Here is a 288358-nt window from a genome sequence, read left to right as displayed (position 1 = left end):
TCTTGGACAATTCTGAGCTGTCTCAAGATTTTACATTTTATTTCCAGTAGTGCACACTGGAGAGGAAAAGGAAAATTTCCTTCTGGAATATGCCTTGTTAAATGTTATGATTGACCACATGTGAAAAAGACACAGAAATGATGGACAACATAATACCAACAATGGACAAGACCCATATTGTACTGACAGGTTTCAGAGCAGCAGCCGTGTTAGTCTGTATTTGCAAAAATAAAAGGAGGACTTGCGGCACCTTAGAGACTAACAAATTTATTTGAGCATAAGCTTTCGTGAGCTACAGCTCATTTCATTGGATGCATTCAGTGGAAAACACAGTGGGGAGATTTATATACATAGAAAACATGAAACAATGGGTGTTACCGTACACACTGTAACGAGAGTGATCAGGAAAGGTGAGCTATTACCAGCAGGAGAGCGGGAGGGGGGGCTTTTTGTAGTGATAATCAAGGTGGGCCATTTCCAGCAGTTGACAAGAACGTCTGAGGAACAGTGGGGGCTGGGGGGAAAATAAACATGGGGAAATAGTTTTACTTTGTGTAATGACCATCCACTCCCAGTCTTTATTCAAGCCTAAGTTAATTGTATCCAGTTTGCAAATTAATTCCAATTCAGCAATCTCTCTTTGGAGTCTGTTTTTGAAGATTTTCTCTTAAAGAATTGCCACTTTTAGGTCTGTAATTGAGTGACCAAAGAGATTGAAGTGTTCTCCGACTGGTCTTTGAACGTTATAATTCTTGATGTCTGATTTGTGTCCATTTATTCTTTTACGTAGAGACTGTCCAGTTTGACCAATGCACATGGCAGAGGGGCATTGCTGGCACATGATGGCATATATCACATTGGTAGGTGTGCAGGTGAATGAGCCTCTGATAGTGTGGCTGATGTGATTAGGCCCTATGATGGTGTCCCCTGAAGAGATACGTGGATACAGTTGGCAACGGGCTTTGTTGCAAGGATAGGTTCCTGGGTTAGTGGTTCTATTGTGTGGTGTTTGGTTCCTGGTGAGTATTTGCTTCAGGTTGGGGGGCTGTCTGTAAGCAAGGACTGGCCTGTCTCCCAAGATCTGTGAGAGTGATGGGTCATCCTTCAGGATAGGTTGTAGATCCTTGATCATGTATTGGAGAGGTTTTAGTTGGGGGCTGAAGGTGATGGCTAGTGGCGTTCTGTTATTTTCTTTGCTGGGCCTGTCCTGTAGTAGGTGACTTCTGGGTACTCTTCTGGCTCTGTCAATCTGTTTCTTCACTTCCGCAGGTGGGTATTGTAGTTGTAAGAATGCTTGATAGAGATCTTGTAGGTGTTTGTCTCTGTCTGAGGGGTTGGAGCAAATGCGGTTGTATCGCAGAGCTTGGCTGTAGACGATGGATCGTGTGGTGCGGTCAGGGTGAAAGCTGGAGGCATGTAGGTAGGAATAGCGGTCAGTAGGTTTCCAGTATAGGGTGGTGTTTATGTGACCATTGCTTATGAGCACCGTAGTGTCCAGGAAGTGGATCTCTTGTGTGGACTGGTCCAGGCTGAGGTTGATGGTGGGATGGAAATTATTGAAATCATGGTGGAATTCCTCAAGGGCTTCTTTTCCATGGGTTCAGATGATGATGATGTCATCAATGTAGTGCAGATAGAGTAGGGGCATTAGGGGACGAGAGCTGAGGAAGCGTTGTTCTAAGTCAGCCATAAAAATGTTGGCATACTGTGGGGCCATGCGGGTACCCATAGCAGTGCAGCTGATTTGAAGGTATACATTGTCCCCAAATGTGAAATAGCTATGGGTGAGGACAAAGTCACAAAGTTCAGCCACCAGGTTTGCCGTGACATTATCGGGGATACTGTTCCTGACGGCTTGTAGTCCATCTTTGTGTGGAATGTTGGTGTAGAGGGTTTCTACATCCATAGTGGCCAGGATGGTGTTTTCAGGAAAATCACCGATGGATTGTAGTTTCCTCAGGAAGTCAGTGGTGTCTCAAAGATAGCTGGGAGTGCTGGTAGCGTAGGGCCTGAGAAGGGAGTCTACATAGCCAGACAATCCTGCTGTCAGGGTGCCAATGCCTGAGATGATGGGGCGTCCAGGATTTCCAGGTTTATGGATCTTGGGTAGCAGATAGAATACCCCTGGTTGGTGTTCTAGGGGTGCGTCTGTGCGGATTTGTTCTTGTGCTTTTTCAGGGAGTTTCTTGAGCAGATGGTGTAGTTTCTTTTGGTAACCCTCAGTGGGATCAGAGGGTAATGGCTTGTAGAAAGTGGTGTTGGAGAGCTGCCTGTGCCATCATGTGCCAGCAATGCCCCTCTGCCATGTACATTGGTCAAACTGGACAGTCTCTACATAAAAGAATAAATGGACACAAATCAGACATCAAGAATTATAACATTCAAAAACCAGTTGGAGAACACTTCAATCTCTTTGGTCACTCGATTACAGACCTAAAAGTGGCAATTCTTCAAGAGAAAAACTTCAAAAACAGACTCCAACGAGAGATTGCTGAATTGGAATTAATTTGCAAACTGGATACAATTAACTTAGGCTTGAATAAAGACTGGGAGTGAATGGGTCATTACACAAAGTAAAACTATTTCCCCATGTTTATTTTCCCCCCACCCCCCACTGTTCCTCAGACGTTCTTGTCAACTGCTGGAAACGGCCCACCTTGATTATCACTACAAAAAGTTCTTTTCCCCCGCTCTCCTGCTGGTAATAGCTCACCTTTCCTGATCACTCTCGTTACAGTGTGTACGGTAACACCCATTGTTTCATGTTTTCTATGTATATGAATCTCCCCACTGTATTTTCCACTGAATGCATCTGATGAAGTGAGCTGTAGCTCAAGAAAGCTTATGCTCAAATAAATTTGTTCGTCTCTGAGGTGCCACAAGTACTCCTTTTTTTATAATGAACTGAAACACACAGACACATCAGGGCTGAATCTAGCCCACTGCATTTAGCTGTGAGCAGTTCATTTTTGAGATGACAGATGTTATATCCCTCTTCATTCAAAAACTTCCTTAAAACACACCTCTGCTAGACCTGCTTAACTCACAATAGTAAACCACCTACTCAGAAACTGTCACAATTACGTGGCCAGTAGTACCTCTGCCCCCTTTCTGGTCTCACTGAGTGCATCCTTTTAATTGTTTATGCTCTTGCAATTACCTGTCTTGGGGTGGAATCTCATGATTGTCCCACTCTTAGACCAAAAGACCCTGTGTACCAGTCACTTACTACTGTGCAGATCTGACTCGGTTTCTGGACCTATGTTTCCTCCCTTTGGGAATGTGTAACCAGTGATTTTGACTAACAGCTTCTAAAACTCAGTATTTTTATTTAGCAGTTGGAACAAAGCATGTGGGGCGGGGGGGGGAGGAGAGGGATTTTAAAACCAACAGTCTGCATGCATATTAAGTCTCATCTAATGCTATTCCTCACAGCAACTTAGGCTTTCCTCTTCAAAGTTACAGGAACAGAAAAGAATGAATTTATATTCTCCTAGCAAGGCCCCAATCCTCCTGTGTGTCTGAGGGTCTCGATCTGGTTCTCTCCCTCTGACTTACCTTGTTCACACTGGTTTTGGTGTTTCTCAAAAAGAGTGGGCTAGGGCCATTAAGAGCATCCACACACGCCACACATGCTTCCTTGTACTAATTTAAAAAAAACAACACACAGTGTGGCAACGCTGAATCTTCCCCCTTTACTATCCAAACAATCTGAGGTAACTATTTTTGTTTTATCCACTTAGGTTGCAGATGCTGGGGGCATGGACTGTGGCTTTGTCTATTGTATGTTTTGTGCAGTACTAGGCACAAAGTCAATACTTAAATAAGAAATAAAATTATTACTACTATATCAGTCTGAAGTTAAAATGCACGTTCATTCTTCTGAGAGAGAGAATATTTGATAAAAAAAATCTTTAAAAAGTAAAGATGCCCAGATCAGAACACTTTCAAGTTTTGGGGTGTTCAAAAATCTAATTTTAAATCAGAATTGTGCAAATAGCCACTATCTTTAAAATAGGCCTATGCTAAAATTTTCAACGATCCCAAACTTTGAATTTTAAAAATCCATATCAAAATCTAAGTTTTCTGGCTTGAGTCCATTGCTAATTAAAATGAAACTGAGTCCAACAGGTCTCTGATCATTACATAAAAAGTTCACATTTCAATTGATGTGGGTTATTTGTGTATATCTCATTTTCTTTTAGAGAGAGATCTGTTTTGTATGTACCAAGAGTAAGTAATGTAAAAAGCAGGAAATATAAGGAAAGTGAGTGATTTAGCATATGTTTTAGTTTTTTAAATGGTTAATTTATTCTGCTCACAGCCTTCACTTGAGACACTTCTTTGCATAAGGAATCACCTACAAAGCTCCTAAGTAAAATATATTTCTAGTTGAACAAGAAGTTTAGCTTGTTTACTGGGGACTGGATTCAACTGCATTTGCCTAACAAGCTAGGCATTACGGAAACACTTCATATTTTTATTCCAAATTTGCCACTGGTTTACTAAGCTAAGCTTCTGCATTCTCCAGAGGAAAAAAAAACTTATCACATACATGGCAATCCAAATGATTTGAGATGCTATATTGAAACATGTCTGGAAATTTTGCATATTTTATGCAACTCAGTGCATAGCACTTTGCTCACAGCTGAGTACATGGAAAGCACAGTAGTAATATAAAGGCAGAGATTACCAAAGATGTCTAGACATGGAGAAACTATGACCTCAGTTAGAACAATCCAGTATTTACTTTTCCTTTTAAAAGAGAAGTATACAGTACTTCATGATCCCAGTATGTGAGGCAGTTGAGAACGAACAACAATGGATTCTGAGCAGGGCAACAAAAATCTCTAAGTAGACCAGGGGCTGGGAGCCCTCAGAATGTAGGAGAGAGGGTCTGAATGGAAATCACCCCAGCTACAAAATTTAAATCTCTTCTGAAACAGGGCAAGGGTGCAGCTTCTGCTTCCTATTCTAATCACACAAACTATAGTGCCAGAAAAACTCATTATGTTAAAACAACATTCAGGTTGTAAAGTCAAACATTCAGAAGTTAGGAAATGGCAGAATTAAGGCTAACCATACAGACTTCCTTTGGCCCTCTTGTACATAATTACCTGCTATTTTTTTTACCACAGGACCTCTGTAGCATTCAGTGCCCACTGACTGGTCACTCAACAATATTTCCTTTTCTCCCCATTCATTTTTGGCCCATACGTTTATGGCATTTCATTTAAACCCTGCTCTCAATACCCAGTTATTAATGTCCTTGGGGTTTTTTTATGGCGCTCACCAGCATAACATCTGAGTGCTTCACAAACATTATGAATATATCTTAACAACGTTGTAAGATAAAATGGTATTATTATCCCTATTTTACTGAGGCACAGAGAGCTTACAGATAAAATTGCCAAAGATGTCCACCTTGAGATGCCTAGGGCCTGATTTTTCAGAGTCCATAGCTGTATATGTTGAAAGTGCAAGTTTGATTGATTTCAGTTGCAGATGGAAATGCTCAGCACATCTGAAGTGTCTCAGATTGAGCACCCGGAAAGTGAGGAACACAGAATTCGGTACCACCTGTACAAGTTTAATTTAAGTTACTTTCCCAGTGCCACATAGCAACTCTTGGCAGAGGCAAAGAGAACTCAGTACTCCTGAGTGGCATTTAACTGCCTTACCTACAAGGCCATCCTCTCTCTTCCTGTTGGCCCCCAATTCTTCACTATTGATCTTCAACTTCTGCAACAAATGAGGCAGGGGCCTTACAGATCCTCATTCTCTATACATTATTCACTGAATGAGGCAGGGGCCATGTGGAAAAAGTAGTATGTGGTCATGTAATTAAAGACCGTATCATGCATACAGAGAAGAGGACCCACTTACAGTTAATGTTCTTTGAACATAATTTTTTTCAAATGTAATCCCAGTGTTGGGGGGTTTTTTGGGTGGGGGAGAGTAATAAAAAAAAACAGAGGAAAATCAGAAATTCCATCATGTGGACCACACTGACACCTCATGGGTGATCAGCAAGTATGGAATGTTTAGACTGTCAGCACAGACCTTTACTACTTGAGCTAATAGTGTCGGCCAGCTATTAGAGGAGGAATGAGACAAGCACTTTGCCAGTGGGTTTCACAGATATTTGCTGACAGCAGATGAATGTTGGGACTCAAGAATCCTGGAATCAATTCTAGGTTTCAGAAGAGCATGTGCAATAGTGGTTACAGACACTTTCTGCTTCATCCCTTAGCATGTTCTTCCTAGCTTGTCCTCTTCCTCTCTCTGTCCTCATTCTTCTGTCCCCTTCCACCAGCTTATCCACTCCTCTTTTGCCCCTTTCCCTGTTCCCCGTCTCCTATCCCCAGGCTGCCCCTGTACCTGCTCTCACCATGCCCCTCACTCTCAGGACTGGAGTGAGGCTACATCCTCCTACATGCTGCCTGGACACTAATACAGAAACATTGAGAGCACAAGATAATCAGTCTCCCCACTCTCAGTTCTGCAGCATGGTGCCACAGCGGACCCCAAAAGACGGGAGTAGTAATTACAGAAAAAGCCCTGCTCAGCCCTATTCTGGAGAATGCTCGGTGAGCTCTGTGGACGTGGAACATGCTCAGTACCGATGGAATTATTAGAGGATTTTGCTTCCAGTCTCTAGCAAACTTCTGAACACATACAAATGATGATTTTCAAATGCTTATAACTTGGCCAAATTTGGCTGGATTTTCACAGGGACTGCAAAAGGCACCTCTTTAACCCTCCCTCAAACCCACTACTAAATTATAAATTCCTACTATGGTGATGCTAGGGCTTCTTAACTAAATGATTGTAAAAGTATATCTATCACTATGCCAACATATTTTTCCTAACAACGTTCTCAAAAACGGCTGAGCAATTGTTGAAATTTTCTAGAAAAATTCAGCCCCAGGCAGACACCCAGCAGGAGAGCTTTTCTTGACCTGCTGCTCACAAACCGGGAAGAATTAGTAGGGGAAGCAAAAGTGGATGGGAATCTGGGAGGCAGTGACCATGAGTTGGTCGAGTTCAGGATCCTGACACAGGGAAGAAAGGTAAGCAGCAGAATATGGACCCTAGACTTCAGGAAAGCAGACTTCGAATCCCTCAGGGAACTGATGGGTAGGATCCCCTGGGGGAATAACATGAGGGGGAAAGGAGTCCAGGAGAGCTGGCTGTATTTCAAAGAATCTCTATTGAGGTTACAGGAACAAACCATCCCGATGTGTTGAAAGAATAGTAAATATGGCAGGCGACCAGCTTGGCTTAACAGTGACATCCTTGCAGATCTTAAACATAAAAAAGAAGCTTACAAGAAGTGGAAGATTGGACAAATGACCAGGGAAGAGTATAAAGATGTTGCTTGGGCATGTAGGAATGAAATCAGGAGGGCCAAATCGCACCTGGAGCTGCAGCTAGCAAGAGATGTTAAGGAGTAACAAGAAGGGTTTCTTCAGGTATGTTGGCAACAAGAAGAAAGTCAAGGAAAGTGTGGGCCCCTTACTGAATGAGGGAGGCAACCTAGTGACAGAAGATGTGGAAAAAGCTAATGTACTCAATGCTTTTATTGCCTATGTCTTCACGAACAAGGTCAGCTCCCAGACTGCTGCGCTGGGCAACACAGCATGGGGAGTAGGTGGCCAGCCCTATGTGGAGAATGAAGTGGTTCGGGACTATTTAGAAAAGCTGGACGTGCACAAGTCCATGGGGCTGGATGCGCTGCATCTGAGAGTGCTAAAGGAGTTGGCGGCTGTGATTGCAGAGCCATTGGCCATTATCTTTGAAAACTCATGGTGATCGGGGGAAGTCCCGGACGACTGGAAAAAGGCTAATGTAGTGCCCATCTTTAAAAAAGGGAAGAAGGAGGATCCTGGGAACTACAGGCCAGTCAGCGTCACCTCAGTCCCTGGAAAAATTATGAAGCAGGTCCTCAAGGAATCAATCCTGAAGCACTTACATGAGAGGAAAGTGATCAGGAATAGTCAGCATGGATTCACCAAGGGAAGGTCATGCCTGACTAATCTAATCGCCTTCTATGATGAGATTACTGGTTCTATGGATGAAGGGAAAGCAGTGGATGTATTGTTTCTTGACTTTAGCAAAGCTTTTGACACGGTCTCCCACAGTATTCTTGTCAGCAAGTTAAAGAAGTATGGGCTGGATGAATGCACTATAAGGTGGGTAGAAAGTTGGCTAGATTGTCGGGCTCAAAGGGTAGTGATCAATGGCTCCATGTCTAGATGGCAGCCGGTATCAAGTGGAGTGCCCCAAGGGTCGGTCCTGGGGCCGGTTTTGTTCAATATCTTCATAAATGATCTGGAGGATGGTGTGGATTGCACTCTCAGCAAATTTGCGGATGATACTAAACTAGGAGGAGTGGTAGATACGGTGGCAGGTAGGGATAGGATACAGAGGGACCTAGACAAATTGGAGGATTGGGCCAAGAGAAATCTGACGAGGTTCAACAAGGATAAGTGCAGGGTCCTGCACTTAGGACAGAAGAATCCAATGCACCGCTACAGACTGGGGATCGAATGGCTAGGCAGCAGTTCTGCGGAAAAGTACCTAGGGGTGACAGTGGACGAGAAGCTGGATATGAGTCAACAGTGTGCCCTTGTTGCCAAGAAGACCAATGGCATTTTGGGATGTATAAGTAGGGGCATAGCCAGCAGATCGAGGGACGTGATCATTCCCCTCTATTCGACATTGGTGAGGCCTCATCTGGAGTACTGTGTCCAGTTTTGGGCCCCACACTGCAAGAAGGATGTGGAAAAATTGGAGAGAGTCCAGCGAAGGGCAACAAAAATGATTAGGGGTCTGGAACACATGACTTATGAGGAGAGGCTGAGGGAACTGGGATTGTTTAGTCTGCAGAAGAGAAGAATGAGGCAGGATTTGATAGCTGCTTTCAACTACCTGAGAGGTGGTTCCAAAGAGGATGGTTCTAGACTATTCTCAGTGGTAGAAGATGACAGGACAAGGAGTAATGGTCTCAAGTTGCAGTGGGGGAGGTTCAGGTTGGATATTAGGAAAAACTTTTTCACTAGGAGAGTGGTGAAACACTGGAATACGTTACCTAGGGAGGTGGTAGAATCTCCTTCCTTAGAAGTTTTTAAGGTCAGGCTTGACAAAGCCCTGGCTGGGATGATTTAATTGGGGATTGGTCCTGCTTTGAGCAGGGGGTTGGACTAGATGACCTCCTGAGGTCCCTTCCAACCCTGATATTCTATGATTCTATGGAAAACTGCAAACATTAACTGTTTGGGCTGAAAAGTTATGAATAACTGTAAACAAGGTCTTATAATGGAATGTGTTTGAAAATTAGCCTTAGGAATCACTGCCAGGGCCACCTATAATGTAAGTCTATGCAAATCAAGTATTTGTCATTCAGAAAAATAGGACTAATAATTAGATCAACAGAGTTGAAACACACAATTCTCAAATATACACATGAAAACTCAGGAGCAAATACTTCTTTCCCTGCACGTGCATAATTCTCTCGAACGTTAATGGGAGTTACATGCAGGCATCAAGAGGAGAGAATCTTAAGGGCCTGACGCGGTGCTGTAACAATTTGTATAGTAGGGGTACTGAGAGCCATTGAACCAAACTGTAAATCCGGATATGATGGAAACCACTTCAAGCCAGGGGGTGCAGCAGTACTCCCAGCATCTCTAGTTCCAGCACCTATGGGGTCTGATTGTTAAGACATCTCTGCCTCCCTTTTTCTGCCCACAAATAGCCGCAGCCACAATTTTGTAGGCTATGTCATCTGTGGATGCACATAAGGATACATGGACATTTAATAATCTGATCTGCAGGCCCGCTAAGATATTTAGATATCTACATGTCCACATTTGCACCCACAGTTATTCACGGGCGCCAACTATGAGCACAAAAATGGCTGCATTTTAAAGATCAGCCCCTAACACTACAGCATATTTTTATTCCTGAACCATTTAGGATGTGATTTTCAAATAGCCGAAATGAGTTAGAGGCACAAGCCTGACAGGGCATGTGCTCCTAATTCACTTAACTATTTTGAGGGGGCGGGGGGGAAATCACAACTTACACTTGCAGGGGTAGTCAGTAGGGCCAAATCTGGACTGCCAGATGCTTTTGAATGGACCGCAAAATCTTTTTATTTACTTATTATTACCATTATTGTTATTTTGTATTATTTTCCCTGGAGCCTGGATCTTGACTATACCTTGACCAAGAAATTTGGGCCTTGACAAAAAAATAAACTGGTTATTCCAGTCCTACAGTATATTTTTCTTTATAAAATCTGCATCAAAACCTCATGTAGCAAGTTGACTGGTTTGTTTTTTTTTAAATATCAGCTAGACTCAGCCTTTCTAGCCACATCAAAAGTTTCAGACACCTCATCCAGCTCTTACAGATTTTGTCACTTTGTAGCACTCAGAACTCTTCTCTCTGACCACAGCAGTGCTCCTCTTGCTTCATGGCACATAAGGCCATGCGGGAAGCACTGAGCAAACAAACTGGAGCTGACTGAATGCCTCCTTGCCTGTCCAAGAATCAAGGGAGAGAGAAATTCATTTATCCTCCCCATCCCAAGAGGTTTACAATGGTGGGAGGGCAGAAGAGAGAAGAAAACAGGGAGAAAGAAGAATTCTAAACCGACAATGTCTCTCTGCAATTGGGAAATGGGGAAAGGAAGAAATTGGGCTGAGTTAAGAGCAATAAAAATAGATATATGACGCTATTTATTGATGTTGCAATGTTTATGGCTTGTTGGTAATGGTGAGTCAATACATGAATACATCCTGACACGAAACAATTCCAGGACATCACCCTGTGTTTATTTTATGACTCTCTGCAACTCCATTCAGCTACTCAACTTTACTTACTCTCTGTATGATTTTCGCCCTTTCCTATGGTAGTATGGCCACTGCTGCCCTGTGTGAACTCCCTCTTTATCTCTGATCCTTCAGTCAAACACAAAATAATAATAAATAATAACAACAACGTGCTTATATAGTACTTTTCATCCATAGATCTCAGAGGTCAAGATCATTATTCCCATTCTAAAGTCAGGGAAATTGAGGCAAAGACAGATGAAGCAACTGGCCCAAGGTCACCCAGCAGGCCAGTGGCAGGGCCAAGAATAGCAGCCAGGTCTTCTGAGTCCCAATCCAGTACTATACTCATTAAGACACACTGCCCCTCAATAAAGGGGCCTTCAAACTTTGCTCTTCAGAGGGCTACATTGGTGCCTGGCTATTAACTTGAGGTCTGCAACTAATTTGAAAACATTGTAGCCTCTTTCAGCTGATTTTTTCTTTAATATGGAGGTACAGACCAGAGGGATTATAGGGCTACTGGAACAGGGCTGTAAGCAGGACTTTGAAAGGGAGAACTCACTAGACGCTCAGGTTCGAACACAAAGTCATCTTTTGCAGGTCTGGTTTTATTGCAAGAATTCTTTTAAACCCAATAGATGCCAATTTGGCAAAAGTCTGTAGCTGCATTTCCTTCTGTGTGGTTTTATCAACAATAAGCTCAGAAATACAGCACAAAAGAAATACAAGCCACACAAGGTAGCTCCTATGCTTCTCCTCAGAACATTCTGCCCTAGCTTCTGGTCAGCACAACCTAGTGATCTCTCACCCTTCTTTAAGAACGTTAACACTACATGGGCTTGAGCTACACGTATTTAGCTCCCAGCTCACACTGCCTCCTTGAGCTGCCTCTCAGTCCAGTCTGGGAATCAGTCTCCAGAACCCCAGGCCAGCGATTGACTTGACAGGGCCTTCTGCTAAGGGCACCACAAGGGCAGGTTGCAGCAAGGCTTCAGTGTTAACTCTGAAGGTACCAAAAGCCCTGCACACCTCGTCACTTACCTCCCGCCACAGAGCAGGGCATAGAATCTGACTTCTTTGGGGACTGAAGTGTGGGTTAAGGCCATTTGAAGAGGATCACATTTGACAGTGAATGATATGCAAAGAGCTAAGATCACTGACCTTGGGGATGCATATAAGGACCTATGTTCAGGTCACAAGATTTCCCTTTGTTGTGCAGGCTGGCAAGGTCTGCAAATGCTACAGAAGCAACACATTGCCTCAGTCTTCAGTGTCTACCTACCTCCTTGCCAGTCAAAGCTTGGAACAGTGAGGGCAGGTTCCCGGGGTTCTAGCTATCCTTGAACAGCAGGATAGTTTCCTTGATGTTTTTCCCCTAGAAGGGAATAGATGCTTAGGCCACTGAAGACAGACAGAAACAGGCCATCACAGGGTCATCTCTAGGGATGGGGTCAAAGGGAAAAATTGGGGATTTTTGAAGGACCCCTATTACTCCAAATACAGTACTTAAATATACAGTGACAGGGGCACAATATCCTTGGAAAGAATGAAATTTGGGCCCAGAACAGTCACCACAACCTTCACATTTCATAGTGGGTGAAATCCTCTGAGATGCTGTGGCCCCATTACTCGAAGCCAGTTCCAGCTGGGAGAAAATTCCTCAGAATAGGAACTGAGGAAGACAGCAGGTACATATTTGAGAATAAAAAACCCTACCAACACAAAACACTACAGTGCCCCTCCTGGTGAGAAGAGATACTTCTCCGTACTGATCCAAATCTTCAAATAGGCTTTTGTTCTGTTTTGTGTTTGGGCTCAGGTTTAGGACTTCTAGTTTTTTCCCAACTCAATTTGTCCTTCCTTACTTTGGACCTTGCACTATTGGGCATCTGAACTTTTGTACAAAGATCCCTAGAAGTTTATCACGAGGTCAAGGACTATTCAGATTTCTTTCATGTGGCAGCAAGTAAGCTTCTATCTGACATTTATGTCAAATTCTAGATCCTCATAGTAAAATTTGCGGACAAAATAATGCATTACAGTCAGGCTGCCACGTATGACTTTTTGTTAGAGTTATAACCTGCTATTTTAAAGGGAAATAGCCTGGAAATATAATAAATTGGAAAATTCAAATTTTATCTCCCTTGAAAATCATGTCAATACACTTCAGCTATGTATAGCATTATTTTCCCTATAATTTATTGTTTAAACGTATTGTACCAACATTTCAATGTTCTTTCTTCTCACTCACCTAACTCAGTCTCCTTCTCATGCTATACTTAGAATTTATCTTTTATCATTTTCCCCTTAGTCTTGCAAATACAATCAAATTGTAAAGGATAACAAGTGTGATTATTAGAAATGGAAACCAATAGTTCCTAGAAATCTTTAACCGGTAGACTCTACTCAGTGAAAGCTGCCTTCTCTTGGATTTTTAACAAAGTGGAAAGTTTTCTTTGTAACCTAGCCCCAGGCTGAGTTATGCAGATTTCTTTATTATTTCTTATAGTAAGATACTTCCAAATAAGAGATTCTGTAAATGGAAAAAAGAAAAGGAGGACTCGTGGCACCTTAGAGACTAACAAATTTATTTGAGCATAAGCTTTCGTGAGCTGCAGCTCACTTCATTGGATGCATTCAGTGGATGAAGTGAGCTGTAGCTCACGAAAGCTTATGCTCAAATAAATTGGTTAGTCTCTAAGGTGCCACAAGTCCTCCTTTTCTTTTTGCGAATACAGACTAACACGGCTGCTACTCTGAAACCTGTAAATGGAAAGGAATTGTATTTAGTGTACCTATACTATATCGACCATCTTCTTTTTAGGAGTTCCGTTTTTATAAGTTCTTGTGACTGACACTTACAGCTTAAATTCTTATAGAGTATTTCTCCAAGTTCCGGCCCCTCCTGTCCCCCCCAAAAAACGCTACAAAAATTCTGGAGAGCTTGAAAATATTTATCAGAACTCCACTCCGGACAGCTTCAGCTGAATTTAAGCCCTGCCAACACCCTAATTTTCAGAGGTCCTGAGTGCTCACAAAAAGTCAGACACTTAGATGCACAAAACTGAATTTTCAGTTTGCTGGCAGGTCCCAAAAAATGGAAAAACAAAAAATAATTCAGATCTAACCAAAACTGATTTTTTTTTGGAATTTTCAGTAAATTGAAAAAAGAAAAAATAATTTGGGATCGAATTAAGCATTTCATTCTATTTCCAGGTATTTTAAAACCATTTTTCCAGAACAGAAACAGGTGGTTTGCCCCTCCCCCCCAATAGAGATAGCTCAGTGCCTAGAACACTCTCATGGCTTGTGGGGGGACACTGGTTCAAATACCTCATCTGGAGCATGGACTGGAACCCCTTCCTGCTGAGTATCCTAGCCACCAGGCAATCAGCTATTCTGGAGTGGGTCCCTCTCCATCTTATCTATTAAAGTATTTTATACAAAGTGGAACCATTTCAATACTGGGCCAGAGAAAGACAGAATAAGAATGACTCTATAGCCTGGAGACATGGCACCATCTCCTCCTACAGTTTTGTGAATCTATCCTGAATACTTTTTTGGCGCCTGAATTTGTGTTGAATTTGCAAATTGTTCCTGTTTACTCAAAACTAAGATTTTCAGTGAATGCACTAGTCCCCAAGGTTTGCCCAGCTCTAGTCAGAAATCAATAGGATGGAGAGTACTCAATACCCCTGAAAGTCAGGTCTTGGGTCTTCAATCTGATGATTCCTACAAGCAATAATTGATAAAAATGTGCTAAATGCTTTACCAAAAGGTAAGAACACCCTGCCCCTAAGACCTTACAATCTAAATGGACAAGCACTAAAGCATGCAAAGGTAAGGAAACACTATAGTTAAATCAGACATCAAGAATTATAACATACAAAAACCAGTAGGAGAGCACTTCAATCTCCCTGGACACTCAATAACACCACTTAAAAGTGGCAATTCTTCAACAATGAAACTTCAAAAACAGACTTCAGCGAGAAATTGCAGAACTGGAATTAATTTGCAAACTTGACACCATCAAATTAGGCCTGAATAAAGGCTGAGAGTGGATGGGTCACTACAAAAAGTAATTTTCCCTCTGTTGATATTCACCCCTTCTTGTCAACTGTTGGGAATAGGCCACTTCCATCTTGATTGAATTGGCCTCGTTAGCACTGACCCCTCCACTTGGTAAGGCAACTCCCATCTTTTCACGTGCTGTAATATATATACCTGCCTACTGTATTTTTCACTCCATGCATCTGATGAAGTGGGTTTTAGCTCACAAAAGCTTATGCCCAAATAAATTTGTTAGTCTCTAAGGTGCCACAAGGATACCTCCTTGTTACTACAGTTAAGGTTACACAAATACTTCAAAATATAAAATAAAAAATGATATATAATTGACAGATTGATGATCTTCAAAGGCAAGTCTACATGCATACAAAATTTGCTATACATCAATAAAATTCCTGTGCAATATTCTCAAGCCACAGCAACTATATTCACTCTATGAAAATATGGCCAATTAATAAATATAACTAATCATTTTGACCCTAGAGGTATCCCTTATAGAAAATATTTAAACATCAAAAATCATGACCGGATTGTTGTGATGTGACGACATATGCATTTCCACTCCACTTCCAAACAGAGGCATTTTAGCTGATGAAACTACCTAACCTAGATTTAGCTTCCTGCCACAAAATACATTATAAACAGTCAAGGACCACCAGTATTTTGCTGTCCAGAGTTTGGGATCAGCGTTTGGTGGAGGTGGAAGATTCATAAGAATGTGTTCTCAACTCTCTTACTCCCCTCAAATCAATCCTCATAGTCACCCCTTATACCAGAGGAAATGCAGAGGAAACTGTTACATTGCCCTAACTAGATTACTGCTGAATAACTGAGTGGGGTGTCAAAGCCAGACCCATGAACTTAGATGGCCTAACGTGCCCTACAAGGCCACAGATGGTTTCTGTTGAATAAGGCCTCTACTGCTACACTTCCGTTTTGCAATCTAAGCCTAGAGGTAAACCAAACTATCTGATTAAAATTCAGAGACTCATGAACAAAGCCAGCTAACAGGTTGAGCAGCAACAAGGACACTTATCCCATTCTCTTTCTCCTTAAAGTTATCTTGAATCATTTAATAAAATGCTCACAATCAGCTAGGATAAGGAAGCTAAAGCACGATAGGACTCAAAGCAACATTTAAAAAATATAACTTCCCACTTAGTAAACTTGTAACACTTAAATCCCTTAGGGTATGACAACACTGCACAATAAGCCCTAGGTCTGTGGGACCCAGGCTTATGGACCCCGGTGTTTCAAAGCCGATGCAGTCTACACTTCATCATCAACTTGGGTTTACAATGTTGGACCCAGCTCTCACAACCATGGTAACGTGTCCGTGCTGCATTATGCGGACCTTCTGACTGCGTTCTGCAGCTTTACCTGTGTCCACACTGCAAAATGACAGGGCTTGGACCTAAGTCACAGCAGGACTTGGGCTCTGACCCACTCGACTAGCAGGGTCTGAGAAATCAGGTCCTAAGCTCTTACTGACCAAGTCAGACTGATTTGTGGGTGGGTAGAAGGGTCAGAGCCAGAGCCCAAATTTAGTATGCAGTGTAGACATACTATGCAAAGACTGGTTTTTTTCTGGAATTTTTTTTTAATACACTTTACGAGTCCAGGGAAGAGCTGACATCCTGTTACTGTTTGTGAGGGAATCATATTTTATGTGAAGACGGACTTCTATTTTTAAACCATCTACCACGCAGTAGAGCTACATCACACAAAGTTACCCCACCCACCACATTTTTTAATGCTTTCACCAAAGCAACACTTCATTAATCCCAGATAGTATGCTCATATAATACATTATAACTCAATTCTGGGATTCATTAATTGACTCAGTTAAACCATCCTTAACTGGATCCCTGATACTTTGAACATATTCGATGAGGACAGACATTCCCTGCAAGCTGAGTGTATAAACCTTCAATAAAGCTTGTTTCTGAGATTTGGCCTTTTATCTCAGAAAAGCTGTACAGAATTTTCAAGAGAAAAGGAGGAGGGGGGGAAAGTGTGGGAAAGGAGGAAAGCTGTCTTTGATGCCCGGTTAATTTCATGTACCCATGTGATTTAATCTAATTCTGAAACTAAACTGATTTCTGTCAAAAAAAACCCCCAACCAAACAAAAAAAAACCCCACCCTGCATGGATAGCAGAACAGTCTGGAATCAAGAAAAAAACAAGTAAGTTCTTAGCAATGCACAAAAAAGGCCTTAATCCAGCGCCTCTTGAATGACAAACTGCACTTGCAAGTGTCACAGCTTTATCTTGTATGCTAGGCAGAGTATCAGTCTAGAGAGAATATGGCTTCACCTTCAGGCAGAAAAGAAGTCCTTAGGCTACTCAGCACCCATCAAAGAAGCCAAATTGCAGATTTTTTTTTTTTTAACAGTGATTTCTTCTTAAAAAGCTTTTACAACATTGACAATTTTAGGGAGGACGTGACTCTGCCATCAGTGCCTGGCCTGCTCTACCATCAGAGAAAATAAGTAAGTGATAATATACTCAAAAAGAAAAGGAGTACTAGTGGCACCTTAGAGACTAACCAATTTATTTGAGCATAAGCATTTGTGAGCTACAGCATGTCGTGAGCTACAGCATGAAGTGAGCTGCAGCTCACGAAAGCTTGTGCTCAAATAAATTGGTTAGTCTCTAAGGTGCCACAAGTCTCCTTTTCTTTTTGCGAATACAGACTAACACGGCTGCTACTCTGAAACCTGATAATATACTGTAGCATATTTAAGAGAAAGAAACAAAAGAAAATGGCAATCTGGGACTATACAGCTGATCCCCAAAATAGACACCGCAGCTAGTGCCAAACCAGCTGCCAATAACAGTAGACAGTAAAATTTCCTAATACCTGTGTCATGTTTACTTTATATTTACAGTGAGAAGAGGGCTTCCCAATAGACAATATTTGATAGTCTTTTTGTTCACTGTCACTGTCATTATCCACCATCTGCTCTGCCAATTTTCTTTCTGTTCTTTCTTGTGCATTCATCAGCGTTGTGTTAAGTAACTATCTTAATGACTGCAACATATTGCTTCTGGATTAGCACTAGATATTGTCCTGGCTCATATACAGAGCTGAAAGTAAGTAGGAGACCTGGCAGGAGTTATATGCAAAACCGTTTCCCCCTCTTCAAAAAGAAACAGTAACTAGGAAATTTTGATCCCAACTCACTGGGAGGAATGTGATGGTTTGGTTAAAAGTTCTTCTTCCTATGAAGTTCAATGAAGTACCTCCCAGCTCTAAAAATCTGACAAGATGTCGTAGTGTGATGAGTAGACTGAAAAACTGTAAAAAACAAAAATACAAAACAACCTGCTTAGTTTGCTCAAAACTAGATAGAGTAACTACAGTTTTGAGAAAAGGGCAGCTTTGAAAAGGACTGACTGAACCTTGTGGGTTAATACACTGACCCACATATAGAATGTCTTTCTGCCTTGCTTGCTCTGTGGGTAGATGCCAGCAGGGGGTATTCCAAGCTTGGCACATCTTTACTTATTCTTTGCTTTAAGGCCTTCTAAAGTTAATTCTCCAAAATTTATCTCAATGTTCCTTTTGTGCAAAGCAGACTTTTTTTTTTTTTTTGCTGAGCTTAGTCATGTATTGAGAAACTAGCAGGGTTTTGATTAAAAAACTCTTTTAACATTTTGCACTGAAGAAAAACAAAAGTAAATCAGGCTAAAGAAATGGGGGTGGAGGGAGGAAAAATTGACAAACTGAAAGAGCCAGAGGAAAACTGGACTGGAAAATTTCCTTGGGAGTATTACAGTATATAAGACAATATAGTAGTGTGTGTGTGTATATATATATATGTATATTTCTGATCCACAAAGTGAGGGAAAGTGAAGTGATCTTAAGCATCAGGGATCACAGGATGGAACACTGCCAGGCTGCTTGAATGCATACACAGTTTAAATGCAGCCCAGATAAGCTATGATGTAAAAGGGCTATGAGTCTCATTCTGTTTCCATTCAACTCAATGGCAAAAAACCATTGTAGAGAGTCAACAGCAGCAGACTGAATTTTGTGGAGAGCAACGACGGCAGAAACGAACAATGAGTATGAGAGCTTTGCTAATGCATAAGTATTGGGGTGGGATGGTGGTGAGAGCATGCCTCTTGAATAGTTGTACAAGTTTTTGCTCATAAATAGGCACAAAGGCCGTTAGAATTAATACTCCAACTGCAGTATGAAATTTGGGCTTGTCTACATGGCAAGTGACTGCATGTGAAACCAGGGTATGAATCTACAGTACACCAGCTTGCTGTGCAGTAACATCCCATGTGGATACTGCTGCACTGAAAGCTGGGTGTGAAGCTTGGCTTACTACTGCTTGAAGGTGTGGTGTTTCACAAACCAATTCCTGGACTCTCAGCATTCTAGAGCTGAGCCACCTTTACAATTTCCTATGGCTTTCAGAGCAAAGCTGGCAACTGGAGGGGGGAACTTTTATTACAATGCAGGAAAGTAGATGGCATTGTAATAATAGCTACACCTTCTCATCTGAGAAGCCACTACACATTTCTCCATTTTAATTATTGGATTAATATAAACTCAGGTCTATCCACATAACAAGTGCTACAGCTTGAACACACATATTTACGAAGTATTATATGTATAGTATGGGCATGTTTCAGACTAGCAGCCATGTTAGTCTGTATTCGCAAAAAGAAAAGGAGGACTTGTGGCACCTTAGAGACTAACCCATTTATTTGAGCATAAGCTTTCGTGAGCTACAGGTATGATTCCGATGAAGTAAGCTGTAGCTCATGAAAGCTTATGCTCAAATAAATTGGTTAGTCTCTAAGGTGCCACTGGTACTCCTTTTCTTTTTGAGTATGTGCATGGTAAACATGTAGGAAACACAGTGTATACTACTTTGTAACATCTACAGGGTGCTCTTTTTATATCTCTTCCGATTAAGCCATATGTTGCAAGCACTGGTGGTGACAGTGTTACGGGAATGACATCAACAATTACTATTCCCAATTCAGCAGCTTTCTGGAAACATTTCAAGTGTTTTTCCTTATTACATTTGATTGAAAACTAGACTCCCATCAAGACAGATATATGCAATATTGATATTGCTTGGGTTGACATAGATTCTAACACTTTATGGTACCATGTAATATTAAAGCATGATACAAATATCGGACCAAATTTCCAAAAGCAAAGTCTGGGTAGCTCAATTTTTGAGTTACCCTACTTGGGACACCTTGAAGGGGGTCTGATTTTCAGACTGGAAAATCCAAAATAAGGTGTTCCAAGGTAGGCAATCAAAAATGGAGTCACCCCAAATTACTGCAGGCTGGAAAATTTAGACCAATCATTGAATTTAAATAACAATCCTCCTCTGTGTTAAAATTAGAGCTGGTCAAAACTCAGAATTTATGTTCCATGGGGAATTCTGACATTTTCTTTCATCCCAAATTAGAATGAAAAGTCAAAATTTCAAAAAAATTTCACAGACAAAAATCAATTTTTTTCCAGGTCAATTGAAACGTTATGATGAAACTGAAAATGTTTTTTTTCAATTTCACCTTTTTATATTTATTTTTATTTTAGGTTTATTTTTTATTGTTTTATATTTTATTGTAATTTGACATGTAATTTGAAATAAGAATGATATCAAATATAATAATAAAATAAAAACATTTAAAAAAATCAAAGTATCCTATTCTGATAAGTTTTGTTTCAAACTTATGAAACCGAGGGATTTAAAGCTAAATTTTATTGATTTCAAGAAGTTTCGAGAGCATTTCCTGACATAAAAACATTCTGTCAGAAAATTTACAACCACCCCTAATTAAAACAAAAGTTTCAAAATGCAGGACAATTAAAACAAGGGAATAACATATTAAAAACCCATATAGAAATGTCTCGATGGCACCCTAAAATGAAATATAATAAAACCCCTTAAGATGTACTTATTCCAAAGGTGTACTTATTTTTATCACTGTCAGACACTGTGGCCTTATCACAGTTTTAATGCTACTTTTAATTTAGCTTCCTTTCTGGAAAAATCCTATAAAATTTATTATGGATGAAGTGGTTAGGGTTCTATAGAATTTCATCCCCAAAACTCGCCAGAGCTAATAAAGAATGACGTCCTGTCTATATGTTTTCTGTACCAGCATATAGAATCCTATAGCAAAAATATAATTCTCTATGCAATTCTATAGGAGTGTTAAAGTTTATAGAACAAAGATCATACATTATTAATTTATATGGGTTTTAAGAATAAATTTTATAGAACCCTCTTAGTGTCATCCCATTCTTTTCCAGAGCGGTAGATAAATTAACAGTGGCATAATTTTAAAAGTTGTGGGACACTCCTAGAAAGTGAAAACAATAAGGAGTCCGGTGGCACCTTAAAGAATAACAGATTTATTTGGGCATAAGGTTTCATGGGTAAAAAAACCCACTTCTTCAGATGCATGGATTGAAAATTACAGATGCAGACATTATTATACTGACATATGAAGAGAAGGGAGTTACCTCACAAGTGGAGAACCAGTGCTGACAAGGCCAATTCGATCAGGGAGGATGTAGTCCACTCCCAATAATAGATGAGGAGGTGTCAATTCCAGGAGAGGCAAAGCTGCTTCTGTAATAAGCCAGCCACTCCCAGTCCCTATTCAAGCCCAAATTAATGGTGTTAAATTTGCAAATGAATTTTAGTTCTGCAGTTTCTCTTTGAAATCTGTTTCTGGAGGTTTTTTGTTCAAGTATGGCTACTTTGAAATCTGTTGTAGAATGTCCAGGAAGATTGAAGGGTTCTCCTATTGGCTTTTGTATGTTACCATTCCTGATGTCCGATTTGTGTCCATTTATTCTTTTACATAGAGACTGTCTGGTTTGGCCAATGTACATGGCAGAGGGGCATTACTGGCACATGATGGCATATATAACATTAGTAGATGTGCAGGTGAATGAGTCCCTGATGGTGTGGCTGATGTGGTTGGGTCCTCTGATGGTGTCACTAGAGTAGATATGGGGACAGAGTAGGCAACGAGGTTTGCTACAGGGATTGGTTCCTGGGTTATTGTTTCTGTGGTGTGGTGTGTAGTTGCTGGTGAGTATTTGCTTCAAGTTGGGGGGCTGTCTATAAGCGAGGACTGGCCTGCCTCCCAAGGTCTGTGAGAGTGAGGGATCGTTTTCCAGGATAGGTTGTAGATCACTGATGATGTGCTGGAGAGGTTTTAGCTGGGGGCTGTATGTGATGGCCAATGGTGTTCTGTTATTTTCCTCGTTCGGCCTGTCCTGTACCCTGGTGGGTATTGTAGTTTTTAGAATGCTTGATAAAGATCTTGTAGGTGTTTTTCTCTGTCTGAGGGATTGGAGCAAATTTGGTTGTATCTTAGGGCTTGGCTGTAGACAATGGATCATATGATGTGTCCTGGATGGAAGCTGGAGTCATGTAGGTAAGTATAGCAGTCAGTAGGTTTCCAGTATAGCGTGGTGTTTATGTGACCATCACTTATTTAAACTGTAGTGTCCAGAAAGTGGATGTCTTATGTGGACTGGTCCAGGCTGAGGCTGATAGTGGGGTGGAAATTGTTGAAATCCAGGTGGAATTTTTCAAGGCCCTCCTTCCCATGGGTCCATATGATGAAGATGTCATCAATGTAGCGCAAGTAGAGGAGGGGCGCTAGGGGACAAGAGCTGAGGAAGCGTTGTTCTAGGTCAGCCATAAAAATGTTGGCATACTGTGGGGCGATGCAGATACCCATAGCAGTGCCACTGACTTGAAGGTATAAGTTGTTCCCAAATCTGAAATGGTTGTGGGTGAGGACAAAGTCCCAGAAAGTGGCTGACAGTGATAAAAAAAAAAAAAACATACTTCTGAAAAAAAAAAAAGGTTTTGGGGCTTTTTATATTTTGTATTTTAAATCGTTTCAATTTAGGGAATCATAAGGTAAACAAATAGGGTGTATAGTTTTAACCATACTGTCATTGAACACTGACAGACAGCAGTATTGATTAGTATGGAAACAATGGAAAAATTGTTAAAAGTGAGTAGTATAATCAGGAGAAACAGATTAGACATCAGTATAACAGTGGTTGAAGACACAAATACTAATAAAGGGGGAAGGGATAAAACAGACAATCTGGGGAGACTGAAGTCCACACTCTAGCATAAGATTGATCTCTTGCTGTGATGTCCTCTAAGGTGTGAGTCTAGGTGTAGCAACTCAAGGCACGTGGTGTCAGTGCACACAGGCAGCACCAGGGTGCGAGTCAGGAAGGAAGTCTTGCACATCACCAGGTCCCTCAGCATTAAGGGCTTTAAAAACTAGCAGGGACAGCTTGAGATAAATCCTCTACTTTACAGGCAGCCAATGTAAAGGGCTCAAGGGGGTGAAATGTGATTATGGCTGCTCAGTCCTGCAAGCAAACATGATGCTGCATTCTGAACTAGCTGCAGTTTTGACATTTTTCTCAGAGCTAATAATGGAAGCAGCAATTTGGTATCTCTAGAGAGAGGAGAGGAAGCAGCCTGGATATATTTGTGCAAAGGACTGGCAAAATAGTAGGATTGATTTGGAAACTCCTCCTGGAGTCATTTCCACACACACACATGCAAAAGGTGCCTTTAGAACATTATCAGGGACTAATGCATGGGGGTCTGGAATAGCCAACTGGTGAGAAACCAGATGTCAGTACCTTTGTGGGCCAGGTCCTCGTAGATGTCGTTTGTAAAGGTAAATCGTCAGTGTGAGCATCTTGACCCAGACTCAAATGAGGGAAAACACACAAACGTGAAGACGGTCTTTCTTCTTTTTACTGCAATGGGCTTTTTGGACTTCACCAAGCTGCAGATTGTCCCTTTGAGCTCTGGATGGGGGAAATACATGCTCAGAGGCCAGTGAGACACTTGAGTTCCATTAATATAACAACCCAGAAAGAACAGACATCTCCCCTCAGAGAGAGGGAAACACCACATTGTCATTATTTATTATTACAATTAGTACTTAGGGTGAGATTTATAAAGCTAGTTAAGTGCCTAAGGATGCAGAGAGTTACCTACTAGGATTTACTAAAGCATGGGAGTGAGTCAGGTGCCATGGCTTTCATTCTTTTGTCCCTGAGCCTGTTGAGAAGACCATCTCTCACCACTGGAATTAGGACTGTGGAGAGACTGAGGATTTCTGGGGAGCTTGTCTGCCACAGAGAATATTGCAAATGATGATTTAGGCATGTTAGGCAAAGGAACCCAGTGAAGCTGGGTTGCAGTGCTTCAACACAAGATGTATATTTGTTTTATTATCAGCCAATATCACTTTTCTCACAATACTTTGGGGGTTTTTTAGGCCTACCTAGGAGAATGTAACTAAGGAATGGAAAATTCTGCAATAAGAAAAAGGTACGAGAGAAGTTATGAGCTTTTGAGAGTACTCCTGGTGTTTATCCTGTGTCTACCACAGAGACTTGAAGACGGAGAACCACATGGGCCACTTGGATTGGCACTCAAAACTTTTGCAGTTTCATTGTTTGCATTGGCTTGCTCAAGTGTGCTATAACCAGAAATCCCTCAGGTTGAGTGGAATTATTCAAACAGAATTATGAAAACTGACACACGCAACCAGCAATATCACCTAAACAACTCTCTGTAACAGAGAACAAACCATCAAATCCAAGAGGCTTATCATAAGCAGAATGATAAGCCTAAGTGCATATTGTAAGCATAATGGTAATACTCAACATTTCTTTGGGCAACCAGGAGGTCTGGGTTGCTGCTTTTTAAAAGTTTCTTCCCTTAAAAGGCAGATAAGAATTACTTTCAAACCAGAATCTTTTTCTGTGTGTATAGTACAGCATCCCATTTTCCTTTGCATTAATTAATAGATTTAGTGATTTTCTTGATGTGCATAACATACACACCAAGAAAACTTAATCCTGTTCTATGCTTTCTCTTGCCATTTGATTTGTTACTGTTCAGTTATGTATATACTGGTTATGGGGGAAAATATTCTTGCTTGAAGTTGGGGGGAGGGGGGTGGAAATAACCTGACCAGTATTTTACTATTTGGTTCTCTTTTCTCAACCATGCCAGTACCCAGGCAACTAAAGTGCCTAATTTACCATCCTCTTTATTGGCCTGTTGTATTATAGGGAAATTTATTCTGTCTTCCTTAACTGTGCTACCCACCTGTGATATTTATCTATTATTATAAACAGTAAACTATAAACAGTATCCTATCAATGAGCATTGAATGCTCTTTCATTTTGACATGTGGCTAAGACAATAAGTATAACGTACATGTTTTTAAAATAATTTTTTCACAGATTAGGTAATGCATTACAGGTAAACATATTTGGCAAAATTTGAAAATGATCTGAGAAATCCCAACATTAAAAATATTAAAATCCAGAGTAAGTTTCACAAAACTAGTTCTCCTGTCTCATCCGGATATGTATTGATGTTGGCAGTCAAGCAGCAGTTTGTAAACGTTGTACTAACTGCTCCGATTTATGGAGCTTGAGCACATTGACTTGAAAACGATATACAAGTTAAATCTGGTTCCCTCTCTGATGACAAGAAGGAAATCTTGTACAGAGGTGGGGCTGGATTTTCAGCAGATTTTGAGGCCAGGCACAATGGGAGCAATCCTGAAAGAAATCTTTCCTGAACCCCTTCTTCTGGTCTTCAAACAACCCCACAACCTCTCCAATCTCATCATCAGAAGCAAGCTCACCACAGACCAGGACACACTAACTCAAAGCGGCACCAGCCCCTGCCAGAACAACATATGCAAAACCTTCAGACATGTCTCCATTGTCATAGTGATCAACACCCTCCCCCCATAACAAACCTCTCAAGATCCAAGGATCCTACACATACCTATCAGAACATGTGGTGTACCTCATTGGGGCATTTAATGCCCTGGATAACAACTATGTGGATGAAACCAGACAATCACTACATTCTCTAATGAACCCACATAAGAAAATGATAAAAGACAAAACCACCATATAATCTGTGGGTGAACACTTTTCACAAAGCGATCACTGTATATCTGACACATCAGTCCTCATCCTTGAACGAAACCTGCACAAGACTTTCAAAAGATGAGCCTGGAAACTTAAATTCATAACTGTGCTAGACATTAAAACTCATGGTCTTAATAAAGACACCTATTTATGGCTCATTACAACAATTGTAACCCGCTAACCCCCACTTTTGTCTTATGACTACAAGGGTGTTAACAGGCCACTTCACCTTCAACTGTCCTTTAGAATATGTGCTAACTACTTATGCTAAACGATATTTTCAATAAGAAAAGGAGTACTTGTGGCACCTTAGAGACTAACAAATTTATTTATTTATTTGTTATTTGAGCATAAGCTTTCGTGAGCTACAGCTCACTTCATCGGATGCGTTCAGTGGAAAATACAGTGGGGAGATTTATATGCATAGAGAACATGAAACAATGGGTGTTACCATACACACTGTAACGACAGTGATCACTTAAGGTGAGCTATTACCAGCAGGAGAGGGGAGGGGTGGGGAAGGGGGAAACCTTTTGTAGTGGTAATCAAGATGGGTCATTTCCAGCAGTTGACAAGAACATCTGAGGAACATCACCTTTCACTTTTTATTATCACTACAAAAGGTTCTCCCTCCCCCCCACCAGCTCTCCTGCTGGTAATAGCTCACCTTAAGTGATCACTGTCGTTACAGTGTGTATGGTAACACCCATTGTTTCATGTTCCCTATGTATATGAATCTCCCCACTGAATGCATCCGATGAAGTGAGCTGCAGCTCACAAAAGCTTATGCTCAGATAAATTTGTTAGTCTCTAAGGTGCCACAAATCCTCCTTTTCTTTTTGCGAATACAGACTAACATGGCTGCTACTCTGAAATCTATATTTTCAATGTATTTATCTGTGACACTCTGAGTACCTTTCCCAGACCTGAGGAAGATATGTGTGGAGCTTGAAAGCTTGCCTCTTTCACCAACAGAAGTTTGTCCGACAAAAGATATTACCTCACCCATCTTGTCTCTTTAGTATCCTGGGACTGACAACTGCAACAAAACTGCACACATCAAAAAATTTGGAATGTTTTGACATTTTCAAAATGAAAAGTCATTTTCTGATTCAAAATGACTGAAATTTTAAAACAATTTATTTATACTTTAAAAAAAAGGTTAAAAAATGTAAAGGTCAAAACAGCCTAATTTGTTCAAATTTTTGGAAAAAAAAAAGGTTCTGATTGACCCCATAAGAAAAACTGGACCATCAGTTAATGAAAGTTTATGAAATTTTGACTTTTTGTTCTGATTCAGGATAGGAAAAAAATTCAAAATCTCAAATTCTTGAGGGATGGGAAAATTGTTTCCATCCAGCTCTAGAATTAATCAGTTTCTTTCTCCTTTAGATACTGTTATATATATATATATAACACATATATATATGTGTGTGTAACAAGAAAGAAATAGTGACCTCACAGTGTCTAACAGTACAAAAGAACCAGGCATTTCATATTCTCTTCATCCATTTGCCTGAGAAATGAAGGAATTGTGGGTGTGGATGCAACTGTTTGCAGAGAAAACACAGGGAAGCAAACAAGAGAAAAACTGATTTTTTTAAAAAAAATGTATACTAGGGAAGAGGGGAGAAAGAGGGAATTTGACTACAATTAACAGGAATGTAAAAATAGTTTAGAAAGCTATATGAAGGAAAAAAAACAGATGAAGAGCACTGGCAGATCTGAGAGAGGGTTGGGGTCAGCCACTTCACATTTCATCAGATTCAGAATTTAAGATTTCATTTAAAAAATGTCAAGGACCAGATTCAACCCCTGCCACCCAATATTTACAGATGGCTATTTATTATAGTATACCTAGGCATCAAATACATGCTCTGTCCTTGTGCTCAGGGAACACTAGGACTTTGTGGGTTCAGCACAGCTACCAATCTTCAGACTGCAAATGGTGAGGGGAATGGGAAGAGGAGTCATGGCTGTGCACAGAGCATGTTGCAACCTTTCAAAGGGTAACACTTTGGATATTCTGTCTCTGCATTTCTGGAAGTGTTTATGTGCAGTGAAAAATGTGTCTTGCCCATTATGGGCATTCGTTCCATATCTTGTCACACAGTAGCTAGGATGATGAGGGGTCTGATCTGGCCCTTAGCTTCAAGTGTAAGACAGGATTTCAAATATCCCTACGAAGGCAAGTTGCAAATGCAAAACAGCAGATTTGCAGAGTAGCTGTCAGTTGAGATAAAATGGTCAGAGAGCTAAATTGCAGCAGTTTCAAAAAGGTTAATTAAGCTGCGCTGGTACCCTGTGAATATGCAATTCACAGCAGTGAAACAGCCTCTGACTACTCTTATGGATATCATGTCCTCATGCTCTATGGAAATCAATTAGTCTGCACTGAACTGTCCCACTGTAGGTTCTGAGTGAGCACCACATTTTAGTACACAATGATTAAAGACTACAATATTCCTGCTGAGAAAAGGATTGCAAATTGCACCCTTCTGAGGTGGCAGTGGTGTAATTTAATTATAACCAAGGCTGAAATGCCATAAAAGCCTGGGGATAATACGTTAAAAGCACATTTTTGGAACAATACTACTGCATGTCTTAGAAGAGAGCACATTGCCACCAATAATAAAGGTTCAGCAAGTCAAATTACCCGCTCCCTGACATCTGTACAAAACTAGTCTCTTCAGCAGGTTTATACAAATGTAGCTCATTGGAAGTCAGCAATGAGTTCTGCTGAAGGTGCACAAGAAGTAATACAATCCAGTTCTCTCAAACTGTGTTGGCTTTGGAGAGGTAACCGAAGAAGCAGCTGTCAAAACTACTCTTTAGTACTAAAGTTAGCAGAAAGTACTCAAAATACATCTGTCAAGTAAGAATAGTCCATTTTTTACATAGTCACTTTTCAGAGCAGAACCGTGTGTTAAGGAGTCTATATAAGAATTGCTAATTATGGTTCTTCTATTGAAATCACTGGCTTCACTAGGAGTAAGAAGCTATTTATTTCCCTTAAATGTATTAGTAAAGAAATAAAAACAATTTTTATGGGGTTTCAACCTGGCTAAAAGGAAAGGTTACCTCTTGAGAAAAAACAATAATGGATGTACAGGGCCCTGACCTATGACTGGCGCCACTAGACATTACAACAATGCACACACTAATGGAATGAAAACAGAAAAATTACAGAGAGTGTTGGGGGCAGGGAGGGGGAAGGTGTTAAGTCAAAGAAAAGTATTAAGAAAAGAAAGTACTCTTTTAAACAAATAGATGAGTTAATTTGCTTTAGATTCTTTGGATCCCATTTTGCAGCCACTCCATAGGCTGACATCCCATTGACTGCAATGGGAATCCTGTCTGCAGAACAGCTGTTAACTGGGTCCTTGAGCAGTAGATGGAAAAACAAGTGTAAGGAAGAACATGAAAGAATTAAAAACATGAATAAAATAAGAACACATTTTTAGTAACAAAATTACTACTAACATGACTTACCAAATCAGCATTGACCTTTAAGACTCTCCAAAAAAACGTGATTTTCCCAAGCAGCTGTTTGCATGTATTCTGTTCAGGTTCTTATGCCACCCTCATCAGCATAGTATCCGAGTGCTTCCCAGAAGTGCATTAAGGGATGTGAAAACTATTTGTCACATGTAATTTGCCCTTTCCCTCTCTCCCCTTTTTCTCACATGGGAAAAACTGTGATGTTTATTAATTTTATGTAATACCCAGTATTCTGACAGGTTTCAGAGTAGCAGCCATGTTAGTCTGTATCATGCAAAAAGAAAAGGAGGACTTGTGGCACCTTAGAGACTAACAAATTTATTTGAGCATAAGCTTTCATGAGCTACAGCTCACTTCAGCATCCGATGAAGTGAGCTGTAGCTCACAAAAGCTTATGCTCAAATAAATTTGTTAGTCTCTAAGCTTATGCTCAAATAAATTTGTTAGTCTCAAGTCCTCCTTTTCTTTTTCCAGTATTCTGAGTGTGTTTGTTACTGAAGGGTAGATCAGAGAAGTGCACTTTACATTTGGAATGGAAAGGGGTGACCTCGGAGGTGGTTCTTCTATGCTGTGGACATTCATTCCCCAGCCTTGGACCAGCCCAAAAGAAAGCTCTGTCTGCTGCACATATATGAGCTTTACCCTTGTAAATAGTTTAAATGTATTTATAGGGATTTTTTTAAATCCCTCCACCTATAGTCAAGTGTTTTAGTCCAACTATACAAGTCTTACAGAGAGGTATGGAACCTTTGAAAGTGACCTAAAATAATTCTCTATACCAAAAAGGTAAAGATCTGTAAATAAATCTAGAACTGAGTGCTGGCCCACATTAGGAAGTAGACTCTCCTATGGTAAGGAAGTTCCCATTTCAATCTCTGCAGGGTCAGTAGATATCAAAAACTAAGTCTTAGTACAAAAGAGCAGTTGCTGATGCAGGACTCATTTTAATCAGGTGTTCAGAAAGTTAGAATGAGTTCCAAGGAGAAACAAAGTGGTCAAAAGCACTTAATATCATATTTATCTAAGGTTTTGGGAACTTATGACATGAACATATCATGTGTTTATCAGTCTGGGCTCCTAAATTTTCATTATAATTTTGCAGTGCCATACTGTATTTTATACTTTACAAAGAGGAGAAAATAAGGACAAGGAAAACAAAGTCCAAGTCATCCCAGATTTATTAAAGTGAATAAACGAACAGACACACATTCTTGTTTTTCAACATTTTTAAATGCTTTGCAAACATATATTATATAACCAAGTGTTAAATGTTGAGCTGGGTGAATGACTGATTTTTTGGTTTTTCAGCAGTTCTGAAAAGTTGAAAGAAAACATCAGTTTTACCTGAAGCTGAAAATTCTAATTTTTTTAGGAAAACTGAACAAACAACCACCAAAATTTTTGTTTCCAGGCAATTTTTGTTAGAAACAAAAGAAATGAAGGGCTACGTTCACAGAATGACTATGGGTGTATGTGCGCACAATTGGTAGCATTGCCTCCCTTGTTACTTATAGCCCAGTGGTTTGAGCATTCTCTCAGGATGGGGGAGCCCCAACGTCAAATCCCCTCTGTGCCCAAAGTGGAGAAGGGATTTAAACTTGTCTCCTATACTGCAGGAAAGTGCCCTAAGCCCTGGACTATAGAGTAGCAAGGTGCTGGGTTTTCTCACTCGCTTGCTCTGAAACTCTTCCACTTTCTATAAAATACTTTAATATAGTCTTTCGGCTAGAGAGAGAAAGGGAGCCTATCCCCTCCCCGCTCTTCAAAGCACTGGATAAGGCTCTCACCTACAAGGTGGGAGCCTCAAATTCACATCCCAACTCCAATGACTGACATAGGCCAAAGCTATTTAGTTAATTCACGACAAATTCATGAACAGTTTGGGCATTTTTCAGCAAAAACTTTTTCTGAAAAAATTTGACCAGTTACGTGCTTGTCGTTCCTGTCCACTGCAGTATTAACAAATCAACAATAAAGACAGCAGGGGATATGTGTATGAGATTAACACTTACAGGTATTATGTTTCAGTAAGAGTGATTCTCTTTTTAAATTCACAGTCTTCTTTCTTTAACTAGTGGGGGAAGGGAGGGTAATACTCTATTCCTGCTATGACTCATTCTTCTCCCTAGAAATCTTTCTTAGTGGTGCTTATTAAACCTGCTCTCTCTTACTCTTTCCAGTGTCCAATTTGTGGGTGGCAGACACGCATCTGTGCTCCCCCGCCCCAGGACCTTTTGTGTAAGTACTGCAGGCCCGCAACACAAGAGTAGCTGCAGGTAGCTATGCACAGAAAGCTGGAGTCCATGGTAAAATTTCCAAGGACATCAATGGGAATTGGATCAAGCCCTCTATCTCCCCAAGTGACCATTTAGTACTTCCCCAGTGCAGTAATGAGAGAGTAGCTTTTATGTCTAGTATAATTCTCCCGATTTTTTTAATTAATTAATTTTTTAAAAAACCCTTGGTCAGACTCCTGAGGTTTTACAAGAGATTTTTTTCTGTATCTTTTTGCTTTTTTGTGCTGTAATTTTCTGTTGCTTTGTTTCAATATAATGAGCTTGATTCATCAGCTGTGTAAAGTACAGTAATTAACCAGATATGGGCAACAAGTCACCTGATAGTGTAAGAGACAGGAGTGTAATTTGCACATTGGTAAGTTTCAGAGTAACAGCCGTGTTAGTCTGTATTCGCAAAAAGAAAAGGAGTACTTGTGGCACCTTAGAGACTCACCAATTTATTTGAGCATAAGCTTTCCGTGAGCTGTAGCTCACGAAAGCTTATGCTCAAATAAATTGGTGAGTCTCTAAGGTGCCACAAGTACTCCTTTTCTTTTTACATTGGTAAGTGGAACCCAAATTCCTTTGTCAAATTTGGGGTGGGTGCTAAGAGAGGGAATGCTAGTAAGCTATTGCTTTTCCACATGCAGTTTATGCAAATCTCTTCTTTCTTGCCACTTCCTATTTGGGGTCAGTACCTTTGGTCTCTTTAAGGTCCACTTATATCTAGTTCATCTTCCTAGTCTTTGGCATCCTCCTTGATCATCTTCCATCTGCAATCATTGCAACCAAGTCCCTGGGCTGTAGGGGACCATCCTACAGATGTAGGACAGCTGCAAATATCCAATAAACCAGGGGCGGGTAAACTTTTTGGCCTGAGGGCCGCGTCGGGTTTCTGAAATTGTATGGAGGGCCGGTTAGGGGAGGCTGTGCCCCCGTACCTTATCCAACCCCCACTGCTTCTCGCCCCCTGACGGTCCCCCGGGAACCCCTGCCCCATCCACCCCCGCTCTCTATCCCCTGACAGCCCCCAGAACCCCCGCCCCAACTGCCCCCTGCCGCCCCATCCAACTCCCTTCTCATTCCTGACTACCCCCCCGGGACCCCTGCCCCATCCAACCACCCTGCTTCCTTCATAGAATCATAGAATAATCAGGGTTGGAAGGGACCTCAGGAGGTCATCTAGTCCAACCCCCTGCTCAAAGCAGGACCAATCCCAAACTAAATCATCCCAGCCAGGGTTTTGTCAAGCCTGACCTTAAAAACTTCTAAGGAAGGAGATTCTACCACCTCCCTAGGTAACGCATTCCAGTGTTCCATCACCCTCCTAGTGAAAAAGTTTTTCCTAATATCCAACCTAAACCTCCCCCACTGCAACTTGAGACCATTACTCCTTGTTCTGTCATCAGCTACCACTGAGAACAGTCTAAATCATTCCTCTTTGGAACCCCCTTTCAGGTAGTTGAAAGCAGCTATCAAATCTCCCCTCATTCTTCTCTTCCGCAGACTAAACAATCCCAGTTCCCTCAGCTTCTCCTCGTAAGTCACGTGTTCCAGTCCCCTAATCATTTTTGTTGCCCTCCGCTGGACTCTTTCCAATTTTTCCACATCCTTCTTGTAGTGTGGGGCCCAAAACTGGACACAGTACTCCAGATGAGGCCTCACCAATGTCGAATAGAGGGGAATGATCACGTCCCTTGATCTGCTGGCAATGCCCCTAGATATACATCCCAAAATGCCACTGGCCTTCTTGGCAACAAGGGCACACTGTTGACTCATATCCAGCTTCTCGTCCACTGTAACCCCTAGGTCCTTTTCTGCAGAACTGCTGCCAAGCCATTCAGTCCCTAGTCTGTAGCGGTGCATGGGATTCTTCCATCCTGAGTGCAGGACTCTGCACTTGTCCTTGTTGAACCTCATCAGATTTCTTTTGGCCCAATCCTCTAATTTGTCTAGGGCCCTCTGTATCCTATCCCTACCCTCCAGTGTATCTACCTCTCCTCCCAGTTTAGTGTCATCTGCAAACTTGCTGAGGGTGCAATCCACACCATCGTCCAGATCATTTATGAGGATATTGAACAAAACCGACCTGAGGACCGACCCTTGGGGCACTCCACTTGATACTGGCTGCCAACTAGACATGGAGCCATTGGTCACTACCCGTTGAGTCCGAAAATCTAGCCAACTTTCTATCCACCTTATAGTCCATTCATCCAGCCCATACTTCTTTAACTTGCTGGCAACAATACTGTGGGAGACCGTGTCAAAAGCTTTGCTGAAGTCAAGGAACAACACATCCACCGCTTTACCCTCATCCACAGAGCCAGTTATCTTGTCATAGAAGGCAATTAGATTAGTCAGGCATGACTAGCCCTTGGTGAATCCATGCTGACTGTTCCTGATCACTTTCCCTCCTCTAAGTGCTTCAGAATTGATTCCTTGAGGACCTGCTCCATGATTTTTCCAGGGACTGAGGTGAGGCTGACTTGCCTGTAGTTCCCAGGATCCTCCTTCTTCCCTTTTTAAAAGATGGGCACTACATTCGCCTTTTTCCAGTCATCCGGGACGTCCCCCGATCGCCATGAGTTTTCAAAGATAATGGCCAATGGCTCTGCAATCACAGCCGCCAACTCCTTTAGCACTCTCAGATGCAGCGCATCCAGCCCCATGGACTTGTGCTCATCCAGCTTTTCTAAATAGTCCCAAACCACTTCTTTCTCCAGAAAGGGCTGGTCACCTCCTCCCCATGCTGTGCTGCCCAGTGCAGTAGTCTGGGAGCTCACCTTGTTCGTGAAGACAGAGGCAAAAAAAGCACTGACTACATTAGCTTTTTCCACATCCTCTGTCACTAGGTTGCCTCCCTCATTCAGTAAGGGGCCCACACTTTCCTTGACTTTCTTCTTGTTGCTAACATACCTGAAGAAACCCTTCTTGTTACTCTTAACATCTCTTGCTAGCTGCAACTCCAGGTGTGATTTGGCCTTCCTGATTTCACTCCTGCATGCCTGAGCAATATTTTTATACTCATCCCTGGTCATTTGTCCAATCTTCCACATCTTGTAAGCTTCTTTTTTGTGTTGAAGATCAGCAAGGATTTCACTGTTAAGCCAAGCTGGTCGCCTGTCATATTTACTCTTCTTTCTACACATCGGGATGGTTTGTCCCTGTAACCTCAATAAGGATTCTTTAAAATACAGCCAGCTCTCCTGGACTCCTTTCCCCCTCATGTTATTCTCCCAGGGGATCCTGCCCATCAGTTCCCTGAGGGAGTCAGAGTCTGCTTTTCTGAAGTCCAGGGTCCGTATTCTGCTGCTCTCCTTTCTTCCCTGTGTCAGGATCCTGAACTCGACCATCTCATGGTCACTGCCACCCAGGTTCCCATCCACTTTTGCTTCCCCTACTAATTCTTCCCAGTTTGTGAGCAGCAGGTCAAGAAGAGCTCTGCCCCTAGTTGGTTCCTCCAGCACTTGCACCAGGAAATTGTCCCCTACACTTTCCAAAAGCTTCCTGGATTGTCTTCACCACCCCCGGACTCCCCGCCCCGACTGCTCCCCCCCGCCACCCCATTGAACCCCCTGCCTCCTTCCTGATGGCCCCCCAGGGCCCCTGCCACATCCAACCACCCCTTTTCCCTGTCCCCTGACTGCCTCCTGCCACCCCATCCAACCCCCCTCTCCTTCCTTACTGTCCCCTGGGAACTCCTGCCCCCATTCAACCACCCTGTTCCCTGCCCTCTGACTGCCCTGACCCCTGTCCACACCCCTGCCTCCTGACCACCACCCCCGAACTCCCCTGCCCTCTCTCCAAACACCCTCCCCCACTCCCTTACTGCGCTGCCTGGAGCACCGGTGGCTGGCAGCGCAGCTGCACCAGGACAGGCAGCCACGCCGTGCAGAGCACCGGGTCAGGCCGCACCCTGCAGCTGTGCTGCCCCAGGAGCTCACAGCTCTCCCTCCACCCCCCACCTGGAGCATTGTGCAGGCGGCGCAGTGAGCTGAGGCTTTGGGGGAGGGAGGACAGCACGGAAGGGGCTGGGGGCAGCCTCCCGGGCCAGGAGCTCAAGGGCCAGCCAGGACGGTCCCGCAAGCCGTAGTTCGCCCACCTATGCAATAAACTGTTGCAGCCCCACTGGTGACATCTCTCATTACAGCGTGGTGGGGTGGCGAGTGGCATGGCTCTCTATAAAATGCCACATTGTTCACCCTGATGTCATCATAGGGCCTGGGACGGTCTTAAAATAGGTCTCGCAGAGGCAGGTGGGATTCAATAAGCTCAGCAGGCAGTTCTCATAGGAGAAGGGAAACTGATCTCAAACCAAGGATGTCAGGCTTGGACAGCTGACCTGTTAAGCTTGTCCAATAGATATGTTCATGTGAACCGATACCGACGTCAAGTATATCTCAGGGGACTATGGAGATCCCCACAGCTTATGTAAATGTTCGGCTTACTTGACAAATCAAATTCCACTGACCCATGACACACACCTGTTCTGCATCACATTTTACACCTCCAATGAATAGCGACTGAGAGTGTAAAGTGTGAGCGCTAACTTAGTTGCAGAGATGAAGTTTGCATGCCAGGAACGGAACTGGAGCCAATAAGAGTAGATTCGTGTAAAGCTCTAACGGGTTTATATTATAATTTTAAATACATATATTCATACACACATTAATAATTTATAGAACTGGTTGAAAGTTTTCTGATGGAACAGGTTTCCTGCGTTGTGCAGGAGGTCAGACTAGATGATCATAATGGTCCCTTCTGACCTAAATATCTATGAATCTATGAATTAGAAAATGCTGATTTGATGGAATTAAAATATGTTGTGGGAACAGGCAGATCCCATCAAAACTTTTGACAGAAATGGAGTGGGCAAGTTCCCTAGCTCCATGGTCCGTTCCACAGGATGGCCAATTTTTTTTTTGAAACATTTGTTTTGCTTTTCCCGAAATATAATTTTTTAAAAATTCCTTTACATGGGAAATGCTGAAGTATTTGCTTTTGTTCCAATTCTGAACAAAACCCACAATTTTTTGAATTTTCAAAGTTTTGCTCAAAAAATAATTTCTGTTCTTTGATCAGCTCTAATAATTTACCATAAAAACACCCCCACTGTTCCTCAAACGTTCTTGTCAACTGCTGGAAATGGCCCACCTTGATTATCACTACAAAAGGTTTTTCTCCCCCCCGCTGGTAATAGCTCACCTTAAGTTACAGTGTGTATGGTAACACCCATTGTTTCATGTTCTCTATGTATATAAATCTCCCCACTGTATTTTCCACTGAATGCATCTGATGAAGTGAGCTGTAGCTCACAAAAGCTTATGCTCAAATAAATTTGTTAGTCTCTAAGGTGCCACAAGTCCTCCTTTTCTTTTTGCGAATACAGACTAACATGGCTGCTACTCTGACACTTGGGTGAGATACTGGTCCCAAGGGGAGAGGATTGGTAAAGTGGTTTGAAGCCACAGTTGTACACTCCTGATTCTGGACTGCACTGGGGCTGGAGCAGCCCTGGGATTAATGTTGATAGACAGCCAATCCCCTCTACCCCAGGCTAAATTACAGCCACCTGTCTCAAGCTGTCTATGCCATGGCTGCAACCCCTGACACAGCTCTCCCGGCACACCCTTTACACCAGGGCTCTCACCAAAGTTTTTGTAAAGCAGTTTGCTGCTGTCTTCCTCATTGCTATGCCGCGGAATTTCTCCCCTGGGTGGATCCAGGGTTCTTATCAACCTTTTATGCCATTCTGGCCCTGTTGTCCACTGTGAAAGGGCTGAAGCTGGGGTGAGAATTCATTTTTATTTTCCTCATGAGAAAACTAAACGTCTCTAGGTCAAATTCCACTCTCAGTTACAATGATGTGAATCTAGACTGGAGGTTATGGGATTACTCTGGTTTTAAGACAGTGTAAATGAGAGCATATTTTAAGGATTATTTTCCTTTTCAAGGGCATCAAGATTTGGCATGGGGGGGGGCTGAGGTGTATATTATAGGAATATGTGTGGCAGTTCTGTGATATCAATTACCATAATACTTCTTAAATCATTAAAAAAAGTATGTTTAAACTGAAGTAAAGCTCAAATTACTCTTCATTTCTTGTTTTTATTAATGGGAATTTTTCTGACGATGTGAAAAGAATTGATTTTAATGTCAAAACCTTATAGAAAATCTTTAATGTCATGATTTCAGCTGCAGTAGCTGATCAGAAATACAAAACTAAGTGATTCTGATTGACTAACTGTAGGAACAAGTATTCAGTAATTCTGTAGTGTTCATGATAAACAGGGCAGCCAGATAAACTGAAATCTGTAAAATAAGCATATTATGAGCTAACAATGTGAGTAATAAGTATAGTTTCAAAAAAAGCAAGTCTGCAAATATGAGTTACTTGTGTTTAAAAATCAGATTATTTAGTCAGACTCATCTCTCTTACTCCCCTCCCTCTGGGAGGTTTTGGCCAATACACAGCATAGTACTAACACAATCATTTGGTACTCAATGGATGGTACAACTGAGGCACAAATTGGCTAGCTGTTAAATGATGGATAACCACCACCTATGATTTCAGAGCTTACCAAAAAAACTCCATCAGAAAATGGGTCTAAACATGCCCTCATCTGCTCAAAGCTCCACCTTGGACTCACTCGCCAAAAAGCGCCTTGAGATTAATAAGTAGGAAAATGATACCACAGCTATCTTAGTCAGCTGTGCAACTGGTTTCTCATCCTTAGAGATGAACGATGCTGTGAAAAATACAGCATCAGTGACAGAAAGTTGACTCACAGCAATAAGGCCGCTTTGAACTGAGAGCTTCTTAAAACCTTGCAATTCTGCTGTGTTCAATTTAGGCCTTACCTTCAAAAACAAATCTTAGCTTGACTTTAGTCCATCCTGTGCTTTGCTGCACATTGGGCTACCCACATTTGCCATCCTTGCCTGCCAACTGCCCTTCTCTCCAAATCTTCCCATTTCATGTTGAGGTGCTTGAGGTTGTTCAGAACTATTCATTTCCATGTTATTCACGGTCTTCCTCACTTTCTTCTTGCGTTTTCTGGCTTCCATTCAAGGGTGGTATTTGGTGAGCGTTCTTTTTCCATTCTCAGCACATGTCCCAGCCACTGATGTCTTCTTTTGTCGATTATTTGTGGGAGGATGCCTTGTCCAGTCATTTTTCTGACTTCTTCATCATCTTTCTATCTCTATGTGTTATTCCCAATTATATTACTATTAAAGGATGCAAAACAATCAAATCAAGAGAAGGACAGGGGGGATAGTTGGAACAAAGAACAAAAGAGAGTCAAGAATGAGGTTTTTAACATTCTGACCTTGGGACAAAGTGGCATGTAAGGCACTGAATTTAAATAAAGATTAACTTTGCCAATTAATCACTGGCCCTGACCAGTGATGAGAGAGATAGATCAAATGTTCTGAAACAGTGATAAACCTATGATGGATCTCAAAACCTATACAAATATTGACATTACTTATTTGCTCCAGATAATGTTCCTATGTAGCCTTAAACTGTACAAGTCAACTCATCAATCAAGTCTCTAAAAGTAGGGAAATCACCAGGAGAAACAGAATCCGTAACTCCCTTAAAAATTCCAAACTAAATCTAGATTGGATGTCTTTAAAGCAACCACAAGTTATTGCACTTGATAGTTTTCTCTTATAGAATAATAGATATGTAGGGCTGAAAGGGATCTCAAGAAGTCATCAAATCCAGCCCCCTGTGCAAATGCAGGACTAAGTAAACCTAGACCATCCCTGACAAGGGTTTGTCCAACCTGTTCTTAACTTCCAATGATGTAGATTCCTCAATCTCTTTTGGAAGTCTATTCCAGAGACTAACTATCCTTAAGAGTTAGAAAGATTTTCTAATATTTAACTTAAATCTCCTTAATTGCAAATTAAGCCCATTACTTCTTGTCCTACCTTCAGTGGACACAGAGAACAATTGATCAGCCCTTAACATTTGAAGACTTATCAGGTCCCCTTTTGGTCTTCTTTTCTCAATACTAAATAAATATGTATTTATAATAAATTTATTTATTTAAATCTGTTAGTCTTTAAGGTGCCACCAGACTCCTTGTTGTTTTTGTGGACACAGACTAACACGGCTACCCCCTGATACGTAATAGAGAAGAGTAATTCCTTCTATTGCAGGAATTCCCAGGCACTGTTCTAGGCCCTATATTATACCGGAAATTAGAGGAGATGATCCTAGCAGCCCTCTTAAAACCTGTGAGTCCATGGAAGTCATATTTAAACCTTCATTTTGTGTTTGCTTGGTGAGTACAGCAAGTTGATGACTACTAGTAGTTTTATATATAAAAGAAATGGTCAAGGATAGCTTTCAGCTTTGAACATATGATTGCTCCTTACGCAAGTAAAAAGGGCGTGCTTCCCCATTCTCTGTTTGATAATAAATTAATTTAATAATCAGTGCATTTGCCCACTCACATGGCTCCCAACAAATGACTGGAATGACTGTTTGAAAGCATGCATGCACGCTACATCTTCAGCAATCATTTTCTGAAATTCTATAGGAAGATCATATAGCATCTGCATAATTTAACATGTACCTATCATTTTATTAATGAATCAGCGTCTCCCACTATTAAACTTAAAAAGAACCCAAACAAGAAAAGTAGTTAATTTGCTTGGAATTTAGTAGCTTGCCGAAAGCATGTATACTAGCCAAGGAACAGCAGGATGCTTTGATGTGTTTTAGCTACCATTAGCCAGGTTTGCTATTAATTATATGTTGCTTTAACTTTCGACATATAATATCCTTATATTAAATGTAAAAATACACTTTATGATTATACAAGAGCCAGACTGGTTTATAATAATTTCTCAAAACTGAAAGATGTTAAATGTATCTGAGCTCTGCTAGGTACTAGAAGTAATCAAAGGAAACCAGGCAATCTACAATGAACTCATGTAGTGTGTGTGTGTGTGGGGGGGGGAATTTGCAAAACAAACCAACCTAAATTTGAGTAAATTAAGTCCCCTAATTACTATAACTGTCCATTTTAAATATTAGGACTTTTTTTAAAAAGAAATTATCCATCCTCTGTGCAAGTTAACATCAGGGTTGGAGGTTCAGTGCCTTTTGGATACTTTAGTCATATTTTGGGGGTATGTAAATAAGAGACCATCTTCCAAGGCTGCCAATACTTCTCCTTCTGTCACAGAAGAGATCAAATGGAGTACAACATGCCAAGGCCTGAAGTCTTCATGTAAAATACCAGGGGAACCTCAATCTGTTTCATTTTAGGCAAATCAGGTGCAATCCATGGGTTCCTTGGAAGTGTCAACGCAATCATCAACTGCGCAAAGTTCGGATGCCCCTATTTTTTTACTTAGGGATTTAAACTAAAGTATCCTATGACTAATCAGAGAAATTGGTCTGTTTTCAAAAATAATTGGCAGGCCCAGGTCTTGTAGATAACACAGTGCTTGTAGATAAACCCATTTGCTAGTCCTTGCTTTAGCGACTGAGACTGAAGTTTCAGGAGCAGGGTGGGTTGCAATGTCCATTTCTACTTAACAGTGCAACTCATATAAGGCTGGCTAATATCACCTTAATAAGGCATATAGTTGGTCCTAACATGTTAATCTTCTGGAAGGTTCCCAGAGGAAATTAGGTAACCCTAACACCAAGGAGGGTTCATCCAGTGTAGGGGGATGTGGCTGGAGTCTCAGAAGTTAGTTTGTGAAAGGGAAAAGTTTTATTCCTTGCAAGCCTCACTCTGAGATCAAGATTAAAGAAAGATGGGAAAAATGTATTCCAGTTTTAGCAGCCACTTTGGTAGTTTCTCCCTTTGAATAGACATGATGGGTAAGGGTGTGGGTCGAGGGAGAAGTCTTGGGCTTATCATGGGACAGCCTAGAAGGCAATTGAAGTTAGTGGGGGGAATGGACGAGGAAGACAAGAAGTAGGAGTTCCTGATGCTACTTAAAACCTGCCATAATCCAGCAGTACTTGTAAGAAGTCCCAGAATAAGAATAAGAAGTCCCAGGCTACCTCATGTTGTGTCTACTTAAAGATGTCTTGCTATATGTCTTTATTTTTGTACCAGTCACAGTTTGGCAGCCTTGGTAGTGCTTTTGAGGGTGCAAACGCTACCCTTTTTGATACAAAGCCAGCTATCAGGGCTGGTCCATGGGCAGCCTGTGTGCACTGGTAGGCTCCAAGGCTTGGGTCTGAGGTCACGCTGCAAAGTCAATGGCAGAGTTTACAATAGGCCTAACACTAACTTCCATTTCCTTTCTTCAGTTACTCAAATACACTATCATTTCATAAGATGAAGCAGAATCCAGCTAGTTGTTGATTCTGTTACTAGTAAGTTACCATTTTCAATTATCTTGATACATTTTCAAGACTTTCAAGTTTCTTACACCATCTCTCAACTCAAGTTTTCTATGCCACTGTGGGAGCATCCATATATACACTAGATAGCCATGTGTTACATTTACTGTGATAAGAGAGGTTAACAGGCTTGTTTCAGAGATCGGGGAGGAGGAGGGCAGTATTGGTTCTCACTATCTTTTTCCATTCACTTTGAAATTCCCTGATAATTCTGAAGGCAGTAAATGAGACAACTGCCTATCCTTCTGACCACTATTATTGCAGTGTTTCTGTGTGCTGCTCCTGTCTATCTGTTGTCTCGTCTAAGTCTTTGGAGGCAGGGACTGTCTTTTTCCTCTGTTTTTGTACAGTGCCTGGCACAATGGGGTCCTGCTCCTTGTGGGCACTACTGCAATACAAACAACAATGAAGAGGCAATTCCTCCCTACATCAATTTAGTACTCTGTTCTTAAACCAAATATCCCTGTTTCAAAGAAAGATGGATCCTGACATCACTTGCTTCCAGAGCTGGTTGGCAATAGGTCCAAACACATTCCATTATTGGCGAAGGCCATTTCCATAAGATGTACGTCTATGTCACACATCCATAAAATATATAGCACTAAGAAGGAAGCAAACAGATGCTTAAAAAACTAAAGCCCTTAACATGTTTGCCCTTGCTCTGGTAAAACTGCATCCAACGTCAGTGGGACTTTAGGCGGAGTAAGAGCTGGAGTATTTGGTGCTTATTTTATAGGCATCTGAGTTCACTATTTGCCTTCATCTCAGCTGACTTTCTTCTGACTACAGTGGGATTTGGATCAGGCAGCATAGGATCCTCTAATCCCCTTTTAACTCTGAAGGGAATTAGAGGCACACAGCATGGCTCAGATTTTGAGAGACAGTTTTAAGTTCTGAGCAAAACCTGAAAACATGCTTGGGTTGATAAAAATATACTGAAGAAATTAAAATTAACCAAGTGAGCAAACATCTATACTCATTTTGTGTTAAGCTAAGCAATATATCTTAGAAGAATGACCACTTTGCCTTTATTTCATTACCTGCTCTATTTTGGAGCCTCTTCATGCCTGTTTAATTTTTTTTGCTGGTTCATATAAAAAAAAAAGGTAATAAAATCCATTATAGTTTTTCCTTGGTGGAAAGGTGGCTTCTGGGTTGATTTTCATTTGTTAGTGTTTCTGTTCAGAAGGTCAGTGATAATAAAACCCATGTAAGGTTTGTGTGTGCTTTTTTATCACTTGTCAGAATCTCTTAATGTCTTTGGGCCAAGTTCTTGCTTCAGATTATAAAGGCCAAAATTCTGCACTCATTCAGTCCACATGTAACCCAATAGACAGACACAGATAAGCCCTGGTTTCCGTCAATTGTGTTGGAGACTTATTTTGTTGGGGTGGAATATGCATCACTGATGGAATGTATTTAGGGAGATATTTGTCTCAAGGAGAGCTTCCTTCCCACCTCAGCTCTGGATTAATGCTGTCAGGTACATACACACTGAGATTGCCATTCAATAGTTCAAAGGGAACCAACAGGGAAAGAGCTGGGCCACACAAATGCTAGAACGTACTGAGCATTTTAATTGGATTACTCTGTGCTTGATTACTATCAGCAAGCACAGCTACAAACTCTGGGCCCAATCTTGTTCCCACTGACGTCAATGACAGTTGCGCTATTGACATCACAGTGAAGAAGAGGATTACAGGAGGCTAAATAGCACTGCCTAGTTGCCATTATGCAGATGTGATCCATGCTTGCCCCTGCGTGGGTTGCCAGCACTTGGTATTCAAACCAAGACTTGTGAATCTAAAAGGATGAACCTGCACTGCCTGAGCTAAGAGTACCCAGCTCTTTGTGAGCCCAGCATTTGCATTAACCTCTGTGTGAGAGTACACAGATATGACATTCACTACAGAAGGGGAGTAGGACACTCTCAGTTTCTCTCAATCAGTAGTCTTATAGGATGATCAGTGCTAGAGCCAGGATGCTGTGGCAGCTCCTGTCTCCAGCTGCTAGTGCTGGTGAGAAAGGAAGAGCACTTAAATGGGCAAGCTCCATCACCCCTGAAAGCAGTCCCAGCCCGTGGGGGAGACTGGCTAGGCCACAGCTGTTTTGGTGCAAAGTTTCTTGTCTTGGACACTGCTGGGGCAGACAACTGCTAATAATTCAGTGCCTTAAACAAATGCTTGTGGCCAGTTGTTGATGTTAGCCATTGGGCTTACAGCCCAAGCTCTGCATTGCATAGTGGGGAAGTGACATACTGTTTATCTTTCTTATATAGCAAAAGAATTTCAGAGGCAAACTAGGGCACAGATAAAGAAGACGTCTGTCATCACTGTGACTTGCTCTGTGTGTCACTTGCAGGCTTTAACTTTCTCCTTCTTGCCTGCTTGCTAAGAGGAAATGCCATCTGACACAGTACCAAGGAACAGTAAGGATATCAGAAAAGGACTAGCTGATCTACTGCTTCTCTCTAACTTTTAACATCTACACATGACAGAGCAACAATAAATATTTCTGAGAATGGTGAGTATTACATGTGTTTACAACTGATTTAAATGTCCATATTCCTCTTTGTGAGTAATGTCTGGGAGGTTGGCTGAATCCATGGTTTGGAGAAAAAATCCAGGGTTCAGATTACATGCATACAATTATTCAGCATTAATAAACTGCCCTTAGATTTTGTCATTAGAATTCAGTGTCATGTCAAGACTGAGCATGGTAAAGTCACTAGGTTTCCCTGGATTGGTGCTGTGATTTTTGAAACTCTAGTGCTTGCCATTTAAAACAAAAATAAAACTGGTACCAACGAGATAAAACATACGGTAAATTAATTATGTTTTTCTTGTGAGTTTCTACAGGAAGGAAAGCGTGGTCTGATACGTTGGAATATGGAAGCCTGTATGTCTTATCAGTCTGCCAGGCCCCCCTTGCACATCATCCCTGTAATTATCTGGGGGGAGGAGGCAGTAGAGGAATTTCCCTAGAAAATAGGCTATAATTCCAACTTTTAAATAAGGCTTCCCCAGCGTGGAACAGGATAATGGAAGAGGTTATAGAGCCTGGAACTGTGTTTACCTTTACTATGATGGATACAATTTTCAAAAGCGCTGACATGCCTCTGGAGCCAGAGTCCTATTTTTAAGAGTGACTTTGGCACTTAAAACCTTCTGTGGATCTAGCCCTAAGTGCCTAAGTCCAAAAGGTAAATCCTCAGAACCTCTGCTCAGCTGCCACCTCACCCTGTATGCTCCTAAATTCCCCTCCAAAAAATTCCTGTAGCCACCTAAAAGTGTGCCAGTGCACGTGTGCAGACACCTAAATCCTGATAACTGCCTCACACCTAAGTCCTGGTGAGATCTTCAGACTAGATATTCCTCCACATAAGTGCCCTGCAGGGCCTGATCCAGTAGGCACTCTCAGGGTATGTCTATGCAGCAATTAAGCACCTGTGGCTGGCCTGGCTCAGCTGGCTTGGGTTTGCAGGGCTTGGGCTGCAGGTCTGTAAAATTGCAGTGTAGATGTTCGGGCTCAGGCTGGAGGGGAAAGGGTCCCATCACCCAGGCTCCAGCCCAAACTTCTACACAGCAAGTTTTAGCCTGACAGCCTGAGCCCTGTGAGCTGACTTGGGCCAGCTGCAGCCATGCCACAGATCTTTTACTCCCATGCAGATGTACCCTCAAAGGCCATTTAACAGATGGGCCCTGCACAAAAAACAGTGCTAGTAGCAAATGTGAATTTATGACCTCTAGCCCAGTGTCTAGAGCACTCATCCAGGATGTAGGAGACCTACGTTCCAATCCCCCCTGCCCTTCCCCCTCCCCAGGTCTGATTTGGAACAGGGATTTGAATACACCTCTCAGGAGAGTGCTTTAACCATTAAATATTCTGGGGTAGGTCTCAATCTCAAATACTGAAGCTATTCCATTTTGTATGGATAGTCACTGAAACAGAGACTGAACTGGATTCTTCCAGCCAAGTGCTCTAACCACTGGGCTACAGAGTCACTCACCTCTTTTACTCACCCAATGCATATTTATACAAAGTAGAAGAGTTTCAACAGGAGAGATTAAGAAAAACCCACCCCAGAACACAGTGGTTAAGGCAAATCCCAACTCCAAACCAGACAGAGGGAGGATTTGAACCTGCGTCTCCCATAGCCTGGGTAAGTAAACTAACCACTGGAGTAAAGGTTATAAGCACCACCGTCTCAGGTTGTTTAAAAAAAAGAAAGTGCCTAACTCCAGGAGAAAGTTGATGGCTGTGAATCCTGAGCAGAAATAGGCACCTGCCTTCAATGAGGATGTGGGCAATTAAGGCCCTTTGAGGGTGGGGTTTAAGTCTCTCCCCTGCCAATAGCTTTTCCCGTCAGTTGAGATGGCTGCCTGATCAGTGTGCTGGTTTCTGTGGATCCCATTTTTAGGCACCTAACTCTCCCCATTCATTGTACAGGGAACCTGGGCGCTTAAATCAGGGTAGAGGATTCCATTAGGTATCAGGGCTAGTGGTGGATTTAGAGTTAGTGGGGCCCTCTGTGCAGCTTCATTTTTGCCCCTCCCACCCCCAGGACCCAGCCAAGAAAAAGAACCTTTTTTCCCCCCTTCATCCTCCTCCTATATTATAAGTAATAGGAAGTAAATGAAAATAGAGTGAGATACCTTGATTGTTTTTGTAGTCTAACTTGTTTTCCCCCTCCGCACAGACCACTTGACAATTGCTGAGGGTCTCAGCAGCTCACTTAAAGATTTTTCCAAATGTTGTTTGTACTGTTAGCTAACTATTGTAAAGTGCTTTGGATAAGAATGTGTGTGTGTTTTGTTTTTTATGAAACAAACAAAACTTAACCTTTCCTCAGTCCACCTGAATGGAGTTCAGACCACATTTTGGGAACTTCTGGTCTAGATGAAAACTTGTATTTGCATTACGCTGTGAAAAGTGAAGTATATAGATGATGCATGAATGGAAAAATAAGAGTTAACTTCCTCTGAAGAAACTTATGCAGTCTGAAAAAAAAATTATTCAGATAGTTTTTTGCTACAATTTTCCATTACAAAATTGTCATTTAAGTCATCGTAAGTAATGTTTTACAAAGAGGCACTTTCAATTGTCAATATTGCCGAACTTGTCAAATGTTCCTGACTCATCGTATTCCGCAAATAATTTTTAACTTGTTTTAATACAGAAGAACTTTCACCAGCAGCATTTGTGACAGGTATTAAAAATATTTTCAGAATGGTTTCTACATTTGGAAAGGTTGCCTGCAAATCACGTACAAGTCTATACAAATCAACTGGTGATCTTGAAGCACAGACCTCATCATTTCTGATAAAATGAAAGAAATGTTTCACTTCATCTTCCAAAAGATTTGTGTCTATGTCCTCTCGGTACAATTCACTTTCTTTCTTTCTGTAGTGGCTTTTAGCATTTTTATCCATACTTCTGACAAAAAACACGCAAAATAAATCAGTTTTCTTTAGAGATTCACCTCTACTCTGCAATTGCACTATTATTGAACAATGATCTTCTGTCCCTTTAAAATTGATTTAATTGTCTCTAGTTTCATTGAAAAATAACATCCTGGGGTTTTTTTGTTTTGTTTTTTTAAAAACACTTCTCATCCAATACATCAGAGAAACCTGTATTTTCTGCTAACGTTAGTACCTCTGCTTCTACCGAGCTATAGTCATTTCAAATTTCCATGACAAACTTCCATGACTTTTAATTGGGGCTAACAATTGTGCAGCATTCAATAAACTTGTATCAACCTTTTGCAGCGATTTGCTGATGGCATTAATTCTTTGAAGTAAATGGTTCCACAAAAAAGAGTAAAAAAATAATAATAAAAAAAACCCCCAAAACACCACAGAATTATTGTACTTTTGAACGTTTCCTCCTAAGGACTTTGCTTCAGTTTTTGCATGTGTTTTTCCAGAATTTGGTGTGGCTATGTTTTAATAAGATTTTGTTTATAGCATAGCTCATTTTCAAAGTCAAAAACAGAATCTGCATGAGCAGACCACCTGGTGTCAAATTCTTTTGACTGTCAAATGTTTTTCATTTGCCTGCTCCAAGCGTGATTGTAGCATACTCCATCTATGTATGAAGTAAAAAAATGTGTAGCTCCCTCACAAGATTCAGCTGCAGCTGGAATGGCTGGAACATGGTATGAATAAAGCAGAGGGGCTTACATTGTTGAGTCTTGCCTGTAGACCTGACTATTTTCCTTCCATATTTGCAGTTATCAAAGCTCTGCCCATGACAATTTTTGATGTCCAAAACTAAATTTTCAATTATTTCCAAAACAGTTCTCTAGACATTCAGAAGTGTGGGATTTTAGCAGGACAAAACAAAGAAATTGCTCTACAACTTCACCATTGCCAGGCACATATCTTAACATTAATGTTAATTGGCCTACATACATCTGGTGTTGAACTGACTACTATGGAATCGTACTTGGCATCTTTTACTTCAGTGAATTGGTTTGAGCTGCTCTGCCATTTTAGTGATGAATTCATTGTAGGTTTGGTGTGTTAAAAAGTTGGTCTTCCCTGAGCCACAATACTGATAATTTTTCAAACGTTCTTTGAGAAAAAAAATCAAATCATTAAGATATTCAAGGCAGGTTAAAAAAAAAATTACCTTTTCCATTTGACAATGACGACTCATCATGTCCTCCTAGAGGACATCCCAAAGAAGACAGCAGTTTGACCGTGGCAACACTTTCCTCCAATATGAACACTCCTGTTCAAACTGAGCCAATAACACTGAATAAATTCTTCCAGATAATTTACACCTTTGAATGAACTTACATATAGCATTAATGTGAGCTTTGGAAGTTTCATGATCAGCAATAGGTCTTGAAACGTTTCTCCAAATAGAGTGCCTGTCGACGAATGTTTGCAAATTATTCCCTGATCATAGTAAGGGAAAACAAATGTAACAGGAGACTGCCTTAGTGGTTTCCAAAAAAAAAACCACCAACCAAATTCTCGTTTCTGTCAACCCATTTTTCTTTATCCTCAGAAAGTGGGACTCATGAGGACCTCTAAATCGCTTTTGTCCTGCAACCTCATACTCTTCTCAAATTTTCCATATTACCTATGTTTTTCAGTTTGTTTGCTAAGAAATATTCTATCATATCCAGTGAAACAGATTTTGGCCATAATGCAATGTCTTCAGGGTAGGTTTCTTCCCTTGCTTTGACAGAATTACCAATATTTTGTAGTTCCATTGTCACTTCAGAGTCCACTTGTTCAATTTTTGTAGTCGTGGTATCCCCACAACTAGGCAAGTGATCAGATAATTCAGATATTTCCTCACCCATACTTTTTGATGAATGTCCACTATTCAATACGTCAAGCTTTTTAAAAAAGCTGACAAACTATCTTTGTGCTTATCTTTGTCTTTTTTGCCTCATCTTCATTTTTTTGCATTTTTGACTGCCAGACTCAGTGTCGCTTCATTATTGCTAAAAAACTGACCTTTATTTTAAGGCAGATTAAAAATATCTGAAAGAGCAGAAGTGTAGCCAAGGGTGGGCCTTGGACCACCCAATTAGGTTTAACACAGTTTATCTTGTGCTTTTCATCAGGCTCTGTAAAAAAAAAAAAGAAAAAAAAAAGGGATTTTGAACCATTACATACTAGTGACAAATCATGGGCATTGTTGCAAAGTACAGGGAGGGTGTGTGGTGTTTAGATGTTGGCTGTAATTATTAGAATTGGGAGCACTGGCTGTTGGGAGTCTGAAAGGACAGGAAACAGGAAGGAGAGGGGAGGAATTGAGAGGCTGGGAGAAAGCTACAGAGTGTGCAGCATCAGTTCGGTAAAGAGGTTTCCATTTTGAAAATAAAGTCCTGCTGAAGCTTGTTAGTACCTTGCCTGGTTGATACAACATTCTGGCGACAAGGATGGGATCTTCTGCCTCTGAACCCACCTGCACCCTCTCTTCAAAGCCCAAGTGAGCCTCCAATTGCTTTTACTACCTGGATCCATATGTTTGAGACTTCTCTGTAGCACTGATTGCAAGCAGATATTTCTGAAGTAAGAATGCGTGCTCTGCTAATCCACTGCCTTGGAGCAGAAGGGCAGCGTATATTTTACACTTTTCCCCTTGCCGAATATGAGACTGCACTCACTGCATTAAAGAACCTTTTTGTGCCAAAAGTGAAAGTAGTAGCTAATCGCTACAGATTTCGCCAGAGTGAGCAGAAATGAGGGGAAACTATAATGCAGTATATTGCTTCCCTGAGGGGTCTGATTGTAATTTGTGACTTTGGGAATATGGCAGATGAGATGATTAGAGACCAGCTCATTGAGAAAACAACCATCCTTCATGTAAGAGAACGCTTACTTCTAGAACCACAACTTACACTCGAAAAAGTAATAACCATTCCTATTCAGATTGAGTCAGCTACAGCTGAAGCCAAAATAGTGAGCATGGATACAGGAGGCACAGTCCATGCTGTGACTCCTTTGCAGAAAAGTTCACTACCACTGCAGACACACAATTACAAGAGGAAAACTAATGAAAAACCACTGAATCAGCAAATTCAAAACACAGTAAAAGCATGTTTTCGCTGTGGATCCCCACAACACCTTGCAAGCTACACAGGATGTCCGGGAACAGTAGCTCAGTGCAATCATTGCAAAAATATTGGACATTTTGCTAAAGTATGTCGCAGTAGCCAGTTCAATCAATCAACAGGTGCATGCAGTTACAATACCAGATGTTACTGTGCAGAGCGTGGACAAAATAAACTACTGCACATATTCCAGAACAGTTAAAGTGCATTGTAAACGTTTCAGCCATACCCTCAGGCAAACCACACTCTGTTCAGCTAATGTTGGACACTGGCTCAGCAGTATTTATACTACCTGATTCCATCTATCTGCATTACTTTAAAGATGTGCCTCTTACTGAACCCAAACTTCACTTGGTGTGCTATTTGAAAAAACATATTCCAGTACATGTCTGCCTGCCAGTAATAGTTACTTTTGGTGATCGCTGTGTAACTGCAGAGTTCTATATCATCCACAAAGGCACTCCTATCCTTGACAGAGATTTATTGGCTGCTTTAAATCTCAGGGTAGTTAATGGATGAATTGATCTTCCTCAGCAAAGCACTCTTGCGGTATACACACCGGTTTCAACTGCAACCCAACACCAGGTTGAGAAGAAACTCGGCTGTGCTTATGGGTTTCTGCATAAAGTTAAAATGCGGAATAATGTGATGCCTGTACGACAGAAGTTATGGCGCTTACCATTTTCAGTCAGGGAAGCTGTTTCAGAGGAACTTAGAAAACTTGTTCAAAAGGACATTATTGAAGAGATCAACTCCTCGGAATGGGTTTCACCTATAGTAGTGATGCAGAAGAAGGGTGGAGGCATTCGCCTTTGTGTGGAGTTAAGGGAGCCAAATAAAGCTATTGTGATTGACAGCCATCCTCTTCCTCACATAGAAGTAGTATTCCCAGAACTCCCTGGAGCAAAGATGTTTTCTACTCTTGATTTGCAGAACGCATACCACACCAGGTTATGTTGCATGAAGATAGAGACCTCACAGCATTTATTACACAGGAGGGACTATTTCGTTTTAAATGTGTTCCATACCGTCTCGCATCTGACCCAAGTGCCTTTCAGAAAAGGATGTCATTGATTCTGAAGAATCAACATGGAGTTCAGTGCTATCTGGATGATATCATCGTGCTTGGAAATACTTCTGAGGAGCATGACAATAAACCTGCATCTGTACTAAACTGCATCAGCACAGCAGGCCTCCAGCTCAATAGGTCCAAATGCAAATTTAGACAAAATGAACTCTCCTTTCTGGGGCATACAATTTCACAGGCTGGACTAAAACCTGATCCAGATCATATCCTGGCAATTTCAAATTCTCCTCCAACAGATTTGCAAAACTTACGTTTCTTCTTGGGTCTTACCTCCTGGTATGCAAAATTCATTCCCAATTATGCTTCTGTCATTGAACCGTTATGGGAATTACTACGGAGAAGTTCAACCTTAGTGTGGACAACGGATGCACAAGCTAGTTTCAAAACGGTGAAAGACTTGATTGTACATAGTCCAGTACTTGCACTATTCACTCCTGCATTGCCCACAATTGTAACTACTAATTCTTCTGATTATGGACTTGGGGCTGTTCTCACACAACTGCATGAGAACAACACAGAGAGGACTGTTGCATTTGCTTCAAGGGACACTGAGTAATGCTGAGAGAAAATACTCTACAGTTGAAAGAGAAGCACTTGCTTGTGTCTGGGCTACTGAAAAATGGAGAACTTACCTGTGGGGCCGCACGTTCAAGTTGCGCACAGACCACAGCCCTTTGATGACGTTGCTCACCACGAAAGGACTGGGAAGAGCAGGATACCTTATTGCTTGATGGTCTGCAAGACTACTCTCTTTCAATTATGAACTGGAACATAAGCCTGGAAACCAAAATGTGGTCGCTGATTGCCTTTCTCGCCTGCCTTTGCCTTCACCAGATGGTCCACCGGAGGATGAGGATGTAGTGGTTGAGCTTATTACAAGCACTCTCACTGCAGTTACAAGAGAACAATTTCAAGCTGCTTGTTCAGCTTGTCCAATTCAACAAAAACTATGGGAATTTCTGACAAAGAGATGGCCCAGTCACCCTAAAAACCTCAACCCAGTTTTGCTGCCTTATTTTAGAGTTCGGGATGAATTTTCCTTGTTTGATGGCTGTGTGCTATGAGGTACACACTGGCTACTTCTGCCAGAAGAATTACAGTCAAAACTCATACACCTGGCACACGATACTCATCAAGGAATTGTCCAAACCAAACAACGACTACGGGATCTGTATTGGTGGCCAGGGATGGACTCTCAAACTGAAGCACTCAAAATCCTGTGTCACTTGCCAAATGCCTGATAAGATAGCAGTGACATGTACCCCTCCATTACAGCCTGTTCCTCTTCCTGAATCTGCATGGGGAAAAGTGGCGATTGACATTGTAGGACCCTTTGATACTGCTCCAACTGACTGCCGTTATGCCATCACTTTAATAGACTATTTCAGTAAATGGCCTGAGGTTGCGTTTACATCGCAAATCTCTTCTGCTACAGTAATTAATTTCCTCTCTTCAGTTTTTAGCAGGGAAGGTAACCCCAAAGAACTGGTTTAGATAATGGTAGTCAACTTACTTCCCTGGAGTTTGAAACTTTTCTAGCAGAGAGGAACATTTTACACAGAAGGTCATCCCTATATTACCCTCAAGCCAATGGGGAAATTGAACGGTTTAACAGAAGTTTGAAAGAGAGAGTTTGCAAATGGCTAAACTGGAAGGGCGATTGTGGATACCCTTCACTACTGATTTCTTGCAAGCATACCGGGCTACACGATAGGCCACAACGCAAAGAAAACCTGAAGAGTTACTGCATGGGAAACAGATGAATACTAAACTGAACATTGCTGGATTGGGCACAACCTCATGCCCCAAACGAGGATGATGTGAGAAAAACAAGTGAACAGAACCAAGCAAAGTCTAAGGCTTTCACAGACAAGCAGTGGGGTGCTAGGGAACCAAAGTTTGAGTGTGGTTCCTTCGTTAGAATATGAAAGCCTGGAATTTTATGCAAAGGGGACCATAAATTCACAGTTCCTCTTAAAATCATAGAGAAGAAGGGACCTTACACCTATTGACTTTCTGATGGGCAGGTACAGAATGTTTCTTATCTTGCACCTGCCTATGCACCAAGAGGAGATTATGCCAACACCCAGTCTGCATTGGATGTCTTCACCGTAGTATCAACACAACAAGACATTGCACTGGAATCGGGACTTGAGAGATGGCCTGTCAGACCCAGACGACTACCTGTCTATGTTATGTAGTAGCTACAGTGTTTTCAGTGTAATATTTCTCCCAGCAGTATAGTGTTTTGTTTCATATTTGTTCCTGTGGTTAGAATGATAATGTTTATTTTAATTGGGAGAGTTTCTTAAGAGAGGAGGAAATGTGGTGTTTAGATGTTGGTTGTAATTATTAGAATTGGGAGCACTGGCTGTTGGGAGTCTGAAAGGACAGGAAACAGGAAGGAGTGGGGAGGAATTGAGAGAGGCTGGGAGAAAGCTACAGAGGGTGCAGCAGCAGCCTGGTAAAGAGGTTCCCACTTTGAAAATAAAGTCCTGTTGAAGCTTGTTAGTACCTTGCCTGGTTGATACAACAGGATGCTTTTGTTCAATTGGTCAAGCAGACAGACTTTGATTGGCAAATGATGATTTCCCTTAGTTGCTGTTATGCTATTGCCGAGACAGTGAAAAAAATGGCAAAGCAAAATTCTTTGCTAGACTATTTCCAAAAGCCACATTTAGAGCACCGTTCGCAGAATACGTTCTCAGAATGCAGAAAGCCTTGATTGCATTGTGACTTGTAATGGTTATTAAATTCAGTCATTTGTCCTGCATTTTGGGACCTCCTCCCCCCCGTTGCTGGGGGCCCCATGCCACCACACATTTGTTTCATGGTAAATCCGCTACTGATCAGGGCATCTAAAAGGTAAGTGTTGCAATGCTGAGCCTAAGTCACCTTTGTGGATCTAGCTCTTAGGTTCCTAAGTTTCCTTGCGAGTCAATGCAGCTTTTAAATGCTTAAAACCCTTTTCAAAGGCTTCTTATGGTATGTCTATGCGTGCAGTGCAGCATGTACTGATGCAGCTTCTGCCCTGCAGCACATCTGGTGAAGACGCTCTATGCCGTTGGCATAAAAAAAAACCCCACCTCTGTGAGAGGCATAAGCAAGCTCAGTGGGAGAACTCTCCCACCAACATAGTGCTGTGCACATGAATGCTTATGTCAGTGTAATTTATGTCACTTTGGGGGGGGGGGAGGGTGGAATGTTCAAACACCCCTGAGTGACATAAGGTTTGCCAACATAGGCTAAGTCTACACTACAGCCTAAGTCACTGAAGTGCTTCTGCAGAGTTTATTCTATGTCCTCCAGCCCTGCCACCAGTCCACACAGTTCCTTTTGTCTGGTAAATGGGTGGGAAGAGACTGTGCTATTGCAGTTGACATTCTGTGTGGGTAGGGAGAGATCCATGTGCCAATCTGGTAATTCATTCTGAAACACTCTTGAGTACCTGTATCAGGGAGATGTTGCTACCCCTGTATACAGCATTAGTGTGACCATTATCATAGCTACATTTCAAGAAGGATATTGACATATTGGAAAGGCTTTAAAAAAAAAAAAAGGCTACAAGAATGAACTGGTGTCTGGAAAACCTGACATAGTGAGAGGGCTCTTTAGTTTAGCAGACAAATAGTCTTAGCTAGACTATTTCCAAAAGCCCACACCGAGGTCCCATGGCTGGAAATTGAAGCTAGACAAATTAAGACAAGAAAGAAGGAACAAATTTTTAAAAGAGAACCATTGGAATAATTTACCTAGGGGCCTGGCGGATTGCCATTCACTGGTCTTTAAAGCCAGCTGTCTTTCTAAACTATATGCTCCAGCTCAGTCAGAAGTTAAGGGGTTGACACAGGGCTCACTTGGTGAAACTCTATGGTCCATTTTGTGCAGCAGGTCAGACTATATGATCACCATGGTGATAGATTTTTTTAAGGCCAGAGAGCAATCAATGAACCCATAAACTTGATTCTTGCCTCTCACTCACGATGGTGTAAATCAGGAATAACTGCATTGAAGTCCAGAGGGATCTGGGGACGAAAAGTGCTGTAAAGACTAGTATTATTGTTCCACCTGTGAGTGAAGAATCAGACCCATGTGTATAAATTAATTCTGCACTCTAGAAAACCATAATCAATTCAGACAAAAAAAATTCTACCATCTTCCATTAATACTCTGTACTGCAACCTGTACTTAAGTCATAAAGCTTGTTTTCTTCAACAATAAAAAGCAGTAACAAATGAAGATGCAGGTGTATTACTCAAACAATAAAAATCATACTTAGCAGAAATGTGTTTCCTCAAAAGGAGAGAGAGTTATTTTAAATTTCTACCAGTGAATGTATGGATGGAGTGAGTGTCTCATCAGCATAATGACAAATGTAGTCGAGTCTAAAAGGTCCAACACAGAGTCCTGCCTCAGGGATAACAAAACAATTGCCATGAGGGATCAGACCTTTGATCCATGTTTTGGGAGTGACATATCAACAATTCCACAAGTATCAACTGCTTTAGAGCATGGGGCAAGCAATCATGTAATGGGCAATAATGGAATAACTTATCCATAGATGGAAGTTTCTTCATAACCACCCCATCAGGTATTCGTTGACTAGGCCCTGAAGTATTCTTATTTTTTAAGCTCATGATGATGGTAATCTCCACATTTACAAAACAAACATTTAAACCTTTTAAAAACATTTAAACCTTTTTTAAAAAGTATTGGCTTCAATAATTCTTATGGAGGTGAGTTCCAAAGACTAATTACTCATTTTGCAAAATTTCTTATCTCTCTCTTTTAAATACAAGGGAGAGTTTTGCTTAAGTAAACTTTGCCAGCTCAGTCCCTAATTTTGCAGAGAAGATAACTTTTTTGCTTTAAATGGGCTTCTATAGTCTGTACAAGCAAAAAACAGTCATCTGGTTTCCATACTGCATAAGCCTGTCTGAGACCAAAGAAACAATCGTCAAAAACTTGGCTTGCACAATACAGAAGCAATACATACATATTTCTTGCTGTGTCGAGTTCCTATATTTTAGGCCAGAAGGGATGCTCCCTACCAATGTTTACTTGCAATCCATTATTTGTTGATTAATGTGCTGCTCTGGGTGATAAAAATCACAGCACTTCCTTCTACAAGTGGAAACCCCCCCCCCACTCAAAAAAACCCACCCACATTTTTACTTATGCTTCTTAAGCCTTCCTCCGCTCACCCATAAAATGCTTTGCTTTGTTGTTTCAAACTATGTTTATTCTTTATTTTTCTTATACTCACAAGAATTTAATCAGATATATTCTTGAAATACATGAAAAAATATTTTGCATTTACTGTCAATTGTTCCTTCTATCCAAGGATAAGCACTTTACTAAGGCCAAGTATTTAAACTTTGTGTGAATTAGGTAAGAAATATTTCCCCAGCTATAAAATGAAGGTAAGTCACAAGAAGATCGAGCGACACATCCAAGATCACACTGCAAAGTCAACAGCACTGTTCACAATAGGCCTAACACTAACTCCCATTTTCTTCAGAAAGAATGAGGAGTACTTGTGGCACCTTAGAGACTAACAAATTTATTTGAGCATAAGCTTTCGTGGGCTAAAGCCCACTTCATCAGATGCATGCAGTGGAAAATACAGGAGGAAGTTACACACACCCACAACGAACATGAAGAAAAAAGGGTGTTGCCATACCAGCTCTAACAAGACCAATTGATTAAGGTGGGCTATTATCAGCAGGAGAAAAAAAATTTCTTGAGGGGATAATCAGGATGGCCCATTTCCAACAGTTGACAAAAAGGTGTGAGTAACAGTAATTCCCCTCTGCCACGTACATTGGCCAAACCGGACAATCTCTACGCAAAAGAATAAATGGACACAAATCAGACATCAAGAATTATAATATTCAAAAACCAGTTGGAGAACAATTCAACCTCCCTGGACACTCAATTACAGACCTAAAAGTTTCAATTAATTATTCAACAAACAACAACAAAAAACTTCTGAAAACAGACTCCAACGAGAAACAGCAGAATTGGAATTAATCTGCAAACTGGACAGCATTAAATTAGGCTTGAATAAAGACTGGGAGTGTGTGCGCGTCATTACACTAACTAAAAACTATTTCCCCATGCTAATTTTCCCCCTACTGTTACTCACACCTTCTTGTCAACTGTTTGAAATGGGCCATCCGGTTATCACTACAAAAGGTTTTTTTTTTCCTCCTGCTGATAATAGCCCACCTTAATCAATTGGTCTCATTAAAGCTGGTATGGCAACACCCATTTTTTTCCATGTTCTGTGTGTGTGTGTGTGTGTGTGTGTGTGTGTGTGTGTGTGTGTGTGTGTGTGTGTGTGTGTGTGTGTGTGTGTGTGTGTGTGTGTGTGATATATATACACACACACAGATCTTCCTACTGTATTTTCCACTACATGCATCTGGTGAAGTGAAGTGGGCTTTAGCCCATGAAAGCTTATGCTCAAATAAATTTGTTAGTCTCTAAGGTGCCACAAGTACTCCTTGTTCTTTTTGCTGCTACAGAGTAACATGGCTACCACTCTGAAACCTGTCCCATTTTCTTGGTTCAGTTGCTCAAATAAGTATCTCATGAGATCCAGCAGAATCCAGTAAGACATTTACTCTGTGTACAGTCAGTTACTAGTTTCAATTATGTCAATAAATTTTCAAGTTTATTGGCCTTATTCACATTTGTATCATAATCACAACATGACAGGTGTGCTGCTTTTCTCTTAAATGATCCAGTTCCCTTGACAGAATAAACTCCTTGGCCTTCAACCTCCAAGTTATCCACTCAGTTTACTGCCTTGCAAAACAGCACACCCCTGCGATTAGCACTTAATTACAGTGAAGCCAGTAGCAGCTCTGCTAAGGTTGAGTTGACTTTTTGGATAGGAATCACATTTTGCATAGGTTTAGTTTCTGGCAGTCAGGTTACATCACAATGAAACTTTGTGTACAAATGTATTTTATTACATGTGGTTTGAATCTGTATAAGTTGTTACAGAAAAAATATTAATAACTTGCCTTCAGTTTGAATTACCTGTCTCCTCCCCTTCCTACAATTTTTAAAAAGGAACTTGTTATGATTCCATCACTATAGTATCAGAGCACCTCACAAACATTAATAGATAGAGTATAACATGCCTGTGAGATACAGAAGTAGTATCCCTTTTCACAGATGGAAAACAAACTCAGAGAAAGATCATGACTTTCCCAAGACTGCTCAAAAAGTTAGCAATTTAACTCAGATCTCCTGGCTTGCAGTTTACCATCCTAGTCACAAGTCCAGCCTTCCTCAGAGTTTAAAAGCTGCAGAAAAAGTTAGGCCATATTTTGATTTCAGAACTTTTAAAGAGAGCATGTGGGTGGCGTGACACAAAAAACAGTTGCTCAAAGAAGTTAAGAGAATACTAACAAGCATTGCATACAATTATTTTCCTACTTTTTGTATCAACTCTGAGTTCTGTTCTTTTGAAGGAACTCTGCAACATTATGAATTAACATCTCAGGGCAATGTCACTGTGATAGCAACACAAAATGATAAGCTGTAGGCTGCCCTATTACACATTATCAGAATGAATGAAAAAATATTGATGCTAGAGAGGGACTTGAAAGACTTTCACATACCCTGGGGAAGGGAGTGGCATATGGGACAGATTCTTAATGTTTCAGTCCCAAAAACCTATCCAATCTACTCTTCCCTTATCTAATACCCATAGACAGCTCTTTGAAATAAATGGATTGCGAGAGCACTTGCTGACTTAATGAGGTTCTAATAACTCATGATGAGTACATATCAAGGTCATCTTATTGCATGATTACCCCCTGAAAGTTATTCTATGTTATTTTAACAATAAGTGCTCAGTTGTTTAAATATTTCTCAAATGAGTAGAGAACAAAGATCTGCCTATTTAGCAGATGCACATCTTTTCCTTGTAATGAAAGTACCTTGAATACAGAAATCCTTTTTCTTCTACTTATACACACACACACAAAATATGTGAGGTACATTTTATCATTAATACAGATTTCAGATACAGCACACTCCTCCAGTGCTTTCTTGGGTACAAGGTGAGTCAGGCTACCTAATGGTTCTGTTATTTTGGTGCTACCCATGCACATACTGTGGGGGAATATGGTAGTTCAATATCAATTCATCTTTTGGCTGAGACATCAAACTAATGTTCTGACCACTTATGCTAATTAAAAATTCCCATAAGCTTTTCACAAAGTATGGGAGTGCACCACAGTGTCCTGACAAAATTCCAACTTTGCATAATTACATTCTGCCCCAATATAATATAATTACATGCAATAATTATATTCTGCCTAAATTCCCCCTGCAGTTTCATCTGGATGCTGTGTTCTTCATTACCCATCCTAAGATGTTGTGCAATATTGCTGTCTGCTAATGAACATGTTTCAACTGCAGTTGGCTGAAAGCTTTAATTTCAAATTTTGATATTTGAAAAGAAATCAAGGAGATTTCCCTCCCTCCCACATTTCAAAGTCCCAACCACCTTTAACAGTTATAGATCACTTTTAAAAACATGCACAGAAAAAAGGTTTTAAAATATTTTTACAAAACCAAAACCAACTCTAGTTTCTCACTACTGTAATGCAGCCACTTCCAGGGAATGAGGAGTTCCATATTATATACAAGGTCTGTATATCAGTGTAAATGAATTTTGGGTTGCCTCAAGAGCCTCAATTTTGGGATGCCTCAATATACAAAGCATATTATTTTCTCTGTAAATTCACAATGCAGGTGACAATGAGACAAATTAATCTCTTTGCACTACGGAATTATAGGAAGGGAGGAATTTGACCCAGTGATGTCATAGTAAGGTATTGTCAACATAACTGGAGCTTTATGGACTTAAAAGTGAAGCTAAATGAAATATTGCCAGGTAACATGTAATTTCTAGAAATTACAATACAATTTTGAGATGAAAACAATAAGTGGAAGTCTAGGAACTCAATGTTTCATTTTGTCTTGGCTTTGCAACGAAGATCTCTGGGCATTAGGACAACATGAGAAAACCAAACCAGAAGCTATGGGGAAAAAAGTGCTAATACCAAGATGAAGTGACATCTATGCAAAACAATGAATATGGAGATGACAATAGCAAGATAAAATGAATTATAATACTAGTTACACTAATGTTAAACAAAAAAGTGAATATTAATGAAGCATATTTATAGGTTATTTATTTGCTATGGATGTCAGAGTAATCTTTACTCAGCCACACCACAGTTCTTAATTTTGCAATACATAGCCTGTCATAGGTTCTCTGAAAAGTGGTTGAAAAAGCCCAAATTCAGAATTGCATGGTTAGAAAGGGTTAAACACCCTGCAGAATGAATAACCCAAAGACGACATGTGGGGAGACATGTAAATACACAAAAACACAAACATTATGTATGAGTAGGGTGGACAATGTAATCAACAGTCCCTGTCTACGCTGTTTTCTGATAATTCAGAGGTCAACAGAACATCCTATCATGTAAATGAATTGTAAACATGGGATCTCAGTTTTCATCTCACTTTGAAATGTACTGTGAATGGTGGAGGAACAAGCAAATGGCCTTATGTTAATTTTTATAGGCAAGTACCAGTGATGAACCTCCTTCAAAGTCATCCTAATTACCTTTTGTTCCCTGAGGCACTCCAACTTGTCAAAAAGACATGAAATTGTATAAGAGATCCTTGGGTCTTGATTCAGTCATCTCAGATTTGCTTAGACTTCATCAGGGGAAGTTTGAGTGACAAGACTGAGGTCCCAGTTATGCTAGTACACCCTGAATATGAGATTTGGACATTTGAATTCAGTTCATAGGTTATAGGCCAAAGGAACACTTTGCAACTAGAAAGCTCACTATCTCTGCTGTGAATCTGAATCTCAATGAACTGTACTCATATCTGTATGTATATTGATCTTTTAACCATACTCTTGGGTTTTTTTTAAATTTAGTTTAGTTAATAAGAATTGGCTGTAGCATGTAGTTGGGTAAGATCTGAAACATTCATTAGTCTGAGAGGTAATGTGTCTGATCCTTTGGGATTGGTAGAACCTTTTCTTTAATATGATGAGAGAAGATTTACAGAAATCATCGTGTTTGACATGGGTACCTGGATGGAGGCCTGAGGCTGGGTCACTTTAAGGGAACTGTGTGGTCTGGACTTCTGAGTAACCAGTGAGGTAATAAAGAAGCTGTTTTATGCTGGCTTGGTAAATCTAGATATTCGAATATCCACCAGCTTTATGTGGATTGTCTGCCCCATTCTTTGCAATTCACCCTAATTCAGTGACCACAGCTGGCTCCCACCAGGATCCCGATCACAGTGGCGTAGTCGGCAGGATACACATTACCACAGGTTAATTGGGTTTTTGGATCAGAAGCACACGCTTGTCAAAATTTAATTTTGACACTGGAGAGTTTAAGGGTTTAAAGATCAGTTACAGTGAGTGACCCATGATCAAGATCCTGACAGAAAAAGCCTGGAAGAATTGTGCTTACAGAGAGGGTTGTATTTTAAGCAAAAGGCCCCAGAGCAGGAACTGAAAAATCTGTTAATTGCCAGTGATAAGGCAGCAGACCCAGCGAAAATGCTTGCAGTGAGAAACCAGCAGCTAGAACTTGAACAAAAGCAGAAAATAGCTGATATGGAAGGAGACGCTGCTAAAAGAGAATGCATGTGTTTTGAACATGAACAAAAATGGCATATATTCAATTGCAGGAACTAGAAGCTAAGGCAAAAGTGGACAGACTTAAGCTCCAACACAAGAGAATAAAGGAACAGTAGGATACTGAAAAACCAGTTCCTCTCAACAAAGAATAGAATCTATTAGAATCTATCCTGTTTGTAACAATGTTGGTATGTTGTTTGACTCTAAGCAGGTGTCTGTGTGTAACCAAATTTACCCCAACACTGCCACCTTTTATGTAAATGCTTTTACTGTGAACTCAGGTGAAGGTAACCCCATAACTTGTGCAGAGAATTTTAAAAAGTCAGTGGTAAAACCTGTTTAGGGCAAATTACAGCTTCTAACATCTCTCTTGTTAAAGTAGATCTTGTCAAAGAGGAAGATTTACCCAATAAGAAGTATGAATATTGTAATCCTCTATGAGTTTACTGTAAATAGCTCAGTGTAATGAACTGCTGTTTTCCACAAATAGTGTCTTATCTGTTAAGGGATGGGAAGGCAAAGAAAGTTTAGATGAGCATAGACTGCTTTCTGAGCTGATGGCTTTGTCTAATCAGCAGTTTGGGAAGGCAAGATTAGTGGAACATAAGTATCCCTTTACTTTACCTGTTACCAGTGTGGAGATTTGTGACAGTGACCAAAATGTTCCTGCGTGTGTTAGGGGTAATGACTTGCCTATGAAGGAAGCTACTTCAATCTCCAAGTAATTGTCCATGAACAGCCATGTGTGCTGGGACAAGGGAAATGATATCCCAAGCTGTTTGTTTGTTAAAGGGAAATGTTTCATCCAGCTCTTTTCTGTCTGTAGAGCAGACAGAAGAAGCCTGTCAGCCTATGACGATTGACAAATTTATCAGTTGACCCAAAGTTGGTTCGGGATACAACTAAAGCCCAAGAAATGGCCCTAAATTTGTGTCTGCTAGGGATGATGACATTGTAACTAGGTTGCATCCAGTTGATGTCATAAATAGCCCCCAGAGACCAAGTGATTCTCATGCTTCTATTTTGCGTGTTGCTAGTGTGTTGCTGGGTCAAGATGTGACAACCTTGTCTGATCAGGGTGATATCATAGCCAGGGAACAAGGAAAGCATGAAGGTGATCTGACTGTGTTACCTACAGACAGCATGGAAACTTGTAACAAGAAAGAGAATGCTTCTAATCTTGTGACTATGAAGTCTAGCAGTTCACCTGAAAGGGGGTTTTGTGAAAATCCTCCCACTGGATCAGAAGTGATTCTGGATGTGTGAGAAACTCAGAAGGAGTCTGGTGATTTGTCTGTTGTGACAAAGTTGGTTCTGGACATAAATAAAGCTCAGAAAGAGCCTGTTGCAGTGCATGATATTGCAGAAGGAAGGGAATTTCTGGGTGAAGTCTTTGAAGTCTCTGAAAAAGAATTGTTTCCATTGACTCTTAATGGGCCATTGTTGATAGTAAACAGTCTTTCTTCTGAGGAAAGTGTGTTGGTGCCTAATGGCCAAAGTATTTCAAATGTGTATGAATCCACTAGCCTTACTTCAGAAAGACCCAGTGTGGATAGCTTTGAAAAGATTTCAGATTAAATAAAAATTGTTAGTGAGTTTAAACAGCCCTATAAGCTTAACCAGCTTGTTGGGGAGACAATGTTGTTGGAACATCAGTGTCTCCACGTTGATTCTTTAAGTAAGCAGTCTGTGACTCAGATACTGAAAAAAGATCGGGTTACTGGTTTTTCAGAGCAGAACAGCCATATAACTGAACTCACAAGGATGCACGGGAGGGCAGGCAAACTCATATCATATCTCATATTTTGGATAGGACTTGTAGTCTTAGTGGACTTGACATCTGATTCCATGTGGAAGCAGAAGTTGGTAATGGAAGACTTCAAGGTTCTTTTGTCCTAACATGCTAGTGAAAATGGATAGTATCTCTTTAAGACAGAGTCCAGCCTTGGAATTGGTAAAGGTCGAGGATCTGAAAAGTGGTAAACAGGCTAGTGTCTGTGTTGATGCAAGTTACCTGACTGACTGGGGGGAGACAGACCTGCCTGTAGCTGTTAGCAAAAGGGACACACCCAGCCAGCCAATGGATTCTGTTACACAAAAGAATTCAGATTTTGACCCTACTGGACAGGGAGGAAGGGAAGGATTAAACCTTGCAAATAAAAGCCACAGGTGAACCCTAAAATACCAAAACCAAGTGCATAAACTGAAAGCCTATGTTAAGAAAGATCCTGAGGGCAAGAAAAAGCTACAAAGATTCAAAAGGGATATTGAACAAGCGGACCTAAAGAATGATTTGTCTAAAACAAAGGCTTGGCATGACAAAAATAATTGTCAATGTACACTTGTGATAAAAGTGATGTTATTGTTAATGATTGTAACTAACTTGTTGCAGATACCAATAACTGTAAAAATGTACAATGGGTAGGATTTTTCAAAAAACCCTTGAACATGTTGGGAGTAATACATAAGAACTCATTATGTTGTAAAAGCTCCCATGGTTATACTGTTTCATTACATGACACCACACACTATGTTAAAAGGCCTGGAGATACTGATATTTCACAGTTAGTGCCTGTATCTAACCCTGAAACTGTACACAGCAGAAAACCCACTACAAGCTTGAACTTCTGTGCACAAAGGGAAACTGAGGTACAATACCTCACAGCCTTCATGGCTGAAGGCCAGAGTAAGTGCTCTCTAACGAACATTAATGGCTATGTTAAGTCAACACATAGACCAAACCCTGGAATCGCTAAAGTGTTTCACAAAGTATGGACTAAGTTTTTAACTTGACCAAAGCATGTCTCAATAATTTGGCATTACAGAGAATTCAATGACAGGTTTCAGAGTAACAGCTGTGTTAGTCTGTATTCGCAAAAAGAAAAGGAGTACTTGTGGCACCTTAGAGACTAACCAATTTATTTGAGCATAAGCTTTTGTGAGCTACAGCTCACCTCATCGGATGCATTGAGCTGTAGCTCACGAAAGCTTATGCTCAAATAAATTGGTTAGTCTCTAAGGTGCCACAGGTACTCCTTTTCTTTTTAAAGAATTCAATGTAAACACAGCTCATATCAATACTGGAAGGTACTTAAGGTGTATCCAGGGGCTCTAATTTCACCCTTCCACACCAGTCTCACATTGGGGGTGTGACGCATGGCTAGAAAGGGTTAAACATCCTGCAAAATGAATAACCCACAGAAGACATATGGAGAGATGATGTTTGTGTATTTACATATGTATCTGTAGGGTGGACAATGTAATCAACAATCCCTGTCTATGCTGTATTCTGATAATCCAGAGGTCAAAAGAACATCCTATCTTGTAAATAAATTGTAAACATGGGATATCTCAGTATTCATCTCTCTTTGAAATGTACTGTGAATGGTGGAGAAACAAGCAAATGGCCCTATGTCAATTCGTATAGCTAAGTACCGGTGATGGACCTCCTTCAACGTAATCCTAATTACATTTTGTTCCCTGAAGAATTCCAACTTGCCAAAAGACATGAAATTGAATAAAACATCCTTGGGTCTGATTCTGTCATCTCAGATCTGCTTTGACTTCTTCAGGGGAAGTTTGAGTGACAAGACTGAGGTCCCAGTTATGCTAGTACACCCTGAATATGAGATTTGAACATTCGAATTCAGTTCATAGGCCCCTTTGCAACTAGAAAGCTCACCATCTCTGCTGTGACTCAGAACCTCAATGAATTGAACTCATGTCTGTATGTATATTGATCTTTTAACCATACTCTTTTTTTAAAAAAAATTTAGTTTAGTTAATAAGAATTGGTTGTAGCATGTATTTGGGTAAGATCTGAAACATTAATTAGCCTGGGAGGTAATGTGTCTGATCCTTTGGGATTGGTAGAACCTTTTCTTTAATATGATGAGATAAGATTTACGGAAATCAACATATTTGACATGGGTACCTGGATGGAGGCCTGAGGCTGGGTCACTTTAAGGGAACTGTGTTGTTTGGACTTCTGAGTAACCAGTGAAGTAATAAAGAAGCTGTTTTATGCAGGCTTGGTAAATCTAGGTATTGGAATATCCACCAGCTTTATGGTGATTGTCTGCCCCATTCTTTGCAATTCACCCTAATTCAGTGACCACAGCTGGCTCCCACTAGAACCCTGGTCACACAAGCACAACAAGAACAACAACGAAAATACAAGAGATGTAATTCCCAGGCAAAGTGGTGCCTCCCTGGACTAGAATGTGAGTGACAGGCTAGGAACGTTCCAACACTGGACTTAGAGGCCAGTAAGACAGCAGGTCACTGACTCAGCAGTCAGGACTTGTGACAGGCAGAGGAACCAAGAAAGAACAAGCAACCTTCATAGTCGCTCAGCTTGCCAACCAGTTACAGTGGTCATACAGGAACACTGTAGGCCCTCAGGCAAAAAATGAATGCAGTCCTCGTCCTGCCAGAATATACAGCCCTCTGTATCTTTACACTTATTCCATAGTCCCGTGGTCTTGTGCAATAGGACTACTGACACATATAAGGTGTACTCATGTGTACAAACATGGGCAGGGTTGGCGCCTGTATTTCTATCTAATATACGATGACTCTATGGTTGTCCGAGTTCCTCAAAATCTTTAATGTATTGAATCTCACAACACTCATGTGAGGTAGGGAAGTACTATTATGCCCACTTTACAGATAGGAAACTGAGGCACAGACACACTAAGGGCCAGATTTCCGAAAGCATCTAGGTGCCTAATTCCCATTGATTAAATGACTGAAGTCCACCCCCTCCCCAGGCTTCAGAACCTGAGTTCCAGCCTGAACCACAACTTCAAAGCGCTATCATTCAGATGTTTTCAGAGCATTTGTGTGAGCCCTGCTAGCCCAAGTCTGTCAGCCGGGGCTTGGAGGCTGACTCCAAAATGCTGTGTAGACATACCTTAGTGGTGACTAATACAAACAGTAACTATCGTAACAATTACATCAGATGCATATATGAAAAATAGGTCATCAGTATAATTTACAAAAATTCAGCTCTAAATTCTTTATATAGACAATATTTAGGAATAACAGGTGGCCATAGATTTATTATAACATTCTGATATTGGCACCTCTGACTTCACAACTGTCACTATCCTGCACACCAGGGCTATTCAGAATGTTGCAGCTGCAGTGCAGTTGAAATTCATATCCTGTTCCAGAGGTGCTGGTAAAGGCTTGAGCTAAAAGGAGAATCCCCATTGGAGCCTATAACTCACAGCTGAGCAGTTCAGATTCCTCTATTCTAGTGCCATCATATCATTGCAATATTCAATACACTTCTTCTATACTGACAAGATGACTGTCCTGTGGTTAAGGCACTGGACTAAAACTGTGTGACCCTTGCAAGTCTCCCATACCTTGTAAAATGGGGATATTACTGAGTCTGTCTCAAAGCGATGTTGTGAGAACATCAGATGCTGTGGTAAGGGAGCAGGGAGTTCATAGAAGTACATTAATAGAGAACTGCTGATTGGTTACACATTAGCCCTTTCCAGAAGATCAGGGTTTTTCATTTGACATGGTCTGGCTGTAAGTTAAAGAATACAAAGGAGGCTGTTTTTTCATCCTATACTTTCCCTGTTAGCTATTTTTTGGCAGCTTATGCTACTGTTGAATTGCCTGAGACTTTCCTCTATACATGCTGTCTTCTTGACTAACTACACCCCTTTTTAGCTACATCCCCCCACCAACCCCTGTAACTCCATGGGTAAATCTGATCCAATATGATTTATAGACGGTCTTGCACATTTTACTACCCCTTTCTCCTGCCTTGGTACAGATGTGCATTCTACTCCATTCTTAACAGCACATATGATGCTTAGCATCATCTGTCAGTTATGTGTCAAATATGTTGCAGTCTTAGTAAAACAGTATTTTATAGCTACACAAGTGACATTTTAAAAAGAGTATAAAGGGAGATAAATATATCCTGCTCAAGGCATTCTAGTCAAGTGGATGGAAAAGTTGTGACGAACAAGAACTCAAAATAAGCTTGTATTTAGTGTGCTATAAACACCAAGATCATAAAAATTGTGCTTTTTTGCATTTAGTTTTCTGTACTGTCTCAAAAAGATTAATAAGTTTAATTGAAATAATTACAGAAAGTCTCCATAACACTTAGTAAAAGAAAACAAATTAACTTAATCAGCTTTAAAATAAAAAGAAACAATTCCAACCTGAAATGATTTCATTTGTTTTATCTGGTTCTTTGAAATGATTCCTATGAACAGCCAGTTTTGGTGTTCCCTACCTAAAAGGGTTAGTAGTGTCATCCATAAGTAAATAAAGTGACATGGAACAAGTTTCATGAAACATGTTCCAAATTCTGATGATTGTAAAGAAATTTGTGGCCAAGATTTTTCACTGGGTAAGTCCTTAAACTTTCCATGGATACGTCACTAAGAAAAGATTTAAAATTTTAAAAAGGTTGGCACTGATACTAGAAAAGAAAAGGATGAAGAATACTCCTCAGGACGTAGCTTGTAGACCAACAGTTCTGGGTCTCTATTTCTGAGAAGACTGATATGTTGTCTTCATCTGGGAGAAGAAAACCTAGCAAGCAAGAATAGTAAATAGAGCTAATTGGCTACCTCAAAAAATATATATATCAACTTGAAGAAAAAAAAATTGAATTCTCTTCAGTGTTTGCTGTCTCAGAATAGTCAAGCTAAAGAATTTACTGTCAACAATGTTCATAAAACAACAAATTTTAACAAATAGAGGCTATTTATGGACAGCATATTGTGAATACTTGTGAAACACAAATATTCACACTACAAACCTGATTTTAATAGCTACACTCATCCAATCCAGGAACAGAAAAGTGTCATGTGGCCTGCGTATCTAATGAAATTAGGGCACCTGGCATTGGCCCCTGTCAGAAGACAGGATACTGGACTAGATGGACCTTTGGTCTGACCCAGTATGGCCATTCTTATGAAAAGAAACCAACAGCTCAAATTTTCAGTACTCTCAAACTACTCACAGACAAGCTACAAACCAAATTTTATTCATAGAGAAGTTATTCAGTAAATAATTTAAATAAATAATCAATGCATTCAAAAAAGTGGTGAGCAATTTCTCTGTCTGTGTTCCCCACAAGCAATTGGTCACTTTGCACCATGAAAAGATTGGGCTAGATATTCCTATTTAGAGCTTGTAGTAGGATGGTGTGATGGGGAGGATGGCGTCGGGGGGGGCGGGAGAGAAGGGACGGGAGACACACCTCTGGGGAGCACCTCCTGTTGGTCAGGTGCAAACCTGCACTCTTTCCTTTTCTGACACCCCCTGTTGGCCATTGCCCTCATCAGGCAAGTTTTCAGTGGCTCAGCCACACAGTTTAACACATGACTAAAGGAACGCCTTCTGGGATAAAAAGGTCCAACAGGGCCTGTCCCTGTGTCCTAAGCAATGTCTTTAGCCCTGTCTCTGGGCTCAGTCCTCAGCCCCTTCTGGGCTAGCTTTGTGTCTGCCCTGATATAGAGCAGTGGCCCTAGGGATTTCCTCCCTGAAGACTCTAAGGCTTGCCCTTCACTTGGGCCTCTAAACAAGCCTTATCCCCTTCTCAGGGCTTAGGCCACCCTGTCAGGACGGGAAAGGGGGGGGGGGAGAATCCTGGCCCACCCACTACTCCATCTCCTGGCCCATGGACCCTATAAATAATAGCCACGTGCTGCTTCCTGCAATAGTTGCTACTACTATTCCCTGAGCCATATCCACTATAGTCCCTTCCTCTTCACCCTTACCTCAGGGCTGAAGATCTCACCTCTTCTCCTTCCTCACCCTTCCAGTCCCAGCCAGTAACTGATCTGCTCAGGCCCTGCAGCTTCTTTTTAACTGGGCCTGCTGTGCTCTGATTGGCTGCTTACCTGCAACCTCTCTAGGCAGGCCTGGAAGACCCACCTTCACTGCTCCTTTTCTGGGGTTGGGTGTGGTAGACCCCAAGGCCTCCAGAAGAGGTCCTCAGTGAACCCAGTACACCCTATCACAGATGGTCATTGTTTTTACATGAAAGTTTTCACCCGCGAAAAACTCAGTTTTTCTAATATTTTCTGTGAAAACTTTTCATTTTTTGACAACACCCTCCCGACAGTTTTTTCAGCTTTTCTCCATTTTCCAGTGGAAAATGAAAAGAGGAAAAGGAGGAGGATAATACCTCATGCCTCGACCTGTAACCCATATTCACAGTGTCCTAAATTCATAAAGGGAGCTTCTGTGGACTCAAGAGAAAAGAAAGGATGATGAAAATTATAATCAGAGCCCTTCTTCTGACAGTTGCTCCATTTCAGGGTTTCTGAATTTTTCCTGCCCTCAATTCATAGTTTTAATAGGGCATGATGTCAGCCTCAGCCCTATTGTCAACAGGCATAACTGCATTAAAGATGAGCTAGATGCACTCACTCACACTAAGGATGAATTTGGCCTACTGGTTAGCACTGGGAATCAATCGTTCTCTCTCTCAGGAGAATTTTAAAATGGTGGTAATACAAACATATATTTTGTTTAGGCACAATGATCACTGCATTTTACGTTTACAATTCTTTTTGAAGTAAATACACTACATTGTGACAGAAAGGTGTGTGTAATTTTCTAAAATGCTAGATTTAAATGATATATTTATAATGTATACACCACTCTATACCGGAAACCTACTGACCGCTATACTTACCTACATGCCTCCAGCTTTCATCCAGATCACATCACACGATCCATTGTCTACAGCCAAGCTCTACAATACAACCGCATTTGCTCCAATCCCTCAGACAGAGACAAACACCTACAATATCTCTATCAAGCGTTCTTAAAACTACAATACCCACCAGCTGAAATGAAGAAACAGATTGACAGAGCCAGAAGAATACCCAGAAGTCATCTACTCCAGGACAGGCCCAACAAAGAAAGTAACAGAATGCCACTAGCCGTCACCTTCAGCCCCCAACTTAAACCTCTCCAGCGCATCATCAAGGATCTACAACCAATCCTGAAGGACGATCCCTCACTCTCACAGATCTTGGGAGACAGGCCAATCCTCGCTTACAGACAGCCCCCCAACCTGAAGCAAATACTCACCAGCAACCACACACCACACAACAAAAACACTAACCCAGGAACCTATCCTTGCAACAAAGCCCATTGCCAACTCTGTCCACATATCTATTCAAGGGACACCATCATAGGACCTAATCACATCAGCCACACCATAAGAGACTCATTTACCTGCACATCTACCAATGTGATATATGCCATCATGTGCCAGCAATGCCCCTCTGCCATGTATATTGGCCAAACTGGACAATCTCTATGCAAAAGAATAAATGGACACAAATCATACATCAAGAATTATAACATTAAAAACAAGTCAGAGAACACTTCAACCTCCCTGGTCACTTAATTTCAGACCTAAGAATTGCAATTCTCCAACAAAAAAACTTCAAAAACAGACTTCAGCTAGAAACTGTAGAATTGGAATTAATTTGCAAACTGGACACCATTAACTTAGGCTTGAATAAAGACCGGAAGTGGATGGGTCATTACACAAAGTAAAAACTATTTCCCCATGCTATTCCCCCCTTGCTGTTACTCACACCTTCTTGTCAACTGTTTGAAATGGGCCATCCTGATTATCACTACAAAAGGTTTTTTTTCTCCTGCTGATAATAGCCCACCTTAATTAATTGGTCTCGTTACAGTTGGTATGGCAACACCCATTTTTTCATGTTCTCTATGTATATATATCTTCTTACTGTATTTTCCACTGTATGCATCCGATGAAGTGGGTTTTAGCCCACGACAGCTTATGCCCAAATAACTTTGTTAGTCTCTAAGGTGCCGCAAGTACTCCTCATATATTTTATAGCAGTTGCTCTCTGTTTCATGCATGTAACCCCTACGTAATAACCAGGGAGTCATGACCCCTAGTTTGAGAACCCCTGGGTTACATTAACTAATGCCATATATGAGATATAGACAAAAGAAGTGATTTAAATAGGTGCTGATGAACCCAGTTTGTTCACAAAGGCAAGAGAATGAAAACAAAGGAACTCCCCTGCCCCATTCTGAAAAGAATTTAATAACCAGGCTGTCTTGCAGGGCCCTATGTGCCAGGTCAAGCTCCTCAATTAAGTGCAAATGTATCACAAACAAAGGCCTGATTCTGTAAGCTTAATTGTGTGAGTAATTCCACTGAAGTCAATGAGCCACTCACAGTGATATAAAGCAGGAATCACCCACTGAAGCCACTCAAATTATATTTGTTTAACTTTAAAACTGGTGTAACTTTGAGGAAAATCAGACCTGCTGACTTGAATGCAATTACTCATATGAGTCAATTTCCAGGGTCAGGCCTATACACAATAATCTCCTCAATCCACCCCTCTAAATGAACTGCTACTACTAACACTGTCCCCTACAATACATATTCTCTTCTCAGTCTCCCTTTTTATGTGGTGCAGAACAGCTGGTGACCAGTTGATAGCTGAAGATAATTAACTTTTAATTGTTGCCAGTTACATTTTCACCTGTTCCACCTACAAATCCCTGGAATTTCTAGCAAGGCTAATTATCACACTCTGCTCCTTTCCCAACTAAGATGGTGTGTGAAACAGTCTTTCCTCATGAGGAAATTAACCCTTCACCTGTCAGTTTTTCCTGCCACCTTTCAACTGGTGTTACGTTACCACTAGAAAAATTACAATTAACTTGCAGACTTCCGGGTTATTGCTAATGATTGCTATTTGGTGGCCCCTTGCTTCTTCTGGCAAGAGAAGGCTGAGGCAAACATTTACTTTTAATGATAAAAATGAAAGCAAGAAAAAAGACAAGTAAAACACAACAAATGTTGAAAAAGGGAAGGAGCCAGAACTATGAGGGAAAAAATGTGGCAAAGAAATGTGAAGAGGAATGATTGGCTAAAGCCACATGAAGGTGTCTGCCTTGGCTTCCCACTTATACAATGGGAAAAGTCATACTTGCCTCATAGGGCATGGTGTGGCTTAATTCTCTAATTTTGTTCAGGATCAAGTCCTTTGAGAAGCTCTGATGGATGATGAAAGCAAAGTACCATAGTGCAGCAGCCTCCATCTTCAAATTTAGTCCAAAATAGAAGAGGTTGTAGAACAGATATGCTGTTTCCCCATAGACTCACTGGCTAGCAAAATGGGCATTACCCTGGAATTGCTCCTTTGTGCCGTGTCTTAACAAGCTTTTATTACAGTGGCTAGACTCTCTCTTACATAGTCTTATTGTGCTCTTCTGACCTTCCCCAGTGTAATCCATGAACATCCAAATTTGTACTACCTGAGCACACACAGCATGTCATGTCTTTCATTTGTGTAACATGGTTTTGTACTTTCACGGGGGACAACAGGGCTTCCTAAGACATTATATATTTAAAATCAGAACTCTATGAAGAAAGAGATGGGTACTAACTCAGTACCCTGGTCTCAAGAGAGCGGCTAGAAACTGAAGGGCACAGATCCAGTAGATAAGATCCCATGGGAAGCAAGTCTAAAGGAAAAAAGAGTTCAGGAGAGTTGGTAGTTTTTTAATGAGACTTTATTAAGGGCACAAGAACAAACTATACCAATGCATAGGAAAGCTAGGAAGTATGGTAAGAGGCCACCCTGGCTTAACCAGGAGATCTTCAGTGACCTGCAATTCAAAAAAGAGTCATACAAGAAGTGGAAACTATATCAAATTACAAAGGATAAAAATAAAAAATAATAAAAAAAAACAACAACACAAGCATGTGGGGACAAAGTTAGAAAGGCCAAGGTACAAAACAAGTTTAAATTAGCTAGGGCTATAAAAGGTAACAAGAACGCATTTTACAAACACATGGGAAGTGACAGGTTGGACACATTACTAAATGAAGAGGGAATGACAATAACAGAAGATGCAGTGATGGGTTAACTGTTAAATGTCTTCTTTGTTTTGTTGTCACCAAAAAAGTTAGCAGGGATCAGATGACTAACATAGAGAGCCTTGTAAATGGGGTAGGATCTGAGGCTAAAACAGAAAAAGAACACATTAAGAATTACTTTAGGCATGTCTACACTACACAGTTAAATCGACTTAAGTTCCGTCAACATACAGTCACCGCTGCAATTACATTGCGGTTGCATGTCAACACTACACTCCTCATGTCGGCCGAGTGCATCCACAGTAGTAGCTCGTGCGTCGACACAGAGAGCAGTGCACCCTGGGAGCTATCCGACTGTGCAACTTGCCACCATCTTCCACAGGATGTTCTGGGAAGGGTTTGCAATACCTCATGTGGGCAGGCTCAGCATGTCATGATGTATTTTTCTCCGTCCCATCATTCCGTGGGCTTTCTAGTACGTATCGCACCACTTTTCAACCCCCTGCAACCTGTGCGCCCGTCATCTCTGTCTAAAACCATGGCTCTTGCACTGCGCTCCCATATTGTGATGAGTATTATGAATACAAAGCATCTGATTCTGCAGTATTTCATGAGCTGTGATTCTGATGATGGTGCTGTGGTGTCTGCCCTGCTGTGTGCCATAGACAGAAACAATTCAAGATTGCTCTTGACATTCACTGAACAGCTGCGTACGGTGAACCGTTGGTTCTGGGCACAAGAAACAAGCACTGAGTGGTGGGATTGCATCATAATGCAGGTTTTGGGATGACGAGCAGTGACTGCAGAACTTTCGGATGCACAAAGCCACCTTCCTGGAACTGTGTGCAGCGCTGGCCGCAGCCCTCTGGTGCAGGGACACCGAAATGAGAGCTGCCCTCACGATGGAGAAGCGAGCGGCGATTGCTGTGTGGAAGCTGTCAACGCCAGACTGCTACTGATCAGACTTGAATCAATTTGGAGTCGGGAAATCCACCATGGGGGTTGCCATGATGCAAGTGTGCATGACCATTAATCACCTCCTGTTATGAAGGACTGGGATGGTGGACAATCTGTGTGGACTAGTGAATGGTTTTGCAGCAACGGGATTTCCTAACTGCTGTGGGGCAATAAGTGGCATGCACATCCCCATTTTGGCCCCAGACCACCTTGTGATGGAGTACATCAACAGAAAGGGCTACTTTTCACCCATATCCGCGTGGGCTGATCAGGGAAGATGCATGACTCACACATCTTTTAGGAACACTGGCCTACACAGAAAGCTGCAAGCCATGCCTTTCTTTCCAGACCAGAGGATTACCACTGGGGATGTGGAAATGCAAACAGTGATCGTGGGAGACCCAGCCTACCCCTTGCTCCTGTGGCGCATGAAACCTTAAACCAGCCTCCTTGACATCAGCAAGGAGCACTTCAACAGGCTCAGCAGGTGCAGAAGGACTGTTGAATGTGCCTTTGGCCATTTAAAGGGACTTGGTGCTGTCTCTTTGGCAGGTTACACCTCAGCAAGGAAAATATCCCCATGGTCATAGATGCCTGCTGTGTGCTTCATATCTATGAAGCCAAGGGAGAGAAGCTTCCCCGGGGTGGAGCACTGAGGTGGACTGGCTGGCTGCTGCTTTTGAGCAGTCAGATGCCAAGGCTGCATGAGGGGCTCAGCAGGGAGCATTTTGAATCAGGAAGGCTTTGAAGGAGCATTTTAACAATGATCCACAGTAATGTGTGTTGCTGTAAAGTGTGATCCAGGCATAGCTTTTTTGCACTGTGGTACAAACCTTGTAATGATTGCTATGTGTGTGCTAATATATCCATGCAAATGTACCTATTTGTATGGTCACTTAATTTTAGCAGCAGTATCCATATGTTGGAAATTAATAAAGATTAATTAACTTTCCATAAAGTACATTTTTATTCCACACCCATGTGTAAGCGGCGGAACAGTCCCGCTCTTGTGGGGAACTTTCCTGGCTTCTGCACTACCCCAGTGAAGCGGGCTAGCGAAAGGATCTGAGTCCTCGCTCCCACTTCCTTTACCCAGTGGCCTCCCTGCCCCTGAGGACTCCCCTTCCACTCTCCTGTCTGGCAGAGTCCTCGTAACCCCAACAAGACTGGGCCCAGGATTCCTGGGGGGCTCGATCCCCAACCCTGCTGTGGTCACCTAGGACAGGGGCTAGGGTGTCCCCACTCCGGGGTAGTCTCTCTGCACTGGGCACTTCTCTGACCCACTGACCATTACATACAAGTTAAAGCAAATGCATGTTATTTAATCAACAATTAATTTCAAAAAGAATAAGGAAAAATGGGAAAGGTTAATGGAAACACATCAACCCGCCCTGTGGCAGGGAACATCACAAACAGTGTCTCTGGAACGTCAGGGCAGTTCACAGTCTGTTCCTTGTAAGTCCCAGGCCATCTTCTCAGGCCCTGGCTGTGCTGCAGGGATGCTGTGGGTTGGACACTTGCTCTGGTGGTGGTCACACGCTCTCAGGCTCTAAGTGGTAGGACCCTTCTTCCCAGTGTCGCCCCCACCCTGTTGGGGTTATGATCCAAGCCTGGCCTGCAGAGCCCCTTGGCTGAGGCATCTCCCTGTACTGGGCCCGCTGCCCAGGGTCGCCCTCGGTCTCCCCAGCTGCTCACCACACCCAGCTCCGGACTGCTCCAGCCCCAGCTCCATCACTCTGTCTCAGCACTGCTGTTGCTGCTGCTGCTCTGCCTTCAGCTCCCTGGGCTGCTTCTTTGGCCCCTCTGCCTCTGGTTGCTACAGCTCTGCTCCCAGGACAGGTCTGCTCTGCAGGCTGCTTCTGTGACTCTACTCCCAGCACTGACCTGCTTCCTGGGCTGCTTTTCTGGCCCATCTGGCTCTGGTTGCTGCTGCTCTGCTCCCAGGCAAGTCTGCTCTCTCTGGGCTGTGCCTCTGGCTTTGGGGCTGCAGCTCTGCTCCCAGGACAGAGTCTGCTCTCTCCGGGCTACTCTTCTGGTCTCTCTGGATCTGGCACAACTCTACTCCCCAGCTTAGCTTGGGCCCCTACTTTCTCCTTAGCTCGGCCCCACTCTGCCTGACCCAGGCAAATCCAGCTGACACGGAGGACGGGACCTCCCTGGACTCCTGACTCTCTGATTAGCCTGCCCACCCTGTCATTCAGGCTGACCTGGAGCACTGGCTTCTCCCCATTGTTCCTGGGGACTATCAGTCTCAGGGTCCTGATTTCCCATAGACCCTTCCCCTTTTAGTACTGGGAGCTAGCCAACCAAAACACCCCACTGAATGTTAGTAAGGGGGCAACAGTCCCCTTACACATGCAAACATCTCTAAGTCATGGTAACGTTAACTTCATACACACAGGGAAAAGTATCTTTAAAGGGGAAGGAAGAGGAAAATCACAACCACATATGCCAACAACAATGTCACAGCTGGGTGTATGTCCAGCTGTCATTGTGCAAAATCTCGCTTGGGGTGGAGTGCCTGGGGTACTACTGCAGCCCTGGAAGATAAGAGGGGGGCTCCTGTGTACAGGCGGGGGGGCGGGTTAGAGTGGGGAAGTGTGGGGAGGTTCTGGAAGGCAGTTCTGTATGGGGAGGCGAGCACGGATGTTCAGCTTGAAGTTCAATCAGGGACCGCAACATGTCTGTTTGCTTCCTGAGCAGTGTTATCATTCATTCCTCCCCGTTTCCTATCCTGGCTATCCATCTGCAATTTAGCATTGATTCCTTCTCTCTCCATGCTTTCTGCTCGCAATCTGAAGCACCAAAGGAACATGTCTTTCTTACTTCTCTTGTTTCTTCTCCTTATCTGATGGAGCCGCTCCACTGGTATGTGGGAGGAGACCCTCAAGGGCACATCTGCTCCTGCTAAAGAAACAGTGACAGAGGCCCTATTGTTATTGCACTTACACCCTTGATCCAAACAAGTAACAAGCACAACTTTCTCACTTTCCCTTGGCAGCCATACAGCATGGTGGAAGCACCAGCCACGGTGAGTTTGGCCCAGGGTAGGAAGAGCGATTTGGGACAAAGTGTTGGGGGGAGCAATGGGGTATCAGTACAGGTACAGAGGCCTACTCTTCAGAATACTGTCACTGTTTTCCACAGGTTGGGGGGGTGAGGGGGGCTGTAGCTGATATCTCACTCCTGAGGGTAACCGAGGCTGAAAGGGTACAGCTCCTACATGCGTATGGCTGCAGATTGGGTATGTATGCTGCTAGCCTGTGTGCTACTGTGGTTCCTGATGATGTAATTGCCACATGGTACTCCACCATTTCCTACTGTGGGGGAAAAAACAAGGCAGCCCAACCAAGAAACCTTCAGGGAAATTGCCTCATTTTTTCCTGCCCATACCCACACTGACTGCACTGTACATCAAGCTCTTGCCATTGAAGGCTTCTATTATTTTTTCTGTAACAAAGGGTATGTCTGAGACCCCATGAAGGGGGATACTCTTGGAGCCTGGGCTCCAGCGCAAGCCAGAATGTCTACACTGCAATTTGATAGCCCTATAGCCCAACTCCCACGAGCCTTAGTCAGCTGACTCGGGCCAGCCATGACCAGGCCTTGGGTTTTTATTGCAGTGTCAATTTTCCCCTCAGATAGTCTCTCCCCCGCAGGCCAAGTGACATACAAGACAAACAACAACTAAACTTCATTGTAATAATTAGACATGGGCCTGAACCAAATCCCTATGCCTTAACACTCTCCCAGACTTTGGTGGGGTTTCATTATCCATATCCAGTTCTGAATCTCATGGTAGTGACCTGTCTGTATAATGGGCTGAACCATAACTGCCTGATGTGTATTTGGGGCAAAGGGATTGAAATCCAAATCCTAACCTGAAGTGGGTGCCTTGATGTTTTACATTTATAGAGTGGCTTTCCTTCCCAAGGACCCCAATATATTTCTGAAAGTCCATTCACAATATTAAATTGCACTTGTGATCTCAGCAGTACTAACTCCCATGATTTTTTGCCACATAATCCTGGGCACTTAGCCAGGTGATCCTACTATGTGAAGTTATTACTTGCCAGTTCTTCCTCCCACTAGAGTCCTATGACCCTGTGTAGGGTGACCATATTTACCAAAAGGGACATCACCTGGGGCTAGTCTGATGTCCCGCTCTTCCCATCCCCCACATGGGCCTGGCCTGAGGCCCCCCCCCACGCTGGGCTGGCCTGAGCCACTTCCTCCCTCAGCCCTCCCCCAAGCTGGGGCCAACCTGTGCCACTCACCCTACTCAGCCTGCGCTGCTGACACTCCCCAGGCTCACGTAGGTCCGTCATGAGCTGCACACCCAAGCCCTCCCTCCCTCTGCACGGGGCTGGCGTCACCCCCCCCCCAAGTTTCTCCATGCCCCACTATGGGTCGCAAACTGACTTTTTTGGCAAAACTGAGTACACTGATCAAGCTGGCAAGAGCAAACGGGACAAATGCCCAATTTTGCCCAAAAAGTCAGGACAGCCGGGACAGGGCTTAAAAAAGGGACTGGCCAAAATGGGACATATGGTCACTTGATTTTCTATGAAGCCCTGATGCTTCCTTGTTCATGTGGAAGTGCTTCCTTGGGGGCTCAGGAGCATGACAGAGCACTGCAGCCATTGCTCTCCACCATCCTCTTTTTCAAGTCCTTTACTCCCCTCCAAACGATGGAGGAGAACAGCTGGCCCTTGTAGCCTAGTCAGTGTCATATTGTTTTCTCGTGCTACATGCTCTCTGAGGAAGTAATACACTTTTCCTGTGTTATGGTGCAGTACACAATATTCCATAGGGGCCCTGACATAATACCTGCTACCTTATATAGAAATGGTATCACTTCTTTTGTTTTAGATTCTGTCCTTCTGTTAATATAACCTAGTATCTTATTGGCTTTTTTATTTATTTATTAAAGTGTAGCTGTATCTGAGCTGTTGGTTTCAGTGATTTTTCCATAACCCCTAGATCTTTTCCCTGATCTGTATGCGGATCCATGATGGTTCTCTTTTAGCACATATTCCCCTGTGAGGGAGCAAGGCAAGTTTTATTCACGTTATTTAAGTATGGTTATTTTGTATTCGGATAGTATTACTGTCCAGTCAGTTTTATAACAGAATACTCATTTAATGCTCGAGGATGGGGTGGGGGCACAAAGAGAAGGGGATGTTGTTCATAGCCTAGGTCTCTGAGCTGTCCCTATGTTTCTAGGGCTTCCAGCAATGAACTAGGTCAGCAGGGCCCTCTACATCAATGCATCTTTTTAGGCACTGTACATCGCATGCTTTTATTCCTACTGTACAATGTGTTCTTGTGTAATTACAAATGTATGTTTCCCATCACCACAAAGACTTCACATTGCTCAAAGCAAACCTTTCTTCAAAGGCTTTAAGCTGTTGAAGGGGAGGCCCCCTTCTGAGAGCCATGATTGCTTGGGGTGATTCCTTCTTTAACTCATCCACAGTAGAACCATCAGCCAAATTCAACTGGCCTGCATCACACCGTGTCTGAACTGGCCCCAGGGTTGAATTTCAGCTTTGGAAAAGGGCATGTCTGAATTTTTAAATGCAACCCGGGGAAAAAAAATCATTGCACTCTGTTTATCCCAACAGGACAAGACGGGTTGGAACCATTTGTTCTTCTTCTTCAGTTAAAACCTAGGGGAAGAAAACTGATTCTCTGATAAGATGTTTCCCACACTGGATATTTTCATTCACTAGCTGCAGCATAGAGAAATAAGGTTATTTGTTAGTGGCAAGAAGAGCTAAGCTGGAGGAAAATGGGAACACATATATATATGGAGAGAGACAGCATGCGTTAAATATTAACAGGAAAGGGCGAGATCCCGAAAACACTTCATACTGTGTATAGCATTTACTACCAGGAGTAATCCATTGATTCCCATCCTTTTATAATAGTCAGTGGGACTACTCATGTCAGCGAGTTGTAATAAGTCTTTGTAGGATTGGGACTCACATTTTAGAAGTGTGTAAGACTAAAAAAAGTGTGGACACTAGAAACTTATACTTTTAATGCATATGTGCACACACACACACACACACATTGAATCATAAGTGATGGTATTTAAAGATATAGGTGGAGCAGTAGCCACACTATTTTTAAATGTTGCCTAACATTTTCCATTATAATCCTCTGTTTTCACAACTTTAATAGTACTAAGGTACTTATATGGCCCCATCGCTGTCATTTCTCAGCACCTACCATTTTTAGTGTATCTACCTTCACAACACCCCTGTGAGGTAGGAGGGGAAAAAAACCTATTAATACCATTTTTACAGATGGGGCATAGAAAGACTAAGGTACGTAGGCACCACATTTCAGTTAGGCACCTAAATACCTTTAACAATCTGGGCCTAAGGTCACACAGGAACCCTCTGATAGAGGAGAGATCTGAACCCAGATCTCCCCAAGTCTAGGCTATAACCCTAGTCACTGGGCCATACTTTCTCACAGATTTAGTTGCCCAGTCTGAAACTTTCTGTGCATGACCTCTGCCTCATTCGCAAGAATGAGGTTACTAAAAAAATGAGTTGTTTAAAAAATAGCTTTGGTTCCTCAACAGTTTGGAGTAGCAACTTGAAATTTGACATGAGGATAGACTTGCAGTTAGAGAGGAGTATACTGGTATAACTCCCTAGATGGATGCTTGATTTGGAATAAGAGCACTTAAGCTAAGCCAGGAAAATGCACTCTTATTCCAGAATAAGACTGTCCATTATACAGTATAACTATAGTGATATAATTATGTTGGTAAAATTCCCTGTGTATAGAAGCCTTAACCCTTTGAGGCTAATGGTGAATTTATACAAGCTTCAAAGGAGGAAGGATAGCTTGTGAACATCATCTGTTGGCAAGAACTGAACGAAGCAGCCTAATGGGAACAAGAGGCACTGTCTGTGTGTTACAGTTTACCAAGGTGATATCTTTACTGGGTTGTTAAAATTACTCTGAAAGCATAATCTATTATAAGTTACTGATTATGGGATCAAAATGTCATTGGTTACATATGACTGTTACTTTTCTGCAGAAGAAATGTATCAATGGATTACTGTTACCAAGTTATTCAGAATAATACTAGTAAAACAAGATGTCATTCCAGTTACTTTTTTAATTCTTTATTCCAGTTAGTATCATAATTAGTAGTGTTCTCCTTTTTCCATCTTTTGTCTTTCTTGACTATTTAGGTGGTAAGCTCTTCTGAGCAAGGACTGTCTTTTACTATGCATTTGTATAGGGTATACAACTATGGTGGCATCCCAATCTCAGTTGTAATCTTTATTATTATTTGTATTGCAGAAGTGCCGAAGATCTCCAGTCATGGTCTAGGACCCCACTGTGTGAGAAGCTCAATAAACAGAACAAGGAGATGGTCCCTCTCTCTAAGAGCCTACAACCTAACTAAATCTATAGATGTTACTGTAATACAAATAATACTAACAATAATTAATACTGCTTGTCACACACACACTAGTAGAGCCTCCCCCTGCCCCTCCAGGCAGGACACTCACCAGGCTATTGTGTTTGGGGCCCATGTAACTGGGTCCTGTGTACTTTACGTTCCAAGAGTCTAAACAGAGTCCAGTCACTGCCCCTGGCTGGGGTCTCTAGGCACAGTTTCAGGTGAAGATCCTCTGTTTAGCACCTCTTTGGAGAGTCATAGAGACTGCCACACACTCTCAGAGCTCAACCACACTCTCTCAGAGCGCTAACCATCCAGATACTCTGGGTTTACAGTTTAACTCTTCGGGGGCACATGACAGCAAAAGCCAACAGACACACTGATAGAATTGCATAGTATTCTAAAGCAAATTACTCTTAATTTAGCACAAGAAATACACAGATCTAGACAAAATAATAAACACACCTGAACACATTTCTTTGCCTCTGTTTTCTGACTATTCTGGAGAGTTCTTTGGCTTGTGGCAGAGTGGAGTCCCGGCTCCCCCTCCTGCCCATTGCTTCTCTTCAGCATCATGGAGTCTCTCCCTCACTCTGGTCTCTGCAGTGAGTGACCTTTCATTCTCCTGTCCTAGATTCAACTTCTTCTGCTTCTCCTTTCTTTTCAAAATGACTGGTGTGAGACCCGCTCTTTTATGACTTTCCATTCCCTTTGCCGGGTGACCTATTCAGGCTCATCAGGTGATCAAAATCCCTCACAAGGTGATCCATTACTGACCAGGATGGGCAGAATGGTTCTTATGGGATGTAGTCAACTCTTTGTCCAAGGTGGCTCCCATGCAAATAGAGGACCATTACAGTGTAATGACCTTCTGTTGTTAGTTCTATGCCAACATCCCTTGGAATTTCAGTCCAACATGGAGGTAAAAGGACAACAAGCCCCACCTTCATGATGGAATTTGTGGTGTGACATTGATACACATGAACAGTTCATAATCTCAAACAGAATTCGTAAGTTGTGCATAGACAGATTCTCCAAATCATCACCCTACCATTACAAACTTCTGCTTCAAATCTACATTAACTGCTTTTCTCCATACAAAAACCACACATATTTTTAAAGTGTTGATAGCCAGTGATCCCTTTGTTAAAGCATAACAAAATAAAGCCTCTCATATTGGGGAATGAGATAGATAGTTTTACAAAGGTGTCCTCACCCTGCTCCCTAGGCTAAACAGGCATTAATCATGGTATTAGAATGCAGAGGAATGTATAGGTAATACAAATTTGCTTACATTTAGGTACTTAAGCAAAAAAGAAAATTCCACTCACAAAACATCTCCTTCAGCATCTGTGAATAAGGTCACAGTTGAAATGGAAGAATGGTGTAAAACAAGTGAAACTGAGATCAGAATAAGAGTCAGTGGCTCCGAATTCTGTTCAGAGCAGGATGAGAATTCTACTCCCCATCAAGGACTTGATCCAGCACCATTTATGTCACTGATAGAAAAACTATCAGAAGCAGGATCAAGTCCCTAATATACAAGAACTTGAATAATTCTGCAGATCATATGATATTAGTATTTTTTTTTCTTAAAGGAACCCTCAAAAATTGTTGCCTGTTTTATTTCCACATGATATTAAAGAAATTTCAGGTTCATGTTATTGGTGTTTGGAAAGTGTTTATTTTATTTCTACAATATCTGTGGCTGAGCAGGTCTAGATCTGAATATATACATTTTTGAGGGATGGAAAGTATTTATAGCTTATGATATTAGGATTAAAAAGAACAAGAATCAGTTGTAAAGAGCCTTCAATTATACTTCTGCTGAGCAGAATCCTTGCAAGGAGATATATGCAGACTAGAAGAGGAATTTCATCTTTAACTCATTAGTTTTCCATGAAGAAACCACATGGCTGGACATTAAAGCACAGCTCTATCATGCAGTACAAGCTGTGCTTTCATTTTTTTCTGAACGAGAGCAGACAGCAAACTTTATTCTATGCATGCTTTGATTTGAATAACATAATAAAAAAATCTTAAAAATTAAAATGAATTGAAGTCAATAGGAAAAAATCAGAGGCCACAAGCAGGTTCCAATATATACTGCACTTTGGGTTTTAAACTTCTCAATTCTGCCCTGAATACTGTCACAGATGTTTTCTTCATGACAGTTAAAATTGAAAAAACAAACTGTTTAAAAGGGGGTACGAGGGGAGCAGGAAATCTCTAAATTATCAAGTCTTTTGACATTTACTATTATTTTCTATATAAAAACTTTGATATAAAACCCATCCCTTGTATAGCTGACTGGGTGTCAAGATAGGGAATAAACAGTAAAGTCCTAAATCATTATTTGTTCTAAGCTAAAAATAAAAGTAAAGTGTTCAAACGTTTGACAATCTGACCTCGTTTAAGGTGATGAATGGGTTTAATGATTTCAGAGCAGATTGACATTTCAGACTATCACATCCAATACACAGCCTATTTTTTCATCCAATTTATTTTTATTTGAACCATTGTCCTTTTGCGTAGCAGGACTTTTTTTTTTAAGCCACAAGAAATGTGTTCTCTTTCAGGGGTTCTTTGTCAAGGTCCTATCCATAGATGTACTGTCACTATTGTCATTACTGAATTCAATAGGTTGGCACACTTCAGCATCTCTCAGATCTCAAATACTTAACAGTACCCACCTGAAGAATAATGTCATGAAATTCCGTGCTACTCGTATTTCACTGTTTTATCATTCTGATGGTAAAGTATGGTATCTGGGCAATTCTGTCAAACCTGCATCTTCTAGACAAAGTTCTAAAATAACATTACAAAATTATCCCATGTGGGGAATCAGCTTCAGGAACAGATGTGAAGCCCTCAGTTTGTCATTGGTTTAGAGCTTTCTTGGGGACACGTTTCTACATCTCCTATTGCTTCCTATGTATTAGCTCCTATGCACTCCGAGGGAGTGCTGATTCCACTTAGTGGATTTTGAATGCCCAATGCTATGGCCACAGTGTGTTTGCCACAACAGTTGGGAATGAGTAGATAATGATTACTCTGTGCTTTTGGTGTGCTATAGAGGAAGTCCTTCAGGAAGTGTAGAGATGCCACAGATCTTGTACACTCTAGATACAATCTTTGGTTTCCTATGACACATTTCATGTTGGGGGCAGAAACAAAGTACCCAAGACTGGGCAGTCTCAGGCTGTAGCCAGACAATAGTAGGAAGTTTTGTTATCTCATTGCTGTAAATAGTTCCCAGGATCACCAGAACCTTGGTAGAAATGGGGTGGGGGGGCCACAAGGCCCCGTCCCCTCCGTGGCCCTGCCCCAGCTCCTCCTCTTTCCCAGAGGCCCTGCCCTGTCCATGCCCCCATCCCCTGATCCTCCTTTCTCCCCTGAGGTCCAGCCCCCTGTCCAGGCGAGAAGCCAGAGCCTGGCTATGGTAAGAGCTGCCTAGAGAACCTGGGACGCTATGGAGGACACCAGACCAGGGGCACCAGAATAGTGGGGCCAGAGGGCCATGGCTCTCCCACTTTTTGAAAGTGGTCAGGCCTGGCCCATCCACTTTTCACCACAGGCTCTGCCCCACCTATTCCCCTGAGGCCCTGCCCCCTCAGCCAGGCCAGCAGCTGAAGCCAGTTGGGAAGCCCAGGCAGCAGTAGGGCACTGCACCACGGACCCACCACCTGCTTGGGGTGGGGGGCTGAGAGCAGCCTCCAGCCTTGTCCCTCACCATGGATGGAGGGTTTGTGGCTCCTCACACTGCCCACGTGGCTCTTACCATGGCAAGGCTGCAGCCCCCCAGCCGGAACCAGGTCATGGTAAGAGCAGGGTGGGCAGCTGTGGGGATCTATGGATCCTCCTACCCTGGACGGGGCCCACAGGACAGGGATATGGGACAGGGCCTGCTCTCTCTGGGCAGGTGGAGGGTCCATGGCTCCTGGCCTGCTCCAGCTTCTGGCTTGGCCAGGGGTGGGGCCTTGGGTGGAAGAGGCAGGGTGGGGCCATGGAGGGGCTGGGGCTCCTGCCCCCCCCACTTTTGGGAAGGCTCTATCACCCTTTCCCCAGACCTTCCACATGCCCTTGGTGGCCTGCCCAGGAGGTGGGGACATGGGCCAGGGTCTGCTCTTGGGCACCCCAGCCTCCTGCCCAGGGCAGGTGGAGGGTCCGGGGCATCCCAAAGTGGCGTAAGGTCCCTGGGCAGCTCTCACGACAGCCTAGCTCCGGCTTCCAGCCTGGCCGGGGGCAGGGCTTTGGGGGAAGAGAAGGAGTAGAGGTGGGACCACTGAGAGGGGCCTGCACCAGGAACAGGCTGGCACTGTGGACAGGGGCTATATTCTAGCCACAAGTGCTAGAAACATACTTTTTCTTTAAGAATGACTGAAGTCATCACATGTTCACATGACTCGAGGAGCTGCGGCTTTAAGGAAAACAATAATTATCATGAGACTCATGACAAAATCATGAGAGTTGGCAACACTGGCAGGGGACTGAGGGAAAATTAATTCAGCTCCTAATGTATTAACTCCAGTCTGATATTTTGTTTTTTCATATTAAATTGTCACAATGAAATGCCAACAAAACTTAATTGAATGCTAATGCCAGGGAAATCCATCAAATGCCAGAAACATTTAGTGAAAGAGCTGTGGGAAATATCTTAATATCCTGTGCATGCACATACAGAAAAGGAGCAGAGAGTGTGATAAAGGGGAGGGTACAGACATGAACAAAGCGTACTGATTCATGAAATTGAAAAGGCAGTTTTTAGAAAGGCCAGTCAGCCCGTAGGTAGTTTAAACTTACCTCACCATCCCTTGCATGGCAAATAATCAGAGGAGGCTCTGATCCTGGCCTGGAACATTGTATCCAATATGTTAGGCAAAAACAGGCCTTTCATAATCAGGAAGTCTATCTGTATAGCTCTCTTCATGTCTGTAGACAGATAAGCAGACATAGTATAACACAGCATGGCTGACATAAGGCTTTATCAGGATATTGTTTGAGATGGTTACTTTACACAAAAATGATGAAGTTAGGCAGGATGAGTTAGGCAGGTCATCACAAACAGGTGCCAAGAACATACCCCAATCCCCATATGTCTATCCATGTATTTATGTGACCTTTATCAGCAGAGTATTTGAGGGTAGAATTGTATTATCCCCATTTAATAGATGAAGAAATGAGGCTCAAGATAGATTAAGTGATTTGCCTAAGGCTGCAGCAGAGCGAAGAACAGAACCCAAATCTTCCAAGTTCTTATGTGGGGACTTAGCTACTAATCAAACTTCCTTCCTGAGGCCAGCCAGTACCATGGCCTTCTGTAGTCTCCCCACTGGTCTTTCAGCTTCTTCTCTTGGGTTCACCTGCTTCAGCCTGATGGCAACAGCTCAGTGAGATAGGACAGCTCTGCTCTTTCTCCTCAACCAAGAGTGAAAGGTAATTGTAGGTTCCAGAAACTTTCTCTCTCCACAATTCTCTATGAGGTTATGAGGGTCTATTGCCGGGGTGGGGGTGGGGGTGGGGAGGGCATGTGTGGGACAATATGCAGACAACAGTAATCTTAAAAAAACCCCAAGATTTATTAAAAACAGACAGAAAATCAAATTAAAACAAAAGAAACAGTTTGCTTGACTTATCTAGATTAGCCCTTCTCAAAAACTAGATACGGCATTTTCAGTTTAGTTACAGAGGGGAAAAAAAGTGAAATACCTTTAAAGTAATCCTCTCTGACCAAACTGTCACCATCACTTTTTCCTCTAGAAACCTATTCCTCAGTTGTGTGACCTGGGGATTTGTTTTTCAAGTCTCCTTCTCAGAGCCTGTCTACTTGTCTGGATAGTCCTCTTCTGGCCATCCGTGCATCTCCCAAGTGTTAGAGGCCATTAACATATCACAGTGATATTTCATTAACATTTACACAGATGAGTCTGTGATCAGCAGTCCCATTGGAGAGTCTCCGCGAGCTGCACTTTAACTGTAAAAGAGCTACATGTGACTCACGAGCTGCAGTTTGGCCACCATGTCATAAAACATACATTACTGACAGACCCTAGATCTTCTGTCATGCTCCCAAATACCATATTTTTCATTTATGGCACATATCTAGGAACTTTTTTAAATATCATTTTTATTGATTTTGAAATTAACGTTGCTATTTCCGTGCCCCTTCACCTGTCAGTTGAGGTTACTTTTTCTCCCCCAACTAGTTCCTCAGCTCCTCTTCCCTCCCCTGGCTTCACCTTGAATCAGAAATGGAGCTAAGACATTCCCTAACTCCCCCTACCAGTCCCCATCTATAATTTTAAGGATGTAAGATCAAGCATTCAAAAAAAAAAAATCAGGAAATTCCAGTAACGTTAACTCAGTCACCATGCATATCCTGTGTATTTTATGGTATACACTAATAACAAAGAGTAATACAGTGGGGTCATTAATGTGGATGTTCCCCACCTGCAGTAGTAAAATTTATCAGTGTATTTGTGGTATTTACCATTCTAAGTATAATGAATACTACAAACAGAGTGGTAAAGGTAATTATTGTGGTACAGTATGCGTCAGTTTGTTAATGATGCCAACTGCAAATTAAGATTTACACTGAATGAAGAAAAAATAAAAAATAGGACTTATGTGCATTGTGGGAGATTTCACTTAATGCATGTTTTTATTAGGTTTTATGTTTAAAAATCCCCCAAATTAGCAGGAGAAAGAACATGAAAATCTAAAGGTGATCAGATATTGCAGGTTACAAACTCTGCTGGCTCCATTAGATGTCAACGAGGCAACTCGTATAAGAGCTACTGATTCAGGCCCATAACAGCTGTGCGCTCAAATTCAGTGCATTGATGTTTAAGTGGACGCCAATAGCAATGTAATTTATCCAATAGATTAAAGGATATTTTCTGCCATGCTTGCTCGTTTATATATTTTTTTTAAACAGACCCATCTTTGTTAAATCAACTGCCCTCTTCCCTCCCCCTGCTTCCCCACCCCCCCTCCAAACAATAAGCTACCATCACTGAGGACTATGCCCATGCCAAGACTGCAGCCTCGGTTATTTTCACTGTAGCTCTACCTAGAACAGAGTGTGTATAATTGTTTTATTACACCCTCACTGAGTGTTTCAAAAGTAATGTATGTGTGGAAAGAGGGATTATAATGGTAACTCACTTGCAATTTTAACTTGAGTGAGTTCTGCCAAGTGCCCTCTTATCTTCACCAGGATTTTACCTCATGTTAGTTACCATGTGTTAGCTAACAAGAGTTAAGAACACACTTTTTTTTTCCTAGCAAAGACATAACCTATAATGTATTTGGTCTGAAGGCCTCATTTTACATGGTTGCTGGCAATTTATTCTGTTCAGCACTATTTGAATTTGCACCTCTTAACTTTCACTTCCATTTTTAGGAGAGAAGAACTTCCAAATCTCAAAGCAGTTCTGAGCGACGACTGTCTAATTTCACCTAACTTTGCACTCAAAGCTTCTAAAATCACGAGCTGTTATTATATTGATCCAAACCTAAGGCATCCTTAGTTTCATCAGAATAGTTATGCATGTTTGCAGACTTTTAGACAAACCTTTTTCTTTCTTGAAGAGGATCAATTATTGTATCTATAATATGTAGGATGTGTGAAGAAAAAGGAAAATCCAGCTTTCCATCACAGCTGTTCTAAATCTGTGCCTGTAAAGCAACATCAAATATTGTAACATGGAGGAGCAGGGAAAAGGTCAAAGGAAAGGGGGGGAAATTAAACAGGGAGAAAATGGAAGTAACAAAGAGGAGCCTCCTAAAAGCAACAGAAAATTTGAAGACTAGCAGAGGTTGGAAGGTAGATATGGGGTCATATGGTTCATTCCTGCAAGGTGCTGAGCACTTTGGGCCAGAAGTACAAAGGTATTGAGGTGCATATAAGCACCTATTACAATTTACAAAGAAACTTAAGTGATTTAAGTACACAACTCCCTTTAACTTTCAGAGTACACATTCAAACCAGGCTCTTCTACTTCTGTCCTGAATGCCTAAACACTGGGCTATTGGCTACTATAGGGCTGTGTTGTTTTTCAGTTTCATCCTGAACCTGAGAAACCTTCCCCATTAAAGAACTGTCAAAACAATTATGTTTCTGTGAAAAGTTTAGGTTTCAAAAAATTAGCATTTTCTAATGAAAAAAAAATCAAAAAATTCCCAAGCAGTTCTACTAAATTCTTTTGTAAATCTGGCCCTTTGGCCCCAATCCAGCAAAGCACTTAAAGATGCTTAGCTTTGAGTAGTTCCATTGATTTCAATGGGCTTAGGATCAAGTCCTTAAACCATAGCACAGTGTTGTTGTGCAGTATTAGATGAATGCTGTATTCGCCTTAGCAGTGGCTGCCTTTCAGAGGAAGATGAAATCACCACCATATGTAATTTGTTAATCACTTTGGGATTCTTCAGGATAAAAAAAAAACACACACACACACAAAAAACACCACGTAGGCCAAGATTTGCAAACTTGAGTGTTGAAAGGAAGACAATTAAGGTCATGTGAAGGAACCTACCTACATTCAAGATTGTGAGGCACTCAGACACTTCAGTAATGGAGATGCCGTAAGTTCCTAGTGTAGTCAGATGTATAGCTAACAAAGCAGCCTGATTTGCACAGGTGATGAACCTTGCAACTCCCACAGACTTCATCTTTCTGCTCTGTGTTGCCCTGATCATTGGACACACAATTAATCTATTACTGATTTGAGTTTGTTTTGATTTCAGCTTCAATCTCCTCCCTGGTTCATTTTACTTTATTTGTTGTGACTACAAAAAGAAAAAAAAGAAAAAAAAGAGAAAAAAAAAGAAACTGTGATACTCTAATTTGCAGATGAAAAAAACAGTTAGAGTAAAATGAGGATATTTTAGAACAGAGAGGGAATTTCTGTCAAATAAAATAGAATAATTTACTATATAATTAGATGTTTCTTCAGATTTCTTACCAAAAGCATTTCTCTCTGCCACAGCCTGTTACCACAATACACGAACACACAGAGTAAAGATAAAAGAGTTCTGCTCTGGGTCATTGTTAAATGGAGTTTATTTCAGATGATTAGATACCAATTTCAATAAAGTGTGTTTGAAAAGGTAGAAGAGTGATGACTATGCAAAAGTTTGTGGTATAGATCGACTCCTAGATTAGATAGAACAGGAGGTGCCTTGTATAAAAGGAGTGGTTAGAGATCAGTACAACTACTATGAGAATAAGGACAAAGGTGTAAATTACATACATGTCATGGGTTCAGGGCTACCTGCACCTTGTGTCCTCTACTGGTTTCTTATTCAGTACACTCCTTCCAGGCCTTAGACCATCTCTCTGGGGTAGAATTCATAGAATCATAGAAGATTAGGGTTGGAAGAGACCTCAGGAGGTCATCTAGTCCAACCCCCTGCTCAAACTAGATCCAACCCCAAATAAATCATCCCAGCCAGGGCTTTGTCAAGTCCGTCCATAAAAACCTCTAAGGATGGAGATTCCACCACTTCCCTAGGTAACCCATTCCAGTGCTTCACCCCTCTCCTAGTGAAATACTTTTTCCTAATATCTAACCTAGACCTCCCCCACTGCAACTTGAGACCATTACTCCTTGTTCTGTAATCTACCACCACTTTGAACAGCCTAGCTCAATCCTCTTTGGAACCCCCTTTCAGGTAGTTGAAGGCTGCTGTCAACCACCCCACCACCACCAGTCTTCTCTTCTGCAGACTAAATAAGCCCAGTTCCCTCAGCCTCTCCTCATAAGTCATGTGCCCCAGCCCCCTAGTCATTTTTGTTGCCCTCCGCTGGACTCGCTCCAATTCGTCCACATCCTTTCTGTAGTGGGGGGCCCAAAACTAGATGCAATACTCCAGATGTGGCCTCACCATTGCTGAATAATCACTTCCTTTGATCTGCTGGCAATGATCCTACTAATGCAGCCCAATATGCCATTAGCCTTTTTGGCAACAAGGGCACACTGTTGACTCATATCCAGCTTCTCGTCTACTGTAATCCCCCGGTCCTTTCCTGCAGAACTGCCACTTAGCCAGTCGGTCCCCAGCCTGTAGCGGTGCGTGGGATTCTTCTGTCCTAAGTGCAGGACCCTGCACTTGTCCTTGTTGAACCTCATCAGATTTCTTTTGGCTCAATCCTCCAACTTGTCTAGGTCACTCTAGACCCTATCCCTACCCTCCAGCATATCTACCTCTCCCCCACATCTTAGTATTATCTGTGTACTTGCTGAGGGTGCAGTCTATCCCATCATCCAGATCATTAATGAAGACGTTGAACAAAACTGGCCCCAGGAGAGACCCCTGGGGCACTCTGCTTGTTACCGGTTGTCAACTAGACATGGAGCCACTGATCACTGCCTGTTGAGCCTGACAATCTAGCCAGCTTTCTATCCACTTTATAATCCATTCATCCAGTCCATACTTTTTTAACTTGCTGGCGAGAATACTGTGGGAGACCGTATCAAAAGCTTTGCTAAAGTCTAGATATATCACATCCATCGCTTTCCCCATATCCACAGAGCCAATTATCTCATCATAGAAGGCAATCAGGTTGGTCAGGCATGACTTGCCCTTGGTGAATCCAAGTTGACTGTTCCTGATCACCTTCCTCTCCTCTAAGTGCTTCAAAATGGATTCCTTGAGGACCTGCTCCGTGATTTTTCCAGGGACTGAGGTGAGGCTAACCGCTCTGTAGTTCCCCAGATTCTCCTTCTTGCCTTTTTTAAAGATGGGCACTATATTTGCCTTTTTCCAGTCATCCAGGACCTCCCCCGATCACCACAAGTTTTCAAAGATAATGGCCAATGACTCTGCAATCACATCAGCCAATTCCCTCAGCACCCTTGGATGCACTGCATCTGGCCCCATGGACATATGCATGTCCAGCTTTTCTAAATAGTCCTTAACCTGTTCTTTCACCACTGAGGGCTGTTCCTCTCCTCCCCATACTGTGCTGCCCAGTGCCGCAGTCTGGAAGCTGACCTTGTCTGTGAAGACTGAGGCAAAAAAGCATTGAGTACTTCAGCTTTTTCCACATCTGTCACTAGGTTGCCTCCCCCATTCAGTAAGGGTCCCACACTTTCCCTGACTTTCTTCTTGTTGCTAACATACCTGTAGAAACCCATCACATCCCTTGCTAGCTGCAACTCCAGTTGTGCTTTGGCCTTCCTGATTACACCCCTGCAATTCTTAGTCTGGGTCCCTGGGCTACAGCACCTGTGAACCAACTGTGATTGCTCAGGTCTGACTGAGCTTGGCTACATGCAGTTCTTCTCTTTGGGAGCTCTGAGCATGGGTGAATATAGTGACCCCAGACAGTCTTCTTAAAAACAAAGTATTGTTTCACCTTAACCGTAGGAACTCAGCACAGCATATGAGAAACGGGTTGTATAATCTATACTCATAATTATGTTAACTAAAGACTTAGGCAGAGCTATCTTACCCAGCCTCTGAAGCTGGAGGCTCAATCTCCTCCCCAACATTCTCTGCCTCAGTCTCCCCTTAACCATGTGAGCTCCTTGAGAGAGCATCTCTGTCTTTAAACACCACTGAGGCTTTCAATCTTCCTACCTCATAGAAATTGAGCCCTCCTGGTAAAAATGTGTCTGGTATGCTAAGTTGGTGGCCAAGCCAGGGGATCAAAGTGACTGTCTCTTCATTGTTCCCCAAGTGTTACCAGGAGGTGTGACTATCAGGAATCAAGCCCCTTCCAGTGTGTATTTCCTGACAAACATGATAGTGAATATAAGCATACTGTACACAAAACAATAACCCAGTCAAAATACAGCATTCATAAACTATTATAGGCAAATCCAAACCTGTCACACTCTTTCCTGTTGGAGCCTACTGGTCTGGTGTTTTCTTACCACCTTACAGACTCCTGATTGACAAATTGCTTGGCTACTGGCTCAATGGAGACAGCAGGAGCAGACAGATACATTGTATGTTCTTTGTATGGATGTGATAAGGCACCTTATGCTGTAGGAAAGTCAACATAAGGACCATTGCAAAAAGAAGCTGTAACTAAGTTAAGTGAATAGTCTCAATGAGGCCTTCTGGAATTTTTTTCATTCTAACTTCACTTCCTTTAGTTATTCCAAACTGCTGCTCCCAAAAACATCTTTCCACCTATCGCTTTCACTATGTCACCTCCCACCCCACGCTTTATGAGTGAGCTTCTTTTTAGTCCCTAGTTTGCTGCATGTCAAGTTCAGAATCTTGTCCTTGTTTTCAAGGTCTTAAACCACACAATCTCCTCTAACCAGAACTGGCTCTAGGCACCAGCAAAGCAAGCACGTGCTTGGGATGGCACATTTCCAGGGGCAGCATTCCGGCCATCCTTTTTTTTCCTGGAAAAATCCACCAATGTACGAAAAAAAAATACATGAAGATCAAAAAAATCTCCAGTAGTGTGATAGGAGCGTGACATGAAAATTATTATGTCACGTCATAACACGGTCAGTCACTCATAATGTGAACCTGTGTAAATATGTAAATGTTAATGGTTATTGATTAATTAAATCAGGAATCACGATTACTTGTGTGTACTGTGCCGCCCTATTGGTGCCATTCACACCAATTTCCATGCCATGTCGGTGCCAAGGCTAAAATGCTGGGACAAAAACAAAAACGACTTTCCGATGCTGCCTACCGGCAACAAAGAGAGAAATGGCAAAAAGAATTACAAAAACTCTCGTACTTCAAATAAGTATTTTTAAAAAGTCGACAATCAAGGAGAAAGCTCTAAGCAATGCATTGAAAGTGATTATTCATCAACTGATGATCAAACCAAAGACTATCTTTATCAATGGATAAAGATGAACAACAATCCAACCAAAGATTATCTTTGCTAACTGATAAAGACGAACAATCACAATCCATCCAAAGATTTACTTCTTCAGCTGAAGAGTCCAGAAATGAAGAACTGTTATCCAAATCTAAAACTGAAGAACAATTATTGGAAGGTGGAGAGACTGACATAGGATCGGATTCAAGTATATGGCCGACAATAATTACTGATGCAATGCTAATGATTATTGTGAAAAAAGGTCCTTCAAATCTAGGTCCTACATTTGAATATCCACTTAATGAGTCAAATCGTTGATTTATGCCATCCAGTATGAAGAAAAAAAAAGAAAAATAGGGAACAAATTAATAGATCGTGGTTAGTGTATTCACAGACCAAAGATATAGTATTTTTGTTTTTGGATGTAGCTATAACTTCCACTGAAGAAAGATTTTAATCAGTTGTGCGGTCACTGCAAAACTTTTGAATTTTTATATGATATTGGAAATATTAAAAATCAGTTTTCCAAAGAAGACCTCATGAAGCGCTGCCAAGACCTACATTTAGTGCTCAGTACTGATAACGCTGCTGACATTGATGGAGTATGATGAATTAATAGCTTTATCTGAGCTAATAAGTCCTAAAACTTCTCTAAAAGTATTAGAATTTATAGCAAGAAATGATTTTTTCACTCCAAACACTGCTATAGCATTACACATTCTTTTAACATTACCAGTATCAGTGGCTTCTGGTGAGCGCAGTTTCTCAAAACTGAAATTACTAAAAAATTATTTGAGGTCCACCATGTCTCAGAATCATTTGTCAGGAGTCGCATTAATTTCAGTTGAAAGTACCATGGCAAAAGATTTAGATTTCACTGAATTATTAAAAGACTAACAAGTATAAAAACCAGAAACATTCAGTTCATATAAATTCTTTTAATTTATGAGAAACTGGGTGCACCGGAAGACATGAACGTTTTTCATTACAGTGTATAGTTGAACCCAAATTGTTTGTAATTGTGATTTTGTTAAAATTAAATGAGTATACTAGTAGGAAATTGTTTTATTTCACTAACTACAAATTCTCTGTTTTCATTTTTTTTTTATTTTAAACAGTAAACCCCCCCCAAAAAACAAAGAAACAAAAAAACCATTGCAAAGTGCAAACATGTGTAAAAGACAAAGAAAAGGGGGGGGGGCAGCCAAAAATTTTTTTGCGTGGGGTGGCAAAAAACAGTGATCTTATGACCATTCATTAGCCTTTCCTGAGTCAAAATATAATAAAGAAAAAAGAAAAAGTAACAGAAGCTTAATTCATAAAGCAATAGATATGTATATTTTTATCCCTTTGTCCTGATATAAGTAATAATAATTGTTGTATTAATTTAAATGTCTTGCCCATTGTAATTTGTTTAGCTACATGCCTATAGGACTTTTCCATAAAGGGAAAAACTAATGGTGCTGGATTCATCTAGAGTCTTGGTCTAGTGTCTGAGCTGACCAATCTAAGTGAACACCAATATCAGAATAGCAAGATTAGTGCTGGCTAGCTAATCCCCGCAAAGACAGGATCCCCGTGGTGCAACCCGGAACTGGCGTACTGCTTAGGGTAATGCTGAGCCCTCTGTCCCACCAAGCTGGGCTCCCTCTCAAACTATGATGCTATGACAAGCTGCAAACCTCTGGCAGGTACTGCACTTACACAGACATCCACAGGCAGGGACACACCCAACTGAATTACGTGAATGCTTCTCCCAGCCACTCATGGACTAACAATAGAGAGGCTTCAGCCAATTCCCCCCAGCTTCCCCACTTTACACCCCAGAGCTGTACCATTCTGCCCTGGTCAGAAGCCAGGGTAAGTTTATTACCCAGTCTGCCCATTCCTCAATGTGGAGAAGACACACACTAGCCTTTGCAACTGGGCTGAGATTTCCCAAGCACTTCAACCAAAACACATTGTTTTAGGTAATGTATAAAACAGATTATTAACTCCAGAAAGATAGCTTTTAAGTGATTATAAATGGTAGGCATAAAAAAATCAGAGAAAGTTACAAAAGAAAATAAAAGAAAAACACACAATCTAAATCTTAAACCTTATTACATTAGGCAGTATTTAGATCAGCAATTTTCTCACCCCACTGGATGTTACAGTTCTTAATGCACAGGCTTTTCCTTAAGCCTGGACTAGTCTCCTCAGATGACCTTTGTCTTCTCGGTGTTCCCGTTGCCTTCAGCAAAGGTGGGGGAGGAGAAAGGCAAAGGCCTGCTGTTACTGTGCCCTATTTTATATCCTTAGTCCATGTGCTGATAAGACACTTGCCCAGACATGTCCTGGTGGGCTTGGTGAGTCACTGGGTTGAGAAATCCCCCTGGCATGGTCATGTGCTGAGTCATAGGATCGGGCAGTCCCCATTGTGTGGTACTTGCACAACTGTTATTGAATTGTAAATCCCTTGATTACAACTCCCCTGCTGATTAATGGTCACTGAACACCCTCCTGGGCGGGGGTGGTCCTTTGTATGTCACTAGCAAATTTACAGCATATTTCAGTAACAACCCTACAGCAAAATCTCATAACTTCATACACACTAACGATATACAAATTTGGACAAACAATGGGTTTCAGCAGATCATGACCTTTCATAAGATATCTTACATGGCATGCTTGGTGTGAAATATCACAACCATATATGAATGAAGAATATGGGGGTTATAGGGTGCCATTTTGAGGTACAGCTTGTCACACTCCCAAAGGCAGAATTTCCTATAAAAGAACTAGACATAATAAAAGAATGTTATTCTAGAATCATCCTGATCTTCTGTCCGAATCACTCTGAGATCCTCTGTGATATGCCTGGACAAATCATCATAAAAGCCAAAGAAAATATGTGGTCAAGTTTAATATCTGGAAGAAAAATTATTCAACCCCATGAACAAACAATGTAGCTGAACAAATCAACTACAAATGTAGTAGTATGTGACCATGTGGTCCTTTTCAAGGAGCGCATGCTAAGTGAACAGTAGTGAGAAATAGCAATATGATCTGAAGCTGGACAAAAACAGTTTAACAGTGATGAGGATTGCAGCAGGGTCAAAATAAAAACTTGCCGATAAAAAAGCGGTGTTTGGTGAAAGTGGTAAACTATTGAATATGAATAAGAAACTAATATATTTAATTAAATAAATTACTTTTGATATGGAGGAGAATACTTTTTGCACATGGAGTTTGAAACTATTGCAGACCCTTCCGCTAGGGTAATGAATTGGACTGATGTTCAAGTGCTCTTATATGAGAAAGTTAGACATATGGTACCACCACCATGTCTTACTGTTGAGAGGGGCACCCTCAACACCCATCATCTGAAAATTAAAGTTTCCTTTGAAATATAAAGACTCAGACTGAAGACCTTTTGACTTGCATATATGTAAATGTGGCCCTGTATATGTGATCAAATGCTCCCTGCTGCATATGCCCTGCGTACAGAAATAATGATCCACATTAACGGAAAATATCATTGGCGGTGTCATAAATATAAAGGGAAGGGTAAACACCTTTAAAATCCCTCCTGGCCAGAGGAAAAACCCTTTCACCTGTAAAGGGTTAAGAAGCTAGGATAACCTTGCTGGCAACTGACCAAAATGACCAATGAGGAGACAAGATACTTTCAAAGCTGGAGTGGGGGAGAAACAAAGGTTCTCTCTGTCTGTGTGATGCTTTTCCCGGGAACAGAAAAGGAATGGAGTCTTCGAATTTAGTAAGTAATCTAGCTAGATATGCATTAGATTCTGTTTTGTTTAAATGGCTGATAAAATAAGCTGTGCTGAATGGAATGTATATTCCTGGTTTTTTTTTGTCTTTTTGTAACTTAAGGTTTTGCCTAGAGGGATTCTCTAGATTTAGAATCTGATTACCCTGTAAGGTATTTACCATCCTGATTTTACAGAGGTGATTCTTTTACTTTTTCTTTGATTAAAATTCTTCTTTTAAGAACCTGATTGCTTTTTCATTGTTCTTAAGATCCAAGGGTTTGGGTCTGTGTTCACCTATGCAAATTGGTGAAGATTTTTATCAAGCCTTCCCCAGGAAAGGGGGTGTAGCGTTTGGGAGAATTTTGTGGCAGGGAAAGACATTTCCAAACGGGCTCTTTCCCTGTTATATATTTATTAGACGCTTGGTGGTGACAGCAATAAAATCCAAGGGCAAAAGGTAAAATAGTTTGTACCTTGGGGAAGTTTTAACCTAAGCTGGTAAAAATAAGCTTCAGGGATTTTTCATGCAGGTCCCCACATCTGTACCCTAGAGTTCAGAGTGAGGAAGGAACCTTGACAGGAGGTTTTCTTTTTTGTTTGGTTGTTTGTTTGCTCTTTGTTCACTGATCCTGTTTTAGATACTAGTTAGCTTTGACTTCATTCCTGAAGCATTTGATTTTATCTTGTGCTAAAATGTAGGGACAAAACTTGAAAGGAAAATGGTAGAGTTGCTTTTTGACACTAGATTGTCAGATTCTGAAATACTAAAAAATCTTCTGGTGCTTTCCTTTACGAATTTCAATTCTAAAATCTTGTTAGTATTAATGAAAACAGCATAAAAGATGAGAGCAGAATATTGAGCAGTCCCAAGATTCTTTGTGTGCATGTGACAGTGAAAGAGACGCAGAGCACATATTTTTTTAAAAAAATCAAATGAGAGAACGAGACATTGGAAACAGCTCAAATGTCTTGTTAAAATGGCCACTTACAGTATTTCAGCTTTTTCAAAGACCCTTCAGGGAAACCTCTTATAAGCAAAGTTTAATTGGCTAAGGATCGTATTAGGCTATTTGTCCAGCACTGAGTTACAATAATAAACCTTGTACTTAAGGAGGTCAATGATGTATTATAAGGAGATACTGACTGTACATTTTTAAAAGCCATTTATGTATAAGATAGTTCGTTAAACTATCCAGGCATTGTGTGTCCTCTAACTGTAGGAAGGATAACAATAGGTTTATAATAATTGCATAATATTTACTGAGATAGATTAATATTCACAAACTAAGGTAATTAAATGCTGATTATCTTTTCTAGCTGCTTAGCAACCCCATAATTTAGGTTCTGTCAGCATTTCTATTTCTCTGGGTTCATAACTGCACAGTAATAAAACTAAAGAAACGCTATTTGGCTATTTTTAGGTTATAATATAATGTTTAACAGTTTTATAAGTATCAAAAAAGTATACAACCATTGTATATGCAACTATATATAATATATATAACCTTACTCATCGAGATGCACTGTGTGTATCTTGCTATATCTATATATTCATATAAATATATATCTGTACCTCTATATGCACATCCAGAATAAGTATAGAGAGCTTGATAGATATAGCAATGGTTATACATACATACTAATACTCAGTAGTATTGAAAACAAGAGAGTTTGTTTAAAAAGAAGAGAGGAGTCTATAAGATGAAATAGGAATCTGATGGGAGGATTACAGAACCATAATCAAACTGCTCGGGCATGTAGGTCTTTCATAGGCAAGCAGATATGACTGTATCATTTCCAGTTGTTCCTGTTGGATAAAGTTAATAATTTCTCCATAAGTCCCATGACAGAGAGGTCTTTAAGACCATCTTAATTCCATTATCTCAGAATGACTTTTTTGCCTACCAGAATTGAGGCTGCCACTCATTTCTTTAGTTGATAGGGAGTACCAGCATATTTAGTGACCCAGGTGAACAGGACGAAGGTAGGATGTTGTCACCCAACCAAAGATGCCATTCCATTAATTAGGCAGGGTTTTTTTGCAGGTATTCATAATATGAGAGGGTTTGACTTTTTTTTTTGCCTGCCAGCATTTATTCTTTACAAGACCAGCCTTGTGTAAATGCTCTCAGTCCTATGATATTTGTGTAACATTTTAATTGGGGATCTTAAAGGGAGGGAGCTGTAGGTGTCCTTCATTTTCTGCCAGATGTTTCCCATGTTTCTGCTGAAACAGGAGCACTTCTTTCCTCTATTTTCCTCTTCAGCTAATGCATTAATAAGGACACTGGGAAAAACCGAGCCAATTGTAACAATATACCACATAGCTGACCTTGTTACCACATTTGTTAATGAAGTCCTCTCGGTGGGGATGCAAGGCAGGCTGCCTCCTGTCTGTAACTCTAAGTGGAGTTGCTGAAGGAGAGAGCTATATAGCCTTGGTATCTAGCATTTATGACTGTATTCAAAGGTGCATATTCTCCTACCTTCAGTTGCAGTATATCGTTTACCTTGGATATCCCATTTTCTAGCCACAAATATTTGTATAGGTTTAGCTTTCATTTTCAGGAAAAGGTTAAGAAACTCATGAGCCATCACAGCAAATAACTTTAATTCTGATGCTTGGATTGGATACACTTGTGGGTTTTTAAAAATGTACTATTTCTCTCTTCATTTCAGTATCGAAGTATTTGTAAGTATTTGTAAGTATATTGTTAAGTGGATACACTATAATTTTTATGAATTGACAGGTTTTTGTTGTGGTTAAAGTCCTTTTAATTGCAGCTGCTTGCGAATAATGTTGTATTATCAGGAGTTGAGGTTATTTAGCACCCTGCTAGAGGTGCTCAATATATTTACACCCACAGATCCTAAACATAACTCAGCTAATCTTAGCCCAGCTTCTGCTAGCTTGGTTATGGGGGAGGTTTCCTTTTGGCTCACCTTGTATTAGGTATTGGTCAGAAGAACACAGATCCCAGGTTGAGTCTCAGCTGTGTTAAAGTGGTGTATCCAACACACAACAAATAAGAGGACTCTCCTAATTGGACAAGTCCATTCTAGTGTCTGACTGCCAGCTGCTAGACAGGAAACCTTCTTGTGTTAGCGTTAGATCTTGTAAGGTTAATTCCCTAAGCACTGAGCAGGTGTTTTATAGCGCACTCAGTTGGGATTTCCTAAGAGCTCAGCAGATCCTTTGCTTGAAGTGAGAGTAACAAACTTTCAAATCCTTGCTTATGTCTGCAGTAAAGAAATTGTTTTCAGTTTCCCACACTCAAACTTCTTTGGAAGGGCTGAAAAATCTGCAGTCAGATTATACCGCCCCCCACATAATTCTGATTCTAACTAATAGGTAAGAGTTTGTGTACAAAAGAGCAGTGTGGTAGTGGCTGCCTGCTGATCATCTGATTACAAACGTATCTTTTCTTTATCTTAAATGGAACAATTATAATCTCCATATAGTTTTATTGCCTCTGATAAGAATGATTGTGCTTTCACATACAGCATGTTGCAAGTGATTAATGACGTACAGGGTTTCACAAGATGTTCAGAAACTAAAATCTGTGTGCCAGCTCCTCAGCAAGGTTGCAGTGAAGTCATCTTAGGATCCAGCCTTGTAGACCTTTTACAGCTCACTGTGTGCTAACGTCATATGGTAGGATGCGAACATCCTCAACTAAAACTTAAGGGTTTGAGAATGAGAAATTGATTGATACCAGTTGGAACAAATGCCTTTTTAAGGTAAAATTGGGATTCAACAAAATTTAAATTTGGAGATGACCACTTGATTAATTTTTACACTGTAGAAACTCTTTTATGCCTGTTAGGATCCGCATTATCTGGGGATGATAATGGACAGCACAAGGATGAATGAGAAGAAGTATGAATCTTTCTGTAAAATTCTAGTCATTCTATTTGGAAGGGGAAATGTCAGGACTACACTGTTAACCCCTTTGCTGCTGCAGAAGGTGGCACACCTTTAAAGTGCAAAGACTGAACATCAGCATATGCCTATGGAGCAACACTGGAAGTGCATTTTGACTAGGGCGACCATACATCCCATTTTGGCCAGGACAGTCCCTTTTTTAGGCCCTGTCCCAACTTTTTTGACAAAACTGGACATTTGTCCAGCTGTTGGCAAGAGCAAATCGGACAAATGCCCAGTTTTGTCAAAAAAGTGGGGTAGGACCCCTAGCGGGGTATGGAGGAACATATGGAGGAGGGGAGGGCGAGTGGCAGCGCCAGCCCTCCACTGGAGGTAGGGCTTGGGAGAGCGACTCGGGCCACCCGGCGTGCCCACCAGCTGCGGGCACAGGTGGGCGGTGGGGGGGCTGGGGCTGGCCCCAGGGGGAGGGAGACCTCAGCTAGGCCTCATGTAGGTGGGAGACAGGAAGGGTTTGGGCCAGCCCTGCATGGAGGGGTGGGCGAATCAGGCTGGCTCAGAGGTGTCCTGTTTTCCCATGGTCACCCTAATTTTCACCCAATTTACACAAGAATCACAGTGATTCACCTGCAAAATTCTGTATCTTGGTAAAGTCATTAGGCCTGATTCTGCACTGCCTTGCACTTTGAGTGATCTGTTAAGCTTGAGCAAAGTGAATGCAAAAGGGGTGTGTGAAATGCTACTACTTGTGTGAGTGAGTGGAGATTTCCACTTTAAATGCATATATGCAAATGAATTTACAAGAGGCAAAGCAGCAGAGAGTCAAACACTGTGTTTTTGATATTTATTAATTTTCACCTACCCTTTGTTTTTAACATCACACTGGGATACAAAATTTCCAGTACGGGCAGGCTTGAGAAAATAAAGCATCACCAGCTCAACAACAACAAGTGCACTTAGGCCTTGATTCAGCATAACACAAGCACATACTTAACATCAGTCCAATTGGCTTTAAAGGTAAGCACTTGCTAAGTGCTGTATGGGGCCATACTCATGCAACAAGTGAGAAACAGCCATTTAAGAATGGAAAAAGAGATATACACTAGAAAGTCATATGGGTACTCCCAAACTTTCCCCTTTCCCTGTTGTATATGTGAAGACTGTTAATTGTCTTTTCATTTACTTATCAGAACATTTTGTGTCCTATCCAACATAAAATACCTTTACTTTTTTTCAACTCACCACTCCATATTGGCACTGTTTCCTTTCATCACAGATTTCACCTTTTCTACTTAACACATCCTTGAGTTCATATAGAACTTTCCCTAACTTCTGGATAAAAAATAATGGCAAAGTTATAACCCTTCTTTGCACAACTCCCTGGGAAGCTATCTTGAGAAAGAAATGAGTATATCACCCAAGTAGGGGGAACCCCAAGATTCTCCCTACAGGATGTTTTAATTGCTGTGTCTCAGCCTCTTTGACATGTAAATGGAACACCACAGGCATTAAATACTCGGGGTCTAGCATCTCCAAGATCTTTATTCTACTGACAGACACAATTTAGATGATATAATTTCTGAAATTAAAAGACCCTGCTCCTGTTTCCATATAAATCAAGGGCAAAACTCCCCATTGGTTGCACCTGGAGTAGAATCAAACCTGGAGCATCATTAGTTCTTGTTGATCCCCTCTCCACTTTCCTGGAGGGATAACGTAGGAGTCTATTAAAATTTTTAAAACCTCTGACTCATTCCTGTACTAGTTCTGTATGACTCAGTTTATTCCCTGCCTCCTTTCACTTGCACATGTTGGCTGAGATTTTGCAATTACTTACACAAGTCAGTAATTTTATACATAACTAGACCTACTGTGTTTGGCTTATTGACTGAACTCGGTGGGGCTCGGTGTGGAGTCAATTGGAAGGCCAGGTTCTAAGTGGTCATGATCCTGCAAACACTTACACACATGAATATCTTTATGCACAAGTAGTCTCAATTAGTTCTAATCTAAGCCCTGATCCAGCAATTTACTCCATGCAGTTGGACACCTGAACCTATGTAGTGCCCCTTTGCCTTCAGTATGGCTCCTCACTGGCTCAGACGTCCACCCTTGGGTAGCCAGGTGCAGGACTGGGACCTTAGCCAATTCTTATGGTCCGGAATAATAAGTCAGGGATAAATATGAAATGATCACTCCTTCCAAAACTGCTTGAAAATGTCAATTTGTGGACATATTTTGTTACTATCTTTCTATTTTATTCTTTGACTCAGGGCCAGTTGGCTTGGCAAAACAAGGTTTTAGTAGAACTGGTTGAAAAATAGGATAAAGTTCAGCAGAAAGTTCAGCAAATTGTGGAGTGTTTTCCATGCCTTTATGTCTAGCAACAGTCCAAATTTTCATTTTCTGAATTTTCGGTGGAATTTTTCAAAATCAAAGGTTTTTTTATTTTGAAACTGGAAAATTTCCAAAAGGGAACTTTGCATTTTTGAAATAAAACAATTACAAATTTGACATGTTCTTATTTTGAAAAAAAATCTAACCAATCAAAAGCTTCATAGTAGCAATACAATAACAATAGCTTTAAAAAAACAAGAGAGGAAACAAGCAGGCAGATTTTTCCAGGAAAGCCAAACAAATATTTAAAGTCTGCTACAAATTAAAAAAAAAGAAAAGAAAAACATTTAAAATATCCATGTGTTTTTCCATTAAGTTCCATGTTTGAAAAAAGGGCACAATTCAATGAATTTTCATCTGAAAAATTCAGCTCCCCTTCCTTGGGTTCTTCTTTTGTCCTTCCTGCTGTTATGTGAATGACTCATCCCATGGTGCTATGATCAGCCTATAATTTTAACTACTGTAAAAAAAATCAGTGGGTTGAATTGAATATATGATATTTTTCTCTAACAATGTTATGTTGGTTTAATTCCAACTAAAATATTAACAAAAAACACTTCTTGCCCAAAATATCAGGCTGAACTATGGTTTTGCAGATGACATTCTTTCTTTCTGTTTTTCAACTTTTTCCCCAAATTATAACAAAGGGGAAAATATAGCCAGAGTTGTATCACATTATCAGGCCAAATTCTGCTCACAATTATAACTACTGCAATGGAGTTACTCTGGATTTTGCACTAATGTAACTGAGTAGATTTTGGTTCAATATTATCCTCTTCTGAAATTCAAACCAAATTTTACTTCTCTAATTGTCAATTTTTAGAGTATTTACAGTCTTTCAGAAGAAACATTCTTGATTACACTTTATATTAAGGAAAAATGTGCATTATAAATAAATCGTAATTTCCCCAATGTTTAAAGCTCAGGGATGATTTTATTGAGAAGAGGTAGATTTTTTACAAATTTTGATACAATGTGTACATTAAACATAGTTTAAAAAACATCGAGTCAAAGGGAAGTAACATAAACCAGCAGTTAGTTGATGAGACTGGGAATCAGGAAACTTGGGTTTTGTTCCCAGTTCTGCTACTTAATTTTTGTGTGACTTTGGACAAATCACTCAGGCAAAAGTTTTAAACTTGGATGCTTCAAGTTATGCACTGAAATCCATATTCAGGCATCTAAATTTGTAGATAATGGAAGCTCTGGGTACTCTGATCCTCTGCGAATTAGGCCACTTATTTAGATGCCTAAATATGGATTTAGGTACCTGTCATAAATATAAAGGGAAGGGTAACCAACTTTCTCTATACAGAACTATAAAATCCTTCCTGGCCAGAGGCAATACCCTTTCCCCTGACCAAAATGACCAATGAGGAGACAAGTTACTTTCAAAGCTGGAGGGGTGGAGTGGGGGAATAAAGGGTCTGTCTGTGTGATGCTTTTGCTGAGAAAAGATCAGGAATGCTCTTCAGAACTCCTGTAAAAAGTTAGTAAGTAATCTAGCTAGAAATGCGTTAGATTTTCTTTTGTTAAATGGCTGGTAAAAAAGGTTGTGCTGAATTGAATGTATATTCCTGTTTTTTTTTTGTCTTTTTGTAACTTAAGGTTTTGCCTAGAGGGATTCTCTATGTTTTGAATCTGAGTACCCTGTAAGGTATTTACCATCCTGATTTTACAGAGGTGATTCTTTTACTTTTTCTTTGATTAAAATTCTTCTTTTAAGAACCTGATTGCTTTTTCATTGTTCTTAAGATCCAAGGGTTTGGGTCTGTGTTCACCTATGCAAATTGGTGAGGATTTTTATCAAGCCTTCCCCAGGAAAGGGGTTGTAGGGTTTGGGGGGATATTTTGGGGGAAGACGTCTCCAAGTGGGCTCTTTCCCTGTTCTTTGTTTAACATGCTTGGTGGTGGTAGCATAGAGTTTGAGGACAAGGCAAAGTTTGTACCTTGAGGAAGTTTTTAACCTAAACTGGTAAGAATAAGCTTAGGGGGCCTTTCATGCAGGTCCCCACATCTGTACCCTAGAGTTCAGAGTGGGGAAGGAACCTTGACAGTGCCTAATTTCAGGCTTCCAAGCTTGAAAATGTTTGCCTTAACCTCTTAGTGCCATCTGCAAAGTGAGGATCAAAAATTCTTGCTTCAGAGGGATGCTCTGTTGGTTAATTAAAAATGTTTGTAAAGCATTTTAAAATCCTTGAATGATAGCTCCTTTGACATACATGTGCAAAACCATTGTTTGTTGTTAATTATTATTATTATTATTATATGACATCCTCCATTAGTGGATGTTGCAACATCTTCTGTGCTAGATCCTCCCCCATAAGTCATTTGTATCTGTAACTTGATGAGCCAGTTCCAGACAACTGTTCCACTAGTCTATGTGAAGACCACAAGTAAGTTATCTGATGACTAAAAACCTGCATAAACCAGTGAAGAAAATTGTGGTGCTGTTCCCTTTGGTCAGTTAGTCCCTGTTGCTAGCTGTAGTGCAAAACCATTTATGAGTCTGCTGCAGAGGGAAGGGAAAGACAACGGCAAGGGTTGGTGTTGAGTGTGGCTCCTCTAGCTCTGCAGTCTGTTTCACAATGAAGACCACATTGTAGTAGCCAGGGAGGCAAAGAGGAGCCTTCTCGCTGCAAGACTAAAGATACAGTGGAGAAGAGAGATTGGAAGAGAGAAGAGAGGCTTTAGGCGAGTGCTCAGGAGGAAAGGGGGAGGAAGAATGGATGGAAGCAGTGGTGAGCATGCTTAGTGTATAGGGGAGAACTGAGAGGAAAGAGAGTATTGACAGGCTAATGGTCCTTGTGGAGGTCCAGTTGACAAACCTTTGTTCCCTCTATGAGGATCAGTCTCTTAAAAATATGAACCCCTGTTAATAAGATGTAAGAAAGAACCTCTTCTTTCTCCTTTCTATTATAACAAAGCAGGATTAGTGATCAATCTCTTAGGAAGCCCATGCAAAGGAGCTGTTCTAATTCCTATTGCTGGACTGGCCAAAAGGCACTGACCCCAATAAAGCCATTACTTTATTTTAAGAAGGAGAGTTTAACTTTCTCCTCTGAGATTCAGGTCACATGCAATTCTCACTGATGCCAAAGGGAGCTGCATGCATAGATTAAGGGGATGACACGAACTTGAAACATTACATAGTTCAGCAACATGGAGTTATGGATTGCAAGAGACTGCAGGAATGTGGTTGTAATTTGTGGGGCTGCTTCCGTACCACAACGTCATGTGGCTGTGCTACTATATCAGGATATGAGCAGCTTGAACCTGTTAACCACATGATCGGTCCTTCTGGTTTCAGAAAGTCGACTTCTCCCAACCCTGATTTGATTTCCGTACTCACTTTGTCCAGGATCTGCCCCACCCACATGGCAGCTGCTACATTAGCACTGATTTTGACACAGGTGTTCTGTGAGCAGCTGTGAGCAGTGTTCTGTGAGCAGCTGTGCTTACATCTGTTGGTAACACAGGAATTTCAACTGTTAAAGTGCAGCATTCTCCTGCCTTCAGCCTGCCTGTAACAAAGGCGGAAGCACAGATGTATAAAATTCTGTACATCCATATTTTGAGTAATACAGCTCAGCATTTACATTATTCCTCAGGCAACCAACACACCTTCCCGCCACCACATCTGTGGTCTCCTACTACCCAATTTAGCCCCTGCAATGGCTTTAAACTCAGAACACTACAGTGTAACCATTAACCTCTACTTGCTTGTAACTCAAACACCAAGGTGCAGACAACGAAAGGCCTCTCTTTTAATTCAACACTACATGAAATGTTATCTTTCTTTTCTCCTTTTTTTCATCCTCTTCTTCTCTCGCTCTTGACAAGCCTTTGTCTTTCTCCTCTGACATCAATACCAGCAGGGGTCAGGCAAGCTGTTAGAATCAGCGGATGGTACAAGCACAGGTGGGCAACTTTCAAAGATCAACAAAAGGAAAACCACACCCACACATTTAGGTTGCTCAGCTACTGGTAACAGATATGTACTTTGTGCCTTGAATCAAATATGTAGCATCCACTCAACTCTTGTGTCAAAGTTCTGCAGTGAAATTGCATTACACCTACTTGAGTCTTTTTTCTATGGATCAAAATCTATATTCATGAGCTATATCAAACAGGCCAAAAAAAAGGAAAGTATTTTTAAGCTTAACCATCTTGATAGAAAAGCACTGACTATTCAGCATGCCTAAACTTATGGTATCTTCTACAAAGTAAGATAAAGACTGTTTTTACACATCATCTCCCCCAAATCAATTCTGTTTCCAATCTGCTAAACCATTTACATCTTTGGAATGGATGGCAAGGAAATGATAGCAGGGTAAGGCATATTGAGATTTCAAGATTTCCATTTCTTGAAACACTGTTACTCACAACTTTTATAATGAGCAACCATGGCCCTACACAAGTTGTCAGAATTGCTTTCCCATTTAAAGTTGACAACTCTAAATATTGAGGGTGAAATCCTGGCCCCACTGGTGTCAATGGCCAAACTTCCATAGGATTTAATAGGGCAAGAATTTTGTGCTTATCAATGTAGGTACTTGTGTGCCTCCATCCCCCATAGTACCTGAGCATCACCCAAGTATTTCAAAATAGAAATAACTGGCAGAATGTAGTGGGAGGTCATGGTGGCAGAAGGATTGATGATATGGTATTGACAAGTCTATCCTGAATCTGATCATCTTTGTTGTTTTCTTAAAGCCCTAGATCTTGGAGGCCAGTGATTATACCAGAATTTGTGCTTTCATTAAAAAATAAACAAAACCCAGTAAGTTTATCGCCCTCATGGTTGCAGAGATAAACCTGAAAAAGTGAACCTTAAAGGTTTAAAAATCAGATGGCAAATTAAAAGAACTCCATATTATTATTTTTAAAATCTCATGATGTTTAAGCCAATCTCATGATGGTCTGGGGACTGTCTCATGATTTTTGAATGCTTGGGATTGGTACTATTGTGATATTTCAGTCCCACAGAGGGCCAGTCCCATGGAGGAGTGTATTTAATAGAAGGAGAGTCCAATTCCCTGTCTCTGTCTATGCAGTGAGAAATCAGATCAGAGCACACAGTGACCTGTGTTGCTAAGAAGCTGGGCACCTGCATTCTGTAACATTTGGAACCATAATACATGTCTGTGGATATGAATATGTATTTTTACTCATGTTTTACCTCTCTCCCTTCAGGAACCCCTACAACTTGCCCAGGCTCCTCCCTTGCACTACTCCCCCCAACCCCGCAGTTCAACAGTTATTCTAACTTTGATATATCAAAAGTGGTTCTATTTTAACCCCACCATCTAACTCTTCAGTATTGTCTCAGCCAACTAGAGTGTGTTTAGAAAAGTAAATATATAATAAATATATTTGATTAAAGATGGCTGGAAATTTTTCATAATATTGGTGACCAATTTCAATGAAAAAATGGTCGAAGTGTTCACAAAAATGATCGTAAACATTTGGTCCTATTTTTTCCCATTGAAATGCAAAATTCTGAAAAAAGTATAGCAGAAACCACAATATTCTAACTGTTCATGAAATGTCTATTTCAATGAAAAAATGGGATGGCTTTTTAATGAAAAGGTCATCCCATTTTTCAACGACTTTGATATTACACCAAGCCGCACCTACATGACCTACATTCATGGAGACAAGGAAGATGAAGGAAAGCTAGTTTGGACTTTTCTGACCCAGCTGACATGTTCTCAACCCTGTCTTGGCAATGACAGAGAGAGAGAGAGTTACCTTTGTTTTGATGAGTTCCTAGAAGTATCTATGCTTCAAATGCCAGTGTATTTCTAAATGAGAGCATTCCTACAATTTTTGCCAGTCATATCTGTCTTGCAGCTTCTCAAATACAGCTTATAGGCATTTTCTGTGCCCTCATCATGTCCTTTTCCATTTCATTCACTTAACTGGTTAGGGACTGAGGAGAGACTGTCAATTAACACTTCTGAAAGACAACTGTAGTCTCAGATTCCCACTGATTTCACTGAGAGTTGGATCTGATCATTATTCCTATTCAGATTTTTAAAATTATATTTGGAACAAATATAAGGACTTAAAACCTCTCCAATTATTGTCATATCAAGATACAAAATCCAGGCTGATTCTTTAGAAGTGTTGTTGGAGGTAAAGTGTTATATATTTAATGTGTACACACGTAAATTATTATATGGTAGATGCTTCCTTTCATCACTGGTGTTTACAGGGATCATATGATAACATTGTAAGCTCTTTGGGGCATGAACCATTTTTTTTGTTCTGTCTTTGCACAGCACCTAGCAGAATGGGGCCTTTGCACAACTAGGACTCATAGACACTACTGCAATACAAATAAATAATAACAATAATAATAAATTACACCAGTGGAAAGATTCCTGTTGACAATAATCAGAACTGTTACAGTTAATTCACTAACACAAAAAGGACTGAAGTAGCAATCATTTGGCAATGCAGAGTAACTGCAATTTTGAAATCATCAAGAAATGTACTCTTTCCCTTTATTTGTATTTTACTAACATGGCAGGTTTCATGTTAACTGGCAAAATGTTATTTCTATAGGAACAAATGGGAAGACTGATGATAGCATCCTGACATGAACAGCGGTGTTACTTAAAATATGACTTTTTAAAGATGCTCACCTGTGCAAGGTCTAGGAGACGATCTCTTTATTTAAGCAAAAGTAGTCAGATCATAGAACGCGGGTTAGCTGTAGCTTCCAAACTTCATGGCAGGACACTGGTACCTAACTTAGAGCTTTTATTAATGAGCTAAAACTTGATGGCCCAAACCTGCTCCCATTTAAGTAACTGAAAAAACTCACGATGGCTTAAATGGAAACCATATCAGGCTTTTAATTTGTAGTGCATGAAAAATGGAAATATGATTAAATCACAGCTTCTGCCACCAAGTGCCAGTTAAAAATGTTAATGCTCCAGGGGCAGCTCATAATTAGTGCACTGAAAATATACGGCAAGTATATAGGTTCCTCAAAGGCACAATCCTAGTCCTATTTAACTGGTGCTTTGGCATAACCCCTTGCTGGAGAGGTCTTCTTTGCAAAGTTACATATTCACTATCATTATCCAGAGCCAAACAGACAAGAGAGTCTGAAGAATTCAGTGCAGACAGCAACGACTCAATTTCCCTCTAAAGTAATGGTGTGAGCAATCTCACACCATTACTCCCAACTCCAGTAAGTTCATCGTGTCTGCGTTACTGCCTACTAACTGCACATACAAAAAGAGAAACAAAGAATTTCCCCTGCCCCCACATCTCATTTGTATAATGGACTTGAGCATGATGGGAGTTTTCACATCATGGATGAGCAGCCTAACTGATAAAGAAAAAAAGGTTGTCAGCAACCAGAGGCATATGTTGTACTGAAACAGCATGCCAGACTAAGCCAGCTCTACTGGAGGAAAGTAAAATCCTATTTCTAGTATCCAGCGGTACTGTAGCTATCAGGTGATTTGCAACAGAAATCCAAGTTATATATTTTTGCTGCTATAACATATCTATGTACATTGGCTGAACACCTATTTAAGGAAAAATTAAAAAAAAAAAACTAACCTATTAACATGTAAGTTTCAACTGGTTCTTCTCTGCTTAAATAAAATGATGGCCTGTGTAAACAGAATAAGGTATATGTGTAGTATATTCAGTTGAATAAACAGTTTGCATATTAATATAAACTGCCTAGGTGCTTTAATGTGTAAGCGTTGCGTCAGACTCTTAGTTATAGACTTCAGAACTCAAAAGGGAATTTGTATATTCAGGTTTCTGAATCATATCCTCAGTGACTGAGTGACTCCCTTGTTCACACTGGCTTTTTTCTCAGAGATATCAGCCAGCCCTACGAAGTTATGCTAGATTGGTAAATGCATCTATTTCTTTTCATCAGAAATATTTTTTTCCGTGGCTTCAAAATAGAAATATGTTTTAGAAATTGTCTTGAAATGGAAATACTCAGAAGTTTGTTACATCTATGGCAATGTCATTCATTGCTTAAAACACACTCCTGGTAAATTTGAATTAAACAAAAAGAGAGATGAAAAATATAGAAAACTGTTTCAGGTAACAGTCTCCTTTTCTGTTCTACATGCCATCCTGGGCTTGTGTTTATAGAATTTCATTGTTGACTGCCATTAAACGATATAATTAGACATTTTTGTATGGATAGGTATATTAAACCCTTCTCTTTTTATGTACAATAATAAAAGAATCTCAAAAGTAAGAGGCCTTCCCCCGATCAGTACTCAGATAAATTAACAAATGATATTGATTCCCAGGCACAATGTTACTAAAAACCATGGGTTCCTTTAAAAAAGCCAGCATGCAGGCTACGATTCAGTATCACTAACTGCAGTGCCCACCAGCACAGCTAAAAGAAGGGGGGTGGGAGGGGAAATCCAACCCATAATACTGCAGCATTGACTTCTCTCTTAATTCCAGGTGCTGATGTCACTCCAATCTGCCCTGTATCATGACAGAGTTTCAATATCCAAAGAACGTGGAAATAAACAGATTATTAGTAAAATGCATTGACTGTACATGCTGCTGAGCAAGGAATTGTTGCCAGTACTAAAGCAGTTTGCTCACCCAGAGATAGGGTTGCCAACCCTCCAGGATTGTCCTGGAGTCTCCAGGAATTAAAGATTAATCTTTAATTAAAGATTATGCCATGTGATGAAACCTCCAGGAATATTTCCAGTCACAATTGGCAACCCTTCCCACAGATTCTGGTATAGTTTCTGCCATGCTGGGCATAAGGGAGTGAGGTTGGGCAAGATATAGGAAGCCAGTTACCCCCATCTTACTAGTAAGACAGGATCTCTCTCTCATTCTCAAACAGACTGAAAGAGGGGGCTCAGATAGTGTGTGGCCATGTGCAGGACCAAGCACATGATGGGCTGGGGAAGGAGTACATTCCGCCCTGAAGTTTACTAGCACTTTCTTCCCAAGACCAGTTGATATAATACTGCCTGTCTGGACAGATTCCCAAAGCAGAGGAACTATCTGTTCCCCCTGCAATGTTAGCGATGTTTAACCCATACTAGATTATATATATATATAATATTCACCTTGAATATAGTTTACCTTAAACAATCCCCAAATGCTTCACAAACTCCTGTCTATACATACGCATCTCTAACATGCATCACTTCTGGGATTAAGAGCAACAAATAGACAAACAATGGAGAGTACATTGTGCAATAGCAGGGGGAAGGGCACAGGAGAAGAAATGCTATAGGGTCATTATTGTCTGTGCAGAGCAGACAGGATTTTGACTTCTGAAGTCTCAGCTGAAGAGGACCTCTCATTGTAAACTGTTTGGGCCTAGACATATATATCCTTAGAATGATGAAGGTCTGAGTTGGCCATTGGGAATTCAAGGAGTGTAGGGTATTTCAAGCCCAATTCTTATGCCCTCTGATCTATGGAATAAATCTGTAGCTACAACAAAGAATTACTTTACAGTAATCAAGAACAATCAGCCCATCTGACTGCTGAGTGACTGGATATTGCTGACCAGGCAGTTCTGCAGGAAGGTGCGTTGATGCAGTTCTTAGATTGTTCCACTGATGAATGGCTCCAATTTGTGGTTTTGCTGAAACTTTATCGATTCATATTTTCCCCTTCTGTAATAAGGGCCTCAGCTACATCAGTCTTGATATTTATGCACAAAACTTCCTTTGACATCATTGGGAGTTATACATGACTATCTGGCACCAGGATTTAGTTCTAAAACTTTATGGCACCCTGAGGGCACCAGTTTTACATGGTCTCATTTGTAGTTATCCTTGGGTACAGTCACTCATCTCTACATCACAGTCCTACTGTATAATCAAGAACTAGAACTATTCATGAGACACCATCTAGTACAAATAAAAGTATCCTCAGGGCACCATGCAAATGTACAAAACTGATGTAATATTCATGCATTTGCGTTCCATTATTAATATTTCTTCTTAGCATGTTCAGTGAGTTTCTCTGTCATGGAATTTATTCATGGAAATATCAAAGCAGAGGGAAACAATGAGATTGGCAGGGGATGAGGGGGAGGGAGGAGAAAGAAAGAGGAAATATACAAGTGTGGGTGGTAGATTTAACATCAAAGTAGCTGTACAAATGATCAAGGGACACCAGAAGAGAACACCAAATATGTATATTAGAATCATAAAATATCAGGGTTGGAAGGGACCTCAGGAGGTCATCTAGTCCAATCCCCTGCTCAAAGCAGGACCAATCCCCAACTAAATCATCCCAGCCAGGGCTTTATCAAGCCTGACCTTAAAAACTTCGAAGGAAGGAGATTCCACCACCTCCCTAGATAATGCATTCCAGTGCTTCACCACCCTCCTAGTGAAAAGGTTTTTCCTAATATCCAACCTAAACCTCCCCCACTGCAACTTGAGACCATTACTCCTTGTCCTGTCCTCCTCTACCACTGAGAACAGTCTAGAGCCATCCTCTTTGGAACCCCCTTTCAGGTACTTGAAAGCAGTTGAAAGTTCAAATCCCCCCTCATTCTTCTCTTCCACAGACTAAACAATCCCAGTTCCCTCAGCCTCTCCTCATAAGTCATGTGTTCCAGTCCCCTAATCATTTTTGTTGCCCTCCGCTGGACTTTTTTCAATTTTTCCACATCCTTCTTGTAGTGTGGGGCCCAAAACTGGACACAGTACTCCAGATGAGGCCTCACCAATGTCGAATAGAGGGGAACGATCACGTTCCTCGATCTGCTGGCAATGCCCCTACCTATACATCCCAAAATGCCATTGGCCTTCTTGGCAACAAGGGCACACTGTTGACTCATATCTAGCTTCTCGTCCACTGTAACCCCTAGGTCCTTTTCTGCAGAACTGCTGCCTACCCATTCAGTCCCTAGTTTGTAGCGGTGCATGGGATTCTTCCGTCCTAAGTGCAGGACTCTGCACTTGTCTTTGTTGAACCTCATCAGATTTCTTTTGGCCCAATCCTCTAATTTGTCTAGGGCCCTCTGTAACCTATCCCTACCCTCAAGCATAATGCCACTCCTCCAAGTTTAGTGTCATCTGAAAACTTGATGAGGATGCAATCCACGCCATCCTCCAGATCATTAATGAAGATACTGAACAAAACCAGCCCCAGGGCCGACCCTTGGGGCACTCCACTTGATACCGGCTGCCAACTAGACATGGAGCCATTGATCACTACCCGTTGAGCCCGACAATCTAGCCAGCTTTCTATCCACCTTATAGTCCATACATCCAGCCCATACATCTTTATCTTGCTGGCAAGAATACTGTGGGAGACCGTGTCGAAAGCTTTGCTAAAGTCAAGGAATAACATGTCCACAGCTTTCCCCTCATCCACAGAGCCAGTTATCTTGTCATAGAAGGCAATTAGATTAATCAGGCATGACTAGCCCTTGGTGAATCCATGCTGACTGTTCCTGATCACTTTCCTCTCCTCTAAGTGCTTCAGAATTGATTCCTTGAGGACCTGCTCCATGATTTTTCCAGAGACTGAGGTGAGGCTGACTGGCCTGTAGTTTCCTGGATCCTCCTTCTTCCCTTTTTTAAAGATGGGCACTACATTAGCCTTTTTCCAGTCATCCGGGACGTCCCCCGATCGCCATGAGTTTTCAAAGATAATGGCCAATAGCTCTGCAATCACATCTGCCAACTCCTTTAGCACTCTCGGATGAAGCGCATCCGGCCCCATGGACTTGTGCTCGTCCAGCTTTTCTAAATAGTCCTGAACCACTTCTTTCTCCACAGAGGGCTGGTCACCTCCTCCCCATGCTGTGCTGCCCAGTGTAGCAGTCTGGGAGCTGACCTTGTTCGTGAAGACAGAGGCAAAAAAAGCATTGAGTACATTAGCTTTTTCCACATCCTCTGTCACTAGGTTGCCTCCCTCATTCAGTAACGGGTCCACACTTTCCTTGACTTTCTTCTTGTTGCTAACATACCTGAAGAAACCCTTCTTGTTACTCTTAACGTCTCTTGCTAGCTGCAACTCCAAGTGTGATTTGGCCTTCCTGATTTCACTCCTGCATGCCTGAGCAATATTTTTATACTCTTCCCTGGTCATTTGTCCAATCTTCCACTTCTTGTAAGCTTCTTTTTTGCGTTTAAGAACAGCAAGGATTTCACTGTTAAGCCAAGCTGGTCATCTGTCATATTTACTCTTCTTTCTACACATCGGGATGGTTTGTCCCTGTAACCTCAATAAGGATTCTTTAAAATACAGCCAGCTCTCCTGGACTCCTTTCCCCCTCATGTTATTCTCCCAGGGGATCCTGCTTTTCTGAAGTCCAGGGTCCGTAGTCTGCTGCTCGTCCACCTCATCCCCCTGGTCCGGTGGTCTATAGCAGACTCCCACCACGACATCATCCTTGCTGCTCACACTTCTAAACTTAATCCAGAGACTCTCAGGTTTTTCTGCAGTTTCATACCAGAGCTCTGAGCAGTCATACTGATCTCTTACATACAATGCAACTCCCCCACCTTTTCTGCCCTGCCTGTCCTTCCTGAACAGTTTATATCCATCCATGACAGTACTCCAGTCATGGGAGTTATCCCCCCAAGACTCTATTATTCCAATCACATCATAAATCCTTGACTGTGCCAGGACTTTCAGTTCTCCCTGCTTGTTTTCCAGGCTTCTTGCATTTTTGTTTACAGGCACTTAAGATAACTCGCTGATCGTCCTGCTTTCTCAGTATGAGGCAGGAGCCCTCCCCTCTTGCGCTCTCCTGCTCGTGCTTCCTCCCGGTATCCCATGTCCCCACTTACCTCAGGGCTTTGGTCTCCTTCCCCCAGTGAACCTAGTTTAATGTCCTCCTCACTAGGTTAGCCAGCCTGCTTACGAAGATGCTCTTCCCTCTCTTCGTTATGTGGAGCCCGTCTCTGCCTAGCTCTCCTCCTTCTTGGAACACCATCCCATGATCAAAGAATCCAAAGCCTTCTCTCTGACACCACCTGCGTAGCCATTCGTTGACTTCCACGATTCGACGGTCTCTACCCAGGCCTTTTCCTTCCACTGGGAGGATGGATGAGAACACCACTTGCACCTCAAACTCCTTTATCCTTCTTCCCAGAGCCACGTAGTCTGCAGTGATCCGCTCAAGGTGATTCTTGGCAGTATCAGTGGTGCCGCATGGAGAAGCAGGAAGGGGTAGCGATCCGAGGGATTGATGATTCTTGGCAGTCTCTCCGTCACATCGTGAATCCTAGCTCCTGGCAAGCAGCAGACTTCTCGTTTTTCCCGGTCAGGCCGGCAGATAGATGACTCAGTCCCCCTGAGGAGAGAGTCCCCGACCATCACCACCCGCCTCCTTCTCTTGGGAGCGGTGGTCGTGGAACCCCCATTCCTAGGACAGTGCATCTCATGCCTTCCAATCGGCAGAGCCTCCTTCTGTTCTGTTCCCTTCCCTCAGATGTATCATCATGTATTAGTACCTGTGGAGAGAACATGAAAATGGTTGCTTACCTGTCTCTGCGTTGCTGGTACATGGACTCTCCCCTTTCTTCTTCTGGAGGTCACATGCTGCCAAATTTCTTCACAGTCCTTCTGTCCCCGCTGCGCAGCCTGTTCTGAATCTTCAGAACATTGTGTCCGTAGAAGCATATCCTGACGTCTGTCCAGGAAATCTTCCATTTCTCTTATGCAACGCAGGGTCGATACTTGTTTCTCCAGACCTTGAACCTTCTCCTCCAATATGGAGACCAGCTTGCACTTTGTACAGACAAAGTCACTTCTGTCCTGTGGAAGAAAGACAAACATGGCACATCCAGTGCAGGTCACAACAGCTGAACGCTCCCCATCCATATTATCTTCCTTCTATGAGCTTCCTCAGGAGTTGTAGTAACTACTCACAGAAGCCTGCAAGATGTAAGCTTCAGTGGGCTCTCCCCGGGCGAACTCCCAAGCAAACTCCCTCTGTTAGCCTCTCTGCTGTTCACGGCTCAGTTGGTTCGCAGCTGACTGTCTTTTTGTAACAGTCAGGCCCACTCAAGGGTCACCTGGAACAAAGCACTCCCAATTCACACTTTTCAAACAATCAATCAAGCACACGGTCAAACTGTCCGCACAACAGACACTCAGATACTCACCAACACAGCCCCCCAATGCAGCACTTAGCGTACCTCCTCTCAGACAGATCCCAGGCAAACTCCCTCTGTTAGCTGTATTAAAGAAAGGTTGATCTGAATGAGAATATATCATACAGCACCATAAAAACGATACTGTTTTCACTTTCAACACATTGTTCCATTGTACAATGTTAAGACCGATTTAGATTAGATGCTTCTTTGGTCTTGATAACAATTAAAGCTCTACCATACTTTTAAGGCACTAGTCCATAATATCTCCTACAACTTCCCAGTAGACTGTGGAAATGTAGCCACTGCAAAGGGGAAATGTGGCAATATGAACTCTCCTCTGCAGCCAGTCAGCTGCACTGGCTGCTACAAAAGGGGAGGTAGGGACCCATCCTCTGCATTCTTCCTGTCCCTTCAGGAGATGATTAGCAATGCTAGCTCCACACAATCCTTGCATCCAGATAGATGCAAGAACTGTCAATCTAAGTTGCCTTGTAGGGGGAACAAATAAATGGGAAGGCTCCTTGTAGCCTATTGTCCCTGCACAACTGCACAGCAACTACTTACTCTCAGTGATCTATGCCTTGAGGAGCTAACTCTAAACAAAGGGGTGGCTCCAACAACATACTGCTGTCTCTCACACAAAGAAACTAAACATAACCACAATGGGCCAGAATCACCTCTGGAGCCACCAGGGGCAAATTTGTTTACTCCATGCCTTCACTGGTGCTAGGTGAGAGATTAGCTAAACCCATTATGTCAGACACATATATTTAGTTAACCTGTGCTTAAAAACAACAAAACAGGGCACAACTTGACCACAAAGCTGCAAGCACTGGTTGTTTGCACACTTCAGTTTGAAACTAATGACTCAGGAGGACAGCTCTGTGAATAATGGATTTTTTTGGTTTGCTGGCAATTCTGAAAAATATAAAAAAAACTTTGGGGGAAACCCAAAATAATTATATTTTTAAAAAATTTTCAGCAAATTGCAGAGTCGAAAAAGTTGAAAAAATTCTTTGTTCAGCAGAAAATGAGACCATCTGAGCACTTAACTGAAGGAAATTTTGAAACGAAAAGTAATTTTGAATTGGAAAATCGAGATGTTTCATTTTGAAAATGTCAGAAACATTTAATTGAAATATTTAATAATTTGGGATTTTAAGGCTTATTTTTAATCAAAACAATTCAGTGAAATCAACATAAATTCACAAAATATTTTGGTGTCACTGAATCTGCATTTTTCTCCAAAAAATATGTTGGTTCAAAATTTTCCCCCAGGTCTAACCAGGAACACATTCCTATCTTCCGTTCACTATATTCCTTATGCTTTCTGGAATAAATGAAGAATGTGCAGCTCCTCAGATTCATAGCCAATAGGAAGATGGCTGTCTACATGTGCTTTACATATCAGTTGGCTAATACAAGATCCAAATGCAAAATCCAGCTTTTAGATACTTTGGACCCATAAAACAATGCATGAAGAGAAGGGAGTTACCTCACAAGTGGAGAACCAGTGTTGACAGGACCAATTCGATCAGGGTGCATGTAGTCCACTCCCAATAATAGATGAGGAGGTGTCAATTCCAGGAGAGGCAAAGCTGCTTTTGTAATGAGCCAGCCACTCCCAGCCCCTATTCAGGCCCAAATTAAATTGGCAAATGAATTTTAGTTCTGCTGTTTCTCTTTGAAGTCTGTTTCTGAAGTTTTTTTGTTCAAGTATAGCTACTTTTAAATCTGTTATAGAATGTCCAGGAAGATTGAGGTGTTCTCCTACTGGCTTTTGTTTGTTACCATTCCTGATGTCCGATTTGTGTCCATTTATTCTTTTACGTAGGGACCGTCCGGTTTGGCCAATGTACATGGCAGAGGGGTATTGCTGACACATGATGTGGGTCAGTGCACAGTTCAGTGGTGTGTTGAAAATATTCCTTGAGTCGGAGACGATGAAAGTAGGCTCAGTATAATAATGCCTACATCTGTAATTTTCAATCCATGCATCCGATGAAGTGGGGTCTAGCCCACAAAAGCTTATGCCCAAATAAATCTGTTAGTCTTTAAGGTGCCACCGGACTCCTTGTTGTTTTTGTGGATACAGACTAAAGGCTACCCCCTGATACATAAAACAATGCCTGGCTTACATTAATACCAGGTACTAAAGGGTTCTTTGACCTAGCAGAGGAAGACATAACAGGAATCAATGGCTGGAAGTTAAAGCTAGACAATTTCAAATTACAATAGACACTTGATGTTAGAAACACCATTTTTATGAATGAGTTTTTCAAATCATTTCTCCCAATGGAAAAAAAAAACCCACATAATGAAAATGATGTCAATGAAGAACAAGTGGCTCTCCCTTCACATTCCAGTGCCTTCCCCAAGGGTCAGTCCTGGGGCCGGTTTTGTTCAATATCTTCATAAATGATCTGGAGGATGGTGTGGATTGCACCCTCAGAAAGTTTGCAGATGACACTAAACTGGGAGGAGAGGTAGATACGCTGGAGGGTAGGGATAGGATACAGAGGGGACCTAGACAAATCAGAGGATTGGGCCAAAAGAAATCTGATGTGGTTCAACAAGGACAAGTACAGAGTCCTGCACTTAGGATGGAAGAATCCAATGCACCACTACAGACTAGGGACCGAATGGCTCGGCAGCAGTTCTGCAGAAAAGGACCTAGGGGTTACAGTGGACGAGAAGCTGGATATGAGTCAACAGTGTGCCCTTGTTGCCAAGAAGGCCAATGGCATTTTGGGATGTATAAGTAGGGGCATTTCCAGCAGATCGAGGGATGTGATCGTTCCCCTCTATTCGACACTGGTGAGGCCTCATCTGGAGTACTGTATCCAGTTTTGGGTCCCACGCTACAAGAAGGATGTGGAAAAATTGGAGAGAGTCCAGCGGAGGGCAACAAAAATGATTAGGGGACTGGAACACATGACTTATGAGGAGAGGCTGAGGGAACTGGGGATGTTTAGTCTATGGAAGAGAAGAATGAGGGGGGATTTGATAGCTGCTTTCAACTACCTGAAAGGGGGTTCCAAAGAGGATGGATCTAGACTGTTCTCAGTGGTAGCTGATGACAGAACAAGGAGTAATGGTCTCAAGTTGCAGTCGGGGAGATTTAGGTTGGATATTAGGAAAAACTTTTTCACTAGGAGGGTGGTGAAACACTGGAAATCGTTACCTAGGGAGGTGGTGGAATCTCCTTTCTTAGAAGTTTTTAAGGTCAGGCTTGACAAAGCCCTGGCTGGGATGATTTCATAGAATCATAGAATCATAGAATATCAGGGTTACAAGGGACCTCAGGAGGTCATCTAGTCCAACCCCCTGCTCAAAGCAGGACCAATCCCCAATTAAATCATCCCAGCCAGGGCTTTGTCAAGCCTGACCTTAAAAACTTCTAAGGAAGGAGATTCCACCACCTCCCTAGGTAAGGCATTCCAGTGTTTCACCACCCTCCTAGTGAAAAAGTTTTTCCTAATATCCAACCTAAACCTCCCCCACTGCAACTTGAGACCATTACTCCTTGTCCTGTCCTCCTCTACCACTGAGAATAGTCTAGAACCATCCTCTCTGGAACCACCTCTCAGGTAGTTGAAAGCAGCTATCAAATCCCCCCTCATTCTTCCCTTCTGCAGACTAAACAATCCCAGTTCCCTCAGCCTCTCCTCATAAATCATGTGTTCCAGTCCCCTAATCATTTTTGTTGCCCTTCGCTGGACTCTCTCCAATTTATCCACATCCTTCTTGTAGTGTGGGGCCCAAAACTGGACACAGTACTCCAGATGAGGCCTCACCAATGTCGAATAGAGGGGAACGATCACGTCCCTCGATCTGCTGGCAATGCCCCTACTTATACATCCCAAAATGCCATTGGTCTTCTTGGCAACAAGGGCACACTGTTGACTCATATCCAGCTTCTTGTCCACTGTCACCCCTAGGTCCTTTTCCGCAGAACTGCTGCCTAGCCATTCGGTCCCTAGTCTGTAGCGGTGCATGGGATTCTTCCGTCCTAAGTGCAGGACCCTGCACTTATCCTTATTGAACCTCATCAGATTTCTTTTGGCCCAATCCTCCAATTTGGGGATTGGGGATTTAATTGGGGATTGGTCCTGCTTTGAGCAGGGGGTTGGACTAGATGACCTCCTGAGGTCCCTTCCAACCCTGATATTCTATGATTCACTACAACTCTCTAGTCTAACCTGAGGATTAACACAGACCACAGAATTGCACCAAGTGATTCTTGCATCAAACCCATAATTTCCATCTGAACTAGAGGATCTCCTTTAGAAAAGCGTGCAATCTTCATTTAAAGACTTCAAGTGATGGAGAATGCACCATGTCTAGGTAAGTTGTTTCCATGGTTAACTGCTCTTTTACTGTAAACAAAATTGTACCTTTTTTCTTGTCTGAATTTGCCTAGCTTCAACTTCCAGCCATTGGATCTTACTATAATTTTGTGTCCTAGAATAAAGAGCACTCTAGTATCAGAAATATCTTCCCCATGTAAGTAATTATAGGCCATGATCAAGTCACCTTTTAACCTAAATAAATTGAGCTTCCTTAGCTTCTCAGGCCCAGATCCTCAAACGTATTTAAGCACTTAACTCCCATTTATTTTAAGTAGAAGAAGATAAACAACATGTCAAGACCAACATCCCTAGTGATGCAGATGGGGGGTTGCTAAAAAGAGGCAAGGATGAATAAGTAGACATTGGAAAAATTATGTTAGGGCCATGCTAATTACTGGTACTAGAGTAGTTTATGGTATGTCTGTTAAAGAAACTTCTAGGAAGCTCATTCTGGACGGGCAAATTAGATGCACGCATAGAACAGAAAAGAAATACCTAAGAAACCAATATATGGCCAAAAATATGGGTTAAATATTTTCCAGTTGTGAGGAGCACAAATATCAAGGACCCTGCCCACAATCACATCTGCTAAAAGAATGTGTAAATTGTGCTGCTATTAGAACACACAAAGCTATATATACACCCTTTGGGATTTGCTTGTTTAAAATGCAGGCAGAACTGATTCCCAATCGTCAAATTCTTTGCAGACTCACACCCCAGGGGAATCAGTGGATTGCACAGGGTGGAAAAGTCAGCACGGTCTCATGCCTTTAATGTTTGCAGGAGTGAGAAAGCACACCCTGATGATTATCACAATACCACCCAGCATGTTGTAAAAAGCTGGCTGGTTCTGTTATGCCAAAGATGCAAGAACAGAGATTATTGCAACCATAAGTGCTTGCATATAATGTATAAATACATGTTATAAGAGCACGAAGATATTATACACCATTTATTTTCAATAAATAAGACTGTTATCCTTACTTTGTTTGTCTTATATAAGTCAATTAAAAATATACTCTTCCTACTGAGAATGATGTAATATAAATTCACTGTTAGTTCATTCTCATCCTCCCTCCTCATAACCTTTTCTTGCACAACTGAATTCACTCCAGGCTGTTCAGCCTTGCATGCACATCTTGAATTTCATTACAGTTTTCAGTACAGAGATCATCTGAGCTGCAATAGGAGATATTTAATAAAAAAAAAGTTCAGTACATTCAAGTTTCCAGGAGTTGAGCCACTGAAAACTCATCTTACAATTATATCGTCAGGGATGTCTGATAGAACATTTGTTTAATCTTCATATAAGACATACTTATCAAAATCAGAGGTGCAGACAAGTAAGCCTGGTCTCAATTGTGACTTGTTAAAAGGATAATGGAATGATTTATTATTTGAAAATCTTTGCTCACATGAAACAGAATCTTCAATTCTCAACAATGCCAGGTGGAAAACTAATCTTCAATGGCTGCACTGATATATGCTCTCTTCTTTTAACTAGGATGTCACAAATTGACCAGATGTTAAAAAAAGAAAAGAAAAAAAGCGAGTCGTTGGCTTCCATGGGAAGTGCTCAGCACCATTTAGCAGTGGCTCCTATGTTTCTACTTTTCCCTCAATGCAATAGGAGAACCTTTCTCCTGCTAATCTAACACCTGTAAATTTCAGTGGATTTTTTGCCTAAAATGTTTGCCTTATAGTTCAAAGATAGAGAGTTTAAATACCATGGTGTGGTCATATTTTTATGAGATGTCTTAATGATCATCTTTTCTCTCAGCATCAAATATGATATTACATTTTCAGCACCCCAATTATCTATGCATCCGATGAAGTGAGCTGTAGCTCACGAAAGCTCATGCTCAAATAAACTGGTTAGTCTCTAAGGTGCCACAAGTACTCCTTTTCTTTTTTCTTTTTACCAATTATCTTTATCATCTTAAAACACATTAAACAAAAACAACAGGAAGCAAAGTATAATATACAGTGTTTCAGTATATTTCCACTAAATGCTGTTTTCAGGTAACTTTGGGTATGAACTATAGTGCCTGGTGTAATATAAATGGATAAACTAGAGGGCAGACTCCAGAACCACAATTCTGACAATTTTATTAAGATTTTCCTTGTGTCCTGTAATATATTTTCATTGCATTAGCTGAAAAGGACTGGAGCTGTCCAATGGCCAAAATTATTCTAACTTCAAATTATTCTAACGGTTAGCCTAGTGGCTGGAGCACCAATAGTGTACTTCACAGAGTGATTTTATATATTTATAAGGATAAATTTTTATTAAAATTTCTATTAATCTTTTCCATCAATATAATTGTAACTTTGTCAAGTCAAACAACATTTATGGCTAAAGCAAATAAAACAGTGGTAATATTTTATTCAAAGCAATGTGTACTTTTTGAAAAAGACAAATTACGTTATTGGCCATAGGAAGACAAGTAGTAAAATAAAAAAAATGATGACAAACCCTCTAGTGTGTTTAGGGCTGGAATCTCAGGTGCACCCAAGGGTGCAGGTGAAAAGGGGGGTGCAAAGGAGCCCTTTGTTTCTTTCCACCACTAATCAAGGATGGTTCTGCACCAGTCCAGTTCTCCACAAATTAGAGAAGCCTAAAGGCTGCTTTGAACTACACCAGCTGCCAACAGTGCCTAGCATCCTGGGATTGCCATGCTCCTTTGACCTAACTCATGGCTCCTGTGTCAGGAGCTGGGATCAAGATCATGCAGGAGTTAATGTGGTGGTTCTAGCAAAGGGTTTTCCAGCAAAGAGCGAATCCATCACCCATTAGTTAAACAATCTTTAGGGCAGCTTTGTGCTGAGATGCCAGTGCAAAGCTGACCTAACAGAATCAGGAACTGGGCCTTTAGGGTCCAGACGTGAGTCAAATAAATAGCAGTGACCTTTACTAAGAACAAGAGATTAATTCCAATAAATTCAACTGACCCTTTAATTGCCAGTGTTGTCAATATTTGATGTCATATTGAAGTGTGATTCCGAACAGCTATATCTATCAGGTATTATGTTGAAAACATTACAACATTAGAACAAACTTTCACTGGCTGACCATGTCTTGAGGACAGGCCACTATTGCAAGTTTTTGCAGAAGGAATTGCTATATGCAAATTAGTTCTTCCACAGGTGCCACATAGATCACAAAGCTACAATAGAAAACAGTTAGGAAGAGGCATTTGGAGGTTGGAACACTCTCTGTTACATGTTCATGCTTGTATGATGAATAATAATTTCTATGATCAAGACCTGCCTGCCTGAGTGCATTCATTATATTTTTGTTATTATTTATATTTCAGTAGCACTTATGAGCCCCAATCATGGACCTGGTTTAAATGCCCAGTTCTTTTCTATCTATCACATCTTTCTGTGATTAAACTGCTTATTTCTTAATAAAGAAGAACCCAGTACTCTGGATTTACAAATGACACAGACACTACTTTAAAACACACGGCCGATTAGCTTATAACTCCTTCCATAGACACCCTGCATGACATTGTGGAATGTGGCATAACCTGAACATGCTGCATTACGTCACAGAATTAAATACTGTAATTGCAGGTAGAAAACGGTAATTATCTTTGGATTGTGAATATTTTGACACCACCTGCAATAAAGAGGAATGTTGCTACTTTTGTAGTAGTATACTGCATCTATTGTTAGAAAGCCATTTTATATCTAGCCACTGGAAACATAAAAACAAAAACCCAGGCCAACTAAAACAATCATAGTAATCCACTTCCAATCAGAGGGCCCAATCCTGGGCTATTGAACTCAGTGGGACTTTTCCATGGACTTGAATTGGAGCAGCAGTGGGTTCTGTGGTTTTCAACAGACTGGCACTCAGCCATAGTAACATACCATATTACTGATCATTCCCTAGTCTGCTTAATGTTTTCTCTTCCTTTGATTTCTTTCAGGCTTTGTTTGGTTCAAATCCTTTTAAAACCATGGTAACTCTCTTGGCAGCCTTCACATCTTTTTTTTTTATACTTTTTATTTGTACTTAATACTGTTTCGCAGAGAGGGCAAAAGATTGGGAGAATGAGAAAGAAGGCAATGGATCTTCCCTTTCTGCCTGTACAAAGGTAGGTTAGTTTAACTTTGCTGTGGACCATTCATTACTGCCCCATCAGGACCTGATAACCCACTGGACAGCTGTCAGAATATCAGATAGGATCCTTATGTTTTCCTCCCTCTAATTTACAAAGATCTGACCAGCAAACACCTAACTAGAAACTTGGTTTACTTTTTCTGACTCTTGCTGTTCTGAGAGCACACTCAATTCCGATATTCCATCCTATCTAGAAGCATATACTGTACCCATCACCATGGTATCTGGGCTCTTAGAAGGTGTGAAACTACTATTTTGCCCTTTATGAATTATTGCTTATGAAAACAGGTAACTTCACAAAAATTTAAGAGAAACTGAGAATTCGGTCCAAGGCAAAATTTCCCCACGTGTGCCCAAAAGAACGGAGGTTTTTGTCATGGGTAAAACCTCACATGTCTTGCCAGACAGTAGAATTTTTCTGTTGAAAAAACTGATAGAATGTTATCCTGGAAGAAGGCCTATTTTCTTTCTTTCTTTCTTTCTTTCTTTCTTTCTAAGATTTTGCCCAGCTTTCCTCAGCTTTGTCACTCTCTGTAGCAGTTACTGTGTCCTACAAATCTGACACAAATTAATCTTTTCCCATAAATACTCTTAGTAATTGTTTTTAACAAGATAAGCAAGGGGTGAGGGGTAGTATTTTGGCTGGTTTTTAATTTTTTTTGTGTGACTTTTAAAGCAAAAGGTGCACATTTGTAATTTTATAGCTCTATAGAAAACCTGTATTTTTACTTTTTTGTACCTCAGTAGCACCTGGAAGCACCAATTACAATTGGGCAGCATTGTGCTAGGTGCTGTACAAACAGAGAGAGACATAAACCCTATCTCAAAGAGTTTATGATCCAAATAAAGGATAGGAGTAAGGAAGTACTCTTACTCCCATTTTGCAGGTAGGGAATTAAGGCACAGAGAGATTAAGGTTCAGATCCTCAAATGTTTGTAGGCACCCAATTCCCATTGAAATCAAAGTTCAGAGTCACACAGGAAGCCTGTAGCAGAGCAGGGAATAAAACCCAGATCTTCTGAGTACCAATCTAGTGCTTTAATTACCAGACCATCCATACTTAAAAACTGGGCTAAATTATCTTTAAGGTTTCTTCAAATATTCCTTGTGCATCATATTGTGTCCTGAATCATGAACACACAAGAGGAATGTGAGTGAATTCCCAAGGGATGAGAACCTGCCTACTGGAGAGCAAATTAACCCTAAGAGTCAAACCAAAACCATAACATTCAGAGTAAAGGATGAAATTGCTTTGAGCCCACCCTGTTATTACTCAACACTGGGAAGTCTTCAGTATACTGGATGATTTGCATAATGCTGTGTCATCTGGCCACACTGTCACGTTAAGCACAACCTTACTCTGAATTTGCTGGCTTTCATTCATTAAAGACAGTATTTTCATATTGTAAAATAGTTTTTCGGGTGTGACTTTCCTCTGGGCAGTCTATTTCGAGAAACAAAGTAGAATAGGAGAGGATAAGTGGCGCAGCTCTTCCATACACTAGTCTTTCCCCTGTAGAGATCCGGGCTTTGTTGAACTTTCACTTACGCCAGTGGTAATCTGGAGTAATTCCAGTGAAGTCAATAAAGTCATACAGGGGTACAACCAGTGTAAGTAAAGGCAGAATTGGGCCCCTGAATTCCAATCCTGGCTCAACTTACATGCCACACAGTGTGACTAAGGCTTGTGGCTTTGGGGTTGAGTGAGTGATTAGTGATATATTTGACACTCCTATGAGTTATATTTTAAAACTAAGGAGAAACTATTCTTTGCCCATTTATAAAACAGATAGTTTGTCATGTACAAGAGCATATGGTCTGTGGGCCTGATCCCACTCCCATTTGTTTCAGTGGGAGTAGGATGGGGAGTAGGATCTCATACAGTTTTGTAAGCAGTCACTGCACACACAATGATCTTAAGCTTTGGGAGTTTGGTCCAATGCTTTTTATGGTTAGCACTTAAATTAATTTGCCTTGGAAAAGCTACTCTACCTGTTTGATAAACTATACAGCACCTAGCAACTCAGGCTAATTGTTGCAATGAATTTTTCTTTGTGCGTGTTCTAGTAAAAATCTCTCTTGTTTAAGCACAACAGGTTTAGGTGTAATTAAATATGTTGCTCAGTGAAGCATCCGTTTTAAAAATTAATGAATGGCAGCTCTGGTGAGACCTCCCTATGTAACAGTTTTTACTCCAGAACACAGCCCTGAAGTGTGTTTGGGAAGTTACAAACAATTAGTTGCACTTTTGTTTTGGAAGCATTTTTAAAAACAACAAGGTACCTCTTCCCTGAAATTTATAAGATAGATTTGAGCCCTTTATGGAACAGAGACCAGTTTAAATTATCCAAATGCCAAATCCTCCTCACATTGGCATTAGGGTAAATGTGGAGTCACTCCATAGATATCTATGGGATAGATTCTGATCTCATTTACACTAGTGTAAATCTAGATTGTATTCTCCCCAGCATGTGTACGTCCCTCCCAACTATATACATATCAAGTGCAGGACAGTCTTCCTGGACATGATTTTCCTCACTTCCATTAATGAAAAATCAGGAGTAACTGCACTGAAGTCAATGGGGTTACATAAATATAAACTGTATACATTAGGCAGGCTGAGTCCCCTCTTACACAGATTTTATTACTATGGCATAATATAACAGAACTGTGGTCCCTTCCCAGACAGGCTGGGAAGAGAATGTGAGGAAGCTGCACTGCTTCTTCACATGCTGTACCCAATCTGTGAATAAACCGAGAACTGTTCATCACCAGGGCTGTTAATTTGGCCTCTTTCATGAGCACTACATTCACTACAACATAATGGTAAAAAATACAAAGGTAACTAAGGAGAATGTATTGAGCCAGTCAGACTAAAGTTAGTAACATTCATTTAGTAATAAGATTTAAGATTCGACTCAGCCAGGCCACCACCCTGTAAACATCTGGATTTTCCAGTATGTTCAGTCCTCCGAGTGTTTATTTGTAAAACTCTTCAGGAGAGGGGCTCTCTTTATTTGGGTGCTCTGTGTAGCACTCCTGGCTCCCTTCTGTGATTAGGAAGGGAAAAGATGAGGGGTGTGTTCAATGTCTCCTTTATGAAATGTTGACACTACCTCAAAAAGTGCAGGATTTAAAACTATAAATGCACATGCTTTTGACTTGGTTAAGGGACACTAAGAACATTTGAATGGACAGCCTATAGCTCAGGCGAAAAAGAAAGGTTTCAGAGTAGCAGCCGTGTTAGTCTGTATCCGCAAAAAGAAAAGGAGACTTGTGGCACCTTAGAGACTAACAAATTTATTTGAGCATAAACTTTTGTGAGCTGAACCTATTCATAAACTGCTAAACTACACCGACTCCATCACAAGCACTGCGCATACAATCCATGCTTAACAAATAATAATAATATTTTAAATGTGTAAAGCACATTATAAGTACGCTTAAACACTATGCAGAAGTACTGCAATGCCTTATGACATGCTCTGAATTTTTGTTTCATTGTTACCTATCTTAGGCATAGCCATACAAATTAGCACACAGAGATAAATTTTGAACAGATACGCATGGGATTTAACTAAGGGCTCGCAATAGGAGTGCAGTGCTCCATTTGCTAGGCCACTTACATTCTGAATAGTTGGCTGACTTTATGCAAGCCTAATATGTACGTAGACTCACAAATGTCAATGGAATATTTAGCACATTTCTTTCCAAGGTGTTAGCCTGAACCAAAGGAACTTCATCTCAGAAAACAATATCACATTTAAAAATAAGCTCTCTGTCATTAAACTAATTGTTCAAATTGCCTTACAGGATTCTCGAAGTTAAGACCTACTGGATGATTTTTAGCTAAGATCATTGTGTTAGAAATAATATCACCCCTCACCCCCAAAAGGAGCCCAAGTTTAAATTCATTTTAAATCTGTAACTTTTAAACCCTCAAAGCACAGAACTTCAGATAGGAATGAAAATCCTAGACTATATATTTGGGCTTTTTCATTCTGTTGAGAAAGAAAAAAAGAAAAGTATATTATTTCTTTTTTTCAAAATACTAATACTCAGCGTTAAGGCAAGACCATCAGCCTGTATTTTTAGTCTTACTTGTAAATTGCTTTGCTTATCTAGGCTCAAGGTCAGACTCTCAAGGGAATGTTGGGTTGTAATGAGGCATGATCCATGGCAAATACCCTTGAGCTGGCTTCCCATCTAAAATGCCGCCTTTCCTATTCACAGTCATGACCATTGGGACTATTTAAGTGGTTGCCCATGAGAAAGGGAGGAGGGCTGTGCTGTAATACCAGTGGAACAGAATAGTAGTAGAGTTATAGGCTATGCCGGCAATGCTCTTGGCTCCTCAGAGCATATCCCACCAGCAAGAAAGAGCTAACTGGAAACATGAGGCACTTCAGGCACTACTTCTGGGAAAGAAGTTCATCCCTTAGATGGGATCCTGGGAAGGCAGCCTACCTTTGACATTTGGAAGATCAGCCAGCTCAGTGACTGAAGAAACTGTCACAATTTCCTCCATGCGCACAGGTGTAGAAGGTGCAACAGGCAATGGAATAGGTGTAGTTTTTATCCGGATTGGCCCAGGGAACAAGGTTTAGCTCAGAGCTCAATTTTTAAATGGATGAGACCTATGAGCAGCAAACTTCCTAAGTGTCAATGATGAAGCTAAAATAAGATGGCCTTATATCTGTGCTACTTACTGTATGTCGCTTTACTGAGCTCTGCACAGCAGGGGACCCTACACTCCTGGCACCAAACCACCAACCACAGTGTTACTAACACACTGTTGGCTGGACATTGAGGCAGTCACAAAAAACCTATGGGCCAGCACTGAAGCTAATGCTTGAAACCGATGACTCTTGACCATTGCATTTTTAAGCCCTATTTTAGCTTCTAAAGTCAGGTTAAGAGGTCACCCCTTCAGAGGAAAATATAAGGCCTGATAGAAGCTCTGAGCTTTTTATTGTGGGGGGAGGGGTTTACTGGGGGGAGGGGGGTCTCAGATACATATTGAGCTTCCTCAGTCTTAAGAAGAACTGATTGAAGAACAGGAGCATTCAATATTTAGCAAAGCCATCTTTTCTCCCAAATGTTTATTCGGGCATTTGAGTCACATATATTCTAGCAAACAGTAAAACCATCATTTTAAACCATCTGCATTAATATTACTTCCTCTTGCAACTAATCAGGTTTCACTACATGTCATGATATTGCCAAGTCCCCAGATGTCCATACAGTGTTTCATTAAAAATAGAATAAACTAAGATCCATTTTTTTTTAAAAAAATCACTTTACAAATCTTTATACAAAGCAAAAAAAAAAAAGCCCCTTTTTATTTCTTTTGCAGGTCACTTTTAAATTTGACATATTTAAAATAAACAAAGAGCATATTATTTTTAGTTTCTGTAAGGTAAGCAGGGTACAAACTGTTTGGAATCTATTTTGGTTCAAGCCCATCTCTTCATAAAAGATTTCTGAGTCATTTTCAGTGGAAATAAAAACACTTATCCTGTCACAGGGATTACATTTGTAAGGGGAAAGTTGAACTGCCAGGACTGATCTAATTCTGATAAAAACAAATGTTGGTGTGAATTTATGGACCCAAACCACAGCACAAATCTGACATAGTTTTGCCCAAGAGGTAGTTCTGTAAGTCAGAGGAGATCCAACCCAGTGACTGAATAAATATAAAGTCTGATTTACTTTACAGATCAGAGCTAAGGTATGTTGACAGATCAGTGCAGTGATGCACCATACCAACTTTGTCTGTGCACACATACAGAAAATATGACCTGGGAATTAAGCAGAAAGCAGCCCTCATCAGCTAGAAACTCCAATGTAGACTGTCACAGTCATTCATTCACACCGCACTGGAAAACTCTTTTTCGAATGGATTCCATGCTTTTTTGGTTGTTGTTTCTTTTTTAAGTGCCAATGGATTGTTGGCTCCATTTGAGTCTTAGTGAAATAATAAATCTTTTCTGGAGATTTGAGTTCTCTTTCTAAAATTTTCAGAAGTTTTTATGGCTAGGTGTAATTTGGAAAACAAAATGAATCCCATACTGGAGTGACACCTTATGGCCATGTTCCATGCATTCATTAAAGCAGTTGGAATATATAAGAATCTTTTGATTTCTGTACAGCATGGAACTTCAAGAACGACAGTGACTGTGCATGGTTTGCTGAGGCTTTAAGGTCTGGAACATTTTGTGTGTCAGAGGACAAGAGTTGGAAACAGTGGCAGCTGGAGTTGGTTAGAGATGGATTTCAGGACAATGTTGAGCTGGATATGGTTTATAAACCAGGATGCCCTCTCATTGCACTCACTTGTTTGTCATTCTGGTCTAAATAAGGTTATCGCAGATAAATGAGAAGGCACAAATGGCTGCCTGGGGTTTGGGAGAGTTAACAAGAAAATCACTGGAGACAAGGATGGGATCCTTTGGGTGATATCCTTTGAAACAGCCTAGTGATTGGTGAAGTAGCAGTGAGGAAGAAGTCTAAAAAGAAGAAGAAATTAAAAATAAAGATAGAAAGGTGAAGATTGTGCATGTAAAAAAGCTGCAACAGTGACACTAAAGAGTGTTGAAAGAAAAAAAACATTTTCATAGATTCATAGTAAGGTCAGAAGGGACCATTAAATCATCCAATCTGATCTGTATAACACAGGCCATAGAACTCCACCCAGTTAATCTTGTACTCAGTCCAATAATTTTGGCTTATGTAAATTTCTTTTTTACTAATTGAATCATTTTTCTTACTGGTTCAAAGTGAGCCCCTTGTTGTCTTGGAAGGCTTGTGTTTGTTTAACCTCAAAAACTGGGTGAATATGAGGATTTGTCTGAAGTGTTTAAAAAAACACTGTGTACCCCAACCCCAAAGTCCTTGCTGAGAGATATAACTTTCACACAGGAAACTTTCTGGCTGCCCACAATCTGCCATTTCAGTAGCTGTCTGAGGGAGTCCCCCAGGAACCATTTTGCATTTGGAATCAGAAATCCTGAACTCAGAGAGAGAAAAGCATTGTTCACAGAATAAGGAACTTATTATGGAAGGACTGTGTGTCTGAGTCCACCAAGAGAAACATCTTGCAAGTCAAGAGAGCACCTCTGCTTTCCTATGATATGACTAAGGGAGGCTTGGTCCAGAGGCAAGAAAGACTGGAATCATTACACCCAACAAGATAACAGTAAATTGGGGGGAACTATTTTTTCATTGTTTGGAATCATCTTATTAACCAGAGTAATATTTATACAATATCTGAAGTGCAGAAGATGAGGTATGAAAGCCTGAAAGCCATGAAAGGTATGAGCTTTAGTGCTCATTGTGCACCACAAGAGAGAAAAGAATTCAGCACAAGAGAGTATTTTGCCAGACTACGTGGAGCACCACAGCAAGTCTGTGGATAAGGAAGGGTCCTTTCCAAAATCTGAGCCTGTCCATAACAGAATGGCTTGCAATTAATCCCATGTTTCAGAATTATTTATACCGCAGAATAAGTGGGACTCAAATGTTCCATAGTAGTTTAAATAGTGGAAATGAGATGGAAATTGCTACAGGTGCTGCAGTATTCAGTTTCTGAAGAAATTTACAAACAAAAAATAGCATCTGTTAAATAAGAAGAAACTGATGTAATATTGAAAAGAAGGAAATAGAGGTTTAAGGATGCCCGCAGGTCAAGTCTGCTCTTTGTTGTTGCCGCCATTCATTGTTCTGGAAGGAAATAGTCCTTCCCTAACTGGTAAACATGGCTTGAGAGAAAGTTCTATTGGAGTACATGTTAGATCAGGTGATGAAAATAAAAGAAAAAAATTACATCCGCTTTTGATATGTACTGGGGCTAGTGAACGGGATAACAATAGAGCTGGACAAACAATTGGTTTTTTGGTTCTCTAACAATTCCAAAAAGAGAATTGTTTTTGGTTAAAATGAAAATAATTTTTTTTCAGAATTTTTGACAAATCAAAAAGTAAAAAATAAAAATAATTTCAGATCAAATGAACAATTTTCTTTGACCTGAAACTAAACATTTTCTTTTGATGTAGTGCATTTTTGAAGTGTTTTCATATTTTAAAATAAAATTAAAGGAAATTTTGAATAAAAAATTCAGTTCAAATTAGAAAAAATGTCAAAAAATGTTTACATTTTTTCAGATTTTTTTGTTTTAGTTTCGGAGTTTGTTTTTCATTTCTGAATGAGGCAATTCAGTGAAATTGGCATAAATTCATGAAATGTTTTGGTGTCAACAAATCTGCATTTCTTGCTGAAAAAAGTTTTGGTTGAAATTTTTTCCCCAGCTCTCCTTTACAATAAAACAGTTAAAGAGTAGTTTAAAAGATCAGACCTAAATTTCTATATGAGGCTTATCTAGTGTCACAAGCTTTGTGAACAAGTTGAAAAATTCAAGAAGCAGAGTATAATTTCACCTACAGAGAAGTGAATGAACAAATTGTGTGTAACATTAAAACAGATGAAAGAGCAATTCAAACTGATAAATAATTGACCACCAGCAGTGCATGGAGTATCTTCTTTAGATGGTCTTTCAATTAATGCAAGAAGCAATTCAGATTCATGGAAACTAAGAAAGAACCTACTTGCTTCAGTAATGTACTATTTCTTGTCAGACGCCTCTGACATTACAAAAGAGAAATTTTGTCCTTATTCCAGTAGGAAAATTAAGTTTCTTCTATCGAGGTACTTATCATCACCATAGTCTGGGAGTTCCCCACAATCATTAATGGATTTTATCCTCACAACACCTCTGTGAGGTCGGGAAGTATTATCACCATTTTACAGATGGGGAACTGAAGCACAGGGTAGATTAAGAGACTTGCCCGAAGTCACAGAGGATCTTAGAATCATAGAATCATAGAATATCAGGGTTGGAAGGGACCTCAGGAGGTCATCTAGTCCAACCCCCTGCTCAAAGCAGGACCAATCCCCAATTAAATCATCCCAGCCAGGGCTTTGTCAAGCCTGACCTTAAAAACTTCTAAGGAAGGAGACTCCACCAACTCCCTAGGTAACGCATTCAAGTGTTTCACCACCCTCCTAGTGAAAAAGTTTTTCCTAATATCCAACCTAAATCTCCCCCACTGCAACTTGAGACCATTACTCCTCGTTCTGTCATCTGCTACCACTGAGAACAGTCTAGAGCCATCCTCTTTGGAACCCCCTTTCAGGTAGTTGAAAGCAGCTATCAAATCCCCCTTCATTCTTCTCTTCTGTAGACTAAATATCGCCAGTTCCCTCAGCTTCTCCTCGTAAGTCATGTGTTCCAGTCCCCTAATCATTTTTGTTGCCCTCCGCTGGACTCTTTCCAATTTTTCCACATCCTTCTTGTAGCGTGGGGCCCAAAACTGGACACAGTACTCCAGATGAGGCCTCACCAGTGTCGAATAGAGCGGAACGATCACATCCCTCGATCTGCTGCCAATGCCCCTACTTATACATCCCAAAATGCCATTGGTCTTCTTGGCAACAAGGGCACACTGTTGACTCATATCCAGCTTCTCGTCCACTGTAACCCCTAGGTCCTTTTCTGCAGAACTGCTGCCAAGCCATTCGGTCCCTAGTCTGTAGCGGTGCATTGGATTCTTCCATCCTAAGTGCAGGACCCTGCACTTGTCCTTGTTGAACCTCATCAGATTTCTTTTGGCCCAATCCTCCAATTTGTCTAGGTCCCTTTGTAACCTATCCCTACCCTCCAGCGTATCTACCTCTCCTCCTAGTTTAGTGTCATCTGCAAACTTGCTGAGGGTGCAATCCACGCCATCCTCCAGATCATTAATGAAGATATTGAACAAAACCAGCCCCAGGGCCGACCCTTAGGGCACTCCACTTGATACCGGCTGCCAACTAGACAGGGAGCCATTGATCACTACCCGTTGAGCCCAATGATTTAGTCAGCTTTCTATCCACCTTATAATCCATTCATCCAGCCCATCCTTCTTTAACTTGCTGACAAGAATACTGTGGGAGACCGTGTCAAAAGCTTTGCTAAAGTCAAGGAACAACACGTCCACTGCTTTCCCTTCATCCACAGAGCCAGTTATCTCGTCATAGAAGGCAATTAGATTAGTCAGGCATGACTTGCCCTTGGTGAATCCATGCTGACTGTTCCTGATCATTTTCCTCTCCTCTAAGTGCTTCAGAATTGATTCCTTGAGGACCTGCTCCATGATTTTTCCAGGGACTGAGGTGAGGCTGACTTGCCTGTAGTTCCCAGGATCCTCCTTCTTCCCTTTTTTAAAATGGGCACTACATTAGCCTTTTTCCAGTCATCTGGGACGTCCCCCGATTGCCATGAGTTTTCAAAGATAATGGCCAATGGCTCTGCAATCACATCCGCCAACTCCTTTAGCACTCTCGGATGCAACGCATCCGGCCCCATGGAATTGTGCACATCCAGCTTTTCTAAATAGTCCCGAACCACTTCTTTCTCCAGAGAGGGCTGGTTACCTCCTCCCCATGCTGTGCTGTCCAGTGCAGTAGTCTGGGAGCTGACCTTGTTTGTGAAGACAGAGGCAAAAAAAGCATTGAGTACATTAGCTTTTTCCACATCCTCTGTCACTAGGTTCCCTCCCTCATTCAGTAAGGGGCCCACACTTTCCTTGACTTTCTTCTTGTTGCTAACATACCTGAAGAAACCCTTCTTGTTACTCTTAACATCTCTTGCTAGCTGCAACTCCAAATGTGATTTGGCCTTCCTGATTTCACTCCTGCATCCCCGAGCAATATTTTTATACTCATCCCTGGTCGTTTGTCCAATCTTCCACTTCTTGTAAGCTTCTTTTTTGTATTTAAGATCAGCAAAGATTTCACTGTTAAGCCAAGGTGGTCGCCTGCCATATTTACTATTCTTTCTACACATCGGGATGGTTTGTCCCTGTAACCTCAATAAAGATTCTTTAAAATACAGCCAGCTCTCCTGGACTCCTTTCCCCCTCATGTTATTCTGCCAGGGGATCTTGCCCATCAGTTCCCTGAGGGAGTCAAAGTCTGCTTTTCTGAAGTCCAGGGTCCGTATTCTGCTGCTTTTCTTTCTTCCTTGTGTCAGGATCCTGAACTCGACCATCTCATGGTCACTGCCTCCCAGGTTCCCATCCACTTTAGCTTCCCCTACTAATTCTTCCCGGTTTCTGAGCAGCAGGTCAAGAAGAGCTCTGCCCCTAGTTGGTTCCTCCAGCCCTTGCACCAGGAAATTGTCCCCTACATTTTCCAAAAACTTCCTGGATTGTCTGTGCACTGCTGTATTGCTCTCCCAGCAGACATCAGGGTGATTGAAGTCTCCCAGGAGAACCAGGGCGTGCGATCTAGTAACTTCTGCGAGTTGCCGGAAGAAAGCCTCGTCCACCTCATCCCCCTGGTCTGGTAGTCTATGGTAGACTCCCACCACGACATCACCCTTGTTGCTCACACTTCTAAACTTAATCCAGAGACTCTCAGGTTTTTCTGCAGTTTCATACTTGAGCTCTGAGCAGTCATACTGATCTCTTATATACAATGCAACTCTCCCACCTTTTCTGCCCTGCCTGTCCTTCCTGAACAGCTTATATCCATCCATGACAGTACTCCAGTCATGTGAGTTATCCCACCAAGTCTCTGTTATTCCAATCACAACAAAATTCCTTGACTGTGCCAGGACTTCCAGTTCTCCCTTCTTGTTTCCCAGGCTTCTTGCATTTGTGTATAGGCACTTGAGATAACCCGCTGATCGCCCCTCTTTCTCAGTATGAGGCAGGAGCCCTCCTCTCTCACGTGCTCCTGCTCGTGCTTCCTCCTGGTATCCCACTTCCCCACTTACCTCAGGGCTTTGGTCTCCTTCCCCCGGTGAACCTAGTTTAATGTCCTCCTCACTAGGTTAGCCAGCCTGCTTGCAAAGATGCTCTTCCCTCTCTTCGTTAGCTGGAGCCCGTCTCTGCCTATCGCTCCTCCTTCTTGGAACACCATCCCATGGTCAAAGAATCCAAAGCCTTCTCTCTGACACCACCTGCGTAGCCATTCGTTGACTTCCACGATTCGACGGTCTCTACCCAGGCCTTTTCCTTCCACGGGGAGGATGGACGAGAACACCACTTGCGCCTCAAACTCCTTTATCCTTCTTCCCAGAGCCATGTAGTCTGCAGTGATCCACTTAAGGTGATTCTTGGCAGTATCATTGGTGCCCACGTGGAGAAGCAGGAAGGGGTAGCAATCCGAGAGCTTGATGAGTCTCGGCAGTCTCTCCATCACATCGTGAATCTTAGCTCCTGGCAAGCAGCAGACTTCTCGGCTTTTCCGGTCGGGGCGGCAGATAGATGACTCAGTCCCCCTGAGGGGAGAGTCCCCGACCACCACCACCCACCTCCTTCTCTTGGGAGCGGTGGTCCTGGAACCCCCATCCCTAGGACAGTGCATCTCATGCCTTCCAATCGGCGGAGTCTCCTTCTGCTCCCTTCCCTCAGACGTATCATCTGGTCCACTCTACACATTAGTACCTGTGGAGAGAACATGAAAACGGTTACTTACCTGTATCTGCGTTGCTGGTACATGGACGTTCCCCTTTTTTCTTCTGGAGTTCACATGATGCCAAATTTCTTCACCATCCTCCTGTCCCCGATGTGCAGCCTGCTCTGAATCTTCAGAACCTTGTGCCCGTAGAAGCATATCCTGATGTCTGTCCAGGAAATCTTCAGTTTCTCTTATGCAATGCAGGGTCGATACCTGTTGCTCCAGACCTTGAACCTTCTCTTCCAATATGGAGACCAGCTTGCACTTTGTACAGACAAAGTCACTACTGTCCTGTGGAAGAAAGAAAAACATAGCACATCCAGTGCAGGTCACAACAGCTGAACACTCCCCATCCATATTACCTTCCTTCTGTGAGCTTCCTCAGGAGTTGTAGTAATTACTCAGAGAATCTGGCAAGATGTAAGCCTCAGTGGGCTCTCCCCAGGCGAACTCCCAGGCAAACTCCTTCTGTTCGCTGCTCAGCTGGTTCACAGTTGACTGGCTTTTTATACAGTCAGGCCCACTTAAGGCTCACCTGGAACAAAGCACTCTCAGTTCCCACCCTTTTCAAACAACCAATCAAGCACACGGTCAAACTGTCCTCACAACAAATACTCAGATACAAACAAACACTCAGATACTCACCAACACAGCCTCCTGAAATCTTCTGAGTTTCAGTCCAGTGTACTATCCTCTAGAGTCCTAGACCATCATTCCTACTTTTAATTATCAATAGAGAAGATTTGTTTATGATAGAATTGTAGTAACACTACAAATTTTATGTGGTACGATGATGATTGAATTAAATGAACATCCTCCAAGCATTGTGAAAAAGCAAATTTGGTTAGAAGTTATTTTGACTGCCAGATTTAGACCAACATACTGAAAGAAAAATTAATTCATGTGTCGTCTGTTGTACTCACTGAAACATCCAACAAACTGCTCCATGGACCTGATCCACAGTCACTGAAGTCAATGCAAAGGCTCCTGTTGACTTCAGTGGCCTTTGGGTATGGCTCCAAGTCATACATGCTTGTGGGTTATTGAACCTTGCCAAAAACTATATAGAGATTTTGCAGTGAAGAATAAGCAAGTGTACATATATGTACGTGTCATGACCCCACTTTTCCTACAACATGATCTCAGATACTTGCTGACACCACCAAGCTTCTCACTTGGAAATTTTACCTTGGGGAACCCCTCTCTCTGCTCCCTCATTACCAGAACCCTGTACCAGGTATGGTACGTGTTCTTTGAAGGCCACTGCAGAAATTCCCTTTAACAATAACTCCACTCCAGACTGAATTAACAAACTTGTAATTTATTATTTACAATAAAAATCTATGAAGAAACTGTAGTACTGATCATCTATCCATTGCCCACTGTCCTTTTCAAGCCCCAGAAAGTCTTAATTCATATCCCAGTTCAGGCTTCCTTTTCATAAGCCATGGAATCAAATGTTCTCCCAATCTGATCTCACTGCAACCCATCTTCAGTAAGCAAGGAGAAAAACACCTCCACCTGGCAAGTCTCCACACTCATTCTCCACCTATTGCTGAATTTGGGGGAACATGCTGGGGTTGCTCCCAGCAACTCAGTGAGCTCTCACTTGGTCCTTAGGTTTCAAACTACTATCTCATTTCTGCCCACATATTCTACCTCTCACATACCTCATACCTAAAATAATATAAATGTGACACTTTTAAATAAATAGGAATCCTAACATTCTCCATAGTAAATAACAAAGGTAATAAGTGGTACATATGACAAACACTTCTGCTGCTCAGAGATGTACAAAAGAGGTGGGTTGATACAATAGCCTTAATATTTTAGTACATTTGCTTTATATTACTGTAAGGCGCCTAGAGCCTGGGATTGGCACAATAATTAAATTTAAATAAACACATTTAAAAGCATGATGGTGTTCCAACACATCTTCCATTTTATACATTTCAGTTCTTGGTACTGCAGTACAACTAGAGATCTCTTTGCTTAAGAGAGAGTGTTTACATAAGTAGGAATAGCGACAATAAGAAAAGATTAACATCTCAGCATTCCAAATTGCTACTGTTGCCTTTTCATATTAGAAGGAAACAATTTAACAAAGTACCAGAGTTACTGTCTTCTTCTTAACTGCCTGCTTCTTAACTCCGAGCCATGGACTACATTACAAACATGTTGGTATAATTACATCGCTCAGGGGTGTGGAAGATCACCCCCGCTCTTCCCCCCCTTCCCCGAGTGATATAGTTATACCAACCCATGTCCCAGTGTAGACAGTGCTATGTCAACAGGAGGGCTTCTCCCATTAACATAACTCTCAGAGAGGTGGGATATCTACACTAATGGAAGAAGCTCTCCCGTCACTGAAGAAGCATCTTCACTAAGCGCTACAGCAGCGCAGCTGTGGTGATGTAAGTGTAGGCAAGCCCTGAAACACCTGAGCAGTTATGTATGGAATTTTTCCTTTCCATTTATTACTACTGTGTTTCAGGAGTATCTTATTTGCTTATCTATCATTGTCATATCAGCTGTGGATCTCTCACATGTTTTGTTTCTGGCCAGCTTAGATTTAGGGGACAAGCTAGTGTGTATTTCATTTTCAGTGGGTGCTGGATCAGTTCTGCAAAACGCACTCCTTTCATGAACCCTATATACAGCTTAGTCTTCCTTTAAAAACAAAACAAAACAAACAAACAGAACTGTTGATAAACAAAGAAAAAAGAAACCTTCATTAACATTGTTTACCCAGCACCCAGAAACCTGCTTGTGACTCAGAGGCTCATTGGTGTTACACTTCTCTCTGCCAGCAACTCTTGTCAGGCCTGACATACTCATTACACCTAATACATGGTTGTCATAATGAATGCCCAAAAGATGGTATGTAATATATCATTGGAAAACAAATAACACACTGATTATTAATACTACTTCATAGAAATCACAGAAATGTAGGACTAGAAGGGATCTTGATAGGTCATCTCATTCATTCCTCTGCACTGAGGCAGGAGTCTGCATTATCTAGATCAGTGGTTCCCAAACTTGTTCCGCTGCTTGTGCAGGGAAAGCCCCTGGCCGGGCCGGGCTGGTTTGTTTACCTGCAGCGTCCGCAGGTTTGGCCGATCGCGGCTCCCAGTGGCCGCGGTTCGCTGCTCCAGGCCAATGGGAGCTGCTGGAAGCGGCGGCCAGTATGTCCCTCATCCCTCGAACCTGTGGATGTGGCAGGTAAACAAACTGTCCTGGGCCGGCAGGGGCTTTTCCTGCACAAGCGGAGGAACAAGTTTGGGAACCACTGATCGAGATCATCCTTGACAGGTGTTTGTCTAACCTGTTCTTAAAAATCTCCAATGATGGATCTTCCACAACCTCCCTAAGTAATTTGTTCCATTGCTTAAGTACCCTGACTGTTAGATAATTTTTCCTAATGTCTAACCTAAGTCTCCCTTACTGCAATTTAAGCCCATTGTTTCTTGTCCTGTTCTCTGTGGTTATGGAGAACAATTTATCATCCTCCTCTTTATAACAACCTTTCACATACTTGAAGACTGTTATGTCCCTCCTCAGTCTTCTTTTCTCCAGACTCAACAAACCCAGATTTTTCAATCTTTCCTCATGTTTTCAAGACCTTTAATCATTTTTGTTGCTCTCCTCTGTACTCTCTCCAATTTGTCAACATCTTTCTCAAAGAGTGGTGCCCAAAACTGGAAACACTACTCCAGTTGAGGCCTTATCAGTGCTAAGTAGAGTGGAAGAATTACTTCTTGTGTCTTGCTTACAACACTGTTACTTATCACCTTATTATTTTCTAGGTGCTTACAACATGTTTGATTATTTGCTCCCGTATCTTTCTGGGTATTGAAGTTAAGCTGACTAGTCTATAATTCCTTGGGTTGCTTTTATTCCCCTTTTTATAAATAGATACTATATTTGTCTTTTCCAGTCCTCTGGGATCTCTCCTATCCTCCACGAGTTCTGGAAGATATTTGTTAATGGCTCAGACATTTCTTCAGCTAGTTCCTTAAGTATTCTAGGATGTATTTCATGAGGCCCTGCTGACTTGAAGACATTTAACTTGTCTAAGTAATTCTTAACTACTTCTTCTTCCCCTATTTTAGCCTCAGGTTATACCCCATTTACACTCATCTTCCACTATGTTAATCGTCTGATTACTGCTAACCTTTTTTGCTGAAAACTGAAACAAAAAAAAGCATTTAACACCATTGGCATTGCTGCGTTTTTTTGTTATTGTCATTTAGGAATAGTCCTACACTGTCTTTGGTCTTTTTCCTGCTTCTAATACATTTGTAAAGTGTTTTCTTGTTATCCATTATGTCCCTAGCTAGTTTAATCTTATTTGTGCCCCGGCCTTTCTAATTTTGTCCCTGTTTTGCATGATGTATGTATGGTGTGTGCATAAAGAGTTATACATATGTGCTAGAATTATGTTATGAAAATATGTTTGGCAAGCAATGCATAAGCACAGTCTGCCTTTGACAAAGGAATGAGTGTTTTCTTGTCTGACCAGCCTGGTTGTCAGGCAGAGACAATGAATGTATATTAACATAGCAGGTAAACAAAGCCATCAAACTAGTGAGTTATCTATGAAGACATCACATCTGAACCTCAAATGATAAGCAATTGAATCAACTTATAAAAGTGTATCGGGTGTGGTCTTTTATGAAAACCTGTGACTCACTGGTGATTAATAGCATTGTGAAATGTACGCATTAACACTATATGAAGAATTATGGATTCTCAGTGATATTATGCTTTAAAGTCTCTGATCAAACACAGGGAAAAACAGGTTCTCTCTCAGACAGGAGGGAAGGCAGCTATTTACCTGTCTCCAGTATAAATTAAGCAGTGTGGAATCAAAACAATGGAAGCCCTTTTTACCTATGAATCAGCAGGGGGCAAGACTGCACTCCCAGGAAACCTCCCTGCCTCTTGAACTTTGAAAAGACAGCACGGTGTCTATACCCCAGCGGGAGACAAAGCTTTGCCAAACTGGACAGTCTCTACGTAAAAGAATAAATGGACACAAATCAGATGTTAAGAATTATAACATTCATAAACCAGTCGGAGAACACTTCAATCTCTCTGGTCACGCAATCACAGACATGAGGGTCGCTATCTTAAAGCAAAAAAACTTCAAATCCAGACTCCAGCTAGAAACTGCTGAATTGGAATTCATTTGCAAATTGGATACTATTAATTTGGGCTTGAATAGAGACTGGGAGTGGCTAAGTCATTATGCAAGGTAGCCTATCTCCCCTTGTTTTTTTCCTACAAACCCCCCCCCCCCCCAAGACGTTCTGGTTAAACTTGGATTATTGCTGTGCACATTGTAAGATGAGCTATTGCCAGCAGGAGAGTGAGTTTGTGTGTGTGGTTTTTGGAGGGGGTGTGTGTGTGGGGGGGGTGGTGAGAAAACCTGGATTAGTGCTGGAAATGACCCACCTTGATTATCATGCGCATTATAAAGAGAGGTTTCAAAGAGGGATGGGCTATTACCAGCAGGAGAGTGAGTTTGTATGTGTGTCTGTGTGTGTGTGTGTGGGGGGGAAGAGTGAGAAAACCTTGATTTGTGCTGGAAATGGCCTTCCTTGATGATCACTTGATGATCACTTTAGATAAGCTGTTAGCAGCAGGACAGTGGGGTGGGAGGAAGTTTTGTTTCATGGTCTCTGTGTGTATATAATGTCTTCTGCAGTTTCCACGATATGCTATGCATCCGATGAAGTGAGCTGTAGCTCACGAAAGCTCATGCTCAAATAAACTGGTTAGTCTCTAAGGTGCCACAAGTACTCCTTTTCTTCTTTCTTTTTACGAATACAGACTAACACGGCTGTTACTCTGAAACCTTACTTTTCAAAGAATTTCAAATGTTTACTGCGCTTGATGGATTCAAAGGGCCAGAGCTCCTGAAATTGCAGAACACTGGAACCTTCAACTAAGGGGTTGAACTCTCTGAAAATTCAGTTTACGTGAGAAACCTCCTTTAGGCAAGGACTGTAACTTGCTAAAATTAAGTTTTAGTCTTAGAAGTGTATTTTACTTTTGTTTGCTTGTGACTCTATCTTTATTCCTTATCACTTGATATCCTGTGACTTCTTGTTTAATAAATTTGTTTCACTGTTACTATAAAGCAATTTAGAGATGTGTTTGATGGGAGGGGTGTGTTTACTCCAGATAATAAGCTCTTTAAAAGAGTAGCAAACTCAGTAGCTTCTGTGAGTGTTCAGTGTGAGGGCTGGACAACTTGGGGAAAATTTCAGACTGGGACAGGATTGGGGTCACTCTGCAAAAAGAAACTGGGCAGTGGAAGCCAGGGTTTGACCTGCATGCTTGTATGTGGGCTGTTGGTATCAGGGCTGTGAGCCACAGCACCATAGCATTTAAGACACCCAGAGCTGCAGGGCAGGTAGCAACACAACCCCTTACTGGTCTGGATTGAACCCCAGAACATCACAGTGCTAGATGCTTTAAAGAGCACAGTGAAATCCAAGCTCCAATGAAGTCAACTGCAAAGCTGCCACTGAATTTAATGAGGTCAATATTTGGTCCCTGTTCCAAAGAGCTTACAAACTAATTTTAGAAAGGCATAGAGAGTGAGAGGAATAAATGCTTAGGGAGACTACCATAATAAGATCATGCTATTACTCACGTTTGACATGTATGGAGGGGAATAATTCAGGCTGCTCCTGTCAGCCCATAACCCCAAGAAAGGCTGGAGGTAGTCTTGGAATTTAACTACCTGTACAGCCAGTTTCCTGCTGCTTGTACTCCTATGCTATCCAGCTGCCTAACCTCCTAATTACTGGTGGCCACAATTGCAGAAGAGCATAGGAGGAGCAACTATGGAATTAGTGAGGGGACCTGGATAACATCTGGAAGGAACATTACTGGGAAGCAAAAAGCTGAGGGGAAAAAATCCCTCTTATTCCCCAAGTGGTTGCATTTATGTTCAGGAAGGATGCAAATGAGCAGAGGGTGGTGACTGGCAAACAGGGGGGACTTCATGCACAGAGGAAACATGGAAAAAGACATAGAGATAGGCAGGGGAGGCTCTACCAATTTTGCCTCCCCAAGCAGTCGCCGCCAAATTTCTGCTGCTGCAACAGCAGCGGAGCTGCTGCCGAATTGCCACCGCCTCCAGAAGAGCGGCGGGGCTGCCGCACAAAAGCCGCCGGGGCGGGAAGAGCGGCGGAGCTGCCGCAGAATTGCCGCTGCGGGACACGGACTGCCGCCCCATTCTCATTGCCGCCCCAAGCACCTGCTTGGAAAGCTGGTGTCTGGAGCCAGCCCTGGAGATAGGAGAGGATAAAAGAAGGGAAGGGGGCATTGAAGCTATTGTCAATGGCATGTATACTAAAGACCCAAACAAGGTCGTTTTCTTAATGCAGTTATCCATTCCCTTTCCTTACATTTCCACTTTGTTATATTTTTACATGGACTCCACCCCTGCAAACCCAGCCAAGTGATCCTATAACAGTCAGGTGAGTAAAGACCACTCCATGAGTAAGGGTTTGCAGGATCAGTCCCTATCTTATATCTATTAAGCACAGTGCACACTTGTGGCACTTTATAAATAATAATAAGCGCATAGGCAGAAGAGACAGATTTCTGGACTGATGCACTACTGTGCAGATTTATTGGTATCCTTCACTTCTGTTTTCTATTATTTGGGCAGCAAAAGGCAAACTTGTTAATATCATAGATTTGAACATTCTGTATATTGAACACTTATCAATCTTAGATACTTATATAGCTCCCACTATCATAATGCTCAACTGCCTCACAACATCCCTGTGATGTAAGGAAATCCCATTGTACCTGTGTTACTATGTGATGAAAGAATTTTGCCTCAGTTGCCCAGAATACTTTAAGCTCGGAATGGGGAGAAATCTGCAGAAAAACCTTGGAAGGGGTTTAAATTTGCCGAAATTATAAAAATTGTTTATATAAACCAAAAGAGTGGCGATGGTGTCAGGACCCTTTAACATACTTAGAACAGTAATTCGTTTCAAGAATAAGGCTTTAATTACATAAAAATTAGTAATAGTTTAAATTAGAAAATATGGTAATGGCAGTTACAGAATTATGCAGTGTAGTAGAAAATCCCATAGGAATACATGGAAGCTCATAGAAATGAACAGTGATGATGCAATCTAGACAAGGGATTACATCACTTCCTGTGGGGAATGACTCAGCAAAATCCTATAGAAATACATTATAGCCCATAGAAACCAATGGGATCTCCAGACAGGAAATGTCTAGAGTTCATCTAAAGGTCATCTGAAAAAACTCATAGGAATGCATTAAGCCCACAGAAGTCTATCGGACAGGAGAGGAGCTTTATATACATCTGACTAATTACATGATTAAAAAAAAATCATGATTAATCGTGCAATTAATTGCACTGTTAAACAATAATAGAATACCATTTATTTAAATATTTTTGGATGTTTTCTACATTTTCAAATATATTGACTTCAATTACAACACAGAATACACAGTATACAGTGCTCACTTTATATTCATTTTTGATTACAAGTATTTGCACTGTAAAATAACAAAAGAAATCGTATTTTTCAATTCACCTAATACAAGTACTATTGTGCAACCTCTTTATCATGAAAGTTGAACTTAAAAATGTAGAATTATGTACAGAAAATAACTGCATTCAAAAATAAAACAATGTAAAATGTTAGAGCCTGCAAGTCCACTCAGTCCTACTTCTTGTTCAGGCAATCACTCAGACAAACAAGATTGTTTACATTTCCAGGAGATAATTCTGCCCACTTCTTGTTTACAATGTCACCTGAAAGTGAGAACAGGCATTCTCATGACACTGTTGTAGCTGGCGTGGCAAGGTATTTACATGCCAGATGTGCTAAAGATAAGTATGTCCCTTACAACATCAGGGTTAGAAGGGACCTCAGGAGGTCATCTAGTCCAACGCCCTGCTCAAAGCAGGACCAATCCCCAATTTTTGCCCCAGATCCCTAAATGGCCCTCTCAAGGATGGAGCTCACAACCCTGGGTTTAGCAGGCCAATGCTCAACCACTGAGCTCTCCTTCAGCCCCCTTCCTGTAGCCCCCATTGACCTGGAATGGTGAACCATGGCCAGTGGGAGCTACGATTGGCTGAACCTGCAGACACTGCAGGTAAACAAACCAGCCCGGCCCACTAGCAGATTTCCTGATAGGCCAATCCCTGCTTTATAATTTTTACCGTGCAAATATTTGTAATAAAAAATAATGTACACTTTGATTTCAATTACAACACAGAATATAGTATATATGAAAATATGGAAAAACATCCAAAATATTTAATAAATTTTAATTGGTATTCTATTGTTTAACAGCACGATTAAAACTGCCATTAATCGTGATACATTTTTTAATTGCAATTAATTTTTTTTAGTTTATTGCATGAGTTAATTGTGATTAATCGACAACCCTGCTAATTAGCATACACTAATCATTAACATATGCTAATCTCTGGAAGCTGATTGGCTGAGTTGGAATCATAGAATCATAGAATATCAGGGTTGGAAGGGACCCCAGAAGGTCATCTAGTCCAACCCCCTGCTCGAAGCAGGACCAATTCCCAGTTAAATCATCCCGCCAGGGCTTTGTCAAGCCTGACCTTAAAAACCTCTAAGGAAGGAGATTCTACCACCTCCCTAGGTAACGCATTCCAGTGTTTCACCACCCTCTTAGTGAAAAAGTTTTTCCTAATATCCAATCTAAACCTCCCCCATTGCAACTTGAGACCATTACTCCTCGTTCTGTCATCTGCTACCATTGAGAACAGTCTAGAGCCATCCTCTTTGGAACCCCCTTTCAGGTAGTTGAAAGCAGCTATCAAATCCCCCCTCATTCTTCTCTTCTGCAGACTAAACAATCCCAGCTCCCTCAGCCTCTCCTCATAAGTCATGTGCTCTAGACCCCTAATCATTTTTGTTGCCCTTCGCTGGACTCTCTCCAATTTATCCACATCCTTCTTGTAGTGTGGGGCCCAAAACTGGACACAGTACTCCAGATGAGGCCTCACCAGTGTCGAATAGAGGGGAACGATCACATCCCTCGATCTGCTCGCTATGCCCCTACTTATACATCCCAAAATGCCATTGGCCTTCTTGGCAACAAGGGCACACTGTTGACTCATATCCAGCTTCTCGTCCACTGTCACCCCTAGGTCCTTTTCCGCAGAACTGCTGCCTAGCCATTCGGTCCCTAGTCTGTAGCGGTGCATTGGATTCTTCCATCCTAAGTGCAGGACCCTGCACTTATGCTTATTGAACCTCATCAGATTTCTTTTGGCCCAATCCTCCAATTTGTCTAGGTCCTTCTGTATCCTATCCCTCCCCTCCAGCGTATCTACCACTCCTCCCAGTTTAGTATCATCTGCAAATTTGCTGAGAGTGCAATCCACACCATCCTCCAGATCATTTATGAAGATATTGAACAAAACCGGCCCCAGGACCGACCCCTGGGGCACTCCACTTGACACCGGCTGCCAACTAGACATGGAGCCATTGATCACTACCCGTTGAGCCCGACAATCTAGCCAGCTTTCTACCCACCTTATAGTGCATTCATCTAGCCCATACTTCCTTAACTTGCTGACAAGAATACTGTGGGAGACCGTGTCAAAAGCTTTGCTAAAGTCAAGAAACAATACATCCACTGCTTTCCCTTCATCCACAGAACCAGTAATCTCATCATAAAAGGCGATTAGATTAGTCAGGCATGACCTTCCCTTGGTGAATCCATGCTGACTGTTCCTGATCACTTTCCTCTCATGTAAGTGCTTCAGGATTGATTCTTTGAGGACCTGCTCCATGATTTTTCCAGGGACTGAGGTGAGGCTGACTGGCCTGTAGTTCCCAGGATCCTCCTTCTTCCCTTTTTTAAAGATTGGCACTACATTAGCCTTTTTCCAGTCATCCGGGACTTCCCCCGTTCGCCACGAGTTTTCAAAGATAATGGCCAAGGGCTCTGCAATCACAGCCGCCAATTCCTTCAGCACTCTCGGATGTAACTCGTCCGGCCCCATGGACTTGTGCACATCCAGCTTTTCTAAATAGAATGTCACATGTCCGTACACATGACATAAAATAGAATATGCAAATCCGTAAAACTGTCTGAATTATGACCATAAATGAATAGCTAATGAGCTAAAACTGTGTATAAAGGCAGTAATCAGCAGGCTAAAGTTTTATAGGAATAGGGACCAGCAAGAGAGTGGAATGCTGCCAAACACCTATGAGAAGATACCTGCGCAAGAGATGCCACCTGAAAAGCAGAAGAACTGCTTGGAAGCCAGCCTCTGCAACAGCAGCAGCAACAGCAGCCTTAGCCACGGTTGCTCCTGGCACCCTGCCAGCAGGAGGCCTTCACAGCAGCCCAGCGGCTACGGTGAACAGGCTTCCATCTCTCCTGCCTGAGGGGACACTACCTCAGGAGAAGGCAGCAGTGAGCAACCCGGCAGGCAGCAGCACACAGACCGTCACCACACCACGCTCTCTAAACACAGATCACAAGCTGTGACAGATCAGAAGGACCTTAGACAATCTCAGAGGGAACTGAAGAAGCTTTTGTAAATTTCATCTTCCCTTTTTACCCTTTTACTCCTAGAGTACATGGGTCTTGTCTGTAAATAAAGCTGGATGCCTGTGGTTCAAGTGAGATCTCCCGACCCGTCGGATAACTGCCAGTACTGACTGGATGTTTAGTGTTAAGTATTAAGTGTTAATTAACATATTGTTCTATGTATTAAAATTGATACATTGTTATAGAGTGTTAAGTGAATAATTGTATGGTTGTATTGTTGTATGTGGTAGAGTTAATTAAAATTGTAATTGTAATACTGTGTCTTTGTTTCTTGCGCCGCTTCCTTTACATTATATCTGTAACCTTTACTGTTTATTTGATTCTTGCCTCTAGCTCTCTTTTTTTATTGTAATCCTTCACTTCTAAATAAATTCTATTTTTGTTTTCAAATAATTTACTGCTTGCTGCCTATTCTTGATCGGACGCCTGTATCTGTGTTCTTCAAGGGGAAAGTTAGTTAGTCTTGGTCAGCGGTTTTTCTCTGGAAAATCCATACGGTGGGCCACAGCCTTTAATATCGGAATAGAGGGTTTTAATTAAAAGCAGTGTTTTTAAGTAATATCATTGACTTTGTAGAATTGGGTTTAAATCCTCCGGTAACAACTGATGAGGAACAGGGAGGATAACAGACTTGCACAAGGTGCATAGGAAGTCTATAACAGAGCAAGGAATCAAACCCAGGTCTCCTAAGTCCTGATTTGATAACCTAAACGTTGAACCACCCTTCCTTTTTATTAAAGCATGAAAGCTCTTTGTGTGGTGTCCCCCGCTACCAAAACAAAACAAGAAAAACTCCTTGATATAATTGACAACGTAAATTCTCGGGTTTTGACAAGTTGTTGTTCCTTGATTTTCTTTTCCCATTCTTCCTTTCACTGTACACAACAGAATTATATAAAAAACCCCAAGCATGTAGAGAATGGTTGGTTTAGATTTTCTTTTCCCACCAACTTTGATGTTCATTTCCAGTTCTCCAGTGTTGCTGCAACCAGGGCTTGAAGTATTTCCCCCACTACTTGTGCCCTGTCAAACAGTCTCTTAATATTAAAACAAATCAAAATCAGAAGGATCTAATTGTCATGGGTTTGATTCTGTTAATAAATAATGAAAGATTAAATTGGAGCTCAACCATTTCTTAAAGCTGCCATCACAGCTGCACTGAGGCTTCAGAGATGACTTGAAAATGAAAGGCTCCAAAGGGAAAAAATTAAAATTAAAAAACCAAAAATTAGAACAAAGCACAACAGTTAATATTACTAATCCTCAATTTCCACTGAACTTACAGGGAACTTAAGCATCACTCAGTTCCTCACAAGGATCAGGCCCTTGTTGAATGAGAACATGTGACTATGTTACAGTAATATGTGCAAATGCCATCATCTGTGTATGCTCTTAAGCCCCAAAGGGAGGGGTGTCAAAGATGTTTGGACATGAGAAGTTGCAACTACATAAAAATGCAGCTTCAGGCCCAGCAGCTGGGAGAAAATTCAAGCAAACTGACAACAGTAACTATTTTTTTTTCCCGGGGCCACTGCTTTCTGTGAAAATATTCATTAAAATTCAAAAAGGCATTTTCTGTTGAAAAAACATTTCATTGGAAAAAAATTACCAGCTCTACTCAGTCGAGACATTAGCAGATGGAATCTATGGTTCAAGCATGGATTTGACTAGGAGACACATTTTCTGTGCCACAAAATTGGGCACCTATATGCATAAGATAGGTGAATACATATGTCAGGCCAACTTCTGACATGCTCTTCCTGGCAGGTGTAACTCCCTGGATCCTCAGTTATGCCTTCTTCTGAAAATGGTCCAGTGGGCACAAACATAATTTGCCCCTGGTGTTGTGTTTGGAAGTGCTTGGTTTAGAAACATAAACTTTTGAAAATATCTCCCATCATCACATCCACAATGAAACTGGAAACTCCTCTCAACTGAAAAACCAGAGGAAAGATTAGTTTTCACTTAAGAATTATTAAAATGAAGAACTAGCACAGAGTCCCCTGATTCCACCCCTCATTCCCTCCTCTCTCTCTGGGCCACTTGTTTGGCTCATCAGACACTTCCCAACAAATTTGTTAGACTGCCAAGATTCATAGATCCCAAGGCCAGAAGGGATTAGTGTGATAATCTATTTTTTTATCTATATAGATATATAGATTTTCTCTATAACACAGAGCATAGAACTTCCCCAAAATAATTCCTAGGGTCTATCTTTTATAAAAACACTGTCTTGATTTAAAAATTGCCCATGATGGAGCACTGACCATGACCCTTGGTAAGTTGTTCCATTGGTTAATTACCTTCACTGTCAAAAATTCACACCTTATTTCCAGTCTGAATTTACCTAGCTTTAACTTCCAACTATTAGATCATGTTATACCTTTTTCTGCTAGATAGAAGAGCCCACTATTAAAGATTTGTTCCCCATGTAGATTCTTAAGATAATCAAGTCATCTCTTAACTTGCTCTTTGTTATGTCAAATAGACTGAGCTCTTTGAATCTATCACTATAAAGGAGGTTTTTAATCCTTTAATCATTTCTGTAGCTCTTCTCCAAAACTTCTCCAATTGATCAACATCCTTCTTGAACTGTGGACACCAGCAGTGGTCACACCAGTGCTAAATACAGAGGTAAAATAACCTTTCTAATGCTAATAAACACTTCTGTTTATGCATCCAAGGATATTAGCCCTTTTGGCCACATTGGGGAAAGGATAGCTCAGTGGTTTGAGCACTGGCCTGCTAAACCCAGGGTTGTGAGTTCAATCCTTGAGGGGGCCATTTAGGGAGCAGGGGCAAAAATTGGGGATTGGTCCTGCTTTGAGCCAGGGGATTAGACTAGATAACCTCCTGAGGTCCCTTCCAACCCTGATATTCTATGATTGATCACATTGGGAGCTCAGCTGATAATCCACCACAATTCTCAGTGGTTTTTCAGAGTCACTGCTTCCCAACATGGAATCCCCGTCTTGTAAGTATAGTCTACACTCTTTGCTCCCAGAGGTATACATTTTGGCCATATTAAAACACATATTGTTTGCTTGAGCCCAGTTTACCAGACAATCCAGATGGCTCTTTAATGGTGACCAGTCCTCTTCATTATCTATCACTCCCCCAATTTATGTGTCATCTGTAAACTTTATCAGTGATGATTTTATGTTTTCTTCCAGGTTGTTAATAAAACTGTTAAATAGTGTAAGAACAAGAACCTATCTATGCAGGACCCCGCTAAAAACACACTCATTTGATGAAAAAAGAAAAGGAGGACTTGTGGCACCTTAGAGACTTATATATTTATTTGAGCATAAGCTTTTGTGAGCTACAGCTCACTTCATCAGATGCATGAAGTGAGCTGTAGCTCACGGAGGCTTATGCTCAAATAAATTGGTTAGTCTCTAAGGTGCCACAAGTCCTCCTTTTCTTTTTGCGGATACAGACTAACACGGCTGCTACTCTGAAACCACTCATTTGATGATGATTCTCCTTTTACACTACATTTTGAGACCTATCTGTTAGTCAGCTTTTAATCCATTTAACATGTGCCAGGTTAATTTTATATATATATATAGTATTCTTTAAATCAAAATGTCATGAGGTACCAAGTCAAATTCCTTACAGAAGTCTAAGTTTATTACATAAACACTATTACCTTTAATCAACCACACTGGTAATCTCATCGAAAAAAGGTATCGAGTTAGACAGGGTCTATTCTCCATAAACCCCTGTTGATTGGCATTGATTATATTACCATCCTTTAATTCAAGAATCAATGTGTAAAAATCCCTTCAACGCAAAATGCATGTGGTTGCTACTACTCTTACATTTTCCATTTCAGGTCACTTAGACACCCCTTTTCTCTCTGCAATGTAATCAAACTATCCCTGCCAAATAAGCACCCAATCGTGCAGTACTTAGATACTTCAATTGATGTCAATGGGAGCTTTTTGCATGACAAAGCCTGCAGGATCTGACCCGATATGCACAATATTGCCAGTTTGTGTAACTGCCACTATACACTTCTCTTAGCTCATTGAAATGGGCAAAGATTATTCATCTCAGGCAGCCTGGGAACCCTGCTATATATTTAAACAAGTGCTTCAGACACCAGAATGTCCCCAGGTGCAGTATATTACAAGGTACCATCTGCATTATTAATAGCACAGAACTTTCTTCCCAGAAAGCTGTGGAAAATCTTACATGGATTAGCTTTTTGAGAATGAGAAATTAAATATTTACCAGAAAACAAGTTCTTCTACTCTGGTGATATACTTCCTGACAGGACACTTGGCTCTTTTATCATAAAGAGCAGAGCCTCCTTTAGGATATAGGCAGCCACTTATTATGAAGAGGTGATGAAGTAGCTGAGATGGTCCTGAGGCAGAGCCTGGCTTTAGTATTGTGTTCTTTCTAATCCTGCAGCATGTTCCCTTGTAAGTGAAGTGGTAATTTCTTAAAGGCCAATTTAAACTCCACAACACATGCTCTGACGTCTCCATACATAAATATTGTGTACAGAGCTATTTTTATTTCTTGCAGTTTGACTGCCCAGATAACTAACATTAAAAAACAAAACAAAATAAAACACAGCTTTATATTAGGAGAAAAACTCTATTTTATGCAACACTGCCTGCCTTTAACTATTTATGGCTTGGTGCTGAGAGGTATTGAACACCCTTACTGCTGTTGAGGTCAATGGTAAGGTGCTCAGGCTGTTCATTACTGAGTTTATCTTTTAAAGATAGATAGAATTGTAGACAGCACAAACCATTTTCTTACAGAGACAAATCCTGCAGCTGTTAGTCAAGCAAAACATCTAATGGCTTTGGCGAGAATATTGACAGAGGAAAGACTGCTAGATTTGGCCTATTAACAGGAAGGGATTGATCCAAAGTCTATTGAAGTCAGTGTCTTTGCTGGGCTTTGTATCCAGCCCTAAAAGAGAAAATAGTTGATACTCTATGCAAGATTAAGGAATCCAACATAGATAAGACAGTATCTAGCTACCTACCTGCCCCTATGGAAAAGTCCTATAGAACACTATTTTCTAGACCTTTTTAAAGCAAACCTATATAGTTCTAGACTAGAGCAATAATGTTCCACTAAATTCTATAGAATTGTTTAAAATTTCTATTGCAAGGAGATCATTTTCTATCGAATTATATAGATTTTAAGAAAAATCTTAACAACATTTTTTAAATTGTCTATAGAAAATAAGTGACCAAAATTATGAGTTTAATTATTGGTTCACTGCTTTAATTGCTACTAAATTCTATGTTATTGTTCCATAAAGGTATTTATCAACCTCACCTAAATTAGTTTAGTTTATCTAGATTTTTATTATTTATACCATGCTCATGACTTTGGTATCTGCATCAGCCTAATCTGTTGTTTATAATAAATGCAAATGTTGTTGTTATAGAACTGAGAGAAAAATGTTGGTCATCCTATTTGATCCATCTTCCTTCAAATGTGCAGTTGTTAATCTCACAGACGCATGAAAACATTCCATTTCATTTCATATTTTTTCCCATTCTTGTCAATCACAATTCTATAATTGGTGTTTGGTATTGCATAGAGGTAAAATACATTTGCCACAGTCACAAGGATGCTAAACAGTGTTTAACTTCAATAATCAGGACTTTTGCCAAACACCATAAACCCATCGCATAAGAAGCAGTTTTAAACATTAGCTTTTTGGCAGTGAAAAATATTGTGGGATTTTTTTTTTAATGTTAAGTGAATTTTCTGCTTTTTAAATGGTCTACCTTGGCAGCACTGGAGAACAAAGTCAACTATTTATGCACTAAGCAGGTACAGTACATCTAATAGAGGCAATGGCAGCTTCCGCACACTCCTCTACTAATTTGCTTCATACCTAGTCTGGAGGGATTAACTCTTTGGGTGAAATGCTGGCACAGTCTGAGGTCACAGGTAGGAAGGGTGATGCTACCACAAGAGCTCCAATTAGTTTTGATGGACTTCTTGTGATATGAACATTTTTGTCCGCTAGGTTCTGAATTAAGACAGCTAAAGCCCTGAATAGCTTGCAGGATTGTAGGACTAATGAATGTTTTGTTGTGCAGTGCAAATGGCTTCTTTTGGCTGTTTTTAATATGTGCATTGGAAATGTTCAGGTAGATGAACAGGATTTTGTTCACCCTTAAAAATGGATACAGACCAAAGACCTACGGGGCTGAAAGACTATTCCATTAACAATCCCTGGAGCCATCCAGACCTCATGGGAAGAAGAAATACACAGGATAAAACAAGTTAAATCCAGTGATTTACCTGACAGGATGTCAGACAAATTCATCGTAAAGTACAGAGTCTATTTTAGCATATTGGCAGCTGCTCATTGCAAAGAAGTGATTAAGTGGCTGAGATGATCCTGGCAGAGCATGGCTTTGCTATTGTGTTCTTTTAAATCTTGCAGCTTGCTTTCTTGAAAATTATGTGCTCATTTCCAAGAGGCAAATTTAGTTTTTACTGTATGTCACAAAGGCCTCAGAAACTCTGGCACACTGGGTGAAAATTGACTGATTAACAGCTCACATCAAAATTAGCATGACTTGTTACTGCTAACAAACTCCCATTCACCTCGCATCTCACCCTTCACCATGAACAAGGATAAAACTCACACAAGAAAATTCATTGCTAAGGAGAGGTCAGTCAGCTGTCTCAGAGAACTTTGGGTCTGTGCCCAAAGACATGGTTGTAGTTCAGACCAAGTATTGCTACTCCATCTATTACTGTTCCTATCTGCCATGGACTATGCCATGTTGTTCAGCATACATTCTATTGTTCTTAGAAAACAATAATTTCCTACTCATTAATTTGAGCTTTGCATCTCACATCCATTAGTTTGGACTGATTTGTCCTCCTCTGTTAGAACATGCCTAGCCTCGGAAAAACAGTCATGTTTTAAATCACAGTAGCTGGTTGTGGTCAACCCTAAGGCACTCCAAGAGTTGAACATGAACAGCTAATACATTTTTAAACATGACTACATTAGATTCAAAGTCCTATTAAAATCAAGTGAGCTAAAACTTATTAGCTAATATGCTTTAAAACATGACCATTTTTTCTAATCTAGACATGAACTTTGTCAAGCTGCAATAACCCATATGAATGCAAATTTCTTCATTTAACTCATATTTTGTTGTATAGACACTATGACCTTTATCTAACTAAGCCAGGTTTCCAGGTTGTAAAGGGAGAAAAAAATCACACTCCAGATGACTTTGAAACTATATAAAAATGTAACAAAATCCCATTCTGTTGTCAGGTACTTTTTCTGTAATTATTTTCCCAACAGAAGCTCTCACCTCAGTCAGTGTCTCCTGCTTTCCTCTTTCATTCACACATAAGTGATCATGTGTCTCCATCCCTTAACATAGTGCCATGCTTTCTTCCCTCAATCCATGAGTCGCCTTCATCTCTTTCATTATTTTGCGTGAGAGCTGTCATTTTTCTCTTCAGATGATATCAGGTGATTGGAGGTCATGTTCACGCTCAAAAGAAAGCCACTAATTTCCCTATAAACAGGACTTTCCTTCCTCTCTATAATGATTCACTTTTCAGCTTAACTGACAAGTTGGAGGAGTAATCCATCCTCGCACATATGGCCAGCAGGGGTTCATCATCCTCCAGCCTGCCTTCCTGGCTGATCTTCTCCGCATGGTGGAAGATTTGTGTGTAGTATCAGCAGGGATTGTGTTCATTGCTACGTTCCTCTCTGCATCATGTTGGCTCAAGCACAGGACTTTTATCAAGATACCCCTGGAAAGCATGAGATATGGATAAGTACCACTTGGTAACTGTAAGTGCCGGGTCATGGTGTAAGTTGCCAACCCTCCTGAATTGGCCAGAAGTCTCCCGGAATCGGACTCAATCTGCCAGTGGCTAGTGAAACCAATCCAGGAGATTTTAATAGGCTGAGCTAAGGCAGGCTCCCTACCTGCCTTGGCTCCACGCAGTTCACGGAAGAGACCAGCACGTCCCTCTGGCGCAGGGGCTAGCCAAAGGGTCTCTGCGCACTTCCCCCACCCCAAGCACCGACTCCACAGCTCCCATTGGCTGGGAACTGCTGCCAATGGGAGCTGCGGGGGTGGTGCCTGCAGGCAGGGGCAGCGCACAGAGTAACCTAGCCACCCCTGAGCCTAGGAGCCGGACATGTCCGTTGCTTCCGGGAGCCACCCAAGGTAAGTGCCACCTGGCCAGAGTCCACAACCCTCATCCCCTCCTGCACCCCAACCCTCTGCCCAGCCCTGAGCCCCCTCCCACACCTAAACTCTCTCCCAGAGCCCACCCCCCCACACCTCACAACCCTGCCCCAGCCCTGAGCCCCCTCCCACACCTAAATTCTCTCTCAGAGCCCACACCCCCTCCTGCACCCCTAACCTCCTTCCCCAGCTCACCCCATAGCCTCCGCTCCCACACTCTGAACCCCTCGGCCCCACCCCCCAGCCCAGAGCCTGCACACCTTCCCAAACCCCAACTCACTGTCCCAGCCCAATGAAAGTGAGAGTGGGCGAGAGTGAGCGACAGAGGGATAGGGGATGGAGTGCGCAGGTGCGGGGCCTTGGAGAAGGGGTGGAGCATGGGGATGGCAAGAGTGTTTGGGTTTGTGCAATTAGACAGTTGGCAACCCTAGTTCCCACATGTGAAAATAATGTGGCTTTAATCCTCGCTTTACAAAAACATATTACCTTTGACTGTAGGAAGGAGCAAGGAGGTCTGTTTATTTAAGAGGGATAGACATGATTTTTCCCCCACCCAAGATATATATATGTATTTACACACAGTACATCCAGGTGCATAAACAGATGGACAGGGCCGGATTTAGAGGCAGGCAACCCAGCCAACTTCCTGGAGTGCCAGGCTGGGCTTGGGGTCCAGTTTTTGTTGTTAGCTACAAAAGGGAAAATAGAATGTTTGAAGCAAAATGTTTCAGGTATTGCATATGTGGATTCATTTTTCACTAACCTCCTACAATGTTCTGGATCTTTGTAGAATCTCGTGGAACCTTCCAGACTTTCTGAGAACTATATTTTCCTTGAGCCTCCTAGAAGGTTGTCAGCCATGCCCTTGCGGGTATATAAGGGGTGGGGTGTCACCAGTCAGTCAGTGAGATATAAAAATGAACTGAAGGGAAGTGAGAGCTCAGCTGCAATATTGTAAACCTTGTTTTTATTGTGTAATTGTGAAAGTGTACTTGTGTTTTAAGACTTGAAGAGTGTAAGTAGTGACTAATAAAGAACATTTTAATGAGACTCCAAAGATATCTATCAAACCCCTATCTATGCAACAATATCAAAGAAATACTGTTACTTCTTTTGTCATACTTAACACGTAATGTTTTAATGACTTTCTAAGACTGAGGAACATAGACTTTTGCTCTCCCTAATACTGTCTCTCTTCCCCCGTAGAAAACAAAAGATGGCTCAGAAGAAGCTTTAGGAGCTCAGTATAGAAAGCAAAAAGCTCAGTTCCAATCTAATTTGTAGCAAGGGCCAAATTTGTTGGGAAAATAGCTGAAACAGAACAACAGAGACCGGGCTTTAGGCGATTATCCCAATGCAGAAGAAATTGAGGAGCAAAAGGTGAATGATAGAAGTCCTAGTACTAAGAAATTAGCAGATTTGCCTGAAGATAAGGAATGGAAATGTGAGGAAAGTGATGGAGAATCATCCAGATTTCCTGCTGGCATAAAGGCTGTCACCTATTCGTAACACTATTTAATACTGGTCCACCCAATGTTGGTGCACAGTTCAATTTCAGTTAGTCTTAAATTTAAAAGTTTCTTAGAGGAAACAATTTTTTTTATTTGCTTATATATGGCATAAATAAATACAGATTTACAGAGCCTAGTGAGCAAATTTATCATCTTGCATGACAGGGCTAAATCATGCATGCAAATTGTGCATCAAAGTTGTGAAATGGGCTACAAATGCAATACAAACAAGCTATTCAAAAGTTTAACAAATCGGGGCGGAGGCACTGAAGATGCTTTTTGCCTGGGGTGGCATTTGGTCTAGGGCCAGCCCTGCAGATGAAATACATTCTTACATCCTTACATACCTTATATCTAATCCATTTGCTTGTCTGTGCAAAAATATGCCTCTATCTTTCTCTCTCTCTCTCTCTTTTTACTTTGAGGAAGAGAGAGACCAAAAAGGACCCAAGTCTTAGGTTGGAAGCCAAAGTAAAATAAAGGTCCATTTCACTTCTATTATCCTGCAAGATACCCCTGAGAATTCTCTCTGCCCACAGGATCTTCTAGCTGAAAATTACTTTCTTTCAGGTTTTATTAGTTGTTTGCACTTCTTGGGTTTGGGGAAATTTTACACCAGATTTTATTCCACTCTCTTACCTGGTTCAGGGCACTTTTGGTTTACTTGACTCGGAGTGCTATAAGTTTTGTGGCTTTTTTTTTTACACTTCTGTCCCCATGTTCCTAGCTATCAGTGGACTGATCATCTCAGTCTATGAAAGATTGGCTCTCTGTTTACCCAGGCCAGCTATCTCTATTGGAACATGGAATAAGTTGTATACTAATAAAGTATGAGTCCAGTCCTGTCATTGACTTGCTGTGCAGATGTAATCAATTCACTTCTCTGTTTCCCCATTGCCACATATGTAAAATGGGGATTATATTATTTACCAGGCTGGTTCCGACACTGTTGCAATCCACATTGCAGGGGTCTCCACTCTAACAAGTCCAGGTTGAAATGTTAGGATGGTGTGGAGTTTAAACTGCCTTGGGATGACAGAGACTTTGGGGATCAATTCACTTCTCTGTTTCCCCATTGCCACATATGTAAAATGGGGATAATATTATTTACCAGGCTGGTTCGGACAATGTTGCAATCCACATTGCAGGGGTCTCCACTCTAACAAGTCCAGGTTGAAATGTTAGGATGGTGTGGAGTTTAAACTGCCTTGGGATGACAGAGACTTTGGGGAATCAGAAAATCTTCTCCTACATTGTGACCACAGCTGGGGCTCATCACAGATTCCACCTCCTTTTATTTAACAGAAACTCCATTCTCTAGTCCAGTATATTTCTTCTTCTTGCCCTAGAACTGAACCTCCGCTATCCCAGCTGGCACAGAATCTGTGTTTGGGGTAGCTAGCAGAAGGAGGAGGATCACACTGTCTTGCAGCTTAGTGCCTCTCCCCCAAAAGAACACTTTGCAGGGGGCCTTAGATTTGCCTGAATAGACCACAACAATTATCTACATCTCAGGGAGGGATTAATGTTTGTAAAGCATATCAAAGCACAACTGAAATATAACTGCTAAGTATGATTAATATATGCTAAGTACTATAACCATGCTAATTTTAAATGACACTACTGAAGGAGTATTTCTATTACTCCCCAGGGAGACTATTTCCCATTCTAATAGACCCTTATTAGAGGTTCTTTCTAATATTTACCCTACAGTATTCAACAGTGTAGTTCCATGGATAAACGAGGGAGTTTGCCATTGAGCTCAGTGGAAGGAGGAGAAGACCTCTTGAAAAAAAAAATCATACTTACCTGAAACATAGAAGGAAGAAAAGTGTCTCAAGAGGAGCAGTGTGGAAAGCACAGGCCTTGTAAAGTGGTTGCAAATTCTACAATGATAGTGTGTTCTTCTTTGTAGATAATGGAGATAAGGAGTCCTCTTTACAATATCAGTAAGCCCAAAATGAGAATACTGTGTTTGGTACAAGGACACATCTGTAGAAGGGAACATTAAACTGGCTAGCTACATAAATGATGAAAGGATTACAGTACATGCTCTGTGGGTGAAAGGCACTCGTGTGAAGGGCTCGCACAAAGCTCTCCATGGCACTTAAGACCCATGGTGCCCCTTCATGATGGAATAAGTGGAACAGCCATGCAAGGGGGCTCCTCGGCCTCAGTCACTGTGGAGAGGGTGCTCCACACCAGTCAAGAATAGGCTGGTGTAGAGGAGGATGTTGGGGGCATGACTACTGGATTAGAGCGTGTGAGTGGCTGCACTGAAAATTGGAAGGTCTATCCCATGGCCTGCCTGGCAGCGAGGTTGGAGCGATGTATTTCAGATTCCTCAACCCCTGTGATTTCCCGCACCCTACAAGAAGCCACTGAAAGGATCAGAAAAAGAAAAGGAGTACTTGTGGCACCTTAGAGACTAACCAATTTATTTGAGTATAAGCTTTCGTGAGCTACAGCTCACTTGCATCCGATGAAGTGAGCTGTAGCTCACGAAAGCTTATGCTCAAATAAATTGGTTAGTCTCTAAGGTGCCACAAGTACTCCTTTTCTTTTTGCGAATACAGACTAACACGGCTGTTACTCTGAAACCTGAAAGGATCAGGTGCATAGAGGAGAAGCAGTAGAGTGGCAGAGAAACAGTCAATCAAAACTAACTGAGGTGTATTAAATAAAAGGGAGGAGGAAAGTTATTCAGGGCAATCATCAGCGTACAATAGCTAGAATGATAATAATAAAAAGCCTAGACATCAGGAAAAAAATATTCCTACCAGTGAGGTCAATGAGGCAATGGAATAATTTACCTAGGGGATTAGCCAAGGGACCATCAGAAGATGTACTCAAGCAGAAATCAGCTTTAACATTTTGAGAGGTAAATTAATGGAACTGCTGTACTTGTGCAGAGAACTGGGCTTGATAGCTGTGGAGGCCCCTCCCAAGCAGGAAATATATGCATCTCTGACTTTTAATCAGAATTCGAGTGGCATAAATCTCATTCTTGCAGACACACGGATTGTTAGATGACTCCCTTTGCTGTAACTTGCCCACCACTTCAGTGCCTCTCTCATCCTTCCTCTCTCTCTTCTGACTGTGACAGCCAGCTGCTGCTTTCCAGAGAATTAATTCCAGAACTGGTGGACACTTCACTTCTTTAAACAAAATTATGGATTTAGTGCAATTTTATTCTGTGTAGTGTCTCTCATACAAACTGTATCTCTCCGTGTTCGCAGAGTTAGGGCCCTACTTTACAGCCCTAACTTACACAAATAATCTTCTTCATGAGGCTATTCCCAGGATCAGGCCCTTAAATAATGCAATCTGAAAAGCAGGGTTGTGATATTATGGCATTGCTATGGGCCATATCTTGCCATGTGCAGAACAGCTGTAAGTAGAATTTGAAATTAGTGCTCACATTGGTCATCATAGCTTTCCCTTGCAATGTAACTTGAATGGCCCATGGTAGAGTGCATGTCATTATGCCAGATATTATTTCTGGTGAGAGGAGAGTGAGGAGCTCTCACTGAGAGTCAGTGGAAGATGTTGGGTGCTCGGTACTTTTGAAAGTCTTGGCCTTTACATTTCATTGTGCAGCAAAACTGCAAGATAGCAACGATGCAATGTGCAAACATCAGGATTGCTGTGGTGCATACAGCTGGGAAATTGTGGCATCTTTTGTTTTTCTGTTCATTCAAGCTTTATATTTCCTAGCTCTCTCCCGCTGCATAGAGTTCAGGAGCCACTTACAGAGTTGTTGCAGCCTATAACAGAGGAGCCATCCACCTTCTCTGCTTTCATGTTGAGATTAGTTTTGTTCTTTCTTGCTTTACTCAAGTTTAAAAGTGTCATTTTAGACTGAAAATATGTTTTACTCTGTTTATAGAAACAAAGGCTATGCCTACACTACAGAGCCCAAATTTGCATAACTGTGCCAACATAGCCCCCTACCACAGATGCATCCTACATCAACTAAAGGAGTTCTTATGCCTGGGGGGTAGCAACACTACCTCCCTGAGCGATGTTAGTGATGTTGGCACAAGCACTCTTCTGTTAGCATAGCTGCATCTGCACCCAGGGTTTTGCCAGAGATGCATATATTTTCTGCTTGGGAGGGGCTTCCACGGCCATCAAGCCCAGTTATCTAGACAAGTACAGCTGTGTCAGTCCAAGGTGTGGGATTTTTCACACTCCTGCCTGACACAGCTATGCTGATATAAGTTTTAAGTATAGACCAAGCTTCAAAGCCTAGTCTCCTGAAGTGATATCCATCTTGTCAAGCTAGCGTAGTTCAGGGTATACAGGTTTCAGATTCTCTAACACTACTGTGCTGAGGGCTACATAAGTATGCCTACATAGCTAGAATGTCTGAATATTACACACAGTGATCATGCCTGTAATACAGTCATGTACCTAGAGATGTGGTGGATTCTCTATCACTTGAAGTCTTTAAATCAAGACTGGATATCTTTTTTAAAAGAAATGCTATAGGTCAAACAGAACTTCATGCAAAATTATTGGGTGAGGTTCTTTGATCCATGTTACGCATGAAGTCAAACTCGATGATCACAATTTCCTTCTTGCCTTAAAATCTATTAATCTAACAGCAAAAGGGAATAATGAAAGAGGTTTGGTAGCTTCCATGTTATCTCTCCCCAAGCAATAAAAAGGTTTCAGGAAATAAAATATGACATGTTTTTATCAGGTTTGGGGCAGGTCATTCATTAGCACCAAGACCATATTGCATATGTTTGTTTTGTAAACTCTGCATCTTTGGGATGAAAGTTGAATTCCAATATGCTGTGAATGTTCACCAGAACAAGAAAATGTTGATGTTTATCTTATTGTGGATTATCGTTTTGCAACCCCACAAAGGTTGACTTGTGAAAGGATGTAGTTGTTTAACTTCTGCATTTGAAGCCTTTGTTAAGAATTGTTTTAATCTTTATTTGACTCCAATGCAATTATTTAAAGCCTGTTTTAACTTTACAACCCCACCTCCAATGAAGATAGTCATTGTTTGACATGCCTGTTGTATGAAGTCTGTAGCATTATCTATACAATATTGGCAACAGGTACACAAGTAGTAAATGTGAATCAAAGCAGAAATGTCCATGAATCTAGATCCCAAAGCTGAACATCCTCAGACCTGAAGTGTGCAACTCAAGAATTTGGTTGGTTATAGATCTCTAGAACCTGTTCCATCTTTTGGGTTCCAGGTCCAGATCTCAGTGGGCTACTGAGTGTGGAAATGATCCATGCTACGGTTCCACCCTACCTCATTCACCCACCTATTGAATACTTCAGGTAAGGGAGTACTCAGACCTCCATCTTTCACCTTGCATGCCCAGCACCCATTCCAGCAGAAAGTGGTATATGCTTCTCCTTGATGTAGGCCTCTCTGACAAATCCCAAACTTTCCTTTGGGAAGTGAAGCTCAAGGAAGCAGCATCCGGAAACTGACTAAGCTAAGTCTTACATACTATTCATAGGTGCACCTTGGAAATAGATAAATATGGGTATTTGGAAAAGAACTTTAAACAAATTATCTTTTGTTGTTGCATTATCCCTATTCATTGTGTGAATGCTCCAGTTCAACAGAGACTTGATTTTCAAAACTGCTGTTTGAAAACTTGCTTTAATACAAGTTTTACCTCCAAAAAATGTTTTAAGGAGTATTTTGTTAACGAGAAAGATCCACTTACAATAAAATGGAGTAGCAAACAAGGAATTAAGTATACTTAGTGCAATCAAATAAAACTAGTAAATAAGGATTGAGGTTACATATGTTTATCATATAGTAACAATTAGCTTGAGGCTCTGAAAGAGTATTAGAACTTTTACTGTGGGAGTAGCCATCATATAAGACTACGATTAAGGGGCTTGAAATGTGGTAGATGCTGACAGAGAATTCCAGTCCCCATACCATGGTGAAATTGGGTTCAGCTGTTTGGATTTAGCAGGGATAGATCATAAACTTGATTTCAATGATCCACGGTATACTCCATCTTGTGACACATGTTGCTTTCCACATTCACAAAGGGAAAAAAAAAACCCAACCCACTGATTGTCATATAGAATTTTGTCGCTGTGATTAAAACATGCACGAGTGCAAATTTAGTTATGTAGATTCTAATTCCATGATGGCTTCTGGCACCATCCATGCCATATTTCCCTTTTATGTCGTCTATGTTTTTGGTTGTTTTATTTGAGACAAAGAAATTAGGGTGAGATTTTGATCCCAAATACACTGGAGTAAATCCAGTGTAATTCTGCTGACTTCAGCAAAATTGTGGCAGATGTACACCAGAGTAAGTGAGATTAGAATCTGACTCTGAATGTCAACTCTGGTCTAACATACAGGACTAAAAAAATTGTTATACACAATACTTAGTTGTTAAAATATGCAACAAACAACTTATATGACCTGCTCTTTTTATTTATGTGTAAAGCTCACGCACAAAGATGTGCTATAGAAATAATTAAAATAATTCTTCTATTTAAAAAAATAATGGCACCAACAATGTCTTTTATTTAAAAATAAAGAGACATTAAAGACAAATCCTGCGCTTTTAAAGATAAAAGCACTAAACTTGAAAGTTTTGGTGGATCTCTGTTGTGGCTGGTTTCTGGAAAAAATGTTAATTTAGATACATGTGCTGGGGAATACAATCCAAAACTGGCAGCGGGGATGAATTAGATCATCTAATAGGGATTTCCCAACTATAACTTCTGTGATTCTTATTTTTAAATTATATTTTATTGTAACAATGAAGTACATTACAGAAATATAATACATATCACATTTAAAATGATAAAAAACAATAGAGATTCTCCAACAGGTTATAATTAAGAATGACAGCAGTATGCCAGTATATGTGTCATTTAATGTTCTGTGTGAACACTACAGCAGTACAGTCCTTACAAAAATTACTGGTTTTAAATGAAAACAATAGTCCAGTACAAGGATATTAATGTATTTCTGAGTCTACTCAGTTACTTCAGTACAATAATTATTGGTGTCAAACTTCTGAGAGATTTAAATTCTTGTTTTTAGTAACTCTGAATTTCAAATTACTTTTAAATGTCACATTTTATAAAAAAGATATTACATCAAGGAAATCATCTCAACAGGAATAAAGCAGGACAAGAGGAAAATTAAATGAGAAACAAATTATATAAACAATACAGAAGAGATCTGAGAAGATCTTCACAAGAATTACCAACCCCTTCCATTTTCAGCAGCCTGAGAAAACACATGGTAAATCTGTTAGGTTCATAAGCAATAAAATTATACGCAAGTTCTCATCCCTTAGGTCATGTGACAATGGAAAAGACTCACAGAGCTGCTCTATTCTAGCACTAAATAAAGTTATTTGTCAGAATCAGGAACAGTTTTATCTCTTAAACTACTCTCTCCCTGCTTCACTGCTAGAGCCTTCTTCAGGCCTCTCCTGCCGGGCTTGCTACTACAGATTTTAAAAAAGCATTGCATGCCTTTAATCCCTGTGCAAGGCCAAAGTAAATGGACTTTACATGGAGGACAAGCATACAGGGTAGAATCCTGCCCAGAACTTGGGGTATGGAGTAGTCATACAGCCATTCTACAGCCACTAGTTTGAGTAGCAACCATTGCTTACTGTATGTTCCATGAAGGTTTGGATCAACACGAGAGTAGGTCAAAACTCAGGATTTCTAGTCATAGGCAACAACCCCGTGGCTGGAGCAGCCATGGATCAATAATAGTGAGTGCTCAGCACCCAACGGCAGCCTCGCAGGTCAGCTTTGTCCCCTTCCTCCCAGCGCCTCCCACCCACCTGCCAGTGATCAGCTGTTCACTGGTGTGCAGGAGGCACTGGCGGGGAGGGTGCAGAGTGGGAGCAGAAGAGGCAGGGGCGGGGATAGAATGGGGCAGGAAGAGGTGGGGCAGGGTGGGGGTTTGGAGGAAGAGGTAGAGTGGATGTGGGGCCTGGGGCAGAGCAGGGGTTGAGCACCCTCTAGGAACTGAGAATGTCGGCACCTTTGTTTCTGGTTCATGAGAAATTCTGGCATTCCTGGAAACCCTGGAAGCCCTGGCATGGTAGGGATGCCCCAGAGCAGCGGATCCTAGAAATCTGAGTTACCTAGCAGCCTGCCAGTTGAACTGGCAGGGAACCAGAGAAATTTCCAACAGAAGCCGGCTTGGCAGGCAGAGTTCCATTGGAAACCTGCCTGTGGTTTGACAAAATTTCATTGAACCCATATTGTATGCATGAGACATTATCGATTTGACAAACTGACATTTTCTGACAAAACTCTGTTTCGACAGAAAATTTCCAACCAGCTTTAGCCAACATGGGTTGCATTGCAGACATATTAATCATGGCCCCCACCTACCTCCCCCAAGGTGACATGCAAAGGGTGTGGAGCAGCGCTTTGTGATGTGCAAGGCATGCAAATCCCTTTACTTCCCCCATCTATCCTGCTTTATTCTCCAGGGAGTGGAACTGTTGTTTTTTAGTCCTTTTTCATCCATGCAAAAGGTTTCATCCATGATTCAATAGTATTCCTAGTGGATATAATACTGCACTCTCTTTGCCATCTGCAAGTGCCGCTGTCAGTGGTGGAAATTTAACAGACTCTGAAAGACACATTTCCCTCCCTGCTCTCCCCTTTGCTCCAGAAGGAAAGGCATCTGTTCTTAAACTATACCAGCTGCTTATTACTTCTCCCTTCACATCAGTTCTGCTCCACTGGCCAGGACACAGGGTGGACAGAACGATAGCTCCACTCAGTCCCCACCTCTCTCCACCACCTGAACAGGGAAGGAATAGCAGCTCCACAGAGCTTCCTCTCCTACTCATGCAGACTGGTGAAGCGGTAGCCCACATAGAGCAAGTAACAGTCATGCCTTTCGAATACCCGAGAGAAATGCATTGTTTCCCATGTCCAGCTTGGATTAGAGGAACCTATGATCTCTTCATAGTCACATAGGGCTGCCATGTGTGGCATCTAATCAATACTCTGGCCCAGAATATCAGATATTAACTTTTGGCCGCAATTAGCTAATGTATTATATTTTCTTTACATTGCTATAAAATATGGATAATACATCCGCTTCCATAGATGGCATCTCTAGCAATTGTCATTGAGCAGTAACCCTTAATTGAAAGGTCTAGATGGAGTTTAATGAAAACCTATGCAAGATTTTAAACTGTAATTATTTTAATCTTGCTTCCCTGGAAGATTAATGAGAAGCATTTAACATCCATTCCCACTGATCTTTAATTTATTCCTGAAGTATTTATTCTCATTGTGTTTTAAGACTGGCCAGCACTGATATTGGACTAACTCAGCAGATATGGAAGAAATCAGGTGCTTTGATTCTTTTAAAGTTTTGTTAAGTTACCTAATAATTGGCACTGACTGACGATCAACTATAGTCTTTCTTTAAAAACACATATCAACTGGTAACATTAATTTGTCTTGTACAACGGAATCAAATTGTGGCACAATTCAGTTGTGCAGCACCAGAGGTGTGCATGGCACTTCACAGATAAAATATAATCCTCCACAACCTCAGAATATTTTACAACCCAGGGCCCTTATCCTGCCAGTGTCTCCATTTAGGGTAAAGAATCACAGGTCTCAAAGCTGGCTCTGCAGCAGTCCTCAGGCAGTATGCAGACCATAGCCACCACCCAATAGCTCACTGGTATCAGCAGGGAGTGTGGCTTAGAGTGGACCTTAGCTCTCCAAAGGAACCACCCATGAAGCTCCTGATTGGAGAAGACCATCTGGCCTCTCTGATTGGCTAAGACCCATTATTTAAGCCAGAAGGAGGCACATGAAGTTCTCTGAGTGACTAGGTGGATGGCTGGCTACCTGTGAGCAACTACTAAGTCTGACCACTTATGTCCTAGTCCACAACAGCAGGTAGCCTTTGCTGATCACATGAAGACCCCATAACTCCACTGTTAACATCAAGGCCAGTGTTTTCAAGAGAGGTCATCAGCATCCACAATCAGAGTCAGATTTTCAAAAGAGTGAACATCTGGCCACAAATGTTACAAGGGGAGCTGCTGGGTGCTGAGCACTTTTGAAAATTGAGCCCACAGTTTTGGCTGCTGAACGTCTGAAAATCTGACCCTATTTGCAAAAGATTTTAATAACCTTTCATGAAACACATCCCCTGCATTTTCAACTGACATAACATCTCCCGGGCTTGATATTGGGACTCCTCTATAAGTGCAAAGGAGACAAGATTATATTCCTGTTTTGGGAGGATTCACTCAAATACAGTGGATGCCATTAAAACTCAACACTTGACATTTCCACAGACCTAAACACAGTAGGATACCATGGTTACTGTAGTATGTACCTAAAGTGGCAAATGTACCATTCAATAACACTCACTGATATTTCTGATAATTCATAACTGCACCTATGCCAGGGGAGATGGAGTTCACCCTGGGGCAGGGATGTGCTGTGAGAAGACAACAAATCTAGACTCCGCTTCATAGGAACCCCACTGGCACAGGCTGCTTGAGGTTGGCACTGAACCAGCACATCTTCTGGCCAGTTTGAGAAGCCTCTGGGAATGGTTGTGTGCTGTTGTAGACATCTTCCTTGGAATTCACAAGGGGGACCTATGCATTGTAACACTCAGCGTTGCAGTAGCTATTTTTTAGGTATCCTGGCAGCCAGTGGAATTCACAATCCAAATTAGGCTTCCTATACCATATATGGGAGAGTTAGGCATCTAACAATGGGATTCACAAAAACAACACGCTGAGCAAGGAGTCACCTAAGCTAGCCAATAGGAAATACTGAGGAGAACACTGGGCTATGGGGTACTTGACAGGAGGTCTCTCTCTCTCTCTCTCTCTGTCTCATCTGTTAGAGCTGTTCCACTGTGTATAAATAGTCACCTCTCAGCCTAACCACTGGTCTACAGAGTCAGAATCTCTCTCACTCTCTTTGGCCCAATGTTTATTTAAGTATTTGTACACAGGGAAGGGGAGAGCCCAATTCAAATGCTCTCCCCACATGAAGCAGGAAGGAAGAATTGAAGCTGGGTCTGCAGGGCCAGCCTCAGGGGCAGGCAAATAGGGGGCTGACCTGGGGTGCCAAATCAGGTTTTTGGAGGGAGGGTTTTGCTTTTCCTCCCTTGGTCATTTGGGGAGGAAAGGGAAGCACCAATTTTTTTCCACCCTAAGCAATGAAATGCCTACAGCCACCCTAAGCGATACAATGACTACAGCCAGCCCTGTGTCTCCCACATAGTGTCCCACATCCTGGGAGAGTGCCCTAATCACCGGACTAAAAGTAACACAGGGAGAACTATGACTTTCTCCCCCTCCTCCTTTTTGTGTGGACTTAGGCATGCTCAGAGAACACCTCCCAGATTGGGCCCCAAAAGGCAAAATAGGTGGGAGAACACCTAGGGTGTGAATTCTGCTGGGGCTTAGGGTGAACTAGGTGCTGAGCTCCTTGGTGGTGTCAGAACTGTGGTGCTGAGCATAGTTTTATGGATTTAGGGGCCTTGAGGCTTTAACCGTGGAAATATAGACACCGAGGGACTTTAAGTAATACTTGGTTAGGTGGCAACCGAGCATGGTTTTTGCAAATACCAGTGGTACCTGCATGTTGGACTTAGGTGCCTAAAATAGCAGTTATGTACCTACACCCTCCTTGTGAATCTCACCCTTTCCATCTCTCCATCTCCTTTCCTGGTAGACTTACCACTACTAAGAAAGATAAACTGAACAGTAACAAGCCACCAGGACCAGATGGTATTTACCCAAGAGTTCAGAAGTAACTCAGATATGAAATTAAAGAACTAACTGTGGTATGTAACCTATTCATGAAATCAGCCTCTGTATCAGATGACTGGAAGGTAGCTAATGTAACGCCAGTTTTTAAAAAGGACTCCAGAGGAAATCCTGGCAATTACAGGCCAATAAGCCTAACTTCAGTACCGGCAAATTGATAGAAAGTATAGTAAAGAACAAAATTATCAGACATGCAGATAGACACAATTTGTTGGGGAAGAGTCAACACAGCTTTCATAAAGGGAAGTGTTGCCTCACCGATCTATTAAAATTATTTGAGGGAATCAACCAGCATGTGCATCAGGAAGATCCAGTCAATACAGTATTGTTGGATTTTCAGAAAGCTTTTGACAAGGTCCCTCACCAAAGCCTCTTAAGGAAATTATGTAGCCATGGGATAAGAAGGAAGGCCCTCTCATGGATCTGTAACTAGTTAAAAAGATAGAAAACAACACGAAAGAATAAGTGGTCAGTTTTCACAACTGGAGAGGTAAATAGCAGGGTCCCCCAAGGAGCTGTACTGGGACCTGTGCTGTTCATATTCATTAATGATCTGGAAAAGGAGGTGAACAGTGAAGTGGCAAAGTTTGCAAATGATATAAAATTATTCAAGATAGTTAAGCCAAAGGCCGACTGTGAGGAGTTAGAGTGGGATCTCACAAACTTGGCTGATTTGGCAACAAAATAGCAGATGAAAGAAGTGCAAAGAAATTCATATAGAAAAAAATAAACCAAACTGCACATATACAATGATGGGTTCTAAATTATCTGTTACCAAGAAAGAGAGAGATCTTGGAGTCACCATGTATAGTTCTCTGAAAACTTCCAGTCAATGCACAGCAGCAGTCAAAAAGGCAAACAGTATGTTAAGGACTATTAGGAAAGCAACAGAAAATAAGACACAAAATAGCATAATGCCACTAGATAAATGCCTGGTGCACCCACACCTTCAGTATTGTGTCCAGTTCTGGTCACCCCTTCTTTTAAAAAAGGATGTAATAGAAATGGAAAAAAATCAGAGAGGGGCCACAAACATGATCAAGAGTATAGAATGGCTTCCATACCAGGAGAGACTAAAAAGATTAGTGCTGTCGAGTTTTCAAAAGAGATGACTAAGGAGGGACATGATAGAGATCTATAAAATCATGACTGGTGTGGAAAAATGAATAGAGAAGTGTTATTTACCCTTTCACACAATGCAAAAACTAGGGGTCACTGAGCACCAGGGTTAATACAAACAAGAGGAAGTACTTTATTACTCAAGACACAATTAACCTGTGTTGTATGGGACAAAAGTAGAACTGAGTTCAAAAAAAGACTGGATTAATTCATGGAGGATAGGTCCATCGATGGCTATTAGCCAAGATGGTCAGGGAAACAACCCCATGCTTGGGATACCTTAAACCTCTGACTACCAGAAGCCAGGTGTAGAAGACAGCAGCTTATGACGCCAAATTGCCCTGTTCTGTACATTCCCCTTGAAGCTCTGAGGCAGGCCACTATTGGAGACAGGATACTGGAAAGACGCACCATGGTCTGACCCAGTATGGCAGCGCTTATGGGCTTGTGAGTACCCATGATCCAGTGACTGAACAGGTCCTCTTTTTAGTTTTTGTACTAACATCAGGATAACATTCAGTGCCACCCCACTTTCCACCAATATTTTTTGTTTTTACCATGCATGGTGCTTTGCCTTTCTCCAGTGTCCCTGCCCTGAAGAGCTTGGTCTAAGGGTCAAAATTCTACCCTCAAATTCACTTTCCACAGGAGTCATTGGGAATGTGCACATGTAATCAAGGACAGAATTTGGTAACAAGCTGTACCTTTCTTTTTGGGTCCCTCACACGAGGTGGTGTGAAACGGTTAAGCCAATGATGATGAATATTTTTTAACTTGCAAGTAACTTGTCTTCAATTATACTTGGATTAATTATTAAATGAAGATCATTAAATATTAAACTGCAGAATATTAGACATACTACAGTCTCTGTCACAGATGAAAAAACATCTCTAGAGAGGAGTGCAATCCATTCCTGAGTTTATAGACCTAAACGTGCTAAAGGCAGAGCGTCGCAAACTCACACGCTGACCCTGAATGTTACCCTTTGAATTTGTTTCAGTGATTTGGGATACCATCCTGGAAGGTGCTGAATGCCCTTGACTCCCCCTAGCTCCGACAGGCATTGAAGGCACTCAGTCTGTCACAGGAGTGCCTAGCACCTTGCCTTCACTATTTTTTTTAATGAAAGGTAAACCGAACTGTTGACCACACCAGATATTTTCTTACATACACAGTAAAAGAGTGTGTTCAATTTGAAAAACAATAGAAGCCAGGATGGCTGAAGCAATGCTGGTTCTGGTTTGCAATAAGCATAAGTAATGTTATTATAAATGTTACGATCTGTTAATGACTTGTTTTTCAGGCATTCATTTTACTTGCTCAAGCAGTTCTATCGTTAGCGTGATACAGAAAGTAAGTCTTACACTTTATTGGCTAGATTTTGCCTTTAAGGAATCTGTGAGGGGTGCATACTACAGCAGGGGCATAGAATTCCCTCCTAAGGTCTGGACATGCACACCAGGCAGTGCTGCCATTCTTCAAATGGTGGCAGGGGGGCTGCCACCCAGAAAGTGGGACTAATATGGTATGTACCACCCTGATCACTCAGCTCAGATAAAATAACGAGGAGTCCTTGTGGCACCTTAGAGACTAACACATTTATTTGGGCATAAGCTTTTTTGGGCTATAACCCACTTCATCAGATGCATGGAGTGAAAAATACAGTAGGTAAGTATAAATAAACAGCACACGAATAGATGGGAGTTGCCTTACCAAGTCTGGGGGGCGAGTGCTAACGAGACCAATTCAGTCAGGGTGGATGTGGCCCATTCCAACAGTTGACAAGAAGGTGTGAGTATCAACAGAGGGTAAATTATTTTTCGTAGCGACCCAGCCACTCCCAGTCTTTATTCAGGCCTAATTTGATGGTGTCAAGTTTGCAAATTCATCTTCTTTTGTCTTTTAGGTTGTGAGCTTTTCCATGGCAAGGACTATCTTCCTATGTCTATGCAGTGCCTTGCACACTTCCAGTGTTAAGAGAATGAAATAGGAACTTAAGGGAAATAATTGTGCATTCCATCCCACCTTCATATTTCTTACAACACTATTAATAATACACTCCAGCCCTTCATATGGCTTTCACCTCCATCTCCAACAGATACCAAAAAGCAATACTCCTCAACTTCATCAAACTTGCAGTCTAATGCAAAATCTTAACAGTGAGCTCATACGCTTTAATATCAATTATACCAACGGATCAGCATATCTGACAGTCCCATGTTCCATGTATTTGGGAAGACAAGGTGGGTGAGATAATATCTTTTATCGGACCAACTTCTGTTGATGTGTCTCTCACCAATAGAAGCTGGTCCAGTAAAAGATATTACCTCACCCACCTTGTCTCTCTAAAATCCTGGGACCAACATGGCTACAACAACACTGCATACATATAGTTGGGAAGTTATTCTGCCCTAACACAGTTGAGGCCACATATTTTCTGTTACGGATATACAGATGCCCCCTGACTTATGCAATCATTCCGTTCCGGAAAGCCTTGCATAACTTGAATTTTGCATAAGTTGGAAACGTATACCCGTACGTTACGCAAAAATTTCCACAACTCGAAAATCCTATTTCTGTCTTATGGAAATTTTTCCGTAAGTGCGAATTTGCGTAAATTGGGTCTTGTGTAACTCGGGAAGCGTCTGTAAAGTTCTAAAATGTTCTATATAGACAAAAAATGCTCATGTCATTTCTGACTCAAGTTCTTCCTTAAAAACTTTCATTTACTGTGGTGCCTACAAAAACTTGACAATGGTGAAGCTGGTGGCGTACTGACCAGTATTATCTCACTGTTTCTTTGTACTTTCCTGTCTGTTGTCTCTTGTCTTATGCTTGATTGCAAGCTCTTTATGGCCAGGGTTATCTTTTTGTTCTGTGTTTGTACAGCACTTAGCACAATGGGATCCTGGTCCATGAGTAAGGATGCTAGGCACTACGATAATACATATTGTGACAAAGTCAGGCCGGAGGGCTGCAGGAGGGTCTAGGCAAACAGAAATGTTAGCCCTAGAATGCTAAAGGCCCTTTTTTCTACAAGCTGGGAAGGGGTTACTTCAGGTCAAGTAGGGACACCTGAATCCAATTAAGTGCTGCCTGAAATCTGTTAAAATCTCTCTCTCTCCTGGTGATGGGGGTGGGGAGAGACAAACTGCTGCAAGGCTGGAGGCAGCAGGGAGATAGGCTTCTTCAGTGTGAGAGACTGCACTCCTCCCCATAGGGGAAACATCCAAAACCCAGTGCCTGTTTAGGGAAAGGACTGACACCCCAGGGCCAGCAACAGGACAACACCTGCCCCAGTGAGGGGGGCCAGGGAAAGGTATTCCCTTTTGTTTTATAGACTTGTTTCCCTTTGTTTGGCAGAGGAACACTCCTCAGGCCTGCCCCAAGGCCTACTGGGAAGGTTCTGAGAAACAAACCCCAAAGAAGGAAGGCAGACATGCTCTGGGGGGGCAGGGGCTGATTTACCCCAGGCCCTGTCCCTGCCAGATGAGGGAGTGCTAAGTCCGGTGAGACTTTGTCACAATATAATAAACAATAGTATAACTGATATTCTAGGAATCAGCACGTGAAGAGTAATGGTCTGGCCAAAGGACAGATCTCAATGTTTTAAATTTCTTGCAAAGAGGTACAAAGAAAAGAGACAATCTAGTGAAAAACGATGAAAATAGATGGCATTTGAACTCTTATTACCATGCTTGTATCAATTTATTTTTCATCAAACCACCAGGAAAATCATGCTCAGAGTTCTATTTTTTTCCATTTCACTGAGATTTTTACAAAATAAAAGGTTTAAGTGCCTGTTAAAACTGACCTCTGTAATACAACTCTAACTATGCCACAGCTACTGCTGCACCATAATAAACTGTTGAACTCTCTCTCCCTCTGATCTTCCAGCCTCGTGATATGGAATCTTTATCCTGTTCTAAACGTTAAGGCCACATATTGATATTGTTATCCCATTACAGGTTTATTATTTGTCTATCGTTATAGGAACTAAATGTAGTTAAAATGTACAATACAGAAATAAAACTCACAATATATACTGAATTGCTCATATGACATTACAATAATATTGGCCCATAATAATAACAATATCTATTATTTTGAGTGGTAATAATCGTACTGTGCTTTGCTGAGATTCCCACTAAACGGAAGTTCTGTGTTCTAATGTAACCCATGACTGCTTGGTGTGGTGCTCTGTCTCCCTCTAGTGGCACCCTAGTGGTGAGTTTGCTACAGCCTTGGCTTTTAGCTCATGAAGTAGAAGCTCATAGACTAAGCTTCAGAGGTCCTAAATTAAATCCTGCTCACTGATGACCAAGGTCTGTTGGTATTACACTAACAGTTACTGATATTAAATACCAACAGAACTTTGGTCCTTGTTCATAGATTCCAAGGCCAGAAGGGACCACTGTGATCACCTAGTCTGACCTCTTGTATCACACTGGCCACAGAAATTCCCCAAAATAATTCCCAGAGCAGATCTTTTCTTGGGATGAACTAATCAAAGCATACATTTTGTTGATATTATCCCTACTATTATCACCTAATGATGATACTCTGAAGAACACAGAGAGCAGCAGACTGCTTGATTCATTTGACACCACTTGGTTGTGCCTGAATTGTAGTTTGTAGCTCGGTACTGTAACAACCTTATGTCTGTTTTATGCTTAAGTAGAAATAGAAATTAAGTTAAAAAGTGAATTTTCAGACTGAGCAAATGGAGGACTCACAGGGCTCAGAATTTTGATCCCAAACTTCTTGGGCTGGCTAGGACAGGGAATGTTGTAGTGCTGATATATGTTGCCAATTAACTTAAGCAATAAAATGTACATAAAATAGCTTGAGACTGGAGAAAGGTGACATACATGGAGAATAAAAGGTAACTGTGAATAATGGACTATATTCCAGTGACGATTTTGGATGGTATCATAAACCATTGGAGCAAAGCTGAGTGCTTTATGTCAGTTTCAGAATCCTAAGTGGGAAATATAGCCCTAAAATGCAAAGTGTGTCTGATCTCTATTTCACAGAAGTATCCAGTTTTCTATTCGTATTTCTCCACCTTTACTTTTTTTCTTCTCCATTTTCCCTTCCTATTGTCTCTGACCTTGAAGAGCTCTAAAACAATCTAGAGAATGATTACAAAAATATAGCTGCTCACAAAAATGAATATGTTGCTGGGAATTATTTCACTGAACACTGTAAGAACTATAATATTACTAAGTTGCCGGACGCCTTAAGCCCATTTTCACAACCATAACAGAGTACAAACCCCACATTGAAAAGCCCCAGACTATGTTACAGGGCAACACAATTATTAGTCAAGAGACATAGTACCCTGATGAGATGTGAGCCCTAAGGTATCGAGAACTGTAACCACAAACATTGAGAATGAGGGAGAGAATGCTAATGTATTAATAACCTATTACACCCTTTGCTCTGCATTACCATTCTTTCTGGGATGTCAACTATTTAATGTTATGGACTGTTGCTGTAGACAGAGATACAAGATACTTCTCATTTTCTATATTGTTTCCCTGGACAGAATAACAAAACTGTTTTTATTTTATCCTTTCAACAGTGTTATTCCCCATAATTTGGAAATTTTCTCAATTTCTGCAGTTCCGGTTCTTACCTTTGCTAACCAGTTTGGACGTTAATGTACTAGAATATATCTTTACTTCTAAAAAGCAACTGTAAAATATGTCCTAGTTCATGGCTTGAATTCTTCCTGGGGCCACTGATGCTTGTTTTACCCTTTATACTTTATACACAGCAAGAGATTAAAGACACCAATCCAGACACACAACAGCACTTGCAACAAGCCCAGATAAAAAGGACAAGGGATATGACAAGTGCAGGCAAAGACTCAGCAGGTATAGTCACCAATTCAACAAGCCCAGGAAGGGACTAACAACAACTATAACAGACGCCACATGACCACAAACACTCAGCAGCAATCTTTAATACACTGAGTGTACAGTTTTGCAACCAAGAAGACAGAATTGTTATATGCAGAGAGAAAGGCTGTTACTAAAGTATAGGAGATAATAATCTTCACCTTCTTTTATCTATTTCTCTAATGAGCAACAGTGGATTAAATTTAAATAACGTGAAGAACTATGTTCAAGTCAGGAATCTCTTGCATAACAAAAGCAAAGATTATTTTAAAGAGTGACACAGAGCAGTCAGGTTATTGTCACAACATTTCTCAAAGAATCAGTCTACTGAGAGTACCTTCCTTAGGAAATTCAGATAAATCAGGGAATGATCTGGGATATGCGCTGGCGTTAGGAACACAGCAGACAGCCTGCTAAAGATTGGTGTGCATGCAGCATTAATGGAGAGCATGTCTTCTGCCTATTTTTCAAACACATCCTACTCTGATGTTAACATAAGCTTAAGTAGTGTAACATATGCACTTGCAATAAACGTTTTGGGGCCAAATCATGTAACACAGTTCACAGTCTAAGTGGCTGGATTCTTCACTGGGGTTTCCTGCTGGAGCACGGTACAGAAAGGAACCGTTGAGACTACAGTAACAAGCCCTAGTTGTTAATTTTCTGCTCCTCCTCAGCCCATCCTTGCTCCAACCAAACATCTGTTATTGAAAGATAAAGCCGAGGGAGCTCTTATTTGGAGAAAACTGAAACCTTGAAAAAACCCCACCAAGACTTGATTACTAGAACTGGGGGGTTGGGGGGGGGGGGGAGGGGAAAGGAGTCAAAAAGTAATCTGAACCAAAAAAACCAAAAACATTTTATCACAAATTAAAATGTACACCAAAAAAAATTTCTGATGAAAAACACTTGGTATTTTTCAACCAGCTCTATTGGCAACAGCAATGTCAACAGCCTTCTAGCATGTTACAGGGTATCTATAATTTCATAAGACTAAGGAAGTGGTTGGAAGTCATTAGGAACTCACAAGTCGAGAGGGAACTTCAGACCCAGTTGCAGGACATATTTTCCTGATGACTCACAGGAGGAAAAATTCCTTTCTCCAAGATCTGTTGACTGTGTAGCACTTCCTGGGCCATTGCAAGACAAAGAGATGATACTGATAGTGAATGCTATACTTTTGTTAGCTGCACCTGCACAGTGATTCTGCAAATGATATTTGTCTGAATTGTTTTTATCTAAGTTGGCCTCTCTTTGCGAGAAGGTTCCTTGTCTTTTAACTTGTTATTTTTATAAGTGCAATGTAAATGTATCATGCTAATCATCAATTAATACCACCTGAGATCATTAGGCCAATTATTTTTTGTTACACTGATTTTGTCATTGTTATTGTTTCATGCGTACCTGATTATTATCAACCTGCAGGGACTTGTCTATGCAGATATTTTGCTGATATACCTTTGATGCTAACCAGATTGTAGCAACGAAGTCTTAAGTAAAAGTTAAAAGCTCAGCTGGAACTCCACTGAATGGAAGAGAAACCATCAAAAATATCACAATAAGGTTCCCTCATGTAATCTTAAATGCTTAAGAGACGTGGGAAACTGTCTTATGTCTCTGCATAAATTGGAACAGTGAAAACCTCAGCAAATAGTAATTTTTTGGATTTACTGCATGACAGGAACATCAGGTGGTAAGTTAAATAATGCAAGGCACAGAAATTGAGCAAAAATCTTCCTATGGGGCTGCTTATCACAGAAATATGAGCAGCTGCTTCCCACTGCAATTCCTACTCACTTTTAAGCCTCCCCAGCTGGGATAACTGAAAACCTTATCACGGTCATTGACAATCTGACAACCATCTGAGATATAGTATGAGTCTATTACATACATGGGAGAGAGGAACAGAAACTTCCTTTGGAGGTATTGACAGCAGGCAGCATGTTTTTCACTTTAGTTTCCCATCGCAGTGTAATCTCAGTCTGACAGCTCATGAAGAGTGCTTTACACTGACACCAAGAATGAGAAAGGCTTACACTGGTATCTGTTACATTCTGCAGGCAGGTGAAGGTTACCATATCAGTATGAAGCACTAGACAACAGTTATCCTGATTATGGCAAAGTGGCTTTTCAAAAGCTAAAGAAGAGACAATACTGTAGAAACAAAACACTGAAAAAACATAACTGTTCAAATAGCATAGGCCCAATACTGCTGCTGACAAAGTCATTGGTGACATTCCCATTTTATATGTTACAAATAATTAGATTTGGCAAAATGCTATTTTCATTTTTTAATAATTTTTGACAAATAATATAGGTTTATTTTTCAGCATTTTTAATTTTTATTGCGTTGAATTTTCACAGTTGTGCGCAAAATTATGGGTTTTAAGTATTGTGGGGGGTTGGTTTTTAATTTATTTAAATTTTCACAGTTGCAGGAAATTATAGAGGGGAGTTAGTCATTGGAGGGAGTCAGACAATTGTTTAATGACAATAGATGTTGAGATTCAAAAGTTAAAGCTGTATAACAGTTAAAACGCAAATTGTCAGCATCCAATGTCAAAATATACAGAGTCAATATCCTTAAATCAAACTCTAATAAGCTTTCAAGCAGCATTTTTCTTACTTTGCCTATTTGTAAATTTTGATTATTACAGATGAAAATATTTTTAATCTGTTTCTACAGTGAAATTGACATTTACCAACACTTACTGATAAAAATCAAATCCTTCCAAGCCTACAAAATAATACAACACACAAATGAGAAAATGGCCCTGTAGGGCCAGATTTTTCAAAAGACCTCAAGAACCAAATGTTCAAGTCGTCAGCACTCACAGTCAGGGCCAGATTTTCAAGAGAGCTCGGCTCCCATTTAGGTACCTTAATAAAGGTAAGATCTTTCAAAAGTGTTCAGAACTGAACAGTTCCCATTGTAAAAGTTGTAGCCAGATTTTCAATAGATCTGGACATAGCTCATCTGAGCTCTTTTGGAAATCTGGTCTTGACTGTTGCTGCTGAGTTCTTGAAAATAGGGTCCTTGAGGTTTTATAGTACAAGTTAAAATCTGTATCATGTGGTTCATTAAACAATGCCAGGCATACTAGAGAAATGGCATAAGAAAGACAGGATGGATTTCTGCACCAATAAAATGTACATTTCAACAATATTCTTGTTGTATGGTAATATTCATTCCAGTGTGGAGACCACAAGGTAAAAAAAAAAAAACCCTACATCAGTTCTTATTAACTAGGATATTGTGATCAAACTGCAGAAAAGGAGCCATCCAGTGGGATGGAGGGCATGAAGTTTCTCTGTTGACAGATATTTAGATAAGCGTTGCTGAGGATTACAAGTGAGATGTTGAAAATTCTGTGAAAAGGCCCATTCAACAATCCCTATTAGAAATGATACTCAGTGATATTCCTGGTAGATAATCAACCAGAATATCCTGAGGCCCTGTCCTTAAATATCCTCCGCTGTCGTTGGAGTGGAGGGGTCTCCAAACCTTACAGGAGGTGCTCAACACCTAGCAGGATAAGGCCTTAAACTAGTCTAACATCAGCCAATTGAGAGTAAATGCAAACTTTGAAAAGTTTATTCCCATGCACAAACAAATAAGGGCCTACTGCCATTTCCATTTAAGTCAATGGCAAAAATCCTCGTCTTCCACAGTGCAAGACTGGGCCGAAAAGAAAGAACGTTTCTTAAATGGTTTTAATTATGACACTCTATTTAAAAGGTGCAATATACATATTATTAGTGCATATGACTATATATAAATATATATACATTTTAACTAAAAAAACCCTCTAAGCATACAAATCAAAAGTACACCAGGTAATGTTCAATTGTTTTGTATCATAAAATGTTTAAGCAGGGTACTATAAGTAATGGTGATTATAACTAATCATTTTATATCTACATTTTCCAAACAAAACATTATATTTTAAACAATCATAACCTGTTGCAACATTTTGTCAAAAGTAAAGGATTTGCATTTTTTCCCCTAGTGATATCAGTCTAATTTATGTCCCCATAACAGAGGGAGAGAAGTCTGCTCATCAAGCAGATTATGTCTGGGTGAGAGTTTATGCTAATAAATTAGAAGTCTAAGTTTGATTTATTTGATTGAGAAGATAAAAGGAGTAGCAGCTAGAGAAAGAAATACATTTTTAATATACTACTTCACAGTCTCTGCAATAAAACAGCAGATGAACTATGAAATTTATTTTTTAGATTTCATTAGGATTGTATTAAAATGTATGAAAGATTATTACTCATATAGGTAAAATAAAAAAAGGATCTGTCTATTATGGCTCTCTCTACCTTTCTCTCTATATAAATTATTTGGGGATGGATTTTGTTGGGACATTGGAAACACTAGTTAGATTTAGACCCAAACTACAGCAGACGCAATAATTTATAGCAACTGAATTGTAAAACACTATTCTAGTATTTAAATTAGCCTTTAATAGGTAGCATGAATCATTTTCACAGTCATGCTTTTGCACATCGGACAGCACTACTAGAAATACAGTGTTCTTGGTGACATTGTTTAAGGGTCTAATATCATATTGCTGCTTCAATAAGTTTCCAAGGACTGCAGAAAATGAGATGGGGTACAATGAACAAAATAATGCAAAAAGAACTTCGTCCAAAGAAAGCATTACTCAGCTGCTGAGATAACTCTTTTGAAGAGGAAGAAAAGTTGTAGCGCTAAAACACTGGAGTGAGTGTAGTATTCTGAATAGGATTTTTAATCAAAACTAACAAAAGAATGTATAGATAAATTGTATCCAAAATGAAGTCTGTGGCCTCTTGCAAAACAGTAACTTTGGACCATTACTGTTTGTAATTTGATAAAGTATGATGTAAATTTAATGGCTTTCAAGACACAAGCTATTAAATAACATAGAAATCTGGTAAACCCATTTGAAAAGTCTCAGTTGCTAGGCTCCTAGATCTTACCACACTTTTAGACACTGCAAGTTTAATTTCCAGCACCCCCAGTTGGGATTCAGAATTACAGAAGAAACAATGACTTTCTTTAAGGTTTTACATACCAGTCAGGAGAGTCACTATTCCAGGAGATTGCCAACATACACAGAGACAAACATACAAGTGGGGAAAGCCACATGGAGGGAAGGATGAAAGACTGTCTCATCGCTGTTAACCTACTGTATCTCAGTCTGCAGACAGCCTAGCTGCCCTTGCAATGCTGTGAGGAAGCTTTGCTTGGACTCATTCAGCTGCCATTGGCTGGAGCAAGACGAAATGAGGGACAGTGGAAAATATAATACCTAGGGAAAATGTTAAACCTTTCTTCATTGAAAAGCAATAAAAAATGCCTGATAGACAATTGGACTAGGAGACTAAATACTGCATAATATGTGTTTCAGTTTCAGAATAAAAATGATCTATACTATGGAATTTTTTTTTTTACACTGAGCAAAACACATACTGGCCACTGGCTGCAATAAAATAACCACAGAACACCTCCCATTTAATATCTCATGGAGAGCCTTCCAAGCACAAATGCCCCGCTCTCCATCTGCCAAATATTCTAGTGCCCACTCAGCTGAAATATTTATGAACTTTTATGAGTTTGGTCATAAATAGTCTCTGGCCAAAATTCAGGAACAGTTATTAGAATCCATAAAACCACCAATGGCCATTTCATGAGAAACCGTGAAGATAACAGATATTTTTGTGCATGTTCTATGTTGCACAATTTATTGTATCTATATATGAGGTCTCAGAGCATAGATAGCTACCTAGCTTACTACGTTAATAACACTCAATCCCACAGTATTTCTAGGTTTATTCTGCTTCATCAGTCCCAGATCTGGCATAGGTACCATTCTGTGATTACTAACGTACCCTTAAACAATTGTGCCCTTAAACTTCCTACCCATTTCCTGGAATCTATGCTAAAGGGCTTTGCCTTGGCCTTTCTTCCAATCAGCAGAGGAAAGATCTGCTAAAAGGGCTGTATTTCTTTCCTCTTATCTTCACTGAAAGTCAGTTTAAGTATCTCAACTTGGTCAGTGAAAACCAAGCTCTGGAGTGAAAATGTGACTACACAACAAACTGTGTAAGTATTGTCTTTTGAATTTGAGCCAGATTATTTGGGACAGTATTCCAAGCTACAAGACAACTTTACTTTCACCTGACTAATATTCTTTTTTCCATAAAAGTGCGTGGATAACCAGAATGTCAGAGAATTTACAGGGCATTTGTACATACCAATTTTAATTTTATTTTATTTTAATTTAATTTTATTTTTAGTGAACAAAGTATTTAATATAAGAAAGTGGAAATCAAGATTGTCACGCCACAATGGTAAAAATATAATTACATAAAGAGCAGATTTCTTCTAACACAGAACAAGATGCCATATTAGAATAAGGTACACAACATTATCCCTAAAGCTTTTTTCTCCCTGTTTCACTGCAGAGGTTCTGCCTAGAATATTCCCGAAGTCCCCTACTACTTGACTTCCTGTTATAGGATTAAAGAAACAGTGTATATGTCCTCATAAAAATTAACTGTGAAAGTAGTATTTTATTCCTGTGTTTGGTGTGATATTTTGAGTACAGCAAAGGCGTGTTGCCTGCTCATTAATAAGGACAGACATTTCCTATGGTACCTACTCTGCTTCATGTCTATTCCTCATCATGGAGATCATTACTTCTTGGAAGTGATACAGTGAATCCAGAAGAGTTTCACCAGCAGAGTGGGGATTCACTGCTAGTGAATGTACTATTTTAAATGATATAAGCCATTGCTCTGTCACGGCAAGGTAAATACAAATAATCTGACATCAACACATCCTTGCTTGATGAATTGGATGTAATCAATGTAATAAATAAGTAAATATTGTTGCCCCTTTTTGACCCAAGTGGCTAGTCAAATTTCAGGGCCTGAGGATGTTCCAGTTAGAAGCAGAAATTGATGGAGTCTGATTCTCCCTTTGATGCAAATCTTGTTTGTTCCCAAAGAACGTACAAAGTCCTGCTCCTCTGAATGGAGGAGGAAACAAAACCAAAAGAAGCAGTTCCTTAGCTTGTAGCCCCAAGCCTCTTTAGCCAATGCCCCAACCCAAAAGCTCTATCTAGCTTTTCGCAGGGTCAGTGCATGGTCACTGGCTATTGCTTGGATTTCTTTTTTCCTGTGTTTTTCAGTTTGTGTGTGTTCTCCCTTTACACACACACACACACACACATACCTGGATCATGATACCCAGTGGCACTGCCTACCCACATTGCGCTAGTTTCTGGGCAGACTCTATTAGGCTTTGTTTTAGGTGCAACCTCTTTACCCTCACTTACAACTATCTTAAATGACGGGCTTGTTCACACATCAGTTTGACAAGGTTCTAACTCAACCCACAGCAAGGTTTCACCCAGCTCATTAAATTTAAATTGCAACACTTGAGCAGTTTGGATAGGGTTCTCTGTGCCTATGCTATAAAGTTTGGGTCTGAACCCAACCCAAGCTCCCCAAAATTCAGACGTTTTTGGATCTGCGGTCATTTTTAATTTCAACCTAATCTGATCATTTACTTATATATTTCCTTAAAGGTACCAGTCAATTTGAAAATTACATTTCTGTCTGGCTGTTTTCTAGTGATCATAGTTACAAGTAACAGATAAGGCCCTGATCCTGTAAATGCTTATACCTGAACCCTACTTTACGACGGCAAGTAACCCCAGTGAAATCAACATGACTACTCTTAGCAGTAAAGTTGAGTATATAGAATCATAGAATATTAGGGTTGGAAGAGACCTCAGAAGGTCATCTACTCCAACCCCCTCTTCAAAGCAGGACCAACCCCAACTAAATCATCCCAGCCAAGGCTTTATCGAGCCGGGCCTTAAAACCTCTAAGGATGGAGATTCCTCCACCTCCCTAGCTAACCCATTCCAGTGCTTTACCACCCTCCTAGTGAAATAGTGTTTCCTAATATCCAACCTAGACCTCCCCCACTGCAACTTGAGACCATTGCTTCTTGTTCTGTTATCTGCCACCACTGAGAACAGCCGAACTCCATCCTCTTTGGAACACCCCTTCAGGTAGTTGAAGGCTGCTATGAAATCTCCCCATGTAAGTGTGTGTAAGGGTTTCAGAATTGGGGATGACATTACTATAACTGGAAGCCATGAAAATAAAATCTCTCTCTCTTTTATTGCCAGTTTACTTCATGCATTGGGTAGTATTTGGTTTTGCCAGTGTGACCTATGTTTGCCAACATTGTATTTCAAAATAAAGGGACTGTTTTCTTAGCACCCCTACCCCATGCCTCCCCCCTATATTATTTATTATTATTATATTATATCCATTTTTGTAAATACAGTGAGTGCCATTTAAGAGTCATTATTGACCTACAGTTAATGCACAGATTCGGAAATAACTGCTGTGTTTCAGATACCACTGCGTTGAAAGTGTAGGTGAAGCGGATTTTTTAATCCAATGCATAGGTGCTGAAGCTAGGGGTGCTGAGGGTACTGCCACATCCCCTGGTTTGAAGAGGTTTCCATTATATACAGGGTATATAATTTGGTTCAAAGGCTCTCAGCACCCCCACTATAAAAACTGTTCCAAAACCCATGATCCAATGTAAAGGTAAATTGAATTTATGACTAGGTGAGCTGATCTGAATAAATTAGAATCATGGTAAACCTTTATCAAAAATAAGGATTTTTGTTCAAAATAAAATAGGCCTTCCAGAAGCTCAATTAATTTCTTTAACAAGTCTTTTACAAACTTCTGCATTTCCTGGTTTCATCGTACAGCAGAGATACCACAAGGGAGGCTATTTTTGTGGTGTTTCCAACCCGGCCAAAATCAGAAAATACTGGAAATCTCCCAAGAAAGCCTGTGCCAACAAGGGAACCCTGTACTGTGCAAACAATAAAGGAAAACGTGAAACTTTGTGTTTTGTCCTTCTATTTGGAAACATAAATAATCCAGACAAGTGTCTTATCGCCTGTGAGGTGGGGTTGCTATTGGACTGCAGTGGAAATTAATTTGCCACAGACTGGATGGATCCACACTGAATTATTTAACTTTACTTTTAAGTGCTTAAAGTTAATTACTGCAAAGGGCCTGGCACCAGACATATTATTTTATTGCCTTTGCCAGTCAGAGTTCTTCTGGAACAGGATGTTACCCTAATTTGGTGCATTTTTTGAGCAAAAGTATTTCTATGCAGTTCTTCATGGTGAAGGAATACGGCATAAGTCAGCGAAGGTCCTAGGTGATTCACCTGTAATTAGGATTTTGAAGTCTTAACATTTTCTCTGAGAGAACAGAATCTGCCGAGACAGGTAACAGTAAAATCATCTGCAATCATGATTGTGTATGGAAGCGTTTGTAATAGCTCCTCTCTTAAAGGAAAACATGTAATTCTTCATGTTCTGTGCTTTGCAAAATTATTGTCCCGCCTTCCCCATGATCACTAGCAGCAGCTTCTGAAGCACGTACTATTTTTTCAATATAAATCACACTGTTTCTGCCTCATTATCCTCTGCAGACTGGCACATTGGCCTACCTAGATGGGTTGCAAAGCATAGAGTTCTTATGAGAGTTCCAGCCTTTGTGGGAGGAGGTGGTAATGTACACAGTAAGCCTGGCAATAAGTCATTTATGTACCAAATCGCCAGTCAAAAAGTAGCCTACGTTCCTCCGTGGGATGCACGTGCAGGACACTTGTGAGCTAGGCTCAAGTTGTCCTTTCTTTATCTATAAGCAGTTTTTCACAGAACACTTATGGCAGGTGATAAGGTCACTCCAAATTGCTCCTCAAAGTTCACCTCTATCTTGATGGCTATGGAACCCTGCCAGTTGATTGTGGTTAGACTGGTGGTAAGCAATCACTACTACCTACTGAATACCGCTTGCTTGTTTCAGTTTCCTCTTCACCCTCTCCTGCCTATTCATTGCATCCTTGCTGTTATATCTTGGCATAAGACCATAAACTGTTTGGAGCAGGACTGCAATAGCACCTAGCACAATGGCTGTCTGCCCCCGCCCCTCCTCTCAAGCCGGGGCCTCTAGACACTGCTGCAATCCAATAATAACGAGCTCTGACATGTTGATAACATGATGCCCTTATGTCTTATGGTAGTCCCTTGTTTTCAAGTCCCAGAGGCTTAGCTATAGCATCAAAGTATGGCCATTAGAAACTTTTACAGCAACTCTTACAGCAGAGCTGGACAATCCCAGCTTGAAAAACTTGCTGAGTAATCAAAGTCCTTTCTCATTACTCCGTGTAACATGTACACACCTAAAGACAAAACCTGTGTGTCACATCAGGCAATTCTTAATAGAGTACCCATTTAATGACTGCAAAACAAAATGTTGCAGCACACACAATCTAAGTTATATAACCAGTGTCATACAAGTATGATTAAGCACTGGAGTTCTTCTCCCCCTTCCGGTGTTCAGGGACTGCTCCAAGTTTAGGAAAAAGAGACAGGGGCCCACCTTATTCCATAGCGCATAAATTCTTACTTGGGATATAAAATAATGTTAATAAACCCTGGATAGCTAATGGGATTGGTAACAGGGTATTTATTCGCCTGCCTATCTGTTTTGTGCAGCATCCATATTCACCTCCAGGCCACCAACTTGAATCCAGCCAAATGGAAGTAGCTGAAAGTCATTAGAATCCGACAGCCATCAGACATGTTTTCAGTAAAAGGATGGGATCACAACCACGCTCTGTACTAAATGACACTCTTGTTGGCAGTTTCTGTGTAGAGACCAAAGATTGTCTGTGCCCGGGGGAAACGAACTACCTCTTCTCAACTCTAAGGTGGTCCCTGCAGATCACTGATGAGGCCCTTTGACAACCCAGTGGTAGAGAAGCTTGCACTGCTACCACAAATGCTACATTGGCTCTACAGATACACAGAGCATTGAACGTTCCAGAATTGTGAATCTGGGGATTCACTATACTCACTCATAATTTAATAAATAATCTCTGTTCAGTGAAGATTGGGAATAATGGCAGGTGCAGAATGAATTCAAAGCAGCTTCTCCAAGGCAGCTTTCTTATTAATGTGAAGCTGCTCACACCTTGTGGACATATAAAGGGCTTCAGTAAGTAGTACTTTTGCTTCCTAAGTCATAAACACTGTGTTTACTTAAACAAGGAAGAGAAGAGTGACAGAAAGAGAGAGAAAGAAAATCTGGCTGCTTCATTAAGGAATGTTATTTTAAAGATGCTCATGCCAAAACACACATATACTCCCTCTAATACAGATAAGAAGATCCCAGTTCAGGAAGGCCAATGTACCACTGACATTGATTTTACATGGAAACTCTTCAAAGCATTTTTGTTTAATGTGAGAGCACTGACTGAACTGGAATGCTTCAATCAGGTGCATGGATCAGATAAAATAGCTCACAAACAGGAAATCCTCAAAGTATGTTCAAAACAGCTATAAGAAAACAAAAATATAATCAACAGACTAAAATGCTGCCAAGACCTTTTCAGCCCTCTGGCATTTATTTTTCCTTTCTTCATGTGGAGCAGGAGATTCTGGCCTCGGCAGAAATATAAACTCACAACAAGACAAACTAGACTGACAAAGTGAGGGTAAGAATAGATTGAAGGCTCATTTGATCATACCGCTTTTATAAACAACAAATGTGAATGAAATAACCAGGGGGGAAATCCAAGCTACCAAACTTTAACCTTCTTTAAAAACAAAACAAAAACTCCCAAACAATTTTTATTCTGGTTCCTGAGATCTGCCTTGTTCTTTTCATAATGAAATAAAACCCCCACACCAGGTCTTTCAGACAGGTTTGTGCTTTATATCCACACTATGTTCTCTCCAGAGTGAGCAAGTCTGTTGGTAGTTGAGGACTGAATGAAAAAGGGGAGCACAAAGCTCCAGTGTGTTTTATTAATTATTGTGAAAGCACCCAGAGCAATGGATGGACACTTTTCCTACAAAGCTAACTAACAATTAATTAAATACACATAGGATCTGATTCTTTGCTGCTTTGTACATAGAAATCCCAGTGCAGCCAACTAAGATTAATAAGGTTTTATGGAATGGGTTCAATTAGGGTTCAATTAGTTAGGCACCTAACCTACAGAATGGGGGCAAATCATACACTCGCTTCTAAACTCGCCACTGTACGAGGTGCTACAGTGACCAGCTCAGACTACTCTGGAGAAATTTTTTAGAAGTGACCACTGATTACAGGTGCCTCAGTCTTTGGGTGCCCAACCTGAAACCCTTTAAGCTGGATTTTCAGAAAAAGGACAGAGCACCCAAAATACCAAGTGATGTCAGTGGAACCTTTGGGTGCTCTGAGCCTCTGAAAATCAGGCCTAACCAGTCTCAAGTTGGGTCTCCAAAAAACGAGGCACTCAAAATCAGTGGTCACTTTTGAAAATTGCGTCCTTAGAAAGCATATCTCCCAAGACATCGAAACCAAATAGCACAACTGAGGGTTTGGAAAACTCACCCCATCCTCCTCCTTCCCTATCCAGAGCCATTTCAGGCAATTGGGAGGTTTATGGTGGCTGCAAATATACACAGAACAATGCAGATCACAAAATAAAGGACCTGCTGAAATACAGGGAATATATGGTTTATCATCCATTTATTCACCCAGCCCACAGGAAGACCAACTCCCCAGTTTATCAAGTGTGATCCCACTTATTAACTGAAGACATATAGTTAGATTTAAACAGCTCAAAAAACACTGACACCAACTGCATGCCCAGGCAAGGGCTAGAAACATTAGGAAGAGAAACTTCTGCCCATACAATGTGTTTCCTACCCAAAAGAAATCTGAGTTACTAACATTATACCCTGACTATGCAGTAAGCTAACTACTTATGCTAGGTCTGTTAATGATGCTATGTCTATTAGCTATATCTATTTACAGTGCCAGGGTGGGGATTGATTTTCCAAATCAGTTTAGAAAAAATAAATAAATCAGGTCATCTGAACATACTAATTCATTTATAACATTCCCTCACTCCATCCCAAATACATCCAAGCTCTGGTTGTTAATACCTGGAGTGAGAGGCTTTATAGCCAATTTAACCACAGAAAAGGGGAAGCAGTTCAGTCCTGGCCGTTAAGAATATCTGCCATTTGGAGTCTGCACACAGCAACCAAATATTTACAAAAAAATATTGTCAGAGCCAAAGCTCTGCAAACCACCACTCCCAGAGATAAACTGACTTCTTTCCATTGAGAACTAAGATGGTGTTTACATATTCAAAGGCTTGGCTAAATACAAGGTATCAAAAACACAGTTTGTACTGTCAGCAGAGGACAAGGGTTTCATTAAATTGAACAGATCAGAGTTCATCATCTTAGATACTAAGGTATCTGTCCGCTACATCATTTATTCCAAGAAATATATTCAGGATCTAGACCTGGAGAAGCTGGCAGAGACTGGGGCAGTAGCTCTCCCGTGGAGAGAAGTATGCTGGGTTGTTTTGGAGGGCAGAGTAGTCACAACCTCCACTCTGCATGTGTGTGAGAGTGCCTGTGTGTGTGTAGTGTGATGGAATAGAACTGAACACAGCCAGCACAGCCCCTAAAAATGGCTTGTGCTTGCCACAGTGTGCTTCCAGGACTGCTGGAGGAAGTGCTGATTCACAACACATCCACACAGCAGTCTTTGCTGGTGGAAATTTGCCACTTAATAACTTAGGGCCTGTGGATTGGTCAGAGAAAGGCTTTACTTCTAGATCATCAGTTCAAAACTTAGCCCCGGTCCATGTTAGCTGGAATCATTATCATCTGGTGGCTAAAGTGAAATAAGTTGCGGTCTCCGTCGAGCTCCTAGTGAACACTAGAGCTAGTTGGAATTGTTTTTTGGAACAAAAGGAAAACACTGATGAAAAAATTTTGTTTGATAAAAATTTTCTGTGTTTTGATAAAACATTTAAAAACAACAAATTTCCAGCAGGTGGAGGTGTTTAAAAAAAGTTTGTTTCTGTGGGTGGGGTGAGGGAATCCACTGTCACTTTTAAACCTTTTTTACCGTTGGTAAAAAAGGAGTGTGTGTTAACCCCCCCCCCACCTTTTTGACTCTCTCTCATAGATACTAAGGTCAGAAGGGACCATTATGATCATCTAGTCTGACCTCCTGCACAACGCAGGCCACAGAATCTCACCCACCCACTCCTGCGAAAAACCTCACCTATATCTGAGCTATTGAAGTCCTCACATCGTGGTTTAAAGACTTCAAGGAGCAGAGAATCCTCCAGCAAGTGACCGGTGCCCCATGCTACAGAGGAAGGCAAAAAACCTCCAGGCCCCCTTTCAATCTGCCCTGGAGGAAAATTCCTTCCCGACCCCAAATATGGCGATCAGCTAAACCCTGAGCATATGGGCAAGATTCACCAGCCAGATACTACAGAAAATTCTTTCCTGGGTAACTCAGATCCCACCCCATCTAACATCTCATTACAGGCCATTAGGCCTATTTACCATGACTATTTAAAGATCAATTAATTACCAAAATCATGTTATCCCATCATACCATCTCCTCCATAAACTTATTGAGTTTAATCTTAAAGCCAGATAGATCTTTTGCCCCCACTGCTTCCCTTGGAAGGCTATTCCAAAACTTCACTCCCCTGATGGTTAGAAACCTCCGTCTAATTTCAAGTCTAAACTTCCTGGTGGCCAGTTTATATCCATTTGTTCTTGTTCTCCTCCCACACCACCTTTTTTTTGTGGGGTGGGGGGGTGAGAGGGGAAGAGAAAAGAGGGCAGAAAGTGCAAAAGGGGGAAAATGATGTTATTTCCCCACTTAAACTAAATAATATTTCCAAACATTTTAATATATTTCAAAAAAGTTTGTATTGACAGTTTTTGTTGAAAAATGTCACTGAAAGATTGAATGATATACACTTAAACCAGCTCCAACAAAAATACAGTCACACCAGATACCACTATTTTGACAGACACTAATTCAATTCCTTGCTGGCAGACAAGCTCCATCTAGTTCCTTCATTTGTCTCCACTACTCCTATGGGAAGAACCTCACACTTCTGACAGTTGGAAACTTTCTAATTTCCAGCCTAAATTTATTAATGGACAGTTTACACCCTGTTGCGCTTGTGCCAACATTGTCCTTTAGCTTAAAAGCTTCTCTCTTTCCCTGGTGTTTACCCCCTTGTTTGGGCTTGAACTCCAGTTTTTCAGATAAAGCATATGATACTCGTCTGACTGAGCTATCCAGGCTTACTTAACACATTATTTCCATCATAGCCCCCAAAACACTTTGTTTCTCTTTTTATTTTTGATGCCATCTCACTAACTGTGGTATCTGACTGCCTACCTTGTTTTCTCATTGGCGCTGTTGGGAAGAGCGCAGCTCAGACAGTGTCAGCATCTGCCACAATGCTAACTGTTACAAACAGGCTTGGTAGGTCTAATGATCTTGGCTTACATGCTTCACTAAGCAGTGACCCTAAGTTTCTCTTGCTCCACTCTCTCTCACACATGACAAAAACCACCACTTAGAGGATCTACAAATTGTGCCAAAGGCATCTGGGTAAAATTACATTAACAGTGTAACAGAAGCGTGTCACCTAAAGACGTGTCTCGATATGCGCCCAGCATGATGATGTTAATATCCTGATTTAGGCGATGGTGCACAACTTACGTTTGCACTGAAGTGCCAAGTCAACACTATTGCATGGGCACTTCTGGGCTCTTGTAAGAGAGAGTTTATTATTCTCGGAAAGTAGCAGACATCATTATAGTGTTACCAATTTTATTCTCCATTTGTAGATAGAAGACATCTAACCTATCCTAATTTCTTGGAAATTTCAGCTCTGTGACCACTTCATACTGTTCTAGATAGTGAGAATCCCCAGAGTCAGTGTCATGAGGCAGGTTTTAAATCTAGTTACCCTGTTCAGAGTGTCCACTGGAGAGAAGGTATTCTGAGGCTATTCTGAGTAACAGTTATTTGCCAGCTTATTTATGTCTACTCAGAATGCCTCTAGGAAAGCAAAAATTTAGCACAGGAAATCAGAAAAATGCCCAACAGTTCTGACCCTATTCATTCATTACTGAAAAGCATCACCCCAAGCACCTGGGGGAAAAAAAATCTCCTGAAGTTAATCTAACTATTAAGGTAACAAAGAATTTGGCATCAAGTTAATAAATCATTCTAGTTAGAATTATTCTGAAGGAGGGTGTAGAAAGAAGCAAACAAACCCATGGAAATCAATCTGGCAAGGGCTGAAATGAATTACTGAACAAATGGAGTATGTTTTATCTGCTTCTCAGCTGTTTGAGTGCTGAGCCATAAAAAGACAGACCTTTGCTGTATACTTCTGCCATAGATAGAGTTAAATGTGTCCAGCTTTAGGACAGGTTATTTATATAGAGCAAATGAGGCAATAAAAATGCCTTTTGGGTGGATACGCTCATGCAAAGTCTTGAGAAAGCACCTAGATCTGACACTAAAAAAGTACATTAGAAATACCTAAGATAGAAGACATGTAGATCTACCTTGCTGGTGTTTGTGTGTGTGAATGGGGGGATGGGATTGTTGTGGTATGGAAGCAATGTGTGATATATTTTTGTCATTGCCCTGCTGATGGAAAGCTCAACATGAGCAGGCTCTGAATATGTATGTGATGAGTCAATAAGGTTAACAATCCAGTTATACATGGGAGGGATTCAAACCCTATCCACTACACATGTGCCTAGAAAGGATGATAAATCCCTTTTCCCTGTCAAGGATGCAAAAAAAACCCTGTGCCCAAAGACTGACTTCATTACAGCCATGTAATAACAGCACTTGGAAAAACTATCATCCAGGGGCAATCACCCTCTGTCTAATCTGACTACAAGCGCAACTTCCTGTTGAATTATGCATAGCTATATTTATGTTCTAATTTAAATATAATGTCAGGTTTAACTTGTTGTTATACATTCGCACAGTAAAAGTAAGTTATTCCTTAATTGCACGGTCATCTTGTGTTTACCAGGACAGAGCTTTTAGGGCCCAACAGGGCAACATAGACTTGCTTCCCTGAGAAAAGTCTTCTTTAGTCATTTTGATGGCTTTTAAAAACGAATTAACAATATGCTAGCTGCATGAAGCCTAAAGGAGCTTCCTTTCCACTTTGAATGTGAAGCAGGTATTAAACAAACGAATTTAGTTTTAGTAGATTATTAAAACTCCAGTCATTTTGAATGTTGATTAGCCACAATAAAGCCACTGTGGAGAATTAATTGCTCTGCCTATTGACTTGGCAGTCAAGTTATTAAGTCAGACACCTGAGCAGGACATAAAAGGGGAAATCAGAACGTTATAGGGCCAGACATCATGCAGGGATGGGGTACAAAGGGGGTTAAGGTTACAGATAGTCTTACCTTCATTGTACATCCTGCACAAAGACTAGACAGAAAAGTAATCCCTGTGCTTTATGAAGCCCAGAGATTGCTCTCTTCTTGTTCCCAAGAGGAGCAACCTACCCCAGAAGAGTGGAAAGAAGCCACATTTTACCTTTCCATTGGCCTGCAGAGCTGGCTGGGCGCTCAAAATGGATGATGCAACATGAACACATCAACCCTGTTTATTGGGGAGCTGGATGAAGGATTGTGCCTGAGGGATTATTACCCATCCTGTGGATATATGGTTCCGCACCACTCCCTACAAGGAACTCAGTTTATTTGCCAGCTGTATTTTGACTAACTCCAGCCAAAATTTTCAGAATTCTACAGAACACATACGTTCTAAAAATCACTCTGTGAAACAATCAGCAACCTTCAACCCACTCTGTGCCTCCGTAAACTGGAACCACGACCCATATAAAGCATGGGAATGATACAAAATTATCTGCTTCTTCTAAAAATAAATGGCCATCATGTAAAAATTTTGGCTATACCAGGAAGTAGCAGAAAATAATTCAATGTGATTTTAATGTCTTTTGAGCTCTAATTTTATCAACTTTTAAACTGCAAGGGAGATACAGAGTAACCTTTACATTTTCATTGCCAAGAGTAGTAAATTTGAACTGGTGTTTTTTGAAAGAAAAAAAAAAAAAACCTAAATCCTGCCTGGACCAGTTACTGACAGAATCAAATTATTAATTCACCTCCCTGAATATCTCCCCCCAAAACATTATTTCATCACTATAACAACCGAGTGCTCTGTTTATGTTACAAGACTAATAATGCAGTGTATCCCCTTTCCCCTAATGGAAGTTTTATTTTCAAAATTAATTATTCCAGCAAGACTGTGAAATGTAAAATGCAAAGTGTTTTGCCATATTTTGTCATGGCTGCAAAAATAATTATATTTGTAGCTTTTTAATTAAAAATTTAAGAAACCCTCTCATTTATCTTTTTACTTAATTAGCTATTATGCAAGTGCCAGAGGGTTCATTATGTCAATTCTGGAAACAAGATAATGATTGCAAATCAGGGCTGGCTAAGCAGTTCGTAGAAATACTTTCAGGCCAATTTAAAGTTCAACTTTCATGATAAAGAGATTACACTGCAGTACTTGTATTAGGTGAAGTGAAAAATACTATTTCTTTTGTTTTTCATAGTGCAAATATTTGTAATAAAAATTAATACAAAGGGAGCACTGTACACTTCGTATTCTGTGTTATAATTGAAATCAATATATTTGAAAATGTAGAAAACATCCAAAATATTTAAAGAAATGGTATTCTATTATTGTTTAACAGCACGATTAATTACGATTATTTTTTTTAATCACTTGACAGCCCTAGTATCAATGTAAGGACTTAAGAATGGCCATACTGGGTCAAGGCCAATGGTCCATCTAGCCCAGTAGCCTGTCTTCTGACAGTGGCCAGTGCCAGATGCTTCAAAGGGAATGAAGAGAATAGGACAATTACCAAGTGATCCGTCCTCTGTCATCCAGTCCCAGCATCTTGAAGTCAGAGGCTTAGGGACAACCAGAGCAAGGAGCTGCATCTCTGACCATCTTAGCTAATAGCCATTGATGGACCGATCCTCCAGGAACTTGTCTAATTCTTTTTTTAATCCAATAATACTTTTGGCCTTCACAAAATCTGCTGGCAATGAGTTCCACAGGTTAACTGCACATTGTGTGAAGTAGTACCTTTGGTTTGTTTTAAACCTGCTGCCTATTAATTTCATCAAGTGTCCCCTGGTCCTTGTGTTATGTGAAAGGGTAAATAACACTTCCTTATTCACTTTCTCCACCAGTGGTTCCCAAACTTGTTCTGCCGCTTGTGCAGGGAAAGCCCCTGCCCGCAGCAGCCAGTACGTCCCTCGGCCCACGCCGCTTCCAGCGGCTCCCGTTGGCCTGGAACAGTGAATCGCGGCCAGTGGGAGCCGCGATCGGCCGAACCTGCAGACACGGCAGGTAAACAAACTGGCGCGGCCCGCCAGGGGCTTTCCCTGCACAAGCGGCGGAACAAGTTTGGGAACCACTGGTGTAGACCTTTAGCATATTCCCCTTTAGTTGTCTCTTTCCAAACTGAGAAGTCCCAGTCTTTTTAATCTCTCACACAGAAGTTGTTGCATACCCTTAATCATTTTTGTTGCCCTTCTATGTACTTTTTCCATTTCTAATATATATTTTTGAGATGGGACAACCAGAACTGAACGCAGTATTCAATGTGTGGGTGTACCATGGATTTATATAGTCGCATATTGATATTTACTGTCTTATTATGTATCACTTTCCTAATGATTCCTAACATTATTAGCTTTTTTGACTGTCACTGCACTTTGAGTGGATGTTTTCAGAGAACTATCTGTAACGACTTCAAGATCTCTTTCTTGAGTGGTAACAGTGAATTTAGACTCCATCATTTTGTATGTGTAGTTGGAATTACATTTTCCAATGTGCATGACTTTGCATTTATCAACAATGAATTTCGTCTGTGATTTTCTTGCCCAATCACCCAGTTTTGTGAGATCTCTTTGTAACTCTTTGGACTTAACTAGCTTGAGGAATTTTGTATCATCTGCAAACTTTGCCACCTCACTGTCTACTCCCTTTTCCAGATCATTTATGAATATGTTGAACAGCACTAGTCCTAGTGCAGGATCCTGGGGGACACCACTTTTTACTTTTCTCCATTTTGAAACCTATTTATTCCTACCCTTTGTTTCCTGTCTTTTAACCAGTTACTGATCCATGATAATAGGCCTTCCCTATTATCCCATGACTGCTTAGTTTGCTTATGAGCCTTTGGTGAGGTCTTGCTTCTAGGGGGCAGAAAAATCTTCTGGGCTTCAAGTCTTAGGATCATCTCACTAGCTTTAAGTTCATCCCAGGACATAGATTCATCTCACTGCTTGGCCAGCATTATTGTTCTGCCTGTGTTTCTCCTACTGCTCTAGACCCTAACCCTGTTAATTCCTATCCCTTCCTCCTGATTTTGCTCTGGTTCTCAAAACTCCAGCACCTGCAGAAGTCAGCTGCCCACCTCCTTAACCATTCAAAAAGGAACAAACGCACCACCCCCATCTTCATATATTTATTCATGGCACGCATCCCATTGATGTCAATGGGACTACTCATGTGACCTAATTTATGCAGGTGCTTCGGTATTTTCAGGATCAAGGCTCAAGATACTAAGAACTCCCACTTGTACTGTCCTTAAAAATAACCCAAACCAATTAAAACACCAATGTAAAAACAAGGAAGAAAGTTAAAAGGTATGCAGGCACACCTGTTGCATGTTATTATTAAGCTAATGGAATTAAATTATTATATTACTTCTCAGGAAAAAAGGGCTAAGCATCATCACAAAATAGGTCAATGAAATCTCTCTTTGGATGGTAGTTTGCCAACAGAAGCAAACCTATCTGTATTAATTGAACTGATTTGTGTTAATGTCAGTACATTATGAGGTTATGTGGCTTTGGAGGAATCACAGCAGTCTGTGGTGACTGATGTCTGAAATGAAAGATTTCTGTCTGGTTGGCAGCAGAGAACAGAGAGCTCTGTGTAGATGTTGCCCTAGGTTCCCTTCATTCCCCCACAGGAGTCTCAATAGGCAATTTTGAAAGCCACTAGCAAAGGAGAAACGCTTTTCTTTATTATTCACAAATGTGCAGGGTTTCAATCATAGACTTTAAGGTCAGAAGGGACCATTATGATCGTCTAGTCTGACCTCCTGCACAACGCAGGCCACAGAATCTCACCCAGCCACTCCTGTAACAAACCCCTAACCCATGTCTGAACTATTAAAGTCCTCAAATCGTGGTTTAAAGACTTCACTGTGCAGAGAATCCTCCAGCAAGTGACCTGTGCCCCACGCTGCAGAGGAAGGCAAAAACCCCCCAGGGCCTCTACCAATCTGCCCTGGAGGAAAATTCCTTCCTGACCCCAAATATGGTGATCAGCTAAACCCTGAGCATGTGGGCAAGACTCACCAGCCAGACACCCAGGAAAGAATTCTCTGCAGTAACTGAGATCCCACCCCATCTAACATCTTCTCATCACAGGCCATTGGGCATATTTACCGCTAATAGTTGAAGACCAATTAATTGCCAAAATTAGGCTATCCTATCATATCATCCCTTCCATAAACTTATCAAGCTTAGTCTTGAAGCCAGATATGTCTTTTGCCCCCACTGCTTCCCTTGGAAGGCTGTTCCAGAACTTCACTTCTCTGATGGTTTGAAACCTTCATCTAATTTCAAGTCTAAACTTCCTGATGGCCAGTTTATATCCATTTGTTCTTGTGTCCACATTGGTACTGAGCTTAAATAATTCTTCTCCCTCCATGGTATTTATCCCCCTGATATATTTATACAGAGCAAACATATCTCCTCTCAGCCTTCTTTTGGTTAGGCTAAACAAGCCAAGCTCTCTGAGTCTCCTTTCATAAGACAGGTTTTCCATTCCTCGGATCATCCTAGGAGCCCTTCTCTGTACCTGTTCCAGTTTGAATTCATCTTTCTTAAACATGGGAGACCAAAACTGTACACAATATTCCAGATGAGGTCTCACCAGTGCTTTGTATAACAGTACTAACACCTCCTTATCTCTACTGGAAATACCTCGCCTGATGCATCCCAAGACCTCATTAGTTTTTTTTCACGGCCATATCACATTGGTGGCTCATAGTCATTGTGATCAATCAATACTCCGAGGTCCTTCTCCTCCTCTGTTACTTCCAAGTGATGCTTCCCCAGTTTATAACAAAAATTCTTGTTATTAATCCCTAAATGCATGACCTTGTGCTTTTCACTATTAAATTTCATCCTGTTACTATTACTCCAGTTTACAAGGTCATCCAGATCTTCCTGTATGATATCCCTGTCCTTCTCTGTATTGGTAATACCTGCCAGATTTGTGTCATCCGCAACCTTTATTAGCATATTCCCGCTTTTTGTGCCGAGGTCAGTAATAAAAAGATTACATAAGATTGATCCCAAAACCAATCCCTGAGGAACTCAACTAGTAACCTCCTTCCAGGCTGACAGTTCACCTTTCAGTGTGACCCATTGTAGTCTCCCCTTTAACCAATTCCTTATCCACCTTTCAATTTTCATATTGATCCCCATCTTTTCCAGTTTAGCTCATAATTCCCCATGTGGAACCGTATGCTCAAGGCTACAAAACATTAACATTGCATAGCTCATCTCCACTACAACCAGAGCAGGTAAAAACTACATAGGGCCAAATTGTGGTTTCTGCCAAGAAGTGGTGTGCAAGAAGGGAAAACCCCTCCAGCACCTGACCCATGTTGAGGGAAGACGACTTTTTGCCTAAGAAAGGTACAATACTTCCTGAGCACTGGGGCGAATGCACTGAGCTGTGGCACTAGCTATACCTATATAATTTCTGTTTTTCCCCACAGAACTGGTGCATGGGGAAGGGAAGGGTTACATGCCTACTATGCTCAAATTCCCTGAGGTGTACAGAGCTGGTGCCAATGTCATTTCCTTCCTGAAGGGCTTGTCTATAACAGGACATGCAGGGAAATTAATTTGAATTAACTATCGGTGTTAATTTGAAGTGGAATAGTTAAACCACATTACATCTCTGTGTCGACACTTATTCAGAATTAAAGTGGCCTTCATTCAGTTTATCTTAATTCACTTTGGAAGTGAACTAGGATAAACCTAAATACCTTTGAGACTCTGGAACTCAGTCTCTCCAGCCCAGATCCACAAATGTATTTAGGCTCCTAACTTCTAACTTCCATTGATTTTATGGGAAGTTAGGCGCCTAAAGACCTTTGTGGATCTGGGTCTCTGAGTCTCAATTCCCCATTTGTAATGGGGATGACAGTACTTCCCTACCTCAGAGGGGTGCTTTGGGGATAAATATGTTAAAGATTTTGAGATGCTCAGATATTATGGTGATGGGAGCCTTATAAGTTTCTAAACAGATAGATATCCTTTTTGTGAACCAGCCACTAATGGGGCATGTGACAAATGGGACACTTGGGCATTCTTCCTCAGCAGTACTCCCAAACAAGGTAGCCATAACAGAAACCATAATGTGCTGTAATTTCCTTTGTGTATCAGATCCCGATCTCGACAGTGCTTTTTGGAAGGGAAAATACTAAAAAATCTCCACATGCTTAGTCTTAATTAAATCTAATGTATCTGACCAGGCTGGCCTTGCCAGGACATTTCCTAATGCTAGGTAGCGCAAGTCAGCAAATCCTATTAATTCAGGGGGTGTAGTGTTCAGCCATCAGCTGACATCTGTTCAATATTAGTCTTGTTACACATGGGCTTGTCCATTAAGGCTTAATTATAACAGCAACAAATTCATCTTACTCAGCCCTATGACAATTGCACTCTCTCTCACTCACACACACGCCCTCCGCCCACACCTACCTGCCTATCTACCTCTTGTCAGGCCAGCCAAACGTAGGTTGCTTTGTGGTGATCAGACTCAGTCACAGTGTCCAGTACATTGAGGTAATCCCATTTTTGCAAGGATTATTCTCCCCCCCCCAACCCCCCCCCCCAAGCACCTAGCTTCTTTTTGTCTGCTCTCATGGGGTAAGCACAATGAGAACAAGGCACTCGTATTCCAGAATTTGAAGTATATTAGTTAAACCACATAAACCAGAATAAGAGTGTCCAGACATGGAGTTAATCAGGAACCAGTCAATGTATAGACAAGCCCTTAGATGCTGGGCCTATTCTCAACATGATTCCAAACCTTTCTGCGGTGCATTTCTTATCGGCATCATGTATTGTGATGTTATAGTGCAAGACCCTTTGGAAGTCTTGTTAGACTCTCTTCTGGATCAGAAAGGTATTTAGGGGATCCCAATATACAGCCAGTCAGGTTGAGCATTTTGTCTTGTTATGTTTCTACTTTCAAATTCCCAGTTCATGCTTCTCAACCCTTTCTTTTTTCTGTCTTCCTGACATTCAAGCCTTAAGTCACACCCAGACCAAAAATAATCACGTTCAGAGTGAGATCATGGGGCATGATCTCATTCTGAACGTGACCAAATAAGCCAAGCAGTTCCATGGCCTCCTGTGCTTATGAGCAGTTTGAATTTCCCAGTGGTTCAACTTAATGGGTGAATGACAATGAACTCAAACTCATGAAGGGCTTATTTGTCAGTGTCCAAATCTTTGGCGAACAGCTCACTGTACTTCTCAATTATTTCTGCAGTTACAGGAGATCGCAAGTGGCTATTATGTCAGTTTTGTATGCTTGGAAATATATGAAATTAAGAAGCTGTTATCATCTCATTGAGCATCTGTTCTGTTAAACCACTGGTCTACATGTAGTCTAGGCAGTTCGCGATTTTTACAAAAAGCAGATAGCTTCCTAAAAAAAAAAAAATCATATGTATTACCAGCATACTATAAATGTAAGACAATGAAATAAATCTTGAAACTTGTATTATTTAGTAAAATAAATTAGAATAGTAGCAGTTATATTTTAATTAGACATAATGTAATAGTCTAACCCAGTTTCATCATTTACATGATTTCATAGTCAATTACAAACTTTAGTGTGGAAATTTAACACTAAGTACAAGATTAATCTGATTTCCATGTGGAATTTAGAGCTCAGAAATAGAATTAACATTGGAAACTCATCCTTAACTCTGCCTCCTTATGCTTCTAGTGTAAAATATGTTTCCTCTTTCCACCATTATGGACTATTATTACTATGATGCTGTATACCAGGGATCAGCAATCTTTGGCACGTCACCCGCACCGCTTCCTGCAGCCCCCATTGGCCTGGAATGGCAACCTGCGGCCAGTGGGAGCTGCGATCAGCCGAACCTGCGGACGCTGCAGGTAAACAAACCATCCCAGCCTGCCAGCAGCTTTCCCTGATGGACCATGTGCCAAAGGTTGTCGATCCCTGCTGTATACAATACATTTTGGAATTCCTCATATATATTTCAGATGTCATGGTGATGAGTGTTATACAAATACCTATCAATAGACCCATTCTTTGCTACAGAATAATTTATACATTCTTCAGACTTCACATCATTTTTAAATTTCTGCATTATCTACCACAAAAAGCCACATTTCAAGAAAGCAGTTATGAGATTTTGCCTGAAAATAATAAAAAACTCACAAAATAAGCAGGTTGCACAAAATTTCTTACACTTATGTGCCAGAATACAAAATAGATTTCTGCCAATTTTTGACCTAAATTAAAAACAAAACCATAAAGACATTTCAGATTTGAGGAACTGCATCTGGCCCTCCTCCTGTTCTCCAAACTTGAAATTTGAAGGGAAGTTCCAGTTTTGAGCCACTCATAAACATATGGCTAATGTTCACATACTTTGGGTGCCCACTGTTTATGTTTTGTTTTGTTTTGTTTTGGGTTGGATAGAAAAATATGTATGGCTCATGATGAGTTTTAGAGGAATGTGTCAAAAAATGTTCTGCTGTCCACATGCTTCTTGCCAAGGAAACCCATAAGATTCACATTCTAGAAGTTTTCCTGACCTTACCTTAGACCTTAGTCCACCCCATGCTTTGCTGCACACTGGGCTACCCACATTTGCCATCCTTGCCTGTCAACTGCCCTTCTCTCCAAATCTTCCCATTTCATGTTGAGGTGCTTGATGTCGTTCAGAACTGTTTGTTTCCATGTTATTCACGGTCTTTCTCTCTTTCTTCTTGTGTTTTCTGGCTTCGATTCAAGAGCAATACTTGGTAAGTGTTCTTTTTCCATTCTCAGCACATGTCCTAGCCACTGATGTCTTCTTTTGTAGATTACTTGTGAGAGGGTGCCTTGTCCAGTCATTTTTTCTGATTTCTTCATTTGTCTTCCTATCTCTATATGTTATTGCCAATATTCTTCTCAGACATTTGTGATGAAATGCATCCAGCTTTTGCGTATCTTTTGTGGTAAGTTGCCATGTCTCACGACTATATGTTGTGATGGCGATAACAATTGCTTTGCACACATTCAGTTTTGTCTTGAGAGAGATGTTTTTGAGTTGCCAGGTGTTTTTGAGTCTTCCAAATGCAGCGTTTGCCTTCCCAATTCTTATTTCCTCAAAACTGGTAACATCTTGGATGATGGTACTTCCAAGATACATAAAATTGTCCACCTTCTCCAGTTTCTCTTCACCAATTTTGATTTCTGTCCCTGTAGTCCCCATTAACATGACTTTACATTGCTTTGCATTGTATCTCAAACCTATCTTCTCCATTACTTCTTTTACTTGGTTTGTGCATTTTTGTAGTCAGTTGGCATCTTCTTTGATAAGAGCAATGTCGTCAGCAAAGTCTAGATCAATAGCCTTGAAATTGTTCCATTTTAGGCCATATGTATCACTGTCACATTGTTTTAATCCATAGTCAATGACTAGCATAAACAAAAAAGGGATACAGGATGCACCAGGGAAAAGGAAAGACAATTGGGTGGTATAGGAGGAATCTTTGCTTGTAATGGAAGCAGAGTCTCAGGCTCATCTAGTGAACATGCTAAAAGGATGAGTGCTTATCTTGAAGATTCAGTCATCCTTCACCCAGGGTGTGGATTTTTACTGTTGAAGTGATAGAGGAGTAGCATCTTCAATTCTTGGCACAGAGTCTGGGGAGAGGCAAAGAATAACCTATTTTTATATATTTGATAGGGACCTGCCTATAATTTATAATTCTTTGTAATTTTAATTTGCTATTTCTCCATGCTTCCAAGTGTAGTTCTTTTAGGTTTTTTTCCCTCTTGTTGTTATAATTTCAAGCACGGTTCAGTTTCGTGTTCTATATCTGTATACAGACCTTTATTAGTGTAAGATTCCATAGATACCTTTTTTCTTTGTATCTCTTTTCCTCTGTCCAGTGGTAACCGGTTTATTTGAACTAACAGTCATTTATAGAAAGAGAAGGAATGTAGTGTTGGATGGACAATGCTCAGTATTATTTAGGTATTCAAAGGGATAAATCTTTACACTGGTTAAAAGTAATTATTTATATAGGTTGCTTTGGAGACAGCAAAGAAAGTTAATGGACCCTGGTTCTGATCTCAAACCATTTCTAAACTAGCATGAAGTGGAGTGGAATTAATCTTGCATTGTGCCTGGGTAAATGAGAGCACAATCAGACCCAATTTATTTTATCCTTTATTGAAAAGATCACCTTGATTGAGTAGAAATCAGAGGTCATATCAGTTTAGTATCAGTAATTAGGACGTGTGCTGAGCTTTTCATTTATGCTCTGATTAATTTGTAAGTGTGTTGTATCTATGCTACCTAGGCAGTATTTGATAAAAAGCCAGTCATCCTTTAATGTTAACTTTGTGCACCCATCTAGTATGTTTAATCAATTATATTAGACTTGTGGGTAAAACCAACCTTCTTTACTTTCAAATTAGTGTAGGAGCCACTGGTATTAAGAAGATTTAAACACACACACGCCCAAATCTTCAAGATGGGGTACTTAGGCACCTAAATCTATATTTAGGCACTGATTTTTCAGAGGTCCCAAGCACCTACAGGACCAGTATAAGCAGCAGGTGCTCAACACCTCTGAAAAATCAAGCCACTTAAGTGCCAAAATGTAGATTCAGATACCTAATTTTATGCATCCAGGTTAGAAAATTTTGGTTAATGTCTTGAGTTTAATCAAAATTGCATCTCAACAAAACTCTTAATGTTAAAGGAAGAAAATCAACCACCACATCCTCACCTCAGCATTCAGCAAAAGGTAATCAGACAAATTACTTCTAAAGTGACTTTAGAGTATGATGTAAACCCCCCAAATGACAGATTGCTTCTCTTCAAGTTGCAGATTTTTAGAATATACAAAAAACAGTCAAGCATTTATTTTCAACCAGCTAATCTGTTTTTATTCGAGCTAGAGTTGTTTTTTTGTTTTGTTTTTTTTTTTACAAACCCACCAATTGTTAGTGTTATCTTAATTTGCTAGCTAGCTAATCTCAATACTGTGGTTCAATTATTCTGGATTCAATGGTTCAGTTAGTGGTTCTCTCTTGCTGGGATGCTGGATAATGCTTACCTGTCTATGCTGTCTGCTTCTGTCTTCTCAAAACACTGTGGATAACTTGAGTCTCGTGATGGTAATTTTTTTTTCCTATTATTATTACTGGTTACTCTGTAACCTTATACAAGATCTTTCTTTGACTACTAACCTCAAATCTTTCTCCTATGGTACTTTCTGAAGCATAATTTTACAGAAGAATAATTTGATATATTATTACATTCTCCAGGTTCATCTTTTTTAAGAGTTCCATGCCCCAACCCTTCTACTGCCCATTTCCCCATCCTCCTCAAATCCTCATGAGGTCTGGCAATATTTTCTCTAGCATCTACCATCTCTTCCACCTTAAGGTGTCCACAAATTTTAGTACCATGGGTGATTTAAAAATAAAAGAAAAGGAAAAAATCAACACATTATTTTCATGAGAATACAGAATATCTACAAACCTGGCCTGTTTTATAATATATGGCCATATTTCTTAGTGGAGATCTAAGTTAACTCCTCTACCTGTTTTATCCCTGTACAGAAACTAACCTTTTACTCATATGAAGAGAATTTCTCACTATTGTGGGACTAGCTATTTGCCATAATTGATATGTGTGGGAGGCAATACTGAGGGACAGTTGCAGAATCACTTAATAATATTTTATCTGATCCTGTAAGCAAAATTAGATATAATAAAGCCATTTGTTACATTTGCCTAACCACTGAGGAACTGTATTCCATCATAAAACTAGGGGGAAAAATGCTATTTCAGTCAAATAGAAACACTATGTTAATTACACAAACCTTTATTTGCATCCTTGGGTCCAAGACAAACAGAGACCGTAAAGCTGAAAATATCCATTTGAACATAGTCCAACAAGAACCTCCCTTCCTCCTCTTAGAAACATAGGGCTTTTCTACACAGTGGGGTAATGCCTTCTATGGGGGTGTGTCATAAATATAAAGGGAAGGGTAACAACCTTCATGTTCACAGTACTATAAAATCCCTCCTGGCCAGAGGCACAAAATCCTTTTACCTGTAAAGGGTTAAGAAGCTCAGGTACCCTGGCTGGCACCTGACCAAAAGGACCAATAAGGGGACAAGATATTTTCAAATGGGTGTGTGTGGGGGGGGAGGTTTTGGTCTGTCTGTTCTGTGTGCTTGCTGGACACAGATCAAGGAAGCAAGCAATCCAACTCCATTCGAATTAGTAAGTACTAGCAAGGGAATGCGTTAGCTTATTTTTGTTTTGGTTTGTGATTTTCTCTGTGCTGAGAGGAAGGTGTACTCCTGGTTTTCTTTTTGTAACTTTAAAGTTTGGCCCAGAGGGGAATCCTCTGTGTTTTTGAATCTGATTGCCCTGTAAGATTATCTTCCATTCTAATTTTACAGAGGTGCTTCTTTTGCCTTTTTTCTTTCTAAAAAAGTTCTGTTTCTTTTAGAATCTGATTGGGGTTTTTTAGTGTCCTAAAAAAACCCAAGGTTAGTCTATGCTCATCTTCTTTATTCTCAAGCCTCCCCAGGAAAGGGGGTGTAGGTGCTTCGGGGATATTAGGGGGCGGGGGGAGTAGGAACTCCAAATGGCCCTTTGTCTAAATCACTTGGTGGTGGCAGCGTTACCTAATCCAAAGTACAAGGGAGAATTTGTGCCTTAGGGAGTTTTTAACCTAAGCTGGTAGAAATAAGCTTAGGGGGTCTTTCATGCGGGGCCCCACGTCTGTACCCTAGAGTTCAGAGTGGGGAGGGAACCCTGACAGGGTATGATTTCTAAAGCACACTAATGTGTTGCACATTAATTGGTCCATTTACCCCTTTGAAATAGTACTACATTAAAGCACAATAGGGAACATTTAGTGCACACCAGCAGGGTCTACATGGACCAATTAATGTGCAACACATTCGTGCGGTTTAGAAATCACACCCCTAGTGTGTAGTGCCCATTACCCCATCTTGCAGGCAAGCTCTAAGACAAGGGCAGAGAACTCCAGCACAATTCTCAGACACTGAGCCAAATTTACCACCGACTAAAATTTAGTAAGAACCATTTACATTAGCTTTGGTCCACAGTGTGGTACTAGGAAAGACAGTACACCAAAAATTTACAAAAGTCGCCAGCACTCATAATCAGGGCCAGATTTACAAAAGACCTTAGCTATCACCTAAATAAGTGGCCAGATTTTCAGAAGTGCTCAGCACATGGTGTACGGAGCTCTTTGGAAAATTTGGTCACAAGTCACTAATGTCATGTATTACGTCATCTTCAGGTTTGAAGCCTCTTTTTCAAAAGTCTCATCTTTTTCCAGAATGTACATGTTCTGTCTGATTATAAACATTTGTCTCCTGTCCGAGAAATGTTTGCTCAGCCTAAACAAGTTTGAGCTAGAACACAAAAGAGGAAACTACACATTAACATCTAAAGCCTTTTGTTCTGTTTCTTCTTTGTTTCAAAAAAAATTTCCACAAAACTCTGTTTCTTTCTTTTTGATGAAGGCACCAGTGTACTCCAGAAATATTCTAACTGAAATTGCTGTTACTCACAGTCTGTTGTTTTCCTGGCCAGGAAAACATCATATTCCTAACAGGCAGTAATTCTGTTTGTCTGTGACACTTCCAAAATGACGTGGAATTGCTGCTGTGGAGGGCTTTTTTAGAACAAATTTGGTACTCTCCAGGCAAAAGATAAAAATATCACTGTTATCTGGATCCAATCTGAATAGATCAGCAATAAAGGAGTAGCCATAAGGCTTAAATTCTTCAGGAATAGTAACCAGTCTTAAATTCTTAATGTGTTATCTATTTTCCAGCTCTTCAGTCTTCAGAAATGGCACTGAGTGGTAAGTATTTTTGTTTGATTTTTTTTCCCTTCATCACAGCACTTCCTAATGACCCTATCCTCTACAATCCTTCTCCAGTTTAATCCCAGTACAGATTAGAGCAGCCACAGGCCTACCTGAATCTATACCCAACTGCCTACGATAAGCAACACTTAATGGTGCCTAGGAGGAGGGCTTAAATGGTACATAGCCCTTGTGTGGGTCCAAAGCCCCAAGGACCATTGTGGCAACAGCCTTTTCCCTGGACATCTCCCCCACACTCACACACACTCTTAAGCTGTATATGACAGGTTTCAAGGGGCTGGCATAGAACCTCTACCCCAGCTCTATGCCATGCTTGAACTGCCCCCAAATCTGGGAAGAGCAGGTCTTAAATTCTCCTAGAGTATTTTCCGGAGCCCCCCATGTTGTGTCTGTCCCCACAACACACACACTATAAAAATTCCAGTGGGTTGAAAATATTTACTGGAGCTCTGCTCCAAACAGCTCCAGCTGAATTTAAGCTCTGGGGCAGAGTTTATAGCCCCTTTACACCAGCAGAGCCAGTGTAAAAGGGCCACATGGCAACACTGACTCTGGTTTAAAGTGATGCTACCAGAATATTGCTGCAGAAGAAGCCAGGAGTGTAATCATACACAGATTTCTAATTTAAATGTGGCTGCTATAATTTTTTTAAACTACTCTCCTAATGTGATAGAGTTTAATCCACTGGAAGGGATTAGATTTAGGGCCAGTTGCATAGTGACTAAATCAGACAACACAGTGATTCAGCTCAGATCCAGCCAAAGGTACATCAACACTAATTCCATGCATAAATCTTAAACAGAACTGGTCCCAATATTGAGCCACAAGGTACTTAATTTGTTACCTTTTTTCAAAAGACTCTTTACACACTGATTATCACCCTGTCTATGCTGCCGTGTGGCCCATTATCAAAACTTTTCACCTATTCGCTACTGATGACATCAGATTTGACCTTACCAGCTGCCTGTGAGACACTGTCAAACATTTTCCTAAAAATCAAGATAAATTATGTCAAACTGTCGGCCTTTCTTTGTCAGGTTATTTACTCTTCCAAAAAATCCTGAGACAAGCCTTGCAAGATTTATTTGTATTTGGCACTTGTTCAATATTCCCTTTGCTATGAACAGTGCACCCTCCCTTGATAAATGACCCACATGGTTACACATGTACTCCTATTTTTGACTACCTGGCTGGCTATGTTTGGAGGTACCTAGAGTGTTTTCTCTGTGAAATTCCTAGAGGGGAGAAAGGAGAAATGACACACTGAGAAACAAAGTGGCCAGGGTGCTATTTCTGGCTCTGCCACTGGGCTGGTGCGTGACTTTGGACAAGTCACTTCACTTCTCTATGACTCTGTTTTCCCTCCTACCCTATGTCTGTCTTTTCTATTTAGAATGCAAGCTCTTTGGGGTGGGGACTGTCTTATTAGATGTCTGTACAGTGCTGGGCTTCCAGTCTAACTGAGGTCTCTGGGTGCTTATGTCCTACAAATAATAAAATAAAATAATAATAATAATAAAACAATGGTCTCAATGACCGGGGTAAATAGTGAGGTATAATATACTTAGCAAATTATATTTAAAACCATATTAAAAAGAGGGAGAGTAAAATACATTCCCTGATTAGGAAAGGTTTGAGGCTGAAATTTGCTAACTCACATGCCTAATTATGGATTTAGGTACCTAATTATCAGCACCCAACATAGAAAATTTTGGCCTGAATGTTAAAAGCCACGGAACAGATCATCTGAAAAGAGGTTGTGTTATTGGGGAAAGTCAAGGAAATCCTCCCATACAGGACAAGGACCAAATCTCTGGTTAATGGCCTTGGATTTTTTTAAAAATAAATTTCTGAACAGCTCTGATGCATCTGTAAAGATGATTAAACATTATCTGTTTTCCCTTTGGGAGCCTGCATACTATCCTCTTTTGGTGTGTTCTGCTATCAAACCATTTAAGTTCACACAGAAGAATTCTTTTATTTTTGTGGATTAATTTGCTACGCAAAGGCTGCTCTTTTCATTTTCAGATTTTTTATATTTTCATGTATCTAATACAGGAGGGTTTTTTCATTTTATGGAAAAACCATGCTGGCAGATTTGGGGCTTAATTTCCTCATAACAATAGATTTAACACAAAACACATTTGTATTGTAATAAAAAATATAAAAGAAGTGATATGTATTTGAAAATTCTGCCAAACAAGGCAATGTTTGTTTAGTCATTATAACATCTAAAATGTTTTGCTATGTTGGTATAGGTTTTATATATATATATATATAATGTGATTTAGTTTGGTTTCAATACAAAGACCTCTGCACATCCAACCTAACCAAAAACAATTTGGACAGATTACTGTTGTGGAGTTCTGCATTATATTACTCCTTTCAGTCTTCTTGTCCTTTGTCTAATCATTCTGACCACGAGGCTCTTCTTTCTGCTGATGGGAATAGTGGTTTTAAAAATGATTCTCTGCATCTTGTTAGGAGAGCATTGGGATGGTTCCAGCACACCAGATGGAATCATATAAAAATTGGTCATCCACTCCCTGAGAATACCCTCTCCTCAGTTTTCTTCAGAACCACTAATTTAGAACCCATTAAAGCCACTGAAAACTAGACTCCTGTTGACTTCAATAGGAGTTAGGTCAGGTTTTTAGATATCAAGAGATCTGAGGAATCTTTGTGTTTCCCCAATTCAGTGCTTAGAGAAGCTTCCATGCCACTGGGCATTTGGGGACTGATACAACTCCCTCTGAAGTCAGTGGAAGTTCTTCCATTGACTCAATGGGCTTTGGCTCAGCACCTTCAATGGTCAGTATGCAAGGCAATCACATTGTTGTTAAATTTAAAAGGTCTTTTAAAAAAAATACTGGCCTTTTAAAATAACTCGACTCTAATGCAGAAAGTGAACCAACATATAAACTAACAAAAACCCATTGGACTAGAACGCTCAGGGCATAGGTAATAGAGAAAACCTTTCAAATGTAGAGGACTGATTCAGATCCAGCATAGCTTATTAATGATAGAAAGCTGTTACTAGCTGATGATGAGCTGCCATGTTAAACAAGTTCATGGATTGTATTCAGATCTCTGTGGCCTCGCAAGCTAAAAAGAGCTGGATCTCATCTGTATTTGTGTATGATACAGAATTATTCTCCACTTCAAGCTTAGCCTGTGGCGTACTCTTGCTATGCTCTGTAAACAGATTCTTTAGCACTTGGAAAATGAAAAATCTGTGTTCCACTCCAGAGGTGGCTGACATTTCAGTAGTAGCATAATTCATCTTGCTGTCAAAGTGTTCTGAAATTCAAGACTAAAAGTGCTAAGCAGATAGATGATATTATTTGATTCTTATTTGATCCTGTTCCCAGCTAAGAGGGCAACAGCCAGGATCTAGAGGAAGGATGACAGCTTCTGGTCAATACAAATTCATCATCGGATGCAAGGAAATCCTTACTGATAAATACATGAAGACATATGGGACAGAAGATTTTTTTCTGATTACTGAGCATACCCAGGAGAGAAGGGCATGGCCCTGCAACAAAAAAATGGAGTGTGACAAGATTTCCCTTAAAGAAGACATCATGTTATTGACCCTGTGTGACACTGCACCCCATATTCTTCACAGTGATATTATGATACGATTATGACATAATTATGATGCATTTTGTACAAGATGGGTCATGTGAGGTGTCATTGGAAAAGTTATGATTTGCTGAATATGATTATCCTAGTTGTATGCACATGTCATTTTTGTATCTAAAGTTAGGAATATTGAATATATTTGTATTTCAAATGTGCTTACTCTGGGTGACACCCACAACTAGCCTTTCTGCTACAACAATGAAGAAACCAGACAGTGCTGATGGACCATTAGCAAAGAAAATGGGCCCTGGAAGAACTTAACCTTCATGTGAACATTCCAGATAGCCTTAATGGCTGCTATGACTCAGCAATGTATGCAAGGGCATGTGACCAGGCCATCATCTTGGTCCATGGCTCTGGACTCCATCTTGGGATGTCAGTGTTTTGCCACAAACTGATTTTGGGACAAAGGGTTCTGCCTTATGCTAAAGCTATAAAAGGCAGGGAGTAATATCGTCTGTTGTTCTTCACTCCCCACACAAGAAGACTCACAAAAACACCGGAGGAATAAAGGCTGAATTGGAGAAAGTGCTGGACCCAGGCTAAAGGGATTTCTACCCTGTTTATGAAAAACCTGGGGATTCCAAGCTGCAAAGCAAGCATAGCTTGTGCCTTAAGAATTTGCAGCCTGCTTGTGTCATCAGCCAGGGTGAGACTGATAATTCAAATCCTATCTTTCTAGTATGGTAAGATTAGATTGTGTTTTTGTTTATTTACTAGGTAATCTGCTTTGATCTATTTGCTATCACTTATAATCACTTAAAATCTATCTTTTGTAGTTAATAAATTTATTTTATGTTTTAATCTAAACCAGTAAGTTTGGAGTGAAGTGCTCAGGAATCTTAATTCAGGGGGCTGTTGCATTTCCTCTCCACATTCAGAGAGGGGCAAACTCTATGAGTTTCCCTATGCAGCACAAGACGGTATAATTTTTATTTTATACTCCAGAGGGGAGTGTGTGCCTGGGGACCTGGTGGTTATTTTGGCTGTAGCCTCTCTATTGTTGGTTCACGCAGTGGCTGGTCAGAGAGCCTGCCTGTAACTGCAGCTGGGTGTGTCCCTGCCTGTGTGAATGCTGGAAGTGGAAGTGTAGGACCAGGAGCGGGTCTGCAGCTTGCCATGGCAGCACAGTGTGAGAGGAAGCCCAGGCTGGTGGGTCAGAGGGCTCAGCAGTACCCCAATTCCAGGTGGCACCCCTGGGGGGTGGGGGAAAATGTCACACCCTGAAAAGGAGTAACCTGTCCTGGAAGGATTCAGAGACCTGGCCTTCTGGAATTCACAGCTTGTGAATGGCTCCAAGGTCAAGGCTTTGCATAACAACAGCTACACCAATAAATAATAATAATAATAATTAGCACTGGCAGAGTGCTTTTCATCTCCAAATGCTTTACACAGGCTTTACAAACATTAAGCAATTAATGCACAGAAGAACACCCCTATGATGCAAGTATTATTCCCATTTTGCAAAAGTAGAAACAAAAAGATACACACATTTCACTGAAACAGTGGGGGTCAGTGTCAGGAATTGGGATTAGAACTCTGGAGTTCTGTGTGGCAAGTTCTGTGAGCAGACAACATCTTTGTGTACTGATTTTAGTGAAAGTTGGTAGGTTAGGGTAAATTAGGCAGGTTAGTTAAATTAGTATAGTTCCTAATGGAGAGCCCATTGAAATAAATTGAAAGGTTCTAACTGACTTCAGTGGGTTTTGGATTAGGCTCATGGGGACCTGACCTCTAGGATTTGAGCCTGTTGTTATGATGGAAGGAGCTAATGGCTACCATCAAGTGCATCTTTGATCCAAAGACAATTGTAGACCTCCTTAAAGCCCATGGGTATGCTACGGACTCTTTGTCAGGCTCAGAGGAAACAGCAATTAAAATCCTTTTATATAGTAAAGACAGCTGGAAACAATGGGGTGGGGGACAACACCAAATGATAGGTTGCATGGCAGGTCAGAGCTACATAGTCTGGGCCTTGGTGTTTGCCTGGTAGCAAAGTCATGGAATAAGAGTGCGAGTCTACACTAGAGCAGGAGGTGTAATTTCCAGCTCTGGTAGACATACCTGCGTTAGCACTCATCGAGCTAGCAGGCTAAAGATAGCAGCATTGCTGTGGCTGCCTGAGTGTTGGGTTGGAATAATCACCCCACGTGTGCATGGAGGGTTTCAGATGGGATTGCACTTGGAGTGGCTCGTCCATGCTGCAGCAGTCACACTACTATTTTTAGCAAGCTAGGATGGGTATGTCTACCCAAGTTGGAAATTATACCTCCAGCTCCAGGGTAGACATGTCTTTACAGGCAAAGAGCCCACAGAAAGCCTGGAGAAGCAGTTGCGAGTGGCACTTCAGATGACACCGAAAGACAGAGCTTCTTGGACACAGAGATTGCTAGTGTGGCATACTGGGGGATTTCAAAGCAAGGATACTGCCTGCCATTTATTTCTACTGTGTTCAAAGGGAAAGGGACGTTATGTACATTTTTTGTAAATAAACAAGATCACTCTGAGAACATACCTGACTCATATGATTGACTTCTCCACAAATCTGCAAGACTCTGAGTGCTAACCACAGGGGCCAAAGCTGCAACAATATTCATTTTATTTATTTATCAAAATGCATCTATCCACAGCCAAAAACCATCCTAACCTGGTCAGATGGGAAAAAAAACAAAAACAAAAAACCCCACAGAAGTGGGGACAGTGAAGCAACACAATTTGTTTTGATCTGTACTCAGTATATAAACCAGTCACATTCACCGTTTCCTCTCAACATCCAGACCCCCATCTATGACACAGGACTTCAAAGGGGGAGTGGGTGTATTTAGCTTAGAATGCCAAGGTGATTTGTGGGAAGGTAGTCAGTGCATTCTGGCAGCTGAGGTAAAATCCTACTTCTTATTTGAGTATGTATTCCTGACCTCCCAGAACTGTTAAATTTTAGATTATCTGTGCACATGTATTGTAGGTTGTGCAGACAATTTCTGGTGTCCTTCCACAAAGCACCTTGAATCTGTCCCTCTGTATATGGGCTGGGTATGAGCTGGGCTCTGAAGCCTGGGACGGTAGGTGTGGGCAAGAGAAGCTGTGGACCCATGCTGAGAAGCTAGCTCCCAGATGCAGTGTAGACCCACCCTTTGTGTTTATGTTCTTTTTTATTCATCTATACTTCTTTCCCTGGGGAGAGGAGGAGAAAACAGACACATGATAGATATTAGTCACATTGTTTAATACGTTACTGGAAGTCAGTAAAGAGCGTGCTCTAAGAGCCTATATAGAATACATTAAAAAGTCCCCCATTAACCATGAGAGCATACTACTGCCAAAGCCATCAGTAAGGACAGAGTGTTTGATCACCAGGCACCTGCTCAGTTTCTTTGCTCCATAGTCTACATAACGTCAGGTAGACAGACCATTGCTAATGCAATTTTGTATTCCGGATGAATCAAGTGGTAATTAGTTCCTTTTACATTTGGTAATTTTGTTAAGACAACTCACTAGGTGTCTTTTAACTTGCTCATTACTAGGTGGATGAAAATGCTCATCTTGTCTGTGAATACCAATTATTCTTAGTGAAATCACCTATTTTAAGATTAAGACTTTGTGAGATTTACTCATTTTATTTGTTTTAATAATATGGAAGCAACGCTTTGATATAAGAGACTGTATATTTAAAAGTGCACTTGCAAATAGGGCGCTTTTTATTTTTACCACTTCCCACCCAATCATACTATGTATCTGTTTAGGAAAATGTAGTAAATATAAATCAAATTCTGCAAGAATTCAAAGGGGGAAAGCAACCAGGTTAGAAAGAGGCAGGGCTCTTGACAGTCCAGTGTCACCTACAACAGGACAGGAGGTATAGTGACCTATGTACTAGTTCAGTAGTGACTGAGGCAAGGTTTGTGAAACTGAATTTATTACCAATTGGAAGTGAAATGAAGTACTGATGCTGCTGTAATCTACCATGGACGTATTCTCTCTCCCACTTTTTGCAACTAATTCCCGTCTCCTTTTGTGAGAGTCAGTGAGGATGTGTCTACATTGTAAAAACAAAACAGATGCAGCAGCAAGTTTCAGAGCCTGGGTCAATGAACTTGGGCTAGTAGGTCTGGTGCTATGAAGCTAAAGATACCAGTGTAGATGGTCCTGCTCAGGCTGAAGTCCAGGTTCTGAGACCCTCCCCACTAACCAGGTTTCAGAGCCCAGGCTTCAGCCTGAGGGAATGTCTATTCTGCTATTTTAAGCCTGATAGCGAAAGTCCCATGAGCCCAAGTCTGTTGACCTGGGTCCCGAGGTGCACTGCCACTTAAAAAAATTTTTTTTTTTTTGCAGCGTAGCCCATACCCTGAGAGTCAACATGAACTGTGGTGCTACATATAGTACTATCCTACAGGATGTGAGGCAACTTCAACCTTCCTGCTTAAGCTCAGCATTTTATAAAACATGGTGGATTAAAGGAGGTCAGGTCATCTGCTATTTAACAGTCACAGAGTCACATTCTAAAGATTGGTTTCAGAGTAACAGCCATGTTAGTGTGTATTCGCAAAAAGAAAAGGAGTACTTGTGGCACCTTAGAGACTAAGAGACAAAATAATTGGTTAGTCTCTGAGGTGCCACAATCTTTTCTTTTATTCTAAAGATTCTCACCACTGGAGAATCCTCCCTGATCTAAACATCCCAGTCTTGGAGGGAAATTCTAATATGGATGTGAACGTGTTGCTCATTTTCATTTCTTGTTCTCATAGTTTCATACACACACTCACTACAATCAGCAACAAATTTTAAAGGTTAATCAATATTTTTTTTATGGAAAAAGCAAAGGCAAGACTTTAAATATAGCCTTTCCCACCTGAGCAAAAATCCTATGTAAGGTAGTTTCATACACATTTATAGAACTGGATATAATGAAAATCTCCCGCTCCACAAAACACACTCTTCCCCCACCCAACCCCAAACAAAAGAAAACCCAACAACCATTCTTATGGCTGATGGAATTTCCTGTAACATCAATCCATCCCTCTGCTCAATATGGTGTTGGACAAGATGAAGTCCTCTGGTACCCAATGTTCAAATCCTTTCCCTGGGAGAGAAGCTAATCATTAGAATAAAAAGGCAATCCTGGGATAGCTTTTGTCCTGGGCCTCTGCTGAGGGAAAGCCTGCATGTCACAGTATTGCCAACCCCAAATGTTCAAAAATCATGAGATCATGTAAAAATAATAGATCTGGTGTTTATTTGCCTTCTGCTTTTTGTGCTTTTAAGGTGCACTGGGGTCACATTCTGAAGCTTTCTCCACAGCCACTAGGGCTAGAAACTTAGTTTTTCTTTAAGAATGAAGGCTGAAATGATCACATGTCCACTTGACTCCAGCAACTGGGGCTTTAAGGAAAACTATAATTATCATGAGAGTCATGACAAAATCATGAGAATTGGCAACACTGAGGGTTGCTGGCCCTTTTTCATGAGTCCAGGCCCAGCAGCTGTGATGAGCTAATTTCAGGGGATTGAGCCCATCCAGGTAGTTAAGACTAATGAGCACCTGGGGCTCACAAAAGGCCTTCAGGACTCAGTTGCAGGGACATGCTTAGAGAGAGAAGCTCTCCTAGGGGAAAGGCGCTCCCAGAGACCACAAGCCCCAAAACAGGGGGCTGTGCAACCCTTGAGTCCAAGGGGAAAGACGACAGGCCAGGGAGGCCAGGACTGAGAAACCCAGGCCCAAAGAGGAGGTCTGTGTAACTCCTGAGCCCCAGGGGAGAGACTTTATTTCAGGATTCTTTGTATTCAATAAAGTAGAACCCCAGCAGGGGAATTTTCTCTTAAACCACTTTGGACAGTGTGGAGCTCTTAAGGGGCCCTGAAAGAAGGGTAACTGAGGAAAGGAGTGCCTGCAGCAACACACTAAGTCAGGAAGGGGTGCAACAGGGCAAACACAATCTGTGACTCTGCATTACTGTATATTCCCAGTGCTGGGTGCATTATGAGTTGCTGAAGCCTGATTTCATTCAGTGTTTATAGTGAATGTTTGATTAAATTAATCAAGGAAACAGAAGAATGTATTAAGATGAATGGAAAATAGATGAACAACAATCATTATGCAGATGACAATGCTGTTGGTTATTTAGAAGGTGGTCTGATGAAGTTAGTGGAGATTATATATGAATATGGTCTTGTCAAGGTTCCTCCCCCACTCTGAACTCTAGGGTACAGATGTGGGGACCTGCATGAAAAACCTCCTAAGCTTATCTTTACCAGCTTAGGTCAAAACTTCCCCAAGGTACAAAATATTCCACCCTTTTGTCCTTGGATTGGCCGCTACCACCACCAAACAAATACTGGTTACTGGGGAAGAGCTGTTTGGACACGTCTTTCCCCCCAAAATACTTCCCAAAACCTTGCACCCCACTTCCTGGACAAGGTTTGGTAAAAAGCCTCACCAATTTGCCTAGGTGACTACAGACCCAGACCTTTGGATCTTAAGAGCAATGAACAATCCTCCCAACACTTGCACCCCCCCTTTCCAGGGAAATGTTGGATAAAAAGCCTCACCAATTTGCATAGGTGACCACAGACCCAAACCCTTGGATCTGAGAACAATGAAAAAGCATTCAGTTTTCTTACAAAAAGACTTTTAATAGAAATAGAAGTAAATAGAAATAAAAAAAAATCCCCCCTGTAAAGTCAGGATGGTAGATACCTTACAGGGTAATTAGATTCAAAACATAGAGAACCCCTCTAGGCAAAAACCTTAAGTTACAAAAAAGATACACAGACAGAAATAGTTATTCTATTCAGCACAATTCTTTTCTCAGCCATTTAAAGAAATCATAATCTAACACGTACCTAGCTAGATTACTTACTAAAAGTTCTAAGGCTTCATTCCTGGTCTATCCCCGGCAAAGACAAAATATAGACAGAGCCACAAACCCTTTGTTTCTCTCCCTCCTACCAGCTTTTGAAAGTATCTTGCCTCCTCATTGGTCATTTTGGTCAGGTGCCAGCGAGGTTACCTTTAGCTTCTTAACCCTTTACAGGTGAGAGGAGATTTCCTCTGGCCAGGAGGGATTTTAAAGGGGTTTACCCTTCCCTTTATATTTATGACAGGTCTAGAGTGGAATGTGGACAAGACAAAAACTATGGTGATATGCAAAGATCCTGCGGAAACACACAATATTCTAGTGAATGACACACCCATACAGCAAGTGAGATACCATTGCTACCTAAGAAGCATCATTACAGAAAATAGAAGATTGGATATTGAAGTCAGCAGCAGATTAGCACAAGCAAAAGAGACATTCTAGAAGAGTGAACATCTGATGAGAAGGGATATAAATCTTAAGACTAAATTCTGACTCTTAACTTACATTTGGCCTCTGTTAAATCACAGCTGTGAAACACAGACATTCAAACAAATGGATAATGAAGAAACTACAATCCTTTGAATGATGGTGTTATGGAAGAATTTTGAAAATATAATGGACTGTGTAACCAATGAAAAAGTATTGGAACTCAGCAAATGTGTCAGATCTTCTAAAAAGAAAGATTCAATTTTGCGGGCACACTTTTTGAGGTGCAGCACATGATGCAGGTTTACAGGCACTGGAAGGGAAAGTTGATGGCAGAAGAACACAAGGCAGAAAAAGATCTTGTATGGATGATCTGGTATCCTACTACTATGGATCGACACAATCTGTGCTATGACCCCAGCTTTGGAACAGCTTATGGGAGGACCCTTTCAGTGAGAAAGACCCACAAGGGGTCTCACTCTTCTTTGAGGGTAAGCTGCATGGTTTCACTGCCTCCTTAGGCTGGACCTCTGGTCCTTCGGCACTCCTGCTTCCCACCGTTACCTCCATTCAGTGAGTCCCACTGAGACCCCTGAGGGAGACTTGTACAATCTTAGGGAGCAACACACCTCCTACAGCATCTGCAATGACCTTCACATAGCATTGTCAAAAGAGAAGGATTTATTAGTCAACTAGAACACAGCACAGAAAGTCTGTGGTTAGCGTGGAGGGAAGAAAGTTACAGTATGGTCCATCCAGGTTAGCCCAGAGCCCCAGACAGGCAGTGTCCCCACCTGGCTCCCACTCTGTCCCCTTTGTCCAGTGTCCAGTGTCCCACCTGGCCCCTCCTCAGTGCTTTGTTGTCCAGCCGGTTAAACATGGCTGGCTACTTGCAGAGAGTGGACCATCCATGGATATTAGTTGCTAAGTAGCAAATGTCCCAGTGATTAGATTTGCCATTGTCTTCATGGACCCTCCATTGACCCTGGCCCCAAACCCAAGAAAACTCGATGCCATTCACAAGAATAAACAGCCTTTTTCCACCACCTAGTTTACCATGCAGCACATTGTGTGCCTCAATTTCCCCTCAATATTCATACAAATATTACAGAAAAATCCCACTTAGACACATCTGGGTAGATCAAAAGGAATATTCTTCCACAAAGATATTAGCAGAGGATTATATGGAATGGACTACCATGGTTGCAAACCTCCAGTAATTGAGATGCCACATAGGAAGCAGCAGTAGTCTAACAGAGCGACTGATACGGCCAGTGAATGGAAATGCTGTGAAAAGAGTCTAAAGGCAAGTATTTACAATATCCAACTGTGACAGTGTCTGCTCTACTCACTGCTCGGCAGCACCTCCTTGTGGCTCAACTGGGGAATTACCTCTGACACCCCTTTCCGCAGTTACTCAGCCCATCATTCCACTCACTCACTGTATGGCCTCTCGTACCTGGAGCTGCAGCACTTTCCTCTTCATGGCTTAGCCCTCCACCTAAGACACCTAAAAGTTCTCCCCTGTTTCAGGGTACCGTCAAAGTCTGCTTCCAGCCAGTCCTCAATCCAGCAGCTCTGGGCTTTTACTCTCCCAGCTCTTGCTGCTCTTTGCCTGGACTGCTTCCTAGTCTGTCATTACATCTTCCTGCTCTTCCCCCTTGTACCAGGGAGTCTGACCACAGGTTTTCCCCCCTTGCAGCCTACCAACTCCCTCTCTTTATAGATCCCACCCAGCTCCTCCCACAGCTGACTTCATCAGCAATTAACCCCTAACACTCCCTAGGTTCCTCCAGCTGCAGCCTAATGGTAAGTGGCCTAATTTACCCCTTCAGGCTTTGTACCCTTCACACCTATGTTTAGACTGTACCAGATAAGCTAAAAGATTCTAAAGCACTTTACAAATATCGGGGATTTCCACCAATGAAATGCAGCTATCCTGAAGGTTAAACCAGTAACTTTTACTTACACAGCATTGCTACACAATTGTTTAGGGGAGAAAATTAGGAACACTATATCAATTGAAACTGCATGGAGAAGTTGGGTAGATTGAATGCAAATACCCAGGCAGGAATTTGGCCAGGACATAGGGGTTCATGCATTTCAACTCTGACCCCAAGGTCCAGCCCAGCTTCAATGACTAGTAGTGATCACTGTCTTGATTTTAATCTAATTCTAAAGATAGCAACTCCAGCAGCACAGCATTCCCGCTCACTGCCATTCTAGGCCACTAGCCGAGTCCTGACTCAAAGAGAAGAGTGCTACCTATTAAATCATCAGCATCACTTCCTGTAGTGCCCAGGTTCCCCAAGCAAATACTAATTTATCCCAACCATGCTTATATCATGAGATCTAACAGGATCAGATAACACAAAGAGCTACAGCTGTAGTACAGGAAAGAAGTAGTTGCTCAAACCTCAAAGACTGGTGCTCCACCTGGAGATAAAACATCAATTTGGGAGTCTTCCTAGGTGTGAACCTAGACTTCAGAATAGGATGAGACCTAGTCTTTATTCAGGATTTGAACTGCAGGTTGCCCATAATGTAATCCAATGTCTTCTCTTGGAAAGGTTTGGCACACAAGAGACATGAAAGCAATGAATCAGAGCAGAAAGGAGATCAGTAGGGAGATTACAGACTTTGGAAAGTCATTTGTTGTTATTCCAAGTTAGTAGGTGAATTTGGAAGAGGCACTATTTCTGTCTGACGTATAAGGTTGGGGTCTGTATAGGAAACCACGATTTGAGTCAGATGGAGACTCGTCCAGGGTTGCACAGTGGGTCCGCCTAGTTTCTTCCTGTTAGTCAATTTATAACACTTGCTTTTTGGAGGGATCTAATGTTTTACAGTTGTGTCTTTAAAATGTGTTTTAAATAAAACTCTAGCCAAGAATGTTGAGTGTGTCATTTGTGGGGAAAAGGTGAAGGCTGTGGGAGCCTTCCATGGTTATATAACATGCTTATTTTTATCTGTTAACAAAAGCATTAGTTAATAAAGTTTATAACAAAAAAGTTTTATGGATTAATATAAAGCTTGTAAATTTTAAAATGTTCACACATTTTTTCATTTGTATGTGAAGATTCAAGTTCACACATTTTGTAAATACAAAAAGATCCCTGAAGATTAACAAAGTGTGTTTAATTTAAAAAAAATGCAAATAAATGTATTAAGATTTTTCTTCCATGTAAAAATCTGAATTCAGCAGTTGTCTTCCAAGATTTAGAAATCAGAGCCATCTCCTTGGAATGAATAAATTCACAACATAACAGGGAAAGGATGGAGATTCCAAAACTGGAAAGCATCCAAGCAGATACACAAGACAATGGGAAGGCAGGCATAGGTATAAACTGAATTCAGGCACTCTGTATCCTTCCCACTCCACAGTGTATTTTGTTACTGTGTAAAAACAGAGTGGAAATAATAAAGCTAGCAAACATGCTCCACTAATATCAGGGATGATGGGGCAATTTCAGGGGATTAAGAAAACTCACCTGATAAATATGAAGAAAGCATGTGCATTGCCACTAACACGATAATGCAAATGAATGTGTAGAATTTACAATAGCTGATGGACCTCTTCATTTCTAAACGCTAGGTGTTTGATCCAAAATACTGTTCCGGGAACATGTTTCCAGATCTCAACCTGCTAGTCGAGACTGTTATTGTTTTTCCACTCCCACTCCAAACAGGCACATGCACAAAATACACACACACACACACACCCCCATGAGAGAAAAAATCCAAGCAAAATAATAGTAATAAAAACCAACAGCAACAAGGTGGCACTTGCCATCTGAAACCAATATTGTGATTAGCAGGGTCCTGCAAGGCTTGTTATACTGTTTTGCAGCATGTTACCACTTACATCAGAGGCACCCCAACTTGGTTTAACAGCATGACACGTTGGAGAGATTCCAAAAGCCCAAAGGCAGCACCTAATTTAGAGAAAATGGAGCAGACTGCAGCTGCCCTAATCTCTCATATGTAGATGTGCCCTGTAGGTATTATGTAATGCCCTGTGTTGATACAAAATGCCAAGTTGCTCAGATCAAGATTGGAGCGTACTGTATGCAGGGACCTGTAATCCCCACATGACAACTCCATATTATGAACATGGGCAGCCACAGTGGAGAACTTCAGAGCCATTTGGTTAATGGCCATACTTTGACCAACCCAATACACTGATTAGCTTGAATTCATGAGCACCCTGTTTATATCTTAAAAAAAAAATCTTAATCGCAAACCATCATCTAGTTCTACCCACTGTTAAATGACAGAAATCCATATTTGTCAGAAACAGTTAAAATTCATGAGATTTTTAGATAGGAATTTTGGCATGCTTTGGTTTATTTATATCTGCAGTAGCACTATGGACATTCTTTCTAATATAACTTTAGAAGGAACAAAAAAAGCCACCCAAACCTTTTAGAAGTTCCTGCAAATAGCAAACATATGATTTGCTTGACTCATTTCTATTTTAAATACTAAAGTACACATTACCCATTTCATACAAAGGCAGATCTATGTACAGGCTAGGCTTTGTATGCAACTTCAGTAGTCTAAAGATTGATCAACAGTGACTGCAGTGTGTTCACAGTAAAACAAAACAAACATCCATCAGCAACAAAACTTTGGTTATTTAAATACCATTAAAATTATGACACAGCATATGCCAGGAAATTCATAATTAAGGGTGACAATTCATCCTTAATTAAAGTGGACACAACTAAAATCCAGGGTCCAAATGCCACTGAACTTCACAAAAAGCTCAGATCAGGATTTGTATTGAAACTCTGTGCATGATCCAATGTCTATGATGAGCTGGATTTAAACTTTGGATAGACAGGCCCTGGTACATATCACTGACCTTGTTTCCTAACACCTTCCCATTACCCTCTCTACTCTGCAATTGATGTCAGTGTTGCCATTCCATTGGTTTTCTGCTCCACCTTCATTTTTCCCCGTGCTGGTCCTATGCATGGATTGGTCTTCCAGAAACCGATTGCTCTTAAATCTCACTTCTGCCATGTTGCTAAAATGAAGTGCACTAATTAAAACACCGAATTTACAAAGAAAGTTCAGGATGTATGTGACTGAAGTGAGTCATCATGCGATCAGATTATCATCAACCTCATCCATTCCCCCACTTGGGCACCCTGTCACTAAACCATGTATAATAACGGATTGAAAACTCTTCTGGACAGGGATTTTTTTTTACGTATTTCTGTAAAGCATCATGCAAACTTTTCAGTGCTTTAAAAATAATTATGAATGATTAATAATTAACCAGGCTGAAGTCATTAACTTATCTATAGGAAGCTTTGTATCTTAATATTTTATCTTGCATTGTATATTAATTGTACTGGAATACAATGCAAGCTAAATAAACCTGAATTTGAATAATGATCAACATTATTATCAATATATTATTACTAAGGCTATGTTTTAGTCACGGGTATTTTTAGTAAAAGTCATGGACAGGTCACTGGCAGTAAACAAAACTTCATGGCCCATGACCTGTCCATGACTTTTATTATATACCGCTGAGTAAAACTTGTGGGGGTTACGGCCCCAGGAAGCATCATGGGTGCTGGGGAGGGGGGCATGGCCCGGGCAGCATGCAGATGCTACGTGGGTGGGAGGCTGGGGCAGGCTCCCTACCCAGCTCCTGGGAAGCAGCGACCCCAGCTCCTAGCTCCACATGCTGCCTCCACTCCAAGTCCTGGTTCTGCAGCTCACATTGGCTGGGAACCACAGCCAATGGGAGTTGCAGGGGTGGTGTCTGTGGGTGGAGGCAGCAAGTGGAGCAAGGAGCTGAGGGAGGGGAGTTCCTGTCCCCCTTCCGGGGAGCCCCCCCCCCAGGTAAGCAGCACCCTGCACCCCAAGCCCAGCCCTAAGCCCCTCCCACCACCCAACTCCTGCTGATGGGGCAGAGAGGCCCGAGACTGCCCCAGCAGCAACCAGTGTGACTGGCTCAGGGGCTGCCCAACCTGCTCAGGTGGCTATTGGGCCAGCCGCACTAGGCTGCTACAGAAGTCACGAAAAGTCACGAAATCCGTGACTTCCGTGACAAATACGGAGCCTTAATTATTACTTATACAGAGCAATTCTGCAACACATACACATTGAATAAAATCCTGGGTCCTCCAAAGTCAATGGAAAAACTCCCACTAACTTCAAAGGGGTCAGGATTTCACTCACTGTCCTAACTCACACAAATTGTCCCAATGATTCACTTCAGTAATCAGCAGGGGAAGTTGCTCTAGCAGTGCAAAAACAACAAGGAGTTCGGTGGCATCCTAAAGACTAACAGATTTATATGGGCATAAGCTTTCATGGGTAAAAAAACACTTCTTCAGATGCACTTCTGATGCACTTCAGATACATTTCTTCAGATGCTTCTTCTTCTGAAGTTGCATCTGAAGAAGTGGTTTTTTACCCACGAAAGTTTATGCCCAAATAAATCTGTTAGTCTTTCAGGTGCCACCGGACTCCTTGTTGTTTTTGTGGATACAGACTAACACGGCTACCCCCCCTGATACTTGACATCTAGCAGTGCAGGCACTTTACAACCAAAAGGAGGTCCCTGCACTGAGGAGCTTGCAATATACATTGGATTTACCACAGCAAAGGATGACGAACAGAGGAAGGGCGAGGGCACACAAGGTGGCAAAGAAATTATCATGAAATGTGCTTTGTATTGGAAAAACATCTTGTTTATTCCTCTGATTTTTTAAAAATAAATTAGTTGTGTATAATATGGTTTATGGACAGTGTCCAGAATGAAGACCAGCATGAAGACCTGAGGGGGGGGGGGGAGAAGAGAGGTTGTTATATATTTATTTTATGTAGTTTTGAAATGTTAAAATAGATGCTTCAGAGGTGCACAAAATAAGGCATGTCTCAACACTGGCTTTCAGCTTGTCTTCCTTCAGATAGAAAGATAATATATGTGTTAGGTAGGACCTGTGACTAGTTTGGTGTGTAAATTCCTTAGGGAGCAGACCAGCTCTGTTTATACACCACTGACTATACTACCACACACACACACACACGGTAACTGGTTTAGACTGAAGATGATGAGCCTAAAGATATTGTAGGAGTATTATTTCTGTGATTAAAAGTGAAATAAACACAGCACATGATTGGAAATATTATCCAGTAGTTGCATACAAAGACATCCTCAATACAGGATTGCATTGTATGCAACTACTGGATAATATTTCCAATCATGTGCTGTGTTTATTTCACTTTTAATCACAGGAATAATACTCCTACAATATCTTTAGGTTTATTTTTCTCAGGCTAAACCAGTTAACTCCAGTAGAGAGATTCACTCCCTAGCTCCTAGAACTAATTATTGGATTATATAAGCAGATCATGCCTGACCTAATATTGCAGCTGTACAACAAAAGGGAAAAATATATAGTAACATGTTCCCCTAGAGATAGTATCTATGACCTGGTGTTCTATTTAATTAGTCTATTGTCTGAAAAGTTAAGAGATTCATAGATTCCAAGGCCAGAACTGAACATTGTGATCATCCTAGTCTGAGCTCCTGTATGACGCAGGCTACAGAATTTACCTGAAATAATTCCTAGAACAGATCTTTTAGAAAAATATCCTGTCTTGATTTAAAAATTGTCAGTGATGGAGAATCCACCATGACCCTTGGTAAATTGTTCCAATGGTTACTTGGTCTTACTGTTAAAAACATATGCTTTATTTCCAGTCTGAATTTGTCTAGCTTCAAATTCCAGCCATTGGATCATGTTATACCTTTTCCTGCTAGACTGAAGAGCCCATTAGCAAATATTTGTTCTTCGTGTAGATATAAACTGTTGTAGCCCCTCCCCAGAGGTGTGGCTCAAGCCTCCTCCCAGGTGCTTGCTCATGAGAGTGGCTTCTCCTCCCTCCTCACATGGGTTGGGTCCTGGGCTCTTTGTTGTGAAGCCTGGTGCCACCACCCTAGGTAATTCCTCTCTGTGCCTGGGACACAACGGGTGCTCTCCCCTGTGAATAACTAATATTAGGAGTATGACCCAGTACACAAGAAACAAAATACAATCATACAAATTCCAGCAAATGAAATGGCACACCCAAAAATGTAGCAAAGGGGGACTTTACTGGGGACAAGAAAACAAGGCTTTAGGGAAGGAAAGGATTAAGGTCAACTAATACATGCTAAAACATTCATAATACAATCAGTACTCCACCTGCCACTATTCACAACTGTAACACAAACCCCAGCTCCCTTCCTGGCAACTTCCCAAGAAGTTGGAATACCTAAGATGAGTCTGGAGATTGGCTGGCTTAAAGAAAACAAAGGGTCCCCTTAGCATTTTCATCCCTGGGTGGAGCGAAGCCCTCTCCTGACTCCCTCGTCTAGAGTCCTGTGGAGGTCTTGGCTGGCTTTAGGTAGCCGGTGCCAAATTGGTTTTCTGCCGGGCTTGAGCTGTCTGACCATGCACCGGATTCACAGCAATTCAAAGACTCCCTTTGTGGGGAGTGGGTGTTAATCAGACACACCCTGAGCTGTTTTGCTTCTCTCTCAGCTCCATCCAAACACAAACATCCCCAAAATGAAACTAAGACTCATCCCCTTGTCTCTGAGTCATGTTGTCTTCTGCCACTGGGACTGAGCAGTCCTGGCTCCTCAGTGGCCCAGCCAACTGTCTGTATAAAATCACCCCATCAGAAGCCTGCTTGTTGGCTTTTTCTGGTCTATTCTGTCCCTGCCCCAGACTATAAGCAGGATAGGAAATTGTATCTGGAGGCTCTGGAGCAATTGTTGTAGTCCATAAGGTCCCCTAGAGGCTCAGTCCAGCATTACAAGAGCTGACTCCAAAGGGGATACACACTATGATCAAGCCACCCCTTAACCTTCTATATATTAAGCTAAATAGATTGAGTTCCTTGAGTTTATTACTCTAAGTCTTTCTAACCCTTTAATCATTCTCTTAGCTCTTCTCTGAACCCTCTCCAATTTATGAACATTTTTATTGAATTGTGGACACCAGAATTAAACGTAATATTCCAGCAGCGGTTGCACCAGTGCCAAACACAGAGATAAAATAACTTCTATTTTCCTAGTTGAGATTACACAAGGATTGCATTAGCCCTTTTGACCACAGTGTTGCATTATGAGCTCATGTTCAGCTGCTTTTTCAGAGTCACTGCTTCTCAGGGTAGAATCCTTCATCCTTTGATCCTAGAGGTATACATTATGTATTAAAACACAAACTGGATACTAGCAAATAATCAAGTGATCCAGATCACTCTTTATCAGTGACCTGTCCTCTTCATTATTTACCACTCCATTTTTTATGCCATCTGCAAACTTTACAGTGATTATTTTGTTTTCTCCAGGTGTTTGAGAAAAATGTTAAATAGCATAGGGCCAAGAACTGATCCCTGCAGGACTCCATTAGAAAAACCCCAATCAATCATGATTCCCCATTTAGAATTACATGTTGACATCTATCAGCCAATTTTTAATCCATTTGATGTATGCCATGTGAATTTTCTATTATTCTAGTTTTTTTTAATCAAAATGTCTTCCGGTACCAGGTCAAGTATGTTTACAGAAGTCTAAGTATATTACATCACACTATTACCCTGATCAACCAAACCTGTAATCTTATCAGAACAACAGAAGTATGAATACTCTAATTGTAGGCATAAGTGTGTTTGTTCATATTATAATGGAATGGCTAGTGTGTATGTGTGCCACTGCCCTCTACGAGATCACACCAGAACAGCTCCATTTACTTCACAGGCCCCATACTATGAACGACTCCTGGGGATTCTACTTTAGTTCAAATAGAAAAGTAGGAACCTATGTTATTTTGAAGCAAGCAGGTCTGAATTTTATCCCTGCTATGAAGATCCAAATGCCCATGGTGAGAACAACTAGTTTATAACACTGGGCCACATCCTCAGATACAGTCAAAAAGCACAGAGGGCTGAAGCAGAGGGCTGAATTAAAGTTGTCCTTTTCACTGCCCTGATTCTGTTTTGCGCATACCACCCTCTCTGTATTGTGTTAAAGCAACCTACGGGCTCTCAAGCTTATGCCAGGATACAATGGCTGCAAGGGGCCAAAACCAAATCAGAACTGGTATGGCACAGGTACTTCCAGGCCCCCTTTTATCTACACCCATGCCCACTTCTCCTTGCTATGCCAGCAAATGAGAGGGTATATGGGATTCAAGCTTCTCTATCAGTTCTGCTCATGTTACAAAAGTGCTTTATATCTGTTTATGTAAACTGTCAATCAATAGTTACTAGATGGCACTCAAGAATATACAGCATAATTGCTAGGTTTTGTAGACCCAGTAAGATATGGTGTGCACTGAAAAAGATTTTCCTCTGGTTGCTCTTTACATCAGCTCTTAACACTCCACTTCAGGATCACCTTTGCATTGGCATGATCCTTCCTGGGCCACTTACACTTACTTACTATGTCTTACATACAACAGTTCTATTAATATATCCTGTGATGGGTAGTGTCAGCTGATGGCATTGCCTAATGCTTAGGGGGTTAGGCTTTTGCTCACCACTACTGTAATCTTTCCCGTAGGCCACTGTCACACCCTATAGTGGTCTGCTTTTAATAGAGGTTGACCCAACCTGACCCTCTGGTCAGGTCTTATCACTCCAAGGTTCCAAGGAAGATAGCGGGTCCATCTACTGATCCCCGCCGCTGTCCAGTCCCAGACAGCCATTTCCAGAGGTCTTAACCTTTTCTTTCCTGTCCTTGGGGAGAGTCTAGAAATGAGAGTTGTCATGTCTTTCTTATCAAGGGGGATTGGACGGGGACCCTGGGCTCCAGTCCAGGGCACTCTAAAGAGGTATCAATGTCTAGCGTCCAGGAATGCCTTAAGGCTACCTCCCTAAGCCACTTCCTACCACCCACTCTCTTGCCAAAGTCTTACAGTTTGCCTCAAAATAGTAAAAGAAAAAACAATAACTGAACATTCAGCAACTCTGGGCTCAGCAAGCAGCTCTTTCTCTCCAGAAGTGGTTTCTGCAGAGCCCTTCTCCAAGAAGTCTTTCTCCCTGCCCTGGAAGGCCCCTTTTGAGCTGTATGGCTCCCTTTTAAGCTCCTCCTCCAGCTGGAGCATGCTCTGCAGGTGTGGCTGGAAGGGATCACCTGGGCCCAGAGTTGCTCCTTAATTCCCTTCAGTTTCAGGGCAGGATTATACACCCTGTCACACACCCCAGAATGAGATTAGTCTTTTTTCACAACTGCATCACATTGTTGGTTCATTTTCAATTTGTGCTTCATATAACCCCCAGATCCTTTTCTAGCTAGTTATTCTCCATTTTGTGGATCTGCATTTGTTTTTTCCTTTCTAAGTATAGTACTTTGCATTTGTTTTTATTGAATTTCATCTTGATTTGAGACCAATTCTCCAATTTGTCAAGGTCATTTTCAAAACTAATCTTGTTTTACAAAGTGCTAGCCATCCCTTCTAGGTTGATGTCACTGACAAATTTTATTAGCATACTCTCCACTCCATTATCCAAGTCAGTAGTGAATATATTGAATAGTGCCAGACCCCACTAGAGAAGTCCTCCCAGTTTGACAGCAAATCATTGATAACTACTCTTTGAGTACGGTTTTTCAACCAGTCATTCATCCACTAGTAATTTAATCTAGACCACCTTTCCCTAGTTTGCTCATGAGAATGTCATGTGGGACTCTGCTGATAACCTTGCTAAATGAAGATATATCATGTCAACTGCTTCCCCCATCCACTAACCCATTACCCATTATCGTGACGGCCCTGGTCAGCAGTTTGAACTCCACTGCCCAGCAGCCAGGTAAACAACCATCTACTCTCCCGCTTAAAAGAGCCAGGAATTTTTGAAATTCCATTTTCTGTTGGCTCAGCGTGGAGAGGTCTCATTGCATCTTCCCAGGTGACCAAGGTGGCTTATCACAGAAAACAGTCTCCTTCTTGGACCACTGTAGAACAACTGGATCTACTCAGCATATAGGGAGAGGAGGCCATGCAGTCCCAGCTGTGCTTGAGCCATAGGAATTTTGATACCTACAGGCAGATTTCTCAAGGCTTGTGTGAAAAGGGCAATTATCGGGACACGCTGCAATGCAGAGTGAAGATAAAGGAGCTGAGGCAGGCATACCATAAGATGAGGGAGGCAAACCGTTGTTCTGGTGATGCACCTAAGACCTGCCAGTTCTATAAGGAGCTGGATGCTATCCTCGGTGGTGAACCCACCTCCATCACCAAGAGCCCCATGAATACTTTGGCGGGCCTGGAGGTGGCAGAAGGAGGACCTAACCTGGAGGACAAAGTCATTGATGAAGAGTTGGAGTTAGATGACAATGTGGCACTCCCGGCAGGGTCACCTGGTGGGACAGGCAGCCAGGAAGTGTTCACCACTCTGGAGGTCTCTAGCCAGTCTCAGCAGTTGCTCTCTGGTGAGCAAGAAGCAAGAGAGGAGACGCCTGGTAGTGTGGAGGTGGGTTCAGGGTATAGAAATGTACAAGGCTGGCTGTGTTTCTGTGTGCTGGACATTTCCCTGTGCAGCTAATCAGTACGGCAGAACTGGGTGTTTGATGCACGCCGAGATCTCATGGGAATCCTCCAGAGAGATCTCTAGGAAAGTTTCCTAGAGGTACTCGGTAATCCTCTGCTGAAGGTTCCTTGGCAGAGCTGCTTTGTTCCTTCTTCCAAGCGGTCTGTCTCAACACTCCACCCCTGAGCAAACCTTTCACCCTTAGCTTCACAAAGATTAGGCAATGTACAACACGCAGCTATGACCATGGGAATATTGTCCTCATTGAGGTCTCACCTGCCATAAAGCCATTTTCAGTGTGCCTTTAATCTGTCAAAGGCACATTCCACGGTCATCTGGCACCTACTCAGCCTGTTGTTGAACTACTCCTTACTGCTGTCCAGGTTTCCCATGTAAGGTTTCATGAGCCATGGCTATAAGGGGTACACCGGGCTTCCCGGATCACTATGGGCATCCCCCACTGTAATCTTCTAGTTTGGAAAGAAAGTCCCCACTTGTAGTTTTCTATAGAGGCCAGTGTTCCTGAATATACATGTATCATGCACCTTCCCAGACCACCCCACATTGATGTTGAATGCCCAGTGTGATCCACAAGTGCCTGCAATGCCATGGAGATGTACCCATCCTATTGATGTACTCTGTCGCAAGGTGGTCTGGTGCCAAAATTGGACTAGGCGTGCCATCTATCACCCCTCCACAGTTAAGGAAACTCATTTCTGCAAAGCCATCCACTATTTCATGCGCATTTCCCAGAGTCACAGTCCTTCGTAGCAAGATGTGATTAATTGCTCTGCACGCTTGCATGAACGCAACCCCAATGGTCAACTTCCCGACTCCAAATTGATTCGCAACAGACCAGTAGCAGTCTGGAGTCACCAGCTTCCAAACAGCGATTGCCACATGCTTCTCTACTGAAAGGGCAGCTCTCATTCTGGCGTCCTTGCACCGTAGTGCTGGGGTGAACTCTGCACACGGTTCCAGGAAGGTGGCTTTCCACATCCGAAAGTTCTGTAGCCACTGCTCATCATCTCATATCTGCAGGACGATACAATCCCACCATTCAGTGCTCGTTTCCCGAACTCAAAAGCGATGGTCCACTGTCTGCAGCTATTCTGTGAATGACAAAAGCAATCTAAAGTTGCTCCTATCCATATCACACAGCATGTCAGGCAACTTGGTGTCTTCTTCAGTTAGGAACTTCATGATTAACTGCACTGCCAGCCTCAATGTCTTAATGACAGTTAGCACAGCGTAGGAGAGGCATGTGGGATCCATCCCGTCTCACAAAGATGCCAGGATACACAGCAAACAAGTGCCATTGAATAATGCTGCGAAAGAAAGCCAGAAGCCCATAGAACGCCGGCACAGAAAACAATGCATCATGGGACATTAAGCCCAGTCCCAAGATGCACCGCGAATCGCTCCATCTTCCTACAAGACCGAGCATCAGGAGGTGTTGAGCTGGACTGTGAAATAGGTACCTACAGTGCATTGTTCACACTGTCGATGATAATGCCCCAACTGTGGATTCTGCCGACAAAGGGAGCAAGTGTGAACATGCAATAATGATTTTTATCATAGTGCTTTTTGAGTGTTGACGTGATTTTTGTTGACAAAACTCTGTAGTGTAAACAAGGGCTTAGACAAACCCTGGAAAAGATCACAGACAAGAAAGGGCATCTGAGTAAAAGCAAATAGGAAAAAGTAACATCAACATGTATAAAACTTGAAAGAGCAAATGCTTAAAAGGGCGAATTGTATTAGTATGAAATTTAATTTCTTAATTAAGCATCTGTATTTTAGCAGATGTTGGTGAAATCTAGAAAGAGATTCTTTGATTTTATGAATCTTGGTCTCAAATTCAAGTTGAAAGTCCACTGACATTGTTAGAGCATGAATAATCAGAAACCTATTGTTACACTGGTTTTAAAACTTTTATTAAGAAATGTTATTATGCATAAAGTAAAAAACAAAATGAAATTAGAAAGATTCCCCTGTTCTCTGTGTGATTCTTTTATAGAAACACTGAGTTGTATAGTAATATTGTTGTCCCATTTTGCCTGATGGTTTTTATTAAACAGCAAAACAAACAATTTGATGGGAATTATTTTATTTAATGTATTCATTATATTTATTTATTTCTGAATATAACCAACCTCCCGGTTTGTAGCAGTTTGGTTTCCTACAGACATATTTGAAAATAAAATAATAAAAGATTTAATATACTTTGAAAGGATAAGTGAAAATGTAGCCAAGACCTTCCATTTCTATTGTGTATCTAATCCACTTGAGATAAAGGAGAAGTGAGAAGCATTCAGATATTGATGGCAGAAGGTAGAAAATATGATGAGAACTAAGAGTAGGGTGACCAGACAGCAAATGTGAAAAATTGGAACTGGGGTGAGGGGTAATAGGAGCCTATATAAGAAAAAGACCCAAAAATCTGGACTGTCCCTATAAAATCGGGACATCTGGTCACCCTAACTAAGAGAGACAGGAGAATTGTGATATGGAATGGTAGTGTAGGTTGTCTATGGTAAAAGGGATGAGAAATATATGTGTATACAACAGGTGAGGGAACGAAGTAGAACAGATGAGATAGAGGCAAGGGCAGGACAGTAAAATCCAGAGAGGGATTGAGCTACAACTGAGAAAATATGGGAAACCAGTCCAACTGTGAGGGAAGTTCTCTCGTGGTTCTAAAATGCTCTCCAATCCTGTTAGCAGAGGAAGAGATTAATTAAATGGAGAATATTAAGCCTCGTTATCAATACACTAAAAAGAAAAGGAGTACTTGTGGCACCTTAGAGACTAACCAATTTATTTGAGCATGAGCTTTCGTGAGCTACAGCTCACTTCACGAAAGCTCATGCTCAAATAAATTGGTTAGTCTCTAAGGTGCCACAAGTACTCCTTTTCTTTTTGCGAATACAGACTAACACGGCTGTTACTCTGAAACCTATCAATACACTGTGGGCCTATTTCCAAGTTCCTTATTCAAGGCTTGATTGCTCCCTCCCATGGGGTGGAGGGAGAAGAAACCTCAGCAAATTCTCCTTACAGACTTTTCTCTCCACTCATTCCATCAGAGAGGATTGGGTTTGCTTCCTATGAAGAGGAGGCTCTGAATGATGCCAACCCTAAACTCCACAGATCATCTGAGACCCAGGTGAAATAGCAGCAGAACAAGGCCAAACACAGAGAAGTCCCATGTATCTGCACTGGTTCTGTATCATCTGTGCTGCCCTCCCATTGGAGGGAGAAAATGCTCAGGCCGTGTCTACACTAAATAGTTAATCGACCCAGCTACTGTGCTCAGAGATATGAAAAATTTTCCGCAATCCTGCACAAGGGTCCATCCATATGTGGACCTCAGTGCAGAATCATGTAAGTTAAAGTCACGTAAATCAGAGGTATGAGAAGAAAGTGGGAGCTGAAGATAAGTAAAAGGGAAAGTATTTGTGTTTCATTTATTAGGAACTCTGATTGAAAAATAAATCAGGTGAAATAATGGACTAGCAGTTTCAGGGAATTTTGTTTTAGTTAATTCCAAAGATAAAAATAAGGTTAGCATTTTGGGTGCTTGGATAGTTATGTAAAGGTTGATCATTTTCCTCAGGGAACTTAAATATGTATCATATATATATATATATATATATATATATATATATAATATAATTATTTTACAGCACCCAAAAGTGTATCTATATTATCTTGAAGCACTAGTTAGTGTCTAGGCTCTTGACAGAACACGTTAAGTGGCCTCTTTAAAATCTCCATCTGACTTCATTGGCAGCCGGATTAGGCCAAGGCTGAGCGCTCTTGAAAATCCAACACAATCTTTTCCTTGAACAGTTTAAGGGTTAAGGCCCTGATCATGCAAAGCAAGTCCTTCAGGCAGACCCTGTGCTAATATAAATTACATATCTTATTTGAATGAGTTGACATGTACCATCACTGAACATTATACTTTTTATGATATTACAAAGATATTTAAGAATATAGCCATATGCTACATGGGTCCATCATGTTGCCTCAGGCATGGCCTACCTTCTTATTAAACAAAAAATGCGGTGATGTGGGCTTGCCAGTGGAACATGAAGATGCATTTAGATTCAACACAGAAACAAGATTAGTTTTTGAACAAGTAATAGATAAGAAGGATGGTCTAGCGGTTAGCATGATAGTTTGGGGACTCAGGACACCTACCTTTAATTCCCTGCTCCGCCACCAACTTTCTGTGTGGCCTTGGGCAAGTTACCTAGCCTGTCTGTGCTTCAATTTTCTTCCCCACCCCCTCCAATGAAATGGGGATAACTGTTCCCTACTTCCCAGGGATGTTGTTAGAATAAATATATTAAAGACAAAGAGGTGTTCAGATACCATGGTAGTGGGAGCCATATAAGTACCTAAAGTAGAGTAACAAACCCATTTTCAGGGTCTGGGCATTAGTTTGGTTCCAGGAATAAGTGAAAGGTTGAGACGAGGAGGTCATTTGGGCCAGTGCTGTAAGGCACAAAGTATCTCATGAGTGGAAGCATGCTCCCTGCATTCTTTTTCCTGTCAATAGCGGTATGGAGCAGTCAACACCTCATGGGAGGTACTCAGCACCTTTTAAGATTGGGCCTTGCCAATCCCTGGATGTTTTTATAAAGACCAATCCAAAACTCCATGGACAAATTGGCTAATATACAGATTAAAATACAGACTTCCCTCTCCTACCCGCCCCCATCCCCAAGATTCCTGTGGTCACCTCTTTGAGGAAAGTTTTCCGTGACACAGGACTGCTTTATTTAAAAACTATAATAAATTTAAGGACAAGGTCGGGAAACAAAATATAATTCTATATCTTCCAGCTTGCCTTTTACCATTGTGACATACAAACTAGATCAGTTACAGGCAAAACGTATTTCTCCCAAACTCTGCATTCCTTTTTCAATATTTAGATGAATATTTTCTGGCTAGCTGGTTTAAAGTAATAGTTTCTGTAAGTAAATCTTGCCTTTCATATTAAATCCCATCAATTGCAGTTACACTTGCATAGGAGAGCAAATCTGATCAGCTACAGATTTCCCCATTGCTGAACTCAGCCAGAAAAACCCTCCTGACTACAGCAGAAATGTTAGCAGTAATCCTAGAAAAATCATATGTTGCCAGCACTTAATGGCTGGTTCATTGATTAACAGTCTGAGATAAACAGAGGGAAGTTAATACTGTAACAAACCACTGTGGTTTATAATATCAGTGACTTCATGAAACTACTGAGTTTCAGAGAACAACTGCTGGTATAAACTAAATTCAACAACTTATCCTAGTAGTATTATATATTTAAAGAAAGAATGATAGGCTGCCTAGAGCATTGGTTATTTTCATACACTTAGCAGCCCTATTCGTCCTGTCAAAATACATGGATATGTTTATAATTTTACGTTTAGATCAATGCAAACTTTATAGGATAGTGTTTCTTTCTACCTCTCTGACAGTAGCAAACGCCAGTGCAGTCAATATAAGGAATTGATGAGCTCAGCACCAGAGAATATAGTGGTAATCAAAGTAACGGCAGCAAAATTTGAACCAGTCATTAGAGGGAGAAGGTATTACAGTCTAATTCATTAATCTGTTAAGCTGCCGTGCCAGCTAGAAGAAGAATTCTCTGTAGTCCAATACCCTTAATAGGATATGCTGGGCTCTGAACCTAAAGCAGTTCTGATGAAGAGAGTTTTTAAGTCTTGCATAGGGTACAGGGGGGAAAGTGAAACACAATAAAAATGTGTATAGTGTACATCCATCAGTGCAGTTGTAGGATCTGAGAAATTTACAATATTGACTAAGGTGTGAATTAGACACAAGAGTTATTTCAACTTCAATAGACCCCAATTGTTATATTTGGATAAAGTAGAACCAAGATTTCCTGACCTTCCCTGTTCTATGCCCTAACCATCAAACTAGGCTAAGCCAATGCTTCAGTATGGTGCTAGCAGGCAGCACTGTTCTACTGGAGATGTCATATTATTGAATAGAGATGAAACTGAGGTCTTCACCACATGTGGCCATTCAAATTCTCATGTAGCTTTTTGTACAGGTGGAGTGGTTAAGTCCATCGTGCACAGGGTTCTTTGTTTTATGGGGAATGGGAATAATTATGTGTAGACAGACCTATATTGTAGACTTCTTGAGGGCAAAATTTTACCCGTTGTCTTGAAATAGTCCTGAGATTGAAGGACAGGCCTTAGAAATCACAAACACACAAGCCCAATCTATTGATATTTGATATATTTTGGATTTATCCTAGCATTATGGGTCAGCACACGTCAAATGGTGCAAATGTTGGAGATCTGTGAATGGTGTCAATATTAGAACGCTTTGGACTGTGGAATTTGTATCATTTAGTGAAAAATGGATGTGAAGATGGTAAGAAATTTTCTCTAATGTTTGTCCTCGTAGTTACTACCATGAGGGTACATTGGGGTACATTAAATTACCACCAAAGTGTTATATGAATAGTCATTAGACAATAGTTTTATGTATACTAAATATGTGCGGTAATTGTTTATTTTTGTTGCAAGATTTTTAAAATTTCAACCATGTTTATTCTTATTATTTATTAGACAATAATTCATTACCGAGCTTGTACAAAATAAACATATGGTATTCCAGTACAACATTGCATTGCCTAGGGAAATGGTGCTTCATTGCATTGGTGAAAAATAGGTGATTTCTCTAAGAAAGATACTTGTAAAATTGGGACCAGAAAAGGGAACACAATAAGCAAGGAGATATGTCATGCAAAACAAAAATTAAAGGAAATTGAATGTAAACAAAATTAAGGTAGCCCCATTAAGAAAAATGATACATGAACTCATGCAAAACTTTAAAGATACATGTATCCCTTTTAAAACTACCATTGACCTTCACACTTTAATTTAAGATCAGTCTTAACGATTTTCTGCCTTTTTCTGTCCCAAATAGCACTTAGACAACAGTGCTTCTTACTACTGAGTTGGAAATAAATATATGTAAATTACACATCAAAACATTAGTCCACTGGAGCAGTGTAAAAAGAAAAAAGAAAAGGAGTACTTGTGGCACCTTAGAGACTAACCAGTTTATTTGAGCATGAGCTGTAGCTCACGAAAGCTCATGCTCAAATAAACTGGTTAGTCTCTAAGGTGCCACAAGTACTCCTTTTCTTTTTACGAATACAGACTAACACGGCTGTTACTCTGAAACCTGGAGCAGTGTGTTTATTTTAGATAGTACTTCAGGTGTGTTGCTTGTGGAAGAAAAATTGCTGGGATCAATAATGCTCTCATCTTCTACTCTGCTCTTACTTCAGAGACTGAGATGGGACTAAAGACAGCTGCTACACTACACATGTTCAAAATCAAGTACTCTTTCTCTTCTATACTGATTTAATATTTAGATTGCACATGCCTAAAGTAAAGCATGTGCCTAAATGCTTTGCTGAATAGGGATCGACTGCTCAATTTGGACTCTAATCCTGAAACAATTTTAAAGCAATTTTTGTATCTAAACCAGTTGGACACCAAGGTAATAGGGTTCCTTAGAACTATGATAGATTTGATAGAAAATATCATTTTATCTACATGTGCCTATTTCTTATGGTACTTATATGGTTCCTTCCCCTTAGTGTTGGAGCCTCTCCCAATTATTCAAAAGTAGAAATAATCTCTTTCTTGCTTTCTTCTTTCCGATTTGTAGAAGCAATGGCTTGATTAATGTATGGGTTGTTTCTTTGCTTGTTTATATTTGTGTCTGGGTGTGTAGGGTGGCTTCTGTGCCTCAGGGAGTTGAGAAATGATTGAGGAAAAGCTAAGTCATAGAGAGGAGTTTTGCATTTAGATCTGAAAGTGGTGGAGTCTGTGGTCATGCCTTGCAGAAGTGTTGAGGACCAGCTCCTGTGAAAGCTCGGGCTCTTGCACGCAGCAGCCTCCTGCTATTGGCTGATAATTTCATTGTTCCAGTAGAACATATCTGTCATGGGGGGTCATGGTCAGAGAGGAAGAGGTGATTTCTCAAAAGCTAGGGACAGTCCCAGAGAGATCTTTAATATCTGCCTGAGTAACACCACAGATTAATTACCATAGCTTCTCTGCTCTTATGGTCAGATTGTGCCTGAGTTCTGTGGGGATAGTACTCTACATGAAGTAGTCAGATACAACACGGGTCCTTGCCTTCAGGAAGCAGCACTCCATAGATCTACTGATGCCAGCATGAGCCTCCCCAGGGGGTATGAAGGACCAAACCAGGTGGAGAGGGGAAATGATGCTGCCTTCTCTCAGGCACTGCCTTCTACCTTGGCACTCCAGGAGTCCGGGACCCTCTTTAGACACAATGCCTCTTAGAACTCCTGCGTGGGCTGTGCACTATTCCAATGTGGAGCTGTGGCTGCATTCCCCAATCAACCCCAGAACAACATTTCTGGCTGTATTGATGCTTCCTTAATAAGTCCCCTGAGCCATGGGTTAGATGGTAAATCCAGCAGCACAAAACTACTCTAGGCTGCAGGCCAGCTTTTCAAAAATCAATCTTCAAACCTCTCTCTTTGATGTGCTACATAAACAATACAGAGATTTGCCAGTTTTAATTGTCTTCTACTTCATGGTCTCTACAGGAGAAATAAACTCTTCTCTTCTTAAAGGCTCTTCTAAATAGGTATTTACAGGGTAGATAATTCAATATATCAGGTAAATAATACAATGCAAAAACAGGTCAAAAGGTCAAATGGGTCACCCTGGTCTTCAGCAAGTGGAGGGGAGCAAAAAGCAGTGGATTTGGTAGAGGGGGAAGTGCTGGCTCTGATATTCTCTTCTTTTCCCCCCAGTCCCTTTGGGATCAGGGACTGCAGGTAGCAAAAGGTGGGAGGAAGGGAGTTGAGGATACAGGTGCTGTCCTTGGCCTTATCCCCGCATCCTACCCATTCAATCCTGTAGACTGGGATTTTTATTGTAAATTAATGCTCAGTCCCACAGCATTTACTTATATCATTGTGCCCTCACTCCTCCAGGAGGGTTGTTTGAGGCCAGTGAGAACCATGGGAGCATGACTCCCATGGCTGCAAAGAGACTGGGGATGTCAAGAAGCAAAGATCTTCTTGGCACTGTGTAGTGTAAAGGATGAGGCGAGAATCCCGATAAAGAGTTTGTGAGCCCTCTAGTGATACTCACTGTGTTGTTATGTTTTAGAAGTGGCCAGACGCCAGCCAGAGTTAGGCCTTGAATGTTGTGCATTGTTAGTAAATACAATTATTTGGAACCCAGCTGTGCCCGTGGTTTGTTCATATCATTGTTTTGTAAAGCCAAGACACACAAAACTTTGTCTGCATGACAAAGAAAGGGTATTAAACAAAAGACAAACTAACCTGTTTTAAAATCCTATGAACACAGTGCAATTTCTCTTCCACCAGCTCACATGTCAAAACTTGCCCCACATCCACAACACCTATTGGCTATTGTATATTTAAAACATACTCTTCCCCCGCCCAACACACACACACTCTACACATAGCCCATCTAGCTGGCTGTGGCCTGCAGTAAATCTGGCAGGATGGGAAGGTTTGAGGGGGGTTGAACTTTCCTCCCATTCCACATGAGAAGAAAATCCCACCTTTCCAATGGAACTATCAGGCAGAAACTCCACAAGCACAAAACTCACCGACTTTCTCATACCCTATGCAGAAATTAATCCACTGAGGGGACAATTTGGCTATTATTGCATACTTAGCTGGCCTATCATAATAGCACCAATGATTTCTTGCCAATTCTTAACACACTTTTCTAACACAGCTTCTTTCACATCCTTTCTTATTTTCTCTTATCTGCTATCTTAAAATAAAAAACCGCAAGGAAATTCACAGGGAAAAAAGCTATATTTATTTAAACAACATTGAAGCTGGGCTTCACTATAGCAGGTCTGGCCTTAAGTACAATACAGGCAAGTGACTGCTTAAGGGAAGGCCTCCAGGGAAGCTTCAGCAGCTCTCTGCCCCACTTCCCATTATGGATTTTCCTCCATGTCTGTAGCAGCCTGTCACCATACCACCAAAGACCGATGTGTGAAGGGTAGGGAGTGGGGGGGGGGTATAATCAAATGTACACTGTTTCATAACCATATTTATATAGATTTACTTTATTATTATTATTCAAAGTAGATCAAGGAAGAGACAACTATCCCTATCTATCCTCGATTTAGCCACCATTAATTGTTTGCTATTTTAGCGCTCAATCCATGCTGGCGGGTCCTCTCTGTCAGCTTGAATCAACATGAAAAAAGCACCAGTTCAAAGCATTTGTTCTGGTGTTTTGGGGTGGTTTTCCTTACATACATTCTTGTAAATCAAAAATAACTCTACTGAGGCCAGTGGAATTAAACCCTGGTTTATGCTGGTGCGTGAGGGTCAGGCCTCTGATGTCCAAAGCTCTGCTCTCTTTCACTAGCCAGGGTCAGAAGTCCAGTCTCAGTTTTCCTTACCCTTAAGGGAGCCTGTCCTTCGGAGTTTGATGGTGAAGTAATCTCAGCCACTGTGGCCTCTCATATTTGATATTGTTACGTTACGGGGTGCTGTCTGAAATGATATAGTCCAATAAAGGATCCAAGGAGATGCATTCTGTGATATTGGAATACTCAGATGCTATGATGACGAGGCGCCTAGAAAGGATGGGGCATAAAGATGTGATCAGCACCCTCTATAATTCATACATGTGTGCTGACTTGGCCTCACAGACCCCAGCCCATGCAAATTATTCCAGCTGCTGAAATGAATGATCTCTTCAGGAAATGGTGTAGCAGAGGAGGGGAGGTGAAGTTGGGTGGGGGGGGGGGTCTGGGCACGTCAGGACGTGGGATCACAATAAAGCTGCTTTTGCAGCATTAACATGGCCAGTCCTGAAGCGTTCCAGAATTTGTTGCTAAGTGTTTAATGACACCGCTATCAGAAAAAAGCAAAAAGAGAATTCAACAAGATAGACAAAAGATGTCCAACTAAATAGCTGATAATTATTGATATTGTTCCATTCTGAGCCAGTACCACACTTCAAACTAAAAACCGGGAGATCATCTTGTTAATAATTTTAATTGGCTTCCTTTTCACAATGGATCAGAGAAGCCTAATAAATGGATTTCCAGTTGACAGATGATTTTTAACACCATCAGCTCGATAACTAAAACAAGACACACAGTCTCTCTTACATTTTAAAGCAAATGGTTCCTCTACAGAAGGAACAATAGGATAGATAGGGTTTGATCTGCCTTAAATGAGAGATGTTCTTCTCTGGTAGATGCCTTTTCCTTTTTAGTTCTCCCCCACCCCTGGCTTGACAAGCATGTTGTCCTGTTTGTTTTCAATCTTTATTTTCTTTCCCTGATACCAGGTTGAAGTCTGACTAGCCTAAGCAGTTAGGTGTGTTTTCTGAAAGGAATTTGTACAGGTTTCCCTAGCAACAAGCAGCACACAAAACGTTTCTCCTCTGAGTGGACTTTTTCCTTTTCATTTTAGCAGGTTTCATAGCGATATCAAGGAGAGAGGTACTGGTTAGGTTCAAATTAATCAGGTAAACTGAAGAGAAAGGAATGGTGACAGTGTTTGGTTAATTTCTGAACAACACTAGGTTGCCCTTACTTTCAGTGTTGCTGTTAGATGTTTGCCTCTCTAATATCATTAATATTTATATCTAAGGAGACCTGGAAAGAGATTAATTCAAGCACAGGCACAGCATTACCTCCATTATTTGATTCACTTTCATATAGAAATTAATGGTTGTAATTTGTAAAGGCTACACTCTTGCAGTAAAGGGCCTTTCTATATAATTTCTGCCTGCCTTTTTTTTTTCTTTTTTTTACTATGAAAGGTCATATAGTGCCACTGCAGATGTGTTACTGGCTTGTAATAAACATAGTTAATAAACACGATGCTCTAAATTATGCATAGCACAATAAATCACATGCCTCCCATTATTTGTTATGCACTGCAAATCTATACAGTCAGAGTTTAATTTCTCTGGCATTGTGGGAAACATGGTAGGTGTTAGTGATGAAAGCTCATGAAGAATTTTACTGTTCTTAGGGTAGTTATTTTCCTCCCACAACCTTTTTTTATTTCATCAAAAAATTCCATGAAAAATGTCAGGTACTGAAAACCTGAGAACTGACAACTTTTAGATTTTGGCAACTGAAAGGCCCCAAAATTTCAGTTTTCTGATGAAAAGCAGAAAAAGCAGTTCAAAACTCCCCCCCCCCCCCCACCAACACACATACTTTTTAAAAATGAAATGCCATTTTTCAACAAAAAAAAGTTGTTGAAAAAATTTCAGCCAACTCTAATGGTTATCCTCCAAGCACATGCCCTTTGCAATGTTCCCTGTCTCTGCTGTTGCCACCTCAATAAGTCTTTTACCTTCTGTTGTGGCAAAATCCGTGTCATTCCATTCGCTGAACGAAGTGTGGCTTGCTTATAGCTTCTGTGGTAGCTACAGAAAAGATTAATTTCCAGGATCTAATATACGCAGGGCTAATGTAGTGCCCATCTTTTAAAAAAGGGGGAAAGGAGGAGCTGGGGAACTATAGACCAGTCACCCTGACTTTGGTATCTGAGAAGCTACTAGAGCAATGTATAAAACATTCAATTTGTGAATACCTGGAGAATGAAGGGGTAATCACTAACAGCCAGCATGGATTTACTAAGAACAAATCATGCCAAACCAGCTTGATTTCCTTTTTCAACAGGGTAACTTTTTTGGTGGGTAAGGGGACTGCAGTGTACATAATATACCTGGACTTCAGCAAGGATTTTGACACAGTCCCACATGACATTCTGATAAGTAAGCTGGGAAAATGCAAGCTTGGTGGAACTACCATTAAGTGGATACATTATTGGTTAAACAACTGCAAAAAAAAAAAAAGAGTAACTATTAATGGAATGATGTCAGATTGGAGGGAGATCTCAAGTGGAGTCCCCAGGGATCTGTTCTGGGTCCGGTGTTGTTTAACATCTTTATTAATGACCTGGATGCAGGAATAGCGAGCATATGGATCAGATTTGCAGATCACACAAAGCGGGGGGAGTTGCCAACACTTTGGAGGATAGAGCTAAAATTCAGAGGGATCTTGATAAATTGGAGAACTGGGCTATAGACAATAAAATGGAATTCAACCAAGACAAAGGTAAGATGCTACACTTAAAGAAGAAAAATCAAATGCACAGATACAGAACGGGGGATAACTGGCTTGGCAGCAACACTGCTGAGAAGGATCTGGGAGTTGTGGTGGATCACAACCTCAACGTGAGTCAGCAATCTGATGCTGTTCCAAAAAAAGCAAATATACTTTTGATTTGCATTAGCAGAGGCAAAGCATGCAAGACAGGGCAGGTGATAGTACCACTCTACTCAGCACTGGTTAGGCCTTAGCTGGAGTACTGTGTCTAATTTTGATCACCAATGTATAGAAAGGATGTAGAGAAACTGGAAAGGATCCAGAGGCGAGTGACAAAGATGATCAAAGGGATGGAATCAGAGGCAACTGCGGGGGGTGGGGGGGCACGTGAAGTTGTCTGCCTTCCCAGATTTCTGACAGGGTGGAAGTTGGGGTGAGGGCAGTTGAGGGGGCATGCCTTGGGAAAGCATCAGCACCTAGTGCTTCCACTGAGTTCTCCTAGGACCTAGGAGGTGCCCGGAACAGGGAAGAGAGATGGGGCTTGCAGCATAGCTCAGCTGTATGTAGAAGGGAAGCCTTCTGAGTCCCCTCCCTTCCTTGCCTACAGCCGCAATTACCTGCTCTGCAGTAGGTGTCCGTAGCCTGCTGCAGCCCGTGCTGCACCCACAGCAGGGAGGCAACAGGAGAAGTAAGTGGAGAAGGAGCTGTGAAGGGAGTAGGGTCAAGGTGGTGTCAGCTTGGAGTGGGTCTGTGAGGCGCAGAGGAAAGAGGACAGAGGTGATGCATGGGGTGGTCACATGCCGCTCCCCAAGCCTTTAAATTGTGCTGAATGGACTGGGTATGTTTAGCTTAGAAAAGAGGAGATTAAGAGGGAGACATCATAATGGTTTTCAAATACTTGAAAGGCTGCCATAAAAAAGATGGAGAAAAGTTGTTCTCTTTTGCCACAGAGGGCAGGACAAGAGGCAATGGGTTCAAACTACAGCATAGCAGATTTAGATTAAATCTCAGGAAAGCTTCCTAATTGTAAGAACAGTAGGACAATGGAACAGACTGCCTAGTGAGGTTGTGGAAACTCCTCCACCGGAGGTTTTCAAAAGGAGGCTGGAAAGCCATCTGTCCTGGATGGTTTACACCCAACAAATCCTGCTTCTTGGCAGGTGATAAGACTGGATGACCCTTGTGGTCCCTTCTAACGCTATGGTTCTATGATTCTAATATTGATTGTATGCCTTTGATGTAATGTGTGTGTTTTAGCTATCAATTAAGGTAACAGATTCTTCTTAATTTGAGCTATTGAAAATAAATTTATTTTTTATATCTTGTTCAAGTTTAAAGGATGCAAAGAAAATGAAAAGTAAAATTGTAATATTACACTTGTTTTTATATGATAATGTGGATGAAAGATGCAATTCTGTGACATATTTTAACTTTGTTTTTTGTATTTGTACTGTGTTTGTGTTCAACTATAGTAAATTGCATGAGGCAAGGAAGTATCATGTGAATTAAAGCTGCTCAGAGCCCATTCTGACTTATGCAGAATGGTAATGGGACACTAGGTGGGGAAGTCTCTGCGTTACTACAGAGAATTCTCTCTCGGTGTCTGGCTGGTGGGTCTTATGCACATGCTCAGGGTCCAACTGATCGCCATATTTTGGGTCAGGAAAAATTTTTTCTCCGGGTCAGATTGGCAGAGAACCTGTGGGAAAGGGGTTCACCTTCCTCTGCAGCATGGGTCACTTGCAGATTTAAACTAGTGTAAATGATGGATTCTCTGTAACTTGAAGTCTTTAAATCATGATTTCAGTAATTCATCCAGAGGTTAGGGATCTATTACAGGAGTGAGTGGGTGAGGTTTTGTGGCCTGTAATGTGCAGGAGGTCAGATTACATGGTCCTGATGGTCCCTTCTGATCCTAAAGTCTATGTGCATCCATTTGGGAAAGAATTTCTATGTTATTAAAAGAGAAGACTATATGTTTACATAATATGTCACTCACCCTGTGATGGTGTCCCCTGAATAGATATGTGGGCACACTAACCCAGGAACCTATCCTTGCAACAAAGCCCGTTGCCAACTGTGCCCACATATCTATTCAGGGGACACCATCACAGGGCTTAATAACATCAGCCACACTATCAGAGGCTCGTTCACCTGCACATCCACCAATGTGATATATGCCATCATGTGCCAGCAATGCCCCTCTGCCATGTACATTGGTCAAACTGGACAGTCTCTACGTAAAAGAATAAATGGACACAAATCAGATGTCAAGAATTATAACATTCATAAACCAGTCGGAGAACACTTCAATCTCTCTGGTCACACGATTACAGACATGAAAGTTGTGATATTACAACAAAAAAACTTCAAATCCAGACTCCAGCGAGAAACTGTTGAATTGGAATTCATTTGCAAATTTGATACAATTAACTTAGGCTTGAATAGAGACTGGGAGTGGCTAAGTCATTATGCAAGGTAACCTATTTCCCCTTGTTTTTTCCTACACCCCCCCCCCCCGCCAAGACGTTCTTGTTAAACCCTGGATTTGTGCTGGAAATGGCCCACCTTGATTATCATACACATTGTAAGGAGAGTGATCACTTTAGATAAGCTATTACCAGGAGGAGAGTGGGATGGGAGGAGGTATTTTTTCATGCTTTGTGTGTATATAAAAAGATCTTCTACACTTTCCACAGTATGCATCCGATGAAGTGAGCTGTAGCTCACGAAAGCTTATGCTCAAATAAATTGGTTAGTCTCTAAGGTGCCACAAGTACTCCTTTTCTTTTTGTGAACACAGACTAACACGGCTGTTACTCTGAAAGTTGTAGGAAAGAGATCTCTACTAAGCATGCACAAAGGCCACTGTTATATGCTGAGGTGCTAGAGATTTATGTGGAAGCAGCCTGGACCCAAGTTCCATTCCTGTGTACTTGGTGCTTTACTGAAATAAGTCCCTTCTGAAAACTGACCCTCTTACTTCATTGCCACTTATCTTACAATACCTCTTTTATCTGAGGACAACATCACTATTGTAATAGAATGTTTTAATAACTATAAGAGGTTAAAGGGTACATTTTCCCAGTTATAGACAAGTAAGAACGAAGGTTTATCAATGACTAATGAATCAAATGCTAAGGCGGAGATGAGATATAATTGTTTAAATGTAGTCACTGCAGGCGTGTCTCCATTCACTTTGAAACATATGGAGCTAATGATGATGCGCAAGGAAATATTTCTTTTTAAAAAATTGTAATGCTTGATCATATCAGTAATCACTCCCACTCTAAGCAGTTACAGGTTTTTTATTTTACTAATTAAGAGTAATTATGCCATTAGTTCTCAGAATGTAGTTTTAATAAGTAGGTCAAATATAAAATGACTCTCTATCTCATCACATACTAATTTAAATTGTTTGGCTACTGTAATTTAGTGGGAAGCGTCTGTTTGAGAGAAGTTGCTTAGGAGGACAAGAAGGGAAATACAGCTGGAGAAATAATAGTGGATGAATTCTATCTCAAATATGTTTGTTATGTTGTTTTCCCAAATTCTGTTACGTAATTAACACATTAAAAGCTATTTGATAGTGATGAAGGGTAAAATCACCATGTACCCAAGGATGAACTGAAGATTGGATTTTAAGGCTATGTTTCAAATGAGCATACCTAACCAATTTTCCCCCTACTACCATAGTAAAAGAAGGGGATATTCTGCATCTATTAACATTCCCCTCTAGTTTTCCTGACACTAGAGTGGATGGTTGAGACATGCCTGGCAGAAAATCTATTTATGTCTATGTCATTGCTTTCTACCTACTCCCAATTCTGATCTCAATTCCAACCATGTAATTCTTAAGTCCGTGGATTTACAGTATTGTAAAACCCATGTAGATGAGATTTTGTGGCAAATGGAAGCGGGGAAAAAGAAGGTTTACAGTCAGCCTGCAATGCTAGCAGGCCAGATGCCAGCTCTTGCCAAAGCTGCAGGCTTTAGCTAAGAATTAACAAACTCGTACCTGGAGACCAGACCAGTTCACTTGTGTGTTCATGTTGCTCAAAATATGTATTAGTCTTATCAGAACGTATTTAGTGTTTCAACTCTATAGAATGTTTGTAAATTGCTGCCTGCATTAATCTGATTTGTAGTGTCTGTATTCCATGCTATAAGGAAATATGTAAGTTTTGCTTTGTAACTTTGAAAATGTTTGCTCTAAACTTTTGAACCCAGATGGGAAGAGTGTTCCCCACCCATCCAGAAGAACTATCAGAATCAGATGGGTCATCAAGGAACATTGCAATAGAAAGGATTGGTTCATGGCCCTGTTGAACTGTGGAAATAATGTGTGCAAGGAAGCTTGTCCTGTGGACTTGAAGGCTGAATGAAGGAAATAAAACAAAGGGTTTGTCTTCATGCACAGTGCTACAGTGGCACAGCTGCACTGGTGCGGCTGTAGCGCTTCAGTGAAGTACTATGTCAATGGGAGAACTTCTGCTGTCAGCATAGTTGATCCACCTCCCCTAAAGGCAGTAGCTTTGTCAATGGGAGAAGCATAGCGCTGTCCGCACAAGGGGTTAGGTCAGTATAACTACATTTTTCACACTCCTGAGCGAGGTAGTTATACTAGTATAGGTCTGTAGGGTAGACCTAGCTAAAAACAGAGGAAAAATTTCATCTCTGCTGTTTAAACTCACCCAGGCCAGACACACCAAACTGAAGCCAGAGATCCCCAGGAGTTACCTCCTGGGTCTGTCCTGAAAGACACTTTGAATTGACAGATCACTACAACTCCATCACTCTTAAGATTTAGATTGCAACTCATTTGTGTTTATGTTTGCTTGCTTTAACCTATACATAAATCTCTTATTTATCTTTCCTAGTTAATAAATCTTTAGATAGTTTGCTACAGGATTGGCTACAGGCATTGTCTTTGGTGTAAGATCTAGGGTACCAATTGATCTGGGATAAGGGACTAGTCTCTTGGGACTGGAAGCAACCTGAATATTGTGTGATTTTTGGTGTAAGTGACCATTTATCACTGAATCCAGTTTCTCTGGGTGGCAAGATAGACTGGAGAATCTAAGAGGACTATCTGTGTGTCTATGGTAAGGCTATTATAGTAATACAAGAGTTCATCTTTGTTACTGGCTTGGAAAATCAGATTATAGAATTTACCACCATTTTGGGATGTCTGCCCTGTTTTTGAGTCTGTCCTGAGCTAAGCACTCCTGGCCATGAGCCACTTCCAGACAGCATAACAGACATACCATAACATGGTAGAAAATGAAAGAATCATAAAATTGCTTGGGACCAGATTCAAATACCCTTACACACCTCTCTGCCATCCATTTCTACACTTTTCTATCAGAGGGAATTGCATCCTAGGTGATGTGAGTGGGACTACTTGCTCAGTAAGAGCAAGTAAGGGTAGCAGAATCAGGACCTTTGTAACGTGCAGAAGAGTCCTGGAACTTCTCACTGGAATTTAAAAACATCCCTGTGAAAGCCCAGGGCTAACTCATTTAAACAGTGCTCAAGTCTGAAGCAGAGAAGGGCAGTGTTGCCTCTAATTTTTCCAACCCATGTGCAGAATAAATTTGCAGAATAAAGGTGTCACACATCACCTCCATATTGATGCACATAACAAAATTCATGTGGTGGGGGTGGGGCCGAGGGGTTCTTGTGAGAGGGGGCTCAGGGCTAGGGCAGAGGGTTGGGGTGCAGGAGTGTGAGGGCTCTGGCTGGTGGTGAAAGCTCTGAGGTGGGGCCGGGGATGAGGGGCTCAGGGCTGGGGCAGAGTGTTGGGTGCAGGGGGTGAGGGCTCCACCTGGCGGTGAAGGCTCTGGGATGGGGGTGGGGATGTGGGGCCCAGGGCTGGGGCAGAGGGTTGGGTGCAAGGGATGAGGGCTCCAGCTGTGGTTGCGGGCTCTGGGGTGGAGCCGGGGATGAGGAGTTTGGAGTGCAGGAGGGTGCTCCGGGGCTACTGTGGGGAGAGAGGACTCCCCTCAGTGCTCTCTCTCTGCAGCAGCACCTGGGCTGGATCAGAGCTCTGGGGCTAGGGCTGCAGGATAGGTGCCCCTCCCCTGGCCCCCAGCAAGTCTGGGCCGGGGAAGGGCTGCCCAGGCTGCACCTGGGGCCGGGCCACTCCGTCTGTGCCAAGGGTGACCTTATAACAGTCTTCAAATATTTTAAGGGCTGTTATAAAAGAGGAGAATGATCAATTGTTTTCTATGTCTATTGAAGATAGGACAAGAAATAATCATCATCTTAATCTGCAGCAAGGAAGATTTAGGTTAGATATAAAGAAAACCTTCTGACTATAAGGATAGATAAGCACTAATCCCCATCATTGCAGCTTTTAAGAACACGTTGGACAAACACCTGTCAGGAACAGTCTAGGTTTATTTGGTCCTGCCTCAGCATGGAGGGATGGACTAGATGACCTCTCAAGGTCTTTTCCAGACTTATATTTCTATGATTTTGAATCCTTAAAAGAACAGAGAATGAAAACAGCCAAGAAGTGATGACATATCAGGCAGTGCTTGATTCAGAATCCCAGTACCTGTATCAACCTGGAAACTGCATTTAACTGCTGTGTCCTCTAGACCTTTGCTGACAGATGAAACCACACGATTTATTTACTTGCTAAGGGTGTGGTGAAATGGGAAACAGACATATTGTCTCCATGCTACACAGAACAAGAGACTTGAACCCTATAAATCCCATTTTGTCAACTGCATTTGTTTTTCACTCAAGCAGTCATCATTGTACTATAAAGTTTAATCTTTATAGAGAGAATACATCCTTCCTAGTCCAGAATACCCTGTTGATTTAGCATTCAAAAGGTGGAAATTAATATGATCAACAGCTCTGTCAGAAGGAAAACAATTTTATTGTGATAACAGAAAAGGTTACTTGGCAGATTCCCCCACATTTTATTACAATAAAGTTTGCTTTTTTAAAAAAAATACATCATAGTGAACAGTGTGATATGAAAAATGAGTGGACAGTAATCCAGCCTATGGCTAGATGAGTTTATAAATGCTGACACCTGCAATGTACTTACTCATTTTGAGCCATTTTCTTGGTTAGAAATCCATGAAATAAAACAGATCACATTACACATCATGTCGGCCACTATTGTATATTTGTTCATATTCCAGCTAGCATTTAATACAGGTTTTCATTTTAAAAAATGGGTACAACAGGTTGAAAAAAAAATGTAGTTCTAAGAGGTGATGTATTTTTAGGCAGCAGTGACTGGCCATAATGTAATCCTTAGTTTGAACAAATCTAAAATAAGAAATGCAAACAGAATTTTTTAAATTTTGAAGGTTATTTTAAACGCTGAAAAAGTTCAAAATAATTGTAATAAGTTCGATTGATTGAATTATTGACTTCTCCTCCTAAAAACTTGCATAATGTTGGTGGTGTAGAATTGTTGCATTTCAGTTATGAATCAAGTGACCTGTATAAAATACTCTATTTAGAGGCCAGATTCCCTGAAGGTGGCACAGGGAAGTGTTAACTGCTCCGCCCTGTACCAGCGTGGTCCCTAGCAAGGAATTCTCCTCACAGAAAGCAGTGTTGCCAACACCAGACATGGAGGAGGTAGTTTTAGTTTCCATTCAGAACTCCATAGCAGCTTTGCCAGCAACACCTGCTGATTTAGTATATCCCCTAGATGTCTGCTATATCCCTTTTTGTACATCTTCACTTTGTTTTTTCAGGGCTTGGTGACCCATAACTCCACAGGAAAGGGAAAGTCATAGCCATTTTCTACCACTGCAATCTCCAATCTCTCCCTCTGTAATTTCCTGTGTAGTTTCCATCTCAGAATCCTTGCTCCTAGGTTTACATGGAGGAAGCCAAGGTAAACCTATGCTGATTCTGCCTCTTGTCTGCAAAAGAGACTCTAACAGGAGACATTATGGTGATGACCAGGGTACTAATATTTTAATATTTTATTTTAAGAGATTCCACCTCCACATGCCCATCTGAAAAGGCAAAAATCTTCTCTGGGAAATGTAAATTTTAAAGTTTTCTTTTCATTCCCTCTTATTATAAAGTTATCAGTATGGATCTGGGTCTCTAGGTTGGCTGCACAGAGAGAGAGAAGAAAAAGATGCAGAAACAGGTGTTTCTATTAACTTCAGAAGTCACACAGTCATGAAATCCTCTATCCAGAAAGGATATAAAGAACCAGTCAATTACAATCAAACCACTCAGCAGCTTTCATCAGAGAATCTAGACTTGGATTAGAAAAAGCTATTCAGAACCCTCAAGACACAGAATGTGTATGTGTTATTTCCCCTTTTTGTTTTGATTAGTGATAACTGAGTTTTCCAAAGATAGCTCTGGCAGATCTGGGTTCTCAGCTCCATGCACCCATGCAAGACCAAAGCAGGTTCTCTCTAAAGATCAGCATTCTAAGGTCCTGGCTCCATCAGGGAACATTAGTTCTTCAGTGGAATCTGGGCCCCCACAGTGTCTCCAGCCACAAATTCCTTTCTGATCAATAGAGGAAACTCCCTGGGGTCACTGTGTCCAGCCATCTCTGCTACTGAACCTTCTGGCTCAGCTTGGTGCACCCTTTACCTATTTGCTTCAGACCCTGGAGTTTTCATCATCACATCTTTCCCTCTAGTGCCTTCTAACTGCTAGTTCGACATTTTTTACCAATGTGTGTTTAATTTTTTTTTTGTATGATTCTCTGCAATAGTCAGTGTCAGCAACGTCCTGAGGTGGCTTCATTCTCTCTCTTTTTCTCTGAAATTGTTAGCTTTTCCAGCCTTTGGGGGGGCGGAGGGGGATTTTTTTGCTGTGAGTATTCTTCTCCCTTGCACTAATTTTTCATAGAATCAAAGAATATCAGGGTTGGAAGGGACCTCAGGAGGTCATCTAGTCCAACCCCCTGCTCAAAGCAGGACCAATCCCCAACTAAATCATCCCAGCCAGGGCTTTGTCAAGCCTGACCTTGTTTAAGTTGGTGAACTGAGCCCAAGATCTTTCAAAAAGAGTGCCCTGAGAGGAGGCATACTATTATGTCTCCCAGAGAAGCACAATCCCTGTTTTATGTGCCTCAGGAAGGACCATGAATAATTCATTTCCAGGATTTACTTCCAAATGTTGTTGCAGGCTGTCAGATGCGAGGCAGAGCATCTTCTGGCCTCTCCTGATACCTCCTGCAAGCCCAAAGCAAAACAGGCTGGGTAGGCAAGGAAGGTAGAAGCTTTGAGGAAAACAGAATAAAACGAGCCATCTGGGTAATGAAGACTCTACCTACATCAGCCCTGTTAGGAAGGATTATGTACCAAAGCTGCTCCTTGTTAACCTCAAGGCATCCAGCTAGACCTTATACTCCAAGTTTTTGAGACGATGCATCGAAGCATTGGAACATTGCTTGGAGCATTGCTTTCTCCTAAGTTTAATGTGAGGTCTGTTTCCAAGAGTCCAATGGACTTTCAATCCACATGCCCCTTGAGTCCTGGAAGCAACTTGTTAAGGTCTTCAGCTGCCCCTGTCTTGAAAACGTCAATACTAACAAAGACATTATTTCAATCCAGAAAGCAGCAGGATATTGATCATCTGACGTCTTTGGCCAACCATAGGAATCAAAGATTTCTGTGCCACACTTGACACAACAAAGCCAGCGTACAATGGTGACCTTGATGGAATCATGGTCAGTGCCTGCTCCAGCAGTTTTGCCATTCCCATCTCCAGCATTACCGTGGTACACAGTGATGCCTGCATGGAGAAACAGGATGTTCTGGAGATGATAATCTGGAGTTCTACTTGATCATAGGGAAGGGGAGGATTCTTCTTGGGCCAAATACATCTTCATTGGGGAGGAATACAATGATTATAACTCTCCCATGAAGGATTCAAGATCTCTATAGTTTATTTAGATCTATGGCTGATGCCATTCCTTTTATGCTGGAAACAGGCTAGTGCAGCTATATTATTTATTACCATTACCACATATTTCTTGCACCGCCCCAAAAGCATGTTAAATGCCTAACAATGTAAATAAAAGGCATGTTCCCTGCCCCAAAGAGCTTTAAAACTAATTCTGGAAATGGTGGTTTTAAAAGAGAGGGAGGACGGGATAATGAATATCAATAAATATTAAGCAGTTACTCACCTCTGGCTAGTTCACATCCTGGCAAAATGGCTGAGTAAAAACATTTATGCTGCTTTTTCCATTTGGAAATTAAATTACTTAACGACTTAGCTAACAAATTTCTTGTAGGATTCACGGAAGAAGTTTGCTTATTTGGGATCTTGATCTCCATGGAGCAGCAGAAGAGTGGGTCAGCCTGAAACCTCATCTATGCAACCGTAAAGGATACATACTTATATTAATTTGTCCTCATCTCATTTAAACTCCATTACATCTGCTTTACACCAGTGTAAGTAAAAGGAGAATCAGGCCCATTATACTTTAAATGTAAGTAGTGTTCTGCAAGAGGCCTGACCAATGACACTGCATGGATGAAACCTGTTATCAGGCCAGAATCCAGGCAATTTTACAGCAATGGCTCAAAGTCATATCTTTTTAAAGGAACTCATTCCTATGAATTTGCATCAGCTTCTGAGTGATTGCAAATTCTGAAAAGCACTTAACTGTCTAGTGACAGTTTAAAAAACTGCAGGAGTTAGTAAACAGTCCCTTCCATCCTGGGATTCAGCATAAGAAAAATGGGCCAAATTCATATCTGAAGACAAATGAAGTTACCCCCGCAACGAATTTGACCCAATGCACCAAGACTGACTTTTTTTGGGTAGTGGAGACAAGGGTAGGACTTTCTTCTGCTTAGACAATTATTTCCTAATCAGCCCCATCCACCATTCTGAACCGCCATTTTGTGATACTCTTAATTTGCTAAGAACATTTGTTCATTTGAGCATTTTGTTTAACTTTGCAGGATTTCCCCGCCAAATCCTGAATTTATACAAAAGATATTTTCTGTCTGGCCCTCTCCCAGTATCTGATACCACTGTGTGCATATGAATTGGTCATTGTACATCATTTGGGAATCTAAATCAAGTAATTAAAGTAGCCTCACTCCCTACTGCTGCTCATGTTGTCTTGAAATGCCACAAGCTGTGCCTGTGAGTCCAACATTTCACTGAAAGCCAACAATGCTCTTAGCTGTTCTTAAAAAAATTTAAAAAAAAAAAAGAGCAATCCTCTCAATTATGTAACTATCTGATTATTGACTCTGTGACTCGAGTGGCAAGAATCACTTGAAATAATTGGGTTTCACTCCTTAGCCTGGTCTCACACTCTGGGAAAAAGGCACTCATCAAGTGATCCATACTCTGTTGTCCACTCCCAGCTTCTGGCAATCAGAGGCTAGGGACACCCAGAGCATGGGGTTGCATCCCTGACCATCTTGGCTACTAGCCATTGATGGACCTATCCTTCATGAAAGTATCTAATTCCTTTTTGAACCCTGCTATGGTTTTGACTTTCACAACATCCGCTGGCAACGAGTTTCACTGGTTGACTGTATGTTGTATGAAGAAGTACTTCCTTTGGTTTGTTTTAAACCTGCTGCCTATTAATTTCATCAAGTGACTCCTGGTTCTTGTGCTATATGAAGGAGTAAATAACACTTCCTTATTCACTTTCTCCCCACCCTTTACAATTTTATACACCTCTGTGAATCCCCTCCTAGTCGTCTCTTTTCCAAGCTGAAAAGTCCCTGTCTTTTTGATCTCTCTTTATATGAAAGCTGTTCCATACCCTTAATAATTTTTGTTGCCCTTCTCTGTACCTTTTCCAATTCTTTTTTGAAATGGGATAACCAGAATGCACACAGTATTCAGGGTGTTAGCGTACCATAGATTTATATGGCAGCATTATGATATTTAGTCTCTTATTATCTATCCCTTTCCTAATGGTTCCTAACATGAACCAGGTCATGGGATATTGCAAAGGAAACGGGGTGAAAATTGTTTATCATGTCTCTCTAGCAACTTGTGTAGCTGAACTATGTTGATGGTCTCCAGAAGAATTCACATCTAGACCTCCACAGCTCTAGGAGGTCTCTGGGACAAAGGAAAGAATCTCCTTTTCAGAAGGTCTCCACTGAGGACATAAATAAAGATAAATACTTTGCACTTACCTCAGGTCATTGATTAACTGACTACATTAAATGGAATCACACATCTAACCACAGGGCCATGTTATCCATCCTCCTATGGTTAGGCTAAGTGCTTGGTTCTAACATTAACAATTTTATTCTGTTCTGTATAGGTAAGGCTAAGATTTAGTCATGGGTATTTTTAGTAAAAGTCATACCCAGGTTACGGATAATAAACAAAAAATCATGGCCAGTGACCTGTTCGTGACTTTTACTGTAAATACACCTGACTAAACCTTAGCTGATCCTAGGGTGCTGCTGCTCTGGGGGGCCTCTGGGGTGCTGCTGCTCTGGGGGTCCCAGGAACCGACAGATGGCCCCTGCTTGGGCAGCGGGGCCTGACTGCATTCAGGGCTGCTGCTCCGCCTGCTACTCAGACCACCTCCAGTGCAGCCCCCAGGACCCCTGGGGCCAGACCAGACGCTGCTTGGGCAGTCCCTGGGGCCAGCTGCCTGGGGCTGCCTGAACAGCGGCTGGTGTGACTGGCCCCATGGCTGCCCGAATGGCTGGCTCTGGGGCCACTCCAGCAGAGGCCGCTCTGGTCAGCTGCTCAAGTGGCTCTGTGACCAGCTGCACTGGCCACTGCAGAAATCATGGAGGTTGCAGCAAGTCATGGAATCCGTGACCTCCATGACAGACTTGCAGCCTTAGGTATAGGTTTTTATATTGCGCTAATCATCATAGTGTCTGAGCACCTTCCAGTAATGCATTAAACAATGTGACTAGCATCAATCACACGTTTTGTTCTCTTGTCGTCTCCCCAGGGGCAGAAGTGTAGACCAGTGGTTCCTAAACTTGTTCCGCCGCTTGTGCAGGGAAAGCCCCCGGTGGGCCGGGCCGGTTTGTTTACCTGCTGCGTCCGCCGGTTCGGCCGATCGCGGCTCCCAGTGGCTGCGGTTCAGGGCTCCTGGCCAATGGGAGCTGCTGGAAGCGGCAGCCAGTACGCCCCTCAGCCCGCGCTGCTTCCAGCAGCTCCCGTTGGCCTTGAGCAGCAAACAGCAGCCACTGGGAGCCGCGATCGGCCAAACTTGCGGACACGGCAGGTAAACAAACCGGCCCGGCCCGCCAGGGGCTTTCCCTGCACAAGCGGCGGAACAAGTTTGGGAACCACTGGTGTAGACAATAGAGTCTTTTCGTTTGGAATTTTTTGATTTTAGAGTGCAAACAAGAACAAACTGCAGATATTTCCTGAGCTGAATATAGATACTGCAGCTCATCAAAGTCAAGAAATTGTACCTGAAGAATTAGTAAGAGATCACTCAGACTTTTCCAAACAAATGTTCCCCAACCAGAGAGAAACATCCACTGACGCATTTTTTTACTTAAATAAATTTAGATTGTATTTAGTGTTGTTTACAGTAAGTTCAGCATTAGACTTGCCAAGATATTATGTAATATTACTAAAGCAATTTATACCATCTGTTCATTGATAGGCAAAAACAAGCGAAGATAGAGATATTTGGTTGAGGAAATTGTAAGGTACTGGAATAAGTAATAGCGCTTCTCCTAATGGTGATTTCATGGATGTAGCAAGTTATAGGATGTTATCATGTACTGTTCTTCCTAGTTGTTATCAGTAAAGTTAGTTCAAATCTGACGCTGTGTGTATATGCCTCACACCACAACTTCTCACCAAAACAGCCTAAGGATGCTGCAAAAAAAGGCCCATACTTGTCATTAGACTTCAGAGACCTCTCACCTGCATACCCAATGCCTTAAGATAAATGGGAATCTTTTCATGGTGGTATTGAACCCTAGATTTGTTGAAGGTTAATGTGGAATTATAAATGTTGAGAGTTTTGTTTATTGTTTGTATTTTCTCTCTCGCCTTGCCACATACAGGCTCCCCCAAAATAAACTGTGCACTGCAAGGGAAACAATCATCAAAATCAAATTACCACAAACCTCACTTCTCTGTTACATACTAGCAGTATTGCCAAGCCCAAATATTTGAAAATCACAAATCAGACCCTCCCGCTCCTTCCCCAAAAAATCACAAGAGTCGCTTAAAAATCATGACATTTATTTTAAAAATCATAAGGAATTTGGGGTTCTTTTTATTTGCCTGTTGGGCTTTTGAGACTGCAGGGAGCACCTGGATCATGTTTTCAAGCTTTTCTCCACAACATTAGCACTAGAAACTTCCTTTGTATACATATGAAAGCAAAGAGTCTCACTGTATCAACTCCTGGAATTAGGTCTTTAATGAAAACACCACATATCATGACACTAGCTATAAAATTGCATTAGGATCAGTTGTGTGGCTTGAGCACAGGACTGAACTGTGACAATACCTGAGTTTTAATCCTGGCTCTGACACATTAAATCCCTCTATGGCTTTGGGGAAAAATCTTCCCCTGGTATCTCAGTTTCCCCGTGTGTAAATCAGGGATAACAATATCTACCTTTTTTGGCATATATGTGTGTGTGAACAGATTAACTACTGAAGGTGAAAGTCACCTCTCTGCAAGGGACCCACAGAGGCCTATGCACTACTTAATCTTGGGATTTAAAGCACAAGGGTGAATTTTATCCTTTATCTTTGTAAAATATTTTGAATATGAAAAGGTTATGCAAGTACAATTATTCTATACTGATTCAGACTCAGATGAACATGCATCCATGTACCATTTGACATTTAATCTGCACAACCAAAATGACTCGGAATTTATTTTCTTGTTCAGGTGAAAACTTAGATTCTGCAATTTTGTAAAAATCTGCAAAGCGAGCTTCACCCCCCAATACTGGCAGATTTTCTGCATCCTCCAAGACAATGAAGGTCTCAAAATGCTGTACTAAAGCTGATTGGCTAGTGTGAAGCAAAACTGTTTGTCAGCGCTAAGAGAATGATCCATTACACATTTCTACAATGGGGTATTTTCTCCAAAACAAAGGAGATATGGTTTTTATATTGACAACAAAAAATCCCCAGGTACAAAAAACCCTAAATGATTTATAATACTCTAACTGGAGGACATAGAGTATCAGTTTAGTTTCTTTCACAGTATTGGTGCCAGAGCCTACCTAATGCTGCTCCTGAGATGAAATTCATACTCTAAAATGCACCCATGAGAGTTGATACTAACTTAAATGACTACATATAATGTAGTGTGATATCTCTAAGCCTATATAAGAACTACAGCCTAAGTAGTAAACAGTATTAATATTTGACATGTATATAATTCCCTTCATCCAAAGATTTCAAAGCACTTGACAAATATCAGAGGTGTTTATTCCACACATGGACAAAATTTGGGACAAGAGATGTTTCCAACCAAAATTATCAAGCAAGAGTAAAGTTAGGCATCTAAATTAACTGTTAAGCATCTGAGTAGGTAGCCTGACTTCCAGAGGTCCTCAGCCCCCACAGCAATTCAGATAATAAGGGGCTTAAATATGGATTTAGATGCCAAGCTTTACACATCCTCGTCTGAAAAATTTAGTGCAAGTTACTTGCACCAGGTCACACACAGCAAATCAGTCCCCTGGGTGTGCTAAAGCCTAGTTTCCTGCTCTAACCACTAACCCTTATATGGGAAACGTAGTGGTAGTTATCTTAGACATCAAGTACGTGCTTCACACCTCCTGGTGGGTTTAATTTTATGCCTGAACAACATAACTTACATTTTTCAGATTTTCTAACGTGAATTGATATAAATCACTCTTTAGAGTTGAGAATATATTTTGGTGGGCCAACTTCCCCTTTATTTTGAATTGCACATCTCCCAGGGGCATATTTGAAGGACGTTACTGTACACGTGGTGGATGTGGGATTTAGTAAATAGGAAAGACATGAAATTTAAGTGATTTTTGGCAGTTATCCCTTTGTAAATGTTAGGCTTTTTTTCCCTGTGAAGGGTGTGTAACCCTTAGTGAATCAGCCTTTTAGTGTTTTATTTGGTAACAGACTTAATAGTATGTTGTACAGTGTCTAAAGGCTTAAGATTAAAATGATACGTATCCGGTAAAAGGACTAGGCTAATCCCCACCAGCTGGAATATAGTGCAGAGAGGCCCTCCTTTCTGGATGGGTTTTGAATTGGAATTAAGACCTCTTCTTAAAACAAATGAAAAAAAAGTGTGCAGAAGTGAAGACATACAGTAGTGCAGCAAAATGAAGTTTCAGCAATAAAGTTAAAGAAACCCTCCTTTCGGCTGGCTCCAGTCTTTCAGACTAGTTGAGAAAGAGCAACAATCACGGTTTGCTATGGAGCTGTAGCAGACAATTTGCTCTCTGCAGCACACAGGCAACACTAATAAAAAGCCTTCTTCCAGATTTGGAAGACGTATTACTTTTGGATTCGAATGCTTCCAAAAATATACGAGATGAAGAAAACACTCACCGTTTGCCAGAAACACATTGAGGAAAGAATGTAATGTAAGCAAAACTCCAAATATGTTTGGAAAAAAATATAGAATACCGTGAACTAAAAACTTTCATCACAATGATAAGATATAACTTTGGGTAAAGAGAGCAGCAGACGGCTCAGTCAATACTGTCTTGAAATCTTCTTCTACACCTCTTTTTGAAATATAAATATGGCCCCTGTCCAGTTTTCCCAATCTGAACGACTTTGGCTGGGGGAGGTTGGTATGGAAGTCATTTCCCTTTTAGGTGCAGTAGCTGCTTTCCACAGACTCAACAAAGACATGAAATATCATTAACATCTGATTCCGAAAGGCTGACAACCGCTTCTTTGTTTTACACAGCAGTCCAGGGAAAGCTGCTGTACGTTACCATATCGCTAATAAAATTAGACCTATTAGGCACCTATAGGAGTTTTGGCATCTCTCTCTCATTTCTGCTGGGATATAATGCTTGAATATGTCTATTGTTTTCACAGCAGGCATTTCATATTTTAAATGGCATTGAAAGATCCTATGTGTAAACATTACTTCAGCTAAGGATAAGTGATGCTTGGCCACACTAGTGAGCCTGGCTGACCTATTTGGGACATAATTTCAAGGAAGAGGGTTACCAAAAAAGCCAGGAAGGGGTGCGGCAGTTTGTCCAATGGGTGCTGCTGAATTAAATAAGACATTAGTCTCCTCCTTTTTCAAACAAGCTGGAAGGCTCTTTAGGCCCAGAGACGCTCATCTGTTCCAGGGTGGAAGGAAGCACGATTAAAGTCTTGTCTGCGGCTGTCTTAGCTCCAGAACTCATTGGAGGAGAAATGGGGAAAGGTTACTTTTTGTATGTGCAAAAAGAAAAGGAGTACTTGTGGCACCTTAGAGACTAACCAATTTATTTGAGCGTAAGCTTTCGTGAGCTACAGCTCACTTGCCTATTCCTAAAATACAATAAATGTGTTTCTCTAAGTGATCTTAAAAGGTGCAAAAAATGTGTGTTTGTTTTTTCTCTAATTCTCTCTAACAGTCTGTTGAGTTCATGTTACTGTTACAATGTTCTATCAGAAATTAAACTTCTCAGGGCACATGCAAGATAGAGAAATTATTACTCTTTTTGCAGACACTAGGAGCAGGGAATGGGACTTTCAAGATCTGTATGAACTAATTATGTACAGAGATGGGCAAAAAATACTCAATATAAGCTATGAATACTTTAAAGAGGATATTATTAACTTAATACAAATACTACTAATATATATAAGTATCATTTTAAAGAGACAAATTTGTCAGCCTAAAATTGGACCCATTTATTCCTTCTTCTCCACCCCCAAATACAACATTGTGCACACCATAGCATCTATCCCAGGATCTCAAAGTGTTTTACAAACATTAATGAAGTTAGCCTCCCAACACCCTTGTCAGGTCTGGTAGGTAAGTATTCCTATCCCCATTTTACAGATAGGAGAATTGGGGCCCAGAGAAAGAAAGCGGTTTTGTCAGATCTCATTGTCTGTCTGTTGTAGAGCTGGGAATAGAATTCTTATCGGTTGCCTCCCAGGCATTTGCTTTAACCACATCCTTCCTCCTAAAACTGCTGTAACTTAATTTTTTCCAAAACAAATGTTTCTCTGCTGGCTCTTTTTCCCCTATAGCAGCTGAAGCCTAAGACTAGAGCTGGATAAGTAGAGCAAAAAATCTGGTGCAAATATTCATTCAATCGTGTTCACGCCCCTTTTGCATTTGGTTTCCATTCATTTTCTTGTAAATGAGTTTACTGTCAAGAAGGTGTCTCAGAAACTGTAAGGGAACGTGCACAGAAAGCTATTGTTATGACAGGTGTCTCCAAGTGGTTACAAGTGTTACAAAGTCTTCTAAGTTCTTTGTCTTAGAGTATGAGCAAATATGTCCAGTTTTGGGAACACATCCTGTGGTGGAGGAGGAGTTTGGGGTTATGCAAGGTTCTGTGCAGCACTGGTGTTCGGAGAAGCAGCTGTGTGCACAGTATGTGGGTTTGCATTCTGCCCTCTGCTCCGATTAAGAATCCATTCTTCAGGAAGAGTTGTTCCCTAGGAAGTGGGCATTGGTATTAGGCAGAGATTCCTGAAAGAAGGGATTGCCTGCATGCTGTTTGACCACCTCTGTGCCAGGACTGGTGTGTATATGTAGGTAAAACAAGTTACATTTAGAATATAGACAGACGCTGCATCACTCATTTCTCTTCTGCTGAGAATCTGACCTGCAAGGCTCTGGCTATCTACCATTTGGCATAGGGCCAAAGCTGGTGTCAGAATGGGACACTGCTGACAAAAGAAACAACAACGCTCTTTTCAACTTGTAACCATGATTATCTCACTTGAATCCTGATTCTAAGAGTTACTCTTATCCAATCAGGGAACAGATCACATGATATATTTGTATGTGTTTAATGAAAGCTAACCAATGCTGTTTGTAATTGGAACTGTGAATGCTCATATTGAACTATTTGCACATACTCTATAGACATGCTGTGGTCTCCTCCAACCTCAGTAATCAAATACTCTGAACTCCATCTGCTTTTCTGCCTGCCATTCCATCTCCCAGCTTCCTTCTACCTGGAAACTCTAAATATATTGAACAGCTCATTTACAGTCACTGCTCTAACTTCTTCACTGCCATCTCACTCCTGCACTCCTTCCATTCTAGCTTCTGCACTTTCCAAGCACTGAAACTGCTCCAAAGCCTGTATAATTACTATAAACCTACTGACAATGTGATTTAAGATAAATACATTGGGCCACATACCGATGTAAATGGGTGCCGGTCCCCTGGTTTATTGCACCCGCTTACACTGGCTCTGAATTTGGCCATTTAAATTAAATATTATCCAGGTACTATTCCAATTTAATTTTTCACGTTAAGTAGGCATTAAACCTCCATTTTGTAGGAAGAATTAGCGACTCTTCCTCAAATTTTAAACATGTAATCATGAATAAAGGTGCAGTTTCCTGAGAAATTTCATGTAAATCTGTTGCCTGATTTGTGAGTTGAAATTTATCATGGTCTCTGTCTTTATACCACTGTGTAGGGTATGTCTACACAGCAAAAAAACCAAATACAAAAACCAAAAACGCCTACAGCTGGCCCACGTCAGCTGAGTCAGGGTCACAGAGCTCCAGCTATAGGGCTGTTTCATTGTTGCGTAGATTTCCAGGCTCAGGCTGGAGCCCAAGCTCTGGGACCCTCCCACCTCGCAGGGACTCCAGCCTGAGCCCAGAAGTCTACACATCAATGAAACAGCCCTGCAGCCTGAGCTATGCAAGCCTGAGTCAGCTGGTGCAGGCCACCCAGGATGTCTAGTTGCTGCAGACATATCCTGTGTTAAAATAAACTCTCGCAGCCCCAAATAGTTCAAAATATACTACGGCTGTCGATTAATCACAGTTAACTCATGCAATTAACTCAAATAAATTAATCGCAATTAATCACAGTTTAATTGCACTGTTAAACAATAGAATACCAATTGAAATTTATTAAATATTTTGGATGCTTTCTACATTTTCAAATATATCTATTTCAATTACAACACAGAATACAAAGTGTACAGTGCTCACTTTATATGATTTTTATGACAAATATTTGCACTGTAAAAATGATAAACAATAGTATTTTTCAATTCACCTCATACAAGTACTTGAGTGTAATCTCTTTATCGTGAAAGTGCAACTTACAAATGTAGATTTTTTTTGTTACATAACTGTACTCAAAAACAAAACAATGTAAAACTTTAGCGCCTATAAGTCCACTCAGTCCTACTTCTTGTTCAGCCAATTGCTCAGACAAACAAGTTTGTTTACATTTACGAGAGATAATGCTGCCGGCTTCTTATTTACAATGTCACCTGAAAGTGAGAACAGGTGTTCACATGGCACTTTTGTAGCCGTCATTGCAAGGTATTTACATGCAAGATATACTAAACAGTCATATGTCCCTTCATGCTTCAGCCATCATTCCAGAGGACATGCTTCCATGCTGATGATGCTCGTTAAAAAAAATAATGTGTTAACTAAATTTTGACTGAACTACTTGGGGGAGAATGGAATGGCTTCTGCTCTGTCATGCCTGCATTCTGCCATGTATTTCATATTATAGCAGTCTCGGATGACCCAGCACATGTTGTTTGTTTTCAGAACACTTTCACTGCAGATCTGACAAAACGCAAAGAAAGTACCAATGTGAAATTTCTAAAGATAACTACAGCACTTGACCCAAGGTTTAAGAATCTGAAGTGCCTTCCAAACTCTGAGAGGGAAAAGGTGTGGATCATGCTTTCAGAAAAGTCTTAAAAGAGCAACATTCCAATGCAGAAACTACAGAATCTGAACCACCAAAAAAGAAAATCAACCTTCTGCTTCTGGCATCTGACTCAGATGATGAAAGTGAACATGCATTGGTCTACACTGCTTTGGATTGTTATTGAGCAGAACCCACCATCAGCATGGATGCATGTCCTCTGGAATGGTGGTTGAAGCATGAAGGGACATATGAATCTTTAGCACAGTAGTTCTCAAACTTTTGTACTGGTGACCCCTTTCACATAGGAAGCCTCTGAGTGTGACCCCCCTAATAAATTAAAAACACTTTTTAATATATTTAACACCATTATAAATGCTGGAGGCAAAGCGGGGTTTGGGGTGGAGACTGACAGCTCGCAACCCCCCATGTAATAACCTCATGACTCCTTGAGGGGTCCTGACCCCCAGTTTGAGAACCCCTGCGTTAGCACATCTGACACGTAAATATCTTGCGACGCCGGCTACAACAGTGCTATACGAATGCCTGTTCTCACTTTCAGGTGACACTGTAAACAAGAAGCGGGCAGCATTATCTCCTGCAAATGTAACAAACTTGTTTGTCTAGCGATTCGTTGAACAAGAAGTAGGATTGAGCGGACTTATAGGCTCTAAAGTTTTACATTGTTTTATTTTTGAGTGCAGTTATTTTTGTACATAATTTTACATTTATAAGTTGCACACTCATGCTAAAGAGATTGCATTACATTACTTGTATAAGGTGAATTGAAAAATACTATTTATTTTGTATTTTACAGCACAAATATTTTTAAATAAAAAATATAAAGTGAGCACTGTACTCTGTGTTGTGTTGTAATTGAAATCGATATATTTGAAAATGTAGAAAACATCCAAAAATATTTAAATAAATAGTATATTAACAGTGTGATTAATCTCGCGATTAATTTTTTTTAATCGCACAATTAATTGTGATTAATTTTTTTAATCGTTTGACAGCCCTAAAATGTATGCAAGTAGTATACTGATAACATACTGTGTGTAGGAACATCTGACTTAATTGTATGGATAGTGTACAACAAGATTGGGAGGAGCAGATGGCTTTGTTTAATACATGTTAGTTTTGCCCCCATCTTATTTAAATTCTAAATGCCAGTATAAATCCTTTTTAAAACTGCTACTTTTACCAATTGCTTCCATTAGTAGCTTATTCCATTAGGTTAACACTACTGAAAAAAATCTGTCTAAATTCTGTTAGTGCTTGGCCTCTGTCATTAGTTTCAGCTCTTTGTCCATTTGATCTTGTATTTGACAGTATCTCAAACTGCCTTGTAGCCTCTAACCTCTTTCAGATTTGTGTTTTCCTTCAGGTTGCCACCTTGTTGGGTTCAATTCTGCATTCTAGCATGGGGTGCACAGGTTGAAAAAAATAGTTATGGCAAGGAAGGACTGAGTCCTTACTCTGTTCACTCTCAAACCAGATGAACCAATGAGTCAGTCCCATGCAATATGCATATAGCTTCCATTAATACCAATGACAGTTTCATAACTGAAGACAGGGCTTGTTTTAGACACATACACAGGGCAGGAATTTCAACAAGTGCCTAGGTTGCCAAACATTAGGAGAAACCATGATGAATTCTTCAAGGCTAGCTGATTAGCCAGCCTGTAGCAGTCTCTGGTTCTCTGTGCCCCAGAATTAGAGAAGAGGACCTCAGTATTGTCTTCTTCTCTTCAAAGGTAGGTGGGCCAGTACTCTCCTATTCATTCCTCTATGGGATTAAGGACATCGAGCTCAGGATCTTCATGATTGGCCAGAGAGAATTCCAACCCCCACACCATGCTGCAATGCAAGGAATTCTGAGTGTGCCAGTAAACTGGCCAGAGAAAGAGGGGGATTTTTTTGGACTAAAGTGCCAGTAGACATAATATAGTTGCCATCTCTGAGGTACAAAAACACTGGGACATCCAGCATGATCCTGAACCCACAAAACTGGACAGTTAGCAGAGTATATTGAGCACCTTACAGATTTCCTAGGACAGCTACCTCAAAAAAGGGACAATCCGGGGAAAACCTGGACAGGTGGCAACCCTAACACCTAAAGCAGCTGCAGACAGAAAGAGAAAATAGATTGTCTACGTTCTGCAGCAAAGGTCACGTAGTGCTTGTGTCATTCCACTTCCTATACACTGTGCTTACTCCATACTGGAAACACTTTTTAGAATGGTCTGATCAGCAGTGGAACATTCAAAAACAACAAGGAGTCCAGTGGCACCTTAAAGACTAACAGATTTATTTGGTCATAAGCTTCCATGGGTAAAAAACCACTTCTTCAGATGCAACATACAGTAAGGCCTGAATTTCCTCTCATACCAGCATAATTCAGGAGTAACTAATTAAATCAATGGAGTTGCACTGGTTAGTATAAAGTCTATGGAAATGATGGGCAAAAGGAGAAGCATGCTTACAGAATTTAAATATGATCTGTTTCATCCTTTTGACTATAAAATTTAGCAATACTGAACATGTCAGAGGAAATGACTCTAGCAAATGCAATTATAAACTCACAGAATTAGTATATACTGAAATTATACATTTACCAAGCTTTCAAAATAAAAGCAATAAGTGACATATCAATAGTTAAAATGAAAATATACTTTGGAGGATTTTTTTAATAAACACTTCTAGGAAGTAAAGCATTTTGGGTGTTTTGAGAGTAAATTATAGCGAGGGTGAATCTGATGGGGTTTGATGTAGCTGTAAGCTGGGACAGAAGCAGCATATCAGAAAGGAAATTATAATAGAAAGTCTTGTCATGTAGGTGGAGTTTACAAAGAAGGTTTATTTTTTCAGATTTAATATCCAGTCCCTACGGTAAAACAATAATGAATGACATCTTATTGACTGCCCAGACAGATCTCATTTTGCACTTCTAGATAACATGCAGTAATTTGATATCAGAAGTCATAAAATCATATTTTAAACAATGTTCATGGAGGCCAAAGAAAAAGAAACTGATTTACCCAAGTTAGGTTTCAAGTTAAAAAAGATAAATGTTGATTTTTTAAATTAATGATTCACGTTTTAATTATTTTGGAGTATTAAGTTTGCATTTCTTTTTATTTACACATAGGGGTTGTTGGTATTCAGTTTCAATACACTTTAATAATATACATATAGTTTGATTTCTTTTTTAAAAAATCCCTGATTTTTGCTTTCATGTAGCTAGTCATCAATCTAACCATTACAGCTGATCAGAAAATGAGCATATTTTTCTGCAGAAAACATTGATGAAAAACTAAAATAAAAACACACATTTTCATTGACATAACTCAGGAAATTTCCTGAGTTTTCAGCAGAAAACTTTAGTCTTTGTTATTTTGATGAAAAGTCACAATTTTTCATGGAAAACAGACGCTTTGGTGAAAATTTTTATTTAGTTGAAAACACAATTTTCTCCCAAGAAACAATTTGGCAGAAAATTTTCAACCCATCCTACTAATCTTGTTGCATGGAGTTCAGGGACATATCTACCAAATATGTGCCTACCTCCCCTGGCGCTTACTGCACCGATATAAATATGGCCACTGGGGTGACTATCAAGGGCCTATGAACATTGTTCGAAAAGAAAAGATAAACATTATTTATTTAGAGTAATAACAATATCATTAACACGTAGCTCTTACACAGCACTTTGTACCAGTGAATGTAACCACCTGCAAGAGTAGAACCACAGCGGTTCTGGACTACTGATACTGCCCCTCACCACCAGGAGCTCAGGCCAGGTTTCTCCTAGGGGGGCCCTATTATGCTAGACACAGCAGGAAGTAAGGTTGAGTGCCAGGCCCCTGCAGCCCACTGATTGCCCCATGCTGGTAGATAAACCAGTAAGCCATTACAGGCAGCTGTCTGAGCAACGATGCAGACCACTTGCTTGCTTCTGCTCCAGACCACGCCCTACTGTAAACCTTAGACTCTGGCTCCTGACCCTGGTTCATCCCAGTCTCTGCTACTTGCCTCCTGTCTGTAACCTGGTGCTTGACCCCAATTCTGCTACATATTTCCTGACTGCAACTTGGTAACTGAGTGGCCGCCCAGAGCCCTGCCCTGACAGTAGATCTCAAAGTACTTTAGAGAGGAGGACAGTATCATTATCCCCATTTTACGTATGGAGAAATGGAGGCACAGAAAGATGAAGAGACCTGCCCAAGATCACCCAGCAGACCAGAGGCAGAGCTGGGAATAGAATGCAGGTCTCCTGGGTCCCAGTCCATTGCTATATTGAACAGGAACCAATCCTATCCTGTGGGCACCCTTACAACAACTAAATAACTATCTCAGAAGTATCATAGTAGTAGTAAATAAACTGATCATCTATCATAAATATCTGACCCCCACAATGCCCCAGATAACTAATAAAGATCCAAAGACATACGATTTTCCACTCATACCCTAAATTAGTCAATTGTAATAACCACTTTTCTCCACAAATGCTTAGGAGAGAAGGTGGACCTTGTTGTGTGACTGGAAGGTTAACAAATCTGGCATTGAGTTAATGCCAGAGGCAAGAGTCCCTCCTGGAGAATGCTTTATCAGAGTTTGTCCTCATTAAATTTTGCGCCAGCCATGTTTTCTGTGTCCTCTCGAAGAGCAGAGCATATTGTGATTGTCGCTTCAAGACTGGACTAAGACACAGATATTGGGTAGGATCAGTAAAAAAAAAAAAAAGAAGAAAGAAAAAAGGACTTACAAAACACTGTGTATTCACCAGAGATTTGTTTTTGCATAAGCAGAGCACAGTCAGATACTTTTACTCAGAATGACGTTTATTTTATATTAAGAGAACAGCGAAATAACAAACAAAAGTAAGGTCTCCCTGAGAGAGCACCTTGTACATCTCCTCTGGGACAAGCCCTTTATGAAGACAAAACGGCAGCTACCTTCTGCAGCAGGGAAGGAAGGGACATCTTCCCATTTCCAGTTGCACCAAGCAACTTGTTACACATATAAGCCACATATAATACTACTCAAAACCTATGCATTAATGGAGAATAAAAGGATCAGAGGAAGGGAAGGATGAGTCCCCAAGACCAATGTCTCATATAATAATAGTAACAATAATACTTGGCACTTATTTCATGTTCAGAGTGATTCAGAAACACTAAGTAATTAACTGTTCTTTGCCAACATTGCCATACACAGGAAATTGTGGGGAAATAACTAAAAACAGGGTTATGCTGATGATATGAGAACCATCTTTACTTCCACCTTTCATCCAGATGTTGCCAAAAGGCACCTTAAAAACTTTATTAACTTGAGACCCAATCCTGTGATCCTTGCTCACATTAGCAATCCCGCTGAATGCATGAGAAGTCCTTTCAAGTCCTACTATTCCTGTGATTTGTGGTTGCAAGATTGGGCAAGCTACATTAGATATTATACATGGAAGTCACCTTGTGCAGGACTAAAATTGAGTCACCCGTTGGCAACTGTTGAACAGCTCAAGCAACTCTACAATATTTAGGCTAAGAAGCGAGGAATACAGGAAGCAAAGTGAGTTTATGCTAGATAAAGAGGGGAAATATCTAACTATTATAGTATTTTTTAATCTTTAGAACTCAAAGTGCTTTTAAAGGATGCCCCTATCATTAGACACATTTAACAGATAAGGAATTGGGGGTACATGAAGGAAGTGACTTGCTCAAGACCACCCAGCAAAGTTGTAGCAGAACTGGGACTAGAATCTAGGTCTCCAGAGTACCAGTCTAGGACTTAATCCATTAGGCCACACTGCATTTCTTTTGCAACAATTCCCTTGTTTGAGACAGAAAATCAGAGCTTCAGCAGAATGAAACCAAAGAAGGGTTTTGTTTTTTCAGCTGGGATGTTTGCTAGATTGACCATGCCCTATTCAGGATCTCTGCCTCCATGGAGGAGCGAAGATATTTTCTCTCCAGCTCTCTGTGACAACCTTTCACAAGTGATCATTTCCCATTGAGATATTTGTTTCTCTTTATTTTATCCCCTGGCATTTTTCTTCCTCTCCCCGCAGCTCAGCTTTTGTCTGGAAGCTAGAAGGTCAACATGGAAGCCCTTTAAGGAAGTCTGGGGACTTGCTTATCTAGAAGTAGCTCCCCATCCTTTGACAACAGTTAGCAGATGTGCAACCTTAGTGGTAATGCAGAGGCCCTGGCCGCATTTCCTCAGAGTAGAAATTTTGCATTTGAAAGGGAGTGCAGAACTTGAGACGGAATCTCTTAGCACTAGAGGCTCCTCCAGTGGTTATAACTCCATGCTAACCATGGCTGCACTATTCTCCCCACTTGGGCATAGATGTCCAACATCAATCAATCAGTCCTTTCAAATTCCACTGTCTGCAGCTTCCCTGAAATCTTAGTCTTCTCATTGAGTTATTTGCAGAGTCTAGCCTCAGTGGAGTTCTGGGTGTGGACAGAATATTTACAGTGCTCAGAGACAATGGCAGGGAGGGAAACAGATCAGCTATTAGGCAGGGGGACCAAAGCACCATTCACCATTTTAGGCTGGATGGAAGGACAGGTGGATATAGTGAAGAATGAAGCTATCAGAGAAAAATGAAGCAGAAGCGGGGAGAGGCTGTAGAAAATGAAATTATTAGGTAGTGAGGCCATATGATCAGGCTGATGGATGACATGATACAAGTCATGGAATGAATCAGATGGTCTAGCATGGCAATGAATACTGAAGTTGAGAATCAGAGAGGGGACTTACTGGCAGGTGCAAGTGGGCAAGAAATATGGAAGATCACTTTGAAGTAATGGCAACAAATAAAAAGGACATCACTCGGAAAGCACAGTAATGCATTACATACAATGACTAAGAATAAATCAGCTGGCAGAACCCAGGGAACAAAAGCAATGTCATAGAACTGCAAAGGCAAAATAAACTGTACAGTCCTTCATGTGTTAAAAGGGGGTAAGAGAATCTCTGAGGCAAGAAGAGGATAGCTTCAATCCCTTTCCTTTCCCCTTTCACCCCTGCAGCCTTCAGCTACTAATTCCCTCCCTATGATGCTCCCATTGCTCTCAGTCTTTCCATCTTCCTCCTATTTAAAAAAAAAAAAGCTTACTTTATTGCTACCATCCCAGCCTCTGTGCTTTGGCCAGGAAAGGGTCGCCATGCACAAAGGGGGCTCCATATGGAGCTGCACTGTTTGCACGTCCCCAAGAGCAGCTCCTGAAGTTGCACAGAGGAGAGATGGAATATTGGATATCATTTTGGTCATGACTGAATCTATAATTGAGAAGATGAGAGTTCATTAGATATTGGCTGCAGAGTGCTTGTGTTGGCAGAGGCTTGGCTGAGTGTTAAAATCATTACCAAGTGGCCTAAATCTAAACAAACACCCACCTTTTCCATTTATTACTAGGATGAAATGACTTGCCTTGAATAACTGTCATACCTATAGTTGTCGGTTTCTCATTTCCCCAGTGGTGCTAAAATTCTCTCTCTCTCTCCCCAGCCCAGCTTTCCGTTATGTTATTCTACTGACAAGAATTGTACTGTGGCTTATGGGTTATCTATCATACAATTAGAATTTCACTTTGCACAATACAGGGGTCTATTATATGGCATTAGGACTTTTATTTCCTCAGTGTAATGTGGTAAAGTAAAATCATGGTAAAAAGAAAGGGGGCATTTTTCTAATGTTGTGGTGGATGAAAACTCAAATTTATCTGGAGAGGCATTTTTCATCATCATGAATGCGTATCTGGAACCAAATAATATACATGGAGCTGTGTTTTGTCACCAGCATTAAACAAAACTGAAGGCTACACATAATGTGTGAAGAAATGACTTCAGTTATTTTAGGGTTTTGTTTCCATTTTTCAAATGATTCTGTCTGAATCACTCCAAACGAAATGGACGTTTCAAGAACTGCGACCTATTTCACAACTCATTCATACAGAGGACAATCATTAGCATGCAGAAACCCGTAGCCTAAGAGAACTTTTTTTTTTTTTATTACAGAGAAGATAAAAATGATGTAGTGTATATTATATCCCATTAGTGGAGATCATAATACTTGAATATCTCTCTGCCTCTACATACCTATCAATTAGAGTGTTGCAGAAATAGGGTTATAGATTGAGGGATTCCCCTCTCCCCAACACACACACAGTTTTGTTTTGGTTTTTTGTGCAGAAAATACACATAATGAACTCTTTAAAGCAAATCACTCAAAAGAATGATTGGAACCAAATTAAAATGAGTAGTGTTTAAGTAATTAACACCTGCCAAACTAAGAACAGAGGCCTTATTGCTGATATTAAATCATATCCTTTAATGTTTGAAACAGATGACAGTAAGTAATTCCAAAACAGCCAAGACAGGAAACCAATTTTTAGTTCTTGGAAAGTTGAATTAGTTTCAATAAAGTTGATAAAAAGCCTATTTTGATTCTGTTAATTCTACTATGGAAAGCTGGTTTTACATTAAACATTTTTTTCTAGTTTAATACACAGTAAGTAACTGAACATTTTTGAATCATGATATAAAGTATATTCATTATTCAGTAAACTAATGATGTATGTTCCACCTGGTTGCTGCAGAGCCCTGTAAGTAAAAACTGTGGGTAGTATCTTATTACAAAAACAAATATTAGCCTTGCCAAGTTTCCAGTCAATAAATATGACTCACAATAGCAGTGCCAGATAGGTAAATAAGGATGTCCCCTTACAGAAAAGAAACAAACAAAAAAAGTACTGTTTAATGGCTCAGTTCTGAAATCCATACTCAGTTAAAACCTGCGTTGCGATCAATGAGAATTTTGCTTGAGTGAAGATTGTGGGATCAGGCCCTCAATCTGGAGCAAAGCCCAGAATTTTCACCCAGACGGAGCAAGTTAGAAAATATGTGCGTGTTAAAATAACACTGATGTTGAAACACATACCAATAAAAGCAAAGCTGGTCTGGCTGTCACCATACCCTTAATTCACCTTTCTATGTCTGGCTATTTCATCAGATTTGTACTGTATGGTTAGATCATACAGTGGTTGTATATGGAGACTCCCTTGTAGAGAACAATGAGCATCTATCTGTTATGTTAGCTCATATTTTCGAACACCCCTGCGATGTAGGAAGCATTACCCTCATTTTACACATGAGAAACTGAGGTACAGGGCAGATCAAGTGACTTGTCATCGGTCACACAAAGTCTGTGGATGAGCTGGGAATTGAATCCAGCTCTAGGACCCTTCAGGTGCAGTCAATTATTTTTTATTAAGGTCCAAATACTTGGTCAAGGTATAGTCAAGGTCCAGACCCCCAGAGAAAATAAATTTGAAAAAACAACAACAACAATTATTGTAATAAGTAAATAAAAAGATCCCAGGGTCTGTTCAAAAGCATCTGGCAGTCTCGATTTGGCCAGCGTTCTGCCTATTGACTAACCCTACTAGAACATCCTTCTTCTGTGTACTTCAATACCAAATTCAACAGAGGGGGCTAAGACTGGCGTGGCAGTCTTCAATCAGAACTGTGGGTTTGTGTGTCACCCTCCAACACTCTGCTGGCCATATTTGGCCCAGTTACACAGATGTAACTCTGAAGTACTGTAACTTTACTAAGTTCAGTGGAGTTGAGGCTCAATCCGACTGACTGGAGTCAACCAAAAAAACCCTAGTGACAAGCGTGAGCAGGGTTGGGCCCTTGCTTTATATTTATGTTGGTGCCGTGGACAACTGAATTTCTCCCACTGAGTGTAAGTCTTTAAACCACAATTTGAGGACTTCAGTAGCTCAGACATAGGTTAGGAGTTTGTTACAGGAATGGGTGGGTGAGATTCTGTGGCCTGCGTTGTACAGGAGGTCAGACTAGACTATTATAATGGTCTCTTCTGACCTTAAAGTCTATGATTCTATGACCTCTCTGGTTCTTGTCTGACTGTTCTATCCCTTTTTGCATGCACACATACTTTTGGAGTGCAAGATGGAGTAGGGGAAACTCTGAAAAGTTTTCATTTTAAAAATTGAAATCTGCCATGGAATTTTCAAACAAAATGAAAATTGGTTTATTTCCTTTGAAATTTTTCACAGAAAATAACTGCATTTTTCAACCAGCGTGACATCTTTCTGTTGCACAGATGCATGCATGCCATTGTACCATGTTACAAAAAAACCAACCATGCCCTTAATAGTAGACAGTTTTCAAAAGTAAATATTTCAATTATTTAATCTTTTCCCATAATTACAGAGGGGCCTGGTCCACATGTAGAACTAACTATTGGTGAAAATTCACTTTTTAAACACAGCCATCTTCAGAGGTTCTAACGGATTAAAACTTAAAAAAAAAAAACCAAAACAAACAAAACAAAAAACCCCACTTTCCACTTGCATGCCAGCAAAACATCCTGAGGCTAAAAGCAACAACTTGAGATAAAAAGAAATTTGCATTTACTTAGAATTTTATAAGTTTTTTTCCATCTTGCTTGAACATTCACAGGCAAGCAGATAGAGAGCTGAGGAAGGCATTCTGCCTCAGGAGGCACAATGCTTTCAGAAATACGGCCATAGCATAGCTCATCAAGAAGAAGCAGTCTACATTCCCCCATTCCCTGTCACAGGACAGCACTGCTGACCTTTGCAGAACTGAAAGGGGCCCAGCCTCACCTTCCCATTCCTTTTAGAAAATGTTTATGTTGACTACTGTACCAGATGTAAGTGATGCTGAAATAGTACAATACTTGCAAAGGCCATTGACAATCTAATTACCAATGAGATATTGACACAAGCATGCCACGAGTGCCATTTTACCAAATCAGTTTTTCAAAGGTATTAACAGGATAAATGCATTAAGAACCATAGTCATAGATTACAAATGGAGGAGGTGAGTGTCACCCACCTACTGGGAGAAAAGCTGAACTCAGCATCAATATTTAACAATATTTTTACTGAACAGAAAATGACAAGAGTTTTCTTCCTAACATAACATTACACTATTCAATAACTGTCTAATGAGCAGACATAGTTCTTACTAAAACAGTGATTATGGTTGGAGCCCTTCATTTGTACCAAGGTGCAGCTTGTGTCTTCTACTGACCAACCACATCTACCTCATGCTCTGGTGCAATTACTACATCTGCCCTGCTTTGTTTAACCATTCTCCCACCCTGCACGTGTTCACTGAACTAAGAACTTCCAAACAAACCCCAAAATTATAATTGCAATCAGAACACATCACAGATACAAGAAGAAATCATCCAAACCCTGCCCTCCACCACAGACTCTTACTCCTGAAACCTAGAAGAGCAATCTGCTATCACCAGCTTCCACACCACCCACCATTGCTCTGAACTCATTTGTTTTTTCTCCGTTGTTGCCAGTCACTCAATAACCGCACAAATAGCATGAACTAGTTTCAGGTGTGTCATTCTGTGCCTGAAGATAGGCCAAACAACAGCTCTGCCAGAGGTAGCATAAAACCACTGTGTTAACCAGAATCTCAACGAAAAAATGTGGCAAATGCCTGTCCTTCCTTATTGAGGCAGATACTCAGTCCTCTGGTGTCTGAAAAATTCCAGAAGCCAACTGATTGTAAATCTGATCACACAACAGCAGGATTCCCAAATGCCAGTGTTAAAGGAGTCAAATAATAAAAAGTGCTTCATTACATCCTCTAGATGTAGATCCCTAGAGCATGCTTCCCCAGGGACGGCCTTTATCTACTATATGCTTACCTTGTGGATTACCTCTAAAGTACCATTTACTATGAAATACCCACTACAGTAAATCCCAGTACTTAAAGGGAACTCTATTGTTTTGAATTTACAACGATGGCCCATTCCTTCAATCTTCTGGGCAATTCAGTAATGCTAAATGGCACTCTGAAAAATATTTCTTAAGTACTGTCTGGTATAACGCTCTCCTAAACTGTGACCCATCAGAACATAACAGCCATACTGGTCAGACCAAAGGTCCATCAAGCCCAGTATCCTGTCTTCCAACAGTGGCCAATGCCAGGTGCCGCAGAGGAAACGAACAGAACACGTAATCATCAAGAGCACCCCAAATCCCCACTCACAAAGCCCTGCTCTTCTTCATGTTAATCACTGCTTCAGATGTGTTTGAATCATTATGTAAGGTGTCAAAAAGATGTCCCTGTCTGTGGTACAGCCCACCACCAATGTGACATCATCTGCATGGGCTTCATTGGCAGCGTGAAATTTCTCTCCCATTTAATCCACACATCTAAGTTCCGAAATCCTCTGTTACCATATGCTGCCCAACATGAGTGGCAGGTATTGTATGCAGGGGAAGGCTGTGCCTCCCCAAATAGCCTGGCGTGGCCCCACCCACACTCTGCCCCCAGACCTCCTCCAGCAGTTCCCAGCACACCAGGGCTGGGGGGTGGCCCGGCTGCCCTGTGCTGGGGACAGGGTGCTCTGGGCTCTGGCGGGGGAGGCGGCAAATGGGAAGGGGGAGGCACAGGGCCTCAGGCACAAGGGGTGGGGCCAGGTGCTAGCCTCCCCCAACAGTCGGGTCACTGGCCACCCATGTTGCCCACCATAAACGGTCCAAAAAAACCCAATACAATCATGGACTCAGTGAACAGTTTGCCTTACCCCAGAGATTAGCATAGCCTCTCCCCTCTACTCATGTACTAAAGGAATGAATGTGCATAAACATAGAAGAGCTGCAGATAGTTAATGAACTGTAGGGGAATACCATATTGAGACAGGGCCAGCCATAAGTAAGGAAAGTTCACTCTATCAAAAGCTTTGGCCTGATCCAAGGCCAAAACATAACCCAGCCATCAACCAATTTCAAATACTTCCCACAAACTACACACAGTTTGTGTAGCCTTCCCACTGTGTGGCCTTTACCTGCATTAGACTGACTGGGATGCAATGGTTTCCCTGCTATTTTCCCCAATCTCTTGGCTAGAATGTAAGCCAAAATTGTGCAATTCGTGTTCTAAAGGGCTATGGGCCTCCAGTTCCTGGCATCTTGCAAACTGACCAAAAAAACTCCCAAAACCTTCATCAGAGGAAGCTCCCAATGTGCCTCAAGTCAAGGAATCATGGAAAGCACATGACAGCACCACAGAAAGGGGTCCAACAGCCTCTGATAAAATTCTGCTGTCAAAGTTCCCTTCTTCAATGGCAAGACAGCTGTCCAAACCTCCATCTCCTCTATTGGTTTCACAAGCGAGTCCTGCTCCTCTTCTGCCAATGTTCGAAAACCTGCAATATTATCCAAAAACTGCTGCTGCTGGAAAGGAGGAAGGCTTTGCCTCCAGAAGAGTTCACTGTAATATTCCTGAACTATCCTCAGCATGCCAGCAGACCTGCCCAGTGCTAAGACCATAACCTCAGCATATCTCACGACAGTCTCTTTTCCTTACATCTCACAAATATATCAGAGGAGCCTGCCCCACTTATTGTCCTAAAGTCCTTTTCAAATTTAGCTGATTTCAGCTTTTTCCTTTGGTACTAAACCATTCCCTTCTTAACTGCCTCTATGGCCCTTATTTTTATGCATTCCCCAGCTTGCAGTCAACTATTAAGGTGGCTCTGCAACGCTAAATAATGTTTGTAATCAGTTGTATATAGACATCCTGAAAAGGAACATAGAGAGGTCAACCAGGCTCCTCTTCGTCAGTTCCCATCATTCCATCTCAGCGGTATAAAACTCCGGAGCTGTTTCTCATTCCATAAAGATGCCTTCAACCTTTGTAACTGCCACTGCATTATTGAGTGAACAAGTATTTCATTTCCAATAACACAGCCAAAGGTCACTGCTCCATACACTCCAAGGTCTACCTGGACCAAGCGTTGGTCAGAAAACTACAGGCTGCACTGCACATTGACAAACTGAGATAGGACAAGGATTACGTGAAAACTATTGACTACCAGATTCCCCTAAAAAATATAAATATCCCCTCCTAACTTAAATGAGGATGCTCAAAAACATCCTTCAACCCAGTGGCATCACACAAAGTTTCTTCAGCTCGTAACCCTTCCAGTTGCTTCGCTCTGTCAGTCACTGCAACTAAACAATTAAAGTCCTCCATAAAAAAACCTGTTGAGACACCAATAAAAAAAAAGCACCACCACTGTAAAAAGATCTTCCCTTGGCTTGTGATGCTGTGGGCCATAGATGGTGACAAAATGATACTTCACATCTGAATAATGGAAATCAATTAATAAACCCTTTCCTGACTACACTTCTGCACCAATACGGCATAAGTATAAAACAGTACCCCTATTCTAGCATAAGTATCAGGCCCTGTGGACCAAAAAGATGGCTGCCTCCTCCAATATCTCTGAGCTCCCAAAATTCCATGCCTAGAACATAGTCTTATATCCTAGATCCCCACTGTGATGGTGGCAGACCAGGTACTAGTTCATGGCAAGGCCCTAGGACTCATTGAACACTGACAAAGGCATAACTGGAAAGCAGTCTGGCTTCCCTGCATGTTAGCATTATCAAAATAGATATTACAGTTATAACAATGTGTTTAGACTTTATGGAATGCTTGTAGGATGCTGCATGTATTAATCCTACATATATCTGTATCCCATGTCACAAGATCATGTTTAAATGTTTGCTCTGTAACTGTAAAAATGTTTGTTAAGACTGTAAATTCCCCAGAGCCAGGGGAGATGTGTTACAAAGTGTAAAATATTACTTTACCCCAAGAGGTTTTCTCCTGCCCATCAGGAAGGATTATTTAATCCAAATGGGCCATTGTAGAAGACTTTGTTGATTGCTCCACCCACCCAAGAAAAGGTTACATGCAGGAGCACTTGTCCCATCAGCTTGGACTCTAGAGAGAGAGCAGGGGACGGCGGGGGGAGGGGAGGGAATAAAAATCCCTAACCAGAAGGAATTAGGGTCTATTTATGCTGTCTGAACTGTGAGGGCCAAAGATTCCTAGACATAAGTAAAACATCCCCAAGCTGCTTGGCTTGGGTTAGCCCCAAAGGACATAAGTTGACCGCCTTGTCACTGATACTAAACTCTCTGACTTACCCCTCACTTACACTCTTTCCTTTTTGTTAGTCACTTTTTCTTTGTTGACTGGCTCATTACTCTCAACTGGCAGGCTGATGCATCCCCAGATTCTGACCCCAACTCTAGTTCGTTCTGAAGTTGCTCAAGCCCTATAACCCCTGGATCCCTTTCCCCCAATGAGTGTGCTTGTTTCATCTGTGGGCTTCTGTCTCTGCTCTCCCTTGTCCACAGCAGTGACTAAATCTGTTATCTGCTTGCACTGAGAGAATGCTGTGTGGTTCGAACAATTGCAGGCCATCCTCAGCTACTATAAACCCAGCAGTCTCCTTAGATCCTCTCCCTGTCTGATTTCAAGAAAATCCTCTGTTTCTGAAGCTGAACACATCAAAACCTACTCCTCATCTGTAGATCTGCCTGTTGCTCCAAGACGACTTGGGTTCCTGCATAACCAATTTCACCTGTGAATTTTCCCCCTCCCTATCTCCAATATTCTCCCCCACACTACCAATGCTTATGTACCTATCTGTATTGTCCTGACTTTCAGTGGTTCCCTGACCCATTCCCAATCCTGTACCAGCAAAGGACAAGGTCAGACCTTCCCACAAAAGTAGAGGGGGCCTGCCACTCAAAATGGGGCTTTCATCAATCCTTGCAGGGCTGTCCAGGATCTCTGAACAGTGGTTTAGGGAAGGAGAAGGTGTGCTTGTGATGCTGAGAATGTTGTGCCCTACCTCTGGGCACTACCTATAAATGTTCACTTTTCCCACACGTTGCATCTAATGAAGACCCTGCAGTCCTCAGTCTTGTATACATTAGAACCACAGAATATGCACTTCCTCACACCACAGCTCACACTTAAGTGCTCTGTAGAGCCACAGGAAAATAAGTGTGTGGCTGGCTGGGATACACAGTAACCCCACTCAGAACCTAATTAAACCATACTGGGGAGATGTTGCACTAATTATTTCCTGGAAAAGTTCAATGGTGCCTTTAAATTCATCATGCCAAATCCTACATTGATCATAAACCTTAACCGGACATTACAACACTACCATAAAGTGAAACCCAGTGCAGAACATTTGCTTCATGTATATTTTAGAATATATATTAATTTCTTCATGTAGAAGAAACTAATCACAGGCTGGAATAAAGACACTGCTACTATATCATCCAGATCCTTAGTCCTCTTCCTAATTCCACTTTACCATAAAGGTAAAAGCTGACATTGAATTCCCTGCTGCCTGGCAGGGGTATCACAGCTTTCAGTTGTGCAGGTGAGAATCCTAAATATTTTAACAAAAGGGATCCAACAAAATCCCTGGTGGTTCACTTGATCACATCTCCCACATAGTAAAGTCAAATCACATATTTCTACCAAGGGATCCTAGGATAATGCTTCCATTGTGAGGAGTCTGGCCCAGAAGCGCAATCCTGACCAACTGTGACTGCTGCATAGGATTTCTTCCTAGGCAGTCCCTCAGGAAGAAGATACCCAGACTGGAAACAGACACCCAGATCCTTCCTTACTATCACTGTTCTTCAGTTGCTCACTCAGACAAGCCTCTGTGCTCCCTCCTCAGCAGTGAGGTTTCTTTTTGTGTGACCCTCAGGGTCAAGAAAACAGAAGACCTAACTTCAGAATCTTTAAAAAAAGCCTCTTCTGGGCCACTTTCCTCTGGTCAACTCATAATTTTAATAGCCCCCAAGGTGGAGTCCCCTAAAGTGAGTGGAGCCTCTGCAACACAGGAGATCACAATACTACCCCCCCCCGCCCCCCGCTTTCCACTTACAGGGAAGTGGAGGCCACAGGTGTGGTTACTAACTAAACTGCCCTTTACCTCTATATTTCTGATATAGCCCAACTGTGGCTAAGCTCCACTGTTGTCCTGCCCTTCCTAGAGTTTCTAATGGAAGATATGCCCTGAAAACCATTTCCCAGAGTAAGGAGACCTTGTTCCAAGCTGCCCATACAAGAGGGTCCCTCTAGCAGCTGTTCCCCAACATCGGGCAGCTGCAAAGCAAACTTCTTTTCCTTTTGAACATGTACTCCTATTGCCTTTCCCTTCACCCCAAAAATCCTTCCTTACCCCCTCCCCCAATACAGTTCCCAAGTCGGTTTCCCCACAGGTACCTTCAGCCAGCAACAATGTTCATGATGTCAGCTGCTAGCACCACAGGGTCCACCAGTCTGTGGATCATTCCCAAACAAACAGACTTTTCCATCATCACATGCCAAGAACATACTGAAGGAAAAAGCCTCTTTCAGCCCCACCAGCTGAGGATGCAGCCATCTTGGCAGGAAGAAGAAGCAAGAACTCTAACTCTCTCTCTCTCTCTCTGTTTTTCTGTTTATTCTCCTTTTGTCCTTCTCTTGTTTTCTCCTTTCTATGTACTTGTAACCCTTCTGCCCATCAGAGTTGGCAGCAACAAGGGCCAGGATCAATATCTAGGGGATCCATTCCAATAACACAATGCAAAACCGGCTCGAGCCCCCACCCAGTGACCTGGGACAAATATATACCACCCCCACTGGCCGCCTCCAAGAGGCAATACTTCCCCTCTTGCAAGCACAGAGTTGGAGTGTGGCAAAAAGCTTTTTAATAACAGAGAGAAACAATGTGGCATTATGTTGGGGAAACACCACCAACAGGATTCATAACACAACCCATGAGCAAAAACCCACCCCAAGCAAATTGGGTCGTGTCCTTTCCCTTTGGTTCTTGAGTCCAGCAACCCAAAATCACCCAAAGTCCCAAAAGTCTAATGACCCAAAAGTCTCTGTCCCTGGTCAGGGCAGCCCCAGAGTTGGAAAGTTTATCTGCAGAGCTTTACCTCCCAACCTGGGTGGAGATCGGGGGAGCGGGGGGAGAAGAGAGGTAAGGGGCACCTCACATGATCTGAAGCTGACTGCCCCACAGCTCCATAGGGCTCCGCTCCACCAGCTCCACGTCCCACAAGCGGCTCCCGCCGTCCCACGAACTGCTCCGCTCCGCGTCCCACAAGCAGCTCCCGCCATCCCCCGAACTGCTCCACCAGCCTGTCCACAAGGCACTCCAGCTGTCCCCTGAACTGCTCCACAATATATCTTCAGGCTCCCCCACTACTTAACACGATGCTCAGTGATTTCAGCTCTTAGTCAGTTCAGCTTGTAGTAGCGGAGCCTCACTACTGGTGCACCATTAGCCCAAAGTGAGCTCAGCAGCCTGTAACTAGACTCCTAATGGAATCAAAATTAGCTCTGATATTCCACAGGGGAGAGAGGAGGAAGTGCAATTAGCATGTAAGGCCCTCACCAAGGAATCCATACCACCAAGCATTAATACTTGTCCACAGTCTCTCTCAATTCACAGAGTTTTGGAACCCATGACCCCTGCCTAGCGAGTGCTGCTTAGTTGATGGTGAGTCCCTCCATCATAACAAAAGGCCAAGTACAGTTCCAAGCACAGTTCCCATAATCAGGGTAATAACAATTTATTCTTCCTGCCCCAATAACAGAGACGCTGGGGATCCCACAGCAACCAAAGTGACCATTTGGGCAGCTATGGCCTCATTCTAGGTGGGGTGGGTGTGCCTATGCAAATGAGATCAGCCCCTGAAGTTCTTTTCCACAACTTGCCACACCTCACCACCAGATGTCAGGGTGGAGCTCATCCTGACTCTGCTTACATCCTGTTTCTGTTTTCTATTTCTTATTCCTGTTTTCTCTCCCCAGCACCTTTCTTACAGTACTTTCCTCAGGCCACGTCTACACTACAGCAGCGTAGATATGGCACTATGGCTATGCCTCTGGAACCGCTGTGTA

This window comes from Natator depressus, chromosome 2 (assembly GCF_965152275.1).
Source record: "Natator depressus isolate rNatDep1 chromosome 2, rNatDep2.hap1, whole genome shotgun sequence".
In the NCBI taxonomy this organism is placed as follows: Eukaryota; Metazoa; Chordata; order Testudines; family Cheloniidae; genus Natator; species Natator depressus.
The sequence above is the reverse complement of the archived record's forward strand: the minus strand, read 5'-3'. Positions refer to the sequence as shown.